Raw genomic sequence first — 258942 nt, 5'->3', positions numbered from 1 at the left:
GGAGGGATCCCTTCGCCCTTCAAAAGAGCCAGCCCTCGAGCTGAGCCAGGAACCCCTCACCCGTGTCCCCGTGTGACTGTTTCACCCTTCCCAGCTCCACCAGCCCGCCGCCCGACCTCAGCGAGCAGGGCGTGCATCCAGCTCATGTTCTTCCACCCAGATTTATTTCAGGATTTTTCCTTCTGCTCCTTCCATCAGCTGATGCTTCCGCAGGCAGTACCGATAAATGTTTTGCTCCTGAGGATCCCCGATCGGTGGCAAATCCAGATGCTAGACTGGCAGCCTGTCCTCAGCAAATACTCCATGGCTCAACAGAGCTTCTCACTGCCACACCAGTTGGTGGCATAGGCAGAACCTGGCGGAGCAGGGCCAGGGAATGGGTTGATTTCGGCACCTTTCCTGCCCTGAGCACCAAATCCTGCTCCCTCCAGGGAAAGTGAGCCCTCAGCTGGAGTCAGGGCTCCTGCGGCCACACCGCCCCCAAGGCTGCAGCGCTCATGATAAAGGAACCTGCCCAAGGGACGCTTTGAGAGCAGCATTCAGCAAATAGACACCTACTCTGCAGAGGGGAGCCACGTGAATGAGCTAATGGCAGCCTTTTAGGTTTCCTTTTGTCATTAAAAGAGACTCTTCTTTTAATGAGCAACGCCCAGGTCTTGGGAGAGAGAGGGCAGGAGGATTGAGTTTAATGAAAGGCACTTAAAAGCAGCAGGGCTATTGTCATGGGTTTGGGGGATTTACTGTGATTCCCCTACTGAAGGAGGGGGGAGACAAAGGCAGTTAGCCTGCTGGCCCCACCCTGAGAGTCCCCACTCCCCTCTAAATGCCAAGGCCATGCATGGGCCGGGCGGCTCTCCATGACAATGAGCCTCTTCCCAGCCTGCGCCAGGCCACAGGGATGTCAGGGAGAACCATCCATCCCTTGGGGAGAGCTCATCTTCGGGTCCTCCGCTTTTCACAGAACCACACGGTGGCTGAGGTGGGAAGGGACCCCCGGAGGCCATCTGGTCCCACCCCTGCTCCAGCAGGGCCACCCCGAGCAGGGTGCCGAGCCCCACGTCCAGGCGGCTCCTGGAGATCCCCAAGGAGGAGACCCCACAACCTCTATGGGCAGCCTGTGCCAGGCTCCATCCCCGCCCAGCCCAGCAGGGCTGCCTGGTGCTCACAGGGAGCTCCTGGGCCCCAGGCTGTGCCAGCAAGAATCCACCTCAACCGGGCCGGCACAGCCATACCTGACGTGAGGCCACGGTAGTGCTGATGACTGCGAGCACAACTGCCTGGCTCCTCAGCCCCACAACGCCTGTACCCCCCGATGCCCCCAGCCAAGGCCCGTGGCTCTTCCAGCTGCTCGTTGCACGCACACAACTCCTACAAAAGGCAGTCCTCGCGTGCAAAGAGGTACGGTCCAAAGGCGTTTCAAGAGACGCGCTGGATCGGTAACACAGATGCTTTGCTGGCTCCTACGTGTGGCACTTCTCCAGCACGGGGTCGTTTAACTTTGCTCGGCACTGGCCTTATCGACGTGCCAGCAAAGGTTCAGGCAGGCACCCACTGCAGGTCTGCACTTGAGCTGCTCCACAGTACAAAGGCTTTGCCGGTACAGCTGGATCAGCCCAGTCCCCTAGAGGAGACCCAGCTCCTATCAACAAAGGAAACTCTCGTGCCAGCGAAGCTAAACCCCCCACCCCCAGCAAAACCCGACATATTGTGGGCCGGTGGGAGGGGATTCAAGAGGCAGAACACAGCCATCCGCGCTGGGTTTCATCGCCCGCCAACTCTTTTGGAAAGAGGGCTTCAGCTACTGTTACTGGCCGGGGACTGTGGTTTGCATCTCCTCTGAAGGAGGAGGCTTTTGATTTGTGCTGTCACTCACCGAGCCCATGAAAGCTGGCCACGATGCGTCGTGCCCATACAGAAGGCTTTGTTGCCTTTGGTAGACTGGTTGAGGGAGACGTGTTCCCTGAAATCTTTAGGGACTGTTCAAAAGATGTAGTACTGTTCAAGGAAGCTGCTCTACTGATACCCTGCCCTTGTTCCTGCTGTATTTCTAGCAACGGAAAATCATCAAACTTCTCTAGCCAAGGCCCATCCAGCCCTGCAGATTTCACCTGACTTTGAATGCGACATGCCGAAATCCTGCCGGTCTGATTCCGATAGCACGTGGAATAAGAGGGACAAAGCTTCATTTTGTGGCTTGACCCAAGCGCGGCAAGATAAGAATCGGAACAGGCTGGTGGTAAAATGGGTGGTTGAAGCATCAGCTAGAAACATCTGTGCCAGGTGGAGGCTGAAATTATTGGGGAAATGTTGACAAAAAAGAGACTAGTTTCACCGTCCTATTAGAAAATCCCTCCAAAACTGATCTTTTATTCCCAATTATTTTTTCTCTGATTGTTGAAAGAAGAAAACCATGGATTTACCTTTTCTTTTTCCTTCTCCTCGGCAAAAATCTCCATCAAGCTGAACTCTCCCCCTCCCCAAATGTTTTCTATTATAAAGGAGGCTGATGGAATGTTTTTGACCAAATTACCGAGCGCAATATTCACCTGGGTAAGGTGACGAGAATTTGCCCCTCAAGGAATAACTGAAGTCTAATGTAAAACATCAAAGGTGTTGTGTTTTTTTTTTTTTTTTACCTTATACCTGAGCTATCTCTGAATCATATCAAATAATCTTCTCGTTTCATAACACCATACAATGCAGGCTAAAAGTGTATGTGATCTGCTTTGTGTACTGCTGAATGGATGATTAAACTGTCTCACCCGAGGGATATTCATCCAGGGCCTGCCCCAAACACAGTGAAGTCAGGGGAAAGACTCCCACTGACTTCAGAGGGCTTTGGAGCAGACCCATAATCAGCCCGGCTCTAATATACTTCAGGTGGTGTCTACGAGACTGCCCCGGGACACATAAAAGGAGCTCGAGATTGCACAGTTGTGAATTAAACATCGTGAGCCTGATCCAGGCAATTGGCTGCCGTAGGAGAGCATCTCCCCTGTCCACCCGGGCTCTTAGGATCATTTTCCCTTCCCTGCCCTCCATTGTGTCTGGGATTTATTGACAAAGCAAAGCTCTCGCCATGCGGCCGGGCCATGCTTGCAATAAATGGTGACAAATCAGGTCAGGATGGATGGTTAATCTGCCCCGGACCTCTTCAAGTGGCGCTGGTTTTATATCTCATTAAATAGCGGAGCTGCTGGGCCCTTTCCTGGGCTCACACCTCACCTTCCATCTTTGGGGTGACCACAGCTGGTGATCCTGAAAGAGGAAAAGGGAGCAGAGCAGGGGGGAGCAAATGCAAAGACCTCATCTTTTGGGAGAAAGCACCTCGACTGCAAATTATAGGAGTGTGGGAATATATTTTGTGGGGGTAACACTGTATGGTGCAGTCTTCCCTAGGCAACCACCTTTTGGCACAGTTTGAGACAGGACAATTTGATCAGCAGCCCGATCCAACAGAGCCGTTTTGTGCTCCTATATTTGTAGCCGTGTAGCTGAAAGCATCGTTTCAAGTTTCCATTTAGCGCAGGCCAGTGCAGAGCCAGCCCTATTGATCTGGAGGAGCACTGAAGATACTCGGCTTGCTGCTGCAGTCTCACCCTAAAAAAGGCTGCCTAAATTAGTGCAGACAAGTTGCTCTCCGCAGGTGCCTCCTTCTATCCATCCAACGCAGAGGCAGCCTGAAGAGATAACTTAGGCCAAGCTTTTGGACCTCGCCTAGGACAGCAGCCCTGCTGCATCCTAAGCTGCCCCCAGCACCCAGGGCAACACTTTTGAAATCATGAGCCCAATTCGTCGTTCATCAACAGCATCAAAACCATCGGATGTCTTAGGGGCAGAAGGCTGGACAACGTTTGCTGGGCAATAGGAGAGCAAGAGGCGTTAGAACAGAGCTCATCTCGAGTTCAGGGAAGTGGAATCAGATCCTAGTGAAGACACCATGAGTTTGTGGCTTTCCCACAAGTCAGCAAGTCAAAATAAACCGTAGTCTTCTGGTGAATCTTCAGCCAGAGCTCTCAGCTCAGGGTAAAGGTATGGATTGCTTTGTCCCTGCTTGCGTGTAAACCTGAGCAAGCTAGAGGAGAGCAGCTCAGTTAGGTGGCCAAGACAGCATGAGCCTAAATGTGGATATATATACAACTATATACGTACACACATTAGTGGGTGTTGTCAAAATATAGTAATTTGGTGGAGAAAAAATACCTGTCTTCTTCCTCTCCAACGTTTGCAGCCTGTCCTTTGCAGCACGCGGGGAAGCAGAGCTGACAAGAAAGCAAGGAGAGCCTTCAAAGTACCAGGGAATGTTTTCATTGTAGTTGAACAAGGGATTGTATTTGTTTTAACTATCCTTTGCAGGGGATATGTGAGCGGTGGTAAGCCTAGAGCAATGTGCATGTTCTGGATGTTAAAGTCATTTATCATAACTCTGAATGCTGCTTCTTTCCAGACAGCAGCTGCTTGTCACAATGCGAAGCCTCATTCCCTCTCTGGAAATACGCCGATCCAAAGAGACAAGCATGACCAAGGAAGTGTCACTGTCCCTGTTTTACCACAAGGGGTCAAGGAACATCGCGGGGAAGTGATCTGCTGAAGATTACAGCGTGCCACAGCAGAGATAGGGATCGCATCTGCACTTCCCAAAGCCTCCATCACAAAACTGTCCTGCCCCTGCCAAGGTCAGCCTGAAACACCGTGGCACTGTTTGAAAGCCATCCTTCCTCGGTGTTGTTACAGGAAAGCACCATGGGCCACAACGTTTCTTGCCTAAATCTGACATATATCTGCTTTACACAGGAGCATGGATGCTGCTATGCTGCTATTGCTCCTGCCTAGGGGAGCCAGTGGCATTTAATCTTCCTCGCTCCAAACCACAGAAATCAACTCACCAGGGACTGGTTCTGTCCCAGGGGATTTTCACAGTGTGTAAAACCTGTTCTTGACCACAGGGCAACTGGAAATGCGCTGAACCTGCCAGAATTGCTACCAGCAGCTGGGCGCTGCAGTGACCAGAAATATGTGATCCGTTCCCACGCATTTCAATCTGCTCGGGTTTTACAGCAGCAACGTTTAGTGTGCACACCGTGATCTTAGAAGAAAGGGTTAAAGTGTGTTCTGACCTGAACCCTGTTCAGGAGATCTGATAGTCTAATTGCAGCAGTTCAGGTCCCTTCTATACCCCCGGCACAACCACGTCTGCATCCAGGAGTGATACGGATCTGCTTCAACCTGGTTTGAGCTCTCTCCAAGCGGCAGCCTTGCTCTTCGCGAACACATGCTGCTTGCACTTGTGCACCTCCACATAGCTGCTGCAACACTGATGGTATCTGCTCTCCCTGTTCTCAGAGGGGTGCAGACCTATTTCCTCCAATTTTTGGTGGATGGATGAGCCCCTTGCTGCTAGGGGTTATGTGAGCAGTGGTGAGCCTAGAGCAATGTGCATGTTATGGATGTTAAAGTCATTTATCATATCACCCGTGTTATGGATGTTAAAGTCATTTATCATCCAGTTTCCACCAGGAGAAAGCGATGCTCAGTGCCACTGCAGGAAGGATGCTGGAAGCACAGGGGTGGTGACTTCTGAACCAGCCTTGGAAGTGGTTTTTGCCTGGCCAAGCCCCCGTGACCAGATCCTCAGCTGTTAGGAGGTATTGGTTCAATAGGTATAGGAAAAGACATCAACTTGCAGCAGAGGAATTGCTTCAGAGACTCCTCTGCCTGTACAGAGCATAATTTTCCTGCTTTTTGCAGGATTTGGACACCTCGCTCACTTGCAGACACCCACCTGCAGGCACGTACGATTCAGTCTCTTACCTGCGAGCCGCGTCCTGCCCTCCCTGCCCACCTACACGCCTGGCTGTCAGATCCCCACCAAAACTCCTCAACTCTCTGCTAAGGGTGGGATCAGTTTCACCAACTTCAGGTGTTTCCAGCACAGACATCTCCGTCTGAGCTCGTCACCCTTGCCTCCCTTTTGAGCTGAAGCAGAGAAATCGGTGCCATACACCTGATTTGCCCTTTGAGGTCTCCTTCAGGAATGGATTAATTGCACCCTAGATTCAGTTGTCAGTGCTGCTGCTTGGAGTCCATCACCTCTAGTCCTATGATGTGAAGGAAAAATCTCCCTTCTCCCTTTCCAGGGGCCAGTGGGGACATAGTGTCCTCTGTGTTTTCTGTCCCCTCCTCAACATTTTCAGCTCCAAAACCATCCTTTCACACCGTGTTTCCAACATCTGGCTGGTCTAGAAAACTAGGACTGGGCACACCAGTGATGACGGGTTACACCAAATCACAGTCAGACTTAAATCTCTTCCAGGTTTATAAAGATTTTTCAAAGCTTGACTACATTTCTAATTGTCCCACCACCTGTATTGAAATGTACTGTACGTGTTAATCTCAAATTCTTTCCTCTTTCCACAATCTTTTCAATTTTTCCTGCACTCAGGCAGTAAATCCAATTAGGTCCATGGGTGTTAGTGCAGAGCCAAATTTGCTTTTTCAGCTCCAGACCTTAATGCACTACCAGCAAGCAAAGCTTTAACTTTCTTTTTTCTTTTCTTTTCTTTTCTCTTTCTTCTCTTTTCTTCTCTTTTTCCTTTCCTTTCCTTTCCTTTCCTTTCCTTTCCTTTCCTTTCCTTTCCTTTCCTTTCCTTTCCTTTCCTTTCCTTTCCTTTCCTTTCCTTTCCTTTCCTTTCCTTTCCTTTCCTTTCCTTTCCTTTCCTTTCCTTTCCTTTCCTTTCCTTTCCTTTCCTTTCCTTTCCTTTCCTTTCCTTTCCTTTCCTTTCCTTTCCTTTCCTTTCCTTTCCTTTCCTTTCCTTTCCTTTCCTTTCCTTTCCTTTCCTTTCCTTTCCTTTTTCTTTTCCTCTCCTTTTTCTTTTTCCTCTCCTTTTCTTTTTCCTCTCCTCTCCTCTCCTCTCCTCTCCTCTCCTCTCCTCTCCTCTCCTCTCCTCTCCTCTCCTCTCCTCTCCTCTCCTCTCCTCTCCTCTCCTCTCCTCTCCTCTCCTCTCCTCTCCTCTCCTCTCCTCTCCTCTCCTCTCCTCTCCTCTCCTCTCCTCTCCTTTTTCCTCCCCAAATACTTCCAGCTGTAACACAAGTACTCCTGCTCTGCTCCTTTGCACGTTCCACTTTCTTGTGTAGGCTGAAACCGCTGGAGGTAGAGGTGTGGCAGTGATGTTTGATCTTATTTCACATTAAAACTCTTCCACCGAGGGCTGATCCCCCCACCCCACGCACACCTTCATCTTGAAGAGCATCCCACTCCATCAGGGCTCCTGCGGGAATGAACAAGCAGGGAAGGTAACACCCGCTGTAAGCAGGGCTGGCAGGATCGAGCCTCGAGCAAGCTGCCATCCCCGCAGGCTGCAAAATCTGTAGCCTCCTCCAAAATAAAGGTGAACGTGATGACACTGCTTTCAGAGAGCTCGTGCGGTTCATGTCTCAAAGCGCATTCTGGCTCCAGCAGAGGATAAAACTTCACCAGCCTTTTGCCTGTGTGTCCCTCAGAGGAGTATTTCAGCACTGCCCGTCTTGTCCCTGCTTTATTCCTCTAAAGGCAGAATTACGCACCTAGTCTGTAGCCTTTTGACTTCCAAAATGTGAATGAATGGGAATTATGCAGTGTTTGATTATATAAAATAGCGAGGTACGTGGAGAACGTGTGTGTGCTAGGTCCTGATGAAGACGGATCAGGCATGAGAGAGCTGTCAGGGAGGCAGCAGGATTGTCTCTGGTGCTCTTATTGGGATTTAAGCCTTCCTTTATCTTACTGAGATCCTTCCTTTGTGGCACTGTAGAGCTTTTTTTTTTTCTTTTTCTTTTTTTTTTTTTTTTTTTTGTTACAACTGCTGATTAATTTCCTCCCTACATGTTTTGAACTTCCCAACCTGGAAACAGCACTCCAGACCTTCAGCTTTCTGCTGCCCACCTGGGAAGCACCTGGTCTTTGTAATGCCCACAGTTTTAATGCCCACTCTCTCAAATAACAGAAGCAAAAAACGCTCCATGCAGGCTCACTTCAGAGGTGGTAAGCAGAGCAGGGAAGGCAGGGAAGATCATGTCTGTCCTCAGGGCGTGGGGAGCTCACCCATCCCCAGCTGAGCATGGGGGTGGGAGCTGAAGCAACCAGCTCTAGGTCTCATTCCTGTGGTACCATCGAGCTTTTCCTGGAGAAGAAGCACCGTGGAGGCCTCCTTCGTGGTGTTTCATTTGTTGTGCACTGGCCAGTGGAGGAACAAGATCCTGGCTCCCGCTCCACAGCTGCCATCACCACCACTGGTGAACAGCCAGAGGTTGGTGGTTCTTCCTCAGGTTTGCCTTCTCCATTGTGTCAGACTGGGATACTTGGACCTGTAAAACACATGGGCAGCTGTGAAAAAAATAAATCAGAGAGGACCAACGAAGAAGCTGATAGTGAGTGACAGGGAGAGTAACTCAATGTGAATAACACAGCAGACAAGCAAGAAGCATGACCAATAGCTGCAGGTATGAAGAGGCAAAGGACACTGAGAAATGCAGAGGACTGTGTTAATGGGGATGAAACTAAATGCAATTAGCTGTAATACATCATTCATTGCGAGCTGCCAGGGGAAGAGGACGCTAACATGGAGAGCTACTAGGTGACAATGATGATACGAAGATCACCAGCTGAGCCCCTTCAGACTGCACAAGACAGAATCAGACACTAACGCCAGCACAGACCTGTGATGCACGATGAATTCTTAGGTTGCTCCCTAGCTTATGCATCTCCAATATTTACGACACTTTTAGAATAATATTTGCTACAGACCCCACAAAATTCCCCTTTGTGGGAACACTGAAGGTTTCTGAGGATCTGTGGCTCCTATAACTGTTTCTAGCTGACCTAATCTTGAAGGCACCTGACATCACATCAGCGACAACCTGCTGCCTGGTGTTTTGAGTAAACAGCCTGCGATGTCTCTCCAGTTGCCTTCTCCTCAGAGTAGCTATGAAGATGCGCTGCCTTCATTTCACCCACCTGTGCTGTGCTCACACGGAGCGCAGGAGTCCTTACACCAGCAAACCACTGCATGTTCTAAAGCCTCGGAAATGTGCTTCAGGAGTATTGATCTATTTGCCTCGCTAAGTGCTTTTCTGGCCTTGTTGTATCTGGGCTTTCAGACTATGGGAAAGGACAGTCTTTTCCCCTCCTGTTTCATGGGGGGTTACCTCTTGCTTTTGTGTAAGCAAGCAGGGCTTTTTGTGTGTATGTTGGAGTTGCTGGCAGGGGTCTTTGTGAGGTAAGGTGTTCAACACTTGGTTGTGAAGGTGACATTATTCAGGGATTTTTTCCTCTTGGTGGCTCAGATAGCCTCTGCCTTCCCTTTGACTCTGCTGGACGTCAAAGGTGAAGGCACCTTCCTCCTGAAACATGGCGTGGAGCCAGGATGTCGCCCCACCTGAAGGCACACAGCCTGATTTTTGGCCAGCTGCAGCAAAAGGTTGGAACCCTTTTCCTCAGTGCATTGCTAGACCCCTGGACATCTCCCGGAGGCCTTCCAGACGAGCCCAAGCATGGCTTCCTCACCCTAAAAAATATGACTGACCACCACCACCATCTTTGAGTAAGCCAGTGATTAGCTTGTGTTGAACCACTCCTGGTGGACAGGACTCCACCGATGCTGGACACCTCCAAACTGCATTCATGGTCACTCATGGTGGTTAACAGTAGAAGCTTCTGGTTTGGTGCACCTTCTACTGAAACATCTGTCTTTCTGCAACTACAAGAGGAGACTGTTCCTTAGAGGAGCCATTGCTTCCTCAAGACCCTATCTGAATGTAACTGAGATTCATCTTGGACATTTCTTCATGGTGGATCACTTAAAGTGTGATTCTGTCCTATTCATATTAGGTGTAGTACCTAACTGTGGTATGTATGGGTTATCTTCAGCTTCAAGGTTATGGCAATGTGGTGGCAAAGTGCCCTCAGCATCCAAAGTGTCTTGTGGTTGGATGATATCTGCCCACTCTCGAGTCACAAGGATATGTGACATAACCTAGACTTCACCTGAACATGAGCCATGGTGGCTAGGCACCCACATATTCCCCTGCTCCCATGTCCTGCCACTGTAAACATGGATAATCCCTGGCTCATGCTCACTCAGTCCTTCTGAAAGCACCTCATGGGCTTGAATTTAAGCTCTGCTTTATGACCAAGGGAGCACAATCCTTGCAAAGCCCCAGTAATCATAATACGCAGAGGCAGAATTGATACATGTGGGCTTTTTCTATCACTCAATTAAATGGTTAGTTTATGCAACATGCCGTCTTTTTGAATCAAAGCTGGGTCACTGTTAGGCTGAGGTAACATTAATTATTTTTCCGCTTGTCGGATCCCATGAAAAGGATGTGAAAATGGCCTGTTTATGAAAGAGTGCGGGCAAAGGCTGTGAGCTGATTATGTCAAACATATTCAAAGCTTCCTCTGCAAAAGGGATTGTGATCAACAAAGCATAGCCCACACCTGCACCCATTTCACAATGAAAGCTGTGAGGGCCACAAAGCTATTGGGGGAAAAGAGAGGTTGCATTAACCCTTTTGGGGAACAGGGACCTTTTCCACTGTAAGATTCGCACACACACACAAGTTGGTTTTCTCTTTCCCTCAAGTGGCTCCCAAGAACACTACCCCAGGAACAAAACCAGACTTTTCCATCTCTTTTTGTTCATGTTTTTTTTTCTAAACTGGGTAAAAACCTCAGAGTGCCCCATCTCCATGGGAAGTTGCAGTGAGGAGCTACGTGTGCTGGAAGAGCAATGCAAGCTCAGACCCTAGTCCCAAAAGAAGTTTTGTACAGGCTGATCCTGGCACTCTCAGGGCAAGTGCCTATGCATGTGGAGCACACTGCTGGAGCCAGGCCATCTCCTTAATAACAAATTTAGCTGCTTGGAAGGCAGGAAGGAGAGATGTGCTTTCAGAGGAAGCTAAACTGGAAGCTAACTGCAGGGAACCTAACCCATTTTCTGGCAACTCTGTTGGTTATACAACTGGATAAGAAGGTTTCAGTGGAAGGTTGGTTTGAGTGGAAGGTTGGACTAGAGATGTCCTGTGGTCCCTTCCAACCAGGTGATGTTGTGATATGCAGAGTCATGTCCTCAAGAGCCCTCACCACGGAGGGCAATCTTGCATCTGCTGGTCAGCAAGTGAATATGGGACAGGGGGAACCACAGAACCATAGAATCATAGAATATGCTGAGTTGGAAGAGACCCACAAGGATCACTGAGTCTGATTCCTGGCTCCACACAGGACCGCTGTAAAATCAGACCATGTGTCTGAGAGCATTGTCCAAACACTTCTTGAACTCCGGCAGGCTCGATGCTGTGGCCACTGCCCTGGGCAGCCTGTCCCAGTGCCCGACCACCCTCTGGGTGCAGAACCTTTCCCTCACACCCAGCCTGACCCTCCCCTGTCCCAGCTCCATGCCGTGCCCTCGGGTCCTGTCGCTGTCCCCAGAGAGCAGAGCTCAGCGCTTGCCCCTCCGCTCCCCTCGTGAGGGAGCTGCAGGCCGCCATGAGGCCTCCCCTCGGCCTGCTCTGCTCTGGGCTGAACAAACCAAGGGCCCTCGGCCGCTCCTCACACACCTTTCCCTCTAGACCCTTCACCATCTTCATAACCCTCCTTTGGACACTCTCTAATAGTTCTATTTGTTATAAACAGATATATTGTGGCACCCAAAGCTGCACCCAGTGCTCGAGGTGAGGCCTCACCAGCACAGAGCAGAGCAGGACAATCCCTTCCCCTGACCAGCTAGCCATGCCATGCCTGATGCACCCTAGGATACTGTTGGCCCTTCTGGCTGCCAGGGCTCTAAAGAAAAGCACCACCATGCCTCTGCAGACTTAGTATTTGTTATTCCTGCAGGCAGGAGATGGAGATCTCTGATCTGGGTAGCAACACGGAGGGAATTGGAGTTACATCATGTGTGGCCTCCCTCGCCATGGTGCATGCTCAAAAGGCCAAGCAGGGACATGCACCCAGTGTTTTCCTGCAGCACCCCAGGAAAAGTGCTAGGGGACTGCTGGCTTTAGAGTGCTTTGAAGATATTACCCTAATCTAAACGGGGCAATGGCCTGTTTTTCAGCTGCTTTCTCAGCTGGGGCAAATAGAAGTCTGAAAAGAGACAAGCATGCAGGCAGAGTCTGATGTCACCTCAAAAAAAGACTTATTAAGTTCTATTAAATCCCTGTGAGGACGCTTTTGTCCCACTTTTGTACCAAAGCTCTTTATCTTTGGAAAATTTGCAAAGAGGTAGTTCAAATGGCCATCACTTTGCCTCCAAATTAGAAGGATCTCATCTGGGACACTAAAGATGGTCAAAGTTCAGGTCACACTTAGCTAATATGGATGAACTCCCCATCAGCAGGTGAGCCCTACGAGACACTCCTTGAAGTCAACTGAACAGAAGTCAACCATTGCACGAGGGAGGTAAGATCCACCACAGGATAAAATAATGCTAAAACTTCAGGTTTCTGTTCATTTTCTCTGTGGTTCAACAGATTTCTTTTTCTGGTTCCTGTGCCAAGTCAATATTGTTTTATGGGAAGACCTGGGACAATCCTTTAATTCAGCAAAACTTCTACTGATTAATGTAAGAATTACGCATTAATAAGGGTGCTAATTGCATTTACTCTAATTAATGCTTCTGAGAAGAGGTCTAGAAAAGCCCTGTTCAGCTTTGCATAATATAAAAACAGATTAAGGAAAATCTCCATCTGACTTTTTTCAAGGCTGAAGTTTTCCTTGACTCATTGCACATCATGACAGCAAAAACTGTTCCTCTTTAAGTATTAACACCACACTTTCAAAATGACTTTCCCATGTGTGTGCATCAAGCTTATTTTGGAATATTTCTACCCTGAGTATGGAGCAAATGTAATTTCAAATCAGAATAAATCTCTAAAAACCTGGTGTATTAGAATCGCCAGGTTGGGCTTCAGAGTCTTTAAAGATGAAATGCTATAAAAAGCATTGGGTAAATGTTTTGACTGGGTTGTAGTCTTTGGTTGGGTTGTAATCTAATCTCTGGGTCATGTTAATTGGAAGTGGGTAAGAAAGCAGGGTATGTTACGAAGCAATGTCAGCGACTCTAGGTAAGGCAGTGAGTAGCTCATTTTCCATTATCAAATATTCTAAAAGATACTTTAACCTTGTTTGGTAACAAACAATCCAACAAAGCCTCCAAATACCTAATCTATTAATCCTCATAATTAGCATAGGTCAAGAAAAAGTAAGTTTGGTAAACATAAACTCAGCTAAGAAGCTGGTCTTGAATAATGTGAACAGCAATCATTGGAACAACTGTAATCTTTCAAAAATCATTCTATTTTCTGTTGATAATTAAAATCTCTTCCCTCAGATGTACAAAATAATTTCAGATATTTAAAAGGAATGGAAAATTAGAACACTTCAGTTCAGCAAATGCCAAGAGCTCTTTTCACAGCACAATGAAGTCCATGTTTTAAATGATGGAGAATATTTGATTATAATTATGTATAAATTTCTCTGTAGTGTTTGCAAGGGTCATTACAGAAAACGGACTATGGCTTTCTGCACAGTAGTTGGTTCAGTTTTAAATACACCTCTTCACAAAAATAGAATTTCCCTCTCACAAGAAACTCTCTTATGTCAACTCTCTATTTCTAAAACTGGAATTAAAAGTCAAAATACTATCATTTTTCCTGGAATTAACACTCTGGAAAATGTTCACAAATTGAAAATATCAAGATGAGGACATGTTAAGAATATATTTTTCTTTTCCAAAATATCAATGATTTAATGCTCTAAATAGTAATTCATGAAAAAATGTTTCATTTTTATTTTGATTTTTTTCTCCTTGCAATAAAATCAAAAATGTATTTAAAACTGATAACTACAGATGACAACTCTGAGGGGAGAAAACGGAGAGCTAGAACCAAACTAGCTTCAAAGGGGTCTTAAAAATGATTGTTGAACAATATAAATACTTCTGAAGAAAAGTTTCTGCTTTTACTAATTCTCATTAAAAAAAACAAAACAACAACCCCCTGCTCTGGATGACAGCAGATGGTAATGCCAATGGCCCTGTTGGTCCCTAGCAGCTGCTGCATCTTCTTCCCTGCCAGTCTCTACTCCTGCGGGTTGGACTTTGCCAGCCTCAGGCACTGTAAGATTGCACTGGAACTGTGTGGACAGCTCTGGACACTATTGCAACACTGCTGCAAGATTTCCTGGGCTATCCCCTGCTACATCCAGCGACTCATCTTTTTTCTGAAGAATATTTCTGCCGATGGAGTTCCTGCTGAGGTGCAGGACGCTTAGGGACCAAATGAGTGAGACTTATCTGATCAGAGGTAGGTGTTTGCCTAGCCAGCTCCTCTGTCTGAGCCAGCCCCCAGGCTTCCCTTCTCATCACGGGAGGGGATCAGGGTTTCTCAGAGCCTGACTCCGTCGGTCTTTAATTCAACACCTGCATCTGGCTGACGAAACATGCCCTCCTTTGCTTTGTTGACTGTGGAGGTATGAAGGCAGGGTGGACAGCTCAGAAGTAGGCATCTACCATACAGACATCTGCAATGAGTCATGCCTATCTGCAACTGATTTGGCTATTCCTCTTCCTTTTCCTTGGAAAACCACTAGATCACCAGCCAACATGCAAGCCTTGACCAGGAGGAGGAAAGCTCTTAGACAGTGCCCATCACATTTACTCCCTTTGGCTCCTGGAACATCTGCACTGTGAGGCGCCTTTCCTCAAGCTTTTTTTTTTCTTTTTTTTTTTTTTTCCTTTCAGCATGGAATTGAAGTGAGGATTCAACCCCTTTAATAGCAAAAATATAGGAGCTCTGGTGTGGATATAACTCAAACTAGAGCACAGGGGAAATCCAGGTAAATGTTATAGGGGCCAATAATACTATACCTTTTTCTGGGCTTGATGTACATACATTGCATTATTCATCCCCATCAGCGTAGGACATCCTTGAGGAACACCATGGACCCTGCACAGTGACCCTCTTCAGGTCGTGTCCAGAAATCCCACCCTCAGTTTGGGTGTGGACAACTATGACATCCCAGAACAACTGTGAAGCGAGAATGGAGTGCCGTGGTCATCTGCAGATTGGCAGTGGCTAAGACAGTATGAAAGTCTCCGAGGAAAGGAGAGAGAAGGGAGGATAATTATCCCTAAACTCTTTCTTCTGAGCATCCCTGCTGTCCTCCTCACCAATGGTGTTATTTAATGCAATATTTTTTATGTTGCACTTGAATCTCAAGCAGGTAGGAAATGGAGTCAAAAGGTAAGTGCTTGCTTATCTTTAGATTTCAGCCTGGAGGTGCAGCTTCTCCACCTCACTTGTATTTCTCTTTTTTTTTTCCATGTCTTTCTCTAGCCTCTCGAGTGGCAGATGTAGTTACTGTTCAAAGGAAATGTCAGCAGGTCATTTAACAACTTTCCCTCTCCTCCAAGGGCTTGACTCTTAATTATACATGGAAAGATACACAAGAGATTATAACAAGAGGAATAGCAGCCAGCCAAAACCAAACTGATTTATTTATAGCATGTGACATATGGCAACATAAGACAAGATCTCTGGCTTATGGGCATTTTGGCAAGACATGGGCTGGATCCTATGGCAACGTCTTGCATTTGTGCAGCTCCCATTTCTGCTGCTCTGTCCTGTTTTCTTCTTTCATGTCTCACCTGTAGGTTTTCAAAGAGAGGATCCCAATCTTCCTTGGCCAGTTTTGACATGGACATTGCTTAGACGCACGCCCACAGGTAAGAGCCATGCTGCTTCAAGCTGTTCAGGAGATACTGCATATCAAAATATTTTTGCCCCATTTTCCCATAGAGTAACTGGAGACGGTGGTGCTTACCTCTTTTATCCACCTCAAAGGGTAGTGTGAGGGACAGGTAATGTTTTCAAGTGGGTATTTTTCTTATCAGGAAAAGGAAGAACATAAGAGCATCCAGTCTGGCTCAGATCACCCCTCTGTCTCCAACATGGCCAAGAGCACAAGCTCAGGGAAGGTGTATCAGGATAAAGAAAGGCCTTTGTCTTTACCTTTATGAAGCCTTCACTTGCTTCCCATTGAGCTGAAATAATAATAACTGATTGATTATTCCCATAACTGCCATTCCTTTCTTTCTTCATCCCCATCTCCCTGGAAATGACTCATTGTGTGAGACGGGGAAGACAGTAGGCATTTGATATCTCTGGGAAGAGCAGCTCTCAGTCAAAGGCAGTAGGGCAAACCCTCCTTCCTGCAAACAGGAAAGGAGTGGAAATTTCCATGGCTGCTCCTGAGTCCCATCAGTCTTGTCTGAAAACCCTCTACCTTTGATTCCAGGGTCTCCACACAATGGGCTTTTAATGCATCGTTCTGCCTTTGATGACTACTGCCAGATTCCTTTTCTTATCTGACTTAGGAAAGATCTAACAGGATCAGTTAGCTAGCTCCGGGGTAGGTTCTTTGAAAAGCAATGATTTAACAGGGCTTTCTTTTACCTGCTCTTGGGATTCTCCAAACTTTCTGGTTTATCTAGCTCTCTGAGACACAGCGCTGCCCTCAGCAATGCCCAGATGGGCTTGGTCGAGGAGCTGACCCAGCCTGGCCCATGGCTGTAATTCCTGGTTCAGAGGGGCCATGAATTTGCTGATCCTCCTCATGGAGCGCAGCTCCAAACACAGACCGAGGACAAGGGAAAACTACTTTTGGAAGGATGGTGGTCCATGGTGCTGGGAGTTAGCAATGGGCTGAGTTAATTTGGTTTAAAAACAACTGCCAGAAAACTGTAGTTGCTCACTCATCTCTCAGCCCTTCTCATAACCCTCTGTCGTAGTGGAGGGAGAAGAGACCTCGGCTCAGCCAGAGCTGAATGCCAGTAGATGCTCAAATACTCAGCTGCCATAGATGGTCTTGAAGCTGTGTGGTTTACCGGGATGGAGAGGAGATCGGCGGCCACCTCAGATGGGTGATCACAAACCAGGCCCCCACTTTGAGAGGGTGGCTGGGACCCTCCCAGGAGAAGCAGAGGGACACGAGCTCACAAAGTCTCAGCTAACAGCAGGCACCTGGGGCTCCTCTGTGGGAAATGTCTCTGCACGGGACGTGCTGGTCAGTGACTGATGTAGTTGGAGAAGCTGTGATGTGAAACCAGTGTTTTGTGGCACTGTCACAAACAGAGTGGCTCGTGAAGGGTTTGCATGCTTGAGCAGACCTGAGCAATTCACAGTCAGAGCTATCAAAGCAATGACCCAGTGACTTTAACATGCTGTCTAGAATCATATTCAGAAACTTTAACCCAAAAATTTAATGCTCCATTGTATCATTACAAACAGGCCCATGGTGATGTTATACATTTACGCATCACCTTCCACTCCAGAGACTCCCACTGGGGAGATTTAAAGTGAGTTCATAGAATTCATGGCATTACAAAAAAAGTATGTACAGGTACACAGTGATTAGATGAAGTAAAATCCCAGTCTCCTTCCAAAGCTGGGTACATTTTAATACGGGTGAGGGGGTGGGGGGATAAGATTTCACCAACTGTGGACACAGAGAATTTTGGATTCACCCAATTTATTGTCTGTGTTTTCCTGTAACACCACTAAGGGGGAGGCAGAGGCACCCTGTCCACCCCAGCAAGGTCTTGCACCTTCCTTGGGCTCCTGCTCTTCTCCCTAGCCCTCAGAGGAGACCAAAGATACTGGAGCCCCCCCAGCCTGCGAATGTAAACCCTGCACTCGTGGGCACATACACAGAAAGCACCACTGACACACAATTTCTTGCATTCACAGAGACTTCTATCCACAGTATTCAAGAGCTTTTTTTCCTTTGTTATCCACCCAGAAGCAGACATACTAACATCTTTGAAAATGTCAGTGCCTTATTTCTATTCAAGCACCTAATTCACCTTGAAATCAACTTCTGTTGGGATTTAAGTGCCTAAATGCCTATTCCTTACTTGCTCAAGGCTCATGGCAGAGCAGAATGAAGGTTCACACGGACATTCTTCCCTTTGTCTCCAGTTCAGTCTGCTGTGACATTGGACAAGTTTAAATGAGAGACAGAAGGAGGCATGAAGGTGGACACAGGTCCAGTCCCTCATGCCCCATGACCTGTTCATTACTGTGAGGAGACAGGACCAGGGTTTTTAAAGTTTTCTGGTGTTAACTGGTGTGGCAGAGCTGTCTGGCTCCAGGTACCATGGCATATAGGTCCTTACAGATGACCCTAGTAGATGGAAATGGAAGTTCAGTGCAAGAAGTGGATTCTGAAACATGGATTGGGAAAGTAATAGGGAGTCAGCTGAACTCCTGACTGGAAACCCTACTTGCCCTGGGAACCACAGACTGAAGTCCGAGACAGACCTGCAAGACCTGTAAGCTGCTATAACCACCCTGAGTCACTGAGAGCAACCAAAGACCCCTGTGGGTCTGGGGGTGAGGAGCAACCTCTCTACTCAAAAAGATACCATATTGGTGGTATTTTCTGGTGAATGGACAAGGCAGCTTTTTGTGTCCTTATGCTCCTTCTAGATCCCAGTCCACTCTGGCTCATCTGTCTTCCCAAAGGACTCCTGGCTAGTGATGACTTCTCCTTGCTCTCACACTCTCTGCATTGCACACAGCTCCAAAGGGCTGGAAACCCATTGCTTGCAGTGCCCCTAGACGTCTGCTCAGCAAATCCTAACAGTGGCTTAGCTTAACACCCCTGCGTACCAGAGACCTGCCTATGGTCTTGCTGGACGAGCCTAGGACATGGCCAAAGGAGTCACCATCCAAACCAGGGGAAGGTGGCGGACAAGGTTATCACAAGAAGGTGGAGACAAGCTCCCATGCCGGGGTGACTGGAAAGCTCCTCGTGGTGTGAAGGGAACCCAGAGAGGAGAGATGAAAGGAAGGTGTCGGGGGAGAGAAGGAGCTGTGGGAACAGCATGGGACAAGGCTTGAAGCGATGTGGGGCTGCCTGTCTGCTGGCTGCTGCTGGCTGGGATGCCTGCCATTTGTCCAGATCAGAGCTGGTGATACAGCAAAGCTCTTTCTCTTTTTTTTTTTCTTTTTTTTTTTGTTATTCAGAGAGAGTGTCTTTGGTTGCCATATACAATTCATTTCAGATCTGATGCCAGAGGATATTCGATACAAGATCTAAACAACCATATGTGTAAATTCATAATGCTGTCTGTGCCAGAACATGTTGCACGACTTTGAATGTTACTGTAAGCTAGTGCCATCAGATATAGCTTAACACAATCAAATGTAACACACCCAGCTAAAGAAAAGATGTGACATCTTCACTGTAAAGCTGAAAGAAAACTAGCCGAGAGGGAACAAAACATGATTTGGCAAAGCCTCAATCAGCTCAGCAGAAACTCAGCATTTGTAGTGCATAAGTACTCCCAATACCCATCCAATGAAGAGGGTCTGGACAGACTTCCCTGAGCAGAAAGGGAAAGGAGGATTTGGCAGTAAGGTACGTGAGATAACGTTGCTTCTGATCTTGCCTGAGATTCACACTCTGCTTGGAGGCTGGGAGCATCTCTCCTGGATTCAGCAGTCTAGCTACAGAGGCTCCTGCCTCCAGCTCTGCATTGCCTCCCTTCCTTCACAAGGGGTAGCACTGTAATTCCCACTCTGTAAAACTTCATATGTATCAAAAGGTTTTCCTGAACTTTGTAAGTTTGCACAAAACGGGCTAAAATACCCTTAATATATTTTCCTGTTCATGTTCAGCATCTTCCAAATGATCATTTAGTGAACATGAAAATACAGCAGTGAGAGGCTGAAACACGCCCGGTGAAAGTGAGCACATAGCCAATGTTCTGCAGTAGTTGGGTGATCATCTTAACACAGGCCCAGCACTCCTGGTCATTCACTGACATGGGGAAACTTACAGTCATTTTTCATACCTGGCCCTATAAAATTAACTCTATTGTTTGTGATCATGCCACACCTGAATAGCCTGCAGTATTTTTTTTTGGAGATAAACTACTGAATCATCTCATCCATCACAGTAGAGAATGAGATTTTTGGCATTTACTTTCACATTTAGGTGTTCAAGAGATTTGTCTTGCCACCAGCATGGATTTCTGCATTATGAAAGAGCGTCAGCCATGTCACGGTATCCCTTAGCCGTCGTATGGGAATGATCTTGCAAAAGAAAAACTGTCTGAGGCTGACATAGAGAGGGATGGGTATAGGAAGGCTGGCCAGGATGCTATGGAAAATACGTGTTGCTCTAAGTGATCAGATGGTTTGACATCTTTTACTGCAAAAGTAGCTCTTCAAATCCCACAACCACCTGCCCAGCTCATAGACATTTCTTTTTATTAGGTAAATGAGAGTTTGACTGTTTCTGTGCTGCTTCACCATTATGGGAACTTTCACACCCAGAGCAATTTTGTGGTCAGAGCACTGGGCTAGTAAGCAGAAAATTCGGTTAAGTCGTGGCTTTGGAATAGATGGCTGCATGCCTATGCGTCAGCTTGCCAACTAGAAAATTAAGATATTGATACTTTCTTGTTCCTGTTGATTGTCTTCTGTGCTTATCCCTGATGATCTTTGTGAGAAGGAAGTCTGCGGTTCCAAAAAGAGTCATCACAGAGGGGAATGTGATTTTGCTCAGCCCCTGTGGCCACTGCTGTACCCCCTCCTTCCCTCTGAGCCAGCCCTCAGTCCAGCAGCGGGTTCCTCTGCTACATGAAGCTGATAATCACTTATAGCCCAAGACATGGGCAAAGACTCTGAGACAGCATTTTGGTATTGGGAGGTTACTGCCTACAACGAATGCTTCTCCTGGGAGACAAGGAAGCATCTGACCAGCCCAGAAATATACTTTTGTTCTATTTGTCAGTTGTTAAAATACATTGGATTGGTAAAAATGAAATATTTGTTCAGTGGGAGACACCAGGCAGAGAAAAGGGACTAAACACAATGATGACCAGGCATCTAGAGTGTGAAAGCCCCAGCACACAGATTTTTTTTCTGTACAAGACGGGATCTTGTGTACGTTCAACACACAAAAGAGACTGTCGACAGCTCCCCTTGACAAGCAAATAGCCTCCCTTCCCGAAAACTTCAAAGACAGTAAGATGACTCTACCTATAATTTTAATAAACCCTGTAGATATTATTTCACATGCAATTTTGCAAATGTTGAAAGAGTTATTCTGCTCATTGTGATCCTCACAATTTTGTTAATGATTTGGTACAGAACATACATGCAGGGTACAATGAAGATTAACAGGGAGAACTAAGTAATCCAAATGCAGGTAACAATTAACTGCAGATAAATAACCATTATGGTGGCTGTCTAATGACTTGCAGAGACCATATTCAACTCAATAACTCCTTATTTCCCCTTTTAATTGACCCCACTTCAGATCACCTGCAGATTTTTGCAGCTTTTGTAGGTAACAGAGTAGTAAATCTCAGCTCTAAGAGGTGACATCTGAAGACACTCGCCAACATGCCTTTCCCCTCTTTTTTCTCTACTGGAGGAAGATCTAATTACAAGTCTGAGTTCAGGCACAAAGGAACTAATCCCTGGATTTTGGAGCTTGGAAGATCTTTGGGCATGAGACATGCTAGGAACGATTCAGTACTTCAAGCAAAGCAGTTGATTTCACCGAGACCTTCCTGGATTATAAGGACAGGAGCTTGCAGAGCGCAATCTGAGTCCATGCATGGAGCATAAAACTGGTATTGGCTCACCAGAAGAGTGACTTTTAGTCCACATTCAGGTTTTCAGAATTGTATGCTCTCCTTTTAGCAGAGGGGATGCTGTGTCAGGTGATAACCGTGGAGATTCACTGCTGAGGATCAAGTGTGAGGGACCACCAGCACATTGGAGGAAATGAGCTGGTCAAATCAAAGATTCAGGCAGGAGAAAAAAACAATGTTGTACTTCAAGGAAGAGCCATCAACTGTGCACATATAGGATCCCTTCTTGGGCAGTACTCTTCAGAACACGACCTAGCATTGAGAAAGCAGCAAACACCATCCTGGGATGTGTAAACAGCAATCCCTCGAAGCAATCCTTCAATCCCTTCAACACCAGTGGGGATTTGTTGAAATACGATTTGGGTTTCTCAGCATGATGGTCCAAAGAAGATGTGGGCCACTGGAGAGAGACTAGTTGTTAACAAAAAATTGTCTATATCCATCACAACCTAAATGGAAGGACTGGAAAGAACTGGGATTCCTTAGCCTAAAGTGGAGAAGGAGCATGCTGAGCGCCTACAAATATGCGAAAGGCTGTCATGGAGAGGAAGGGAGTAGTCTGTTCTCCATGTCCCTAGTGCAGCACAAGCAGTAATGGTCTCTGAATTCAGTTTAGCCCTCAGGAAACCTTTCTGACTGTAAGGACAGGAAGTGGTGGAGTAACTTTGCTGAGCAAGCTGGACTGGCTGCTTGACTGGACATGCTCACAAAGGGTACCCAACCCATGGGACAGCCTCAGTGTGTGGAGATAGACTTCCCGAGGTTACTTCCAGTTCAATGGCGGGGCCAAAAATTGAGGTGTTGGTTAGAGAACTGGATTTCTAATTCTCCACACATTTTTTCCTACCATTTTTAAGTGGGAGACGGTAGAATTCATGCCTCTGGGCTGACAATTCTGATCACAGGAAAAGCAAAATAACAGCGTTACAACTGCCTGTGCACCAGAGTTTGCCAGTCCAGGATATAAAAAACGTAATTCACAAAATCACAGCATAAACCTAGAAGTTTCTGAATTTGCAGAGGAGCTGAAGTCTTCCATTGAGCACCTGTTGTGTCAACCAGGACTCAAGGGCAAATAGTAAGGAGAGGATGGACAAGATCTTTCGAAGAGTGCCACAAAGGACCCCGAGCAATGCCCTGTCCCCACACACTCAGGTACCTCCCAAGGGGGTGAAGGAGCCGAACTGTGTTGGGCAATTTTAAAGGAAACCCACATTTCTGAGGGCAAAACTCTTCTTTGCTGTCTCAGAAGATTTTAACCTGCAGGCACACGTGAACTCTTCAGTCACATGAAGTCATAGGCAAGGATAGATGGCTGTTCGGAGTCTGAACCTTTCACGAAAAATCAAATAGCTTGAACAAAGTAGAAAACGCAAAAGAAAACTTCAGTCTTATCAAAGTGGTGAACAACAACTTAATTCTGCAGCTCAGTAAACCTTCAGCATATGTGTGTACTCAGTCCTGTGCTATGAATGTATGTGTTTACATACTGTCTCATTTTCAGGCTCTTTTTTCAGTGCTGGTAACGGTGTAGTACTGAGCGTAAACTGGATTTTCTATTTTCTAACACATATTTGTTCTCCTTCTAAAGAGATTTTTTTTTCTTTTTTTTTTTAGCTGTCTCCAGGATGATGGAGGCTTCACTCAGAACAGACGTAAATACATTTTTGGTGGCATGACTCATCGCTGAACTTTTAACTGTATACATTTTTAGTCATGACTGTGTTAAGATTACAGTAAAGTTATATGGTATTTCTTCTGTTCTCCGAGATATTGGCAAATTTAACTACCATTTACATATCTACATTTTCTGTGTACACAAACTTAATGCTGTATGACCTAGACATATATAATGTAGCATATAAACTGCACTTTTTTTAACCTTCCCTAAACAGGTTACGTGGAGATCAGTAACTGCTAGCTACAAAAATTCACAAGTCTTTAACACTTGCATACACTAGAATTTCACAGGCTGTTCAGTGACGGTGTATAAACACTGCTACCACAACAAGGACAGCTTGATTATTAATAATAGTTATTAAAATATGATAGCTTGGTATCCCTGTTCAAAAATTACTTATTTTTCATCTTCTCGACTGGATCTTAGAAGGCCAAATGCTGTTATGTCATTAGGAAGATGATGTTACAGTACTGCTACTATTTATATTGCCACGAATGGTACTTAGGGGCTTGTGGACCAACCACGAATGCATTTCTGTGGTACGCTCACCCAGTAATAGGCAGAATCTGCTCTACGTCAAAAATTGTTGTGTATTAAAAGGCAGTGGTGGCAGTACCTGCCAGTGATCACATCCACTGAGGGTAGCACAAACTGTGTTTTGTGAACATCCCCACAGATGGGGACTCCTCCTGGGATCTGATTTAGTAATGGAGAAGATCGATAACCTTCTCTCTGTTGAGAGATACTATTCCTATTTTCTCTCTTTCTGCAGTTCCCATGGTAAGGAAGTACAAGTGTTTTCTGCTGAAATAGTTCGGTCCATTAATTGCGTTCCCTTGTACCTACCCAAGAATTTCCTCAGCATCCTTCTGGCTGACAGCTTTCCTACTTTCCACTCAAGGACTTTGTCAGCACTTGGCAAGCTGGACACGTTCACCTCTTGTGATCTTTCCCCCTAACACAGCCTCTGCAAGGACTTTTTGCATACCAATTATCCTCAGCACTGAGTGCCTGATGCGTGGCTCCCAAATTCATCCAAATTACCTGGTCCCAGGGAGCTGCTGCCCGCAAGTTAAATTGATGTCAGCATGTCTAAAAATCAGATTCATGATTTAAGAGCTTAAACAACAATTCTATGCTTCCAAGCTTGAAGAGTGTGCCTTGAATGCTCCTCTCTGATTTTTTACTAGGTGCAGATGTAACCCTTCCAACACAGTGGGTTACACAAGTGCCTAATTGCAGGGCAAGGAGGAAGCACCAAGGTATATTAAAGCTCATAGGTGTGACTTTTGCATTACTATGATGTAATATGTGCTGGAGCTTCTCTGTTATCCTGGGAAGCAGAACCTGGACGCTGGATGTTGGCCCAAGCTCAGGAGCCAGGTGAAGCTGCCAGGCTGTGAGCACAGCAGCGCTGATAACCACCGGCACTGCAGTCACAACCCTGGTAGCCACGGAGGTGGCTGTCGGAGGTCTGGCCAGGCTGTGCTACATGGGGAAACACACGGCTCAAGGACTGCGAGCTCCCCAGAAACCTGGAGGAGTTTCTCCCCTTGCAGGGAAAGGAAGGATGAGTGTAAGAACGATCTGAATCCTGTGATTACTATTCTTCTGCTAATGTGCTCCGCACTGTTCTCTTTATAAACTACCGAATTATCCCGAGGAACAAAAGGTATTAGGGTCCTGCAAGCTTCTCTCAGTTTGTGGTAGGACTAATTCATTAATGTGGCTCCAACAGGAATGTGTGCAATGTTCTTTCTAATTGGACATGACTGCTCAAGAATGACTCGGCCTCCATCCAGATCACACTGTCACTTATGCTGTATAATAAGCTACTACTACTGGCCCATGAATCAATTTTTAAACAATCTCCAGTAATGAACTTGGACGGCCCATTGTTGTTGACAAAGAAATGCACAGTCCCGCTATTGTCAAGGGGCTCAATTATGGGTCCTTGCTGATAAAATAGCAGAGGGGGGAGAGGGGAGGGCGGGCTGCGGACAGTAGTGACAGACTGAAAGAAGTGTTTCATCTCCGCGGTCCTTACCAAGAATGACAAGCCAAAAGGTCGGTTTCATAGAGGTTTAACTCGAAATGTCCGAGGACAAAAAAGGCATCTGGAATCATTAGGAAATGTGAAGTTTGACTTGCACCATTGGAAATCCTTAATATATTATTTTAACTGTAGATACGACAAACTCCTTGCCCTCTGGATGGGAAAGAGAGGTTAAGGGAAGTAAAACCTTTATGTTTAACCAGTGGGGGGGAATAAAAAGGTTAATTTTAGTAACTCTGGGAAGAGTCTGTGGGGAAACTGTCAATGTTTCAGCCCATTCGCCATTGTCCTGAGCCACACGGGTAGCAGGAGAGCCTGCTGCCGATTCTGGCTGCCGGACGCTGGGCTCCGAACATTTTCCCCTCAAATAACCTCATCAGTCATCGAAATGTCAGGGCGATGCCGTGTCCCTTCTTCTCACTTTGTTCAAGATTACTCGCACGTTACTGGGATTCCCTGAGCCCTCCAGCATACAAAAAGAATAAATAAATCTGTCTGCAGTGGTTCCAGCAAGCTGGGTCCGGTGTGGAAAAACACGCATTTGCAATATTCTTTCCACTTGACCAATGTCTTACCAAGGGAGCTCTTGGTCATTTCCATGTGGAGCCACTTTGCCAACTCTTATTTTAAAAGCTTTAAAAATACCGTGCAAAGTCAGGAATTTGGCTTCAGGTTTCTTCCCATGGTAGAGCACGCTGCGATGAACCCGTGGGTGAAGGCACGGCAGGCAGGGTGTGAAGCTGCAGAGGAACATGTGCACTGGGAGCGCAGGTCAAAACCTTCTCCCTTTCCTCCTGGTTTTGCAATAGTGCCTGAGTAGAAGGGCAAAGGGCAACCAGCACCAGGCGGCTCCGCCACGTATTTCCCAGGCGGGTGAGTCACTTCTCCAGCTGGATAAGACACTTGTCTCTGTTCCCCAGCCACAGAGCAGGACAACCTCGGTGCATTTGAAGGCCACGCTTGAGCAAGAACAGTGGGTGAGATTTAACACAGAGGAGGGACCAGCAGCCCACCTGTGTCCTACCAGGAAGCGGGGAACCAAGCCGAGCTGAGGCATGGCCAGAGCAGGAATGAACATGGACACGCACGGCTAAAGCCCAGGAGAAGGTGGAGTCCAAGCCACACCTGCCGCTGTGAAGGCTGCTGGGGCTTGTCTAGCAGACGGGCTCATCTCTCAGGGCAGTCCTTCCAAATGCCCTTCAGAGGAAAGGGATGGTGCTGGGGTACTGAGGACCTCCTGCTCAGCACACCCCAGCACCAGCTCAAGTCAAGGATGGGTGCTCCAGAACCACATATGGCAGCACACAGGGACCTGGTGGAGCTTGTAGTGCAGGCGTTCATGAGAACACAGAGAAAAATCCCACGTGGAAGCATGTAGCTGGACATCATTGACTTCTGTTGTTGTCCAGAGCCACAGCATGGGCAAAAAAGCCAATCAAGTGTATTGGGACTGAGTCTGGGGAGACCCTCATCAGAGGAAGGTGCTGGCAACAGGCTGTAAGGGCTTTGAAAATGGGCTGCCACTGCTGGGAGGCGTCCTTAGGACAAGGTCTTTAAAATAAATAAATAAAACTTTTTTTCCTCCTTAACAATGTTCCCTCCCGCGAATACACCTTGACCTCTGGTGCTAATGGTTTGTGATTCACCGGGCAGGAATGCATCTCCGCGTCCAAGCACTGGGCTCTGGTTTGTCCACCTCTCCCTGGGCTGAGACGATGCAGAAACAAGCAAAGAGAAGGGACTTGATCCCAACAAGAGAGAGAAGGGCTGTGGGATGAAGAGCTGCAAGAACGGTGAGTGAGGGTTGGCTTTCCAATCAACACATTGACCTACTGCTCATTTTGGTCATCAGGGAGCTGAAGAGAGCCCTTGGGCCTACAGGCAGTGTTTTGGGATCCATAAAACGCCAGACAAGCTCTATTGCAACTGCCCTGTACCCCAGAACAGAGCCTGATGTCCTTGTGGAGGTGATTCTCCCGTCAACCAAGGTCTCCAGAGGGGCTGAGAGGGGCAGAAGAGGCTGAGGAGCTGGAGCTGCTGGGGCACAGCCAGAGACCGCAGGGGCCGTATTCGGTGCCTGCCTCAAGTCTGGGCAACCCCGTCTGTTCCCATCAGGAGGCCCAGGCGGTAAATTGGGCCCTGAATATATAATTAAGCAAAGGGCACCATCCTGAAGCCAAGGTTCACACTGCTCTGTTGTGGCTGGGGTGGGAACAGCCCTGTGCAAATCAGTCTCAGGATGTTGCTCCTAGTCAGCTGGAAACTTGGTAGCTCCACTCCATAAAGGCTGGCTCTAACGCTTCAGCTCCCCAGCTGGCTTCAGCATCCTGACCGGCACGCAATTCTGTGGCTTGCTTTTCTGCACGACAGTCTGGAAACCTTCCTTGAGAGCCTCTTGTTTGCTGGCTGCCAGGATTTGCCATGCAGATTCTTGCCAAAAGGATAATATAAACAAAGCATAATGTCAAGTTTCCCACACAAGTAAGATGATCTATTAGCACTGCACTTTGTACTAATTATTGCACAGTGGGTGGGGGCTTGTGAAAGGAGATTTATGCATTCAGCTAGCCTCACTTTTATTATTTGTAAGTGCTTTTTGGCAAGGAATGAGCAAGATATGTATTTTATTGTTACGCTGTTGCAAACATCCTAATCTTCCGCACTCATTAAAACCTCATAACAAATAGTAAGAATGATATATTGCAGCCACAGCCAGCATCTCATTCATCCCCAGGTCGGGGGGAGGGGGCCCGGGACACAGGGGAGAAGGAGGACGGGGGAGATGGGAATGTGTTTTTTTGGGGCCATGGTCGTTTTCGCAGCGCATGGAGGTCCAGCTTCCCCAGGGGTGTAAGTAAGGTGGTGGATGTGGAAGGGTTGTTGGGGTGCCAGGGCGGATGAGGAGCTTTGTGGTGAGGTCTCAGGTGGTTTCCCCATGGACACTGCTGTCCCGGAGTGGGAATGCTCCCATAAAATGAGGGTTTTGTCTACGCCTTTCCTGGCATGACGAAATTCATCTCTCCATCTGCTCGGCGGGGGCACGTCCACTTTGCTACATGCTACCCGTGTGTCAGGACCTGGCTGGAGAAAGAGCCCAGGGCACACCAGGAAGGTGTCTCGGAGTGTTCCTGCACTGCCTGGACAAGCAGAGAGGGCCCCAGAAGTTGCCCAACGAGGCGGTTTCTCCTTGGGTAATACCCGGCAGGGTGACGAAGGCTGGATGTTGCACTGGTGTGGCTGGGTCAGTGCGAGCTGATTCTTCATGATCATCGCTCTGATAAGCTCCGATCGTGCCTGCACCTCGCAGTGCAGCGCTTGGCTATAACCCAGGAAGGAATGGGGTGAGCCCGGAGCCCCAACCAGGAGGGATGCAGATGAGCACCCAGCTGGGGACATTTCTGCTGGGCCAGCTCCCCTTGCAAGCTCTGTGATTGCTGCATCCAAGCTGGATTACTAGCATACAGAGCTCAGATGCACGTGCCCTGAACATCTGCCTCCTGTGAGCAGCTCGGGATGAGGGCAGGAGTGGGGCGACACTCACCCAAATCCTCATTTCCCAAGTTTGGGAAATCTTGCTCCTCGTTTTCCTCCTAACGACAGCAAGGCAGGTTTGAAGTGCAGCCTTTGGGTGCTGTACCCACTGGGGAGATGTTGGGTAAAAGCCCAAACATACCAACATCATCAATTTGTTGTTTTGGGAGAACAAAATTCAGTGTAAAACTGAATTTTGGCATAGGTGGAAGGGCTCTGATGGTACATGCAGGGCACCACAACAGTTGTAGGACATTTCTTTTCTATGACTTCCCAGATAAAGTCCAGAAAAGACAACCTGGACTCATGTATATGTTCTTGATGCATTTTAACACGTGATCAAGAGGTGCAGGAGGAGATGGAAGAAACAGTGTAAAGGAACCTGGTGAGACATGGTCCTGCATGCTCCTGCACCCCATGGCTATCACAGCCAAGTGCTGTCCCTGTCCCTGGTTCACACTTGCCCATGACGGTAGGACAGATGGGGTGCTCTTCTTCACAGCTCCTGGGGCTTCTCATCATTTTTCACATATTCAGAGCCTTTATTGCTCTGGAATTGAGACATTCGGAGGGCTTGAGGGAAAAGAAGGACTTTTCATGCTCTTTATCCATCGTTCCTCCCAGCCTGAACAGAGCATTTCAAATATTCCAGCCAGGGCTTGTCCTGAGCCCTGAGCTGCTGCCAGCCCCAGACCTTTCTCCTGGCCAGAGCTTGTTTGGTGTCCTTTTCTCTCCCCACCTGCTTCTTCCCAAGCTTCTTCTAATTCCAAAGTATCACTTTTTTTTCCTCTCTTTCTAGCCTCCAATAAGCTATACATCCCAGCTGACCTCCAGACACAGAGAGTGTGACCCAGAGGCCGCTTCTGACTCTCAGTCAGGCTCAGCAGGGGTTAGGGCTGAGCAGAAAGTCCCAGACACCCTATTTCCAGCACGACTTTGGAGAGGCCGTGTGTCAGGCAGCCAGCCTGACCCTTCCCTAATTATCTCCAGGAGGGAGCTGAAAAATGGTACAGTCTTCTTATCCCTGCAGGATCACAAGTCTTGGCATCGCCTGTGTTCTTCAGTTTCAGGCAAATAATATTTTGGGATTGGTTAGAATTCATGAACCAAAGGTTTTGAAATATTTGGGGAATATTTCCTGCTATATTGTCTTCTCCCCTAGATCTTTATGCATTTTCCAGCTGGGGTTGTGTTAGCCCGGGATATTTTTGAGAAAGAAAGAAAAAGAAAATTAAGACAGAAAGGGAGAGAAAGGCTTGGGTTTAGGAAATGACAGATATTGGTTTGACTTTCAGCCTGTGGCAAATGTAGAAGGAAAGAACACATCACTCAGGCCTTTCCCGGTTGCTTTTTTGGAGGTGCTATTTCTAAATCTGAATGTTTCACCCTCCCTTTCTCTCATTAAGCCCTGTTATTGTAACGGCATTATGCTCCCTGGGGGACCAGGGAGGGTATGTTCCCCACAAAATTACTGTGTGCCCTTCAGCCTCCCCCGTTGCCCAAATGTGCGAGGTAGACGGGGTCCTGCTCTACGGCCTGGGAACACGGACATTACCCTCAAGTCACAGAGTGGCTAATATAAATGTGGAGGTTTAGGTGAGATCCTCCGCCTGCCTTGGACACTGCTGGAGGGGCAGGAGGAGGCTGGTTCCCGGTCCTGCTGCTGGCACATCCCACACGGGACATAGTGGAGGTGGTTTCTGGGGGAAGCCTGGCTCCTCCTGGGGAGGGGAAGCAGAGGTGTAAGGGGGAGAAAGCTGGTGTGAGACAGGGAAAAATGAGGATTAGGAGGGATGCCGGCAGGAGGTGACTCGTCGTGCAGGCTTAGGGAAGCGTCAGGTTGCCAAAAGAGAGATCGCAGAAATGCACCCAGCAAGGAAGGGTTTGATTCTTTTCCGAGACCCACCGGTGTGAACTCAAAAGTGCTGTGCTAAGGTCCAACACTGCAGGCCCACGCTGCTGAAAGGGGGATTGTCGAGGCTGCTATTGCCATCGGTGGCAGTGAGCATGCTCTACCAGCCCACCATGGAGTAAAACCCCAAGCCAACAACCTTGCTTCCCTCCTACCCATCACCAAGCACCTCTCCTGCAGCTAAACCCTGCCCCAAGCCTGTCCATCCATTTCCCCATCCCTATTTGATTTTTTTCACCCTTTCAGATCTTGACCCAGTCATAAAGCTCAGCCAGAACCTGGCAACTCCCTCCTTCGGCTGCTTTATGCCATGGTCTGTCATTACTTCTATCCCCACCTTCCTCCCCAGCCATCTCCAGCACCATGTAGACGGTCGTCCCCTTCCTTCTGCCTCCCCCTTCCCTCCACGCTCACGCTCCCTCTGCACAAGCTCACCCTGAACAAGCCTCTTTTGTTGGGCCACCCCACACAACAAGAAAATTAGCCTCACTCGGGCATGTCGAGGCCACCACGGCAGCTACACGCCGTGATTATGGTGCATGTGGTTAGCGCAGCCTGCAACATCAAACAGCTTGTTTACAACAGATGTAATCCGCGATGATACAACAGGTGTATAACAGTCAATACCGGCATTGTAGCGATCAAATAACTTTGTGGCACGTTCACATTGATCCGGTATTAATCCAGCTCCCTCGGGGTTTTGGTCTATGATTTATATGACTCACTGGGAGGTTTCGGCACCTCTCTGGCACGGCACCAAACTCCAGGCAGGGATCAGTATATATATAATTTACCTCTGCAGCGAGAGGCTTTTTAAATCCACGCTATTAACGAGCCAGGCTTGTCGATGGCACTTTGAAAAGGAGGGCCTGTTGGAGCACGCAGAGGCACGTTTCCTTCAAAGGGTGATTCATGTGCTGCAGCTCCAGTGACTGTCCTGGTTTTACATGCTCGAATGCTGATGAATTAAAGAAGCAACGAGACCGTAGCCTTTGTCAGCTCTCACAGGCTCCTGCCCGTGTTATGAATTTCCTCCGCATCCCTTTATACCTTAGCCCAAAGTGTTTACCTTAGCGAGGAGGCACGGAGGAGAGGATGGGATAAAAGCATACCGAGGGAGGGAAAGGAGGATAGGGAACGTCTGAACGGGCATCAAAGTGAAATTCCAAGGTGGCACATCCAAAACCGTCGGGGGAAATACTTTTCCACCCAGACCCTGGTGAAACTGTGGGACTGTTTCCCACCGGTGAGACCAAACACGGGGCAAGATTCAAGAAGACGAGGACTGAGAATAATAATTATGAGGACGATAACGAGAAGGTCTGCAGCCACTTGGATATGGGTTACTTGCCCGGAGCAGGCATCAGAACCTGGCTCGTGGTTCTGCTCCCACGTCCCAGGAGCCAGCCCACCTTCGAATAGCCGAGGGTCCACGTTCAGAAATTCATCCCACGCCTAATTTTAGTTAGCACCTCTACAGGCGATTTGCAGGCAGCACATCAGCGATCAAACATTCGCGGCAAATTAGAAGCTGTCTTTTAATAAGGAGAGTGAAATACGTTGCTGAAGGAGCACAGAAAGGAAGCTGGTGTTGTGTGTGCTCTAATCCAACAAACGAGCTTCGCTCGCAGTGGTGGCAAGCTGGTAACTTTCATGAGTATTAAACGCAATTAAAGAAACAAACACTCTCCATCATTCCCCAGAGTGAGAGATATTATCAGTTGCGGCTTTGTATTTTTACATAATCACAGTTTAAAGGAACATTTTTCCATATGTGGAAATTCCCTGTTTTCTCCTCCAAACGCTAACAAAATCCTTGCCCCTGGCTGGCCGCGCTCTCTTCATGGCTCCGCGTTATGGCACTCCTGCTTGCCCCAAGGCCCCGGGGAGAGGAGATGGGCCCAAAACAACCGCCAGAGGTGAACGTGCTTGAGATCCAGTCCTACACCCAAACAGCACACGTTCCCCCAGCTCGGGGTGTTTTTGCAAAATTCCCCTCTCCGAGTGTTGAAAAGCCTTTTGTGATCTCCCAGCCCTCCCCTTTCGGCTTGCCCGCCCTCGCGACGTGATCGAGAGGCACGGCTGCCGCCTGCCCCTCGCCCCGAAACCCGTGTCCCCCCGGGGGTAAGCAGCACGAAGGGCACAGCATCCCCTGAGCTGCACTCGTGTAACCCCTGCGGAGCTCAGCCTGGCTGCGCGGCACCCGCCTGCACCGCTGGGTGGGCACCCTGTCGCTTGGCTGTCTCCCATCCAACCCAAGGCCGTTGAGCTCAGCCTTGCTCCTAGATGCAGAGGGTCATTCTCGTGGCTTTGGGTCAGGCTCAGCCTCTCCGTGGCCTCTTTGACCCAATGACCTGAATTATTTGCCCCCTTGCCATGGAGCGGGGCAAATAATATGGGCTCTGGATGCCCATAGCCTGCACTATCACACTTGCACTCCCAAGCCGGCTTGCACACCAGTCTCCAAGTGCCCACGCACGGCTGTCCGTGTGTCTGCCCACACCCCACTTCAGCCCAACTTTAACCACTTCTCCCCGCAGACAAGGCAGATGAGCTTCTCCCACATCTCCACGCCGTTGGCCCAAGCACCCTGTGCGCCGAGCGGTGAATTCTGGCTTGCTCGCACGGCCTTTGCTTGTCTTGTTTGTTTGCCGTGCGGGTTGTTTGTGTGCAGCTTGCCTGCTGAGCTTTTCTCTGCCTGCATTCAGTCCGTGGGCCGGCCTGCTCCGCTCTTGGATGCCGTCTCGCTTGGTTGCGAGCCTGCAGAAACTGCCAGGCTCTCCTGGGCCCTACTGCTCAGGTCGTGAGCAAGCCCCCAACATGACCAGGACCGCTGCAGGTGGGTGAGGTGAAGAGCCTGGGACACCCTGAGCTCTCCTGCCACCTCTCCGCAGCTCCCAGAGAGGTTCTTTGCAAGCTCACCAAACCTTGAGGCGGTAAAGGTCGTTTTCACTGGGAAGGGTTTGATGGCATCAGGACGTAGAGAGCGGAGGCGTTGTGTCACGGTGACCTACATGGGTCCCAAGGAGAGCTTAATCTACATGGAAATCATCAGTCCCCTGGTGCTGAGTCCAGCTCAGCAGAGGTTGAACTTGACTTTGAATGATGGGGTGGCCCAGATGGGTCACCTCAAGAAGTGGGACATCACCTGGGTCTCTGGGATCCCTTAATAAAATGGGGAAAGAGTGAAGAAAGGTCCCTCTGTCTCTCTTCCAAACCGTGCCATGCTATATATGAAATCCCTGAGGAAGGGGCATGCTGCCCCACGCAGTGTTTTCACACTGTCCTGCGTGCACGCTCCTGGTTTGGCAGGAGACAGACAAGAAGACACCGAGGCTTTGGCGTTTCTCTCAGACCGAGGCAGTTACTGCTGCTATTTTCCATCTGGCAAGGCTTTGAGGACCTCTGGCTGATTCCAAACATGTTTTCTGGGAACGCTACGATATTAGAAAGCGTTCAGATATACAACGGCACCGCTTATGGGAAAAGCTTGTTAACATGGAAGCACCGGCGGGAGCTCTCGTTAAAAATTCCTTTCTGCTCGATAAGGGCTCTCCTTATCTAAACAGCGGTTGGGTTTCCTTCCTCAGTAGGCTGCTGGCATGTCATGGAGCCCGGGAACGCTCTCTCTTTGGGGCAGAAGAAGGAAGCCTCGATAAGCCACCAGGGAGGCCAGTCCTCGGGTCATCCTGGATCCCTCCGGGCACTTTTGTAGGCACCAGCTCTGTCTAACCTCAGGCTCTGCCGTGGGCTCAGACCCTGTGGTTATGCACCCGCCCCTGTCGTAGGAGCAGGATCAGCCCCTCCGTGGGTGACCTGTGCTGAAGACTAAACACAGGAATGCCTCTACCCATCTCCTCTCTTTTTCCCTCCTCTTCCCTTGCCAAAATCAGACCATCCTGGATATTGATCAGCGCTGATGCTCATGCTGATTCAGCCACACTTGCTAAACTTAGCTGTTACTTCAGGTCTTATTTCTTATGTTATCTTTTTCTTTCTTTTTTTTTTTTTTAAACCAAATCCTTTTAAGCCCCTTTCAAATAGCTCACAGACCATCCAGGACTATTTCCCAGCTTTGTTTCTCTCCGTACTCAGCCTCTTTCAAGCCTGCTTTAGCCTTTTCTGTTCCCATCAAGTAACCGGCGTATAACTCCAGTGAAAGCTCAGCTCCTATTGACTTAGATGGACACCTCTGGACCAAGAACCTCCCTGAGCCAAACAAAAGGGCAATATTAAGATTTTAAAATATTGCCTTGGGGCGGAGCCCATGTCTGGAGCTTCCTGGGGCAGTAACGTTGAGGGGTGGGAGAAGGGGTCCCAGGTCTTGTTGGCTCTTGGCTTGCAACAGGGAGGCTGAAAGCCTGGAGCTGCACCCTCAGCCTGCTTGCCTAGTCCTCTGCTCCTGGTCCATAAATGCTTGCCAAAGCCCAGATCTTCCTTGCAGAGGGAATAACTGAGGCTGAGCAATTTTATATGTTTTTTACAGTGCTGGCTTGCAGTGTCCTGTGGCTGCGGCTGTCGTGATCTGGAGCTGGAGGAACCAAATTAACCCAGATCCCCCACATGCCCCTGTGTAGCTGGGTCCCAGACACCCACTCAAGCCCACCCCAAGCCAACCGTGGCTATTTGGGAACCTCAGTGCACGGACACGGCAGCTCCCACCAAGCCCATCTGCCCGAGGTCTGGGAATATCTGCAGTCCACATCCCAGTTCTGAGCCTGTATTTCCTAAGCCTTCCTCACTCCTCCTCTTCCTCGGTCTCGCGGAGCTGCGAGGTGTGTCCCCTGGGAGAGCTGAAGGATTCACTGCAGAGCACCGCTCGCATTTTTGATTATGCAGCTCAGAGCCCTCGAAAGAGCCCTGCAGCCACTTAGCTCGCGATGACGACTGATACCAAACACCGTTTCCTCTTCTTGCAAGCAAGTAAAAATAAACAACATCCTACTGTACCTGCCTCTATCCAGGAAAGCACAGTAACCAGTATTTACAGATAAACACAGATACATTGCCTGCTGGGGTCTGCTGCAATGAATTCAGACCTGGAGATTGAAAATCCAATTGTGTTTATAAATCAGCTGTGACATGCCAGTGTCATGTCATCAGCGGAAGGCAAAGGGCATGTTTACTACAAGCAAAGGCACACGCTGCAGTCGTATGCATAAGCGAGGCTCTGTGCAGGCAGGTTATTTTTTGCATAGTGGTTTTTTCATTTTTACATGACTTAAGGATAATGCTCTAGGAGCCTTCTTTTTTTTTTTTTTTCATTGGGCAGTTTTTTTTATAGTAACGTTGTTTTTTCCCCTTTCGTGATTGACTGGAGGTTTTGTTCGGTTTTGTTGTTCTTTTTTTTTTTTTTTAATGTTCTGAAGGGTGTTTGTGCTTTTTTTGGCATCTTCCTGCATACCTCAAAAAACCTGACTAAAGCCTGGCTGCTTGCACTGCTCCTGCCAAAAGGAATTCATATCCCTCTAAATGTGCTGTTCGCCTTGCTCGCTCTGATATTTTTAATAAGTACGGTTACTAAGAATAGCTGTTTACCACCTCTGTCAGCTCTTATATTTGGTCTCGGGGCTTGTCCTAAGGTTAACTGTATGCCTTGAACAAGAATCAGCATCGTATAAAGACATCGTCTGGACCCTTCCAGTAAGTTACCTGCTGTCCTTAGGATCCATCTCAAGGCACCAACCATTTGGGATCTCATAGGGGCTGTGATCTATGCAGCCAAGCCCAGGTTTCCCCCAGGGACAGTGTCCCCAGCCCCTCTCCTTTCATCACTTCATCATCCCCGCACCACCGTGCTCCTGCCACCGATGCTGCCCATCACCAACACCACAGCCAGGTTTCCACATCCGCAGCCAGTTTTGTTTTTTTTTTTCCTGCCTTTTTTTTTTTTTTTTACCCTCTAGACCAGGCCCTCTTATTAGATATGCCCTTTCCACTGACCCTGAATTATTGCTACCCATGGTCTCAGAAGAACAGCGCTGTTTGTTAGTCTAGGAGCACATGTGACAACTCTCCTGCTGGCCAACACCAGAGGTCGAACCAGAGATTTCCAGGCCAAAAAGCAGGCATTTCAGCAAAAGCTACAGGCTCTGAATGTGAGCAGCAGGGTCAGAGGAGGATGAGGGAGTCAGCGCCTATGCAGGAACCTGCTGGGAGATGCTCATCGGAAAGATGTGCACAAATCTAGATCAGAGCATGCAGAACTTGCCCTGGGCTGAATCTAAGCCCCTCGGGTGGCAAACATCCTCTTCCCACTGCAGTGGGGCTGCCGGCAGGAGATTTTCATGCCTGGGAGTTTTACTAGGGCCAGGCTGGGGAAGGGCATCCTGGTCCAGAGCTCTTTAGGGCTCGCAGCAATTTGCAGATTAGTGCTGGCACATCCAAAGGCGGGCTGGCAGCGAGACCTTTAACCAAGACAGACAGATTCCCTGCTGTGGCACTGTTCGGCGGCTCTAAATGGAATAACGACATCTCTGCAGCTTGGGTGATATTGGGTCAATCTCTTCTGTTCCTCTGGGCTTTTCCCCCCTCCCCGCCTCCCTTTGCTGCAGGTCACCGCCGCAGCCCAGGCCGTCAGGGCTGCTGCTCGCTGCTGCCCTTGTGCCTTTGTGTTTTGGGGAGGTGGGGGGATCATTTTTATAACTCTTTGTACCAACACAAGCAGAGCTAATGGTAAAAGGCAATCAGATCTTCTGTCCAAGGTGTAAGCTGGTTGCATGCAGGGTCGGGGAGGGATTTCGCCCTCCCTCCTCTCCGGGGCTCGGCAGCGGCGCAGTTTGAGGTCACCCCAAGAAACCCTCTGATCCTTGTAACACTTCCTTTTTTTTTTTTTTTCTGTGTTGCATAGCTGTGAAAAATTACAAAAAGGCTGCTATGTGCTAATGGGGCCCCTGGGGATGGTCCCTGTCTGCACCTGCAGCAAGGGGGCTCCTGGGGGCTCTGCTGGACTGGGGGCAAAACCATTCCTCTTGGGGATTTTGATCGCCACCCTCTGATCTCCTGCCTCAGTGGCGCATTTTCTGCCTGGAGGGTCTTCCTTTTCCACCCCAGATCCCTTTGGCTTGCCTGAGGCGTTGGATTTACCCGCTCTAAACCCCATGCAAGCCCTGGGGGTGGGCGAAGCTCCCACCGCAGCCCCGGCGCCCCTTCCCCGGGGAGCAGCTCCAATCCAGGGCGCTCGCCCCAGCTTGGTCAAGGCATACCGGTAAGGCACACGGCAAAAATGCAAGCAGGCACAAGCCGAGAAACAACCGTTGGGAAGCCAGGAGTTCAGAGGTAAGCCGGCTGTCCTCGGGTAACAAACTCTGGGCCACCCACATCAGAGCGCGAACCTCAGCTCCCTCCCAGCACAAATGACCAGGGGCAAATCTCAAAGGCAGAGCCAAGGCGCGAGACACGCACACCTATCGGCACGGTCTCGCGGGGGAAGAGCAGGCATCAAAGGCATCGAGGCCTCTTCTCCCGAATTTTGGCTGCGCCGCAGCCCTGCAGTGCTGGGCCGGGCTCTGGGCTCCCCTCTTCTCCAGCCGGACCCGCGGCCGCCTTCCACGGGAAAGAAAACACATGGAAAAAAAGGATGGGAAAAATATATATTATTTTTTTCCTGTTGCATTCTGAAGCCACGTATAAAAAGAAACCAATAATTAAATTTCGAAAAAATAATAACAATTAAAGCAAATTAAGTGTGAGGTCTAAGCTACCGGTTAATTCAGAAACAGCAAAGGCAGCACTTCTGCTGGGAGCCCTGAAAGTTCGGCTTGTACGGATGGTCAGGGAGCCAGCAATAGGGACGGGGAGGGGGAAACGGGAGAAAAATCATGGCTGGGCTCTGCCCTGGAGCTGGTCGCACGACACCCCCTGGAGCTGGTGTGTGGGATGCAGCAGCACCTTCCCCGCTCTCATCCTGCAACTCTGGAGCATTCGGGCTGCTGTGGCTCCGTTCTGCCTTCTCCAGCACGCATGGGCTGTGCCGCGTACCAAATCCTGCAGCTTTGCCCCCAAATCAGAGTGTTTTCAGAGCCAGAGGATAGAGGGAGAAATGGACAGGAGGTGCAAGAATGGGCTTGCACCACCTGTCCTTGTTGAGCACCATTTTGGACATCTGCTTCACCAGGGAGAAAATCCTGCTACCCCTTCCACTCCTGCCCCTCTCCCCTCCTCAGTTCCCAGGGGATTTTTGGTGCCTTTTTGGTCCCGGCCACTAAATTATCCCAAACCCAGGGTCATCCAAAATATACACCCGCATCTTTCTGTGCTACAGCCACTGGCTCGTTCCTTCAGCATGGCCAAATGCCGGGGATGCCTGAGTCACTTCTGGCTCACCCCTGGGGGGCACGGAGACTTGCTCTGCCGGCCCCCAAAATGTATCCCTGGGCTCCAAATGTTCACCTAGAGAAGGAAACCCCACGGCCTGTCCCGGCCCTATGCTGGGACCAGCCTTCCTCACCCATACAACCATCCCCTCGCCCTGCTCACCTAATGATTTGGAGGCTGAGCTGCCCAACCTTTCAAAAAATCCCCAAATTTTCATTTATTTATTTATTCTTATGCTTGTGCTTTCTGCCCATCCCAAATGCAGATGGAGACGGAGGATCAGGGGGATGGAGGACTCGGGCGCAGGACAGGACCGTGGAGTCCAGCATCCCATTTTCATGGACTTTCAGCTCTTGGGGTGCCCCAAAAGAGGAGACCAGCTATTCCAGGCGATTCCCAAGGACATTTCCTGGGCTGTTCTCCCCAGCCCACCACCCGCAGCCCCCTCCATCCATCCCCCCACCCACGGCCCTTCGCCGCCGCGCGGCGCAGCCTGCCCAGGGCTGGCAGATCCGCGCCGAGCCAGAGACATCAAAGTCTCTCCTGGAATGCGTGTGGCTCTGCCGGGCTGCGAGAGATACGGAGCCAGGGATCATTAAAGAGATACTGCGATGGTTATCGCCCCGGCAAATCAAGGGGAAGCTGAGCACCAGGCTTGCCAACAATACCTGTTATTGTTCCTCCCCTGCGCGGTGCTTTATTAAACGCTATAATCGTTTTAATATTCATGCATCTCCGCAGCCGTTCCACCCTCCCCCTTCTCCTCCTCTTTGCTTTTCAACATATTCCGCCTCGGAAAGTGCCTTTCTTGCATTTCCTGGGAGCTCACTTTCCCTCCGGGCAGCAGGTGTTTCGGTCCGCAGCACCCAGGCACCGTCCCTCTCCGCGCCGAGAAAAGGGGATTTTCTCTCAGTCTTTTGCTTTGCTCCCCCCCCACACACCTCCTTCCATCCGCCACCGCCTCCTTTAAGTAAAAGCTCATTAAACACCGCCCTGCTCAGATGATGGCATCGTTTCACGTTCGATGGGAGGGAGATGCTGGAAGCCGACGGGTGTGAGGAGCCGTGCCAGGACATCCCCTCCTTCCCGGGACACCTCGAGGGTGCCCCTGCAGCGATGCTGGAGGGCAGATGTTTTCCAGCAGCCGTGCACGGGGCTTGGTTGGCACCCAGCTGCAGAGGCTGGAGGTCCATTTGCCCATCTCATGCAGGCTCTCCAGACTTCGTCCTTCATCCCTTCATTACTCATCCCAAAAAAATACAGCCGTTGTAGGGTGGGTGGGTCTGCTCCAAGAACTTCCCTTACCTGGTGGCACCGCTCCAGGCACTCTAACCATGGGACAGGCTCAGCCCCAGCCATACCAACAGCCCCAAAGCAGCCCCAAAGCCCTTCCTATCTCCTCCATCCTCCCTCAGAGGGCCACCGATGAGCTTAGCTAGAGAAGCATTGCAGCACTGCAGCAAGGCAAAGACTCACTGAGGATATTTGGGATGATTTGGAGAAGATGCTCTCAGCCTCATGCTCTGCTGCTTCGCACCTCACAGCATCACAGCGGGCAGCTTGGCACAGCTGTGCTGTGCTCCACCCCAAAAATTTGGGGTCCCAGATTCATGCCCATTTCCCCTGGGTTCAGTCAGGCCCGACGGCACAGTGAGGGGCATCTCGGCCAAAAGCAAAGCCCAGCCAAAGCAGCTCCACCTCTCTTCCAACCCCACCCAGAGCCTGTTGCCCATCCCAAAGATGACTATTTGCATTTTGAGGCAGCTAAGTGCATTTTTGCACACCTCCCTTGGTTTTGCAACCAAGTATTTCACTTGGAAATGAGATGGGGAAAATGTTGTTCTGAAATTGTTAAAGTAAAATATAAAAAATAAAAGAAAAAAAAAAAGCACAGTGGGGTAGTTGCCCAAATTCCCCCAGGCAGCTTGGGAACCTTTCCAGATCCTGGTTTTCTGGTTAAAGTACTATTTTTGAGTAAAACCTTCCCCAGTTGGGTTCATTGGGAGCGCCTGTGGGAACTGGGTGCATTTGGCACCTGATGGAAATGGATCCTAAAACACTGGCTCCTAAAACATTGGGATCCTAACGGATCCTAAAACACCAGGAGTCACGGTGGGGGCACTTGAGAGCTGGATGTCCCCTGCCAGGGGGCAGGGAGGGGGACAGCAGCGCCCATGAGGGCCAGGACAAGGTGCCAGCACAAACCGTGATCCAGAACCCATCTCCCTCCCCACCACCACCAGGTTGTCCATCAGGACAACCCACCCCAAAACAAGACGGGACTTTGGGGTCTGTGGCCATGCAAACGTGCTGCCCGCCCAGTGAAACCCCCCTATTCCCGCAGCAGGTCTCCGGCCGGGCGCCGTCTCAGCCCCGCGTGGTGCAGGGGTGCAGGATGCGGCCCCTGGTGCCTCCAGCTGCTGCCGAGGTATGCACAGCTGGGGCTCTGCACCACCGGGGACTTCCCCCAGGTTCAAAGCGCCGCCGCTCGCTTTGTACCCCGCTGGAAGACATTTCCCCTCGCCGCCTTCCGGGTGTGATTTCATAGCTGCAGGAGAGAGGGCTTTTCATCATCTGGCCTCAGCCTCCTTATTCTTTTCTTTTTCTTTCTTTCTTTTTTTTTTCCTCCCCCTTTCTTTTTTTGGTAACAATATCCTATATAGAAAGGAAACAAACAAATTAACCGCTCGGTCTCCAGGCTTCGGCAGCCTCACCCACACACAGCAGCCGTCGCCCTTGATCCCGAAAGCACTATGTCCCTCTGAAACGCCTCATTCCCCGTCTCGTTCTGCAGGGTTTCTCTTCTGAGCACAGAAAGTATCGGGTGCTTGTGCCTGGGAAGGAGAAGCAGAGATGCTGGGGAACACCATCGTAATTATTTATGCCCATCCCAGCGATGCACAAGCCTCTGCCAATGCCACCTCCACCATTGGGACTGCCCAGCCACTGTCCCCAAAGCCAGGTGCTGTTTCTGGGGCCAAGAGAGCCCCCTGGAGCCTCCATCCCTTCTGCATGTGGGTCTGCAGGAGAGGTTCTTGGAGGTCCATCACCAGGGATCTTCCTAAAAGCACCACAGAGGGCTTGAGCCAGGGTGTAACTGAGACACTGGAAGGCAAAGATGAGTCCTGGGACAGGCAACACCACGGGAGAGGGATGATGTGCCCCAGAAATTTGGCTTTCTGACGTGAAACACCCAGTGATGCCCACTGGTGCATCGAGTCTCCTCGGAGCACACTCGTGCTGCCACCGAATCTTTCAATACACAAGACCAAATTTTGGCAATTACCTACTGGACGACCAAAACCCCCTCCCTGATTCTGAAACCACGTGAATCTAATACCTATCCAACAGCACGAAGTAGCCTGAGTTTATCACGGGGCACCCGGTCATACGAAGAGCTTACAGTAAATAAGTCAGCCAGACAGAGGCGCGGATAACAATCACGCTCAGGGTCAGGGTATTGTTAGGAGCTGTTTTGCTGAGATAAGACTTCTGACATCCATCATTGCTTCTGTCAGACCGGAGAGGTTGTGAATGTGATAAGAAGCTGTCGTGGTTTCACTTTGTTAGACAGCTTTCTTAGGTCTAGCGAAGAGGTTTCAGCAACCATCGGTTCTGCAGCGATTCTCTGCGAGCGTGCAATATTCCCTGCAGCACCTTAAATAACTGTTGCACAACTGATTCGAGAGACAGTTCTGAGAGATATTTCATTATTTCTGTCTGTTATCTATCTGTTTATCTTTTTATCTATTTATCCATCTATTTTTATCTGTGTTATCCAAAGCCACCTCTCGGTCCCTGCTGATAACTGTTTCTGCTGCTGCAGTTCGGCTGAGCTTGGTGGGAGCCAGGCTCATGGGCAGCAGCTTTATGGGCATTTAACAAATCACTGCTCATTAGCTGAGCTGCATCACGTTCCCATAAACGGGACAATTCATCCCAAATCTCCCTCACTGAGGCTTTCCCCCTTACTGGGGCAGCTCTGCATCTCTCTGGGCCTCCCCATCCTCTCTGGGTGGAGGCAGAGGAGCAAACCCTCCTCTCCCAGCAGCTCAGACCACGTGAGAAAACCACACGGAGGGATTTCGGTGCAGAGACATGCGGTGCCTCTTCAAAGCCCCAGCACAGAAGCTGTTTACACTGTAAATAAACAGACACAAATAGCGGGTGGAATCCTTTTCCTTATCCTTGGCTCCTATGGAGGAGAAAGGCAGCTGCAAAGGTGCTGGGCATGAGTGCCATGGCAGTGAAACCTTCCTTATTCTTTATTTTTTGGGGGGGTGAGAGGGAATTTCTGAAGCTAACTGGGTCAAACGTGCTGAGATGTCTGGAAATGGGGAAATAGCTGTAAACAGCGGGTGATGGTGGATTTGCTTCTGCACCCCCCCAGTCAGGTGCTGGAGATGTTGTCCTCTGTCCAGGCACATCCAGCTCCTCCGCCAGCATTGGGAAATGGGAAATCTGGGACTGGTCCAATCAGTCCCTCCTGAAACACAGTGCTGGTGCCGGTTACAAGGGGGAAAAACAAACCTTAGATGAGCAAGAAGTGAATCACTTGCTGCAGCCTGATTATTAAAAGAAAACCTGGGATGACAGGTTTAGTGAGAATGAGAGCTCCTGCTGCGTGCACCAGGCTGCAGCAGGGGCACAGCGCTCCCCATGCATCGGTGCAGGCTGCCCGGGTCCTGTAGGAGCTATGGGAAGGAGCCCCAGAAGCAGCCCAGAGTGAGCTGTGGTGGGGTGGGAGCAAAGGCTGGGTGGGGAGGGGAGGAAGGAAGGGAAGAAAAAGGCCTTCTCACATGAGAGAGGTGACACAAAGGGCTATAGGATGGCTATGCAACATTTCTGGGGGCTTTCAGCTATATTGGTCCCTTTGGCTTGGCCATGCAACACCCTGGCATCAGGTCTTGGGGGAGGAAAGAGGAGCGGGCATGCTGTGTGCCTGGCCAGAAGGTGTTGGTGTGATCAAGGATGCACAGCGACCACCAGAGCCACATGCCCAGAACAAGGTGTGGAACAGCTCAGCAGGGTCCAGCAGTGCCTGGAGGCTTGGGTATCACCAGCTGGACCAGCAGCTCTGCAGCACGGCTCAGCTTGATCCACCAAATGCTCTTTCTACTCCTGTCCAGCCCCGTGGGATTAAACTTTCCTCCGCCAGGTGCTCTGTGGTCGGGGCAGGGCTTGGAGAGGCCGGGTGGTGGTGGGCGAGTGAGCTTTAAAATAACCCAGGGTGTGGACAGCTCTCTGGCAGTCGTCTTATGGAAGGGCCTGGCTTGCCCAAACAGGTCTGTGCTGTGTCCTTGGCCCTCGGCGGCGGGTTCCTCTGCTGTGGTAGAGCCAGCAGTGGGTACCCTCGTGGTGGACGAGCCCTACGGGATCAGGAAGGACCAAAGGTGCACAGCAAACCCATCCATCCCTTGCAGGTTTCCAAATAGCACGGCTGCCCTTGGACTTGCTGCCAAGCCTTGGAGAGCTGAGGATGGACGAGGTGACCTCTGGAGGTCTCTTTCCACCTGAATTATCCTGCAGGAGTAGCTGCTCTGTGATCTGTGCTCTGTGTACATTGCGTGCTCTGAGATAAAGCTGTACCCAAAACTCTTCCAGACATGGCTTGAGTCATTCTGTCTCTCGATATGACGGTGCTGCCATCCCAGCCAGGGCAACGTGATCCTCTCATAAAACAAATGATGTGTAATGGAGGTACGGGAGGGGTAATGCCGAGGTCCATGGATGGGATTCCACTAGAAGTCAGGCTTCGTTTTCCCCAGGAGTAAGAACCCAGTCCCATTACATCCTGAGGGTGTACAGTAGAGCCAGGAGGACACCTGTGTAGCACTTGGCCTCCAAGCTAGGCTCCAGCCATGGCCATCCCCACCTTTGGGTGTTCATTTCCACTTTGTTGTCACTCAATTCACTGACTCTAGGCCCAAACCATTTCATAGAATCATAGAATCACTGAAGTTGGAAAAGACCTCCAAGATATCTGGTCCAACCATCACCCTACCACCACTGTCATCACTAAACCATGTCCCCAAGCACCAGGCCCAACCTCTCCTTGAACACCCCCAGGGGCGGTGACTCCACCACCTCCCTGGGCAACCCGTCCCAAAGCCTGACTGCTCTTTCTGAGAAGAAATGTCTCCTCATTTTCAACCTGAAACTCCCCTGGTACAACTTGAGGCCAGAGGAAGAAGGGAGACAGGGCAGAAGGGTGGTGGGGCAGCTGGGAGACTGGGGCTGGCTGTTCTGCCTCTTCTGGAGGGCAGAGAGAGCTGCCGATGGAGTGGGTCCCCAGCCCGCAGCTCCCCTCCTGCCACCAGCACAGCACCGTGGGCCTTGCAGCTGCATGGTGGGGGCTTTGCACCATTCAAGCACCCAACTGCTCACACTGCCAAGGCCACCGCATCCCCCAGTGCCATCCTCAGTGCCGCCTTTGCTGCTGATGAGGGAGCACTAATGATGAGATCCCGCGTGTTTGTGTTTGTGCTAGCTTTGCTGAGATAATTGACGGCAAACACTGCAGCTTGATAAGCAAAACATTGGCAAGCTGCAATTTCTAAAGCATCTTTAGCTAAATTTGTAGCGGTTGTCTCCAATTTGCAGTCCTGTTTGTGTCTGTGAAGAAGACACACACTTTCTCAGCTCCGTTCTCATGTTCCCACTTGCCTCTCACAGCCATGGAGGTAGAAGGAGGATTCCCCTTGCTTTATGCAGCTTGGCTTTGACTGAATAGCTTCCAGTTACCTTGAAACCTAATCTTCTTTTGAACTCTTTTTAAGTCAGTTGCATTCTTGGAAGGAGATGAGCCTGCAAACTTGTATCATCTGATGAGAGAGATAACAGCTCTGCAGAACCTACGCCCGGTGGCAGGCACAAGCCAGAAAACATCTGCACCTGCTCACATGGAAAAAAGCACCCGGGTATTAGAGGAGGCGATTTGCCTTTCATGAGTTTTGGGATGTTTATTCCATCAGGGAGCTTCTCAGAGATGTCCTGGCTGCCTCCTCTGGGACAACCGCCTGGAGGTCCTACGTGAGCTCCAGGGTGTGCTGCAAGATGAACTAGTACTTGAACTTCTCCAGATGAAGATGAACTTCACAAATATATCTATATCTTTTTGGTGATTTGATGCTTATGGGACAAAGCTGCCCCTCCTTGTACCCAGGACTCCTATTCTTTGCTGTTTCTCTTGCCCCGAAGCAGGGACGGAACAACAGGTTGTGTACAAAACTAGGTTCTGTATTCCTTCACGGAAAGTGACCATGGAGGCAGTCTAAGAATCACATAATTTGTAAAGTCGTAATTTGTAAAATCATAAGCCGGTGACCCCTCTTCTTGCAGGATCTATAGAGCTGTTCCTATGGCTGGCCCCACACCCTACTTGTTGGGTTAAGGTATCTTTTTTGGGTGTGTTTGGGTATGTTTTGGGTAGTCTGTCCAGTTTACTGCATTGAGGTACGTGCCTATAACATCCAAGTCTCACTGGTGTGTAGCTGAGCTTTGAAGCTACGTTAGATATTGTTACTGTAGCTTCAAATACAGCAGATCCTGTGAACCTGCAGGAGCCGAGGGTTTGGTATCCAACTTGTCTCCTTCATGTGGAGACAAACTGGGTTGGTCTCACTGCCGTCAGCTTTGTGTTAGTAAAGACATTATTGCTAAGCAATGAGCTCAAGGAAGCAAGCAAGGAGAGGCAGGCACTACGTGAGTGAGGGAACCAGCTCTGTGTGCTCTCACCCGCTCCTCCACCCAAACAGGCCGCGAGACAAAATGGAGGCCGCGGCCTTTGGTCTCGCCGTGGAGCTGAGGAGCATCAAAAGAGGGGAGGGCTGGAGAGGAGGACAAAAGCCGCTGTGTTTAACGCAGGGAGGCCACGCTAGGCGCTGAGCTTCAAGCAGCCAGCCTACTGGAGGGAGAAGGTCTGGGCCCTGGGGACTCCCTCAGGGAGTAGGGATTACACCACTTTTTTTGTGTGTGCCTTTTGTGTTCCTCCATGGCTCCTTGGATCCCCAGCTTCAAACACAGCTGCTTATCTTCCTACATTACTCAGTGTTTCCCTACGTGTGCTCTAATGTAGCTTCAAAGCACGGCACTTACCACAGTGAACAGACCGGTTGATTAAATTAGAGCGACTTCTTCTAATCATCAATGGTAGAGACTCCAGCGAGAGCTGGAGAGACATTTTGGGGTAGCTGGGAATAAAGTTGCCCTAAAACCACTGATTTTGTTGTCGGAACCTTCTGAGGCAAGACCCACACCAACTCTGGAGCCACGTGTAAGGTCTCACCCTTAGAGGAGCAGAGGAGCCCTTGCAAGAGCAGACGTGCACTGATGGGTTTTCCTCCTTTAGTAGTGTTATCCTCCCCAGGACATTAAAGAGCTATCCTGGAGCATCTGGGCAAACAGCTCATTCCCCCAAAAACGCAGGGCATTTCACCAGCCCAATCCACTCCGAGTTCTTCTCAACGTTTTGAATTCCAGATGCAGGTTTCAAATTGTAAGCGCGAGGGTGAGCAGGAGGAAACAGACAGCCCTTTTCCTTCTTGGAATTCCTTTGTTCATTAAAAAGATGGCAAAAAGGGTGAAAGTCTGAAGCCTGGTTGCAGGGCATGTGCAAATTCTCAGCTGGAGCAAGATCGGGGCACTTGACAAAAGCAGGCTCCTGCTCCTAGGCACCTCCTGGACACCAGTGGTGGTCAGGAAGGAGGATTTTTTTTATATATATATATTTTTGAGCCTTGGCATAGCTGTTTATTTTCACTTTCCTCCAGAACAGTGAAGCCTGCCTTCTCCAACATGGTAGGACCACGTCGGTGCCCCCCAGTGACTGGAGAGGCCCCGCTTTGTCAGGTAACCCAACTGGAGTCCTCCCAGTAGGCGATGGCCACACGGCGGTTGTGGGGCTATGGGAAAGGAGGCAAGTGGGAGTGGGACCGCCGGCTGCCAGAACAGTTCATACAGCCCACAGCGTGCTCCTGCCCACATCTGAGGAGCTGTCGGGAAGGCGAGCGAGAAGGAGTGAGCTGCGGACCAGATGGATTGCTCTGGTGGGCCGTATCCAGCCTGCAGGCCATCAGGAAGGCACGCCCGCACGAACGCTCCCGGCGCTTCTTCTTTGATAGATGCCGTGGAGCGAGATCATGCATCGGAGAGAGCGGTGGGGTGATCCAGTCCGGGAAGTCGTGTCTATCTTTGTTCTCCTCCTACCTGATTGCGGGATGACTCATCCCCTTCAAACCAGCGAGGCTATTTCTGACACGAGGTGCTACTTGGCGTGAGTAAAGATGGAAAAGCCTGCCCCATAACTTGGATGATAAAAAGGATAATAATTATGCTTTATATAGCAGACTTACAAATAATGGCTTGCTTCTTTGGCTGTTCAAGACCACACACGCTTTTTTTTTTTTTTTTTCAGGGGGAGAGGTGTGGGGGGTTAATTTGGGACTTTTTTAGCTGGAACAGGAGATCTGTGTGGTCCCGTAGGCTCCTGTATAATAATTCTTCTACCTTAATATCTTTTGATCTCCTCTAAGTTATTCATCAGCCCTGAATAACACACTGCTTGACAGTCAGAACATTTTATTGGTGAAATGGTGCTTCATTTCACCTTCAAACAAAAGCAGGCTTGATGCTGCACTTCCCCAGTTACTGCAGGAACCCATGGGCAGGTGTCGGGTACATTAGGCGAAATGGGATATTAAGTGGAGACAGGAAGGAAGGGGAAGAAGAAAAAGGAGAAAGGTCAACAAAGAAAGGTACAACTTAAAGGAACAAAAGGAAAAGAACAGCCAAAAAAAAAAAATTAGAGGTACTGGAAAGGGAGCAACCCATAACATTATTTATTTATCCACTTAAGTGAAAAGGGGAAAGAAGTGAGGGACAGGTAAAGGGGATGGTTCAAGCTATCCCCAGACGTCCAGTGACTCTTTGCTTCAGGTCCCCACAGGGAGCAAATGTTGGGCACGGGGTAAAAGGGAGTCTAGGGGAGAAAGTGACCACGTCCAAGGAAGTGGAATGAGGTGCCCATCTCCGGGGAAGCAAATTGTCCACCCAGATTCTCTGGTCTGGGATCAACGTCATAGCAAGTGCCCACTAGGAGAGAAAGTATGTTCTTTCCTTGTTTTTGTGACTTGAAAAAATGGTGTAAGATTTCACGGTGCCACACAGGGCTTGGCAAGCTCCTTTGGAGGAGATGGGTGCTGCCATGGGCTGGAGGGAACAGGCACCTAGCTGAAGGCAAGCAAGCAGTTACCTGCATGGGAAGAGATCAACTGAAGGGAATCTTATTAATGAAGGAGATCATTAACGGGTTTCCCTAAGGATCACCGTTGGAAACCATCTCACATCCTCCCATGTGGCTTCAGCACAAAAAAAAAACCAGCAGCATGCTGATAGACCAGCTAATGGCAAAAAGTGGGAGAGGGAAGAAAGACGTCACCAGTCTGGAAAAGGTTATGAAGTCCAGAAAAAAATATCTACTTCCAAGGACAGGGACACCAGAAATGGGGTGGCAACACAGACAGCAAGGTCACACATTTAGGATGGCATCCATTCTGACCTTACATTGCCCATCTGAAAGCAGTCCAAACCCACTCTATAGCCAGTGCAAAGAGAAAGGCAGGTCCAGCAGGTAGTTTGCTCCACGTAAGGCATGTGTCTGACCTCAATGGCCGAAATTAATGGCAGAAATGAAGCCCTCCAGCAGGAAGCAGCAATAATAACTGTTGCTGTACATCCACTGGAGAGCATCGTGCAAACCATAGGAGGAAAAAAATGATGCTTGCTTCAAGAAGTGCTTTTCCCTATGGAGAAGCACACACAGTAAGGGACAGGGCACAAGACGGGATGCAATCACAAAGACATAGAGCCCCAGGGACACCGCCAGTGTCACTGCACCACCCGCTTTAGGAAGCGACGGTCACACAACGGTGCCAGGACGTGGAAGTGCGGGAGACCACAGCAGTATGGCGAGGAGCTGGCTACCCTAGGTGGCTGCAGGAGATGGCTAACCAGCCTGGGGTTGGCTGCTGGCATGTCCCCAGCTCACGGCAGTAGGGATTTCAAGTTTCGTCATCAAGCTCAGTTGGGACAGAGTGGTGATAATCCATCCTCAGGTCTCCAGCAGTGCCGCTTTAGTGTCTTAGGGGCATTTATTTCCTGGCAAATCTGGAAGAGATGACTCTTCCAAGGCCTCTGGACCTCATGTAATATTGTAGTCCCTGCTTCAGCTGTCCTAGCCAGGAAGAATTTCGACTTTTTCAATTGCTGGAGAATGGTATTTCCCTTCCTTCCCCTCTAGGTATCCACTTCAATCCTGCTGGACACAAACAATTCAAAAGAAAGTGAAATGAGCAACCTGATCTAGTGGGAGGTGTCCGTGCCCATGGCAGGGGGGGTTGGAACCAGATGATCTTAAGGTCCCTTCCAACCCAAACCACTCTGATTCTGCGAAACGAAGGCCATCTCAAGGCATCCATAACTGGCCCACCTTGCTTCTGACCTGGGGGACCTGCTGCCACCGAGCTGGAGATGCCCCTCACGAGAGCAGAGATGTTGGGAGGCACCTCTGCAGTTTGGAGTCCACCACACGTGTCTGGCCATGTTGAGACCCATCTCCAGATAGAGCCCTGGGCTAACAGCAGAAAACAGCAAGTAATTTCTGATGCCTGGGAAGCAGGGAATAGGTGCAGCGGTCAGAAATGCAGCCCTAGAGAAATGCAGCCACCCTTGGAGAACTACCCAACACAGAGTTTCTCTCTCCAGGTTTTAACTCCATCCTCGCAGCACAGCAGACAGGTCAAAGCCTGCTTTAAAGCGAAACCCAGGCTGTAACCTATATGCCCAGGCAGGCACAGGGCCAGGTTCACACCGAGCGTTAACCCAGGCTCGCAGGGCTTGTGTGTGGACAGTCTGGGCTGAGCGTTTTGGTGGAAGAGTCAAAGCTGCGTGGGAAGAGTTGTCCTCAGGAAAGGGGCCAGCGGTGCAGAGGCTGCTGAACGGCGGCGAGTGAAGCAGCAAGAGCAGAAGCCGGCCAGCACCGGCGAGCAGGGCTGCTGCTGGAGACGGTGCCAAGAATGTGCATGGGAACGTCCACCGGGAGAGTCGCTCCCACCGAGTTCCTGCGTTGCACGCCCTGCTCAGCCCGTGCTCGTGGTGCTCTCTGCTGCCCAGCTCGCAGGGTGCTGCATGCCGTGCATCCACCCTCTCCATCCCATGCCCCTGGACGCAGTGCTTTGGCTCCTGTGACCCATGCTGACACCAGGACAGACCCAGCACACAGCATCCAGACGCAGACAGGGGCTTTGCAAACCGTGTTCACTGCTACCTGGGGAGCGAAGCCTTTAGGAAAGGGCTGGGAGAGGGAATGCAGAAAGGCAGAGCTGCTAATCCACAGTCTGGGTCTGGGAAACCTTCAAGTATGAATATTTTGCAGTATTAATATTTGGTGTGGTTTATTAAAGGTGAAGGGCAAAGCATGGTATTTATGCACAGACTAGAGAGGAACAGTGAACAGTGGGCAAGAATAGCCAGGATCTGGATGATTTACTATGAGAAGTGGCAAAGGCAGCTGAAGGCAGAAGCAAGCCATGGGTCCAGGTCTGAAAAGCAGAAGGAGGAATGCAAAGTAAACTGGGGCTGAGCAGGGATGCCCATGAATGCGTTTGTGCCCCTCAATGCAACAAACCACAGCCGGGATCCTGGTGCTGGCTTTCTAAGGGGAACTTAAGGGTGGTGTTGGTGTACAGGAGGGTTGAATTGAGGTTTTCTGAAGATTAAAGATAAAGAGAGTGATAGACTCAGTGTCAGGGACTGTCGTGGCTCAGCATCCCAAGACTTTTTCTGAACAGGATAGAAACACGCACAGGGAAAGCTGAAGCTGTAGGGCTGAAATCTGCTCCTCCTGCCATCACCAGAGACAACAGGAAAGTCATTTCAGCCTGAGCTGAGAAGCAAACTCTAGCTAAAAATCTGTTGCCTTAAGAGAGGTGTTGGGGTGCCCCCAGGTATCCCCCCAGTCACTGCTCCAGAAGAGCAGCAGCCCCCCGGGGCACATGAGCCAGCCCACGGGGATGTCCCAGACACCCCAGTGCCTCTCAAGTGGCCCCAGGTGCCCACGTGTGGTCAACCAAATTCACCCCTTGGGGTCAGAGCAGGTGCTAGAGAGGCAGCTCACATGGCCAAGATAACTCTGTTATAGAAAGATCCACAAATTTGGGTATTTTTCCCTCAATTCTGAGACCAGACCTAGAGCAGGAACAGGGTAATGCCATGCTCCAGCCAGTGAATCTGTTTCTTGCTTGCTCCTGAGCTGCCAGACTTCTGGGCTGGCAACTGGCCGCCAGCTGACTCTTGGACACGCAAGACTCAAGGTCTTAAACAAAGCAAAATTCATACATGCAATGCTGGTAAATCCTCACAAGACAACACAGTCGATGGGTCGGAAGGGTTTCATTTCCATTTCATTTTGTAGCCCAAATCAGCTTCGCTACACTGAGATGAAGGCGGTCACATCGATTTACACCTGCTGGAGAAGTGGACCCAAGAAAATTGGCAGGAAAGCAACTTCATCTGCCATGACTCCACTTTGCAAAGCAGGTAGGAAGGCAGTGTTTTTGAGTGAAATGTTCAAATGACAGATGATAAGGCACTTCCATGCCCGGAAGAAACACCTGTCTTCCAGGGGTAGAGAGATTTCAATGATGCAACCCTTGCAAAAGGGTCGTACTCTGGGGCGGCAAATGTCCTCGCTGGGGCTGTTGAAGGAGATCTGCATTTCATCCTGGTGCACAAGTTTTCCTGTCAAACCAGACTCCGAGGAAAGACTAATGCGGAAGGAGATGCAATCAAGGCAAGCCAGTGGAAAGATAACCCATCAATTACCCAGCGGCTTGGGATATTCCTTCAAAGGCCCATTCAATCAGACATCTGATTTGCATGTCTTTCCCAGTTGCTGTAGGTACTCATTAGGAGCATTTAAATACAACCCTGACTGCAGCCCCACAAAGCCTTGGGTGGATGCTTTCGAGAACCTCATTTTAGTTTATCAGAGTTGTCAGAAGTTGCAATTACTGTAGAGCATGAAACAAAGTGCCTTATCGCCCCTTTGAATCTGCTGGGATTAACATCTCCCCCTTGCAAAAATAAGTGTCTTTGCAGTCCTTAAAGATCCCAAAGATCGAGATCTCTTCTTTTAAGTCCCATCAGGAAGACAGGCGCAGCGACCCCCAAACACCGGACCAATATGATGCTCAGTTTAATGGCACTATATTTTCCCCATTTATTTAATAGCTTTGTGCCCAAGTAGCTGGTTGCCACCCTGGTCCGTGTCGACTCACACCAGGGTTCAGACTAAGCCAGGGACAGATGATTTCCTTAAAGCAGGAGGCCAGGGCTGGGTCCTGCCTGTCCTCAGCTGCAGTATCTTGGTTTTTGGGCCGTGGGGAGGGGACTGCCCTGCAACAGGTCTGGCCTGTCCTCTTCCTCCCTACCCCTTTGTGCTCTCCCTCTGGTTTTGGAGTCTGAGCTGCTGTTTCTACATCACCAGAGCTGGACCAGGACCACGGTGACATTCGGCCCCCAGAAGCTCGGCTGGGAGGTTAGATTCTTGGGTGCCTAACAAGCAGCACAACCCCACCACACCTGACCCATGGCTGGGACACTCGTGCTGCCTCTCTCGCACAGAAAGAGATCTTGGTGATCTTTACCAAGGTCAAACCTACCTGCAAACTGCCTAGGAGTCTATTTTCATGTAAGATGTAGGAAATGAATGTCCTCCAGCCTGCCTCCCCCCTGCAAATTTCCTTGAAGTCGGCCCAAAGCTTCAAAGGTTGCCGTGGAAGGAGAGGGTTGAGAGACGATAGACCCTTGAGGAAAACAGCTAAAAAATCACCCCTCCCTTTCTCCTTCCCCCCTTTGGCAGAGCAACACAAGCAGACGTGGTGTAGACACAGCTGTACCCGCACACGAGGGCTTTGGTCAGCGTAGCGTGTGTTATCGTGGGAGGCGGCACAGCAAAACACGCTCCGGCAGGAGAAATCCTTGCAGCGTTGGCCCGGCCTCGGTCAATATTTGTCCTGAGTTTGCGTGGAGCCAGCCCCGAGGATGGCGAGGACGGCTCCACGTCCCCACGCAGCAAATGTGGGAGCCTCCAAACACGGCGATGGAGACAGATGGGCACTGGAGGAGGCATGGGGAGGAAACCAGGGGGTGTCCCCGAAACTCCATCCAGCCTGGCACCACCAAGCCCTTTGTGCCTGCCTTGTGCACCAACACCCCAAATGCCAGGGAGAAAGCTTTTAAGGACAGAAAACAGCGTGAGCCGTATGCCAGCCTTTGATTTCTGCTTGGATGTTCTCGTACGAAGTATAAAGGTAGTGTCTCTAATGAGATTACATATTATAGTCAGTCAGGAGCTGTTAAAAGGCTGTTTCTAATGGGATTAAAATGTATAGCACCCAGTTATAGCCGTAATTGCATTACACCCGTAAGGAGAGCCCGCAGTGTAAACCGAAGGCAGGTCAGGGATTCGGCGCACGCTGCTTCGCTTCAGCATCTCCCGAGCTGCTTCCCTGTTTTCCCCTTTTTTCTCCCCCCTGTCTTGGATGGAGAACAAAGAGGGAGAAGATTTAGCAGAGTGTCAGGAAGTGACTGGAGGCTAATCCCTCACTGACACTCCCCAGCACCAGGGGGAAGTAACTGAGATCAGCCAAATTGGCATATCAAAAGCCTTCTAATTATGTCACTGGTGGCTTGAGCCAATTCCTAACATTCTTATTCATGGAGTTTCCAGCACAAGAAAACCCTCCTTAATCCAAGCTGCTGTTGTGCAGAATGTAATGTCATGGATGGGGTTCTCTTTGTCAACGCTGCGGGGCCGCCGGGACGGATCCTGCTGGCGGCTGCAGCCCCGTGCGACGGCAGGATGCTCTGGCTGAGCCCCGGGAGCCTCTTCTGCTTGCTTGTGCACGGGAGGGCAGAGATAGCACCGAAAAACCAAACCAAATCCCCCCTCCCCGTGCACTTGCACATTGGTCACGGAGCGCTGCGGTGAGCTCGGCTCAGCTTTTTCCAAACCGATGATGGTGTGAGAGGAGAGATCCTCCCTGCACGTCCCCCCGGGGCTGTGCTGCTCGCTGCCAACCAGCCCCTGCTCGTGCAGCGACCCCGTGCTGCTGTTAAACCCACCAGGACCAGCATTTTAGTAGCTTGCCCGGCTCCAGTTCTTACAAAGATGCAGCTCTCCGCCCGTTTTGTGCTCCTTGCTGCGACCGCGGTGGTGAGGGTCCCACCAGTTGCCCATGGCCATCGAGCAGCCAGCAGCGAGGACAAGCCCAGGACCCAGAGCACCCTGGCAAACAGTGTCTGTCCTACCTGTTGGGCCGCACGCCTCCCTTTGAAGGAGGACAGCCAGCTGGCTGGGAGGGTGCGAGTTGAAAGCAGTACTAACGCCCGGTCCGTAGGTAGCACTTTTCATCTGCTGTCTCCAATCTCCTGACAAATATTGCTCGCAGTAGCAAAGATCTGAGAAGAACAAAGGGGTTGGGTCCGTGCCCATCTCGCTCCTTTGTAATATGCAAAGAGGGCCAGAAATCGCTTTGTTCATGTTAGATTTTGTTTTTATTTCTGAGGTATTAGAAATGCAGATCTTTATTGCTCAAGAGAAAACAGCAAATTCACAGCGTGGAATAGACACTGAGCAGGTGACACTCGAGCAAACAGGGAAGTGATTTGTTCTCAAGCTATTTAAATCACCATCTTTTGTGCCCTTCTGTTGTTGTTGTTACAGCTCAAGAGCTTGGGGGTGAGGAGGCGTCAGGCAGGACCTCTGCATGTCACCGTCACGATGCTCATCACCTCTGCGAGCCTGGGCTTTCAGTCCAGGCTTGAAAGTAATGCAGGAGGCCCTCAAAACTCCATCTAAAGGGAAACCTGCAGAGCAGAGCGGGGGACCGAGGGGCCCTTGGGGAGGGAGCAACGGGGACAGATGTGTCCCAAAGCCATGAGGGAGGTGGTCAGCACAAGGACCTGGCCCCCATTTTTAGCAGCGGACAGCACTGACTATGGCTAGGCCAGGTCTCAATTTTTTTCGTGGTTAATGCTGGCTGCTTTTCTAGCTCAGGTGCTTGGGATGAACACAGGGAAAAATGGACAACGTAACCCCTCTCGCACTGCACAGAAGGTATGCCCACCCCAAATTCCATCAGGGCTTGACTTCAGGAGCAAGACAGGGATGAGAGATTAAGACAGGCTCCAGAAATAGGAGGCAAAGACACCTGGACGCTGGGCACCAAAGCGCTGATCTGCGCTGCTGTCCCCATCCATCCGTCTGTCTGTCTGAATCCCGACAGTGTTACCATCCTGGGGACAGGGGGACACCCCCTCCCCAGCACAAGCCCTCCCTTGGCCTCCGAAGCCCTTCACCAGAGATGCTCGGGGTGGGGGGGACCCATTTCCACCCCTTCCCTGGCTGAGGTGGAGCAGGAGGCAGCCACCCTGGGATGCTGATGGGCAGAGCCAGGAGCAGGGCCAGGGGCTGAGCGTGCCAGATCCATCCCCTACCCCGGGCACCGGGTCCGACTCGCCTCCCCCAGCTACAGCATCACCTGCCTGTTTATACGGGAGATTTGAAAGCTGTTACCTCCAACTCTTTTTATACCCTGGTCTAATCTAGATACTGTTAATGATATTTACTTTCAAGACGCTCACCTTAGATTGGCTTTTCAACATCTAAATTAAGCGTTCCATCCCAGTCTTTGATATCATGACGGCACTTCAGCTACCTTTGATCATATCTACTAAGTATTCTCATTAGTAATCAACATTACTTACTTAAAATAAACACATGTTTTCTTGAAGCTTTGCGGTTACGCTTAATCAGCCGCAAAAATTCCCCTTAAGACGGTTTGTATCATTCAAGGGCATTTGTGTCCATAACCCTGTAAATAGTTGTTGTTTTCCGTGCGCTCTCCCAAACACTGTCTGCTGAGATCTCACTTGCCATTAAAAAGACTCGATAGCCATAACATCCCCCCCCAGTCTAAACCTCTGGTCGATGCGATCTGGCTGGCGGGGAGCTGGCAGCGAGCTCCTTCTTTCTCATCCCGGACCATCAGAGGGCACGAAGCGGCTCCCGCGGTGCCGAGCCTGACCCCTGACTTCCCGGCCTCGGCGAAACCACCCGAGTCATCACAGCAGAGGGATAACTGGGGTTGCTCTGAATGAGAGGCAGGCGTTCCAGAATGTGCAGTGAGTTTACACGTACGTGCAGAAAATGGTGAGGAAATTCTGCGCTTTAGGCAAGCTGCGAGTGACTGGAGCCACGCTGCGGCTCAGGTGCGCTGTGCAGCATCAGCTGCTGGTGCTGCACCCTGGGCAAAGAAGTCCTGTCTTGCTTGGCGTCCTGCATCCAACGCACATCACGGTGCTGAGGAGCAGCTTTGTGCATGAGCAGCACAGCCCGCATCCAAAGAAGCAAGCAGGGGAGGCAAATAGGTGCCGCACTCCTTCCCCTAGCTCTGAAAATGTCCCCGTGCCCTACTCTGCTTCTGCACTTGCTCCCAGCTCCTCTCCTCCTCCCTTGGGAGCCCCATCCTGGCATCCACATCTTGGGGTGCCCCAGTCCATCGCCAGCCTCTCCCACTGGGGGTGAAGGCTGGGAAAGAGGAGGTGACCCCCAGGAGACAGCAGCGGTGGTGCTGGGCTCCCAGCACGACTTCTCCATCCCGTCTGTCTCCAGTGGGAGAGGACCACGCCGCCTCCCTGCCCGCCGGCCGCAGAGGGATTAGGGACACAAAGCCCCCTGCCAGGGAGGATTTTGTAGGGTCTAAATCTTTCATGCTGCTGATAACGCTTCCTCCGGCTTCACCCCATCCCCTCCACTCTTTGATGTCAACTGGAGGCACCAGGTCTAAAACAGCCACTGCTGTTGATTAGACCTAATTAGTCCCTAATGCCCTCTTAAATCCCATTTAAATAGGGAGCTATACAGCACGCCCAGGGCTGAGACAGCCCTCGCTGAAGGCAACGTTAAGGGGTCTGTGATCAAAAGGAGGGAGAGTGCTCTCCAGGTAATTCAAGAAGGTCAGGGTGCTTACGGTGGGCACCAGCCCTCGTGGCATGGGTTCAGGCAGGCTGGAGGGCAGGGAGCATCCCCCCGCTGCTGGGGGCACCCCAAACCCATGTGTCCTCCCCCCCCAGCACAATGAGCCCCTCCTGCTTAACCTAAATTCCTTCACTAGGGCGAGAGGCTGATTTCTGATGCAGTCAGTGAGGCAAGGAGCGAGGCAAGGCGAAGGAAAGGGGATGAAGGCTCCAGCAGTCAAAGAATAGTGGGTCAGGTTGCCAATAGCAATGTTTTTCCCACCAGACGTCTTTTTAGAAAGGATTTACACCAGCCAGTCAGTTGAATCGATAACCCTTGGGGGCCATCCCTAGGGTGGGGAGAGGAGAGCATCCTCCCTTCATACCTCCCCAACACAGGAGACATCAACACCGCCAGGACCGAGAGATTAGGGCATCGGTTTAGGAAGACACAACAGGGCTGAAGTCCCGTTTATCACATATTGAGTGCCTCTAACCTCAGCGGCTCTTTCCAATCCATCCTCATCCCATCTCCTCCATGAGGCTCAAGAGCTGGGAAGGAGATATTCCCTGGCCTGGGTCTTTGCCTCAGCCACACGACCAACCTCCCGCCTTTAGGTCCAACTTTCTCTAGAAACCGGGCCCGCATCCAAATTAATTTTCTGTATGTGTTGTTGGAGCGATTAGATCTGCAAATCAACATAGCCACAAACTGAATAATGCACCAGCGCCTAGCGCTGTCGGGGCAAAGCCCCAAGTTCCTCATCAAGTTCAGTCCTGCAAAGCCTGTAACTAATGATTTTTCTCACTTGGCCGGGAGTCAGCGCTGTATCTCTCACATGCACACACAAACATTGTACGTGTGCCTCGTTAGCATAGAGCGATCTGCAGATAAAGAGCAGCAGAGCGGAGCTCCGGCACCGGGACACTTGTGAGGCGCCTCGTCCTCATCTCAGCAGGAGATGCTGAGCCTGGGAGAGCCAGCGTGAGGCCAGGAGAAACACCTCCCCACCCAGACCTGTTCATTTTGGGGCATTTATCCCTTGCTGGGAGGTTCTGAAGGTGTCTTTTTTAGTTCTGATATGAAGGGCTGGCCCAAAGCCTGCTGGTGGTGATGAAAGCCAAGGATGAGTTCAGTGTTTCAGAGCAGAGCCTTCATGAACACGTATGAACTGCTGTTGGCCTGGCAGGTTCCAGGTGTGGACACCACTGCCCTGGCCACACCAGCGTGGAAGCAGAAGGTGATTGTAGCTCCCAGAAGCTCCTCAAGCATCACCTGGTTGGATCCAGGGAGAGGAAACGCAAGGGGTGCAAGATGCCTTCTCCCACAAGCACGTCCTGATTCACAAGGTTTCTTTGCTGGAGATGCTGGGCCCTACTCTAATCCCTGCCCCCAAGTTTGGGTCTCTACCCCAATCCCATATAGAATCATTAGGGTTGGAAAAGACCTCCATGATCATCTGCTCCAACCATCACCCTGCTACCAATGTCACCCACTAAACCATCCACGTTTACGCCTGGTCCTGGGCCACAGGCTCCATCTCTATAACTGGGCCCTCCCATGGTCCCAAGGCCTCCCAGGCTGGAGCCGCAGCCCTGTTTGGGATCCCCTGGGGGTGCTGACAGGGCACAGGGGGCACGCAGGAATGGCCCTGGCCTGCTCTGCCCTGCCGTGGTCTTCTCGCAGCCACAGCCATGGGCCCACACTCATGAGCTCTCCAGAGGCCTGGTGTGAGGACATTCATCTCCTAAGTCACCTCTTAAATGCCATGTGTGGCATATCTGTGGTTCACAGCAAGAGGCTGGACAGCCAGGACGGACCACCCTGCTCCACCTTCTGAGGTGTCTGCGAGGCACCCTGTGGGTGGTTTTTTCCTCCCCTCACTGTTGAAGGAGCACCCAGGTGGCAGCAGGGTGGCACTCGTGTCACTCACCAGCCAGGCTCTGCAGGGCTGACTTCTGGAGCTGAGCAGGTACCTCAGCAACCTTTGTAGTCACCAAAGGCCCTATGGAAGTGCAATTCACCCCTTCTGCTCTCAGCTGCTTTAAGACAGGATGAGCTGCACCATAAAATCACTGACTATACAGATTAGATCTCCATCAGCTATAAAGGGAGCACAGCAAGACCTCTAGGCCTTTACCTGTCCGCATTTAGATGTACTGTTCCCACCCTTGGTGGCTGAAGCTGAGGGAGATAAGGATTTGCATTACTGTGGGAGAAACCAGGATAAGTGAGGCCCAGCTGGAACCAGGGTGAAAGATCCATAAAATGGGGTTGGGGGGGTGAAAAAGTTGACATTCCCCACAGGGATGTCCCTGACTGGATGAGATCTGTGCTGGAGCTCCTAGGCAGTGTGGGCATTTAGTCCCAGCTCCTCACTCCACGTAAAGCCAACCCATGAGTGGCCTGTCCCCAGGCTCCCAGCACTGCCACGCAGTGACACAGCGAGCCAGATCAGTTTGGGACCTCACCAACCTGCGACTGCACCAGCTCAGCCCACCAACCCGTGCCAGCCCTAGGGAGATGTTTAATTCAAAGCACGACAGCAAACCTTCCCTCCTGGTGCTGAACAGGAGGCTCTTGTGCTCAGGTGGAGCTTTAGCCGTGATCCCCAGTTGGATTTCCTCCTGTTATCCGTTCCATTCCATTTCCTTATGATAAAACTCATGTTTATCCATATTATCATTTACGTTGGTCAGCCAGCTGTGATACCTGCTATTATTTATATTACACCTCCTAAAAATGGTGCCTCTTAACTGACATCAGCAGGGCCAGACCTACCTCCACCAGACATTTGCCCCCATTCCAGGAGTTGACCACAAATGAAAAGGACGGGGCATCCCTCAACTCCATTGCTTCTAGGGCAGCACCTCTAAGCACACTCCTTCAAGTTTTTCGCTTTTTCATTTTTATTTTTATTTTTTCCAAAGGATATTGCCATAGCACAAGCACGGAGAAGGATGGTGTTTTCTCAGACCAAGCCCAGCTGTCCCCTGCCCTGTCTGTATGTCCTTCGTCCCCTTCTTCATGACCATGCAGCGGCTCATCCAGCTGAACATGGAGCTGCTAGGGCTTGGTCCCAGCTATACGACTGAGCTGAAAATGGGTTCTTTCCACAAGGCTGGGACGTTGGGGGGCTGCAGACGTGGCCCCTGAGCCTGTACAACACGGTGCCTGTGCCAGATGGTGGGAGAGGAGCAATACCACCTCGGAGTCCCGCCATCACTGCCCTTGTGCCAGCACTGATCTCCTGAGGAAGCCCAGCTCACACCAGCAGGAAGGGAAAGGAGTCCTGCAGGTGTAGCTTGTACCAGCTTGCCAGGCAAACTATCAGTGCGAAAGAATGTACCTACAAGTATAACTCCATGCAGTTACCTTAGGGTCTCTGTCATTGCAGAACCATTGCCCCAGCTCACACCCCTACCAGATGTTGACAAACAGCAAAGGTGAGGTCATCCTCGGGAGAGGAAAAGCCAAGAGGACTTCTCCTGCCCTGGCCTGGCTTTGCACGGCATGCGTGACCACAGGAGGGACAACCTGTGCTAACCACCCCAGCAGAGACCAGCCACCCCTCCCCGGGGCCACTGTTGACCACTGCTCTGCTGGGGCAACCTGCTGGGGACCTTCCCCTCTTTCCATGGTTTTCTTCTGGGAAGCAAGGAGACTGAGCAGGTCAGATGAGAGCAGGACATCCTGGAGGCCAAGGCTTGCACCCACCACTTGGTTTGGGTGCATTTATGGACAACAGAGTGAAATTGATGTCCGACCAGCAGCAGTTCTTGCAGAGACATCCCCTTTCTGCAGGAGACGGAGCAGAATGGTAATCCTCTGCGGTCCCCGTCTCCTCTTGGGTGGCTTCCGAGTGGTGGTGGGGACGTGCTCATGGAGCCCTGACACGCACGGAGCTGTGGCACCAGGGCGAGGGGGACACCTCCTCCCTGGATGGGTCCTGGCACAAAGGTCCCAGCACGGGAAAAGCATCCCCGGGCTGGGCTCAGCCACCCACTTGTGCGGCCGCTGCGCTGCGGTGGGAGCTCAGCATCTCCTGGTACCCCACCGCGCGGCTTCTCCTCGCAGCGCCTTTGCTTCGCCGTGAGAGATCAAAAGGCATCTAACCCACTGATTGCTCAGTTTGTGTCGAAAGGCTCCCTGATTACCTCACCATTAGCTGCACCCATTAAACAAAATCCGAAAGGTTTTAGACAAAGCTGAGGTTTCAGATGAGAGGGCGAAGGAATGACTCAGTGCCTTTCAACGCCAAAGTCTTCTCCTCCGTCCTGTTTGTACAGCACCTAGCACGAGGGGTCCAGGTGCACGCCTAGGGCTCTGAAACACCGCCACAATTAAATAATAAGTGTAATAGCAGCTGTACTCCCACCAGCAGGGTTTCGTTTTATTATTTAAATATTCACTTGGGCTCGGGAGCACCTCTGGGAGATGCAGTTTGTTTCAGCGAGGAGGAGGGTGACCCCCGGCCAGCCACCAGCATGGCATGGGTACAGACGGAGCCAACGGGGCAGGAGGCAGCGGCCCCAGGGTCCTGCCATTCCCCAAGGGCTGGGAAAGGGGGTTTCTAGCTGATATTAGGGGCCTATGCAACCTACAAGGGTGGTGAGCCCCACTTTGGGCCTTCTCCAAATGAAACCCACTGATGTTGGCATTTCTCCGGTCAAGAGCATCCAGGGATGCTCACACCCAGAGCTGGGTACAGGTGAAGGGGAGCAGGGAGGGCTGCAGAAGCTGTTCTCCCCTCCCGTTCCACCTGGAGAATTAGCAGCAAACAGTGAATTTCAATCCTAAAAAAAGAACTGATAGAAAACAAGCAGCGCCGTGGTTTGGCAGCACCGCCTGAGGTTTGGGCTGAGGATGATTCGCTCGTTGTTGGGCACCGAACCCAACACAAAGGCAACTTCCAAGAGGACGGGTCTCTGCAGGGAGGCCCTGGAGACCCTCCACCTGGCTCCTGGCCTTGGCTGACCATGGTCCCGCACCGAGCCCACCGCTGGGCCCTCCACATCTCTGGATCTTCAATGCTGAAAATGGTTCTGGGAAACAAGTTGCCTTCAGCCCAGTGCTTCTGCTGGACATGGTCCTGGGCACCCTGCACTGGGTGGCCCTGCTTGAGCTCAGGGTCGGACCAGACGACCTCCAGAGGTCCCTTCCAACCTCATCCATTCTGCGATTCTGTGTTTCTCCTGCCAGGCCCGGCTGGTGGCTCAGAGCTGCAGTGGGAACCACCTGCATTTATCGCAGAAGAAATAGTGCCATCTACTGACATGACTAACCCTATTCCTAGAAAGCGAGGGGTGGATGCTTATCTATCTCCCTTACGCCAGTGAGCTTTTGGGGTCATGCCAGCTTGAGAAATGCTCATGGAGCCACACCGGTGGGGCAAACCCACGAGTGACCCATGTGCTGGGCTGGTGCGTGCTGGCAGCCCGAGACCCCCGGGGACATCCAGGGTGTCCCCGCTGGCTGCAGCGTGCAGTTGGGGTGGCCTCACCACCGAGGACACAGACCCTGAGCACCCCCGGTAGAAGGGCTGGAGGGGAAGGTGCTGCTCGGTGCCACCCAGCAGAATTTAATTGGCCTTTATCTCTTTTGCTGTAATTAATGAACAAAGCTAAACCCTTCATAGGGTTCACAGGCTGCTTTTCGAGGGCTCTCCCCCCTCCCACGCCGTTTCTTGGTATAGTTTTTCCCTCCCTGACCTGTGCTCCTACCTCCTCTGGTGCTGAGGGGTGCTGGAGGTACTCCCAGAGGAATTACAGGAGAAGGTACCTTGGCCTGGCTGGCAGGGGCTGGGCCATCTTGTAAAGGTCCTTCTCAGCCTCATGAAACCTCAGCTCCCGTACAGGTCCCCGGGAGGCAACTGCACTCAGCGTGCTGGTCCCTGTGTGAGCTCTGAAAAGCAGTAAAGCACTGACTTTCTGCTTGGTTCTGCTTTATTCTATTCATTATATGTATTATATATCGTAGGTGTGTGATTTTATTACATTATATTGTATTATATTGTATTATATGAGAGACCAGCCCCTCTTACCTGGTCTAGCACCGAGGCCACCTTCCCACCCAGAGACAGGAGACAGGGAGGTCTCAGAAGTCGGCAAGGCAAAAATCACCCCCACATCCCAAACTACGGGCACAAACCATCCCATCCCTCCGTCCCAGCCGCAGGAAGACCCCAGGACCCCGGTCTGGGAGAGCTCCACGTCGGGGACATGATCCCACCCCGCCACCTCCCTGGGGACATGTGAGTCACAGCGACCAGGTTGAAACCGGGTCAGCGTGCGAGTCGAGGAAGCCTGGTGGTGCTCGGCTTGGGAACTGCCCGTGGAGAGCAAAGCTCCCGATTTTCTGATTTTCTGAGCTGACCTTCCAATAGCAAAACCATCAAAGCAGGAAGCACATTCCTGAGGTCTGACCCAGCGCGGCGAAGTCAATGGAAGGTTCCCACTGAACTCAACGGACACTGGACCGCGGCCACAAACTTTTATGTAGCCAAGATTTATTTATTTTTCTCCCCTATGTCTTTGTCCAAGACTTCATCCCGCCAGGGCTCTGTCTCATCCTGCAACGAGGAAGTCAAATTTTTCCTGCAGAGACATTTTAACACAGCAGATAACCAAATATATATAGTTAGAAACATTACCACGAATGTATATGTATATATAACATATATATTCTATATACATACAAATAGCCTCTTAAATGAGAGGCCAGCATACAAGACAATCAGAGTAAACACTGTAATAATCCTAATTATGCAGCACATTCTGCCTAACATATTTATTTTTAATGGCAGTCATTTTAGTAGCTCTAAGGCCCTGAATTAGTCCAATATGTTCTTAACTAGGTTCACTTTGAATACAAATGGTAATGACTTTTCCAGAGGGTCCAGCGTCCTGGACGAGCTTGCTGCGCACCGGTCTATTCTGCTTAGCGCGTTTACTTTTAATAACAGGTTTAATGATGCACTCAGGGCCTAATAACCGCGTTTAGTCACAAAGAGAAAAACCAGCTACGAAATGCTTTCCCTAAAAACTAGGCTACAGGGGATCGCTGTGCCGTTTGAAAGCCATGCCGGCCAGCCTTCGATGCGCCTCGATGCGTTTCGGCTCTGCCCGCACCGAGGACGATGAGTGCTGGGATTTTGGGGGAGGGTTTTGGGGTGGCCGGCAGGGCTGGGGTGCTGCAGGGAGCCCGAGCTATGGGGGATGAGGGACTTGAACGGAATCTGGCTTCGCCTCCTCCCACCCGTGGCTGGATTTGGGGAGAAGGACAGGGCGGGACGCAAAGGGAGGTGGCTGTGGGCATCGCGGGGCGCTCGCTGGCGGAGACGTGCCGGAGGGGAGCGCGTTTGAAAATCACACCCACTGCTCGTTAAAAAGAAATAGAAAAAAAAAGCAACACAAAACCACCACCACAACCCCAACTCCTACCTTCAGCTCCCCAGCAGCAAGAAATGCAATCAAATTAAGCAGCAGCTGCTCTCAGGCCGGATCGAGCCATCCCCAGCATCCCTGTGCCGGGCTCTGTGGGGCTGGGGACAGGCAGGACCCCTTGGCACATCCAGCCTGGCACAAAGATGCTTGTGCTAGCAGAGCTCTGGCTCCCCAGTGCGTGCCTCCGGGCGTCCCCATCCCTGCTGTGTCCAGACCTGTCAGAGCCCAGAGCCATGGCTGGACCTGTGAAGCCTCACACACCAAGGGGATGCTCAGAGCCACCTGAGCACAAGCTGAGACCATTTTTCCACCTTCTGTCACTTGTCAGCTGAGATAAAAGGGTTTTCTGGCAAACCCGACGTTCCCCCAGCCACGCACTTCTCCCCCCAGGCTGTGAGCATCCCAGGGTGCCCGACTTGCACCAAAACCCTCCCAAATGATCCTAAATATAACCGCGGTGGATCTCGCCAAACTTCAACCCTGGTTGCAAGAAAAACACTTGCAAGGCTTGAACCCGCTCTAATTTGTATGCCTCCTGCCCCGAGGCCCGCACGAAACAGGAGGGTGGAATCCAATAGCATGTTGTGCATAAAAAGATGATGCCAAAGATAACCCTATTGCTAATAATAACCGTGGAATCCGTCCCTGTGAATGGGCCCCATTGAGTGTCTGAACACAGGCATTCCTTGGTTAGGTTTCTCTGCCTACAAATATTTCGTTTGAGTCTTTAAATACTAATCACGGAATTCAGGTGAACGCTTTTTATCTTCAAAGCGCTGCAGGAAAAAAAAAAAAAAAGAAATTAATTCATTCATTAATCAAAGATAATTAAAGGGCACAAAATACGCCTTCCCAAGTGCGGGAGCCAGCCGGCGCGGCGCGAAGCCTTGCGGAAAGCCGTGGCGGGGACTCGGAGCATCGCTCCGACGCGAGGCTGATCTTCCCGGAGCAGTGCCCAGGGCCGGATCCTGCTCATAATCGGCAGCTCCGCTCAAGCTGTCGGCCTGACATGTGTTAGGCTGTGTGTCTGCCGCGCAGGAAATAGGGTTTGAAGCTCACAGCCAGGAGCAAAAGCTCCGCTTGAGGCTTTAATGAAGCTGGGATTGAGTGGCGAGGGTGGTTCAGTGAAGCAGTAAATGCAAACACATTATCACCTGAGAACTTGCTCCAATTTCACACCAATTAACTAGGAATGAGAGACGAGGGCTGGGGCTGGCTGCAGAGATGGCTGATAATCCCGGGAATGGGCAGAAAAGGCTGGTACGGAGGCGCTTGTGCCAAAACGAGTTTGTTAGATAACGCCAGGCCCGGCAATTTTGTCTCGGGGAGCAAGCACGTCACTACTGGAGCTGCAAAACAAACGTTTGCAGAAATACGGGTGTCCGTGAGAGCAGCAGGGGTGGGAGGTAACACAGCGATAGCTGACCGTGTCACCCCTCTGCCAACGCGTCCCACGCCAGGGATGGTGGGCAGTGAATGGCCCTTCCTTCGGGAGCCCCTCAGGATGCCCGGATTTGGCTCTGGGTGGGTTTTAGGTCCAACACCGTGCCCAAAGATGTAGCTCTGCAAGTGCTAAACGTGTCCCCAAAGCCCACCCGGGGGTCCTGAATCCTGTCCCTGTCCCCGTACCCAGGGGCCAGCTCTCCTCCAGGCTGTTGTTGTTCAGGTTGGAGCCATTTCCCTGTTTTCCTGCTGGGTTTATTCCCAGGATAGGAGCTAGGGTGGGAAAAGGGAGGCAGTTTAAAGAAGTGCTCTTTTAAGGATTTTGATGGGCTAAACACTAAACCAAATCGCATCCTCAGTGTGCAGAGCCCTGTTACCACTGCCTTAACTGCAGGGCTCAATGTCTGCAGGCAGCCCGACGCTCCCGAATGGTGCCACGAGGCTTCCTGCAATCAGCAGCCTGAAGGAGAGCAAGTTCTTGTCTTTGGCTGAAATCTCACCTTTATTTTAAAACACAGAGTCTACTACAAATGCGAGGACAAGAGCCCCTTGCTGGGTTTCACACTGACTGGAGATCTCAAAAACAAGCAGGTTGCCTCCCTTAAAAATCAGGGAGAGGGTTTCTCCAGCCACGGAGGACAGATAGGCAGAAATGGACCAGGATTAACCAAAATTTCCTTAAAAAATAAAAACTGTAGGGTTCGCCTCCCTGGTAGTGCTGGGTCTGAGCGAAGGCGCCCCTTGCAGCTGCCCACCCTGACTGGTCGATGGGCTGGGAAGTGACAGCTTGGCTCGGGGACAAACCTGCAAAGGGATTTAACCCTGCACCCAGGCTGGGGGGTGCTCTCCCTGGGGTACCCCACTTGCTCCGGGGCAAATCTCCTGTACTGTGCACAACGGTGCGCTCAGGCCCTGGTGCGAATCCACGGGGCTCTTCCTGCTTGCCGCCTCCAGCCTGTAATTATCTTAAAGGCAACAATTAAAACTCCTGGACGCACGTGATGGGCTGAGGGAGCACGGCGCAGCTAATCCCCGCGAGCATCCCGGAGGCTGGGATGGCTGCACCCCGCGGGGAGCTGGGGACGGAGCCTGAGCGGTGCCACGGGCAGCAGGAGGGATCCCCGCTGCAGCAACGGGTCCTGGCCCCGTCCCGGCTTTTGCTTGAAGCTCCGCTTGTAAACTTCAGTGGAGAAAATGCCATTTTTCCACGTTGAGATGAGGTCTAGCACGGTTAGGTCCTGCTCCATCCGTGGCGTACCCAAACAGCGCTGCGTTCACACGCGCTTCCTCCTTCTGCCTCGCCCGTCCCTGAGCTCAGCGTCCCGCTGATGTTTCATGCTCGCGTGCGAACACCCGGGAGCTGTAAAGCAAAAGCAAGGAGATGGAGAGTGCAGAATCACATGAAATACCTCTGTCCTCCTGTGCACACTGCTCCTCTATTTTTTTAACAGGAATTGTTATTTTTTCTGTTTTTCCGAAAGCATCACCCTCCCGCAGGCAGGTGATTGTCATTCTCCGTTCCACCTCCTCTCTTCACCAGCTCCCTTGTTCCAGCAAGGCCCCACATTTCACCCCCATCACCTTTTCCCCCAGTCAGATATTGTGGACTTGAGGAGGTGAAAATCATTCACGATGAGGTGCTGCTTTCTCTGGATGCAGTGTTTTAAAGATTTCTCAGATTTCCAAAAATTCTAAATAATCTACTTTGCTTCCTTTCCCAAAGATTAAACATAATTGTATCCCTTTTGAATAAAAGTGAGTCATTGGAGTTTAAAAATAGAGTGGAAAGGCGGGGGGGAGGAAAGGGAAGGCTCAGATTATTTTTTTATTTTCTGATCAAAACCAGCTTATTTTTGGTGGAAAAAAATATTTTATTACAACCCAAACAAACCCAAATTCCTTTTCAATTAAATATATAATTTCTAAACGCAAGCTAGCTTTTCTTTCTCCTTTCATTTTTTTTTCTTTCCCCTTCCTTCCTAAAATGCAAATAATCAGGAAAAATCCTCTCCCGAGCCCTGTGTCCCCAGATCCCATCCTGTGGCCCATGGGTGCCTGTCCGGCAGCGTTGAAACCTGAGGGCAGACAGAGCTGTGGGGCTGGGGACACAGAAAAGCACATGGGAAATTCAGCCTTGGCTTCATCCAGCTGAAAAAGTGAGTCTTGGCACCCAAAAGGGTTGTGGCTGCTTTCTGGAAAGGATGGGAGCTGTCAGGGTGGAGGAGCATCGCCGTCCCAAACGGGACGCCTTCGCAGGCAGGCAGCGTGGCTATCATAGATCACCGGCAGATTTGTTATACGGGCGCTACAGACCTCAGGTTATAAACGACACAAATGCAGCCTCCTGTGTTTGCACTCATACAAACACACACGTGCAGCTGCTGCACCTTCCACGCCGTTTGTGCTGCGCCGAAGCTCTTCACCATCCCCATTTTCCCCCACGTGAGGAGCTGGCAAAGCTTCAGGCTCCCTCTAGCCCCAGAGGGAAGCACACCTCGCAGTGCCACCACGGCTTGTGTCCCCGTCCCCGAGCCAGCCGCCGCTCTGTGAATAACACCAGCAGCACCCCTCCGTGTGTGTGTACCGATGAGCAGCAGCATCTTAGGTGAGCAAAGCCTACTTGCCTCTAAGGGCAGGAATAACGTCAGGTGGAGGTGCTGTTCAGCGTCGTGGATGGCTTGAGAGTTTTATTTGGGGGCTGCCTTCTCTCCTGCGAGCATCTGACTTTTTAATTTGCTTTGCCAGAGAGTGTTTGTGCCGAGTTTCTCGCTGAGGCCGGGGAGGCGAGAGGGTTTCCCCAGCACCCCGAGCTGCGAGATCAATATTGACCACAGGAGCAGCGCCAGGACGGGGACTTACACCACTGCCTGCTCCTTCACAGCAAGGGCGAGAAAAACTACCGAGCGAGTAGGAGGGATGGACTCTTATCTCCAGATCTTCACATCAAGATGTTCACAAGCCAACAAGTTGCTGGGCTCGACGAACACGGCAGAGTGGTATTCAGCAGCCTGCCTTGCACAGGGATCAAGCAAAGCCATCTCCTCCGCCTTTAAAATGTATGAAGCTGCAAAATCTTAAGGGCATATAAACTTACTTTGATTGCAGGGCTGGTATCTTGGAAGTCGCATTCCTTTAATTTCCTTTAGCTGGTTGCTTTCCCCGTGAAGGACATGCACAGGGTGGTGAGTTTTCAGTGGAAACTGGTTTTGCCTCATTTTCCACTTCTCTCCTGCTACAAGGAAAAGAAGTGCAGAGCTCCGGAGGCCTGCCTGCCTCTTTCTATGCAGACAGAAAGGGCTGGGTGTCTGTGTTTAATTACAGCCTGAAAGAACTGCATTTAAAAGACAACAGCAAGCTATTTAATTAATACTTATCATTAGCACACATAGGAATGCCTAGCAGCAAATTGCAACAACAAAGCAACTTTTTTTTTTTTCTTGCACTTGGGATAAATTAATTTAAGGGGAAAAAAAAAAAAAGAGTAAACAAACCATTTGCACCAGATTTGAGATGACTTTTTATGGAGTGGGAGTACTGGTGTAGTAGCTGTTACCCTAGGACAGCCGAGATCTATAGGAGCAGGCCTTTCAATCTCCAGCTGTCCTGGCCAAGAAGCTTATCTCCATCTATCCATCTATCTATCTTTCTATCTCGGCATTTACACCGGGCTCATCCCCATGTCTGAGCGCCTACTTGTCTTCATACCTGTCCATAAATTACACGGCGCCCCCAGGGTATTATAAATAATAATTCAACTCCCAAACCTTCAGAATGCTGTTTTAAAGAATTGGCTTCCAATTCACCGCGCTGCGGGCTCCTCCCTCCAGCCCATAAAGGGAACGCTGGAGGAGGACGTGACGCCCCGTTTGGCTGAGGAAATGCCCCAAAATCAGCCCCGCGTGCAGGAGGAACAGGGTTGGTGCCCGTGAGCTGGTGGATGGGGATGGAGAGAGGCTGCACTGCTCTGTTTGTGGGAAATAATAACCCCATCCTCAGCCCTTTCTGGATTTGTATATCCTCCTTCATTTTAGCTCGGCCAGCCCTGCACACAGCCTGTCGTCCCATGTCCCTGTTTAATTAATAGCACTTTTAATGGCACTGTTAATGATTGGAGAGATGAAACAGCTCCATCCCAACACCCTACATCTCCCCACGAGGTACACAGGGTTCAGGAACAGTTGTCCCAGCCATCTCCCTTGTGTGTCCCAGTCTCTGGGGACCATCCCTGGTGAGACTCTTGGTCCCCCTGGAGGATGACCGCAGACCCGTGGGCATCATCGTCTCCTTGGACACACAGGTCAGGTCTGCTCGGGGCGCGGGACCTGAAACTGGTGTTTTTGCCAGGGAAAAGGGTGAGGGGCGGCTGATGTACAAGAGGAATTACTTCACAAGTCTGGCCTGGATTTGCGCACAGCTCTGGATGGCACAGAAGTAACATCTCGCCATGCCCAGGAGCACGCTGAGCTGCCCTCAGCACCTCTCGAGGGTGGTGAGGAGGCACCGCCAAGCCAGCAGCCGAGCCGAGCTCCAAGCACTCATTTTGGGGCCAAAACAGGAGCAAAAGCCCCAGTATGGGAGCGCCACGTTCCCCGAGCAGCCCGTGGGACCCGCTGGGAGCTGTCCCCAAGCCTGTCCCCACGGCAGGACTGCGCTGAGCGGCAGCGCATTGCCCTCTGCAGGGGTGCAGCATCCCTGCACGCCGTGCTGCGCCTTCCCTCTCCATCCTCAGAGGAACAGGCTTTTCCTGCCGCCAGAGCCCTAGGAGAGGTTTCGGAGCGTCCTGCCCTCAAAACAGCTGGAACTGCACCCCCACCCTAGAGGATATTTAGGAATTAACCCCCCTTCCACCTCCCGCCCAGGAGCGGGTCCCCAGCTGGATGTTTCAGGGATGGGAGAGGAGTGAGGGGGCACGCTCGCCTCTCGCTGCTCCATTTCTGCTCGCAAACACACCAGGCTTTGGTGGGATACAAGCCCGACCCCCCTCGCCCCGTCCTTCCCGCTGCTCCCGGCCGGCCGGATTTGCAACCTTTCGCTTGGATGCGGAGCTGCCTGCAATTTCGGGCCTCTCCCCGTTCACGGGGTGTCTAAAGCTATGATTAAGAGCTAAATTACAGCCGGGCAGCCGGCCCTGTCCGAGAACCGCAAGATTTGGGGAGGCGACTACTGAAGGCGGCGGAGTCCGACTAGAATAACGTGCAGCAGGACGCAAGGAGCAGCTGACCGCGGGGCTCGGACGGGATGGGGGGGTTCTCACCTCCACCACTGCCATTTATAGCGACTTGCTGCACAGCCTCCAGGCCAAGTCGTCGTCAGGAGCAATGGTGATGCTGCGTTGCTGCTCAAACAAGAGGCATTTTGCTGTCCTTCCTGCATTATCTTTAAATAATAAGCTGGTTCCTGCAGCAAAAAGAAAGGAGCTCGTTTTCGGGATGGGGGCAGCCTCGGCAGAGGCACGGGTCCCTTCCCTCCTGTAGGGTTTCACGGGGAAGGGAGCATCGGGCTGAGCCAGGGGGCAGAGGAAAAGGCAGCCCGGGTGCCAGCACGGCGGCTCGCAGCCCAGGCAAGGCTCCCCGCACATTCTGCAAAACCCCATGCTGATTCACTTCACAGCATCCACTTTTACCCCGCTAAATGCCACTAAACCTTCAAATTAACCCTCCCATTACAGGACCTCCTTTGATGTCAAAGGGGATTTTTTTTTTTTGATGGCAAAAGGGGATTTTTCCCCCCCGGTGTAATTATTCCCATCTTTCTTTTTTTTCCCTTTTTAGGCACAAGAGATTCCTGCCAGATGCATGACTTGTGGAGGCAGCTCCCACACGAGGTATTTATATATTTATATGTGTATGATGGGAACGTGGTACTGAAAGACCAGAAGTTTCAGTCTGAAGATAAGGGGAATTTCCCGTTTCCTATTTGTTTCAGTGGAAGTTGCCCGGGAAGAACCTGCAGCAGGACTTGGACCCAAAGCTGCGAGATACAGCACCAAAAAGCAGCTCTGGTGGCTGACACCCCTAAAATAACCACGCCCAGGGACAACGCCCACTATTTAACGCTATTATATTAAGTTTCTGTAGTCAGGGATGACCCCTGAAAGCAGATCCACTCCAGCAGCTATGGCATAGAGATATTTCCCACTCCGAACACTGCTGGGCCATAAAACACAAGTTAACCGAGACCGGTGCATTGCCTTGCAAGGTGTGCACCTCTGCGAGGTCAATTCCAGCTTAGCTCACTGGTCCCACACTTTTTTCTCATCCACTTTACCCAAAAGCCACCCATTTCTGCCCTTCACGCTTGCACTGAGCATTTTAATTTTTGCACGAGCTTTGGAAAGTGAAAAGCTCCACGAGTGGCACATCAGCCTCCTCCCCCAAGTGTAAACAAGCACCTCATAATTCAGCACGAGATTACTGAGCAGGATACAGCTCTCCCACGACCAAGAAAGTTCCTGTCTCATTCCAGCTCCTTGATGTGATCTGTTTTTACAAAAAGTCCCTTTGAAGGCCACAGCAAGCATCTTATTCCCAAGGCCAGCACAGGGCTGAAGCTTCAAAACCCCACATTTTGTAGGGCCGATGGTCCCCAGAGTGCCCAGGAGGCTCCCATGGGACATCTCCCCTTGGAGACTGACATAATTTATTGATGTAATGCCCCCAGCTCAGGTCATTTTTACTGAAACAGAAAACACGTTTGTTACTTCCACCAAGCGGCTGCTCAGGAGAAAACCACAACAGCTTGGCAGTGACGCCTGGCAATACTCCTTCAGGTGGGTCTCGAACAAGATGTTCAGGGCCACTGAGTAATGTTCAGGAAGGTGATGATTGTGGATAATTTTAAGGGAGCTTCCTGTGATGGCTAGTAATGATGGAACAAATAGGTTTCTTCAGCGTTTCAATCAGCTTTCATGAATTTATAGGAAAAAGAGGGTATAATTACGGAGCTATTTTCCAAAAATTTTGTGAAATAGTCTACATAATTCAGTGGCAAAGTATGTTCTGCGAATAATTCGTTGTACAGAGAGTGTAGGCTCCTCACCCAGCGTAACACAGGAGCAAAAATTCCCGGGAATGGAGAACGAGCCCTGGGAGGCATCACCAGCCACATCCCCAGAGCTCAGCCCTGCGTGACAACCTGCCCACCAACTCCCTGCAGTCCTGGGGGGGCTGACCCACCCTGCCGTGCCTCCCACCCCTGCACCGCGGCTGCGATGCGGTCCCGGAGCACTCGTGCCCAGTCCTCCCCCCGCCGCAGGGCTGTGGACCGGGTCTCCATCGCCGTCAGGGCGGTGATTTCGGGAGGGAGCTGGGGAACCAGGCCCGCTCGCAGCACGGCGTCCTGAAATTTGGCAGCGGAGGCTGAAGCTAAGCAACATCGGGGCGTGCTGAAAAGGAAAGAAAAAACAAGAAAGCTTTTGATGCAAGGCAGCCCCAAGCTGGAGGTACAGGGGAAACAAGCGGGGAAGATGCTCTTGTCCCCAGCACGCCTGACCGTGGCTGTTCCCAAGCAGGTCCCTACCTGCTGGCACAGCTATCCAGCTGCGAGTAGTGGTAGTGAGCAGCCACGGCTGTGTGGGGGCACAGCAGGCACCGGTTTTCCTCCCAGCAGCGCTGCATGGCTCGCACGATGTCCTCGTCAGACGCCGAGCTTGAGCGCAGAGTCTCGGAGAGCTGCAGGAAGGGAAAGAGAGGTTTGCACCCAGCAAAGCAGGATTAGGGAAGCTGGAGGCGGAAACTGGGGTGGGGGTTCCCTCAGGAAATAAAGAAAAGGGGTGGTTGCTGAAGATGGGAGAGGGGCATTTTCCAGCAGCACCTTCCCCCAGTTTTTTAATGATGTATTTTTATGTTATTTTGCATATATATTGTAAATATATTGCATCTTTATTTTAGTAATGCAGTGGGTTTTTTTATTATTATTATTTATTATTTTTCTGCCATGCAAGCAGGCCCAGGCACTGCACAAAGGACACTGCACCGTGGACAGCATGCATCGGGTAGGACAAGGCAGAAGTTTGTATCTGGCCCGAAGAGCCTCGCATTCAAACATTCACTTTTCTCTTGTATTTTGCTCTGCTTTGTGCTTGTGGTCCCATTCACTGCAACATCAGTGCTGAATTGTGGAGCCAGCAGACCCACTCCCCAACACCACGCTCAGTTTGTGCCAGCACCCACTGCCCAGTCCACCGTGGCCTGCCTCACTACACAGCTAATGCTGGCACTGGAGTGGTCAAGAAAGGGGTGGTGGCTTCATATCCTACCTAACAGGTTGCAGGCATTTTAAATTAATTTTATACAGAAGAGGTTTCTTTTAAAAGAAAAAAAAAAACAACACCTTTTTATTAACATCTCCATGGACGTGCACTGATATAAAGCTCTTCCATCTTACCAATTCCACTTTAGGTTGGAAACTTTCCAACATGACTTTTGTTAATTCTGAAAATGAGCTGAAAACAACTGACAACAGCAACTCTCCTCACACGCAGAGGCACGGGCACGGGCACTGACCTTCCTGTGCAGAGCCTCCGGCAGCTTCAGGCTTTTCGACGCAGTGAACTGTTCCATCAGCACTTTTGTCAGGTGGCTGTCACAGCCTGAGAGCAGCCAGAGGATCCTCTCCACGTTGCAAGGCTCCTGGGATGACAAGGCAATATGTGAGCACGGAAACGTGTCTGTCCGTCTCAGGGAGAGTAGCTGTGTGGATTCTCTGATGTCTAATTAGGGTTGAGGTCCTATTGCTACCATTTTCTTGGAGGCTTGCGTCTTCCCCCTGGGCTTTGCATCCTCTCCCTGCACAGCTACATCCCCCAAGCCTTGTCTTTGGGAACTCGGTATCCTTCAGACCTCTGACCTGTCAGAGCAGTCTGGCAGTGACCATCAGATTAAAAAAAAAAAAATAACGAGGGGACAACTGATAAATTGACGGCAAGACCACATCTGTATAATCACCTTGAGGAAAGGAAGCTAATAACACACTATGCATTCGAGAACCAGAAATATCCAGCTGTTTACTTAGTGTTGCAGATGCTGCTATGAATCACGCAGCTCCTGTGTGACTTAATGAGGCACTCAGCTCCCTGCAGGGCCGACCGATAATCTTTAGGAACATGTAAGGCACATATAGGGCCTGACAGGTCTGTATGGCTATGTAGCAACCAGTGTTGCGACACTGCAGCAAAACTCAGTGCAAAGCCATTCAGGAGGGTCTCAAACAAATTTCACTGCTCCCTCTCTCATTCCCACATGCTCACAAGCACCAAGAAACGTTCATCCAGGTGGTTTTGCTGAAACATTTTGTAGGGACAGACAGGACAAGGGACACCAGACCGGGTCCTCATCACGTCTCTGGGGTTGTTCCTAGGTTGCAGGCAAGTGCTCGTTTTGGATGAGTTCTTTACACCTTTTAAGCGCTGACAGCACCTGTGACCTTTTCTCTCTCCATCCTGTCCTACCTTGCAAGTGATTAGGACTTACTCAGCCTTTCGTGTCCTTATCTGGGTGGCTTAGGGCTCCATTCCTGTTCTTCATCTTCCCACCATTATCTCCCAGTGCCTTCAGCCTGTAATCTTCACTGTAGCCTGGGCGTAGCCTGCCCTTTGCTTTAGGCTGTCCCCTGGTTTGGGCTGTCGTCTGCTTCCTGACCTGGGTGTCCTGAGAAGCTACATGTCAGCACGCTAGGACTTCGATGACCTGCTACCAGGGGTGCCTCCAGCATCGCCCTCCTGCTGTCCCTTCTCCCCTCCTTCCTTCTGCTGCTCCCACATCCAGAACCTACCCTTTACCCTCCTTTCGTACCAGCCTGTGGTTTCTGCTGAAGTTTTCTGAACGAACTCTAGTAAGTCAAACTGGGCTGGGACACCACTGGGAGCCTTGACCAGCACTGGTTGGCTTCAGACGCTGCAAAGACGCAAGATCTGCTGCGACTCTCCTCGAATTGCTCCTTAAAAAGGGTCATCCACACTCTACTCCCTGCTTCACCTTTCCAGTTAGTGACTAACTAGAAACCTTTCCTGCATTAGCTTAGTCCACAGAAGAGGCAACCAAAAGAGGTTGCGTAGTCTCCTTCCTTGAAGGTTCCCAACGCACAGAAGGACAAAACCCCAAGCAACCTGGTCTGACCTCAGAGCTGACCCTGCTTTGAGCAGGTCCCAGCTAGAGACCACCTGAGTTGCACTCCAGCATGAACCACCCCATGGTGTGCTGAGCTACGGAACAGTCTGCATGGATGCTTCAGACGTGAGCTAAACAATGACATCCCATGCAGCTCTGGAGAAGGACAGGCAGAGGGATACAGCTGTTCAGCTTTTGGGGGACCTCTGGCCATCACCTCACCCAGCCACCTCCCCTTACCACCCCAGCATATGCCAAGAGAGGAGCCCAGCCACCCCTTGAGATCTGAGGAGCCCCACAAATTCATGCCTCAGGATGAAATTCAAGCTATTGGCCACAGTAGTCCAGTGACAGGAGCACAACAACTTATTCTCTGCAAAGCATGGCAGTTCCTCCAGGCTCCCAAGTCCTCCCAGTGTGTTTGAACAGCTTTTGGAAAATCCAGGTAGCTTAAGGCCATGGTGATAAAACACCAAGTATTTCAGACCTTGGTCACTTGTTTGGAAGCAGATCCAATCCCCACGGATCACAGGGTAGGTATGAAAGTGTATTTGCTGTTATTATTTGCTGGTATTTGCTTCCAGGCATTTGCTTTCTGTCCCTCCATGACTTTTCATTTCTGATGCCTTTGCCTGCCGGGACTTGTTCTGCTCTGCACAAATTGCAGACAGCCACAGAAGAGGCATTTCTTCTGGGCTACTCTACTTTCCTTCCTTCTTCTCTTGCTCTTGGTAGAGCCTTTCAGAAGCACCAGCAGAACCCTTGGAATGTGACAGGATCTATACTTTTCTACGTGTCACGGAGCTTTTGAGAAAATTTCCCTCTTTCTAAGCTTACACATAATGAACCCCTAGAAGCCCAGCATTGAACAAGGAAGATTACAAAGTCCAGCCCTGAAAAGTAAGGTGGTGTATCTCAGCTCAGCAGTCTGCAGCATAAATGCTCAGCATGAGTCACGGCTCTCAATGCACCACTGAGAGGCATTGCCAGTGGCAGAATTATGGTCTTACAAACCACGCACAACAAAGTACAAGGAAAAAATTATGAAAATATGTAATGTTCAGTATTTTCCCATTTGTACCAATTCATTATGTACCTGAATATCCATGGCTGACGCTAACGTAGCCTTCACGTGCTCTGATGCTGAGAAATCTCCGTGCTGAACGGCCCTGTGAATGATGTCGTTGCTGTTAACCACAGCAACCAGTTGAATCGGAAGACCCATCTTCTGGGCAATACAGCCAGCTTAAAAAAAAGAGAAAAAATGCATTTGATGAAGAAACATTGAAAGGAGATTTAGCAAAGAAGCCACTGTTTAAATTGATTGGGTGTCTAGTTCAGAAGTAGCCACAAACAACAGTCCCTAATAAACTCCCAGACACATATCTTAAATGCTTTGGTAGAACCCCAGAACATAAAATCCTGGGGCACAAAGCTCCAAACAAACCAGCCCAGGAAAATCTCCAGATTTGGAGATGGATGAGCAGAGGACTGAGAGGTCAGGCAGCTGCCATTCAAGCAAGAGAGATGAAGTTGTGGGGTTCTTGCAGCTTATTAATGCTGCCTCAGACGGGTGGCCTAGAAATACAGTGAATGCAGTTGAATGCATCAAATCCTTCACTGCTTTAGTAAAACTGTTGTGCACCTATTTCAGAATGGAGGCAATCAAGAACTCGAATTTAAAAGGCCAGATTATGCAATTAGGAGTGGTTCTCTTGACTGTGCACTACCATCTAAACCAGAGTAGAACTAGGCAGGACTCCACGCCTCTGTTAAAGTTTTACTTAGGGAACAGGAGCCACAGTATTTTTCCTCTTTTCTGGACCAAACACGTTCTACCCTCTTCTAATGTGCGCATCCTCAAGATAGCTATGGTCACCATCAAGAGGTGGTTTGGGATTTTCTGCACCTTGCAAATCATCAGTGACACCTGAATGAGTAATAACCATACATGAGTAATAAATGTAAGGGCTTCTGAAGAAATCCTACCAGCGAGTGGGTGTTTTAATAAACAGCAATACCCAGCATTTGCAAAGCGCTTTTAGTCCATAGGTCACAGAACACTCTCTCTTGTCCCTATCTAACCCATCTTTTTTCCCTTCACCTGTGATATTTCCTCCCCCTCCTGTTGGCACAACAATTTCCACCACTGGCAGCGGGGTGGTATCCAGGGACGGGGCACACCGAAAGTAAGCATAGAAGTGGTGAGCAATCTGCACCATAATCCTTGACCAATTGACTGAATTCAAGCTCATCAAATTGTATTTTCTGGAAAAATCGACATCAGCGAACAGTTCCTTGATCAGCTCATCGATTTGATCGGAGTTCCCATGAGCTGTCAGAAAAAGAAAGGAAAAATTAGATCTACTGACATCAGTGCATCAGGCACAAAGCATTTCTGCTCATAAATAGGACCAGACCCAAGCCATGGGGGTTGCTGCAGCCAGGGGTGTCCTGAGCTGTCTGTCTCATGGGCTATATGAGCCAGGGTTTGAGTAGCACAGTGTGGACACCATCTGGCTTCTGTTTTTGACATATATTCTCAGTCCCTACCAGCTGCAGATACACTCCGGGCTCTTGCTCACACCGATACGTATTTGTTAGGAAGGCAAATGCCTGCATCTCCTGTGAGATGTCACGGTGAGAGCTGGTTGAGTGGAAAAGACAGCTCAAGCACTCTGTGGTGACCCACAGGGAGGGCACAGTTAGCGGTGTGAATTGCCCATGAAGGTGAGGGAAGAGGGAAGGGGTCACCTTTGATCCCTTTAGTTCCCAGAAATGGTGTTGAATCCAGTGCAGCTGAACACCAAACGCCTGCATGGAGACAACTCTAGTCGGAGGCCGGAAGAAAAGGAAGCTTTGAACCACTTGACTGTCAAACTGGGGACATGTGCTAAGAGTTCCTGTTAGCCAGACATCTGGGCACGGTGACCACAATAGAAATGACCTGGCTGGCTGCAGCTGCAAAAACAGCAGCCCCCAGAGACTTTCCGGGTCACGGTTTCAACGCAGCAGGACCACAACACAGACTGTCCAACAGCAATACCAACCAGCAAAGACGTGGACGTTGTCTTCAATGACAGTGGTCATCTGAAGTTCCTGTATCTGCGTGCAGAGCCCTTTGGGCAGCAGAACAAAGATGTCCATGTTCTGCTGACCTCTCACGCTCTCGATGGCTGAGCTCCCTGTGTCCCCCGAAGTCCCTGTTTCAAAGCAGCAGAGAACCAAAAAAATCAAATATCAAGACATCCGTCAAACCTGCATCGTCGCACTTCAAGAAAAAGATGCAGAGATGCTCCATGAGATGGTTTTGGTTAGAGAAGCTTCCCTGGCATTGGCTGGAGATCGCTCACCAGCCACCCACGAGGCAGTACCACCCTGGGGCATCTATGTGGTGGGCCGTGGGATGATGGCTCTCAAGGTAAAGACCTGCCCAGAAGTTTTACCCCCCACAAAGAGGAATACTCACCCACCAGAATAGTGATGTGTTTCTGCTTTTTCTCCAAGAAGTACTGTAAAAACTGCCCAGTGCAGGACAAGGACAGATCCTTAAAAGCATAAGTAACCCCATGCCAGAGCTCCAGAACATTCAGCCCATCTTTCAGCCTGGACATATGGACAACATCCTTGTGTCTGAATCTGCTGAAGGCCCTGTCAATCAGATCTAGAGGGAAGAGGATTAAAGAGGATGTCAGGCTAGGCAGAGAACTACTGTTTTTGATCGGTGGCTTCCTGCGTCTGTGCTCTTTATGCTGCTGGGAAGCTTTCTGCAAACCCAAAGACTCTCAGTTGCTGGAGAGGTGACAGATATCCAACAAGTTATTCTTAGCTGTTAGGAGGAATATAGACGTGCTCTGTTGCCTTCAATAGCTCTACAGTGGGTACCCCTAGGGGAAACCTGACACAATCAAAGCAAACTGCGTTAAAACATAAAATAAAGGAAACCCAAGTTTTATTACAGCACCCTGTTGAGACAGAGGTTGTAGCTGCCCTCTGGTGGAAGGGATGGCTTAAAAACATTATAAAGCATGGAGCAGCAGCAAACCCTGATGGGATATCAGGTCTGGAGCCAGCACAGCAGTTTCCCAGCAGTCAGCAGTGCCACAGCACCAGCTACCGCTGCTGCGATCACCACAGTCCCCAGCACATAGGGAACACCTTGTCCAGAAGGTAACAAGCCCCAGCAAGGCGAGGGAAAAGAGGGAAGAAAACGGATCAGGCGATGGTGCAGCTGGCTCCATCCTCTGGGGGCTGCAAGAGGATGGGGCTAATGCAGGTGGAAGCATCCAAACACCCCAAAATCCTCACACACGTCCCTGCTAATAGCTCCCACCGCCCGGTTGAGGCTCACCGTTGAGCGCGCTCCGCGGGACCAGCTCGGGCGCGATGAAGAGGGAGCACAGCTCCTTCACCAGCTCAGGGTAGGAGAGGCGGCTCCAGCGCTGCAGGGTGGCCCCGTCCAGTGAGGGGATGCTCCGGGGCATGAAGAGGCCGCCGTCAGGAGCGTAGCCGGAGAAGAGGGCTCCCTCGAAGTCGACAGCCCTCGAGCCTCCCCGTGTGCTGACATACTCCATGGGTGCTGTTGGGGGACACCACAGTCACTGCCAGGACCCCAGAGCAGCCACCCCATTAGGAACACCCAAGCAGATCTCCCAGACACCTCCGACGTGGACACACACAGCCGGAGGGCAGCGTTGTGGGGTATTTTGTGGGCAGTGGAAGCACTGAGTGGGGTTTGCACCCAGGGGGCTGCGAGGAGCCCTCTTGTCGGGCTTCCCCTGATCCGGACACGTCCCTGCTGCTGCAGCAGGCACCCTGCCTGCACCTGACGTCCCCTACAGGCTACGTGCAAAGGCTGGAGCTTTAAAATAAAAATAAGCAAATATGTATCTCTTTAAAAAACAGTAAAAGAGGAAACAGGGAAAACAGGGAGGGGAGTAAGAGGGAGAGAGAAAGCAGAGGAAAGGGGGGAAGGATTATGCATCTAGTGCAGCCTGATTTTGTTCAAAAGGGTTAAAGCAAGGACAGGATTTGCGCAACAAGTACAAAAACCTTCCAGGATCCCCTTTTTTCTTTTTCATAAAGGTATCCGCAAGGTCTGGGGCTTTGAGCCTGCAGGGCTTTCTGCCCCAGCACCTTGTGCACAATGCTTTCGTTCCTTCCAAATTTCCCCTCCTTGCCAAAACAACCAACCCGTCCCCCGACACACACACACACAATTACCCTTCAGAGCTGCCCCACAAGAGCAGACAAAGGGGGAAAAAAAAGCTTCCAGAGGTGGTAAACAACCAGCCTTTAACCCGGATCAGCTCGGCCACGGCTCCGGGGCCGTGAGGGGGCGGAGGCGGGAGCAGGGCCGGGAAATGGCGGCCAGGCGCGGGGCGGGGGGGGTCCATGTTTGCAGGGGAAAGCTCGGAGTTCAGCAGGGCAGGCCCCGGGTTGGGTTTAAATTTAAGGTTAAATCTGCAGGAAGTAGGATCAGAAAGCTCCGTGAGTGCCTTCCCACCATGCAGTTCACCCTGGGAGGCTGTGACTTGGAGCAGCGCCGTCCCTCCGTGGGGAAACTGAGGCAGGGAAGGGCTGTGCATCCCTTTTCTTGATTTTTACTTGATTTCCTTGCCTGGTTTTCCTCGGTTAGCGCCTGTATGGGGCCGCATGCACAGCTGCAGCAGGTGCAGGGACTCGAGCCCAGTAAGGCAAGGTGCAGAGGGTGCCTGGTAACCACCGGCTGTGAGTCAGAAAGCTCACGGGACAGAAGGGACACGCTGCCTCCAAAGTGCCAGAAACCGACCCAAAACACATCACTGCTCCAACCAGCCCGGCTACCAGCGAGCGAGGCTACCCAGTGGGACGGAGCAATGCTGGTAGTCTCCAAATTCGCCACATCTCAGAGACCAGCCAACAACAGATCCCTGAATTTATTATATAAACTATCACCCAACCTGCCCACGTCTCCTCACCGTAAGAGTTTCACGTTACGGGCTCCCAACCCCTTGATCAGGGTCTGTCCCCATCCCAGGCCTGTTCACAGGGGGACTGGAATTGGCAAGGCAGGACCTTGCTCTCCAGGGACAGCTCGGGCTTCAGTCAGTTGTGAAACCTCCCCAGGGCCATCCCTGGTGCTTCCCGGAGTCACCAAAAGCCCTGGGGTCACCCAGGGACCCTGTTTTGGGGACACGGGCCACTTACCTCAAGCTGGCCCTGACATGCAGGGCAAATCCCGCAGTGCCACAGTGGTCTCAATAGATGTTTTCAGTCCCATAAGTTTTTAATGCCCTGTGTATTTTCAGAAGGTAAGTGATCTATTAATACATGCTCCAGTTAGTTATTAATCCCTCGTTTACCAGCTCTGGAAGGGTATTTTTCTCCATCACGTTTCAGCAGCAGCTCACACACACACACAAAATAATAAATAAAAAATAAATAGCATTTCTGGGCAGGACAGCAAAATGATAGAAATGAATAAAACACTGAGAGCTGCAGGATACGTGGTTTGTCTCTTCTGCCCTGATCTCTTCCTTCTGCCATGAGAGCGTGCTGAATTTGGGGTTCATGCAGAGGCAGAGCACAGTTTGAGCAGAACAAGGGAAGGATCAAATCCCTAGGAAAACCCACACAAGCTGATAATTTTTATTACCAACATATTACCAACATGTATATGATCATCTTCACAAGTGACACGGCCCTGCAGGGTCACCTCACCTCTCCCACCACTGGCACCTCCAGGCATTTACCTCATATATATCTAAGACTTCTCACGTGTGAATTAGCTGCATGAGATTATTTCACTGCTTCATCTAAAAGTATTTTTTTTTCAAGTGAAGAGCTTACAATGTAGCACATACAGGACCCCTGAAAAAAAAAATATAAAAAATAATAATAATAAAAAAGAAACTGGATACCTGCTGCTCTGTGCTTGTAAATAAATAGTCTCAAGGCTGCTGATGCAGCTTTAACTACGCCCTGTGCCTGTCAGTGGTGATAGCTCTTGCTAACGAGGTCATGGGTTAATGCCGTGGCGGATGTCAGCATTTGCTACTGCTGCAGCTGGGGATGAGCTAAGTACTGCTTATGTGGCGGCCAGAGGTGAGCACAAGGAGCACGTGGGCCGTGCCATTTCTTGGGAGGGCTTTTCCCATGCCCTGCCCTGCAATCTCCGTGCTTTCATTTTTGGAATTATCATTTCCTTGTCAGCTGCGGTAGCAGACCCAAGATCTGGAAGATGTAACAGCCTTTGATTAACCTGGTACTGCCCAGTGCCTCCGTGTTTCTGCTTGGATGTGCACTTCCACTTTGGACCTTGTATGTTCCTGAGGAGTTGATGGGTGCTCAGTTGCTCTTTGGACTTGCCTATCAGAAATCAGCTGTGTTTGCAAACACTAGCCAAAGCTACTGTGTCACTTTTCCAGCTTTTTTTAACAGTTTCCATCAGTTTCCATCCCTCCAGGTTGGATTTCCTCAACCTCTCTACCCACGAAAGGCATCCTAAAGCGTAGCAAAGAGTAAGAAAACAGAAAGGCATATATAGCAGTGAGAAGCTGGGTTTGGGTGCCCTTTCTATACCTCCACCAAAGCATCCCCAGGCCCGGGAGAGCTGCAGACCCCAGGTTCCGCCAGCCACCGATGAATCCTGTATCACTAGGTGGCGGCAGTGCCTTGCGTCCAGGGAGGAGATGCACAAAGGCAGCCTTGCCCTGGTTGCAGTCACTCTCACAGCTCACACAGGGCATTTCGCCTTCACTGCACCCAGGCCACGCGTGCTCAGCCGCATTTTCAGGCAGCAGCAAGAAACACGGCTCCGAAGAGCCCTGTTTTGTAGAGCTGAGGAAGGGGAGGCACAGCAGATGTCCTTTGGCAGGAGGCCGGGTTACGGAGCTGGGTGGCCTGAGCAAATGCAGCAACTCGTCGCAGTTTTCAGTTGGATTTGGTGATCTTAGGGATCTTTTCTGTCCTAAATGATTCTGTGGTGGGAAAGGTGTTCTTCATCTTCACCCCATCTTCTCCCTGAGGGTCCTGGGAGTTTATCCCTTTTCGTAAATATGATTCTATGTTCACCCTTCTTCCAGCACAGTCTCTCTTCTCTGGGGGTTCCTGCAGCCTACAGCCTGGCAGAAACTCAGAAAGGGGCACGTCGGAAGACCCCAACTCACAACCAGGACTAGAAGGTGCCACGTTTAATCATAAAACACAAAGACGGCCTCAACGCTACAAAAATCCCTTTCTCTCCTAGTCCTGTCCCTGCCCGTGAGCTGGCTGATGTCTGCAAACTGCATACGCAAAAAAAGCTTTCATATCTATAAACAACCCAAGCAATGCTGGGCAGATCCAGCAAATGGCTGATAAGGATGTTTGAGGTTTTGCAATGCCATTTCCTACCGGAGTACATCCCTGTAGGGAAAAAATGTGTAAGCCTGTCACTGGAGGTAGGTGAAGAAGCCATGCATCCCCTCCCCTCTCAGGCACAGAAGTTTGAGTTTTCACAGAGGAAACAGGGAGTTTTGGGGTAGAACCTGTAAGGTTTGGGCCAGAAATCAAAACATTTAATTTTTGCCTTTCTCAGAGGTGGCGGGCCCGAACCTCACGTATTGGTGAGGTTTGGGATCCATAGCAGGAAGGGGGCTAGGAGGGTTGCAGAGAACATCTGCAGCTGCACGGGCAAGCGTGCACCCCGCCTCATATCTTCAAGCTTCACATCAAGGAGATACAAGGCAGAAATGTACAACTGCAAGTGAATCAAAGTGCTAGGAGCTGCACTTCTATTCCGGTAAACTTGGCTTTTCTCCCCTCTTTCTAAATCCGACATGAATTGTAGGCATCTCAGCTGACATGAGGTAGGATTTCCACGTGGGCCACCTGTCCCTGCACACAACTGTGTACACACACACGCAGTTTTCCACCCCGACCCGTGGTGATTTCGCAGTGCCAAGAGCAGCCAGCATGTCAGCCCTTTCGCCAGGGCTAGGTGTGACTCTTTCCTGCTGTGAGGTGTTTCACAACGGGCTCAAGGACATCTGTGTTGTGGTTTGGGTCTTAGAGACCAAAGTGCAGGACCCACTCGTAAGGACAGAGCAGAAAGGGTGTGTGAGGATGGGATTGTGCAATGCTCACTCCCTCGGTGAGACACCAAACACACCCTTGCCTTTCTCCAGGAGGTTGTGCAATCCGGTCCTGCTCTGCCAAGATCGCATTAATAGGGCCAAATTTTATCTCCAAATCTGCAGTCACACGGGATGTGGGTTCTGTCACTGCCAGCCAGGCAGGAAGATGAACAAGGAGGAGGAGGAGGAAGATGCTGCAGTAGCCACACAGTTACAGCACGTTTTCTTTATCAGCTTTCCTTTGGGAAAGTCACTCAGTCTCTGGGCACTTCATCGTGTATAAAGCAGAGATACCTGTGCTTACAGAGGTGCTTTGAGCATCATAAATGTGGCAGAAGCACCAAGCAGGACGTGCACGGTGGCAATTCTGGACTTTGTCCACAGCTCTGGGCTCGCTGGCACCGTGGTCATTTCCCATGGAGTGCCTCCCTGGCCGTGAACCTGCTGCACGTTTGGATGCTCTCAGGCCGCACTCAGCCTCTCGCTCTGCCCTCCTCACAGCAGCGTGGTGCCTCGGCACTCGTGCCCGCATGGGCCTGAGAAGCTCTCCTTGACTAATTGCTGCCATCCACTGTGAGCGCTCATTAAGTGAGCCACCGTGTTTAATAAATCAGGATCAAGGCCAGCTGGAGGGGTGAGCAGTGTCTCAGAGTGACAACCGGGTGTCCCTCCGGGATGGATTTCACCTGACGGCCTGGAGGCACTCTGTTACCGCCACTCTTCTCATCCCAACGTGCAAGTCTCCACTTGGTCAGACAAAGGTTCGCTTATCCCCACTGTGTCTCAGGGGCTCTTCATGCCCCCAGACCAGACGGAGATACCTGCACTGCAGATGTGTGATGGGATGAGATGAAATGCATTTGCATGGGTTGAATATTCACTGCCCTGAGGGGCTCTTCCAGACCATCCTCACTCAAACACATAATGGTGAATGGCTCCATTTCTCTCCCAACATTTTCTTTCCCTGCCCTAGCACAAACTATCTCCATGAGCAATGACGCCATTTTCAGACCCTGTTCCTCGACTCTCTAAACTGGGTGGTGGGATGAAGGACAGCCTTGTCCCACCATGGGTACCAACAGCCACAGCCAGCTCTTCTGGGCGCTCCGCTACCCAGGGGATCATTGGCAAGCCGAGGTGAGGCAGTGATAGGTTTCATGTTATCATGGAGATCTCCGCCTTGTCCCTGGAGAAGCAATACAGGGACTTTGCTCCCTTTGGGACCTTTGTCCTAAAGGGACACGGCTGATGACAGGGGCTGCCCTTCACTGAATTTCGGCATTAATAGAAAGTGTTATCAAGCGGCAGCGCTCTGTACAAGCTGCCGCTTTCGGCAGTCTTATCGAGGCTCTGATACTGGCATATCTAATCTAAAGCAATTCGAACTGGCGCTTGCGTGTCTACGGTTTGGAAGGTACAGCTTGGAGCCAGCCAGGCTGATGTTGATTCCAGGAGACCATCAAGACCATTAAAAAGGAAAAAAAAAAAAAGCTGTAAAGCTGGGAAAGGTGCCATATTTCATCTTAGTGCCGTCTTGGTAATGCAGCCCAATGAAAATCTGGCGAATACCAAGAAGGACAGGGAGTTTATTGCAGCAGAAGCATCTTTTCCCATCCTGTCCAGCCTTTTGAAGCAATGCAGCCATGTGGCCTGCTTAAAGAAACCTTTGTTCCTCAAGGTTAGAGGTAACCAAACCAAAGATGTGAAAAGTGGGCAGCAGGCCAAGTTGCCAGGTACAAGCACAGCAGAAATAGAGATGGCCCAAGGAATAATATGGCTTAAGACAGAAGGAAACCCACATGGGGATCAGTGATTGTGACAAGCTTGTGACCAAACTCTTCAAAAAATGGTTTTGGGGGTTCTCTCCTGGGTTTGCATTAAAGGAATCCGTGACTGAATCAGCAACAGCTGGCTTGCAACCCTTCCCATGTTGGTTAAGAAAATCCTAGTGTAGTGCCCAGCCCCAGCTTCCCAAAGCACTGAGGAGAAAGAAAAGGCTTCAGAAAGTCTGGGGAGTCACCCATGGGGTAGATAAGAAGAGGTGCAAGAATGCTGTCCAAGACTCCTGCAAGGCTGCCAGGTGCCCCATCCTGGGCTGGAGCAAAGTGCCTGTGTTCACACAGCGCTCTGACTGTGACGTCCTTTTTGGAGTTCAAAGCCTAAATTAGAGCTATGGCTCAAACCAGAGGAAGAAGAGAAGGCTTTTTCCTCAGCACATTGTCCAAGTCACCGAGAAGCAGTGCATGTAAGAGGGTGGTTTCCCATTGCCCTGGCAGACAACAAGTCGAAGTGTTTAAATCATGGGAGCCGAGACCAGGAATCCCAGGAAAGGCTTGAGGGAAGGTGATAGCAGCCCGCAACTGCTCCAAGGGCAGTTACAGAGACAACGGGACCAAACTCTTCTTGGTTATGGCAGATGACACAACAGGAGGCACTGGCCACAAATTGCTCTTTGGGAGGTTGGGGCTGAGCACCTCTTCCTTGAGAGGCGGCTGGTGCAGGTCCAGGATGGGTAACCAGAGAGGCAGAGAACATTTTTGAGACGTGGCCAAAGCCATGGCTGACCTTCGTTGGTGTTGGTGATGTTATTGCTCTGAGCAAGAGGTTAAGCCAGAGACCTTCAGAGGTGCCTCCCAACCAGCATTTCTGTGATTCATCACCTCGGGACACAGAGAATTCGGGTACCTCTGTGGCTAGGAAGGAGCTGAGAAGTTTTCCATATCCATATCTTTGGTTCAGGTGCAGAAAGGAGAAATGAGACACTTGTGTCCTTTTTTCAGACAAGCTTCTAAGGTCCTAAGCATTATTTTCAAGGCAAGTTAAACAGCTAAGTACCTGATGGCCTTCCACAAGACAGCCTCCTCAATAATTTTTTGAAAATAATCCTTGCCTTTTCTCTTTTACTAACCATGTCCAAGTTTTAGGCTATGGATTTAGATTTAATTACATGGCCAATTGACTTGGCCTTCTGCTAGTGCTAACCAGGTGCATTTTCAGTGCCCTGGAAAGTTAAAGTGATCTCACATTTTAAAAGATCCTGTATTCTGGTAGGGAGATGTACAGGCATTCTGAACTTTGCTGTTGAGATTAAGTTTATCTCACCTACTGTTTGCTCAGCCAGCTTGGCTAGATAATAATCACCCTGGCCAAATTTCATTCAGCAAGGGTTTCTTCTTTTTTTTTTCTTTTTTTTTTTTGTAACAACTTTACCATCTCTTTAGCAGAGGAAATAAAAGTACACAAGCCCAACAGAACATTTGCAGACAAAACAAGCTTTATTTTTGATCATTTATATTTCTGCCCCCTACCAGGAGAGTCCTGAACAGTTATGTTCTCCTTTTGCCATCTGGTGGGAGACATCCAGGCTGTATGACAGTTCCCAGAGGTTGACTACTTAATTCAGCTACCCTAAATAGGCACAACAGCCATTTATAGGTCTGTGGGACAAAACCTGGTGGGCTTTTCTGGATCCTGTCTCAGGCTCAGGCCCCATTAGCTGTTTTAGGCTTGGTGGTTGAGCTTCATTTCCAGCTGGCATGGGGCGAGCATGGGCCTGGGATGTCCAAAGTGGCTGGGATGTCAGGCTTCCTTGGGGGCCAGGGACAACACCAGGTGCTTCAAGCACCTAAGATTGGATTCATCATTCTTAATATGAAATGTTTACAGATGCCAAGTTCACGTAGGCTTCTTCTGGAGAGGCTGGTGGGGGCTTGGAAGTCCTGGGACGCTGCTCCTGATGTGTTTCCCTGTTTCTCTTTTTCTACAGATTAACTCAGGGGTAGTCATTGCACTGCACACGGCTGGGGTTACCGGAGAAAGTTCTGTCCCTGCTGACTTAGCAGCCACCCCTTCTCCCCAGCCCGCCCGTGGAAACGGGTGAGGACTGGGCATCTGCCCTGGTGGCAGGATGTGGCCAGACATGGCTAGTCCGAGAGCGATCCCACTGAAAAATGAATGAACAACTCCGGGATGCTCCAGTGCGTGACGGCGGGTGGAAAAATGAGCCGTGCAGGGCTGGAGCTTTCCCACAGTGGTCACAGCACAGCGCGTTGGGAGTGCTGGGCCCCAAAATGAGTCGGATAGAAGAAAATAACGGTGTTTTTTCAAGTCTGAATATCTCTCCCTGTTATGTAAGCATGGGGACGTGGACCGTCTGGAGGAGCAGCCAGAGGTTTAGGGCATGGATGCCCTAAATCAACCCCCCCATGAGTGCTCTCTGGTCCTAGAGGGGATGGATGCTGTCCCTACTCATTGCAAAGCTTCCTGGGGTTTATTTTGAGAGGGAGAAGAAGGAGAAAGTTGGGTTTTGTTTGTGTTTTTGTTTTATGGTAACATCTCTGAATTGGAGGGAGCCAGGTTTTTTTTTCCCATACTTGTCTGTGATTTCACTAAAACGAGGCCAAAGATGCTGTGAGAAGGCAGAAAGAAAGCATCACAAGGAGGAGAAGGCACGTGAGTGAAAAGGGGGAAAACCTGATGGCTTTGGAACAGAGGAGGAATCCATCAGGGACAGAGGAAGAGATGGGAGGAAAAAGCCCAGACCCAGAGGACGGGTGCTGGGAACGATGCCAGGAGAGGAGCCCAAGCCCCGAGTCCTGCCATGGAGGGAGGAACTGGGCTCAGCATGAAGGCTGCCACTGTCCCTGCTTCTGATGCAGGATTTGGGAGAAATGCAACTCTAAAGGCCAGGATGCTTCTTCAGGGTACAAGTGGCTCCTCTGGGGAAAGTAGGGGAAAGGTTTTTTTTGCAGTGGCTCCTGGCAATAGCTTTGGTTGCTCACCAGTGGCACCCGCATGAGGACAAGGTCGCAGTGATGCAGGCTGAGTTTCAGACTGGGCTGCATGAAACCCAGGATTTCAATTTGAGGCGTGTTTTCTTCTTAGGAGATAATGATGATTTTGCGACTAGTGCTACACCTGGATGACACCAAAACCCCACTTAGGAAGGACCACGAGGCATCTGCAGGAGGGAGCTGGCTGCTCCCTGCCAGCGCACAGCCTCCGCTCCTCCTGCCCACGCTGAAGACCTGGTGCACACACCAGAAACCCCACTGCTGTCAGCCCCAGGGGACACCATCTCTTCCTCCACCTTCTCTTCCAGATGTGCACTTCCAGTCTGCAAGCTGATTGGGTGACTTGGCTCGTTACCCTGATAATTAATCTTTTTGCACATCTTTTTTTTTATTTAGTTTGTTTATGGATGCCACGTTGCCACCTCCATAAAACCCGTTTATGGGATCTTCTCTGCCCCCACGCTGTAAATTGAGGTCCGTAAGATGTCGAGCAATTTATCACTGACCATTGCCCAGTTTTATGTTAATGTTTGAACATGGCAATAAAAGAATTACGTCGTCTTACCTCTGACCAACTTTAGGGCAAAAGGTCCTTATAAAACCAAGCTCTGCTTCCCAGCAAGGCATCTTCTCTTGCTTTGGGAGCACAGAGAGCCTTTCATCATGAGCTTCACTGGAAAGTACGAGCTCCAGTCCCAGGAAAATTTTGAGCCTTTTATGAAAGCCCTTGGTAAGTGCCTGCATGCATCGGGTGCTGCTTTGCTTCCTCACTTTGCGCTAATATTTGGACTAACCCATCCGTGCTGATGTGCTGGTGATGTGCTTGGAAAATTTTCCTCTCTCTCTCATCTTGCAATTCTTGTTTTTTAAATGTGTGCGTGGACATGTGACCTCAAAATAGAAGGGGAGGCATCTCTTTCATGATGGTTACAGATCGAGAGACACTGGGTGAAATTGTACAGCTGGCACGAAAATGGTCCTGGCAGCTCAGGGCAGCTGTAGACAGCTCACTGTGATGCCGCTCGGTGATGCTGCAAAGCTCCAGGCTCCACTGTTCATCAGAAAAATAGCCAGGCTGTTTAAATGCTCAGTGATGAATGTGGCTGGTGACATTTCCATCACGGGGTGTGCAGGGACTCAGGAGAGGTTGCACTACTTCTGCATCACCACGTGCAGGAGGGGCTCTACCTGCCAGGTCAGCTCCAGGGTTTGGGAGAAGACTTTGGTGACCTGCTTCTGAGGGACCCTGAATCTCATGAAAAAAAAAAAATAATAAAAATACTTGATTTCCTCTTTCTGCCTTGATTTATTCTGTTTTCTCTGCTTGCTTCTCAGCAAAGGAAGGAAAATTGGGTTTCTTCTTTCCCTCTGATGCTTGGCCAGAGAGGCAGCTGTTCTGCTCCCAGCCACATCGGTGGGACAAGGAAGAAGTCTAGTTCCCACATCAAACCATGTCCAGGAGTACATGATTTGTTATTCCCCCTCCCCACCAGACTCAGGGACACATTGCCCTTGGGGAACTGTCATCCTTGTGGGGCTTTTCCACATGGGATCCTCCCGGCTGCAGAGGTCCCAAATCCCACCGCATTCATTAGGCAGCAGCAACTTGCCCACCCGTGGCTCCTCCTAACATCCCTGTTCCCGTGCAGGGCTTCCCGATGAACAGATCCAGAAGGGCAAGGACATGAAGAGCATTTCGGAAATCGTGCAGGATGGGAATAAGTTCAAGGTTACCGTCACCACTGGCTCCAAAGTGCTGAGCAACGAGTTCACCATCGGGGAGGAGTGTGAGATGGAGCTGCTGACGGGAGAGAAAGTCAAGGTGAGTGACCAGCTCCCTTTCCACCAGGGCTACAGGGGCTCGGAGCATTGCATTTCCATTCCAGCCATCCCCCCTGTGCGTGGGATAAAGGGAACGACCACATCTTGTGTATTAAATCTGACACTGGACAAAGACCTGGGTAAATTCGCCAGCCTGGTCCCATCTCTGGCAGTTTGCATGTGGGATTTAAGATAATGGGAAGGAGCTGATTGCTGAAACCAAGCCTGCAGGTGTGACACCCCCTGCCCTGCTCCTTGCGGGTCCTCAGCAAGTCCCTTAGGGACACGTTTCAGAAAATGACAGTGTGTTTCTGTGCGACCTTCCTGAGAAACTCGGAGCCTGAGACTCTGAGGTTTCGCCTTCCCTCTGCTTTTACGAGATACCATGTAAGCTCCCCTCTCAGCATCTCTGCAGATGAAACTTTGCATTTCTAAAGCTGTTTTACTGGAAAACACTGGAAGTCAGTATTTTAATAGCCGGGTTGGAAAAGGGGAATAGAGAGGCTTTGGTAAATCCTTCTGACAACAAAAGATCTGAAAGATTTAAGGTGGAAAAGGGTTGACTTTTGTCACGCTCCAACGCGAGACATACCCCCCCCCCTCCATTTTGTTGACTCAAAGGTAGCACAGGAAAGGCAGCCAATGAATCATAAACCAATAAAACTGTCCTTTTAAGTCCCAGAGGCTCTTAGCTTGTCTGCTAGCCTTTTCCACTGCTTCTGTTTATGCTGGGTGAGATGATTTGGCAAGGTGAGGATTTATCACCCTTGAAATTGGGTCAGCTCCAGTTCCTGGGCGATAGTTGACAATGGTTCATAAAATGTCAGGATGGCACTGCTGGCAAATATTGCCTCTCACCTCTACCTTGGGAGAAGTTGATATTGCAGGGATTTTGGGCACAGGAGGAATGATCACCAAAGAAATGCCCCGCTCTGAGAGCGGTTCTTGCCCTAGCACGATTTCTAGCATCACTGAGGTCCCTTGCTCAGAAACGAGGGGCTGTTTGATGAGTTTTAGCTTGCCTAAATCAGCAGCTTGAGGGCAGGTGAAGATGTCTTGCAGCTGGACAGACAGATGAAGAGAAACGGGTTTTGCTGTCTGCGTAATTTCAGTGATCAATGATAGCTGCCCTGGGGGTGTCAGTGCTGTCTGAAGCCCTTTTTATACGTACAGCTCTTGGGGGGGCAGAGACTCAACAGACGTGCCCATCCCCCTGAGACCCTCCCAGTCATGACTGTGTTTCCAGAAGCTCTTTAAGTTGTTTCCCAGCTTGACTGAGACCCACACCAGCCCCATACCTCAGGTCCCCACCCCTCCCCCCCAAAAGGAGGGTCCTACAGCGATGTGCAATGGGTGGGTGGTGAACAGAAGATGTAGCACTCATGTGAGACCCAGGCCCAGCTCAGGTGGCTCCACAGCACTCTGCCTGGAGGTGTGCAGGTCCTCCTGGTCTGTTTGTGGTGCTGTGGCTCCCTGCTCTAGCATATAACAGTGCAGAAGCCATGAGCAAGTCCCAGTTTGGATGGGAGGAGAGGTAGGTGCAGCAGCAAAATGGCACCTCTGTCACGGAGGCCTGCAGAGCCCAAAGTAAATAGCCATACCCTTGTTGTGTTGTAGTCATCACCAGCACAACCCTCCCTCGTCCTCCTGGGAAAGCCAGAATCGCTGGGGGAGCAGCTTGGTCCCAACAGCTTGCACAGAGGATGGTGGCAACTCAGTACGGAAGGGGGAGGCCGAAATGCAGGGGGCGATGCGGTGTGCAGTGCTAACGTGATGCCTCTGTCTCATCCCTCCTCAACAGGCTGTTGTTCACATGGAGGGCAACAACAAGCTGGTTGCAACTCTGAAGGGGCTGAAATCCGTCACCGAACTCAACGGAGACACCATCACCCATGTAAGTGGAGTAACAGTGCGTACAGCTGCCTGCAGGGCTCCCACTGGGGCCAGGCCCTACGAAGCCTCTGGTGGTGCTGGGCTCCTCAGACGGGTGCTGGAGCCAAAGCTGATCAGCTGGCCAGGCAATTAAGGCATTTTTGGGGTGTAGTGTGATGCACAAAGTACCCTTTGAGACCCATTGATGATCAAAGTTACATGTAATGGGGACATGTTATCAGGCAGAGGCATAGGCTTATGGCAGGGCCTGGCACTTTTAAAGAAGAGGGGTGCTGCAGAGAGATCCCAGCCAGTGTCAGATTATCCCTATCTGCTTTGGAATAGTCATGAATGTATCCAAAGCTTTAACAATTTGATTTATGGGCGATAGACTGGGGACCAGTCCTGTTTTGCAAGACCAGATCCTTTCTAAATAGAGTTTGGAGCCAAGTGCAATGCGAAGTTAACCACTTCCATTATTTTTCAGACAATGACCCTGGGAGACCTCACCTACAAGAGAATCAGCAAGAGAATCTAGAGACCCTCTGCACACCTATCATTTTACTGTGTAAAATTTGTCCATTAAAGTAAAATTTATATTAAAACCTCTTCATTATTATCATCAACCTCTTCACGGTTGTTTTAAAGAGGCGCAAGCCTCCAAAACTCACACAAAACCTGGTAGCAACTGGGCAACAGCCTGAGCCGAGGCTGTGATGATGGTGGTGAATGAAGCAGGGGTGGGGGGAGGCTCAGAGCCAGTGTGTGACCCTCTGTGTTGCTCACCTGTTGACTCAGATGTCCTCCACCCCAACAAGTGCTCTGCCAGCCCCCTTCTGGCACCAGCATCCTTCCTGGGACATCCCGGCGGGTTGTACCCACGCGGCTGGGTGGATGGAATAGCACCAAGGCCAGGGAAAGGGTTCTGTCCCCTTTTCTTAAAGATTTAGCCAAAGTGACCACAAGGTGATTGGTAGGGCCAGAGAATGGGGTGGTGGAGGGTGGCAGATGGCTGGGGACGAGGAAATGTGGGTGATCCTGCCTGGAAAACTGCCCTGGAATAGGGACCAGCACTGGGGGAGTTCAGGCATCCCAGCTGCCATCCCTACCCTCATCCCCAAGAACTCCCAGCCCTACAGGCTCTGGCCACCCCATCACCACCCACCCCATCACCAACCACCAGCAGGATGGCCCCAGACAGCCTTCAGGTGTTCTCTGTGTGGTTTTTCCCTGAACCGTGCCTGGTAAATTGGGTTACTGGCACTGAACTCCTCCTTCTGGGGTGAAATTTTGGGTTTTCTCTGCTGGCAGGAGAGGCCAGCACTGGTTGTGCACAGCAGAGACCCAGCAGCACCAAAGCCTTCTCACTTGCTGCTGCAGGCTTTGTGAAGACCTGGATTTCTGACAGGCAGGAGAGAGGAAATTCTTCCTTCTTAGCTGCCCTTTCCAAGCCCTGTGCTTGGAGGCTGCCTGGGTGTTTTGCTGGTGTGATGGACTTATCTGGGATGGTGTTCTCACAGCCACTCAAAGCGGATGTTACGAAAACACCACCAGTGCCTCCACGCCTCCGACTGCAACCCATGGCCAGATGGAAGGACTTAGCTCAACAGTGCCTAAAGAGCATATGCTGGTCTCCAGCAAGCTTGTCTCAGAGCTGGAGAGCATCAGCAAAAGCTCTGAGAAGAGGAAAAGCCTTGTTGTGTGGTTTTGTTTGTTTTTTTTGTTTGTTTGTTTTTGGTTTTTTTTCCTTGCTATTCTGCTGAGGAGCAGGTAGGGAATTCTTGTACCTGTGTCACCTGCAGAATCATTCTTCATCATTTTTTTCCTCAGAAAAAACTTACTTTCCACTAAATACAATCTGTGGGCCTTAGCCACTCTGCAGTCAATGCCCAAGACTCTTCTTGGAACCAGCTTCCTACTTCTACCATCCCTTGGTCAGCTACCCATAGGCATCAGTGGGAAGAAGTGATGTCATCAACAAGGAAGCGATGGAAAAAATATTTAGAAAGAAACAATTTTAAAAATAACCAAGGACTTCAGGTTCAGAGAGAAACAGGCTTTCAATAAGAATGTAAATAACTTTAAAACAGGTTTCTTGCTTTGATTTTTAATGTTAGTGGTAGAAAAAGGATGTTGTTTCTGCCAAGAGCTCCTTTGCTTTGAGCCCTCAGAAGGTTTTTCAGGACTCTCCCCCAGCAGGTCCATGCTCTCAGACTGGTGCCACTGGAAACAATCCTTATGGGTGTGTCTCATGCATAGATCACGTTCCCCAGGTGCCACAGGTGACGATGCCCCACAGGCATGACTTTGTGTCAAGTTCAGGGTCTATTCCTTCTTGTGGAAGAGGCTGGGTGCGGTCTCATTGCTGGGTTCAGGCATGACTTCAATCTTTTGGTTTTTGAGGGCAGCTTCCCTCATCTTGTAGTACATGAACTCATTCTGCTGGAACATGCGCAGCTCCATCTCCGTCTGGACACGCATGACCTGAAGGACACAACAGGTTAAAGACCTGTGACACAGATCTCAAAGCAAGTGAAAAACACACGGCCTGAAAGTGGGGACCAGCCATCAGGCGTGTCCTAGAGCATGTAATGGCTGCTGCACCCTGCTCCAGGTGTCCCAAAAGCAGGACCAGGGCTGACTGGACACAGATAGCATTTACTTTCTCAGTCCTGGTTGCTTGTGAGCTATGAAGGTGAAGAAGGCATCAGCCCTTTCTGCACCCAACTTTTCTGCTGGGAAACCTCACGCTCCCAAACATCCCGGGATTCACCATGAGCAGTCATTCATCATGCTGCATTGTGGCATAGGTTCAGAAGGGATTTTAGGAAATGTTTTTACACCTGTCTGTGAGTTTCTTCAACCTTCTTTAGGAGCACAGAAGTAAGCATGTGGCATATATCCACTATTTTCATCCTGAAGAAAGTGAAAAGGGAAATGGAGGTGCTGGAGTCCCACCCCCTGATATATATACATATAGGCAAACAGCCAACAGCCAGTTTGGCTTCAGGCCTAAGATAATTATTTTTCTGATGATATAAAATTGCACTAAGATTATAGCTCTGCTGTAATGGGGACTAAGACATCAATAAAAGATTTCATTTGGTGTTGAGTAATTTTTTTTGGCTAATAAGGGAGAATTCTGTAAAGCCAGCAGGTCACACTGGGTGAGTTAAAGGTTAAAGAAATGATCAGTCCCCAGATGCAACTGTAAGGAGTTCATCACAGCTGAGCAGATATAATTCCCCTGGGATCTGCAGGTCTTGGCCCTAAGCTAGGGTATAGACCTATTGGTCATTTGTGAATAAAAATGCATTGCAGCCCAGAAGGACTGGAGAGGGGTAAATAAAGAAGAATGGTCACCAATATAAGATGAAGAATATTGGTTGGTAAGCTGGGAACAGGTCCCCCATACGTAATTTGATATAGTCAAACTGTAATGCCATCCATCTGGGAGCAATGCAATCAGGCTGTTTGAAGAATGGGAGCCTCTGTCCTTGGGCACAGCAGTTTCAAAAAAAGATTCAGGGGCTCACTGGCTATTTTTAATGCATGTCCTGGTGCTGGATAAAAGCTATTTTTCAGGGATGAAATTTTCCGATGGGAAGGAACAAGCATTTTCCAGCACACTGTAACATGATAATGAATGTAACTGTACCGGGGCGGATAGCAGAGACAAGAAGGGAGATCCTGACACCTACCTCCAGGTCCTTGGTAATGGGGTGGGAAGGTCCATGGGTTATCAGGAGGATGGCGTAGGCTTTACAGATCATGCCATGGCCGGCTTCGATGAGGCCAGCATGCCAGTGGGTCACTCCTGCCCGCATCACAGCCATCCCCAGCTGCGCGTTGTTGGGATGGTATATTTTCCTGGAAAAGCATTGAGTAATTTTAGCTCAGGAGAGATCTGAGTTCCCAAGTGTTTGTCAACGATGTGACATGTTTTCCGAAGAGCAGACTGTGTATTCAGGTGAAGACCCTATTGAATTTGGTGCCACTTAAATGTGCAGCCCTGCTTAAAAAGGGTCAGGAGGGCATGAGTTACACAGGGACACGAGATGTTGTGAAAGAGAGTGAACAACCTGCTGACAGTGTGAGCTGGACATCTGGATTGGAGAATAGCAAGGTTTATCATTCCACAGGATTTTGACACAGACAAAACCCAGACCTGACCCTACAGCCCAGATGGCACAAAACATAGAATCAGAGATTTAATGAAGGCCTTAACTGAGAATGCAACAATCATCAGATTCTCATTAGCCAAGGCCCAAATCCACATATTCAAGGGGCATCCTGAGTGCCATCAGTTTGACAGTTTCTCTTTTCTCTACGACTTCTCCTTCCCACAGGCCACAGAGGAACAGACCATGCCCTGCAGCGACTCTGTCCTGCACCCAGGCTTTGTGCTTTGCTACCAGGGCAGCCCTGAGATGCTTCTAAACAAATCAAAGAGGCTAATGAAAGATGACCAAAACCACTTGGCAGTTACAGTTCAGTAAACTGAGGTGTTTGGGAGTTCTTGTGCATTTAGAAAGGGGCTCTCCGTCTGCTAATATAATTGGGACCAAATCTGAATGTCACTACTGCTGTCCTGATGGGAACAGACTAAGAAAATAATTTCTATAACACACTGCCTAACATTGTACAACCACAGAGAGCTGCCAAACCAGGGCAATGCCATACATGTAGCCGTCCACCATCCTCTTGGCGTAGTCAGCTGCTTCCTCAAACATCTGGAGGTAGGAGAGCACCTCGGAGGCGATGCTGAGGATCCTCAGGAGGTAGAGGTTCGTGTCCCCCAGCACAGGCTCCTGTTTCTTCAGGCAGTCACGGCACAATTTCACAACCTGCATCCAGGGGAAGCGGAGAGAGAAAGCCAGAGCAGCATCAGCCTGAATCCGACCCCCAGAGCCCTGTGTGTTGCGTGGTCCACACCAGCCCTAGAGGCCAAGTCAGACTCTGTGAAGGCTGTGGAAAATAGGATATGCTTTTATCTGTCCAGAAACATCAGTCTAACAAAATGACTGGGGCTCAAATCATCCGCTGGTGAGGAAGACGTGATTGTACCCCCCATGCCATCCACCCAACCTCCTGCCACACTTGATGCAAGGAATGCTCCTGATCGCCCCGTGGGGCTGCAGACAGGCACTGCCCCATGCCCATCTCTCATCTGTGCCAGCGTTTGCGATTCGAACTGCCAAGAGGGCAGGAGGCACTTGGGGACGTTCAGGTTACAGAGGTGGGTCTTTGTTTCACCCATAAATCATTGACTCAAAGAGGGACGAGCCCTGCTGTCCCTAGCACCATGTGTACAAAAGCACGGGGACTCACTTCGTGGTAAACTCCCTCCAGGCGGGCCTTGTTGATCTTCTCCAGCGTGTCCTTGGAGAACTGGATAACCTCCTTCACCGTCTCTGCAGAGGGCTGGGGACAAAATTAGGAAACCCGGTGAGGAAAACCCACCATTCCTGCTGCTGGCTGGGTTAGCTGGGATGCCTCCTCAGGCCTACCCAGGCCTGGCCTTAAACCATCCCGTAACCAAACTCAGGGGTGAAGCTCCTGCTGGCTTCAGCAAGAGCATGGCTGGGCCACCGATCAGGGCAGCAGCCATATACATCTGGCTTGGTTCCTCATTCTTTTTGTCTGCTTCTCTCCTCTGGAGAAAGGACAGAATCGGCCCTGCTACCGGGAGGCCTCACGAGCAGCCACAGAGGCTGTGAAAATGGGAGAAGGTGAACAGATACTGGTCGGTGTGTACCAGGAGCTCCTAACACAGCTGCCTGGAATAAATGAGGAGGAATTAGGTGGAATAAGGGTAGGAAAGATTACATTACTAAATTTTACCTACTCTGCTCCCTTTAGATCTAAATACCCCAAGACAGTTTACCTCAGATTTCAGTCGCATCCAGAGAGTGAAACGTGTTTTCCCATATACCTCAGAGACGTTTGGATTCCACCGTGGATTGGAAGACATCCAGGCATGATGCACACCCAGGCACGCCTGGCCAAACACTAACCAGCCCCTAATTAGCTCCCCTCCATTTAATGCTGAAATATAACTTTATCCAGCACCATCAGGTATCCTCTCCTTTTCTGAGCTGTTCGAAGTTGGATTTTCAAACTCTTGAAAATTTAGTACGGAAGGAAAACAGAAGCTTTTCAGAGCTATATGCCCCATATATTCATGGGTGTGTATGTATGTGTTATGATTTATTATTACATGTTATTAGACAGGAACGATCACAGCTAATCAGATGGTAGCAGCTGTTTGAGCAGTACGCGGGGTGTCCTAGTGGCAAGAGCACATTCAAAGGCAACGTTAACGTCAGTGCAAATCGCATCGCTCTGCTGTCTGAGCAAAGACTCCCAGAATAGGCACTTTAACAGCACTTCCACAGCAGCTTTATCTAATAAAAACCCCCTCCTGCATTTCCTAGCCCCCTAATCCTGTTGCCATCATAAACAATGCTGCTCTTTGGAAGAGGTGACGGACCGGAGGCCGGAGCGGCTGTTGGGGATGCGAGGTGTCAATCCTGCACGTATTCAGAGAGCTTTTTCCACACAGCTGTGAGCGCTGCCGCTGTCAGGAGAGCGAGCCTGGGTTGGGGAATGCGATACAGCCGGCGTGCTCTGCGGGTGAGCTCAGTCCGGATACTTATTGTCAGGGAGGGACGGTATTTTTAATAGCTGAAATCAGGCACCTGGCATAGTTACAAGGGTGTTTGTGGTTTTTTTTAAGCCAGCTTTAGGTGGTGGAGCACACATATCTGAAAGTGCGTGTGTTCCCGCTGCACTGCAGGGCGCTTGGAATGATCACGAAAAGGGGATGGTGCCTCTCAATGCTCCACAGCAGGTGCTGAGATTTTCCTGAGAGCAGAGCTGGGATCTTTTTATGAAATACTTCTAGAGGAAGTCAGGGGAAAGGGCTTCTACCTCTGGGACAGCTTTACATTGGAAGTGGGGAGTTCCAGTAGCTAAGATTAGCTTTAAAATGAAGCTTGATAATTTGGAAAAGGGATTATATAGCAATGTCTTTTGCAATAGCTTGCTTTTTGTAAAGCTTGCAGGAGTAGAAGCCTCCTAAACTAACACTGTCACAGATTAAACAAAAATAATAATAATAAAGTACTTATATCCTTGGGCAAAGGAACCAAAAAGGAGATCTTACAGCTACCAGCATGCTCAGAAATTGAAGCTGCTGGCCAAGAAACATATCCTAATGCCAACAGCAAGACACAGCCCTCCCGCTCAGTCACTTGCCAGACCTCCAGAGAAAACACAGGTGACTGGAAAATGAATGGTCCAACACACTAATTCTTCCCAGTAAGTCTGCCCAAAGCAGCCATGCACAGAGGAAAGCCAGGGGAAAGATCAAATTCACTGTGACCGGCTGGTGCAATGAGGGCTGGAAGATCAGATTCCCACCTTTCCAGAGCCAGCGTGATGGTACATCTTTTACAAATACCACAGCTTCAGCAGGGCCGGTTAGTCCTGTCATCATGAATTATAGATATATATATAATACATATATATCATAATAATATATTATTCCCTGTCCTGCTGTTCAAAACTTCAATTCCATTCAGCTCCTCACAAAAAGCCCGATCTAAATGTCAGCATTTTTGTCATCTCTAGACCTCATTTTCCAAGATTTTAGCATTCTGCCTGATGGACTGTCAGGTTAGAGCTAAAGGCAACTTTTGTGGGCTTTTTAAAACTGAAAAGCTGTATGCATGTTGCACAGCAGGGACTAAACCAACCTTGCACGGTGTGTTTGAGTTGGCATTGGGCTCAATAATGTTTCAGTTCTGACCTCATTTTTCACATTAGAACTGTTTGGGCTTCTGCCAAAACCTGCCTCTGCTGCTCCTGAGTGTCCTCAGGCTGTGGAGGAGATGGAGCCACCTCTGGGTGTGGGCACCGCAGGGCCATACCTTGTGGTCCCCCTCCTTCACCGCCAGCATCAGGTCGTCCTTGATCTGTTTCTTGCAGTGCTCGCAGGTGCAGTCAAAGTAATACTGCTTCTTCAGCTGCCTCCGCCGCTCCTCGCTCACGTTGAGGAAATCCACGTAGGACACGGTCAGCTCGTCCCCCGGGGAGATCTTGCTCAGCGCCCGCAGCTCGATCCTGGGTGCAAAGAAGGCAAGATGTGGACTTGGAGAAGCGAATGCAGCCATTGAGGCACCAGGGACAAATCTTGCTAATGGCCCCAGAGGTCAGCCCTTGCCCTAAGGTACTGCTTTAGCAATGCAGGGATGTGCAGCAGTCAGTTAACTGAATAGGGAGTGAAAACACAGTCACACCAGTTTCTCCTGCCCTTCCGCCAGTCCCTGCCTGGGATACACTGGAAAGCAGAAAATGTTCCATTCAGGGTGAATGGAGGGGTAAATTTAGGCATAAAATCTTATTATGCCACAGGGGATCTCGCCAGAAGAAAAGCCTGAGATCAGAAGTACACGACGAGCCTTGCAAAATGCTGAGTTTGGACTCTGGGGCTTTTTTAAGCGCCGCTTGTGTTCTGCTCACACATCGCTGGCCAGACTCCCAGATCCCGAGCCAGGCTGCTTTCGGTATCATTTTCACTCGGAAAAGCTAAGAGATGTTCCCGCTGGGTGCTGGAAAAGGGACACCCCTTTTCGTGCATCTCTACATAAACACTTAGGAACAGTTCACTGGGAATGGTTTATTTTCTATTATAGCCCATTCGATCCGATGCCTAGTGCCAATACCAAACACAAGGAAATCACCAGTCTGTTACCAAACCAAAATCCACGGCAGACCCTCACAAGATGACAGGCCTTTGGAAAGCCAGATCTTTGTATCTGCCTTTATCTCAACTCTTACCCTGTAAAACATCTCAAATGCCCTTGCACTTCCACTCCAGCAAGAGAAATGTCTCAGTTAATCTGGGCCACCTCTCCACCACGGGGTCTGGATAAGCACAGAGGGCTGATTAACCCAGAAACACCAACTGTGAGTGGTGTTTCCATGTCCATCTGCTTCCCCATCTTCTAGTGCCTCGCTGTAGGGCTCATCCAGAAGCCAGGATGTTTGTATCAGCTCAGCTCCGTGTTTTAGGAGAAGGCTCCTGGGGGATGCCCAGCCGCCTAACCAGGACGAGGAAGTGCTTGGACTGAGCACCACAGCAAGGCTGGTGGCTAAAAGCAGGGCAGTGGCGCATCAAAGCTCGAGGACAGTGAGGCCACCAGGATGGGAGTCACCCAGGGGTCTTTCACCATCGGTGGCCTGATCCTGCTGCACCCAACGGTGGGTTTTTTGTGACTTGGGGGGGGCTTGCTGGCTCCCACTTGAACACGAAGTCCTTTAGGTGGGACCCTGTGAAGGTCTCACCAAAGGCATACCCAGGTGCATCTTCTGGGGCGGATGGGGGGAACTTCTCCTGCATGATCATATTTCTGTAAAGGCATTGTAATTCCCATTAGAAAACTCTCCAGGGGCATACCTCTAAGTCTGTCTGCTGTGCTAAAGCTGCTGTGAAAACTACTCTTTGAGGATGGTCTTGACCTTCTCTGGGCACTAGGTCATATCAACAGCATATTCCATACTGAATTTATCGCCGAACATGCCATCATCACGAAGGGCAGCTATTAGTTCTGCCGTAACCACGGGAAAATGCCACCGGCAGAAAGGTGCGACCAGCTACTCCAGGAGAAAGTGCACAAATCAGAGCAATTTCCATCAGAAAGTTACACACAGAAACGTTCCCCTTCACACTTAACGGGATCCTCGTTAACGTGACTCATGCAACCAGAGAAGCAGAAGCAAGCCTTGACTTTTATGATGCCCCTGGTAGCCTAAGCACCGTAGGTGTATTTTAAGCCATGATCCCTTGGGTCGAGGGGATTGATAGCGTTTCGGACGAGCCCGGACACAGATGGTATATTTTAAATGCTACAGTTAAAGAGACACTGTCGGCCGAGATAGCCCCGCAGACCTTGAAAGGTGTGGGCACTGGCACTGCGAGCACCAGGGAGCTCAAAACACAGGAATAGGAGAACTTTAATCAGAAGTAAAACGCATTTGCCCATTTTTATGGTCCTAATTGTAATGCTCTGAGTCAGTGGTGAGGAAAGGCACTGGAAAAGTATTTCACCTTTTATTCGAGGATATTGCCTGCTTGTTTGAAATCAAAGTTTAAAGACAACAGTGTCCCTTTAACTGGACTGACTATAACATACCAGGTGAAGTGAGATAAGCAGAAAATTTGTTCTTTTGTTTGTTTGTTTGTACACATTTTAGTGATTTCTTCATCAAAAGCGAAATGCTTGGATCAGGTAGCAGTGGCATCATGAAAAGGTAAAACATTAATCAGGCATTATCATAAAAAAAAAGGGATGAAGCCTACACCTCATGGTATTGCTATTGTAGTCAATGCATTCAAAGGGCACTGTCTGTTGCACAAGAAACATGGGCTGTTTAGTATGTCAGTAATGCAGCCGTTTCCCATCTCGTAGTACGCAAGGTTTTATTTTGGGCCGTGTAAGATTAGCGAGACCTTGCTCTGACTTTCATGCTCTTGCTGCGGTCGTTTGGGGGGAGAAATGAGAAGTGGAGGGGAAATATTGAAAGGGAGGGAGACACGAGAAAGGTTGGAAGGGAAGGGAGGGAATTTGCAGTCGGGGAGGCATTACTGCTATTGTTTTAATTTACCACAAAATGCAGAGTTAAGTGAGGTTTGGGTTTAGTGGGGCTTTACACAGGGGAGGAGTAGAAGATCGGAAGAAGGAGAAGGTCAAATTGTCTGCACACGGAGGGCTTTCGGAGCCCCTCGGTGCTGTTTGCAGCTTCATTAACACAGGGCATGAGGGGTACGGGGCGAGGGGAAGGACGATGCTCTCAGGAACGACCCACCTCATCTGTGTGTGGAACATTGATCTTACAGCCTCATGACTGAAAGACAAAACAGACATCTGCAGTTTACACAGGTGCAAGTACAACCAAAGAAACTGGGCGAACTGGGATCGTCTGGGCTGGGGGCGATGGGGCTCCCGGCGCCTGGCTCGTGTCTCGCTGCATGAGGGCACAAAGCGCTCTGCTTTTCCTCTACAGCTGCTGTAACCCTATCACAGTGGATTTGGGGGACAGCTGTCCTGCACCGTGATTTTAGGAGTGCTGTCAGCCAGAGGATGAGCAAAACCCGCTTCTGACATTTTGCTATTTGGGGCTAGTTCTCCTGCACAGACCAGAAACGTCACCGCCACCGTCAGTACTCATGCTCTGCAAAGCGTAGCTTGAAATGGAAATTAGACTGGGATATCAGCAACAGGTCTGTGCTCTCTGTGATGAGTTTAGTGGGTCCCCAAACCCGGTATTGTGCCCTGAGCGCTGATCGAGAGCTCGGTTCCCGCAGCAGTAGCTGGTCTTATCACCAGATTTGCACAGAAGGACAAGAAACCGGGACAGTTGCACAACCCAACTAGACCGTTAAGGTTTATTCAAGTCAGTAACAGGCCACATGTGGGAGCTTGTAGGTTTTTTTTTTTTGGCAGTGAGAACTGGGGTGCACAAGCGATGCACTAATTAAAGAAGAGGAGGCTGCAGGGTCACCTTTTAGGCTCAGCACTGAAGCTTGCTGAACACAGGAGTTTATAAAATCTTAAGACCAAGCAGAAAATGTTGATGAAATGCTGTGGCTGTGGAGTTTTTGGCAAGCAGTTCCCCACAGCTAATGCCTCGCACACGATGCGCTTGCTGGATCAGCAGTGGTTTATGCCCGTTCTGGCCTGGGAGGAGGCTGTGGGGGGCAGAACATCCCTCCCATCCCTGCCCTGAGCCCTGAGAGCAGCAGCTGCTGCTCCCAGCTCTGCCGGGGCTTCCCTGCATTCCCCGCTGTGCCTCTCACCCTCTTCCTATCTCACACGTCCTGCAGATGTTTTCTTACAGGGTTTGGGTGGCAATGGGGAATGCGCGGTGCCTTGGGGTATCCTGCACTTGCATGTGTTTGCAGATAACAGTCATGTTTGTCATTAAGAACCCATTGCTAAATAGTTAATCAGTAATTAATAAAGATTGTACACTCTCACAAGGATGAGGAGTTGTGTTATAGATGGCTAAAAGAACATCAGTAACAGTGATATATAGCTGACTGCAAGCTTCGGTTATGGAAAAATTCTTGGACTGTGGACTCAATTTAATCTTCAATAATTCATTAACCAAAGCTGTTCCTTAACTGTTTGCAAATAAAACTTCAATTAAAGTGATCTAGTCAGCTACTTACCACTTTATCTGTCTGAGTCTGATTTCAAGACGCACGGGGAAATTATTTGCTGGTTTGCTGGATTTGAGGTCAAAGCCTGCTGATAAGTTGTGTGCATTTGTTTGGTGCATCAGACAGCAATTTTTTAAATAACAAGCAGAGATAAAACAGCTCCTCTTTAGAAAGAAAATCCTGTGCTTTTTTTGGTTCTGGATTACAAAAGGAAATGAGAATGAATAGATTTTCTGGGGCAGGGATCTGATGCTCTGGGGTTAGCAGTCTGTTATGTGAGTCGCCTGTTAGGATGCATCCCCGCTGCGCCTGAGGGAAGAAACCCACTCACTTGCCGTTGTTGAAGATGACAGTACAGTTGGGCCAGCAGTCGTGGTTGGCTTGGCAGAGGTTGGGGAAGATTCCCACACCAACAGCTTGCAGTCCTCTTTGGTCGCTGAGGGTGAAGGCGTTGCAGTTGATCTAGTCCCAAAACACAGGCGGGAAGAAGCATTAAAGGAGAGAAAGCTGAGCTCAGCTACACTCAGGATGTCTCGGCTCCTGCTGATGGTTAGGAGAGGTGCATCTCCAGCATCCCACCTCCAAACCTTAGGGAGAAAGGAGGATTGCCTGCAAGATTGTTGTAGGAGGTGATTGTAGAAATGACATCTTTAGTTGGGATAAAGCATCAGAAAAAGAGACGTGATGCAGGACTCCAGCAGATGGACCAGCTCAGAGCAGGGCTGAGTAACGCTGCAGAGTACTGCCTGTTAATATTCACTCAGGATGCTTCAGATATATTTTGCCTGACCGTCCTTTGCTTTCCTTACACTCGCTTTCTGCAAATAATTCAGGAAAAGGCCACAGGAGAATGAATTTGAGGCAATTTAAGCAGAGCATTTGCAGAAAGCAAAGTTCACGCTTAAAAACCAGGAGTCAGTGGCGGAAATTAACCTTGCATTCAGCCTGGGCACATATCTGCTGGGTGGCCCCCAGAGCTGACAAAAACCGATTGCAGCAGTTTGGTATGAGTCCCAGGCAATGAATTTTCAAAATGATTACTTTGGGGTGACATATATACCAAGAGTGAGTGATTAGGATTTTCTGTACAATACATTATCACATATGAATTGTTCAGGGAACAGTTTTGAGTCACAAACATAAACAAGCAAAGAATTTGCAAAACACAAGTACGATAGGATATACCAAAGGAAATCATTAACTCAGCTGCTAATTGCTTTAATCCCTTAATAGTTTTATTTCCTCTCTTATCTAACGCTGTGCTTCATCCAAAGTGCCTTACTGCTACGTGGGCAAGCCGTGCTGGTTGCTAGCACGTGGCTCTCCCTGTGCCCAGTGGGCTGGATTTGCTCTGCGGGGTGAGTACCAAAGGATGCTCTGTGTCCCCCCAGGGGAAACCGATGTCCCGTGGGGTTAGCATGGACGAGGATGCACCAGCCTGTGCCAGGGCTGGGGGCAGAGCTGCTCAGCCTGAAATGGCCTCAGGGAATTTCCCTCTGCTACACTGAGGACAAAATGTGTAGTTAACGTGTTAGGAAAGGACATTATGAAGTATATTTTGTATATTTTGCCTATTTATATATATATATATGCAAAAATGTAATGTATACGATATATAATAGACTAATGCATACACTAAAATAGATCTGCTATATACTATTTAAGTATACATATTAAAAATATATATTTAAATAGATTTTCTTAGCTCTTTTAGGTGCAGAGAGATGCCTACTGGGAACTGTGATGCCGGTGCAGCACCTGAGTTTGAGACAGACACTTGTCTGCATGTTTTGACAGATAAAAAATCCAGACCTTGACCTTGCTGGGCCTCAGTTTCGCCATGTGAGTGCAGATGGGGAACGTGACAGCATTCAAGCTGCCTGCAGCTACTGCCTGTCCAACTGCTGTGGCTTCATAAGGGCAAGATAGGAGTTAAGTCAAGAGTTATCAAGGCTTGGTATGAGACTTCCTCTGGGCACCTGGCACAGCCCATGGCACTCAAAGCAGCCCCCCTTTGCCCTCCCAGCCCTCGGACGTACCACTCCGAATATGTGGGAGATGTACTGCATGCCGAACTGCTGGCTCTGGGGCGGCCAAAACTCCAGGAAGCTCTCCACGTCGACACGGAGGTCTTTCTTCTCCTCCTCGCCGAAGTTTTCCACGTGGTTCTGCAGGTCGTCGATGGAGACCAGGCAGCCCTCCGACAGCCCGCTGCCTTCCCTCTCCATCTTCCACATGATGCGAGCCGCCAGCCTGGCCAGGAGAGAGCCCTGAGCACCATGCACCAGCAGAGCCAGCCACGTGCTCCTCCGCCCAGCACAAGGACAGGGACCGGAGGGACACCGAAATTTATTTTAGGGGTGGGAACAGGACAGGTCCTGCATTGCCTGGCTGATGGCTGGCCCCATCCAGGAGTTTTGAAGGAAAGGAAGGTGTGGGATTTTCCTGTGGCGTCTGTGTTCTCATCTGCAGAAGTGTTCCAGACCCTGTTTCCCTGAGGATTCCCGTCATTTTCCTACCACAGAGCCAGGACGTGAATCTAAATCAATGTACCCAGGAGGCAAGCTGGGGACCAGCCCAACTCCTCTCAGCCTCTCCCAGATTTTCCCCACCTCCTAAACTGCCCAAGGCGGGTTCTCCTCACCACATTAATCTGCAGTAGAGTTTCTGGGGCCCTGCACCAAAAAAAAGTGGGAGCACAACCCTGTCACACCACAGATCATCCTCCAGATCCCCAGCCTGTGAGCTCAGGGACGCTTCTGGCCTTCCCCAAAGCAGTTCCTGCCTCCAGCCCACCTGAGGCAGGACACCCAGCTCTTCCTCGCCACCCTCTTATCAATGTTTACAAATACCTTAAGTGTGGGAGACAGAGGGATTTGGCCAACCTCTTTTCAGTGGTTTGAGGGGACAGGACAAGGGGCAATGGCCACAAAATGGAGCCCAGGAAGTTCCGCACCAACATGCGAAAGAACTTCTTCCCGGTGAGGGTGACGGAGCACTGGGACAGGCTGCCCAGGGAGGTTGTGGGGTCTCCTTCTCTGGAGATATTCAAGGCCCGTCTGGACGCCTGCCTGGGCAGCCTGCTCTAGGGAACCTGCTTTGGCAGGGGGGTTGGACCCAAAGGTCTCTTGAGGTCCCTTCCAACCCCTACAATCCTGTGATTCTGTGACTCTGTGATTCTCCCAAGGGACGCCCCATCCTCTCCCACCACCCCCAGGCCTGTTGGTGAGCCCCAGCCCTGGGGGCCAGCTCCCACCTGATGTTTTCGGTGGGTGCCTTGCCGTGCCTCTTGATGGCGGAGCACTCATTTTTGTGGTTCAGCCAGGCGGCCCTCTGGCAGGTCCGGTCGCAGTAGTAGGCGAACTTGCACTGGCCGCAGCGGTGGAGCCTCTCCTGGCGTTTGAAGCAGGTGTGACAGATGACGTGTGTCAGGCTGGAAGGACAGAAGGACACACGGGCTCATGTCTTGGTGATGGGGCAGCTCCACCACGCAAGGGTCCTGCCCATGGGTTCCTCCCACCCACCCAGGATAGACCCCCAGACATTTTGGGAGGACACAGAAACATCCCACCTGGTTTAATCCTCGTCCGCTTGCGCAGTGAGGTTGCTTTGCTGCTTGGCTATGCCAAAGAGGCAAACATTTTGTTTAAAGGAGGAAGGCAATAAAGCGTTCCCCGGCTCTCAGCCCTTTTGTCTGCAGCTCGTCTGCTCCTCCTCAGCACTGCCGCCGTGAATAGGGTTTTCAGCCTGCTCTTCTTCTCTGTCTGGCCCGTGCTGAAGTCTCAGCCACCCATATGCTGGGCAGAAAGCAGATGCCTAATGAATCTCTTGCTCAGGCGAACGTGAAGAACAATGTGAAGGCAGCGAGCCAGCCTGAGAGCTTCATCTGCCTGCAAAGCCTCCGGATTTGGCTGAGCTGGAACCCATCCCAGGCCCTGCATCCCCCATCCTGCATGGGATGTGGCTCAAAACAGAGCAGCAACCACCACCGGGTCCGAGGGATTTAGGAAAGCATTGGGTGAGAGGGAGGATTGTGGCTCTGAGCTGTCCTGACTGCTATCCTAAGCTTTCCCGAGGCACAGGCGTGCTGTGGGGATACAAATACGCATCCGAAATGCTCTGGCAGTGAGCAGCCACAGGGGTATCACGATAAAGAGCAACGATAGATTGAGGTGGTTGCACAGAGAAACCCTGCTTGAAACCAAGATGGTTTTTCATGGATTGCACAGCAGCTTTGCTTGTCACTCCTTTTCGCCACTGGACCAGAGCCGTAGCTATACGGGCAGCATCGCACTTGACATTGTGTTGGAAGTGACAAAAGGACGCCAAGAGAACAGCCTCCTTCCTGGTCCACCTCCTCATCCCAAGGCGTTTTACATCTCCTCCTCCTTCCTGCAAGCACAGCACTTCTCGTGGCTGCCCAACAGCAGGGCACGGCAGCGCACGGCTCCAGGCTGGGTGGGTTTGGGGCTCTCCTGGCCCCGGTGACTCCAGAAAGATGCTTGGCATGGGTCTGCGGATCCCAGGCAGGCTCCCGGCTGTTCAGCAGCCCCTAGGCATGACTGTCAAGGGTCAGGTGGATTTTTAGCTGCCCCAGGATGGACAGGCAGCACCAAACAGCTGAAGACAGGGAAAGATGAGTTCTCAAGGGCTCACAGGAGCACTGGCTGGGGTAGGACCTGGGGCGGACTGAAATACCGAGTTTAAGGAGCCGTACTTGCATTTATGACCACCATAAGATTTTATTAATACATCCAAGGGATCACAGATCTTTCAGCTTCACAAGGCTAGTGCGGTGCTGAGCTGAGAACATCAGTGATTTAGTGCTGGTCGGTGGCCCAGGATACGCCACCCATAAACAGCACAGAGCCTGTGAGGATGTGCTCTGCTCTCAGGGCATGAACTCCCTGTTTAGTCTGGTGTTAGTTTTAGCACTGTGTTCTTCAGGCCACTTCAAGCTGTCCTGCAGATGGTCTGGCGATGCAGATTTCTCCTTCAAATCCCAAAGCTTGAAGTGTCTTTCTCTGGTGCCAGCAGCAAGTGCTGCTCTCTGGCTACTCCGGCTCCTGTGGTTTACTGTGAGCTAGATGGCCATGGGGCAGCTGGAAAACAGCTTTCAAAAGGAGCAGGTTTCCTCTTTGGGGGTGTCAAAACTGGATTTCCAAGAAGCACCCTACAATTGTATATATGTAACCATAACCAAGGGGGAGGAATATATCAGAGGGCACGGATGAAAACTAACCCAACATCCTCCCTCCAAGAGTGCCCAGGGTCCTGGATCAAGGGGAAACCTCCCCTGTGTGCTCCGTGTCACATGCCCAGCTGCTTGCTCTTGGCATTTGCTTTATTGGGAAGGAGGAGGAGACCCCTTGGGACTTTCCCCTTGCTGCTACAGCAGGCTTTTCCCTCCCTGATCTGCTGCCCCCCAAAATCAGCTCCTCCAGCAACTGCACGCTTCACTTCTGCCTCCAGCCAGGCTCGACAGTAGGGGAGGATTCAAATTCCTATTGCTTAGACACTGCCAGCCCCGGAAGGAAAGCTCTCCTCACTGCAGAAAGCCCACTGACCGCTGAGGCTTCATTGCCAGGGGAACATTATCGCCCACCGCAGGGAAACTGAGGCACGAGGAAACAAAAACTGTGTTGACAATCACGCGGGAAGACTGCCACAAGGGGGAATCAGCCCCATAGCCCCAGAGTCCCAGTCACAAGACAGTCCTGCCTATCCAGTCTACATATATATGTATAAACATACGTATGCATGTTTATATCTATCCCAGCACGCTTAAAATGCATTTTCATTCCTCTGGCACTATTGCACGAGCTGCTGACGCAACCCACCCGCTGCACTGGCTCTTGCAAGATGAAGAGGGCCATCGATCTAAAGCAGGGTGACCTGCAGCAGGCAGCACCACGTGTAAAAATGAGGTTTGGGAGATGCCAGGAGCAGTGCCGGTGCACGGAGAGAGCCCGATGCAAGGCAAGCAGTGGGCACGGGGCATGGGGGGAGCGCGTGTCCAGGGAGGGGGACGCAGCCTGCTCCGTTAAGTCAAATGAAAGAGCTGGGAGGTGGTGAAAAATGCAAGGCTGGGCTCTGTCAGCTGTCAAGTCAGGGGGGCAGAGAGGTGCAAGAGAGATCACGCTCCTTGTAAGGCAAAGGAGAGGCAGGGAGCTGATAAAACCCGCAGGGTTGAGCTGCGCCGGGAAGCACGGGGAGATATCTCCTGCAGGGAGCGGGGCTCCCTCCTGCCACTCACGTGTTTTGGGGGCAGTCTGCAAGTGAGCAGGCATCTAAAGGAGTCTCCCTGCACAGAGCAGTGAGGGGCTGGAGGAGAATATGGTGCAGCAGAACTCTTGTCCACAAATAGGGGCTTGTCTCTCCCCAGTCCCCTCTCCCAGAATGAAAAAGTGCCAAAATATTGGCTCTGCATTTTGCTATTTATTGTATAGGGTGTCCAGAGTTTCCAGAGCTTACCTAACTGGGGGAGCTTACTGCCAGCCCTAGAAAGCTCTAGTTTCTGAGGAGATGCAGAAATGCACCCAAAAAAAACCCCAACACATTATACAAGACTTCCTGAGGAAGCAAAAGAACAGTTCATATGGCAGTGAAACTGCAGATACGATTATTCATAGTAATCTGAGTAGGCTGGCAGGTATAAAAAATACCACATTTCTCACAAAACTCTCATGAGATCCTGAGCTTTCAGAAATGGTTTTAAAAAAGAATGGATGTATTAATAACGTCCCAGGCCTACTGGGGCCTACTCTTGGTGCTGTAAAAAAAAAAAAAAAAATAATAATAACCAGGAGACACAGGTATTTGAGCCCCCTTGCCTAAATCTTCAACAAATGTTGCTCAATCACTGCCTGATCCCTGTAAGCACCTAAATCACCCAGGTTGAGTCCTGCAATCCCCTGCCGTGCCAGAGGTGCTCAGAGAAAAATGCCCTGAAGGAGGACGGCAAAATGGGACTCTCCTTTGGTCCCAAGGCTTGACCTTATGACAGGTTCTGATGCCATCCGTCCTGGAGGTAGACAACACCAAAGGCTTGCTGTGGTCCGCAATCTTCCTCCGTCATCCCCTCTGCAATAGTTAGGGTACCCCAAGGACATGGGGTATCTTAATTGAGGTTAAACCCAATCTCTTGGTCTTAAACCCAATCTCTTGGTCCTAAACCCAATCTCCTTGGTCTATTAAAGCTTTTCTGGCTGGCTTCGGAAGTGTTTAACACAACCAAACATGGGGTTATAGCAGCCTTCACGTATCTAAAGGGGGCCTTCGAGAAAGCAGAAGAGGGGCTCTTTGTCAGGGGGTGGAGTGATAGGACAAGGGGTAATGGCTTTAAATTAAAAGAGGGTAGATTTAGATTAGGTATTAGGAAGAAATTCTTTACTCTGAGGGTGGTGAGGCACTGAACAGGCTGCCCAGAGGAGCTGTGGATGCCCCATCCCTGGAGGTGCCCAAGGCCAGGCTGGATGGGGCTTTGGGCAGCCTGGGCTGGAGGGAGGTGTCCCTGCACATGGCAGGGGGCTGGAACTGGATGATCTTTAAGGTCCCCTCCACACAAAGCCATTCTGTGGCTCTGTGGTTCCAGACAGAGCTTCCTCTCCCTGTAGGGACAGCAGCCCGTTCCTGCATGGTCAGGATGCTTCATGGCCAGGCAGCTCTGAAGGTTTCGGAAGAGATGTGTGGCACCTGCCCAGGCACTGTGGAGGTCTGAACCCTTAAAGACTGAGTGCTCTGCTCCTTTGCTTTAACACGGGTACAATGAGACTGCTTTTTGCTGTGCCAGTGTATGCCGTGGCCTCTAGGGTGACCTTCGGCCATTCATTCCCTGCCTCCGTGTGCTCATGTACTGCAGATAGTGAGAACATCTTTATTTTATCCTGGCCAAAAGCAGGATCTTCAATAGCACAGTGATTTCTTCAGCTCACCCCGGCCTTGCCAGGTCAGGGATTTAGGATGGACTTGGAGGGCAGATGCCACTGGCTGACTCACCCAATGACTTTCTGGGGAGCCTCAGGTTTCCTTGGCCTCTCATCCAAGAGTCAGCAGAGCTGAACTCTGAGGGGCTCGTGAGCTCTGGTGTTACGTGGATGAGACACACAGCTACTACTGTCACAAAAGCAGCGATTCAAGAAGCCAGCCAGCTAATGCAAGAGGTGACAGAGCGCTGGTAGCTAAACCATGGCTCCCGCAGGCATGGCTCTCAGTGAGAGCAGAAGCAGCAACCAGCTCTAGCAACTGCTTGGATTGGATTCAGATGCATTCAGATCCGTCAGACCTGCCGGGTCAAAGGGCTGAGCACTGCCGTAGGAAATATATTCACCTCGTCTTTGGAACATGCCCAAGCCAAATACCTGCCAGCCGTTTCGCACCCAGCCCCCAGAGCATCTCATTCGCTGATGTGAAAAGGCAAAGTGAGATGGCTGCCGTGCAAAGGGACAGAGGAGGAGCTCACAGAATGGCTGCTGGACGTGCTGAGAAGCTCACGAACTATTCAAAGTGAGTTTATTCTATTCTGTACACGACAGATGACACACACAGACGACATAAATTACACCTAAGTCCACCTGCTTCGTATTTATTATTGGCTGGCTAAGCATCCCTCTCCTCAACAGCTTGCAGAAGAATAGCCTGAGGTGTACGCAAAGTCCACTTGGCTTTCAAGGCAAGGTCTTAACACATTAAACCCAGCAGTCTAAGGAAATCCACCTACCCCTTCAGCATGGAAAGAAGAAGGGAGGTATTCAATACTCGGCTTCTCCTGGAGATACTTATAATGGTGAATTATCAGTGCAAGAAGAGTTTTGCTCCTTTAAAAGCGGGGGGTTGGAGCTCAGTACTTTTATCTTCAAAATGCCATGGATGACACATTGTAGTTTATCTGAGTTGAGTGAATGATTTATTTTAGACCTGTTTTAGACTTTCTTATTTTTAGTCTTTCATTACAAGCTTTCTCAGCCTCATTTTAAAGAGGTGTGGCTGTGATTTCCTTTCAAAAAGCTGGGTTTTCTCCCCAGTTTTACTTAAGCTTTTGAACTAAGAATAAAAATTCAAAGCCCAGGAAAAAAAAAAAAAAAAAGGAATATGATCACATTACCTCTCAGTTTTTACTGGTGTCAACTCAAAAAAATTGTTTCCATAATACTTTCAGAGTCATATTATTATGGAAAATTTTGCATTCCTTATATCCCTAGGTCATCCCAGCTACAACAACGGAGCTCCCCGCATTTCCCTTGGAAAATGTCTGCTTCATACATCACTCATCAAGCAGATCTTCAAGTGGTCTTGGCTTTCTACCACGTGACACTGTTTACCTTGACTACTCTCTCTCAAATCCCGCTGGTAAAAAGCAAACCCCTCAAGAGAAGGTTGACAGAAATATATCGGGCCTACCCATGCCTGTAGGAAATGTAAACTCTTACAGGTTTGAGAGCCAACGTGCATGCTAGAGGAGAAGGTCACATACTGTACATTGAGGCCAGGCAATGGGAATGTCATCATCCTGAAGGGAGCTGTGAGGAAAGGAGACCTTTCAAAGAGAGAGGGAAGAGGGAGGGAAGGATTAAACCTCAGCACATAAGCAGAGCACGAGTACAAACTTCAGTTGAAGGTAATGGCCAACCAGGCATGCACGGTGGCTTTGCAAATCAAAAAAGGACCCCGCGAAGGCAAAGAATTCCAGAACAGAACAGAACAGAGTAGAGTAGGGTAGAGTAGAGTAGGGCAGAGTAGGGTAGGGTAGATTAGGGTAGGGCTGGGAAGAATAGGGTTGGGTAGAGTAGGGTTGGGTAGAGTAGGGTAGAATACCAAAGATATATTTTCAACCTTCCAAATCTACTTTAGGGCAAAGAGGGCCTGCCACTGACTGCTGTTTTCCGAGTGCTATTTCAAGGCTGATTCAAACACAGATCGGAGAGTTTGTCCGCACTTTATCCGAACAGCAAAATGCAGGAGATCACACTGAGACCTGCACCCCCTTTCAGCCAGCATTCACCATCTCTCCAGTCTGCTCTAGTTCAGGTAGAAGTAATGGGCTTGATGCAGGAGTCAACACCACGTAACTATGGTGTTAAGCAAAACGTTAGCCTTGAGATGAGCTGGCCAATGTCTGTAGGAACCTTCTTTAGCTTCACTGTGAGCTTGCTGTACTTTTGGACCAGAAGTCTCAGGCACTGCTGCTCAGATGACTGTCACTGGATTAAAGAGGACATGCGCCCAACAGCCGCAGTGACTTAGGTCCCTGGGACCTTCAGGGGTTTCCAGGGTGAGATGCAGTCTGCACGTTTAGACACTGCATCTGTGCCCTAGCTAAGCAGAGATCCAGTCAAAACACTCAGTGGGGTGCGGAAAGCCATTTGGCTCACCAAGGTAGGTGAGCCTGTCTTCATAGGAGAGCTGCTCCAGCCCTTTGACCATGTTAGTGGAATCATTTTCTGCAGTATGGCCACACCAAGAAAACAATGCTGTACCTCTGAAGAGCTGCTCCCACTAACCCAGAAAAGATGCCTTCACTTCACTTGCTGTGTTGCCACACTGCATGCAGTCACACAGAAGACTGCAGTGTGGTCATTATAGTATTATGGCCATCAATATAAATAACAGACAGAACTTGGTTTTCACCAGCATAAACAGGGGCTCAACATCCACCCTGTGACCAGACTTCCCATAGAACTGAGCTCCTAAAATAGATGCAAAGTACAGACCAAGTTTTCAAAGTGCTCTGCAGTCTTGTGCTTCCCTTATACGCAGAAGAGAGCTGAGCTCTGTGGAAAATATAGCCTCCTATTTGGTAGGACCTCAGCCAAAAAATTGAACCTACCAGTCACTCATATTTGAATTCCCTTTCCATAACTCACAAACACACTGCTTTCAGCAAGAGACTAAGATGCTGATGGTAATTAGGATGATGGACTGACTTTGGGTGTCCCTGTGCAGGTTGAGCACCTTTTTAACAGTGTAGGGTCAATACCAATTTAGGACCTGGAAAAAAAACATGGAAAAACACATGCCTCTTCATTGGACCCTTCACCGACGCAAAGGTAACAGCAGTTCTCTCAGGGCAAAACCACCATGGCTAGTGTGGATTTATTCTTGCTCGTCCTAGAAGGACCCAGGCTACCCTTTTATTTCAGTCAATTCAGTTGGAGCTATATGCAACTGAACACCCTGGGACAGTGGTGCAAGGTACCTTCAAAACCAAAGCCCTGTGTGCATGTGACAAACATCAGAACAGTTTTCACGAGAAAATTGCATGTTCATTTTATAACTCAGGCCCAGGATATCCCCTGCTGAGTGCTAACTGACGAGTATTCAGCTGGCAATGCCTGCTTCAGAGATTTTGGGAATGGATTTCACCACTGACACATACAAAGTGCTGCGGGATGAAACATGCCCCAGGAGGGTGAGAGCCCACTGCTACTGCACGGCAGCATGAAGAAGCAGCAGAGATGAGAATGACTGAAACCATCCCCATTCTCTGCAGTCACAGAGGAGAGATGTGTTTACCTCTTTGCTGCTCTGGTAGTTAAACAACCACAGCCTGGCTAAAGAGGGAGGCACATCTCTCCCCTTCTGATGTTTTCTGTTGGAAATCTAAGCCTACTGCAGCCTGGGCTGCTCTCCTATGTGCATCAATGCTCACAACATTTCAGGTAGAAGGACAGAAATTGTCAACCAGCAATCAAAAGGCAAAACGTTTTCAGTGATTTAATTAGTATATTTAATAAGGCATATGGGAGAAGTCATCGTCCATAGGAACTTCCGAGGCAAACACAGTATCACAGCAAGATCCCAACTAGTGACACAATGAAATGAAAGTATGAGAGCTAGAAGGACACGTCAAGGAGAGAGGTTTTTGTCACTAACTACTGTAATTGAACTTGGGGTTAAGAAGTCAATAAATTAACATTTTAAAATAAACAAACAAACAAAAAGATTTTTAATTGTGAGCTCTTGTAAAGACACATTAAAATAAAAATTAAAAATAGTATCATTGTTGCTATGGTATAGATTCACAAATATGTTCATCCACTGACAGTAAAAGGGCAAGGAAAAAGTGAATGAAAGACAAAAAAATAAATTATTTCCTACTGTTTGACCCCTAATTCTCTGCTGTTGTCAGATCACACAGTAGCATATACCAGCTGTAGCTACAGCACTTAACTTAAAGGCTCCAAGATGACCAGCGTTAAAACAAAAGTAGGAGCTCTGCTTGAATTGCAGACTCCATTAGCAGAACTGATTCAATCACGGAAAGCCCAGCTAGGCAGGATCACCCACTGCCCTAGTTAGTGTGCAGAACATTTGCTAAAGGCACTGGCACTTTGGGCAAAAAATAAATAAAAAATAAAAATTTAAAAAAAAAGGGACAAATTCTGTTCTCGGTTACTGCATTATAAGGCTGAACAAATTCCATTCATGTCGGAGGCTCTAGACTAAATTCATTCCAAAGGAGATTAACATAGAAATTGTCTCTTCGTGTCGTTTAGCTTTCAGGCTAATTAAGTGAATTTTCCATTGATTTGAAGGGCAGAAGTGGGCACCTACCAGCCACTGCCACTCCAGCAGTGCAGGTTGACCGAATGCTGTTCATCCTTAAAATAAGCAGCAGAAAAGAAAAATGCACCTGCACCAAAATTTAGCTTCTAGCTGTATCAGCATGAACAAAAAGCTTAAAACTACTCTCGCACAAGAGTGAAAGTAGAAACCTGTCTCCAGTTAACTTAGCTAGTTAGAAATATAAAATTAATGAAGAGAAACAATACCACTTGCAGATCCCCAGGAGCCTCTAGTTTGAAGATAGTTGGCTATGAATTTGTATGGGGGGGGGGGGGGATGATACACACGAGCACAGCAGAGTGCAACTCACTTTTATCACACATTTCACGTTGGAGGCTTCAGCAAAGCATGTCTGAGGCTGCAGTAACTGAGTTACACGCACTCCTGGCAGCTCAGTGCAGCGTAACATGGGTCCAGTTTTGTGAGGCACCGAGCACATGCAGCTTTCACTGCCTTTGGTAAAAGCTGACAGCACCGAGCACCTCGCAAGGTCACACCCTGGAAGAAGATCGTGCCATATTTAAAGTAAAAAAGCAGGTCTGAGCCCCGGGAAGGATACTCGCTGTAAGCTAGGATTTGACTTCCCTTCACGCCCCTCTCTGATGCTATCCAGACGCTTTCAAGCTCTCACCCGCCCAGCCAGATGACATTTTGCATCAAGACTACTTTCGATCTCAGTTTTATGAGCACTTTTCTCTTACCTATCAAAAACCACGGCAGCGTAGGCTGGCTCCGCAAAGATGACATCCCCGGGCAGGAATTCCTTCTGCGCTTTCAAGCCCCTGCCTTTGCCTTCAGACGTGAACACTTCGACTGACTCCATTCCCCCTTTAGTCATCCCCGGGACCCCCAGGGTATCTCAGAGCGAGCCAAACCTCCCGTCACTCCTGTCAACTTCGTCCTGCCACAGGACCACGCTTATAAAAGGGCTGGCCTACCCCCACCCCCGGCCACACCGTTTCCCATAGGAGGGCGAGGGGGTGGGAGCAGGAAAGGCAGAAGGAGAAGATCTCCCGTGCAATATTGGCAGCCTACGCAGGGAAGAAGGTGCAGGGCTGGGTCTTCTGCTGCATTAGGAAACCCCTCTCCAAAACCCACGTTTGGAATTGTTGCTCCCAGCCACGAGCGGTTGTATATGTTAGGACTCGGATTAATTTATACGCTCCCATTGGAGAGGGAATGTATTCTCTTTGCAGGGGTATTTTTAGCAACCACATGTTTCTGTCTCTCAGGAAGCAACAGCTGAGACAGTGGGACGGGGAGGGCTGGTATGCATATTTCTGACCCCTTCCACTGTCATCTGGCTTTTTCCAGAAATTAAACAATGCTGCGTTATTTTTACCCTCCAGGAGATGGACGGCGTATTTAGAGGCAGGGAGAGCAGAGGAACTTGCGCCCTGAAATTCTCTGCCTCCTCCATGACCACTGAGGCCTGGAAAAGGGCCGTCGCTTCCCAAATGCCGGCGGTGAGCACACAGAGCAGCGTGGAAGGAGCTGGAAGGGCAGCAGCGGTTTGGCACGGGCTGCAGAAGCGAGCAGAACATCTTAGATATTTGCACAATTTGGGATGCACTAAACTCAGAAACGTCAGCACATTTGAGGACTCTCCCCACCTCCACTTCTCAGCCTTGAGAAGAGAAGGCAGAATTTGACCCACCACAGGGTAAAGGAGGGTGAAGAGACAACCAGAGAGATCAAGCCCACGAGAACCCACTCCCTTTTTTTGCCCTCTGTCTCCAGCAGCTAGAGCATGTTCAAGGTGATGCAAAGGAAGGCCTTCATGTATAACAGTGAGCCTTGCTATGGAAATTCAGTCCAGCCTAGACTGTCATTCAGCATTTTTTTTATCCTTTAATAGCATTTCGTGTGGCTGGTTCTCTACCATCTCAGCCTCCCACTGCTAAGAAAGCCGATTCTGTTTCCTCATGGATCTCTAAGCACCACACAGACATCACTGTTTGCAAACCTTTTCCCACGCCTCCTTGCTGCCCAGAAAAAAAATATCTGATTAATAGATACAGAAAGTAAGGTGCAGAGACATAAGGAGGATAGTTCCTGTGCATCCCTAGACTGCAGAGGCCTTGCTTTACCTAACCAAGGCAGTAGGAAATACTGTCCTCTTCAAGACAGTCTCAGAACTGCTCAGCATCTTCTGCTGAAAGCTTCTGGCAATTTTCCTTTCCTGCAAATGAAGTATGGGATCACGCTTCAGCTCAAATATCCTCTGTTACAGTTTGCCTGAGCGTGCCAAGCGCAAACGATATCAATCCAGAACTCCATAAAGTCAGGGTGATCTGGGTGTTCATGTGATTATTAGCAATATTTCCCAAACAACCAGACTGCTCCACTCCTATTGAGGATGGCCAGAGCTGCCATAGAGCTGTCAGCGCAAACCTCTTAGCATTTACGCTGCGCAGCACAGAAAAGTCACTAGCGGCAATCAGCCACTAAAAGCAATTAGAATTTTAATGGCAATCATCTTCTGGTGTAACACATTATGTGATGTCAGGATGTGCTGGCCTCACCTGTTACCCACGTTTAATTCCCCTGGGCGTTAAGTGCCTTTTAGATACATATATTCATCAGCAGTGCTTTAGCACCTCAAAATTAGGTGCAAAATTGATTTGGAATGTGGCTATACTGAAGCCAGTCATTTAGCACACTAAACATTCACTGCTTCTGAATTCCAGAAAACAAATATATATATATATATATTATATCTTTACAAAGAAGTAAACTAAAAACAGAAGACCAAATTCCTTCTAGGCCAGAATTACAACAGAGCGGGTCTCTGCACAGACAGCCACCATTGCATTCGGTGCGATGTACCCCTCACTCCTTCCCACTGCCAAAAAAATACATAATTGAGCAAAAATCTCATTTCTCTCCTTGCAGCCCAGTGACTGCCATGGTGGCGCGTCCTCAGCTGGGTCGCAGGGGAGATCGGCCACCCAGCTGCACATCACATCTGCCTGGGACGAGCATCGAAATACCACTAGGCCGCAGTTTCATGCACAACTGTGTGCTAAAATACAGCGGTAAAACCGTCCGTGCAAAGAAAAATCACTGAGAAAGCTGGAGAGGGCCGAGAGAAGCTGTGAAATGGGGTGTCCCGCTTAAACATCTATTTGGAGGGGTGGCTCTGCTTTCAACCCCTTGGAAACCTGGCATTTCGAAGCCAGCTGGAAAGCCATGCCGATTTTGGAGTACTGAGAAAGACAGACCCTTAAACAACGGATTATTCTCTCTTTTGGAGATATCCCTGGCTGGTGCGGGGGGGGGGGGAGGGATGGGCGGCCTGTCCTCCTACCGGGAGAACAAACAGCACCATCTACTGCCCTCTAAACATTTATCCAAATCAAAACGTTATCAAATGTAGTCCCTGCTGAATCTTCTTCCTTGCAGCCTCTGCTCAGTGCAGAGCTGAACGCAGTCCTCAGACAAGTTGTGAATTAGAAAGAAAAAGAGAAAACAATAACAACAACAATAATAATACTGTCCTAGGCTGGTGCTGCTTGCACTGGTCCTGTCCAGCTAATTGCTGGGCTGCAATTATAATTCTGCTTTAACGTTAATGGGATCTCACGTTATGTGATCTCACCTCCGCAGGGTGGTGGTGGCCTTGCAGTACCCACACTGCTGTCCCCATGAAACAAACCCCTTTTTGGGGCAAAAGCAAGGAATATTTGGGGGAAACGTGCTTTTCCTTTCCTCTGGGGACACACACCAGCGAGGCAGGCTGACTAAACGCAGGGGATTTAAGCCCTGAAGAGGAAGGACCGGTGGTTTTGGGGGTGATTTAAGACAAAGAGAGGGTGGGCTGCGTTTGGGGATGTTTTGGGTACAGGTGTGGGAACAAGACCCCAGGACGAAGCCTGCAGTAGCCGTTCAGAGGCTGCGGGCCCTGAGGGGAGGCGGAGGCCGGGGCAGGCTGGGCCGGGCCCCGCGGGGGGCGAGGATGAAGCCGGGGTGGGCCAAAGGAGGAGCCCGCTGAGATGTCCCGGCCCTCAGGGCTCGGTCAAGGCGGCCCTGCCGGCGGAGCCGTGGCCGTTAAGGGGCTCTGAGGGGACATGGCGGCTGAGGGGGGCCGGGACCGGGGCCGGGGCGCGGCCCCACAGCCCCAGCTCGGCCGTGGAGGTGAGCAGCCCCAGGGCGAGGGAGAGGGAGGAGGAGGGTTTGTAATACGTTTGAACTGAGATAGTTGGACGGTTTGTAGTACGTTTACACTACTGTGGTGGTGGAAGTGGCAGGAACACGGCTGTGCTGTGCCCTCTGTGAAATGAAGAGTGTTGGTGCGATGCCAGTATTGAAAAGTAATAGGAATCTGAAACCAAGGGCAGAAATTAATAAGGAGCAAAATGCAATGAGAGGTGGTGTCCTACCTGTGTGAGGAGCAGGTAGGATATCTAATATAAGTCTAAACTCTTTGGTTCTGAGCTCTTGAAAGGTAGCCATACATCTAATTCTTTGGTGCAAAGAGGCTTTCCTCTTTGCTTCATAAACTAATGTCATACTTCTGGGATAGTAAGATGTCAAACGGATTACTTTTATGTACCAGACCTGTGACACAGAGCTCTGAAAATCAATCTTACTGTTGTGGCTGAGGAGGGATAGGAACTTTCCATGTCTTCTCCTTCCCAGATATAATCCGTCCTGTGAGATATCATCCTGCTAAAAAACTAGCAAGTGGCTAAAAACAGCGTTGAACTTCCAGGAATGCCAAACCATTCGTAATGGGTATAAAATATTCATATGTTGAAAGGCTTTGGTTCATGTTTTTATAGTCGTTGACTGGTCTGTTTTATGGGTTTTTCTTTAGTTGGTATTTCTTTGTTTTTGTATTTTTTTAAAAAAAGCTAGCTACAAACTTAGCAATGCATAAACATGGTCTTTTGTTAAATATGTAAAACATCTACTAACAGCGGATTTCCCCATTGTCAGTTAAATTTAGTAGTACTCTGTTAAACAGAAATAACTCCGGAGGAATTAATCACTGGTAGCTGTTTGGCTGTTTAGAGAAACTGACAACTATTTTAAGCAGTCACCTTTCTGGGGGAGAAAAAAGCGACGTAATTACGTATGCTCCTCAAAGGAATATACTTGGGGCAAGTTATGAATACACTCGTGTTATGTTTAGGTTTGAATTCCATTTTCAGGGAATTTCAAGGGATTTTAAGGGTCCTGAGGGTAATGTTTCTTAGCTCCTCACTGGTTAGAGGCAGCTCACACCCTGACTTTTAGTACACCAAAGGCCCAAGGCTTGTTGTTAGCCAGACACAGCAGGGATTGCTGGTTATATGGTCAGTTCATGTCTGGGCTAAGGAGAGCAATGTAAGTGGATGTTACTGATAATTTCTGGTTTGATAGCTTGTTGAGGGAGGCAGGGTAGGTATCCTTTTCTTAAATACAAAATTAGCAATAAGTTTTAAATAAAGTTTATTTCTGTATTTAAATAAAACACAGAAATAAACTTTCTGAGGCAACAGTTCTTGGTGATTTCTTCACATACGCACATCTTTTAATATGTAGTTTTGGTTTGGTGGTTTGTTTTATCTTAAGGGGTTTGCTTTGGCTCAGTAGCAACCAGATAATAACACTTCGTACCTGTAAGAGTGTAGTTAATCTGTAGTTTACAAACACATTTCCTTTTTCAAGACTCAGTATGCGGCACGTGCTTGTGTTCTAAATTACTAATTTTCCCATCTCCCTCCTTTTTTATTTTGCACATCTCCATCCTCCACCTACCGGAGGAGAAATAAAACGAGTTGGGTACCGATTCACATCTCATGTTTCTCACCCAGCATTCCCCAATTCCTCTTAAATAACACTGGGACTAGGCTGAGAAATAACATTACACAAACTGCTACCTCTTATTCAATCTCATGGGAGCATTTATTTGTCAGAAGAGAACCTGGCTGAAGGGTAGGTAACTTGTCTAAACCTGCCTCAGAGCATTTACAAAGTGGGGAGTCAGGGCTGTATTTTTTTATGTGTCCTTAAGACCCAAGGAGTGGATAGGGAAATGGTTCTGTTATTATAAGGAAATAAGTTAATGACTGGCAAGGAAACTAGCAACTTATCCTGCAGTATTTAAGAAGTCTAATGCATTAAGTCTGCTTTTAAAAGGAACCAGCCTCCCCCCATAGACTTTAATGAGCTTTCTGTTGAACCCTATTAATGTTTTGACCGTCTCTCAAAAAGTACAGCTGGATTTAAATATGTCCATAGAGACTTAAAAATAAAATAAATCAAAGATATACTTTCTGAAATCCTGAGCAACTTATTGTAGTACAAGTCAGTTGATACTTAAAAAAAAAAAAGGGGGGGGGGGCAACTTTTAAAAAAAGGGGGCAACTTTTTTTTGTGTTAAAAGCAGAATAGCTGATTTCAACATGCTTCAGCTGTGAGATGCTGATCTGCCTCCCCTGGGTGTGATAGGAGGCGGGGAGCAGAGGTCAGAGACAGGGTAGTGGATGGAAGTGGGCCAAGAGGGAGAAAAATGAAGAGAAGCAAGGAGCTATGTTGCAAGAAGTGGACACCTCCACTTTATTAGTAGCGATTGATATATTGTATTTCCATCTTAATGCTGTAAAACATGTTCTGTTTCCTTCAGAGCACTGCTTTCGAGAGCTGACAAAGCGTCTTGTTACCATTTACCCTGGGCAAAAGGGTGAGCACTGTGTTTCCCATCAATTGTAAGCTCCTTCTGTTGTGTGTCAGGGCAGATCGTGGATCCATCTGGCCATAAAAGGCTTTTAGCACTGTTCTGATTTAGTTTCAGAAAGTTTGGGCAATGCTAACTCTAACCCCTGTTTTGGTGGTGGCGTATGCTCCAAAGGCCTGTGCTTGTGTGCAGTCTTAGGCAAATCTGTGATAGCATGTAGATATGAAATATAGAAATCTGCAATAAGACCTTTGAAGACGTGTGTAAATGTTTGGAGGTTGTCTTGTTATGGTATTCTGTGGAAATAAAAAGTCAGTCTTGCAGTTTGGGTGATGAATCTAGTTTATGAAATGTGCTGGAAGTTCAGTTCTACAGCATTCATTTTCAAACAGCAGAATCCAGTCTGGTATTTCTTTGTTTTACAATCACCTGAGTTTTGAAAGGGGAAAAAATCGTACAGAAAGATATTCAGGGACTAAATTCACTTGAGAAAATTAACATGTAGTACTACAGCATTGCTTCCTCGGAGAAATGCCTTTACCTAGCTGCAGAAATAGAAATCAGTTTGGTTCACCCTCCCCTTCTCATCCAGGAATCCAGTTCTGTAATGCCACACCTGAGTGTTTTTGGTAACTGTTTTAAAGTCCGTTATCTTTGCCTGCCCTTTCCGAGCTGGGTGTCTATGGATATCTGTTCTGGGTAATTTCTAAGATTGCTTTCTGATTCCCACTGTGTAGCGGCTACGTCCGCCTGCTGCACCATGACCAAAAGCGGCTGGATGTCAGCGATGCTGTCTGCCTGCAGTCCTGGACAGCTGCTGCTCCCAGTAGTCAAGGTTTTGTTCATCTTTCATCCTGTTACTTAGGAGGAATACGATCACCTAAAAACAAGCAGCAGAGTTTGCACATCGTATGAAGGTGCTGCTGGTCAGCTGCGATGCCGTAACAGGCTGCACACAGGCTCCTGCTGCTCCTGCTTGTGGAGCAAAGCAAGGCAGTGCAGTGTGTGTGATTTAAACCAGCCAGGTTTACTTTGCAGCCGGGAAGGATCCGGCATGCCCAGTCAGTTACTCTGCTGATGCTGACGGGTGGCAGCTTGGTAAGATGAGCTCGCCCCATTGCTTGTGCCAGTGCAGAGCATGCCTTGGAGACAGCCCTGTGAAAGGGCTCATAAAATGAGAAAACAACGCCAGTCAATATTTCTCTCTTGAGGACTTGCTACTGTTGAACTTGATTCGTGTATATCTATTTATTTCTCATTAAGATGCTATCTTTGCTGTTGGCATTTGGGGGCAGAACTTGGCTATGTCATTTTCCACGTTGAAAACCTTGAAATTGAAACTTGGTGCCTTTTGCCTTTAGGGATTTGTCTAGCTTGTACTTTTTCCTTACTACATTATTTTTCCTTCTGTATTCTCTACCCTCAAGAACTGAGAAAGAAAAATTAATGTTACACGGAGGCTGGGTGTGTTTCCTTTTTAATCAAGTGGAAAATCTTAGGTTGAACAGGCTATCTGTTAAATTGCCTGGCTTCTGACATTTTAATTAGTTTTAGTATTACCAACTTTATATTGCCCAGAGGGATGACATTATTTCCCCTGCCTTTCCTACATGGTACACCACAAAAACTCCTCTAAAATTTACCTAACAAGAGTAAGAAAACAGTTAGCAAAGGTTTAAAGTTAGAAAAAGACAAACATCCTGGAACTTCTTACAAGTAGTAAAAATAGACAAGTGCAATCATGTTAAAAATGCCCCCAAGCCTTCTCACATCAGGGATTGAATACGTTTCTTCAGCGGCACAACAATTCAACAAGATTAAAAAATAAAACTTAAAAAAAAAATATGCTGGATGTGCTTCTAAGGTGGTAAATGGGAATTGAGAAGTGGTAAGCGAGTATCTGGCTTTCAGTTCAGGCAGGGGCTCAGTCTGATTTCTTATTATTAGGCAGCTTGTTTGGTGCCAGACTTCCAAAAGCCGCCTCTATTTATTTCTTTGAATCGATATTGAGCACCTGCCCTCCCATTGCCTTCTCAGTGCCAGTGTTTCAGTGTTTGAATGCTAAAACAGTCCTGTTGAGCGTGTTTTAGGAATGCGTTCTTCATTCCCTACAGATACAGGCTGGGTTTATTCTCTGCATTTAAAAAACAGCATGAAATAGATCTCTGGAGATCTCCGAATGCCAATTAACAGCTGAGTCCTCCTTTCTGTAGATAACCAGATTTGATGTTCGTTTTCTTAATCTGATCCTCAGGTCTCAAATGAACTGTGTGCGCTGCAGTCGTGCAGCGTGGTTTCAGACAGTCACCCAGAAGTGTCAATACCTGTATGCGTTTTTAAATCCATGCTATTAACAGAGCGATTTGGGTGCGTGGGGAGATAGCAGTGGGATAAGAAGCAGCCTTAGTATTCATTTGGTACGTGGTGGTGTTTAGGTCAGAGCTGCACGATGTTGCAAATCCAGTGATCATATACTTGTTTTATGGGTTATCGAAGAAGGCAGCTTTCTTGTGCTCCTCTGGGATCAGGAGCACGTAGCACTGCAGGCATTTGGGAGCCCAGGAAGGGAATGGTTTGGATATTTTGTGGAGGTACCACCTACCTAAGGTAACCTGCAGGGTGCCTGGAAAAGAACCTAGACCTGAAACAGGCTGGGATTCCTGCTGTGGTGGTAAAATTATTAACGTTTAAGATTTGAGAGGTCTGGCTAAGAAGGTTATGCTAACTAAAAGAACATTCCTTTCGACTTAAAGCTGGCAGGCTGTGATTTTTTTTCCAGCTCCCACTTCTACCTGCATTTCTGAGCTGAGATAACACTGGGTGTGCTGCTCCTCCCCGAGCCATCTCTCTGTATCCTCAGCTGTGGCAGCTAACAGGCTGTTGAAGGAGTCCATCCCCAGACATGGATATCTGCCTTTGTTATTTCTCACTTTTTTTTCTTTGCTCTGAAACAGGATATAAGTCAGATCCATGTGATCAGGTGGGAGAAATCCCCATCTGAATGTTTTCTTGCTCTGGTCATAGTTAACAAAGCTTCTGTCTGACCCGTATTAAATTGTACTTGTGTTATTGCATGCTTGGGGTCCCTCTATTCTGTGGCAATATGGACTAAAATGGGGTCTAATCCTTCCTAGACGCCTGCAAATCAAGAACTGCACTCTGGTTTTCAGCCCTGTGGAGTGCTCCACGCTTTGCAGGAGTACAACGTTACATCTGTGAGGGTCTGGGGGGATCTTTGTGCTCGCATTACTGGGAGCTGGCAAGCATATGAGGTTATCTGGTTGTGTTAGAGCCCCTTGCAAAGCTCTTCTGGGTATTTCAGTGGGATCAGATTTATCCTTTGACTGCCAGAAACTCCTGTACGTGAAACTTCGTGTTGTGCATCCTTTCAGCTGCACCAGCTGCTGTTCACGTTTGCTGTTGTTGTAGCACGTCTTTTCTGAGATGCCAGTGAACTTCACAAAGTTTGAAGTCTCACGGCACGTCTGTGGCAGGAGTGTGTCCCATAGATCTCATGCCAGAGCTGAGAAAATTGGGGCAAGGACAGGTCGTGAGACCTACAAAGAATGACATGAACCGATAATGCCATTAAAATGAAAATAAGAGGAAAAAAAAATACCCTAGAAGCTACATTATTACTGCTGGTTGTCTTTATCGTGTGGCATGATGGTTTATATCTTGCATTTTTAAAAAGTCATATATTTCTAAAACATTTTTCCATATCCTTTTATTAAGGAGCAGTCCCTTTGTGACAAACAGCAGTTGGTCTGCTTTGCAGCAGAACCGTCTTTTTTTAACGGCCAAAAGGTTGTTCAAACAATTACTCTGAATTTGCGATGCCAGTAGCTTTATTTAAACGTTTTGGGGGCACCGAAATGATGAGGTCAAACAGCAGCCCTGCAAGGCTGCTGCTTTTGATTAAATCTCTGAAAAGTTTCCGATAGCGTGGTTGCGAACTGTAAGGTAAGCTGGTTTTTAAGTTTCTCTTCATTGCCAGGAAAGACGTCTTGTGAATCTGAAGGCTGAAGACCTCGAGTTTGTGAGAAAAATCTCAAATAATTTTCTTCAGACAGGATCTTCTGTGAAGCTGTTTTATTTGCGACTGCAATGGCGGGCGTCCTGCCAATTAGGAGCACATAGTAGGAAACAAATCATAACCTTTTATTCCCTGTTACCCGACACCTGATCACCTCCCCTGTTTCCTCATGGCTGAGTACTACAGGTTCACAAGCTGCTCGACGCTCCTCTGTACCATATATGTACAATCTTTCTTTTTTTTCAACCCTTTAATTTCTCCCTTTTCCCTTTTTTTTCCCCCTTTTCTTATGTTTCGAGAACCTGTGATCTTTGTTTTACTGTTCCCACACTGCTCATCCTGTTTTTCTCAAGCTCCTGCCTTATTTTGGAACAGTGAGGCCTTCTACTCTCCACTTATCTACTGAGCATTTCTCCTTGTTATGGCTGCACAGCTACCTTGGAATACAGAAAATTAGTTCTCTGCTGCAAAAACACAACGTGGTTTCTCACGAGTCCAACTTACTGTTCCTAGAACCAGTTGCTCGCAGGCAGCGGTAGCACAAATCTCCCCGTGCTCTGTCATTTTTGAGTGTCACAAATGATCCTGAGGCACCGTGAGAAGCAGAAAGGGCAGGCTTGTTCCTGACCCTTCCCTGGAAGGGAGCAGAGGAGCCTCGTTTAGCCAAGAGCTGATATGCGAGGTCCCCGTTGGGAAGGGGCCTGCAGTTGCCCCGGTCAGGCTGCAGACCATTTTTGTCTTGCAGCCTGCTTGGGGTTTCAGCAGGAGGCACGCTGATTTATTCCTGACTTTGCCTCCGTGCCATTCATTATAAGACTGCGAAGAAATACTTGATGCAGGGCGAACATATTTACCCAAAAGTCAGCTAACTCTATGGAAAATAATAAGGAAAGGGGTACGTTCGTACGGTTTTCATGTGGTTTGAGTCCGAAATCACCAGGTCGTGGTTTTTAAAAGTGGATCAGAGGTGCCAGGTAGCTGTGCTTGAAGCTGGCCTCGCGAGCAGCTGCTGTCTCCTCCTGGTGGATCAGGATGCTCTGCGAACAGATCATCCCACAGCTTGCCATCGCTAGCTAGCTACAGGACACACTGCTTTTCCGTATTCCCTTGGACCATAGCAAGTGGCCAAAAGGACGATATTTAAAAATAATGGTGAAGTCTGAACGTCTTTATGGGTTCCTAGATGCCTTTCGGCTCTGAGCCTTGAGACTACAGGGAGCATTGCTTTCCTGTCCCCCAGTCTGTCCAGGCTTTGTGCAAAGCACAGAAAGCAAAGTGCTCCATGTGTGGTTTGCAGGATGAAGACGGTATCGTCCGCTGGACAAACTTGGAGAGGTAAAGCTCAGTTAGGACATTGTGGTACTTTCCACAATGTTTTCCCTCTGTATTGGCAAGGGTTTGGGGGTGTAGGGGTGTCTGTGAGCAGAGCCCAGCAGCTGCCCCATGTCAGAGCAGAGCCGGCTCCAGCAGCTCCAAAAGGGACCCGCTGCTGGCCAGAGCCAAGCCCATCAGTGGTACCTCTGCAATAACACATTTAAGAAAGGATTTTAAAAGGCACAGCAGCTGGGGGAGAAAACGTGAAAGGAGCAGCCCTGCAGCCCCCAGGGTCAGTGCAGCAGGAGGGCAGGAGGGGCTCCAGGCACGCAGCAGCAGTTCCCCTGCGGCCTGTGGAGAGGCCCCTGGTGGAGCAGGCTGTCCCCCTGCAGCCCACGGGTCCCACACGGAGCAGATCTCCACGCTGCAGCCCGTGGAGGAGCCCCCGGTGGAGCAGGTGGATGTGGCCTGGAGGAGGCTGCGGCCCATGGAGAGCCCCCGCAGGAGCAGGCCCCGGGCCGGAGCTGCAGCCCGTGGAGAGGAGCCCACGCAGGAGCAGGGGGTCTGGGGGGAGCTGCCGCCCGTGGGGGACCCGTGCTGGAGCAGTTTGCTCCTGGGGGATGGACCCCGTGGTACGGAGCCGTGTGGGAGCAGTTCTTGAAGAGCTCACCCCATGGGAAGGAGCCAAGGCCAACCCGCCATGGTCCCATAACCTCTATTTCACTTAAAGAGCATGGTCTAGTTGTGCGGCTTCCTTTACATTTGCTTTAAAGTGGTTTAATTTTGGCTTACTTTTGAGGGCAGGGCACGCCAACAAGTGAAATTCCAGCATCGTTACATTTAAAGTGCAACCCGCTGGGGATGAGAAAGGAACAGGTAGCCTTGGAGGCTGGCAGCGCTGAGAAAGATTTGGCCGTATAGCAGCAGGGGTAAGCTCACTCCCTGAGAGCACAGCCTGCCCCTGCCAGGGAGCTGTTGGAAGCAATATGAGTTAAGCCGGTGCCCCTGATGAATTAAAACTTCAAGAGGAGAAAGGACGGGGTGGTGCTGTAGCTTTATCTTCACGAGGGTTTTGCCTACACAGCTATGCTCGTTTGAAGAGTGTTTTAATGCTCTTGATTGGCGTGATCACTGCTTTTCAGTGCTGATGAGGGTGTCCCCCCAGATCAAATGTGGCTTCACATAAAATTATTCAGGATTACCGTTAAGTCTGGGCCAATCTTAGTAGGAATTGAAGTGTGTACATGCCATGAGTTAAGGGGGAACAGGGCACGAACATCAAAACAAACAATTGGAGCAGTTTTGTTTCATATAACTTAAGAAAATAAATGGTTTATGTGGCACAGGTACAGCCTTCGGAAGCTTCTGATACCTCCTGGCCTTTCTCATGTACTGAGCTGCTCCCAGATTTTCTTTACATCTCTTCTTTAAACAGCATTCCCATATTTAAGTAACTGTGTGACCTAGTCCAGCTAAAAACATCACCTTAGGCCATTAGTCTAGTTATTTCTGACAACATGCCCTATCTGAAGTGAACTGAAAACCCGATCAAGAGGCTCTGTCTTCCTTCTTTCTAAAGTCCAGGTACACTTACAGTAACATTTAAGTCTGTGAGAGCAATACCTCGGTAAGCAGGAAGGTTTGGGTGGCTCCGCAGCATTGCTCTGAAGCCACAACAAGGCACGGTGTGATTGAGCGGATGAACGCTGGTTCCCTCGTCTTCTGCTGCACGTGAATATTCAAGTGGTCGATGTTTTGAGTAAGCAAAGATGTACAAATGTATCTTGTCCTGTCTGACAGTTGTTTTTTGATTTTTGCTCTCTGTTTAGAAGACGTTTTAGATGAGGCAACGAGGAAGGACCTGTTCACCGACACTTTCTGTAAGGTTTGCAGATCAGTGCTGCAGTCTGAGTCCCAAACAATGTCCCACTGTGAGGTAGGCTGGAAGGGAGGACTTCTCCCAGCAAGCAGTGGGGTTTTGGTTTCTTCGGGGTTTCTGTACGGTGTTATAAAAAGATACTTAAGGCTTTTCATGGTATTTCTTAAAGTTTATGCTAGGCTTAGCCATTAGCCAGGTTTAAATGTTGTGTTACTGAAGGGCAGTCACCTGCGTATTGCAGGACAACTACAGAAGGAATTGAGCAGGTTTGGGCAATGCTGTGTATGGGATCGAAGCAGATCTACACCGCATGAGCCCTGAACATACGTACAGCATGAGGCAACGCTAACTAGAGAGGAGTTCATTACCCTTCACGCAGAGGGACACACGTGCTGCTCTGTCCGCAGGTGTCTGCGTGAGGCAGGTTGTATGAATCGTGCTGAAGGAGTTTCCTGCAACAAGTGTGTGCCTTGGGATATTGCTGTCAACGTAGGAAACTGAGCTTTATTTTGAAACTTGATATTGACAGTTTGCAGGCACAGACACTTCTATCTTTTTGCCAGAGTCAGTTCACAGTGTCAGTTGCTCTCAGGGGTCTTTCTTGTTATTCGTGTTATTAATTAAGATTCAGGTCTTGCAAGATGTAGTATTTCCTTGCTTTGATTTATGTTAAGCAGCACTTGTACTGTCAGAGTCCAGACTCTCAGTTTGAGTTTCTCTTTCTCGGAGTCAAATCCAATTGAGGATAAAAGATGCAATTGCAAAGTTACCTGACTTCACCGTTGCAAAATGAATCGAGATGGAAGTAACTGACTCTTTCTCCTCAGTTCTCTTTGTGTTGTCTAGCCAGGTGTGATAGGACCTCTTTGTCTGTGATAATATTGATATGATATCCTGTGTAGCTCCTCAGAATCCTTAACAGCCACTTGGAAGGCATCGGATTAGAAAAGACAAGCCACTTGTTTGACTTTGTGTGTTACCAGTGTGTAGCGTGGCATGTGGGTAAGTATGTTATAAGTGCCGGAGTCCAAAGGTCATGCACTGAGAAAGCATCTAAGAATTAAAAAATAATCACAGACAAGGGAAATATACATAATATGGGATTTTAGATTACTGGACTAATAAATCCACGGTAGAAATCTCCATAGATTTGCTCAAAGCTGGAGATTATGTCACCTTCTCCAGGGAAACCTGTTTCTCTCCACAGACTGTGCAGGGAGACCAGGCTTCTTTAAGAAGGTAAATTAGGTCATGCCGCCTGTCAGTCCTCTGTGCCGCCACTCATGGTGGCCTTGATGTCAAACCCACCAGGTTTAGTCTTAAAGGAGCACAGCAGACCTGCTCTGTGGCATGGACACGTTCCCTTCCATACCTGTTTTAGTGTCCATGTTTGTAGGAGGGTGTGTAAGGATTTCTGGTTCCCCCAGTGAGCTGAGACTAGGTGACTCTGAGGGCTGCCTGAGGCAAAATGTTAGGAGTAATGCTAAATACTGTATTACTGATTAAAGAACGGTGTTGCTACATGAGCTGGCCTTTGTCTGGTTGTGGCTCTGCCTTATGCAAATGCAGTTTGGCAAGTGTTGAAGGCAATTTTGGATGAATGAAATCCCAGTCGCTGGATACACCACTGCTTGGCCCCTTGTTAATGAAACAGGAATAATTCCAATCTCTTCTCAGAGCAAAAAGCATGCTCAGGAAGTTTGTCTTTACACCCAAACGCACGCTGAGAAGGATGAGAGGCAGGAGAATGGTGAAAAGAAGAAAACAAACTATATTAATTTTCAGGTGACTGTTCCTCTTTGTGGCTAACTAAACTGTTTTCTTGTCCTTCGGTAAGTGCTTATGACTGAGCTTGCCCTTGCCTGTTTTCAGGTGGATGGGAGTGGTGAAGCAGATAAAAACACATACTGCAGTCTCTGCAACATGATTTTTTCCTCCCCAATTACTGCATTGTCTCACTACTTGGGAAAGATCCACGCTAAAAACCTGAAGCAAGTATCAAGAGACAAAGTCCTGATGGCAGCACAGAGCACGCAGCCTGTTTCTGGTAAGAACTAAATAATTTGCATTGCATGTGCTTTCCTGTTACTCCCTGAAGCAAATACAGAGGTGTCTTCCTACACCTGCATGTCTCTGTGCCTTCTGTTCTGCCGAAGTCATGGAGCTGTGGTGTGGTAACTCCTTAGGCGGATAAACAAAGACACAACTCTGAATCTGGGGAACTTTTCTTTCAAACTCTTTCCTTCTAGCTGAAGGCAAATATTTCTGATTTTTTCATCGATTTTAAGCATTTTAAGATGCTTACAGTTGCTCAAAATATTCACTGCAGTCCAAACAAGATGTTACTCTGATAAATTAATGTTTAATTAAAAAAAAAAAAGTAGTCCTCAAGCAACACTGAACTGGTGTTAGTCCTGTACAAGTTGCTGAACTCACCCTCTGCATGGTAAGTCTCTTCTTGGACTGTTTAAGGACCTTAGAGTGAGCAGCTGTCAAACAGAGTTGATTAATACTGGTATCTTATTGTGGGGTTTCTGAATATTTCATGTGTTCCTTATCACACCATGCTCTTGTATCTTTGTAAGGACTTTGTAAGGTACTTTATAGGCTCTGGCAAGCAGTTCAGCCCCCAGCAGGCTGTTCTCCCTTCCAGCTCCATCGTTCTGCAGTTACCTGTTTTGCTCAATGGAATTGGTTTAGCCCTTCCTTTGCTGTGCCATCAGCAGGTTTATCCTCTGCTTCCATCTCTCCAGCTTTACAGAAGCCATCAGCTGAGAAGCCCTTGCTGCCTTCAAAAGCTGAAGAGTTTGCATCAACCTCCAGCGCAAGTTTGGAGTTAAATGATACAAAGTACTGCCAGCTCTGCTGTGCTCCCTTCGATAATCTGCTCTCGGCCCAGCAGCATTATGTTGGTAAGAAACACAGAAGAAACATAGCACGGAAAAAAATAATGGAGGAGCTGGGAGACGAAGCGCTCCTTGCAGAATCCAGAACAAATGGTAAGCAGAAAGTGAGCAAATGGGGACAGCTTGAGTAGTTAGCTCTGATTTGTGCAAGGGGCTGCTCTGATTCATGCAAGGAAATGATAGTCTTCTCCTGTGCTGCAGAACAAATTAATTTCTTTCTTTCTGTTTAGTCAATGAAACGCTAGAGTTCTTTGTCTCGGACAACTTTAATTCTTATAATGTCTTCCCTTAATCTTCTGTTCACCAAACTGATTGCTGTAATTCCTTCAGTATTCCCACATAAGGAAATTTGTTTCCTAAATGGTCATTATTCTCCAGCCTCCCATCAGGACTGTCTCCAGCTCTAGCACTGTGTCCAAGGCCCTGGTGTTGTACCAGTGCAACTTGCATTTATTTTAATGGGTCTTGTGTAACAGAACTGTTGATCTTTCCTTTAGTAAAGAATTCAAAATCCTACTTGATACTCAGAAGTCGTTGTTCCAAGTTGTTGCTATTGTCATTCAATAAGTTATGCTAAAATTTAAAGAAAATTGTGCATTTTGATGCAAAGCAACAGCCCATTGGAATTAACACTGCATTTTGCTCTTGGGTTTGCGTGGGGAAAACAGTTACTTGGTGTTCTTGTAATTATTTTATTATTTTTATATACTTATGAGTAACACAGCTTGAAAGAGAAGAGAATGTAAGAGTGTAAAATTGAGATATGTTGCAGCAGAGACTTTGTCTGTAGGAGCTGATTATGGGAACATTATGTTAGGACTCTTGCATGGAGGGGATTGTGATGAGTTCTGCCTTTTATTTGCAGTCTTTCTAACCTACAGATTCCTTATCCTCTGTGGTTTGGCGTGGTCCTTACACGTGCCGTGTTTGTAATATCATGCTTTCATCTATAGAAGCGTACCAGTCCCACGTGCAAGGGAAGAAACACCGGATTAGGTAAATCAGCAAGTCTTTTGTTACTCTTCCTCTGTAGCTTCTACTTTCAAGTTTCTACTAAAGACTTTGCTTTCTTCAGTAGCCCAGCTGTCTGCTGTTAAGGGACTTTGACCAGTTATTGTGGTTTTTTGGTTTCGTTGTTCTTGTGGGCTTTTTGTTTGTTTGTTTTTTGTTATTGTTTTTGTTTTAATTGGGTTTTGGTTTATTGTCTTTAAGGGTCACTGTCTGTATTAAACATCATGCTTATGACTGATGTTCACTCTTGGAGCTCCTACAGCTGCATCTTCGATGGCAGCCCACAAAAAAGGTCTTGAACCTTGTGGTTTTCCCACTTATTTTACTATCCCCAAATATTTGCTTATCTGGGGACAGCAGCACCGATTTTGGCACAGCACCCTCAGTGCTTAGTCAGCCTAGAAGGAAATGGTCTGAATTTTAAGATTCCTGTTGACAGAGCAGATAGACCTTAATCCTGAAAAGCGCCAGGTCTCCATTGACTGTGTGGCATTAAAGGTTCATCAGCACACATCTTACACTTGGCATAAGATGATTTATGGGATAGATGATAGTTCTTACTTTCCCTTTAACCCGGAAAAGGCACTGTAGTCTGTGTTAATTGCAGAATGGATACTGTGGTGATTTAAGATGTACCTTTTTTGCGATTGCTGTGCAAGTAGGCCAAATATCAAAATTATTCTCATATTAGACATACTGATAAGACGTTTTAATTGAAGGTGCAATGATAATATAACCACAATAGTGGGACTGAATCTGTTCCCTGTAATTTCAGCTGATTTGGAAATATGGTCATGTATAAGAGGTTTCATGTAGGTACAGGGAGCAACACACTTGGAATATGTTCTTTTTGTAACACTGAAAATATAAATAGTTTTATCGTGTATGTCTTTCTGTCCTCCTGACTTTTTAACTCAACAAATCCTAAGCAAATTGATCGATATTAATAACTATGATTTTTCTATCCAATTTATGCAGAGCAACAAAGGTTGTCAATCTTATAGAGAATTCAGAGAAAACTTATGACTCCTTTCCAGATGAATTAACAGATTGCATTCAAGTTTCGGAAGCTAGAGGTCCAGAGCAAAGAACATATTTGAGAACAGCAGAAGAGGAAGAGTTTCAAAATAAAGATGCTGAAGGAAGAAGTGACCTTGGTGAGGTTGTATCTTCAACCTTTAAGTGTGAACAAAGCTGGCACTCCAACATTTTCTCAGAAACCCAGTCACCTACAAATACTGGGGAAAAGAGATCGCCCAGTTGGCCATCAGCTTGTGACCATGCCCTGGAAAAGACACCTAATTGTAACTGTAACGTGGGACACTGTATAGAAGAGCAAGCATCTGAGGTGGCCACCATCAGAGATAAAAGCTTTAGACTGTCAGTTGCAGAATCTGAAGACTACTGCAAACTTGAGGTTGATGAAACTTTTACTAGCTGCTACAGAGAACAGAAACTTCAGATAAAACATAGTGAGGAGGAAAAATACATTAGTGAAGAGCTGAAGTGTAAGAAAGAAGCCACAACACCAAAAAGGAAGGAAAATAGTGAAGATGCAGATTTTGGAAAAGAAAATGAGAGGCAAAAGCGAATTAAATTTGACATAGACTTGGTAAATGAGAAGAAATCAAAGCTTCATAAAGGCAAAAGTCTTAAAGAAAACCCTGCTGGGAAAGAGGGCAGAAAGCACAGAAAGGATAAACAGAAACCGCAGACAAATGTCAAAACAGAAGAAGAGCTGCTTTGGGATGAATCTGTCTTTGGATACTGATAAAGGTTTTGTTTAGCTTTAAGAAGCTGATTCTGGTTATAGTTTCTCTAAAGCACTTTGTGCTGTGCTGTGGCTGTTTTGCTGTTGTTATCTGTTTAAAAACAAAGGTTTTGTTCCAATCTGGAAGAGAGAGGAAAAGCCAGTTTTATGACAGGCTTTTGGGTAGTAGGTATGCATCAATTGTTCATTGTTACATGTACACCAGCCATTGCAGTGATGTAAGCTTGAAAGTCTGTAATCTCTTCTGGAATATTCCTTAGATAAGGGTCAGTAGCTTACAGAATATTCTTGGAAATTCACCAAAATGTATAGCTTTTTTATCCTAATACTAATAGAGATTTATTTTTCCAGGAAAGTACATAAGGTCAGCACGATAAGTAAGGGCATTACGGAGTTCCCAGCTACATCCGTAACATTTCACTGACAACTCTTAAAGAAGAACGTGAAAGGCTTTTGATTCCAGTTCTTATTTGCTACTGTTATTTTTTTCCACACGTTTCTGAGAGTGAAAAAAGTTTATTAAACATGCAACTGGTTGTCAGATTTACGTTTAATATGTTTTTCTCATTGTAATCCTGATTCTTAGTTTAATTTAGAAGAGCCAGAAAACGTGCAATACAGAGAAGTAATAGCTAACATGAGGCTCTTCTGCACTTCACTTGCTCAAAGTAGTTTACAGGAGGAGTGTTAGAATGAAGCCAGATTTATGACCCAAATAATACTCTGAAGAATCAGTAACAGCTTTTTATTTGTTTTAAATAGTGTCATCAGACCTTCGTTTGTAATACGGATTTGCCTTATTGTGGCATGTGAACTGATGTCCTGCGTTTGTGCTATGTATTTAAAAGCAATGTCACAAGACACCATTTAGTTTCTCTCAGTGCCTTCAGGTTGCAAGAAAGCTTTTTCTTAGCCTTGATGTGGGATCTGAAAGCCCCACGTTGTCAAGTGGCACCTCTGGGTACCCTGTTTGTAGGGGCACCTGTGCTGAGCTGCTGCTTTCGGTGTATTTGCCCAACTGAATCTTCTTGTTGTGGGTGGTTGTGGTGTGGGGTGGCATAGAGACCAGGGCCCTCAGGCCTTGAATTCTGGCTGGTTTGTTTTGGTTTTGAAGGAAGAAGTAGGTTGAAAAGCCTTGTGCATAACGTACTGTGTTTTTCTGAAGTAGTTGTTTAGTTGCAGGTTGCAGTCCTGGATTTAGGATTGCTGTTTGCTAACGTAATAAATCCGAGCAGTTGGCGTCTGAGCTGTCAGGTAACTTGGTCCATCTTCTAGCAGTCAAGCTTAACTAGCTTCATGCACAACCATACAAAGTTGAGCAGGAACACAAAGGTGCCAATAACAATTCACTGGTCAGAAGTTTGTCCTAGGAGTCTCAGGAACCTGGTGTCAGAGGTCCAGGAGGTTTCAGCTTTAAGATGTGTATAGTGTCCTTGCTCTGGTCCGCATTTCTAACCTGCTTTGAGGCTGATAATGCCTTTACTTTGCTCGGTGGCTATTTTTTTTCTTCACTCAGTAATTGTGTGCCTTTCTGTATCTTTCAAAGGACTCTTTCTTGGCTTTCCTTAACCCCTGCTCTTCTGATGAGGAAGGTCACACGATAATAACTGCTTTCCTCATTATTTATTTGGGAAGAGAGCAGGTTCAATCGTAAGTTATGTTAACTGTTGGTAATAGCTGTGAGCTGTTGAAAACTGCAAACTGCAGGCTGCTTGCATTGGCCTGCAGTGCAACTGAGGACGTTTTTGAGCACTCTCTCTTTATAGGCTCAGAGAATAACATGGCTCTGGGAGTAACCTGAGCAGTGCTGCAGCTTGCTTCCCATGTAAGACAAATAATGACTTGTTCTCCCAGGACACCCATTTCAGCTTTGGGGCACTGCAAGATCTTTGATATTTCTGCTACTCTGACAGATGGGACTGTACAAATATGGCCTGTGTCTTAGTAGGAAACCCTTTTACTGTATGGTCCTGCACTCTTTTGTTAGGAAGTCAGTCTAAGGAAGCAATTAGACCTCCAGCAGGTGGTAAGGCCATGATGACCACATCACGGCATGTACACAAGGAACAGATTTGTTGAAGAGAAATAAGTGCCAGTTTACTTGCTTTTCAAATAAGAGTTGCAGTCTTGGAAGTCAGGAGCTAGAGGTCAACAGCTCTGAAAATACAGGAAAAGCATGATTTGGGAATTTCTTCTGTTCTTTCAGTGATCGTTCCCAAATCTGTATTTGAGCTCCATACCTTCCTGCCCCACCCACTGGAAAGTAGTTGCACAAGCTATGTAGAATAGCTCTAAACAAAGCTTCTTGGCATCAAACATGAGATAAGATCCTGAAAGAAGTGCTCTTGCCATATTTTGATGAAACAAAGATTAATCTATGATGCAAACGCTGCAAATGAGGTAGCTGATTGTCTCATCTAGCACAAGTGACATACAGCTCTATATTAGGTAAGTTATCCAATCTTCTGAAGTCATAAATAATGATTATTGTTCATGTGTTTCTTGATTGCTTTGTTCCTAGCCTATCACATTTGTGCCGATATCTATCTACATGCTAGGCATTTAAAAATACTAAGCAAAGAAATTGATGGCTTTATTTACCCTTTATTGTAAATGTCTTTTTTTTTTTTTTCCACTTCTTGGTAGCAAAGGAATACCCACTGTCAATAGTGAAAGCTAATTCTGTTCATCTGTTCTTCTCATTAAAGGTACCAAAGCATCCCAGTTCTGATTTGAGAAACAAATGGAGTCACAGATCTTTCTGTCACATCTGAGCAGGCAGACCTGCAGGTCTGTCTGGAGACCCCTCGGAGTCAGGGCTGTTTTATGCAGGAGGGCTCAGACACTGGGACAGGTTCCTGGAGAGGTGGCTGATGCCCCTGCCTGGCACTGCTCAAGAGGCATTTGTACGATGCCCTCAGTAATGTGCTTTGACTTTTGGTTAGCCCTGAAGTGCTCAGGCACTTGGACTCGATGATTTTTGTGGGTCCCCTCCAGCTGAGCTGTTCTGTCCTGTTGTATGTCGCTGCTCCCAAAGCAGACTGCTGCTGCTCATTTCCCCTCCTGTCCCCTGAAGGTCACCATCCCTGGGGATCCTTGCTGTCCCTCAGCTGTTCTCACTCACAGCAAACTTCAGCTTAAACCCTGACAAGGGCAGTGAGCATCAGAGAGAGGCAAGGCAGCCTTCTGCTGGAGCAGAGTTAACAAGAAATGCCTGAAGCCGTTCGAGTCGCTTGTTCAATGAAACACGTGGAGCCTCAATGCTCACCTCTGAAAGCAGCTGTCAGCTTCAGTGTCCTATGATGAGTGGTAAGAACATGCTTTTCTGCAAGATACTGTCACTTTTTAATTGTTTGGTTTCCCTTTTATGACTTTTTTTTTTTACAGTTTGTTTTTTCTGTGACTGGCAGCAACATGTGAAAACATTCATAGTGAGATCCTAGTGCTAGGTACGTTTGAAAAAGACCACAACTGAAATAGGACATCTCTTTCTGCATCCCGTAAAGCGAGCAAGAAGTTGGTTTCACCGGGGAAGGATCTTGTTTCAAGTCTTGAGATAAATAAAAGGGAGAACCGCTGCACTCGCCCTGCATGCCCTGAACTCCGGCTGTGGTTTCAGCGAGGCACAGAGAGCGCTGCCACCTGCCAAGTTAACCCTACCCTTGGCTTCTGAGGCATCCCCTCATCATCCCCCAGCTGCGAACTTGTCCAAGGGTATTTTTCTAAAGACTGAGAGCGTTTCAGTTGAAAACCAGGTAAATCACTTGAGTGCAGTGCCTTTAGCCACATCTCCAATTTACCATGTTTCTGCGGAATCAGATTGCGGCGTGCAACCGGTGTTTGAGCTAGCTGGAGGACTATTAGCAGTTTAACTAAATTAAAGTGTGCTTTTTCAGAGCAGAGCTGTTGGCCAGCACTGCCATCCTCCGCTACAGAAGCTGACAGTGTGCCTAATGGCTGTGCTCACCGGCCAGAGCACCGAGGTTAAAGCACCGGGCTGGGGACTGAGGGATTTGGGTTTTCTCTTCCCAGCCTTTCTACAAGCTTCTCGTGTGCTTAACGACTCGCTGAGCCCCTGGTGCCAGATGAGCTTGTCCTGCTGCAGCTTTTTTAGCCTTAGCATCTTACAGCTGCTGGCTGCTCTTCTCATCCACCAGCAGGAACAACCTGAGGGAGCGGTGTTCAGCCCTGCCAGCTGTGCTCATGTCCTTCCAGCTGTCCCCATTTCCTATCCTGCTGGCATTTTGAGAGTGAGGTGCTAAGCAGCTAGGCACAGGATCCTTTTTAACCCAGACCCGCTGTAGCGGGTATGACTGTACAGCTGAACTGGCGCACAATGCAGGTAGCACAAAAATGAGGCACAAAAAAAAAAAAGAAACCAAAAGTAGGTTCAGTGCCATAAATCTTTCAGCAGGAAAGCTATGGGAGGGAAAAAAAAAAAAAGAGCAACACTATTCTGTATTTTATTTCAGGGAGATCAATTTCCAGATGAAAGCAATGAAGTGCTATTCCACCAGTTATTTCTCATGAAGATTTAGGCATTAACTCCTATCGAATGGTTTTCTTAGAGCTACAGAAAAATGCCTGCCCGGGATTGCTACTAGGTGCCTGTTGGCAATCCCTGCTGTTCGGGCGTAAGTCTCAATTTCCACAAGTGACTGACAGTGTGGGTTTCCAAGTCCTGAACCCCTGCAGGAGCCTACTTCGCACAGGGTGCTGAGTACCACTTGCATCACAGCCCAGCTTTGCTGTAGGGTCGATACACAGCACCACCAGGCAGAAATACAGACCCTCAGGCTACTGACCTTTCTTTCTTGCACCCACAGGCTCAAGTCCCAGCTCCTTCTCTACTTAAGACATGAAAGCTTGAAATAGAACCAAAATATCAAGGGCAGAAAGGGGGAAAGAAGTGGTACGTTGTGTGTTTTTTTCCCTCCAAGATCTGTGGGGAAGACTGAAAGTCCGTGCGTGGGCAGAAAGGGTGATTCAAGGGAGACCTTTAAAAGGAAGTTGGATTTCTTAGAATTCAGAATGATACCGATTAAAGCAGGGTTCTGGGCGTTGCTGGCGCTGCTGCACTTCTGGCACGTAACAAATAGTTTAAATAAAGTTGTTTTCCTCAAAACTTAGTGCTAGGCACTTGCAAACCATCTGCGTTATAAACTCTAGCTCTACAAGTGGAAGCACATTTATTGTTAGTAGGGTGCTATATGAGAAATAGTATATTAAATATGATACTTGTTTAGAATGAAGCTTTTTCCCTTGAAATGTTTCTTCTCTAGTTGCATTATACCAGTCTCTTGATGCTCTTTCTGAGCTGCAGTGACAAAAGCTTCCCTTAGCGTACAAGTCAGTAGAAATCACGACTTCTATTTGTGTGCACTCCCTTGTGTTAGTAACGTCAGCAGTGAATAACACACCGAAGTACCATGGTATGTATACATGCTTTCCTCAGAGTGTTAATCCATTCTGTGAAGTCTGCATCCTTACGTTTGTTTGACTTCAGGTGCAAACTAAATTATAACATTTGATTCATTCTCATAAAGTTGTCTGTGGATAAGCAAGTAGCTAGTACAAACAGCGCAGCTTTTCCCTGCGTTGTTGCGAAGGAGGGCAGGGAAAGAGGACACGAACGCGGCGTGCTTTCCCTGCTCCCAAGTGATGCTGAACTGCAGCGTTTGTCTGTAGGTCTGTCCAGGGGCCTGGAAGTCCCAGCCTCGAGCCTCTTGCTTTGTGCTGCCCCACGTTCCTGCAGTGCAGGAGGCCAGAGCCGCCTGGGCGAGGTGTTGGGTGACCGCTGAGATGTCAGACTTCTCAGCACCATGGAAGATCTGGCTCTTTTACCTGGCTTGTAGAAATCAACAGAGGTGTTGTTGCTGCGGCTTCGTGCAAGTCCAGATCAAGGGACCACGCAGGATGCCCTCAGTGCACGTGGGTTTTGCCTCAGACAACACCTCGGCTGCAACACCTGCATGCACCCTGAAGTTCCTGGGCCAAATAACTTGTGTCGGTGCTTGCGATCTGTGACTCTCGGGATGAGTGTCCCTTCCCTGCCTTTTTGTGTCTCTCTGCGACTCTGTCTGCCCTCGCAGCCCAGAGCAAGCTTCCTTAGAGTCTCCCGCACAATGACAGGATTGTGTGGAAAGGGCTTTGTTCTAAGAAAAACACCTCTCAAACCTGACACAGGAGGTCATGCCAGGTGCTTAGCTGCCTGCCTTCTGCTTTGTTTACAGCTTTTTCTTCTTTTTTCTAGCTTGGCAAAAGGAGACCTCAGACCACGCTCGTCTAGGAGCTTGCCACCCGTGCCTGCGGCGGAGCTGAGCATCGCTGGCTGCCTGCAGCACATCTGCGAGCAGGGGGCTCGCCGGGGCACAGCCTTTCATCTTCCCACTCCACGCTCAACACAGAAAGAAGCACTGGTTAGTGGAGAAGAGAAAGGTGAGACCGTACCCAAGAGCCGGTGTCCACCCCAGCCTCCAGAGTGCAGGCTCACGCACCTCCAGTGCTCACCTCGTGTCTGCGTCCCCTTTCAGTGTGACTTGGCCACTCAGGGCTGTGCGTTATCCCTAGAAACTGGCTGGGTTGAGATTATTAGTCAGGTCTGTGTTAAGCATGAAGGAAGCGAGGACAGACACAGCAACGCTGTCGCGGCCATCTTTTCTTGTTCATTAGTGAGTATGCTGTGGAGGCAAACAAGTCCTTGTTTGTTTATTTTTTTCCATTTATTTTTCTATTTTAATGTCTGTGGGGTACTCTGGTGCTGTTTGGATAGGCAAACATAAGCAAGCAGGCATCTTTGTAGCATTACCACAGTATTTGCTAGTAGGGTGAGGATAAAGCAATGGGAGCCCCCCAGCGTGATGGATTTGTTGCATTTATGCTTCAGAAACAACGTGGATAAGGCAAATAAGAGCCTTCAGGGGGGATCAGCAAATATAAGCCTAGGCCAGTGCCATCCAAACAGCCTTGAAAATGCTAATAAATAAACACCTGTATCCCTATTAGGCACCTCTGACTACAGGCACTAAAAATCACAGTCGAATGAGTTGTCTAAAAGGAGCTTTGGGTGCCTTGCGTTAGGCATCCAGGTTTGAAACTCCTGGCCTTTAATCACTTTAAGGGTGGCTGTGGAAACACGGCAGTCATTAAACTACCTGATGGCATGTTCTGTTTGTTTATGTCCTCAGGGAATCTGCAAGGGTCGGTGCCCACCTCCCCCTGGGGAGTGCTCGCCATGGGGATTTGTCCCTCACCCTCCTGCGTGACACGGGGAGGTGTCTGCCCTTTGCTGCTTTCCTCTGTCCCCAGTAATGCCCGATCATACCTGGGTTTATGAAAATAGTTGCTTCACTCCTGTATGCAGAGCCAAAACGTCTTTGTCCTACAGAAAATACTCTACTCAGTACAGAGAATAATCTGTACGTATCCTTGGAATGCATTTGGAAGGATGACACTAGAATGATTTGCTGGAATTGCGTGAGGAAGCTAAACAAAGGTTATGTTAAAGTCCTGACTGCGTATGGCCAGTGGTAGGAAATTTCTATTCCTCTTTTCCCATCTTTTCTCACTGTACTGGCATCAGCCAGGTCCCTTGTAATCATGCTGGGTGATGCTTTACCTGTTTGGGGTATGGAAGGGGGGACACACACATGACACGGAGCTGCAGCTATGACCTGTATCCTTCCAGCGGTGGAGACCATGCACAGAGCACTGCAACATCTACACACATGCAGGGGACAGTCCCTATGTTCTCCAACAGTCCCATGCTTCGCAGTTGAAAAAAGCTTTGCTTAGCTTCTAGAGATGCTAGAAAGAAAAGGAAATACATTTGTAAGTTTAAGGGTTGGGGTTTTTTTCCTGTTTCTTCTAGGCTGCCCTGTTCCAAGTAACCTCATGCGTTTCTGTTCTCTTTCCAGGTACCTGTGGTGCTCGTCCACTGGTTGAGCTGCTGAGAGTGGCTGGGGGAACAAGGACATCTTGATCGCCCCATGCTGTAGAAGGCCTACATCTTAATTACACAGCCTTGTGTTAATTTTGCCATACTCAAGTCTTGCCAATGATAGATCTCTCTCAAAACTGGAAATTGTTTCCGTCGTGTTTTATTTTTCAAGTGCAAACCCCCATGAATTTCCTGCATTTCCCTCTGCAGGGTATAACTTCAGTCATTTCACCACTCCTAAGAGTAAACTAACTCCCTCCGGGGTTATTTATGGTCCCTTCTTGGGCAGGGTGATTTATAGCCTCACTTCTTGAGGCTGCTGTGAGGAATAAATCGAGCATCTTCCTTCATGCTGAGTGCTGGCACGTCACCGAATTTCTCTGGGACGCTGCAAAGCAGAAAAAAAAATCAGCACAACCCAGAACCTGCCCCACGTTCCAGCGTTTTGGCTCTCATACCATCTCTCCTCACTGAGTCTCTGAATCCTGATGCCCATTATTCCACCTCCTAAAATTGATTTCTTCCATCAGGCCCACAAAAGAAGGCAATACTGCCAGTACCCAATAAATGGTGTCCAGCCAGGGTGCAGCACACTGCGGTACATCGCTGTCTGGTTGTGTCGCTCTGATCCTGGGGCTTTCTCCTCCCTTCTTACTGCTCCGTTACCCTGGGTCACCTCTGCAGTAAATTTACAGGTTGTAAAATATTGGGGGCCGGTGTCTGGCTGGCATTAGGGAAGGTAGAAAGCACACGGTGAAGGAAGAGGATAAAATTTACAGGTGGAAAAGATGGGTGAGAGAAAGGAAAGGGTGGGAAAAGGAGAGCCATGGCTAAGCCACGAGTCTGAGAGGCAAAGTTGGCGCAGGAGAGCGACACTGGTCCAAATGCTGCTGGTGGGCTTGGGAAAGCAGCTCTGGCAGACGGACAGAAATCTGCCAGCTTCTGCCTGGCCCTGCTCGAGGAGGTACAAAATGAACCTCATCAGCCCTGACAGTCCTCAGGGCTTCAGAAGGGAAAATAATAATAATTCCAAGATCTATTGAATGTTTTTTGTTGTTGTTTTTGTTTGGTTGGTTTTCACGGGGTAGGCACGCAGGCTGGAAAGTCTCTGCTGACCTTCAGAACCTGTGTGATCTACATAGATCCCCCTCTGCTCCAGAGCACAGGGACAAAACCAGCAGGGGATGTACATGACCATGCCCAGCCCAGCAGTTGCCTGTTGGCTTAAAGGGCAGTTTTTTAATCTTTTGCTTTCAGTCTGGATTGCAAAGGGCTTTTTGTCTGCACAGTGCACCCCATCCTCAGGGAAAGCAGCACCTCCGAGGTGACATTGGACACGTGGGCTGGAAATGAGATGGATGATGTATTTTTGTTTTTTGAATTCCCAGTGTTTTAAAGTAACCTGAGCCCCCTCCCCCCTATATATTTGAAGGCTTTTTTCTAATTCAGAGGCAGGGGTTGCAGGCCAGGAGAGGCAGAACGAAGGGGGCACTGTGCTTGTGTGGATGTGAGCTGTAATGCCAGCTCAGGGCCCTTCAAGGAAAAAATTCTTGTGTTTCAGTGAATATGCTGCAGACAAAAAGCAAAGGAGTCATTTTGGCCTGGTAATGGGGAAAAATAAAGCACATCTTTTGTTTTTACCAGAATTTCTCTTTACCGGTGCAGCTAAAGTTATAAACCTGGGTAGTGAACAGGCAGAGACTGAACAGACAGTTGGTCCTCTAACAAACAATTTTATTGGGTACGTGCACTACTAAGCAAAGCAAAACTAAGCTAAGCAAAGCAAAGCGGTGATGTCCAGGCTCCAAACACAAAATCTCACCAATCCGTTGGCCAGACGTCCTGGGAGTCTTGGGGACCCAGAGCTGGTCGCTGCAAAGGTCCGTGTGGATTCAGCTCCTTTGAGTCCAAGGGTCTTTTGTTCTGCTCGGCTTTTATCACTTTTCCAAGTCTCTGAGGCTGGTAACACTTCTGCCATCTTCCGTGGCTGCTTTTCTGCACTCAGGCATTACATTCCCTTCCATTTCCTTCCAAAGACACTGTCCTTGGCTTTCCCTAACCTCTTCTTCTCTGCTTAAGGAGTCTTAAACCACACAAGAGCAGCTTCTTCTCATTAGCGTTTGGAGCTGGGACATTCAAAGATAAGTTTCTTAAGCTAACTCTTACTTTTTTACTGGGAGGGTAATCAAGCACTGGAACAGGTTGCCCAGAGAGGTTGCGGAGGCTCCATCTACAGAAATAGTCAAAACCCAACTGGACACAGTCCTAGGCAATCTGCTCTGGGTGACCCCGCTTGAGCAGGGGGGGTTGGACCAGATCATCTCAAGAGGTCCCTTCCAACCTCAACCATTCTGTGATTCAAGCCAACCGCAGGCAGCTTGGCCTGCCCGCCGCTCCTGGGAGGCCCTCTTATAACAGAGGAGGCCACCCCTCACATCAAGGTCTGGTATGGCGTGTGTCCCCACCGCTCAACGCCTACTGGGTTGCAGCCAACAGCGGAGCTAAGGGTTCTTCTTGGTGGCAAACACAGAGGCCAACCCAGTCTTGCCCTTGACTATGGTAGGAGGCGCTTGGCCAGCCCCAGTTGGTTCAGCTGGCTGTCAATGCAGAGCCTCACCTGCCTTATCCAGTAACAAGTGGCCACCATGGCAAGGCACAAGCAGGCTTGCATGAGCAGGATGATCACAACGGGATGCAGGAGCGCGTTGAAGATGCCGGTGGCGGTGGGGGACCAGCCAAAGAATATTTCCCACCAGTGGTGCTCTCCCACCCTCTTAATCCGCTCTATTACCTGCTTTATGACATTGCCATCGTGGTGTACAGTTATTAGGATTTTTTTAGCTTCTGCCTTAGCATTTTCTAAAAGCTGCTGTAAATTTGCATGCTCTAACATTTCTTTAACTAGCGACAAATCCATACCGATCGGGGTCGGGGTTATACTACGATACAGGGTATAGTTTCTGATTAGCAATTGGCTAGTGAACACGGGCGGCTTATACACAAAATCACAGCCTCTAATGATAGCTACATTGCAAGCACACATATTTGAATCATTGAATACGGTCTGATTGTAAATGTCATTAATTTGCACGTATTTACACATCGTTCTAAAACACACGCACCCTTTCCCTACATAAACTAACACGGTTTTATTATTGCTCTGCGGGTTGATCTCAAAGTGGCACACCCCCTCGCTGGTATCAAAGCAAACATCGCTTGCCTTAAGGGCATCATCTTCGCAAATGAATCCCAGCCCCCGCTCCAAAATGCAGGCTTCCAAATCTACTGACTGCCACTTTTTGTCTGACACTCTCGCCCACATGCGGTGGTCCAGTGGGTAGACCACGGACCCGTTAGTGTTAATCCCCAGGGCCACGATGGGGTAGACCTTTTCGATGCGGGCCTCCGCCACGGTCAGGACGTAGGCGATGACTGCATTGAGGACCTGGTCATGGGTGAAGTTCACCAGCCTCCACCAGGCTTGGAGCTGCCGCTCCTTGTCCGTGGCCGCGTCCCACACGATCTTTCGGACCTCGGTGGGGAGGACGCCGTTGTCGCCGTCCCTCAGGATACCTGCAACGACACTCTGCACCCACGTCTGGGCCTGGATGCAACTCAGAGCAAGGGAGACGTTATTTTGTTCGATTCCCAGCGCCTGCAACAGCACCTGGTGGTCTTTCTCGCTTATTTTTTCCCAAGTGGGCAACACCTCCGACACAAGCCACTGCCCCATCCCCAGGCTGGCCAGGGATGAGTTCAGGGGGCTGAGGAGGCCCTGCACGCCTGACGTGACGGCCTCCAGCTTGTTGGCCAGGACCTCAACGTTCATGCTGTTGAGCACTCCCAGCCCGGCGCCTCCTCCTCCCAGCGCCGTGGCCAGAAGGTCTCTCCTGGCCCGGGCCCCCTGGATGGAGCGGCTGTGAAGCCACGCGAGCCAGCCAGTGTAGAGGGTGGACAGGAAGGGGGTGCAGTGCGGTCTGACGGAAGAAATATTAACCGTAGACAGGGACAGCACCACCTTCTTCAATGACCGGACGGGGCTGGTCAATAGCTCTTGGATGTGATTTTGCTTGACTACATACGGGCCTATTTTTGAAACAAAGGGACGCTGGACAGCAAAGATGGGGAACTCTTTCTGAAATCCTTCAGGGCCTCCTATCAACCACTTTCCTCCAAGCTCGGGAGACATTTCTACGCTCAGGTTTCCTTGACACCACACCTGGAGGTTTATGAGCGGGTGTGGGCAGTATCCATAATCCTGGCTATACCACGAGGCCTCTGCCTTTAATTCAGATCTATTGAGTATTTTGCTCTCACGGGGGCAATTTAATAACACGGCCCACTTACGGCCATTAGGGGCAGAGATAGTCACAGTGGTGCCATTAATTTTCCTCGGGTCAGTTATACTTGCTTGAGAATATCTAATTTCCAATTTTACTTGGTTCCCCACTTCAGCGTATTGGGCTGCACGCCAGGCCAAAAAATGGCACCTCAGGACCTTAAGGGCAGCAAATGAATGCATCGTAGTGCTAATCTTAAATTTAAATGACAGTCCCACACTGTTTTGGGCCCAGAGACAGACCACAAATACTGGCTGGACTAGAGTAAAGTTGCACCAACAATCCAATTTTTCCATGGCACAGTTTTTTTTCTGACTCTTCTTGGTTTTTACTTCAGTTACGGAGATTTGAGTTACCCGCTGATGAGTGGAACCATTAACTACCCTGCACCCTACTTTTATTTCTTGGCCCACCTTCCCCAGCAGCTGCGGAAGCCTGCTTGTGCTATCCCAGCTCCATTCATTTTCCAAATACACCTCAGCCCCGTGCATAACTACTGTTGACAAATTTAAGCCTTTGTTAGAATTTAATCCCATGCTTCCCGTATATTTTACGTGAGCTTGAGACCAGGGCCAATCCGTGCCAATTTTTGTGTATCGTCTAACCCTGTGCTGGACTGCGGCCCATTTGTCGGGGTGTCTTGCTAAGTGGGAATGACTGACTTGTTCTTGGAGGTGCTGGTGTGTTGGTTGGGCGTGTTGCATGCTCAGCGCTATAAACATACCAGAAATCAAAGCAAATCCTGCAACCACAAATTTGAAAGCATTTTCCCCGCAGCACAAACAGGGCTGGTGATGCCGCGAAGTTCGCCCTTCCCGCTGGTCACAATCGCCTTCCATTTTCCTTCATCTGCAAAACATAAGCAAAGCGGGCTCTCCAGCCCCGTTAATTTCCCTTCCATGCTTTTAATTGTGAAGAGTGGAACCATTTTTCCTGCCTTTTCGCCCCCTTTCTGATTTCTACCTGGTACATGGAGGGGCTGGCCTTGTTCACAACCCTAACCGGCCCCATCCACTGGGGTCCCAGCACCTGGTTCTTCTCTCTAACCCCCCGATACGTTACCAGGTCCCCCGTGTTCCACTCCATGGGGCGCAGCAGCGCTCCCAGCTGCTTATCCATCTTGTGGATGTTGGCCTCCTGCACCAAGGCGAGCTGGTGGTACGTAGCCGACACCGTCCTCAGCATGTCCTGAACCCACCTGTCTGTCAGCACGCGGGGCTGCAGCTCGTCTGGAGGCTCCCCTCTTTGCCACCAGTGCTCCAGCAGCTTCGGGTCTCTTGCAGGAGGCAGTTTTGGGGGAGAAGGCGCATGAGATGCCACGGCCCCCCGCAACGCCATCAGGACCAAGGGGAGTTTCTGATCCCAGTCCTTCCTTTGCTGGTTTACAAGCTTCCGCAGCGCAGTCTTCAGTGTTTGGTTGGGCCCCTCCATAGAGCCGGGCTTCTGGAAATGCCCCGTGATGTGAAGCTTTTGCTTAATGCCCAAGGCCTGGCACACCCCTTTCGAGACTTCCCCGACGAAGCGTTGGCCGTGGTCCGAGTCGATCTCCTTTGGGACGCCCCATCGTGAGAAGACGTGCTCTACCAGGATCTTGGCAGTCGCGCTGGCTGTGTTGTTTCGAGCCGGAAACGCTTCCACCCACTTGGTGAAGTTATCGCTGATCACCAGGCAATACTTGTTCCCTTGGGCCGTTTGGGGCAAAGGGCCGATAAACTCCATCTGCAACTTGCTCCACGGCCCAGAAATCCTCTGGTGGCCCAGCAGGGCTTTTGCTGTTTTCGCATCGGGATTGTTGGCCGCACAGGTGAGGCAGTTGCTGACGTACCTCTCCACATCCTCTCTCATGTCAGGCCACCACCCTGCACCCTGCAGCCTCGCCAAGGTCTTATCTGTCCCCAAATGCCCCTGCTCATGAGCCAGGGCCACCAGCTCTGTCCGGACAAGCTCAGGCACCACCCATACCGGGAAGTCTGCCCCCTCTCTCCGCGCCAGGACCAGCCCTGAGACGTCCTTCCAGACCTTGCACCCTTTGTACTCCCTGCCCTGTGCTAGCTCCCGGACGCTCGGGTCTTGCGCCTGCAAGCCCAGCAGGTCCACGCTCTCCCTGTTCCTGCCTGCAGCCACCAACAAGGGGCCATTCTCCAAGATCTTGCTGGCCTTCCACATCTGCCCTTCCTTAGCCCCTTGTTTGGCTTTGGCATCCGCCTCCTTGTTCCACTTGGCCTCCTCCGTCCCCTTCTTGTGGGCCTTGACCTTAATTATCTGGGCCGGGTGTGCTCTCTGCTCCGCCAGCTTGGCGAGGTACAGCAGCTTTTTGGCATAGGTGACGGGCTTGCCATCGGCAGACTGCATGTCCCTCTCCCTCCAGAGCGGCAACCACTCCAGGGCCGCCCTCACCACCCAGCCCGAGTCAGAAAATATGGCCAGCGGCTGGTCTGCCGGCGTGTTTTCGAGGGCGACCGTCACGGCCACCAGCTCAGCAGCCTGGATGGAGTGCGGCAGGCACTTCCCCTTGACCACCTCCCCGGTGCCCCGGTTGACGGCGGCGTAGCCGGTGTAGGGCACCCCTTCCTCGTGGTAGTTGGACCCGTCTACGAACCACACCGCATAGCCTCTGTCCTTGGCCTCTGCCAGGCTGATGCTGCTCTCAAATAGGGGTGCCCTCTGTGGCTTCGGCTCCTCCACCTCCTCCCCATCCTTGTCACCACTGATGACCACCCCGTAGGAGCCAGCTGAGGGCTCATGGGCCTCCCCGGGGGTGTCTTTGTTGGGCAATGCCAGCACCCAGTTGGCCATCCTGGGGCAGCGCGTGGGACCATTCCCCTCCTTCCCTGACAAGAGGTACCTCACTGGGGCACCAGAGGTCCTCAGCAGCACCGGGGCCGACCCCACCAGATACTCCCAGTGCTGTAGGGCCCAGATCAAGGCCAAAACCTCCCTCTCGTATGCGGTGAATTGCTGCTCAGCTGGTGTCAAGAGCCGCGAGGCATGGGCGATGGGCTGGATGTGGGCACCATGGTGTTGGCCAAGGGTGGCCCGCAGCCCCATCCCCACGCTGGCCAGCTGCAGCACGTAGGGTCTGTCCCCACGGGGCCGTGCCAGCATGGGGGCTCGCGCCACACTCTCCTTTAAGATTTTAACTGCCTCATCCTGCTCTGGACCCCACTCCCACGGGGTGTCCTTCTTGAGGAGCTTGCAGAGCGGAGCAGCTTTCTCTGCATAGCCCTCAACGAACTCCCGGGAGAACCTCACAAGAGCCAAAAAGGACCGTAGGGTGGCGATGTCGGCCGGTGCCGACACTTTCTGTATCAACTCAACCCGCTGCTTCTCCAGCGAGCGCCCTTCCTCTCCCAGAGTCACCCCTAAATATGACACCTCCTTCCAGCACAGCTGGGCCTTTGTTGGGCTGACCCTGAACCCTGTCTTCTGGATGGCCTCCAGCACCTCTGCCAGGACCTCCAGGTTCTCCTCCTTGGTCCGGGTGTGGATGAGGATGTCGCCAGCACAGGACAGCACGCTCTCCTTGTGGCTGAGCTTCTCCCACATCCTCGTCACTTGCATGTGGCAAATGGTGGGGGTGTTGTGAAACCCCGGGGGGACTCTTGCAAAGGTGAACTGCCGTCCCCGGAGGGTGAAGGCAAACTTGTGCCAGGACTCGGGGTGCAAGGGGATAGCGAAGGACGCACTGGTCAGGCTGAGCACTGAGAACCACTCGGATCCCCGCGAGATGGCTGCCATGACATCGGGGTATTTGGCCACCACGGACGTCCTCAGAGGGGTAACCTGGTTGAGGGCACTGTAGTTGACCGTCAGCCTCCAGGTTTTCCCGTCAGCCTTCCTCAGGGGCCACACCGGGGCATTGCTGGTGCTCTGCTGCTCCACCAGCACCCCCTGCTCTAGCAGGGTTTTGACCGTGTCCCACAGGCCCTCCTCAGCCTCAGCCGGGTACTGGGGCTGCTGCTGAGGAGGGGGGTCTGGCCCTTTTATCACCACTATGGTGTCGATCTGCCCACAGTCCAGCTTGTTCTTTGCCCAGACCTGTGGGAACTGCTCCGTCACCCGTTTCACTCGGGGCTCCCATTCGGGGTGGATCAGGAGCTCGGGAGCTTTGACCGACATGACCCTGTGGCTCGCCGGGATGACCGGTGCATCGCTTTGGGGGCAGTGTAATAGTTTTTGGTTTGCCAGGTCCACCACCACCCCCATCTTTGTAAGTGTGGAGATGGCCAAAATTCCTGGCTTTCCATTCATTTCCATTTTCCCAAATTTTTCAGACCCCTTGGCAGTTCCAATTTCAAAGGGTACTGGCCCTGTGAAGGGCACTGAGGATTTTTGGCCATTTGGCCCAGTTATTTCAATAATTTCACATGTTTGGAAGAGCCCGCTTTCGCCAGGGGTCATATTCAGAATTGAATAAGAGGCACCAGTATCAATTAACATCACTTGTCCAAGCACCCCTCCCCCAATAGTTATATCAACTATCAGGCGCCCCCACAAATCGGTCTTAATCGGTGCCAAAAAAAGGGGCGATGCAGGTGCCTGGCAGCCCTATTGCTGAGCCTTAGACCCCGGGTCGATGGGGTTGGAGCTGCTGTGCTTCTTGGCCTCGTGCAGCGCCAGCTTTCGGAAAAGCTCGGCGTCTGGCAAGCCGTCAATGTCCTCCTGCTTCTCGTATTTGATCAAGCGCTTCCTCAGCTCAGCCCGCCAAGGGTTGGACTTCTGAAACCTTGGCCCTTGCTGGTTTTCCTTCCCCAAGCCATTCTTGCCATCAGGATCTTTCCTGTTGTCCCCTTGCATTTTCCTCACCCCCGCGTTTTGGAAGGACATGGCTGAGGTTTTTCCCTTCTTCCCCCCCAGCATGTACCCCGGGAACGCCTGCTTTTGCAGCTCGAAATTCTGGGTCAGGATCTGCTCTAGCTCCGACAGCGGCTTCCTCGCCGCGTCCCCACCCGCGATCACCCGCAGGGGTGGGGTCAGCCCCACCACCAGCGGCTCCTTGAATTCGGGCCTGTCAAAATCGAGGGGGGAGTCCTTCGAGCCGGGCAGCCCGGCCATCTGGTAGAGCATCTTCTTACGGTTGACGTAGGCGTCGGGCCGCTCCTCGGGGTTCTGCTTCTCCTGGTGGAACAGCACCAAGGGGTTGACCTCGGGGAAAAACACCTTCAGCACGGCTGACTGGACATCCCCGATGTCCTGGACGTTGCCCATCTGCACGTCCCCTGGCAGGGCCGCGAAATCGTCGGGTTTCATGCATTTTCTCACCACGTCTATCAGGTCACTGACGGCGTTGCCGCTCTGGCACCTGGGCAGCCTCTGGGCCCGCGACAGCCAGTTGACAGCCGTCTCCTTTGTCAGCGGCCCCAACATCTTCCCCACCGTCTTGAGCTGCTCGGGGGTGAACCAGAGCACGGCCCTGTTGGTGTCGATGGCCTGCAGCGGGCCGTGGCTGGCCGGCTCCTCGGGGGGGCTCTTTTTAATTTTAGCAGCCTCAGCCTCAGAGCCCTGCAGCTGGCACATCTCCTCCCGCAGGGGAGCGTATGGGGATGGCCTGGTGGGGCCGTTAGCCCCCCACACGTCATCCTCATAGTCGTAGTGGGGGGGGTGCGGGTCCAGGGAGTCGTCCCCCTCCCCGTTCCCGAACCGGCTCCTCTTGCCCTGAATGGCGGCCACAATGCCCCGCGACACCCCCAGCTCGGCCTGCAGCTCCTGGATCTTGGCGTGGCACACCTTGTGATCGGGGCCAGTGCCCCGGTCCCGCTGCACGTCCTGCAGGACGGCCCGCACCGCGCTTTGAGCGTCGTGCGTCTCCCCGATCCACTTGCCCACCTCCTTCTCCAGCTCCTCCGTCTTCAGCTTCTCGTAGCCCAGCTTGTTCTCCAGCCGGGTTATCTCCACCGCGCTCCTCAGCGAGTCCCCGCACAAGCCCTGCACCTCCGCCCGCAGGTTGTCCACCTGCATCTTGAGCTCGCCCTTGGCCTGCTCCAGCGTCTGCACGCTCTCAAGAGCCTCTTTAAGCAGCTTAGACAACTCCCTGCCCACCATCAGCAAACCCTGCAAGGCCGCTCTTTTCTTGCACTTGTTGGTGGGTTTGGGCTTTTTGGTCTCCTCGGACCAGCTCTCCCACTGCTGACACAACTGCTGGTACGCCTCCGGGCCCTGGAAGGCCCCCGGGGACCACACTGGGGGGAGACACTTCTGGAGCACAAACTGCTCCAGCTTCCAGTTGCTAACGATATCGGTCATCATAGCGAGAAGGGAAAGGGGGGGCGAGCTGAGAAACGGCTCTGTCTCACAGCCAAGCTACCATAACACCAGCACCCGCGTCCCACCCGACCCCGCGAGCCGCCCCTCCGAAAAGCCCCTCGCCGCTCGCCCGGGGACGTCAAGGGAAGGGGACAGCGGGGACAGGTAGCCGCGGCCTCGCGGGCGGCCGCCGCGACCCACCCGCTCCCGGGGGACGGGTGAAGCGGAGCAGAGGCGTAGGACCCCGATAATAAGATCTCACCAATCCTCGGCTGGACGCGCTGCGAGTCCCGGGGACCTGGAGACGACGGATGCTGCAGAGCTCCGGTGGATTCAGCACCTTTAAGGTCAAGGTGTTTGTGGGGTCCCGGACCCGGTGGCTTTTTATAGGCATGGCAGGTCGTTGTTTGGGGCTGAAAACGCCTCTGTTTACTTCCTCGGTGGCTCTCCCTCCCTCAGGTGCTGCATCTCTGCGCTATCTTCCCAAGGACGCTTTCTTTGCCTTCCCTTATCCTCCCCTGCAGCGATAAGGGTGGCTGAAATCACAGGGCAGCAGGTGCTCTGCTCGTTGTTTTTTTGAGGGGGGCAGGATCAGTCACCGCACGCTCACGGTAATTTCTGCTCGCACCGAGTGACCTCAAGAGGGAGATCTGGAGGCGCTCACTGCTGCCTGAGCACCAGCACCCCCAAAATTCCCCTCGCGGCCTGCTTGCTTTCTGCATGCTTCTGCCAGAACCTGCCGGGGGTTCACACTTGGGCCCCCCCCACTGCTCACACCTGAACCTGTAACACAAAGTGACCCCACAGCCTCCTCGAGCCCAAATCTGCTTGCAAGACGGTAGGAGAATTCACCCGACTCACATTTCACATCCATTTTGGCTTCTGGACTCGAAAGGCAGCATTGCCACACCACCAGCCGGCCTCCTGCACACCGGCACGCACCTGGGGGGCGCAGCCCGTGCCCCACACCCTGAGAGGAGGCTGAACCCTGCCATCGCGGCGGCTGAGCGGCAGCTGTAGGGCTGCACCTGCAGAGGCGAGCAAACCCCCAGCCCTGCCTCGCAAACCACACCGCAGCTCGGAGCCGTGCAGCAAACTCGACCCGCTTCGTTTTATTTTCTGCCGTTGCACAGAGAAGGGTAGTGCTCGTCCTCCGGAGCGAAGGCGCTGTCATTGTCACCGCTGCTTATCCCCCTCCTGACATACTCCAGAAGCTGCACCTTTCACTGGAATAAGCTCATTTAAAAAAAAAAATGCTCACCTGCTGCTACCTGAGCCCTGGGGAGTTTCCACGGGGGGCCCCACCAGCCTGCTAGCCTGTATTTCCAGTAACTCCATTCTCACTTTCAGAGCCATGTTTGACCAGGCCCAAGACTGAGCAACCCTCCCCAGTCCCAAAAGCCACCCTTTGTAGGCTGGAATAAAGGGAGAGTATGTCTTTTTCTTTACCGTATGGCAAAGGTTTGCATTTGTGGCTACTAAGGAGCTCCAGGACAGCTCAGCCCCCTGGATCCAACCCTCCCCACAGACTGAGCCCAGCAGGCAGCATGCGCTGGATCCTCTCATCCCTTACAGCCCAGCCTGGCCCATGCCTCTGCTGCAAAACGGGGTTTTAACAGAGCTGGAAATCCTGCTGGGTCCTGCTTCTCATCTGCAGACCCCTTTCTTCTTTCTTGATGCTTTGCTCCTACCCCTCAAAAGCAAACGATTTGCTGGGAAAAAAAAAAAAATCGTAGGGGGAAATAGAGAGTAAAAAAATGTAACGCAGCTGGCAAAGGAGCAGGGAATTAGTGCTGGCAGGGTGAGGTGCAGAGGCTGTGCTCTGAGAAGAAGCAGAGGGGATGGGCAAGGAGCAGATCTGAAGGGAGAGCGCCGAGACAGGGCAGGGAGGTGGCTGGGCAGGGGACAGGGATGAATGTCTTTCATTTCAGAAACTTAAGAATTAAATCCCGCTAGGAACTGTACAGCCAAATTACACAAATGCACAAAAATTCAAAATCCCCCCCCCCCCCATCTTGCCCCAGCCATGAGCCAACCGCTCGTGACTGCGGTCCCACGGGAGCCGCTGTACCCTGGCAAGGTCACCGACACATCTTGTTGTGGTACCGGACCAGTTCAAATCACAAACTTTCTCCCTCCTCTATTTTCTTCCCAGGGCGGCAGCCCCAAACAATGTGGGGATGGGACAAACAGCAGCTGGCCACCGGCGCGCTCCCACAGTGCTTGGGCGTTTGTTAGCGATGGACTGGGAGACACGGGCATCCCACTGCCAGCACCTGTGTGTAGGAGCAGCACCCGGACCTGAGAACTGCTCGGCTGTCTGTAAATAGCTAAACGGCATTTTTTGGGGGGAAAAAAAAAAAAAGATATTATTCCAACACATTCGTTAAGCTTTCACATTGTAAATATTCCTTTCTCTTTCCATTGGAGACATCTAGGTTAAAGCGCTGCAGGGGGAAGGGTCTGTAAAGCTGCCCTAACGTCCTGGGGAACCCTCCCAAATCAAGTAGCTGCTTAGGCAAGCCCGGGCCACCAGCCTCGTGGCAGCATTTGCTGCTCAGCGAGACGTGCCACATGCCCAAGGCTGTATGGGTGACAAAAGCCACCTCTGAGAGCACTTTGGTCCGGGTTTCAGCAGTGAGAATGGTGAGATGGGGGGGACGTAGCTATTGCAGCAGCCCCAAACAGCAGCTCACCAGCTTTACCGTGGGGTTAGAGGGAAAATGTCACCCGCAGGGGCATTTCTTAAAGGAAGCCCCTTGGTAAAAAGAAGTCCCCACAGCCAGTTATGGGAGTGATATGAAATAAGGGGAAAACAGAGCAGGCAGTGATGAGGGGAATTGGCCCCATCTGAGGCTACCCCTTTGGTTTCACTGCAGCTTTAATGAGAATATTGCACGTCATCACCCCATGGAAATGTAATAAAAATCTCTCTGCCTCATCTAAATTATCGCACTGCAGCTCCCTCTCCTCTCCCCGCCAGCCCCTTGCTCTCCCTTCCCTTCATTTGCAGCTTTGAGCTGGGGTCGCTTCAGCTCGGGGCCACCCCAAACCCGCTACCGCCACCCCAAAACCTCCCCCAGCCTCCGGGTGCCCCCCCTTGCTGTCCCACCACCTCCACCCAGGTGAAGGCACCGGTCGATGCCTTCAAGCAGAAGCCGTGGCTGGAGCAGGGGCTGCAGCAAGCACAGCTCTGCCCTGCTGGCAGCAGCACCCTGCGCCAAGGGCTCAGCACCGAAAACGACCACTTAAAAGCGCAGAAGCGAGCCTGAAAGCACCGAAATGACCTCCGGATTGCTCCTGCCGGGAAGGAGTTAGGGGATGATTCAGCCAACCCTACATTTTACCAGCTGAGCCCTTCGCCGCAAGCCTTGGGGTGGTTAGAGCAGCCCGCTCCGAGCAGGAAATCGTATCGAACAGCGGCGGTGGGGTGGAGGGGGTGGGGGGAGCGTGTCAGAGCAGCGAAGAAAAATCTGGTGAAAAATTCAAAGACAAAACTGCACTGAGCAAAATCATTTTTTCCTGTTCGTCGGCCAGCTCAAAGCGCTTGGGGGGGTCCCCGTGCCCCTATGTGAGACCCCCGGGAGCAGGGGAACCCCCGGAGCCACCCCAGGGGTTCTGCAAGCAGCACGAGTGGGGGTGCGAGGGGGCAGAAACCGAAAGGGAACCCCGGCGAAGAGAGTGAAGAAAATTACACCAAACGACACGTGTTGTTTTTTTCCCGAACATGGAAATATCGAAGGCTTGTGCCACCCTCCCACCCCTTCTCCCCTGCAATTTCACACCACGTGTTTCACCATCCAGATCCCAAACCCCGCGTGCTTCAAACCTCGCAGTACCCAGGGCCTTTCGAAGCAACGCTGGTATTTCACTTATGACTTAAATATTTCTGCGTATGAGACGCTCGGTATCGAAGCTCGGGGCCAGGTGGGGAGCCCGAGCAGAATTTCCTTACTTTTGCGGTTTGTCAGCCGCCAACAAACAGCCTTTGTTTGAGGTTTCGTGCTGTCGGCTTCAAAGCTTTCTGCGATGCCTCTTGCGTGTGCTTCATGGAGAGCTAGGGGTGCTCTCGGCATTTTCCAGGGCCGGGACAAAACGCCTCCTGCAGAAGGATGGCTTCTCACCCGCTGCTTGTCAGCGCCCGCGGCTGCCGCCGATTTTGCTGCCTTCTGCTGAAGAAAAGGGCTGCACGCCTCAAATTGCGTCTTCTCCTTTTGAAAGCGATTTGGTTTTAAGAGAGGAGAAACCAGCCCGAGCTCATTGCTTCCTTCTTTTGTTTTTAATGCCAAGCCCTCCGAATTAGCTTGCTACGCTTTAATTGCTAGGGGCTAGGTTTGGAAAGAGAAGGAAAAGCCACGTGGGGAAATACGAAGAAATAATGAAAAAGCCAGCCCGGAGTGACTTCGGGGTTTTCTCTCCCCGAGGACACTGCAAGGCAGCCCCGTGCGGTGCAGGGGGCCTGACGCACACCTGATTTTGGGGCTGGGCACGGAAGAAGCCTCCGCTCCTCGCCAGACGTCACCGGTGGCATCTGCGCGCAGCCGGGGGACAGCCAGCCACGCCGCCACCGTCACCTCCATCCCACCAGGAGAGCAGGATCCAGAGGGTCCCTCCCGGAGCGTGGGGTCCCCCAGGATCCCCCAGCCGCTGGGGCCATTGGGCATCGCCACCATGGTGCGGCTGTGGCTCTGGCTTTGGCTCTGCCTGCAGCTCCCAGGTAAGAGAGATGCCTCTGGGTTAGGGGAACTTAAATATCCAGGCTTAGGATGGAGCTACAGAAGGTTATCGCCTCCCCACTCAATAATTTATAATGCCATGTTTAGTGGTGTAGACACCGCAGGGCTTGGTTTTACTGCACCCCCTCAGTGCAGGCATTCAGTGGGAAGGCGCCGACCCCCCCGGTGTCCCACTTTGCTAATGGATGTCCTGTAACTGGGTAAAGCAGCCCCCAGGGTAGTGTCAGGGTGATGAACATCCAGGCAGATTTCCTCCCAAGTGTTTCCAAGGGGCCTCCGCAAGAACTCGGGTGGCATAAAAACGTGCTTGCCGGTGGATTGCAGGGGGCTGGAGCGAAAATGTAGTTGATGTGTATGTGCTATAATTGATGTATATGTGCTATAGTTGATGTGCATATGCTATAGTCGGTGTGTATGTATAGCATATATACATGTTCCAGACATATAGTGAATACGCAGTTGACCCCATACGGTGGTGGGGTCCCCCCATACCCTCCTGAGCCTGTTGGTCACAGCAAGAAGCTGGGTTGTGAAGATTAAATAACTACCAAGAAAACGAGATAGTGACTTGGGGGAGAAAAGCATCACATTACGGACCAGGTTGGCTGTCTCCCCTGCAGAGAAAACCCCCAAAAAATCAGAATGTGCCCCGCACGGGCAACCTGCAAAGGGAAACTTGGCCATTTCTGAGCTGTGCCCGCATGGGGAGCAAACCCAGCCCCATCCCCTGCTCCCAGCCAGAGCCGGCACCGGGATGGGGCTGCAGGTGCAAAGCGATTTCCGTGCAGGTGTCTCCACGGGGTTTTGAAGGAATGGGGACATTTTAAGGCAAAAAGGGGGAAAAGGGGGGCTCTTTCTGCATGGCTGTAAAGCACGCCTGGGAAACTGGCGGGGGAAGAGAGCGCAGCCTTATCTCCCGAGGGTGTTTTTCGCTCGGTCTCTGCAGCTGTGTGGGATGTTTGCTGAACACGAAGGGCTGCACGCCGCTTCTTTGTCGCTCCCCAAGGCCGCACCGCCTCGCTCCTCTCTCGCACACAAACACCGCTCGCGTCTGCCCGGGCAAAGCTCGGCCGAGATAATTGTTCCCCAAAACTTGCTCAGCCCAAACAAGGCGGCGCGATGCCAGATGGAAGCTTTTGAACCCCTCCGCTACCCTTGAGCCGTTCTCCTTCCCCAGATCACAAAACTCCTGTGAGCAAGAGGCCGTCTTCATGAAAATAAATAGAAAATGAAATGGGCTCACTTTGAAATGCCTTTACCTTTACATTAATTTTCCCATCCCTTCCAGAGTTTTTCCTGCCACTCCTAGAGATGCATTTTTTTAGGAGGAGACTAACACATATCCCACACCTCCACCACCTTCTTAACATACGTTAAGGAGCTCAAAAGGATCTGTAGATTCCAAAAAATGAGAGAATGCCAACCAATACAGGCCCTAGCACACCCTTAAAAGCATCCCTCCATCCCTCCCTTTGCCACTGAGCTCCGTCTCTAGAGGAGCGGATATGGGGCAAAATGCAGTCGTATATGGTTTTGCCAAAATATCTTGGTTTTGCCAAAAAAATAACTGGGGACCCAAAAAGGCTTCTGAAGGAGCACGGACTGGTGTTTCTGCCAAATGTGCTCTGGTCGGGTGTTACTGAGCCCCAAAAGGAGTTCTTAGCATGGAAGGGAAGTGAGGGAGGAATTTACAAGATATTTAAGTGTGGATGTGGCATCGAGGGACGTGGTTTGGTGCTGGGACCCGGCAGGTCGGGCTGATGGTTGGACTCGGTGATCCTGGAGGTCTTTTCCAACCGAGGTGAGTCTACAGTTCTAACAAAAACAAAATACACAGCTATCTATTCCTGGCTCTTTCTGTAGGTTTCTGTGCCAATCTACGTTTGTCCCAGACTCCAGACCGTATTTTAGCCCAAACTAACAACAGCACGGACATCCTCTGCCAGACGAAGAAGGAGCACACCGGGGTGTACTGGTACCGCTGGAACCAGGGGCGGCAGCAATTCGAGTTCCTGCTGTTCTCCAACTCGCTGGGCAAAAGCACCTACGGCGTCAACGTCAGCCAGGAGAAGTTCAGCGTCCGCGGGACGAGCTCCCAGTCCTACAGCCTGCACATCGGCCGGCTGCACGCCTCGGACGCGGGCATGTACTACTGCTCCATCTCCCAGTCCTCCGAGCTCATCCTGGGCAGCGGCACCAGGCTCAGCGTGGGTGAGCATCGCCCCCGGGGCGCCAAAAGGTGCCGGCGGTGGGCTGCGACGAGGGGATGTGTGGTGGTAGATGGTTTTTACAGGTTTGGGATACAAGGCTGGGGCTCTGGGGGGGTTTCACAAAGAGATCTGTGAAGGGGATAAGCAGAAATGACAGCAAACAGCTGCACTGCAGGGCAGCGGCATGGGCAGTCCTTCTGCCACCACTGCTGTGGTCGTGCCGTGAGCTCTGCCTTGGCCCGAGCGTTTTAGGGTTTCCCTGGGGAGCCATTCAGCCCCCAGTGCTGGCATGCCCTGCTTCTTGCTACCCCCCCCACAGTACTTTAGGTGAGAGTTTGGGTTTGTGCCCTGCTCATCTCCCAGGTCCGTCCACGCTCTGGCTCGCCGTACCCTTCTCCAGGTGACAAAGGCAGCTCAAAGCCAGGGGACATCGCCCCTGGGGTTGGGTCCGGTGGCAGGTTTCGAGCCTGTCCTTCACACAAGGGATTTATTTGGGATTTGTTCCACCCGGCATCTGTCTGCAGGTCGCCTGAGGCAAAGCCCAGGTCCCACAGCAGCTCCCCTCAGCCCAGTTCTCCCCCAGCACGGAGCAGGGGTGGCACAGGAACACTCGTGTGTCCAAAGCAGGCTCCAGCCCTTTCCTTGGGAGCTTTTAGGGACAGAAATAACTTATTTAACCAAGCTGCAGCTGTGGTTGCTGGCTCTAAAACTTCCCTTTCCTCCTTTTTACACGTATGCCCTGCACCTCTCATTCACTGAGCTGCCTCAGAAATCCCTTTTGGATCCTTGCTGGCTAGAAGGAAAGCTGCTTTCAGATAACAGAGAGCTGTTTTTTAATCAGCTATGTACTTATCTATGTCCCAAAAGCAAGGCATGAAAAACATGCCTGAAATTCGGCATGCTCAAGGCCGCTCTGATGTAAAACTAAACCCCAGCAGGTGGCTGGGGAGGACTCCGGCCCCGCTGGACTCGTTCTTTTTTCCCTTCAGTACCCACAATAAAATAAATCACCCTTAAGCCCCTTTAAGTCCAAATTTTATTAGGAAATAAACACAGTTCTGAGCAACAACGTGAATATGGTAAGGATTCAGGGACCCCAGAAAACGTCCCATGCTGCTGAGATCCCATTCCCTGTGCTCACGGGTAAAGAGCACGGGGTTAGCCCCCGACGGGCAGCAACGCAGAACTTTAAAATAAATAATGGGTGCTTATTTCTGGCTGCGGGGCCGTGCTGGTGGGGCTGGGCCTGGCAGTAAGTGAAGCCCGGGGAAATTTCCCTCTTCTCTGCCTTGGAGGTGCCCAAGGCCAGGCTGGATGGGGCTGGGGGCAGCCCGGGTTGCTGGGAGGTGTCCCTGCCCATGGCAGGGGGCTGGAGCCGGGTGGGCTTTAGGGTCCCTTCCAACCCAAACCGTTCTGTGACTCCACAAAGGATTTAGCTTCAAAAGCCACAGTTCCCAGCCCCACCTGCTGCTGTGCTCGGTGTGACACTGACGCCCTTCTCCCTCTTTCCCAGTTGATGTTTTGCCTCCGCCTTCCACGTCCACGCTGGCCCCGCTCACCAGGAGACCCTCACGGTGCAAACCCAAAAGCAAAGCCGTGGGCAGCAGAGGTACAGAAACGCGTCGGCTCCGGCCGCCTCGGGGAGGGTTCTGGGCTGAGCTGTCCTCAGGAGCGATGCCCTGGGTTACAGGGGGGTTTAGGGCCAGGACGGATTCCCATTTATCTCTGGTGCCCTCTGTGTGTGCAGCCCCCCCCGGGTGCAGCACCAGGTGGATTTCTGCCCCAGCGAGGATGCCACAAAAAAGGTTTCCGTGGCTATGTTCCCCCCGATGCCTTCGGCTTAACGCATCCCCAAGGGACACCCCCTCCTGTCCTCCACCCCCCCCCGAGGTCCTGAGCTGCTTTTCTCCCTGCCCACCCCACGCTCCATCACCTGGGCAGGACGGTGCCCACGTGCTGAGCCGGAGGGGCAGCACCACACCGCGTCCCCCCCCCCTATTTCCAGGTGCCTGCAGCCCCCTGGTCTGGGTCCCGCTGGCCGCCGGCGCCCTGATCCTCCTGCTGAGCGTGGTGCCCACCGCCCGCCGCTTCTACCGTAAGCACCGGGGTCATCCCAGGAGAGGGAATTTGGGGAGAAAAATGGGGGGTCGGGGGCACCCCACGCTGACCCTGACCGGCCTCGTCTCTCCTCAGGGCTGCGGCGGAGGCTGTGGCGTCGCATCCACAGGCAGTAAATCCTGCTGGGAAAAGGTACGGAGCAGCCCCCGCCCGGTGCTGAGCCCTGCCTGGATGTGACGTGGCAGGGATGTTGAAGAGAGGACTTGTGGTGGGACCTGTACGTTTCCGTCCTGCGATGGACCGTGATTTTAAGCTTTTTCCCTGACGCAGCAGCTGATAATTAGACTGGGCCAGATCCTGCAACGTGCTGAGCCTGTCTCAAGGAGCCTTAGAGGAGCGGGGCGAGCCCCTGCACCAGGGCTGGGGCACCAAAGGGACGCAGCCAGGCTCGAAAGATGCTCTGGGAGCGCCTGGGCTCTCTGTGCTCCCCCACGGGACGGCACCTCGGTGCTCTGGGCTTCCTCCTGCTAGTGCTGGTCGATGACTTTGGTGAGGAAAACGTCAGGAGCAGCCGGCGGGGGAAGGTTACTGCGCACCTCGTAAAGGTGTTAGCGGCTGGTAGAAGTGGTAAAAGCACTGCTCAGCTGCACAGGCTGCCGTCTCCTGGCCCCGCTTTGGGCAGGATGGGGTCAGCAAGGGGCTGTGGGCACGGCAAGGAGTCGCCGGCTGCGCCTGGGAGCGAGCAAGGGTTAAAGCACGCACCGAGCCCCCGGGGGAGCAGGGCCGGGGGGGCTCGGCTCCCACGGGAGCCTGCAAACAGGCAGGAGGGGGAGAGGAAGGCAGACACAGCCACGTCCCAAGGCCGAGCACCTGGCAAAACAGCCGCTGATAACAAGCGGAGGAGCCCAACGGCACGGCCAGGGACGATCCTGCCCTGGCTGCGGGGACGCTGAGCCCCTGGGGCACCCGGGGGTGCTGAGCACACGGCTCTGCCATGCTCGCCGCAGCTCACTGCTTAGGAAAAGCCCTTTTTATTTCATTTCCAGGAGAAAAATCAGCCCGCAGTGGCAGTGCCACATCCGTGGGGCACAGTGGCTGTGGTGGCTGGGGTACAGCAGCATCCGTGCCGCTGATGCGCCGGGCACATGCGTGGCACTGGCTGCGTGCTTGGTGTGCTGGGCAGGTGATTTTTTACAACATGCAATCCTTAGGCAATAACTATAAGGAAACCCCTTTGAAGCTGTCCGTGTGCAAAGGTTGATTCCGGCAAAAATAAATGTTTTGGATCGGTGTTCGCCTCTCGGCTCCCTGCCCACGGGTGAGTAACGGTAACAGGCAGTGAGGAATTCGCTTAATTTCTGAGTGCCCCAGTTTGGTTTTGCTGCTCCCTTACAGCTGGTAAAAATAAATAAATAAATAAATAAATAAATAAAATTAAAAAAAAACAACACCCTAAGCTGCACCTCAGCTGCGTGCAATGAGGACAGAGGGGACAGCAGCAGCCGAGGTTGCACCTCCTTTCGAAAGGCAGCTTCGCGCACTTTATCAATGGAAACTATGAAAAAAAAAAATAATCCGGTGATGCCTCTGATCACCAATAGAGTATTTTCAGGCAGCAAACCTCCGTCGCGCTCAGAGATCTGAGCAGCAGGTCTCACAAATGCGAGAGCCGGTGGAAAAATCGCCCCCCTTTCACAGATTTTTTTTTCCAGAGCACACGCACGAAAGAAATAGAAACGCTAATGAAAAGAGGCTTTCACATCTGAGAAAACGAGCCCCCGGCATTTGCAGCTGTTTTTTTTTTTTTTTCCTTTCCTACCCTCCTCGCTGTGGAAAGCACAACGACAAGAGCAGCCAAAGCTCAGGGCGCTGCGAGGCGAGGGGGGACGGGGGCACTTCAGTAGTGAAACCCCGCGGAAAAACGCTGCGGGGCCACCGCTGATGGCAGCGAGCCCGAGCCAGCCGCAAAGCCGGGTCCGTGGAGGGAGGGGGAAGAGACACGGAGATGGCATCAGAGTGGTAGCATCACCCCGGCGTGATGTCCTCCCTAATTTCTTCCTCCTTCTGTATTTCCTCCCAAAGAGCTGCCAGCCTTCTGCTCCCTCCTCCTGCCAGGAGAAGGGAAAAATGATGGGATTTAACACCGAGAGCCCCGAGCCCTCGATCGGCGGCTAAACGATGTCACACAAATGGCACCAGGAGACACGGCACGAGGTCTGACAAAGACAAAGTGCCTTCAAACAGGACAAGGAGAATACAAAGAGTTCCCTACCTCGAGCCCACACCCATCAATCAGCGGGCAAGGAGTTGTAAAAGAGGTCAGAAACAACACATTGCAATGATCCGCCACATACTGAATACGTTTTATTCCTTGTTATACTAGGAAAAAAAGACTAGAGTTGTTATTTGAATAAATAGCGCGTGCATATCTTGCAATAGTCAGAGCAGATACACAGGTTAGGCATTGCAGGGAATATTGTTATTGCTTCTGTAAAACTTTCGTCGATTAATTCAAAATATGTCATTGATCTTTCCAGAATATCTCAGCCACTAATTGACTATTGGGAGCGCTGGGTTTGTCATTCTTACTTTGAGGAGCCCAGCCATTTCTCAGCCTGTCCTCACTCAGAACGGCTCGGTGCGGGGTTGCTGGCGATTGCGCATCTCCTCACTGCGGGGAAAACAGGTGCACAGCAGGACTTCTGAGCATCCAGAGCCGTTTAATGTCCACTGTTTGTGTAGTTACACATGTATGATTTTATATATGCTGACAGTTAAATAAGTTTTGACAGACACCCCTAGAAAAACCAGGAGAAAAATTTGGCCGTGGCGGTGAACTCAGGAATGAGAGGGACCAGGAGCAGCGCTGCAGAATGGCGCAGGACACCTGAGAAATGCTTTTTTGGGAAAACGCTGGTGTCTGGCCGGGCTGCCAAGGCTGCGGCGCTCTGCCTCCTTATCTCAGCTGCCTCCTTCATGCGAACACAGAGCCCAGGGGAGAGCTGCTCTCAGGAGCAGAGACGGGGGTGCTGGGTCACGTTCCCTCCTCCTCTGCCGTTCCCTTTCCCGTTCTTCTGTAGCTGGGCTGCACTGTCGGCGCTCCAGCACTCCCAAAACGAGCACATCCCAAGTGCCGTCGCTGCAGACAGAAACGGCATAGCTGCAGGAACACAAAACCTGCAAAATTTACTGCCTGAGTACTGGTGGCCTGTGTTTTCCTGGACCTTACAACGTTTCCTTGCATGAATGCTGAGGTCGCACAGAAGCTGCAGGTATTACTGAGTGCATGCAGCACAGAGATGTTGATACATACAGACATTTGGTACCTCAGCGGTCATTTAAGTGGAGTACATATCAGATTTAGTTAAAAATGAGCGTATAAAACATGCATTTTGCGTATTTTGCATACGCCCTGCCAACAGGCGAGATTACTTACCTCTGCGTGACACACGTTCATCCCAAGGGTTCTCCCACATGCAACAAAACTCTCCCCATGCTGTAAACATTTGCAGCAGGACAGGAAAACCGCCCTCCTGCCACGGGCCGGTGCTCACCACCGCGACATGTCCGACACGAAGTGCTGGGGACCCTCGGAGCATCCTCGGAGAAGCCGGGGGCTCTTCTGCACCATCTTCTGCATCCTCATCCCAAGGCAGAGACCCCCCGCAGGTCCCACCGTATCTGATGTCTCTCCAGGTACCACCGACGGAGCAGATGCTGGGGTGTGGGGGGGTCCCGTCCCCTCGCTCAGCCCTGCAGGTCCCAGGGGGAACCAGCACCCATCCTCGGCAGAGCTCAGGGTGCAACCTCCGTCTGCCACAAGCGCGAGGTCACCTCGCTGGCCGAGGTCTCGGGGAAAGATGCTGGGCTGGGCTTGCACCCAGCAAAAAGGCTTTAAAATACCATGCCTTAACACCAGCACCGAATGCAGAATTCAAGTTGGGATATTTCCTAGCGGTCTCTCCAAAAAAAAAAAAAAAAAAAGGCAAAATATTCCTGGGGTCTGGGATTGCGTATTCCTGCCCTGAGCAATAAGCAGCGAGCAGATGACCGTGCTGTTATTAAAACATGTCTCGAGTCATCTCGATGCAAGAGGAAATGAGTCTGAGCAGCAGTGGAAAAGCCATTTCTGCAACACACACCCTCCCTCAGGTCGGTCTGCTGCCGTCTGACTCACCCATCGCTACCATACCCAGGACAACTTGAGCATAATTTAGACGTGTCTCTCTTCGGGAACACACACAATTTCCCGAGCCTGCAGGGCTGAAGGCTGATGCCCTGCAGGGCCACGTGAGGCTCCAGCACCCCCAGCCTGTTCTCTGCCACCTTACCCAGCTGGAGACACGGGTTGGAAAGCCACAGGCAGTGCGTGCTCATCCCCTCTACACCGAATGTATACACACCCAGAAGATGGTTTCTTCCTCTGTGCAACGGTAACCGCATGAAGGAGTTGGACCCTGCCCTGCTCCTTCACTGTCAGGGGTTCAGAGATGCTGGGAGAGGGATGCAGCGCTGCCGGGTTCCTTCCTGGGGGTACACGTCCTTGTGCCAGGCCGACAGCTCAGCAAGATTTAACTGTGCTGCTCTAAAGAAGGAGATAATTGGAAAAACAGCAGTGGTTCAGAAGAAAGAGACGTGGAGCTTTGTAGCAAACAAAAATTACACGCTTTAATGAGGTCTCGTATTTCAGAGCCTAAAAATGACTGGTTTGGGGTAGAGCAAAGGTACAAAGGTAGCAAAGACTACTGTGCCTCCAAGCAGACAGCTCATAAACACTGACAGGACTGTTGTACATGATACATCCCCCGAGTGTTCTGCCTGTTTTTAACTAAAAAGATCCCCTGAGCCTGCTGCTATCTGTTGAGTAACCACGGTGGACCTCCCTTCCAAGCACTTGTCCAGGCTCTGCATCCTCAGAGCCCCTTGGCGAGGATATCCCCGGGCGAAGGATGGCTTCTGCTTTGAACCTGACCCTCACCAGCTTCATCTGCTGCCCCTTACCTTCCGCATGGATCAGGAGAGGCAGCGAGCAATCATCCCCTCTCTGCTCCCTCCTGCCAGTCACAATTCTGGAGACCTCTAGTGAATGTTCATTTAAATCAGCTATTTTCGGGCCAAGGAAGCCCAGCCTGCCCACGCAACATCCCTCTCAGCTGCCTGACCCTCCTTTTTGCCCTTTTCTGAACCTTTTCAGGCCCTGTTACTACTCTGAGTCCCCTCTTTGAGGCCGAGTGAGGCCAGCTCACGGCGTTCAAGGATTTGTTCAGTGCATGGGGCCACGGATTGGACCACACAGGGACACAGCTTTGTTATTTTATACCCAATTCCTTTCCTGCCTCCTAACATCTGATTTGGTTTTGCTGCCGAGCACTGAATTGATGTTTATCAGCCTTAACCCAAACTTCCACTCCTGAGTGACTCATTTTACAGCAAAGTGAGGAGTGTTTTTCCTTGTACGCTCCACTTCTCATTCATCTGATCTGAACTGCACCTGCCCCCCTACTGCCCAGTCTCTGAAAGCCCCTTCCACAGTTCTGTATTTACAAGGCGTAAATATGAGTAAATTAACATGCATAGAAGTAATATTTGCAGTTTGTGTCTTAAATGTGAATTGTTACACGGCTGTCGAGCCCGACATCACGAACACAGCGAGAGCAGCATTTTTAGGAGACCAGGTGTGCAAAACCAGCAACAAAACACTTCTCTTCACAGCCACGGTGGGCATCAGGCTGTCAAAAGTGAAACTTAGCACCGAATTCAGCTTGTTTTGGTGATGGCAAGGGGCACATTAACCCAGCTGCTGCTTCTTGACACACCGATCTCTTCGCACCCCCCTTCCCCTCCCCGGTTTCTTTTGAATAAGATATCCTGTTTGAGGGTTGTGTCTTCACAGCTTTAATTCTACAGTGAGGGGGTTTTTGTGTGTGTGTGTGTGTTGTTGGTTTTTTTCCAAGTAAATGCAAAATCTAGAAGAAATACCAACTGGTACAAGCCAGCCAACACTAGCAATAGGACCACAGAATAGATGAAGCAAGTCATCCCAGGAAAGCCATGGGTTCCCATACGGGCAGCAGCACCAGCAGGAGGGGTGGACAATCAGAAATGGGACCAACTCCGTTCCCCTAGCTGTAACCAACCCCCGAAATTAAAGTTCCCTCTCTAAGATGTTGACAGGGAAGATGCACAGCAATACCAGATACGGGTACCAGCAGTATTTTCCCAGAGCAGTCTGTGAAAGTCCTCCCACGCTGCACAAACAGCCCCAGAAGTTCCTTGGGGTATCTCCACCAGGCATTCCTGCCCAAGGTCTTCAGGGAAAATAATCAGCGTGCATCAAGGAAGCAGACCAGCTGTGACAAGACTCTGAACTGATGGAGACGGGAGAAGTCAGGCTGTGGGGATAACACCAAGGCTATGAGAGCTGGGGGGGTTAGGAGGGGGCTGAACTAGAAGCCCAAAGCCACACAGTGCCTCAAAACCAACAGAAATGTGATTCTGGGAATGGGGACTGCAACGGAAAATGTGAATTGGAAGTGGGATCACGGGCCCAGTTCACCAGTTAAAGACTGGAACTGCTCTTCAGACAAAAACTGGTGCACCAGAGCGATATTGACCATCACTTTTTCTTCTAAGGAGAGGTGCTAAGAGATGTGAAGCCTTTCTGTAGTTCTGGACTGAACCTCAGGTTTCCGTGCTATGCAGGAGATCGTAGCGGCAGCAAACCAACCTGTTTTCTCCCAAATCCAGCTGCAGCAAAATCGGTCTGCTTTCTGCAGGAGTGAATTGTCACCAGTCCCCAAAAGATGGCGTCGTTGGTTGCTGATTTACCAAGTGTCTGCACGTCCCAGCTCTGCAGCACCGAGAGAGAAGGTGCGGGAAGCCTGTGCAAAGCAAGGCAGGTGCCCAGAGCAAAGCCTTAGCACATTCTGGTCTTGTATCAAGCTCTCGGCTCAGGTATCGATGAGCACTGGCGTTATGGAGATTTCTGACCTAGCAATCAGTTTAAAGGGCTACACCTGGAGAGATGAGCGTGCAGGAGCAGCTGTGGTTTGCAAACTGTATTTTAAGGAAAATCTATTTTAAGGTACGTGGTGTTTACACGAGGAGTATCCAGAATAGAGCGCAGTATTGGCTGCTGCACTGGAAACATGCAGCTACAGTGAAAAGATGGTGTGTGAGCGTCGGGCACATGACTGTTGCACTTGACATTCTCCAAACCCCTTCAGTGCTGCAGCTTTGCAAAGAAAAGGGTGCAGCAAGCTGCTCGTAAACCACAGCTTCATTTCACACCGGAAAAGTTGTATGTTTAAGTCTCAACTTTTTTTTTTTTCCCTGCATCTGAAAGAAAAGTTTGTGATTTGAGACTAAATTCTGAAATCTTCATTAAAACTTTCCATTCCTCCTCACCAAAGAGCTCAAGAGTTCTAACGTTAACAACAGGAAGAATCAGCAATGCCTAAACACAACTAGCCATCACACTCTGAGTTACCACAAGCTGATCGCTTGCAGGGACCAAGCAGCACCTACTTGTCATAAGCCAGCAACGTTGCATCCTTGCTTCGCAGGCTGCGCAGAGGTGTCCTCCTGAAGCACTGTGGTGAGATATCGTGAGCAGCAGAAACAACAGACCTGGTGGAGCATGGTCATTCCGATGCTCCTTGTGTGCCTACCATCCTCACGGCACAGCTCCCCTGTCCCGAGATGTGCTCCAGCTACACAATGCTCTTAGATATCAGTGCCATGTGGAATATTACTGATCCAAAGCAGCTGAAGAGTTCCTTATCACTATGAAAAAGTCACTGATGTGCTGTAGAAGTGACCCTTCCACAAGATGACTAAGAAATCAGTCATGTCCAAAACTCACCACCTGCTCCAGCTCTGATGCCCCGAGCTCTCTCTCACTCCCAATCTCTTTGCTGTAATTTTAAAGTGTTTCAGACTACCATTTCATTTAATTCATAATTTCCATAAGGGTTGGAAGACTTTACATGCAACAACTTACCCCACTAATGTTTTCAAAAAGAACAAAAAGTTTCACGTTTAAAAGCCCACTCCAAAACACACTGAGATAAATTTGTGTCTGACCAAGGGGCTGTGGTAGGAAATCTCTCCTAGCTTTACCAAGTGAAATCTCCTCAGCAAGCACTGAGAAAACGAATCCTAAACTAGCCTCCTGCTGAGACCCATTCCAAAAACGCAGGTCCTTGCCAGTCTGTCTCTTCCCTGCATGACTGTCTCCTCTCTCTTTGTTCACGTCTTCTATTTAGTTGTTTGACATAAAAAAAATACAGACCAATTTCTCCCCACACTCTACACACATTTAATTTTGCCATTTCTGAAGGGAGGAAGGACCTGCATACCTGAAAGTTCATCTCTCTTTTCCAACTCTATTAGTTGCCCTAACCAAAATCACACCTCTTCCAGTGAATCCAGTCTCTCATTGAAAACCAGGGCAAGGCAAACAGCTTCTGTTTCACAAACTGAATCCTGAGGGAACAACCCTATGAGATATGAAGATCCCCCACACTGATAACGATGGTTTCCTCTTTCTCTATCCCCACACTTTCTCTGCATGGAGATGTCTGCATCTGGATCAAGGCTGTGTTATGCCATGGGGTGCCAGACCCCTCGCACCTGATGTGCACTGGTTCGGCAGGTGAGGACCCAGCAGGGCTTAGTGGATCTGAAACATCAAAATTTAATCTAGGCTGATTTTAGCATTTAAAGATAAGCAGCTTAGGCTGGAGTTCACCAGCAATCAGAGCCCTGCAACTTTAGTTATCAGTGAACTGAAACTTACTGGGAGGTTTGGGAGAAAAAAAAAATCTACCTTCTACTGTCTAACCAACCTGGCCTGGTCTCCTCACATCTCTTATACAATGTTTTGTGGAAGTAAGTGGCTGTCTGATATTTCTTCTTCCTTAGGCATATCGTAAGTGTGGCACTACAACAGAAATTATTAATAAAACACATTAGTAATGCCAGTGCTTCACTGATTGGACTGCTGTCCTCAATCTACCAAGTCCACTGCAAAATATCCTCCAGAGGAGAAACTGTCAAACCTGAGCATGCTAAATCCAGAGGGATTCCTTAATTAATCTCATTTACCACCTCACCCCCACTTTCAGAGTAGGTCAGAGTGTAAAACATAGGCATACTTTCTGCTTAGTTCAAGCTGCTTGATTAAATTTGCTGCCTTTTTGCGTTCTTCACAACCAACAGGAGAGCTGAGAAGTTAAGGCAAGGAACATCACACCGCAACCGCGGGCGTTCACTGCTGATCTCATGAGGTCTGCAAGCCTCGGCATCCCAGCAGACACTTCAACACGGCTAAGATCTGAACATGCCACCACGCTGCAGATCTAAATTCTTTATACAGGTGCTAGTTTTTAAATCACAGCTTTTCCTGCAGGTCCCGTTTGTGTGCCTGGAGCTTTTCATAATGAAGTAATTGCCACTCCAACCGTTTTAGTTGTTCTTATTCGTTACTGTAGAAAGGAGAAATAGCTTCGTGCCAGGGGATATGTAAACTTGGGACCCAGAAAAAGATGATCCCTGCCCCCAGGCAATTCGTTATTGAGGAGATATGAGATGGAGGCACAAAAGAGGGGTGGTTTCATCTGATACCACACAGACGTCTCCTGCAGAGCTACGCTTCCCTGTGTCCCCCTGTGGCCGATGAAGGGTGTCCCAGCTGGGAAAGGACTCGTGACAGCCTGCTTACATCTCTCTCCCCGCTGACAATAAGCTTTTGTCTTGCATCAAAGGGATATACTCGCTAGCAGCTTATTGAAGGCAGCAGAAAGGACTAGCTCCCCTAAAACCATCATCTCCTGTTACTCAGCAATGCGACCTTCATCCCGTGCTGCAAAACGGGCAACATCAGAAGAGGCAGGGCCTGGTGGTACCTTTTGTGTAGGGGTGAGTCACAAAGCGCCTCCGCAAATAAAAATACGAGGAGGAAAAGGAGTCCTCTGAGTGGTGACGCAGGGCCCAGGGCCTGAACACGACACAGGAAGAGGTGGCCTCGTGTGGAAACCAGCTCAGTCCGTCAGCCACGAGGACCAAGCTGAAGGTCCTAAGCTTTCCTTAGGAGAGGAAACTGGGTTCCTGTTCGGTATCTGGGACCGACCCATAATAAAATCACACTGAGGTGGAGAAGTGGAGTTCCTGGCCTCTGAAGTGGAGAAGTGGAGTTCCCGGCCTAGGCTCCTCCATTAGTCAGTGAAGCCAGGCACTTCCCAAAAGCAGCTTATCCCATGATAAAGGCAGCACAGTTCCACTTAGGTTAAGGAGAATAAACTGCCCCCCAAAAGAGAAGGGGCCTACACAAACAGCATAACTTAGAAGTCACGTTCAGAGATGGCCAGAGTCCTAAGTGATTTCTTTTACCTCAGGTCTGATGTTACCTCAGGTCTGATGTTCACATTTGCTTGATGGGATTTCAAGACTCAGAGCCTTGTAATGTTATTTAACTGATGAAACCTGTTCTCTTTGTGTTTTGAAAAAAGAATCTGTTCTATTTCACGCAGACAAGTCTTACAGCCTCACCAAAGCACGTTTCACAGATCTTAGTGGGCCTAATACACGCTCTCCTCACTCACCAAAATGTTTTGAGGCCCAGTGAAATGAGCCCCGTTCCTAGCCCATTTAGCTCACTTTCTCATAACCGTCACGTCTAAGCAGCAGCCACAACAGCAGTTTTATCAGTCAGCAGTGCCTGATTCCTGACATGCCCAGGAACAGGGGGCTTTCTTTGCAAAGGAGTAGTAGAAATACACCTCCCACAGAAAGAAAAATAATAATAATCATCATAGAATAATTAAGGTTGGACGAGACCTTCAAGACCATCTGGTCCAACCACCCCCCTACCACCAATGTCACCACTAACCCACGTCCCCAAGCACCAGGACCAACCTTTCCTTGAACACCCCAAGGGACGGTGACCCCACCACCTCCCTGGGCAACCCGTCCCAATGCCTGACTGCTCTTTCTGAGAAGAAATGTCTCCTCATTTCCAACCTGAACCTCCCCTGGCACAACTTGAGGCCACTCCCTCTAGTCCTATCTCTAGTTACCTGCGAGATATAATAATAATAATAATAATAATAATAATAAAAAAAAAAAAAACAAGTAGGAAGGCCAGGAAATACCAACAAATAACCCCACCAGCCTGGTGAAACTGTTGCTACTCTACGTGCAAATGCCAGGAAGCCCAACCCCTCCCAATGTGCAAGTGGTCACCTGAAGGCAAAAACAAGGGCCCTGAATGCTGAAGCGTGTAAAGTTTTTTTTGGCAGTACGGAAGTCCCTGCGGTTGGAGATGAAAACCACAAGATGCTCAAAAAAAAAAAAAAAAAGAAAAGAACACATGCCACTGGGGCATGGGGCTTTCTTGACGGGTTTTGCACCAGCGACCACCTGCCTTGCACAAAGCAGCTTTTTCAGAGCAAAGAACAATTGCAGAGAACAATCGGGCTGAAGAACTCTGCTACATGTCAGCAATGCATGGGTTTGGACATAAAAATATATATGTATATGAATATATGCTGTAAAATATTCCCGCATCTTGTTTGCTCTGTAATAAAATAGCGTGCTCTTCCACCTACACCAGACCTGAGTACACACAAGTGAAGGCAGCAGAACCTCTGCCAAGAAATGCAGCGTGGGGCCTGCGTCCATGGCATGGCACTCACCCATGTTTTCTGCAGAGCTGGACCTGGTGTGAGTGCCCCGAACGGCTGGGAGACAGCAGTCTGCAGTGGCTGATCTGATTTCAAGCCCATGAGTTGGCAGTCTGAATCTCTAGTGAAGTTGCCACAGCAAAACCCTTAAGGCACCATTAAAATAAATGCCATAATGACAAATGAGCCCAAGTTCTGGAACAGAACTGAATTTCTTCAGAAATCATTGCGTGTTTCATTTCACCTCAGATGCTGAGCACCGGCTCTTCACTTAAGAGGGTCCTGGTGACATCACATCCTCTCCAAAAAGCTGCACAGCCTCCGAAGGCAAGCGAGAAAGATCATCTGTGCTCCGCTGCCTTGTCCCCGAGGATGACGGACGCATCTCCTGCGCTGCTCCTCCTGCTCAGCCTGGGGCTCTGTGAGTACGGGACTGGGATTCTTGGTGACCTTTTCCAGGGGGAGCGAGTAAAACGGGTTAAGGCGTTCCCCCTTCCACCGAATCCAAGGGACTGGGGAAAACGATCAGTGGGGAAAATGAAGAGCAAGCCCAAAAGACAAACGATCAGGGCTGCTCAGTGAATGTGGAGGGAAGGAAAGCAGGAGCGGCGTGACTGCAGCGTGACACGCAGCGGGAACACAGCCCGCTTGGACAGGAGTTACTGGAGGGGACGGGGAATGGCAAAAAAAAAAAAAAAGGGGGGGTGGGAAATAGCAGTTGTTATTAGGGAATCACTTCAGATTAGCTGGGAAATGTTACCAACCCTGAGAACGCAGCTGAAAGCTATTCTGAAGGGCAGCATCCATCTTAAAGCCCGGGTGGCTGAATGCTGAGTCCCCCAGGGACTCAACCAAACCACCCAAGCGTGCCGGATGGCGCGGTCCTCCCTTCGTGTCTTCCTTCAGGGCACAGGTGCCAGCCCTGGGGCTGCCCAAAGACCCCCAGGAGCAGCCCCTGCGCTTGCCTGGAGCGGTGCCGCTCTCCCCGAGCGGGCTGCGAAGGGTGATGGTGGACTTGTCCCCCCGCAGGCTGCCCTGGAGCCCAGAGCCAGAAGTACGTGACAGTGCCCAAGTTCTACGACAGCAAGATCACGCACCCCGAGAGGGGAAAGCCACTGAAGCTGGAGTGCACGAGTTCTGCAGACAGCGGCATCTCCTGGATCCGCCAGGACAAGGCTGGGACCCTTCACTTCATCGTCTATATTTCCGCCTTGTCCAGGACAACCTTTGAGGGGAGCCAGAAAACGTCTTCACGCTTTCAGGTGTCGAAGAGCGGCACATCCTATCGGCTGCAGGTGAATTCCTTCGAGGCACAGGACGAGGGGATCTATTTCTGCACCGTCAACTTCAACCAAGTGCTGTACTTCAGCTCTGGCCTACGCGTCTTCTTCCCAGGTCAGCAACGTCCTCACCTACCTCACTTACACCCAGCACCCCTGCCCATGCCTTTTTTATTGTTGTATTGCCCCCAGTCCCCATCTCCCTACTGCTTTGCCCAAGGCATCTTATGCCCAAGGCCCTGGTCCTCCTGCTGGAGGCTCCCTGCTCACCGTCTCTGCTTGCTCGTCCCGGCCCAAAGACGAAGGTGGTTGAGCAGACCCAGCAGCACCTCCCCATCCCACCGGTGGCTGAGGGGATGAGAGCAAAAAAGTCCACAACCACCCCCTCCTTCCTCACTTCGCCTCGGCCCTAGAAGTCCTGCCAAGCTCTGAACGCTTACAGCACCTCAAACAGAAACTCACAGGCGAGGCTGGAGGTTGGACCGAGGAAAGAAAAAAAAAAACAGGTCTCTCTCAGGACATGTGTCCTAAGAGCTACAGATAAGAGCTCAGAAATTGAGAAGTGGTGGCAGAAAGCAAGAAATTAGGAGCCCACAGCTATCAGCCTGCAGCTCAGCAACACAAGCTCGCCCCAGGGGAGAGTTTCAGGGCATTGCAGTCCCAAAATGGGCCCTACGAAGACCTCCCAAGCTGGCAACAGGAGCAGCCGTTCCCCAGCACGGGTGGGGGTGAGCTATTTCGTTCTGTCTCGCTGTGTGCTTTATTCATCCCCTGTCACTTACAGTCACCACGACAGCGGCGCCCGTCACAACCGTGCCCACCACCCAGAGCGCCCAGGTCACCAAGAGGAACGTCTGCCTGCAGAGCCACGAGGCAGGTAACCCAGGGGAGGCAGAGGGAAGGAGGGGGGCTCTGCCAGAGGGGTTGCTGTGGATCCGAAGGGCTTAGCTGAATGCCTGTAGTGACCACAGGCATTTTGGGATGGGTGGGGGGTCCTTTTAGCCCTGTCAGAATTGGAGAGCTGCAGTCGAGAGGGTTCAATTCTGACTCCATTTCGGAGCAGGCCGCCCAGGGAAGCTGTGGAGTCCCCATCCCTGCGGGGGTTAAAGAGATGTGTGGATGTGGCACCAAGGGACATGGTTTGGTGCTGGGACTTGGTGTATCAGCTTGATGGTCGGACTTGGTGATCTTGAGGGTCTTTTCCAACCTAGATGAGCCCATGGTTTGGTGACTCCAAACGCAGATTTCATCCCACCTGGGATGACTCACAAAGCATCAGCATGCCTGGTGGCTGGGCACTCCAAAAAGAGGGAAAGCCCTGTGTGCTAGCACCAGTTTTAGCCTCAGCAAGAGACACGAGAAGACTTTTGGCTCCCTCAGCTCCCCAGGACCTTGGATGTCAGGGATGTCACCTGTGGACACCCCTCGTCCACACCTCTCCCTCTGCAGGCTGGGGAAGCCCTCTCCTCACCTACAGCTCCCACCAGCCTCGCTGAAAGCCAGACGGGTCCCTTTGCTTGCTGGGCCTCCAGGTGGCTCCGCCAGGGCCGGCCATAACCCCAGCCGTGAGCGCCTGCGGGACCTTCCCTCTTTCTTCTCTCTCCTTTATTCCTGCAGAGACGAGCAAGGAGAAGGAGCTGAATTTCTTCTGTGAGATTTTCATCTGGGTTCCTTTGGCTGCTGCCTGCATCCTGCTTCTCATTGCCCTGGTCATCACCATCGTGCTGTGCCAAAGTAAGTCGCACCCCGAGCCCCTGCAGATGTTCCTGAGCCTCAGGCCAAAGAGCAGAGCCCGGTCCTTCAGCAGAATGGGCTTTCTGGCTCTTCCCCTCGCGTAGCTATCGAGTAACCAGGACACAGTGAATGCAAAAGGGCCACTCTTAAAATTCATTTCCGTATCTTCCTCACCTGTAGGTTTAGCTTGAGAAACAAGCATCAAATTCTGTATTTGATAATAATATAAGACAACATATATTCTGTTGTCTTATATTATACATATAAACAGAGGAAACTTACCCTACCAAACTGTATCAGTCCTACCATCCTTAAATCAGTGTATCAGGGGCAAAAGTACCGGAACACTTTGACAAAACAGGATAAAGGTGCTTCAGCATGGGACTTGCAAATTCAAATGACTCTGATCAGCAGCTTGAGCTACAACCAACCTAGCTACTTAATACCCAGCTTCAGAGGCCGGTGCAGTTCAAGCAGTAACACAAGGTCTCTAGGAAGGTAGAAGTCCTGCAGCTGAATTTCATGTTTGAAATGTCTTTAACTTACCCTCAGCAAGCAGTGAGAGCAAACTGATTTAAATCAGTTTAATGCCCACTGAAAGCGATTTAGCTTTCCTTTGGGGAAGTGCCCAGACACCCCCAGCATCTGCACCGATTTCGTTACATGGCTCAGCTCGTTAGTGTGGATCACTGCCATGCTCCGCTGCTGAATTAACCTCACTACATCCTCACTGACCCTACAGCCTGGAGCTGATGTGAGATTAACTTACCGGTTTAACAAGTAAAATTTTTCAGCATCTGCTAGCCCCGAAAAACACTAATCTCCACTACCCACGGCAATAGGAAGGAATACACGAACAAACACTGATAAACCCCGGCCAAAACCCCTTCTTCTTGAGGGAAATGGCTGCTGAAGCACTGGAGAGACAGGAGTTTGGTGTCCTGTGGTGGGTCCAAACTCCCCCTAAAGCCCCCAGGACCAAGAGCACCCCACGTGCACCAGGATTTCCTGGTGCCGTGCAATGCCATTAACTTAAAAACACTACTCCACAATTTCTTTCTGCCTTTTAATGCTGATTTGCATTACCAGCGGAAAGCCATTAGCTGCATTAATTTCTGCAGCAGGCAGCACAAACCCTCAAGGCAGGATTTTTACATCAAGACACCTCCCTTTCGTGCTAAAATTAACGGTTTAACATTGTATTTTCCTGAACACATCCTGAAATAATGACGTAGATGCTAAAATGGGAAAGAGCATCGTTTGGGGGGGATGGATCCTGAGCTGATCTAAGTCAGGTTAGAGCCACAAAAAAAGAGCGTGTTTAACAAATGTAGTCTAAAGGCAGAGCTCCGTGTCTCTCTGCATCCCTCTGCACATTTGTAACAGCAGCGAAGAAGCCCAGAGGGTGAAACCAAGCCCAACAAAACCCTCGTGGTGTGTGAAGACAGATCGCAGCCACCTGGAGAGAAACTTGGCCGCGCGCTGCGTGGGATCCACGCCACTCGCCTGCTGTAGAAATAACTGCTGCCAACGGATTTTCAGCAGCGTGCCAGAAAGTCACTGGAGAGAGCAAAAAATAATTCCCCGTCAGTGTTGGCAGGGTGACCCTGCTACTGCTGCTCCCAGGAAAATACCCTTTAGTTTGTGATAATCCTGGAGCCGAGAGCCGGGGGAACGTTCAACACTGCTCACTTGTGTGGCTTTCCCCCAAAATACGCTTGGTTGATCAGTCTTCAAGTAAAGAGAAGGGTGGCAGGGTGCTAGGGAATGCCAGCTCGATGCCACTGCTGCATTTCTTTACGAAGCTGTGACTTGGTGTCTCCGAGCTAACACATTTTCTTTTTTTTCATTTTAGAAACCAGGCGACGCAGATGCAGGTGTAAGAGGTTAGTGCTTGGCAGCTGGTGACACTTTGCAACTTGTTGGTGTCTCACACTGAAGTGACACAGCAAGCAGGTGCCAAAAAGCACCTAAAAGTCTTCATTCGGTACACGGTGGTTGGGACGGGGCTGTGTGATTGGGGGGGGGGGGGGGAAGGGTGAAGGTAGAAACAGAGAAGAGTCTCTTCTTGTGCTTGCTTTTTAAGTAATTCAAATCCCTGAGAGCTGATGCTGCAGTAGATACTAAACAGAGAGACAGGAGGCATTTGCAGCAGTCTAAAACCTTTGCACATCTCCCAGAAATGAGCATTACCGTTGTGCATTTCTAACGTGCTGCTCCAAAAAAGCTGCGTCTATAAACTATGAACAGGTTCCGCTGGTGCTAGCAGAATGCCCTCTGCACCGTTTTGGAGCAGCACCACCGCAGCCGTATGCTTCTATTTCCCCAACAGGCACCTCAAAACAGCAAGGAAAAGGCTCATGCAGTGTGAAACGATTTTCTTAAGAAACAGCAAGTTAGACATTTGTAGCTTTAGAGTTCATTTATTTTCTAGGGCAGACAGGAATCCTTTTTTCTGCTTTCTCCTTCCTCTACCTCTCCCCATCTACCCATTCCACTCATCATCCCAAGCCACCAGGAACAGTGTAATAATACTGCAGTAAGCAACTCGCCATTTATAAGCAAGGAATCCTCCTGCCCGCATGCAACGCATAGTTTGCTTCTGCAAACTGACCTCCCTGCAGCTGGTTTCTTCACCTGCTAGGTGCAGAAAACCACCCGTGCGCTTTTGCGAGCCCCGTGCTGAGAGAGCACCCCAGGGCTTGCACAAAGAGCAGCGCTCGAGCACGGGATCCCTGCTGCTGCTCCAGCCACGCCAGTACTGGGCTAGCGGTAGAAAAACGAGGTTGCAAGAAAGGCTGGGACAGTAATTTCACACTAGCGGAGCCTCGTTCTTTGCAAATCAAGCATCTTGCAACCAAGGTAAATGCGGATTCCTTGTTACACATCTGTAGGTTTCACAGTAAGAGAAGAACCACACTTTAATTATACAAATAAATTAATACAATCAATCAAAAAGCTGCTATTAATGGATTAAAATAAAACAAAACACAACAACAACTCTATCTCCCCCCGCATTTACAGAAAAGGGATCCATACAGTTTTGTTTTAATTTTAAATGCACGAAACTCAGAGAAGGCGTCAGAAACCAGTGCCTGAAAAACGTGTTACGGAACTTTTACAAAGGCTATTTTCCACACCCAGCCCAGCACACTTCTGATCTTTGCCTGACTTTCCCAGGGCTAAACCTTAGCGAAGACTCTTCTCCGAACGCTGTTTAGGACAGTGCCTGCATTCCTCGCTTATCTCAATTCCTGCTGCCAGCCCTGTGCAGAGATGCGTTCTCCCTCGGGGAAATCATCCTGCACAACTGTAGAGTTCTTCAGTTTTCCACTGATGGAGTGGTTGGGTTACACGTGCCTCAGGAAATCATCTCGTCAGGGACAGCTTTCCTTTGGTGCTGCTAACATGACAGAGTTATGTTTTAAGCAACTGTAGCGTATTTAAGCTTTTATTTAGAGAGGAAATCCCTGCTGCTGTTAGCAGTTGCCACTTATTGAAATGAAGCTCCCTGGAAGTTCACAGCACAATTCTTTCAATTAAAGAGCGCCTGAGGATCTGGCCTGGGATTCTTTCTGGCACCTGAAGCATTTATTTTCCACCGCGAATCAATCTTCAGCGAAAACAGATGCCAAATCTTCAACTCATTAAATCATAAAACTATCAGTTGCTGGGGACCAGTAACGTCTGTCACTTTGGGAGCACGCTTGTAGCCTATAAAGCCTCCTAACAAGCAACGGGAGCAGTCCTTATGAGCCGATAACAGCTCCCCTGCCTCCCAAAAGCCCTCAGCTATCCTCCCTTGCTTTCAGGGCAGCATTGTGTTCGCAGAAGGAGCGGGACAAGGCTCCTTGCGATGATACAATGGAAATGTGCAAAGGTTAAAGGTAAATTTTAAAATGACCCAAAAAAGTTTGTTTAAATAATAATAATAATAATAATAATAATAATAATAAAAATTGCTTAGCAGCTTATCTTAAGCCCTGCTACTGAAGGGGCTGCTGGAACACTTCGCAGCCTGCTCTTTGAGGTCCCCAGCTGCAGACCAAGGCCAAGGGAGCTGATCAGCAGTGTTACAGCAATTGCCTTCTTGTTTGTTTCACGTCCAATAAATCACAAACTTTTCTCTCTCTAGACCTGCGAACGGGAAGCCCAAAATGAAACCCAACATGCCAAGCCAACAGATATGAGCATCTGCACCTCTTGGCTTCTGGATCCCCTTCTGGGAGCTATCGCTGCAAATGCCCATCACCTACACGATCCGTATGGCTACTACTTCTTATGCACTCTATCCTGAGAAATTCGAAAAGACAAGTGTCCAGATGGAGCAGAGGCACGTGGAAGGCAAGCAGGCGCTTCCTCTGCGAACTGCGTGCCAAAGCACAGCTCCTTCCGCAACCTGAGGTTTTCAAATTGATTCCCAAGGCCAAACGTCACCTTTAATCCCAATGACAGAGCTCTGGCTCAGGCAGAAGAAACAGGTCAATCCTGACGCCAACATACCTCGCTGATAAACTGATGAGGAATAAGGGTATCGCCTGGACCTCTGCTCAAGGGTGTGCAATGATTCTTTCTAAAACGTGGCAAAAAGCTGAATTTGCTCCCAAATGATTTACAAAGAAAACAATCTCACTTAATATACCCACTTCTTGTGGTGCCACGCATCTCCTAGAATCTCCATCTAATACAACACAAGGTCACACTGAGAAAGTAAATACGAATTAAAGGGCTTTACTCTTCAGGGTTTTACAGTCCTGTAAGCTAAAGCTTACTGTTTCCCTCTTGCTATCCTTGTTCTGCTGCTAGCCCCACTTCCACAGATTTCAGCAGTTTTGCCTGAGCACGGAATGGGAGGTTTTCTTTCTTTCTGGAATAAATGGTTGAGTAGTTAAAAAAGAAAAGAAAAAGTCTTTGTTATTTGTTTTGGTTAAGCAGGATTTTTAGCATACCAACTTGGGACATATTGACTGATCTAAATGAGAGTTCCGGGTTTTTCTAGCTGTATACTTGATGTAAATATTTCCTTATGACACTGGCAAATCAACAACTGGGACAAAAAATAAAACGGTATTTCTAGTCAGATTTACTAACGCTTCTTTCTTTCTTTCTTCACTTTCTAGCTTCAGAAAAGCTAAAAATCTATGTGAAAATACAAACGAGAGTTTGAGGCAGTCACGGGTAAGGGAAAAGGCAGTGACTTACACACCAGCCTGGGCTTTAGGGTGCCAGAGTTTAGCTTCCAGTTTACCACAGCCTTGAAACAATCTCTCTAAAATTATTTTCCCTGGGACTTGCAGGATGGGCCCAGTAACGCTCCCCCGTGCTTTGAAGGTGGATGAGATAAAGGCTCTGCAGGTGCTTTGGTATCCTTGCCAAGGGACTGATAAAAGCCTGGAGAGAAAGGAAAAAAAAAAAAAAAGGAGAATGAAAAACTCTTTGCTAATCTGCAAACAAGCTGGGAACGAGAGAATTGAGAGAGAAACAGTTCTTAGCTCCTTGTAAGACTTAACTGGAAAAAAATAGAGACTAAGCAAGTGTATCTAAACAACAGCGGACAAATACTGAGTGACAGAACTACACGAACACATGCTGTAAAGAAAAAGCTGAACTAAAGTCTCAATGTCGAGCTGTAGGTGAATGCTGAGACATAAGCACTACGAGTACGGTGACCTCGTTCAGCCCCCAGGTGCCGTGCTGCAGCGAGGGTCTCAGCGCAGCTGCGGGGGCACAAGCTCAGTGCCAGGGGCTCGGCCAGCTTGATGCCCAGCGCGCAGCTGCGCCCTCACGCTCGGAGCAGACGCACTCCCCGACCTGCTTCCAGGCTGCTCAGGCCCAGCCTTCACCCCCGCTTTAACAGGCTGCGGTTAGCCAAACCAGTCTGAGCCCGTCCTACGGCCAGCTCTAACCACGCAGATGAAAGGCTCAGGCCTCTCGTCTCTCCCCCGCGAGCACCACTTGTATTATTAGCTTGGAGGTGCTGACTTCATTTGAGACGAATGTTTGCACTTGCAAAGCCTTAACTCCGTCCCTGCGCAGCTGTTTTACGAAACGTACGGACGTCGCTGCCTCACCAGGAGCATCCCCCGCAGCTGCGTCCGCACTGCTCTCAGCCATTTCACCCTCGCACACAAGTGCGTTGCGCAGTTTCGGCCAACGTGCTGTGTCCCAGGCCGCCACGCTCCCGTAGCCCAGGCTGTCAGGCGGTGCTCCGCCCGAACCGGGGCTAGCCCCGAAACCTAAAGCCTCTCCCAGCAACTCAGGCCATCTCCCCTCAGTACCGGTCACCGCACCAACTGCAGTGCCGGCACAGAAATAATCCTCCTGGCTCACTTGGCACAGCTGCAGTCCCGCAAGGACTGAGATGCAAGGGTTTTTCCACTGCTGGTGGTGAGATAAAGTTAGCGCGGGGGTGGGCGGCTGCTGGAGTTCCCCATCTGAACGCAGAGGTCTCACCGCGGCTGCAGGAGAACCGATCAGGAAAGCAATGCAACAAGTACAGTTAATTAACCAAGGAAGGGAAACGGTGTGCTTAAAGATGTCAGCGCCAGGCCTGGCTCTTCTAGGAGCTACAAGATCAGAGGGTTACACGGCACAAAATGTCCCCAGGACAAACCGAAAGGGCAACCCAAAGAAGGGAAAGAGGGGCTGGGAAGACCAGTACGGACACTGAACGGTTTGAAGAATAGTTTCTGATTCCCTGCTTCTGAGCTAAACGAGCTGTCCTCTCCTTTAAACATCTGTAGATTTGAAGGACCCTGAGCAGAGCTTGTAGGACAAGCTGCTAACTAAAGACACTCAGAAAGCTCTTCCTCCCCTGCGCCTCCTCAAACAAAAGACCAGGTGTTGTTTCGCTCGGCTGTAAAGCCTGTACCTTCAGAAAAGAAAGTCCGAGCAGCTCACGCAGTAACTGGTGAAGAGATGAAGCTCTACAGCTGACACACCTCGTGAGCCAGCCCTTACCACTGGATCCAAAAGGCAAAGGCCGGTCTGCTGGCCGGGAGCGCGCCGCAGCTCTGCGTCCACCCGCACCCCCGTGTGCCTTCGCAGGGGCTCTCATCACGGTCTTTGGCGTTACAGAGTCACTGCTGCTGAAATATCCACCCCAAAACATGAGGCTTAAAACGCGAAGGGATGTGATCCGTCTGCCTCGACGTTCGCCCCTCGATTGCAGAGACCCGGCTGCACGCACTCACTCCATCAATCCAGAGAGACTCCTCTTAGGGAGAGGAGATGACTGCAGACATCTCTCTCCCTCACCAGAAACAACTGAAGGAGCCCAGACGTGCCTCTTTCAGACTGCTGAAGGCGACGAGAGCCCACCCTCGCTGCCTACAGGAGGGTCTTGCACACGGCCGCTCCAAGGAGCCATCATTTTTTCCCCTCAGCCTTAGGCATTGCTTGTTCCTCTCCATGACACCCACCGTGACCTCCCCCTGCTGCTCTGGCTCTTTCAGAGGGCTTTGGAGAAAGAAGGTGAAACGATCGGGCTGCAGGCTCCTGCTGGTTCCCACAAAGAGCTCCCACAGGGAGCGTTTCCTTTAAAATGCATCCCCCCCAGCACAGCGGCTGAACGTGGCCTGGGACGTGCAGAGGTTGAAGGTGTGGTGCGAAACGCTGAACAGAGAACCCAGCAGCAGCGTTGTTCTGTGTTCTCCCCCCTGTGCTCTGCTGCTCGTGAACGAAGTGATCCATCCGTTGAACACTTACTGCTGGCTCTTACTGCTATGAGGACAGAGGGAGGTCGATCCCGTGGTGAAAACCAGGACACGGGTGTTTAAAATCAACAGGTACCTCACGAGGCTGAACAGCTGGGAAACGTTTCTCACTGCAAAAAACAACTGCGATGAGATAAGCAGAAAAAAAAAAAAAAAGCAATACCTAAGCAATGTGAAATACAGATATTGGGGCACTGACACCTCCTGACATCCCCAATGTGGGTGCTCCACCGAGCAGCGCTGCGCTAAGCCCCTGGTCCTGCAGGGAGGCTGATGCAGCCAGAGCCCTCCTGACACCGCAGATGGATGCAGGGAGGGGACTGGAAGCAGCGCTTGCTTCAGGAAACCTGCATCGGCACGGGAAATCGACAGCTGGGGAAAAAAGAAAATTAAGACACTGCCAGGCGCAATTACACAGCATAAAACCCACTGCGCAGCGGGGTCTACTGGCTTTTGACCCCTGATTGATCTGTTCACCCCAGCGCCAACTTCAGGAGGGGTTGGGGTGGCTCCTGCCTGTCCCTACACACGCCTCATGCCACGTTTCTACTCTGCCAGCCACAGCTCACATCGTGCTGCAGGGCACCGTTCTCAGGACCCAGCCTGCACCCAGATGAACACCGACCATCACCCAAGTGCCCGCAGCAACCCATACCTCTAGTCTAAGCTCTGGTTGCACGGCCAGATATCTTAAAAGAGACCAGAGAGGAAATCTTGGAAGATAACTGAAGGCTTCGTTCATAAATTCATGAGCCTAGAAAATTCCTAGCAATGTCAGTGCTGCAAAGGAGGGCTTTCATTGTGCCTGTGCACTACAGTCCTTCTTTAAAGCTCTCCCTGTTTCTCCCTGTTTCTCCCCTGTTTTTCTCCCTATAAAGCAAGCCCCATCAATGGGGGCATCACAAATTCCCCTGCCTGCCAGTTTCTGGACAGTATCATCACAGCTGTCAGCTACAGGAGCACCGCATTTTACTGGGCATAACCAAGCTATTAAAAATAAACGGCTGTTGACTGAAGTCTATCAGCAGCTTTCAGCTCCTTGCTGTCAGCTGGGCACCACCTTCACTTCTTTATCACGTTTTTGCATCTCTTTAGAAAGCAGATCTCGGTGTTCTCTGACTTTGGTTCTTACACCTGTGAAGATGACAGAAGGATGTGTGACTCAAACTACGTACTAAGCTGGCTGCAAACTGCCTAGAAGGTATGTGTAGGAACATTATCCCTCTGATCCCTTGTCGCAGGTGACATGAGTTAGCACGGACGTATTAAGGAAAGAGCTCTGAAAGCAAATCTCTCTGCCCGTGGGCTTTGTGCTCTAACACACATCCATGAATCGTTGTCTGTCCTAGGGGTAACTTGCTCTCACATCTCTTCTTACATCTCCTCATGGGCCTTTCTGCTTGTGAGCACTGCAATTTAAGGATGTTTTAGGGAAAAAAACAAAAACAAAAAACCACTCTGAAGTGCTGTGATTGAGCATTGGCTGCTCAAACAGCAACATCGCTCCTGCAGAAGGTCAGAAGAGTCCGAGGCAGCCTGGAGTAAGGCAGAGGCCACAGGCCAGAAGCAGCAGCTACGGATGGATACCCCAGAAACGAGGAGCACTTCCCCAGCAGACATCCACGAGAAGCTGGGTGATTTTCCATCACCGAGGAGCCCCCCGGCAGAGGCTGTAACGAGCTCCCCAAGGCAGGACTGAGCTTCCTGAGCCAGTCCCTTCCGTGCAGTCCCACGAGCAGGTCACTTTGCAGTTCAGGCCGGCTGCAGCCAGCACTGTCTGATTAAATCTATTCGGAAGGCAAAAAAAAAAAAACCAAACAAACCACGATTTTTGCACTGGAGCCATAACAACCAGATGCAAACACCGCTGCAGGGGTGAGAGGGGAAAGAGCCAAGAGCCAGCCCAGCCCTGCCGCAGAGGTGAATGCAGATGCCTCCAGCAAAGCAGGTTAGGAGCAACCTGGCTGGATTTGGGGCTGAGCAGCAGTACCTGGGCGAGAAACCAGGGCTGCGATTCGCACCACCAAAGCAGGGAGGACTGCCGGAGCTGGAGCCTAGAGAGGCAGCTCAAGGGAACTCGTTTCTCTGTGCAGGAAGCTGGTGTTGCACTGACCCTACAAAATCTGATAGCTTTTTGCCAGTTACATGTGTAAGAGGTTTAGGTCACAGGGTTAGGTGGCTGCACTGGGTGCAGAGGAAATGGCCGGGAGCTGTTTGGGGTTAATACGAAGCAAACAAGAGTCTGAGATGCAGAACGATTTTTAAAGACAAGTAGAAAAAATAAATGTGTCCAGAGGTTGAGGGTTTCCTAGCAGGGAGTAGCTCAAAGCTTCATCAGAAGCTGATGGGCTAAGGGCAAACAACACAGGGGATAACAGTCAAAAGAATAAGAGCTGATTTATGATTTAGACAGAACCTCAACTAATGAAGGAAAAAAGATACAAGGTGGTCACTGAAAACTAAGAAGCTGAGGGATGCATCAGACACCCCCACAACACAAAGCCTCCTGAATTTGTTGCCTCTGTTAGACACCGATTCTTCCTCATCCAGCGGTTCACTTACTCCAAAATATTTTCTGAGTGATTTTCTGAGCCAGTTCAAGTCCCTTCTCGTCTGTCCAAGGCTGTATTCACTGCTGCAGCGAAGGCACCTCAGCTCAGCCCTAACTCCTTGGACTAAAGCTATGCCGCACGGCGTGCAAGTGCTTGGGAGCCACCCCGTGGGAACCATACCCCTTCAGCATTCAGTACAGAAAAGCATGATAAGGTAAAAGAAACAGTGACCGATAGTGTCCAGGAAGAACTGTAAAGAGACAGTGAAATGCGAGCCTCCTGTAACCGGGTTTCTTCTTTCCAATTCATCTGACATAAAACCCGTTTGATGCGCAGGGTCAGCATGACCTATGCATCACTGGATTGACATCCCGGGCTCTGTTAAATAAATGCAATATTGTTTTTGTTCTAGGAAAGCGTTTACATTTTTGCTTGTGCTCCACGTTCTTGGAAATCTCTCTAAATAATTCAGAAACCCTGGAAAACACTGGAATTTAGGAAAAAATTGAATAATTGTGTATGTTTTTCCTCCCTCTGCAGCAAACGTCTCATGGATGATGCTAAAGAAAAACGGAGAAGCTATTTGCAGCTTCCCCCACCTCCCTGATACTTTAACCAAAGAAAACCCGCTAACTTGACACTATAAGGAAGAAACCAACAGCAGCATCACCAGGTGTGAAAATAAACACGAGGGAGGAGAAAAGTGGGTGTCTGTTTCAAAGTCTGAGTTCACCTAAGCTTTGCTCACTCCAGTCCAGGTCAAAGCACCCCGCAGCTTCAGTGCCGAGTCTGCGTTCGAGTTTGCACTGGAACTGTGCCGTTTAGCTACATTCAAAAATAACACTCAAGATTGTAAAAAAATTCTTAGTTGTAAAGTAGAATACACACTGGGCCAGCCTACCGGGGCTTCTGTATTTGGAGGATACAGATAGAGCCGTCCCTCCCCATACCCTACCTTGATATTCTGCTATCCCAAAAGCATGCAACGAAGAAAGAAAAGTTAATGCACATTAACAAAGGTATGGAAGAAGCAGGGCGTTGCCCTTTAACTTAACCTAAAAGTTGAAAATCGTGGAGGAGCGAGCAAAAGTTTAACTTTGAAAGGCTGCTGGCAAGGAATGACAGGCTGTGATAGGTTAAGAAAGCGATCTGAATTCCTACTTTCCTTACCCTGTTACTTTTTTTACTGTAGATATTTTAGCCTTCGTGACTTCCCCTCTTCCTTTACTGATTGTGCACTTGTCCTTGAAGGTGCACCCACCACACAGATTTTGTGCTCCAACTTGATTTTAGTTTCCTGCCCTTTTCCTGCTTCTACCTTTGTGTTCTGACTGCTTTTTAATGAGGATTCCGATGGTTCTTCTGTTAAAAACTGCTACAATTAAGTTTGATATGAAAACATCAGTTCCTACATATGAGCCCAGCAAGATTCAATAGTTAACAGCAGGCTAAATGAGTGCAGTTTCTGTATTTTTCTATAGGGCTGCTAATTTAATGCAAACATGCAGTCATACCGAGTGTCACCTCACACATTTTTTTTTAAGCTTTTCTCTTGCACATATATATTAAGGCTTGAATTAAATTTAGAGTATTAATTAACACTGTGTTACAGTTCTCCTTATTATAGATCATCTCTGCCCCTCTCTCCTCTTTCTTCTATTCTCAAAGCATTTTTCCCTACGCTGCATTCTCCTAATACAAAAGGGAGATTACAAGAGTGGGAACGGGTTATAGGACACAACATTTTCAGAGAGACAAATCAACCTCTGCGGTGGCAAGCGCAGAAAAGAAAACAGTATTTTTGCAGTAGGCAAACAAACCCTGCAAGGAAAATCTAACCCAAACTTACTCTGTTACATCTGGTGAGTTGGCTCCAAGTAGTCATAACTAACTTCAACCTTAAACGTTAGCAGCACCCTGTAAAATGCTACAAAGAAAGGATGAAAGCTACAGGAAGGAGACAGATCTAAGTTAACAGGGATCTGAAGCTCTCAGTCATTAGTTCTAACGCAGAGCTTTTGCCGCAGCTTCCATACAAGTTAATTAACCTGACTTACAGACAGAAGGCTGAGATCAATACAGTATTTCAGAAGCAAAACACACTGATTCTTGGCAGGCACGACCAGTTGTTCAGCCATGTCCACTTGCAATTTACAGCGCCGAAGTCCCTGCAGGAATAAGACTTTCCTTATTGAAAAATACTTCAAGGTGCAGACCATCGACAGCTCTGAATGGGAGGTAAGGACACGAGCTTTGTCACAGTGATACGGTCACGTTACTCTGAAAGCGTTCAATAGGTTTTAACAACCACTTAAGGTCAAACAGGCTCTATACTATTTTCATCCCCTAGTACCTGTTTTTAAGGTTTGATTGTGTTTCCTGACACAAATCAGACTTCAAGCCCCACTAGAAATAGGAAATCTGCAGTGCTATGTCAAGACAGGTACAAAGGCTGGAACAGAGTCTATCAAAAGACATAAAACCAACGCTACGGAAGTTGTTTATAAGCACCCACGACAGAGCACCCAGAAGCTAAGCCTGTCAGAGAATTGTGGTCAGAGAAATCATGACTTAAAGCCCATCTGCATCACCGGTGCACTTGGTACCACAGAGCTGTGCTGCGACACAGTCTGCAAAGAAGGGTGGAAAGCAGCATTGCAAGCCCAGCGCAGCAGCTGCACGGTGATCTGGACACAGACCTCGCTGTGTCAGGTGAGTATTGTCCCTCTAGCTATGTGCAGCACGAGCCTTTTACTGAGACCGCTGCAAAGGGATTAAGTTAACAGTTTGAGAATATGGTATGAGAGCGTGATAGGGACATAGCCCAGATACCACCGCAGTGCTTCAAACTTTAAAGGTATTTAAAATCAAATACTCTACCATGGATGTTTCCAAGCTGCAGTAGATAAAGTGTACACACATCAGCTAACCGTATTTTAAGTCTGAAAACCTCCTGTCATTATTCCCTTTTCCCTGTGCAAGCACTTTCTCTGGTTACCAGAAGCAAATCAGGCCGCAGCAGGAGACAACTTGCGTCATTGCAGAGGGCAGACTGGATGACTGTAACAGCCGAAACGTAGGCAGCGTTTCACAAAAGCCCGGCACAGCATCCCCTTACTTCACGCACATAAGCGTTCTATATTAAACTGCTAGCATCATCTGTTGGTGGAGTTTCAAAACTGCAGGCAATTATTAAGTAACCACAGAGACAGCGAGAAGAATTGCAACGATCTTGTGATAACAGCCAGCTTTGTGAATTAGCTACTTATCTATAGTGAGCTATTTAAAAGGGGAAACAGGATCACTCTGTATTAAAAATGTTTCTAATATGTACGTTGAATTTTTAACATAGTGCCCTTTTATGTCTGCCATTCTTGTACACTAAGAATCGCACTAGAGGCATTACCAACACGAACCTAAGCTCACACCAATGCCAAAAAACTACCAGTGTGACAGAACGGAAAGGGAGATGCAGCACTTACACTCGTTTTTCTTTTGTTTAAGTAGTCCACATGTCATTTCATTTAAATCCAACGCATTAAGCAATTCCACTCCAAAGAAAAGACTAGAAGCAATTTCAGCAAGACTAGGAAACCTACATGGAAAATAATATCCTCACCCTTTTATTGTTGATTTACCATTTGGTAACCCAGTTGTTTTGAACTCAGTGTGAATACAATTTACGGTTTGCAGAAAGTCACACGCCTGCATTTTTCCACACGTATCAAACACATTTAAAGTTTAAAATGTGTGTGCCTCGACTCGCTCCTCTTAATGTCTCGTTAGGGCAGTCCATTGCCACCGATCCGATAGAGTCCAACTCAGTCTCTCAAGGCAGGCGACAAACAAATGCAAAAGGTGTAGGTTTCCCAAAGACGGTCTTCTCTGTAGTGCATTGTGCTAGTGCATTCAACCAGTGTGTCAGTATTCAACCATGTAAGCTTGGGTTGGTTTTGTTTGTTTGTTTTTACTACACATACAGAAATATAACTTTACATGTAGCTTTGCATGCCTTATGGCTGCTTGCCCTACTATAGGACAGTGCAATAAATACAAATATATGCACACTAGAAAAGATTTTAACTGCCATGATCTACATCTTGTTTATGAGTACAAATTTACCTAGTCACCAATATGACAAATTTAGCAGAAAAAGTAGCAATGGCAGTAATAATCTACTACAAAAACAAGGCTAGAAGCAAAGTGTTTAAGCTACAGAAAAATTGCTATCTCCTAATATATGATGTAGGGTGCAATTCTGCCGAGTGCAGAGTCATGATCAGTAGATTGCATCAGAACATGCTTTTCCCCCATTTAACAATGAATACTTGTACAATTTATTTGGTTTTGATAACTGTTTATAAATAGCACACTATAATGACTATTAAACTATACAGCAACATGACATTTATAGCCTAATCCTGAATACAAAGTTCAAAGAACATGACTACAAAGGCCAGAGAGCAAATGTCATCAACTAAAAGCATTTCCACTTCAGAATTTCGTTTTATTGAATATTCTCTTACACAAACATTTCTTGATCATGAAACCAAAGGAACAGGATTTCCTATTCCCTCTCTGTTCCAGTAGTAACTTATCCACACACCACCCTTATAAATTAGTGATGGATTTTAACGGGTAGCCCCTCAGGGCTATATATTTAATATATTTTATATATATGCACATTTACTTTGAATTCTATGTAAAAGTTGAAAAAATGCTTGAAAGAAAAACTCAGAATATATCACAGCTTTTTCAGCGAAAAAAATACAAATTAGTTTTATAACCACTATTCAATTTATCAAACTTTTTTTTTTCTGAAGTATTTACCTTTAATTATATACACATTACAGGAAATAAAACTTTTTCCACAAACATTCTCTAAGGTGACAGTTATCGATAGAATGATAGCAGGAAGAATATTAAACAAATGGGGGAGGTGATCAATTTCTGCCTTTAAAAAGTAAAAAGTCACCATATAATTAAGTACAAAAACCTGCATCGAATGACAACTGCTGGTGTAGTAACTTGATCAGGTATGGAGACCAAGAGTATAGGTAAAGCCCTATGGTAATAATATTTCTGTAGCATTTCCACTTGGTATGTATATACTAAATGTTGGCAAAGTTTCTGTAGCATTAGCTTATACAAACATAGGAGTCCTCAGTCTGCTGCATAAAATGGAACAGGTGTGTTTTAATTCTCCTGAAATGCACCTGAAATTCAGAGCGTCACTTACAAACTGCATAAGGAAACTTTTCTTCAGAAAAATATCTGTTTGGCGTCTCCGGGACTCTGTTCCATCGGACAATAGGGGCATTTTAATCTGGGGACAAAGAGAACGTGTTAGAATCACGGTACTGCAGAAAGCAGCCCAGTAGCCGTGCACTTTCTGGAGACTTTGCACTGCTGAAACAACTAAGAACTAAACTTTTTCCTCCATCACAATGGTATCGAGTTTGCGGTGACAGTCCTTCCTCTTCTCTCCCCACAGCATGAAGTGAACGTACTCTAAGGCTCCGCTAGAAGTTACCATATCACACTTTTTCTTCTAATTATGGATTTTCCTCACCTTTTACCCACTCACCTCTGAATCATTGAATACCAAGAAATTACGCTTCGTGGTTAATCTTTTATTTAAACTCTGAGGTTAGTTTGTTGTATTTTAGTCGTTCTAAACAGGCCGGTAGCTTTCAGTTTGACTTGATTAACATCCAGTCAGTTTTACTTCTGGTTCCCAAAATGCTGTGATTTTACAACCCGCTTAGATTTAGATTACTCCTGCAGGCTGTGGCTAAATAGGTCAGCCTGGCCTTCCTGCTGAGGTCTCCACTGATACAATTCCATCTGCTCTCTACATTTTTTTCTAGGATTGATGTATTTTTCTCCATCTCTAAGTCTGGGCTTTTCATCCCCGAGAGTTAATTTTATCAGAGCTGTCCTGTCACTGAAGCTGATGAATGAAAGCATCAGGAATAAATGATCGGGGACCAGAGTAATGTAGCAGAGATTTTACTGGCTTAAAATGGCTGAAGTCACCTATGAAAGCATATCTTTATGCTTCTATTTTTTTCCACTCAATGTTTTTAGTCATAGCGTCATTTATTTTCACAATGGATTTCACAAAACAACTTACAACTCTAAATTAAGCTGTCAGCCTTCACGGAAGCTGCATACGTTCAATCCAAATTACCACTGGTTCTTCCTGAAGGAAATCCATCTAGTTCTCCCTCTCAGATCTCCTCCCTTCCAAAAGCCCATAGGCATCCCACTGATATCTAAGGAGGAGTGATAGTTAACTATCCACTCAATTACTAAGCTGTATTTCCCCCCCAGAGGTTTACTTTCCCCACTCCCTTCATTTTCTAAAGTGATGTTTCAACCATTACCAACCTTGCTCCCAGTGAAAAAGTGTGTGCGCAAAAGTCTCTATTTGAATGTGGGACAACACAATGGTGTTTGCAGCTTGGAAAATTACTGTTTGCTACTTTCCTTCACGTCATCTCACTTTCTACAACATCAGAGGGTTTATTATGCTATTCTCCAGCATATTAACCCAGCTATCTGGCTTCAAAGTCATAGCCCAAGATTTACAAGCTTCCCACAATTACGTAATTGTGGACTCAGCTTTCCCCAAATGCCATGCTCTAATCTTAAGATTTGTCCTTGTCTATACTTTGCTTGGAATATAAAAATGGTACTTACTTGCTGCCATTAAACATTTTATTCAAAGCATCTCTTGATATAATATGACCACAGACTAATTTCATAGGTGGATTGTTATCTGTTGTTTGCTGACGGAGAATGGGACAGGCAAATATTGAATGATACCAGCACTTTTTACCAAGGTCCACTTCAATCTGTGAAAGAAATAAAGACAACAATTTATCTTGGGAAACTACATTTCCAGGCAATTATCCCTTTAGGTCATGGCCCTTCCTTAACAGATTTCATAATTGAGCTGTGAAGGCAGCAAAATCCATTGTGTTGATGCCTGACAATTTCCCAGCCAAAAAATATTTAATTGTGATCTAAAAATGGTAATTTATGTTGCTTCTCCCCACCCCCAAGAAAGCAAAGTATTCTGCCAAGAGACATGTGCATTTTCTAGTGCAGATCTGCACTCTGGCAGGAAAATTGAGCTGATGACCCAAGACATTCTGTACTTTATAGCCAGTGATTTCCAAAGTGGTTCAGATGACACATCTCATTTAAGGGGGAAGGCAAGAAAAGAGAAACAGCACACCCCAACACGCCGTTGGACTGATGATGGTAATGTTCTGCAGCTTCCTCAAAGACTCCCCCAGCACCTACCAGTCCCATCAATATTAAAGTGTACCAGAAATTTATTTTCAGTACCAACACAGAAAACACTGGTCCTGATGTCAGGGGTTTTTCTGTACCAAATGATTTCAGAAAATGACATCTCAAATAGAAAAGAACGTGTCCATGATTTCAGGAAAGGATCGACAACTGCAAAAATCTCAGCTTCTGTAGCTGAAGCTCCAGGCTCTGACCAATATTCTGTTCAGACAGACTTAGTCTCCGACAAAATTTGACAATATAACCTCTTCATGCTACTTAATCTCTACCTTTCCTTGATGAAAATAAAGATTTCCAATCCGCATGCTACCTTAGCAGTACACACTGGAGACCATTAAGTTTAGAACATGCAAGGAGGCATATTAAAACCTATTAACCGATCTGCATCTGACAGCAGTCTTTTCCCAAATACTTTCTAGTTAAACATTCCTGTCTGGACAGCATGGCATGGAACTGTTACACTTGGAGGTTCCACTCTCAGTGTTACAGAAAAACAGCTGGGAAGAAAAATAAAAAAATACCACGTGCACTGAAGCTATATACTATATATGAATCTCTTCTATCTACAATCGATGAGGCTAATTCAGTTCATGCCCAATTTGCACTAAATAGGTTTTCTTTGCAAAACAGGAGCAGGTCACTGGAGAGCTGCACACACCTTGTAACAGCTACAAAACAGGGTTTCTTAACAACTGAACTTCATTTTAACTCATACAAAAGAGCTGTGCTGGAAGCATAATGCTTTGGATCCCAATTCAATTCCCACATCCCCAGACGTAGCCCTACATTTTTCACCTCCTATCTGCACGATAAAGTGTCAATGAGAAGCAGCCCACGGAGAGCTCAAGCCTAGCCAGAGGAAATTAATGTCTCTTTGTGAGATGTATTTCCTTCCCAGAGTGGGTAGTCTGGTATAAAACTCAAGGGTCCACAAATGTGTTTGTGAAACTACAGTGTGGTGTGTGTGCATGTGCATTTTCACCAGTGAATTTCAATCTTTACCAGCCGCAGAGGAGGAAGGGGACTCAGCTGTGTGCTTATGTTTTATGCAAGCCCTGTACGTGGGTGTTGTTGAAGACAGTGCCTTGTCTGTGGCAGGCTGCATAGCTGGTCACACCAGTGGCCTTTGTGTGTGTGTGGGTGTGTGATTCATGCTCAGCTTTGCCATGGGTTGAACCTACAAACAGGAAACAGCCACATCCACCAGCCTAGGACAGAAATCCCCAGGTCTCTGTACAGGAGGAAACGTCAAGCCCTGGAGCTGCTGGAGGTGGCAGTCAAATGTAACATCCTGTAACATTCAGCACAAAAAACAGTATTTCCCCATCAGAAATGTGCCCTGGAATAGCTCAGCGTTAACTCACCGGTAGTTCGTCCTTCTGGTTCCAAACACCTGTGCACTGCCTTTGCTCGATAACTGCTTTGATATTAATTAGAGCTGGTAACGCTACACACCCTGCTGAAAAACTGCAGAAAAAGGAAATATTAAGATAATGTACCTTTTAGGAAAGAACCATTTTTTGTATTTCTGTTTTAAAGAGCTTTTTAGATACAAGAGCGCTGTACGTGTCTTTCAGTTCATGTCCAGACTTCTAAGTACCTTTCAAGAGCAAGAGTTCTGGGGCAGACTATCAGTTAGCCTGCCTCTTAGGTTAGGACCCCAAAGGCACTACGCTTTGTACTGAAAACAGTTAACACCTGCTCTGAATCTTGTAATTTAAGTGATTTTCCATGCTACCTATTTTGATTTGAGGTGTACAGGAGGAAAACATCGGATGAACTCATACAGGTACTGGCTATCTATCACAATTATGGAGGACTGCATGAAGTCTAACAAGTAACCCACAGGTGCACACACAACTGATAATCCTCTAATAATACGTAATTACACCATGTAAGGAAACATGCATTTCCACCTTCATCTTGAATCAAGAAAACAGAAGTAGAAAGTCATAGGAAGGTGAGTGAAGGAAGGAAAGCACAACCTGCCATGACTAACAAGAAGGGCAATAAACAACTGAACCAAGCCAGTGCCCTAACAACACTTCTGCCTGCCCTGAGAGCTACCCGTTTCCAGAAATTACCACACGATTTTGAAGTATTTCCCTCTGTTACAACACAAAGCATGACCATGATTTTCCACATCTCAACCCACATTTTGACGGACAATAATTTAAGTCCAGTGACAGGCCTACAGGCCTGGAAATCAGCAGCAACAGAAACAGGATTTGATCTTGGTATCAGCCTGCTCTGTTTTTGGCAAATTATTTTACTATTTGTGCAAGTTTTATTGTCTACAGAAGTCACGACCTTCCTCTCAACTCTGCCCCTCCAGATACTTGTTTTTATGCTTCTCCAACAACACTCTGGCTAGTTTACTTGGGAGGGACGTGCCTGAAGCCTGCCAGTCAACTGGCTGCTCTAAAAATCTGTGGAAATAAAAAGCACTACTGCTTTTATGGCTCTATATGAAAACATCTCTTGAAGAGCCCTATCGGGGTACGCCAACTTAAGGAAATAGTAAATTCAGATGACAATTTGATGTCCTGCGGTCCTTCGAGACCCTGAACCACGGCCTCCTCGGTACAACAAGAGTGTCCCCACTGACTCCACACAGTAATTCAGACCGTGACGCCTTTAGAGAAAGGCCTACTGGAGAAACCCATCAGATTTTTTTCCTTTTTAAATAATAATTAAAAAAAGTGACCACTACTGTTGTTCCAGAAAGCAGTACATTTTATAACAGGGATCTCACTTTAAGCTAGTTTAATTTTTAGAGGATTTGCAGCACACAAAGGTCACCACAGCTTAGAACGGTCTTGTTTATGACAAGAGTATTGATACCACCTATACAGTAAATAAGCTTCAGCACAATCGATTTCATACTAGGCCCAAAGCAAGCATCCAACAAATCCACACATCAATAAGAAGGGTTTTTCCACTCCACTGAAAATCTCTTGGACATTTGCACTGGAAGTTGCGGCATTAGTGTCAACGCATGCACAATGAAAATGAAATGGTGGCTACTAATTTCACTGAAACAGGAAAAAGATGAAAAGTAAAAAGCAAGTTTTAGGTATCTAATAATACTTGTATCTATAAAACTCTGAAATGGGTATAATTTATTCAAGAAAGACAATTTTATCTGAAGCCCTCTGTTGGTTTGGTTGTATTTTATGACAGTAGTGCAAAACGGGAGAAGCAGAAGGTTTGACAATTTTAAGAGAGCTCTAAACTAAGCACAGAAGTCTAATAATATTCACATTCAAACAGTAAATTTATATAAAGAAGTTGTAACGAAGCTTCTGATAAGTACTAAATCTTTCCCCAAAAGATACATAAAATATATTTTCCATTTTATGTTTGAAATAGAAATAAAGACATCAGGCAATTGGCATCCAAAAGAAAAATAGCAGCTAATCTGCATTATCTTCAGAAAAGCTAGGAGATTAGATTGGTTTTTTTCTTAACATTTCTAACAGCCTCGAACAGATTTGCATTTTGTCAGATTAGCTACTGGGCTTCAAAGCGCTTCTTCCTTCTTTGCAAATAAGGTCCAGTAAATAATTTGGAAATTTTAGCGGCTAGTATCACAACATAACACTTGAACACTCTCGTACGGAGAAGACAGGTAAAGTAATGTGTGGATTAAAAAGAGAGATGATCAAGTGCTGACAGAATCATGGCTGAAATTTTAGTTCTTTGCAGTTACACAGCAGGAACAGTTTTCACACGCTTGTGGAAATAAATGGCTGATTGCCACCCTCATCCTTCACACTAATGTCTAAACTACAGAAGCCAAATTCCACCTATGAACGTTTCCTCTTGAGCTGAAAAGGTGCTTCCTCATGAGCTGGGAAAGCACAGCAAACCGAAATATCTGAATTTTAATCTTCACAAATCTTTTGAGAGACAATTATTATCATACTTTTTATTTAACACAAGCTAGATCAGGCTACTTGTCAAAAAGCTGTTTATGTTGTCCTCAACAAGAAACAGAGGCCAAAACACTGTATACCTGGTCTTAAAAGCAAGCGAAAAGCAGCATACCTAACACTGAGAGGTGATTCAACTGAGAGACCCAGAAGAGCACAGGCATCTCTTGTGAAGATGTCACAGATGTCCGCCCACTGATTTGCATCTAATAGATGAACGTACGGAGAGTTCTCTATGCCTTGCCTCAGATACACCAGGCTGCCCATCAAAACCTGAATATCTGCGAGGGACCAGGAATAGTTAGTTATTTCATACTATAAATAAAAGCTAGCGTCTACAGTTTTAGCTTTTACAAGGAAAACAGGCAGAACTGGCACATACATCAAATCAGTAACACATATCCTCACCTCTACAAAAAACAATTACAGCCATCACAGAACAGATGTCTACAAGAACTCCAGTCTACTACAAAAAGATGGAGGGTCTCTTCTCCCCTACAAGCACCTGCATGCTGCCTATTAATTTGTTTTAAAAGGGTTTACTTTAATGCTCTACAGGCTTTCAGCAGCTTTTAGATACAGCCTTTTTAAATTAACCATACTCATCACAAAAGAAAGAATGAACTGTGGCTCTGCATCCAGGAAGAGGCTGAAGTGGGTATTATTGACTAATTCCAAACTAGCATTTTTCAAGTTTTCTGACACATACAGCATACTAAAAATAAGGATTTATGCTGGATTCAATATGCACTGTTTTGTTTCAAAAGTTTGGTATCTCTTTATATTACCCCACGGAGCAGAAAATAGCAGATGACTACTCCAAGAATGTTGCTGTGCATTTTTAACACTTTACCCTGACACCAGGACTATTCCAGATCTCTAATCTAAGCAGCTACTGTAACTATACTAATAACTAATCCAAGTAGCTACTTAAGAAGTCAAAAACCCTGAATTCAAGAAAGTTTGCAGGCATTAAAATGTAACTTTGCACCCTCTTTAAAAAAAGGGGATTTAAATCAGGTCATAAGGATTCAAGTAATGCATATTAAATATATAAATAAGAAGCCTCTAATAAAAGGAAAATAATGGACTAAAACACATTTGGAAAATGATTTGTATTTTCCGACCACATGCCACATCCAAGGGCTTTATTCCCCTCAGTGTGATCAAACCCCTACTCACCTTTCTGATGATTTAGGGCGAACGGCTGGAAGTTTTTTGCATACTGAAGTGCTTCTCTTTGATTTGCTGTTCCACCCATCAATAAACTAATGAAATACAATCTGTGTAGCTTAAACTCCAGCGAACTATTCTGTGCCATGAGCATTTCTCTGTTGGATACCGCCCACCTGGAAGAAACGAGGAGGTACAAAGGGACATGACACGGGAGTAATTAAACGTCAGCCTACACGATATGAAATTATTACAGTTATCAAACATCTATTTCAAGAAGAATATGACTGTTCCCTGAGCTCCTGTTAGCCTGCGTGGAGCCCAGAAAACAGCCAGACCCTTTACAAGTAAGCAGCTTTTACAAGTAAGGAGCTCTGCAGCATGCACAGCACAGGGAGGGTGGCAGTACTTTTGGACTGCTGTATAGCTCGCCTCTGTCTACAAACACACGGCAGCAGAATTCAGGACTCGGTGGCTGGAAGGCAACGCTGACGTGGTCACAACACAAGGGAGAAATATTCAAAATTAATTCCTGTATTTGGATGAATACCACTCTGTCACCAAATCCTAACAATTACACATAGCCTGCTGCTGCTGCATGTTAAACAGGTTTGACCAAGCCTTTCAACAACATATTTTCCAACTTCCTCATTCCCCAAACATTTTCTACTCGGCCACTGTGTTTACGTGCATGTGTATGTTGCCCTGGAGAGGGGAAGTACGTCCATGGAAGCAACAAAGAAAAAAAGATTAAGACGACCTTACACTGAGAGGGTGGGGGGGGGAGCAAAATTCATTTAAATACCATACGTGGCTCTGCTAAACTTTGCTTTCTGTGTTATTTTCAACTTGGACAATAAAAATACTTCTCACTTTCTGGGTCTCCTTCACCATGACGACTCCAATGTTTGGCTCCCTTATAACATGGGCGAATTTTTTAAACAGGCACCAAGTAAAACAAACTGGATTTTTAATGCATTTTTAAAAAGTGATATTATTTAGGTTTTATCCATTTTTTTAAATTCAATTTAGTCAGGCCTAAATCAATCCAATCTTTTCCTCTTAAGAACTTCAAGTTTGTGTTCTTCAGTCACATCTGTTTCTCATTAGTGTTAATTAGTTATACCATTTGCACTGTGGGAGCCCCATCAAGCAAAGAGGAGCTTTTCACTTTTTAGCAAGGAGTGAAGTAGTCTGTCCCTTAAACAGAAGGAGTATATGAGGCTTCTGTTCCTTTTAATCGTTACTAAAATAAGGAAACTAAGCATTCTTACAGTACTGGTAAAGCTTTCAAGGAAAACTAGCCTGAAGATGTACCATTAACAAGCCAAGTCTACCTTCGGTTTGCTTTGAAAGCGTCAGGAGTCTGACTTTACTGGGCAGGCTTTCCAATGGCAGCAGTAACCTTCAGTGAGAGAGAGTGAAAAACGTAGCCTCTGAACCAAGAGCAAACCCTCCTGCCCCTAATTTCTAGCGATTTCAGATGAGCAGCCTCAGAAGACTGCCAACACTCATCTCTACCAGGCATATTCTCACTAACCATGTGGGTTTTGTGTGTTTTTGTTATTATTGTTGTTTGTTGAGGGGGACAGAGGGGTAGCTGTTTGTTTTGGTTTTCTTTTTGGTTTTGCTTTTTGCTTATTTGTTTCAAATGGTCAGTGTCCGTGGTTTAAACTTGGTTTACTGGCAATAAAGCTCACTCCCAACTACGAAAACTAGAGCCTGAAGTCGACAGCCATAAGCCAATAAGCAGCTGAAAGACAAGAAGATATTATCAACAAACAATAAAACTAATATATCAATATGAGGTTGAAGTTCCACGGTCCCATTAATGAGATATTAATCTGCATTGCATCAAAAGGGAGGCATCAAGGAGCCTCCATCCTCTCCCTGCCAATATTCACAACCACAGGCCCACGTGGCACGGTGCTTCATCTTGCTGAGATAGAGTCTGCCTTTCCAAATTAGCTTTTAGGCAGGCCTTCCTTTTTTGTTGTTGTTGTTCTGAGTGGCAGCACAGATTTTTATCAGAAGGGAGCAGCCACAGAAGGAAGGCCTGAGGTGTTTGGACTAGGATGTTCTGTTCCTATTCAAAGGGCTTGTAACAAACAAAAAGCAATAAGCGATGTTTAAAACATTCAACGCACATACTCCCTTATCACAGCCCAAAATCATCAGTAATCACAACATCTGTCTTCCCAACTCCTCTCGGAATGCTGCTTTCACAGCGCCTTTATCTCTGTGACTCAAATCCATCTGAATTTTTTAAAGTATACGTACGGTACGCTACACAAACCACAGATACACAGACCTCTCCTCTAGCTCCCACATGGGATTTAATTAAAACAAATCCCACAAAGCCTAATAAAGATTAAATTAAGTTTAAACCAAGTCCCAAAGGTCCCAACAAATAGCAGGACCTTCCAGCTTTACAGACATATGAGAAGATGATACCTCTTCCCTGGGAGATTATGGCCAAATGCTTTGAACCTGCACGTCATTCCTGCCACAACTTCACACAGAGACCCACCTGGGCTCAGAAAAACCCGAATCCATCTGCAAAGAATCTACGGACTTCCCTCCCCCATCACCAAACTCCAATGAGAAAGGTCACTGGAAATAAAGGGGATCCTACGGAGGCACAGAACTTACACAGCTGTGTGTATGCAGGCCCAGACTGAGCATCTGCAAAATTAAGTTGAAAACCACAAGAAAAAAACAAACGTTATGGCCAGTTGTACTACGTTTAATTCTAAGGTATGATATTAGTAAGTGTTGGAATTTGTGCTAGTAGGAAAATCTGAAGGGAAAGAAACAAAACCAAACAAAACTACAAATGGGGGGGGGGGGGTGTTTTAAATTTGGTATTTCTTTCCATCACCAAAACATTAGAAGTCTTTAAAAAAAAAAAGTTATTAATCTGCCAGCTCCCTTTAGATAGTAGTGACCAGGAGCAACGAGTTTTTGCTCCATTTCCAATACTGAATTTAACCTAGCACCAACTGCAGAGCACCAGCAGAGCCAGAGAGCCCAGTTACTGTTTTCAACCCAACCTTCCACAACTGTACATGGGTACCCTGATACACTCCCCCTTCTCGGTTCACGATACTGTAATTAATAATCCTTGCGTACCTGGTATAGAATCACAGTATGGTTTGGGTTATATCTGTTTCAACAACGCTGTCAGTAGCCTAGCCCTGTAACGGGTCAGTTTGGGACTGCTTTTATGCACCCCTGAAGCTGTATTTATGACAATTTTAGCCATTTGTTAAGCTTTCCACCCAAAGCACAACGCCATCCTTCCAAGCTCCTCTCGCACAGGGCCTCTTTCTCCTGGAGCTGACCGTGCAGTTTCTACCACTCCTCCTGAACACCCATGTCTGCTGTGAAATAATATGGGAAATGTCATATATTTAATACTAATATTAGAAGTATACAACGATATGGTGCTGTGAAATAGTTCACCAGCACCAGAATTTCTGAGGAATAACTGTGCATTCACCACATTTTGATTGTCCTCCCTAACCAGCATGGTTTTTTTTACATAAGCATCCATGCCCAGCACTAGGCAAACCCAGGGGCAGACAGCTTTTGCTCTGAAAAGTGGCATTATAAACAGAAATGAGGCTTGGGGGGGGGGGGGGGGGAACCCGCATGCAAGCTCTGCTAACAATACACCCTATTCTCTATCCACTCAACTGTCTGGGGAACGGGAATAAGGCTTCCTTTGAAGAAGGACCATGCCTTCTCCTTTGTTTGAGGAATATTTAACACGTCGCAGGAGCTACGAGATCTGATGCAGTTGCCTTGGGTTAGCCACAGGGCCTAGCTAATCTGAGATAAAATGAGTTTGGTGACTCGAAGTGGGTGGCCGTAAGAACAGCGTGCTGTCCCTCAGAGCGCGTCCCTTACAACAGCTGTATTGCTACTGGAACTACAGAACTGTGGTATTTCATGCGCTGACATCAGATTCTGGTTCAGCTGTAACATCTTTGGCATTTCAGTGTTGCTTCCCTTCAGTTAGCCAATTCAGAGGCAACAAACCACCTGAGCTTTTCATCCGTGTAACTATATTCGAATACTACTTGGGCCAAACTTTGCGTGACCCAGAGGCATAATCCAGAATTTAGTTCAGGAACACCAAGGTTTGAATATCAGAGTGCCCCCGCAGTTAGTTGCGATGCCAATGACCTCTGAACTGGCATACACCTGCGTAGGTTCACGCTAAAAGGAGAAAAAATGTTTGTTAATATGAAAATGTATTGAATCAAATAATGCAAAAAAGGTATTTTAAGTGTACAAATTATGCTCTGGAATGAAACAAACTCTGAATCTGCTTTATTTCACTGTTTCTATTTTTAGAACAGTATCTTGTTAGTAACCTTCTATTTTTTCTTACTTTTGAGACCAACTTAGGCTTACCAAAGGTCTTGCAACCACAGACTAAAAATAGGTTGAGGGCTGGTTTGGCATTTTCTCGTTTTTAAAATAAAAGCTGTTCTGAAAAGGTATAGCAGTTATGTATCCACTACTGGAAATTATAAAACAGTAGCCCATGAGCTACTTCATCACCTTTCCCTCTTCACTGTCGTTTTCAGCATCAGCTTAGGTGTCTAATAGTTGTAAAGCCTACTCCGGTCATGAAAATATCCTAGCCTAAGGTTGATTAATAACACCTCAGATGCTCTCCCCCATACTTTAGTTCAGTCTGAGCACTCAGAATTATCCACTGACTCTTGCACTAACGCAATCATTTTGCTCAGAAGGAACACCACTAACAGATCACGCTCTCAGTCCAGCCCCCAGACCACAGAGATATTTCCTGCTCTCAGAAACAAAGAAGATCCTTTGAGAAAATTATTGAGATATTTCTCACACTGCCTATCAAAGACATACCCACGACCCAGTGTTAGTGAGCAGCATCAACAGCCTGCAAAGTACACACCTGTCCTTCCACTCCCTCTTCCCAGCCCAGGATCCCTTATCTGCTCTAAAAAGGGAACTAGCTTGAAGAACAGCGAGCTTGTTGATCCTGATTCTGCTCACCCCCAGGGCTTGGGGAAGCCAAAAGGCTTGGGGATACCCAACAGCTGTATTAAGTCCTGGTATCCTTCACAAGGGGACTTTTGTGCAGAAGATTCACCAGCATTTCACTGTAACTAAGGTGAAGTACCACCATGGCAGGCAGCGTTTTCTCCAGGTGATGTTTCTTCCCCAAATCCTAAATTAACATCACAAATGATTCAAGTTGATCCTTAACCTAAGGAAGAGACCCTTCGTTAAGCACTATGTCCCATGGGAAGGGACGCAGAGGGGACAACAGGAGAAGAAAGAGGTTCACTCACTAATTAGATCTCTCAGAGAAAAACGGGGATGCATCCAAACAAAGATAGTATTTAAAGTGAAAAACTAAGAATTTATCAAAGAATTAAAAAATGGAGAAAAAACTGAGCAGACTTACTCTAAAGCAGGTCTCAGAACTCTAACTTTTAATGCTTCCAATATTCGGTTTAACTCCACAAATGGTTCTTTCTGACTTTGATCTATTGACAGACCGGATTCCTGAAAAACAAAGCCACGCTTTAGGTAAAGAATAAAAAAAAAAAATACGTAATTCAACTGCTGTTTTTCTGACAATTTCAGTATTTACCTGGAACATTAACATCCAGATAAGGATGCTGTCATAAAGAGTAACGTTTCATGTTTGATAACATTCAACAGCCGTACTTATCGTTACCTGACAAAGCTCCTCGGCTACATCCAGCATCCCCTGTCGGAAGAAGTGCTCCACCATCACCTCGTTGAGGATTCGCTGGCTGTCAGCCTGCCAGCACCCGTCTATCCCCACGCTGCTGATGTCAGAGTCGAAATTCTGAAACGTACAAATTAAAACATTTAACAGGTCGGAACAAATAACCGCACATAGTTTTTCTTTAATTATGCACGACACCTATGTCTCCGCTCGGGTGCTTTCTGCCTGTTGCTCAGTTTGCCCTTAATTACCTCGTGGTCGACGTGAAACGTATCTGTCAGCTGCTTCATTATCTCCTGCGTACAGAAGGAATCCTTTGCCTTGCTCATTTCAAGTCGGAATATTACCCAGCATATGGAATTACACCGACAAATTACAAGTTAGCTAGCAAATTAGAAATCTTGTTAACTAATAAAGGGGCCACCAGACCACAATGCGTTTCTGGAGGAGGTATCTGCAGAAAAGGCTTTTGCCATACGGGAAAACTGAAAAGCATAGGGAACAGAAAACAAAATCGCCTACGCTAAAAATCAAAATAGCGTTATCAATGCATCACTGTCACCACAGCGCACCAAATTGGAAGTAAAAGCTTTAACTCAAGGATTTTTGACATAGCTGGGGGGGCAGGCAATGCTGAAAAAGGAAAATGCCACTTCTCCCCACCCCCCGAATGACAATGAAATTCAATCCTCTGAAGACCTCGAGACACCAGCAACAGGATGAGCTTTGAAGATCTGAGAGATCTCTTACGGGTCCAACCCTGACGATCCCACTGCTGGGTATTTTTAGGCCAGTGGCCTGCGGACATATTCCAAGAATAAGTAAAAAATATTGTCACAGCGACTCCTTAGCAACACTTGGCACTGCTTGGCACCGCGCCTCCTGGCAGCACGAGAGCAGCGCTTACCCTAACCCAGGATATAAAACCGGGTTTTAACCGCTAACGTGTTTAATGCTCAGTGCAAACAAGTTAATTTGAATAAAAACCCTCACCCATGGCCCAAAACAAACCTTCTGCAGAAGGAGCGGAGTCTAGCAGGCAGCGCATCGCTCGCTGCGTGATCCCGTTGTCTGCTAACTGCAGCTCCCTTCCACGAAGGGACTTCAGAAACCAGAAAACGGTTGAAATTGGTGAAATTAACAGTGATTTAGCTGTGGCTCCGTGGCAGTACGGGTTCAGCACAGCGCGGGGACATCCACCCAGCACAAACACTCGCCTCAAATCAACACAGAGGTTGCACGAGCTACCTGCCAACCAGATCCTACGGGTTTGCTCTCAGCCAGTGTGATGCTGGTTAGCCAAAACCCTCCTGGGGGTAAGGTCTGCCAGCACACAGCTGGACCATCAGCTCCAGAACGGATGGGAGCAGGCAGTATGGGTCGATGTTAGACCAGCCCTGTGCGTCCCGGGGCTGCAGTGCCTCTGACCTGCAGCAGGAGCCCAACAAGTCAGACGCTGTTTTGGGAAAACACACACCAGAAAAACAACAGACACGTGCAGGGCAACGCTGCCAGAAGCATTCAGGAGCCTCCTGTTAACCCGTTTCAGGAGTCTGATGAAGTCTGAAGGAGAGTCTTCGATCAATAAGAGTAGGGAACAGCATCCCTGCAGCTCTCGTGAATACCAGGTTTACCTCGCCTGAAGCAATGAAGAGTTCCTCTAAGGTACGTGCACAGAAATGCATCAAGGGAAGCAGAGAGGGGTCAGCAGCACGCTGATCCCCACATTTAGGGTGAACGCACCCATTACAGCACCCAAAGGGCTCAAGGGTCTGTGCCGGAGCTCCCCCCGACCTAACCCAGCCACCAAGCTCTCAGCCCAAGGGCTCCCTTGTGAATGCACACAGGGCTGTGCCTCGCTGCTCTTTCTTTAGCAGGTACCACCTAGCTAAGCACGCTTCAGAAGCCAGCCTCGGGGGCTGAAACCGCTTTGATGCTGTTCGGCACTGTCAGAGAAAGGGGCAGCCTCCTCATCCCCACACCCGCGGCTTCAAAGCCCTTCAAGTCCCTTCGCAAACCTCCAGGAAAACCCTAACCCCAGGCTAGCAAATCCTCTTCCATCTTTTGGAGACGGTGGGGCAAGACAAGCATTTAGATCACTGCCACTGATCCAAGTCTCAGATGTAAGGTTTCCAACGGGGTGTCTCAACCTGTAAGCTCCCTGTCACGCTGCTCGTCTTTAAGCTGCGTGCTGGAAAACATCAGTGTCTTGGAGATTAAATACGTGTTCTTCTCTGTGCCCATCCTTTGAAGCCTTTGAGGTTCAGCACCACTGCTGATTCTGGTATCGCTCTCCAAACACCACTAGCAGGTCGCATAAATCCACAGAGAAGGCATTAAAGAAATACCAGAGGCGGTATCAAGAACATTTAACCCCTTTCTGTCACCTAGGTTTCTGGGGTGGGAAAAAAAAAGTCATTAGTAACTAAAATTATCAATGAAGTTATTCTTCATCCAGCTTCAACTCCTAGCACTCGTATAACCCCATAAGCAGCTCTGTTCTTCTGGGCAGTTACCAGCTGTTTGAGCTGAACCAGTGCCTTAAACATCTTCTTATCCTTCTGGTTACCTGGGGACAGAGGTGCCAGAACCACCTACAAATCATTCAGATGCAAGCTTCTAACTTAAACCAAGTTGTTTCTAAAGCAAGCAGGCACCACATACAGCATATGCACATACAGCACTTCTGGTTGCAGTCCTGAAGCTACTGCAGAGCCGTGTATCCCCGTGGTTTTTGTGTTCTCTACCGTTTCAAAGTAATTTTGAAGAAAACACTTTGTCCTGAAGCAACAAACCTAGAAGCTTTGAGAAACTTCTCAAAACCCCATTGAAAATTGTGTGGTTTTGTTTTTTAATACCATAAAAGGTGTTAATAACGACTCACACCGACCTACCTGCTATGGCTTCAAGTCACATCACACAATCTGGGGACCTCATGATTTTATTTTTTTTTCCTTCCCCCTCACCTGTTCTCTGATAACTCACGCTTGGCCAGGTCCTCGCTTCGGTAACTTTTATTTAAAGTCATGACTTCTGGGGTCTTGGTTACACGTGGGACCCTACAGCTCTGCCTCCAGTGGGTCCCGAGCAGTTTCAAGAAGTGACTGTGAGTGTTACAGTGAGTGACAGTCACCCGGCACAAACTGCTGCTGCCCTCTTGCTTACTTATTTCACAATCGTCATGCAAGCAGTACGTGCTCGTGACTACGCATCTCCGAGATTTGGTTTTGGTTTGTTGTGAGCTAACAGCAAGCTCACTGCTAGCACGGGGAGTTGAACCAGACTGCAGAAGTTGAAACGAATTCCTCAAGTTACGAACTCCAGCAAGTTTATTTCACACTTCTCAGGTTTTAAGCTTAGAAGCGTGTCAGCGCTTATTCCAGGGAAACAACTTCTTTTTTTTAAGAGCCTAACCAGGAAGCCTAGTGCTGAAGTGGAGAGCGTTACGTGCTACATATAGCAATTCCATAAAGCACATTACTGGTACCTGTTGGAATACGGGGACCCGAGACACACACAATGGAACATTTCGGCCAACACACAACCTTCCAGATGAATAACACGACACGAAGGATTAAGGACAGTCGTATTCCTCAGTTTCCCAGCTGAGATTACTTTGTGCGTTCCTCCCTCCTGAATTCTGACTCACGTCACAAACACCACGCACCGGTTTATGTTCTTTGCTCGGTTTGCTGGTTCACAAGATAGTGCTCAACTTGCAAAGTCTCTGTGTTTACCTAGCCCTACTCCTCACGACAACATAATTATGTTCAGTAAATGTTTTTTCTTTGTATACTTTTTTTTTTTTTTTACACTGAGGCAAACCTCGCTTTCCCAAAAAATCTGGACTAAAATGTAGGCCTTTTAAAGACAAGCTTAAAATTCGGGGGGGAAAAAAATGTAAGGAGCTAACCAGTTATGCCACCTGCTGTCCTGAATGAAGGCATTTAACCACCGCTCACATTGCTGCTAGAGGGGAAAACATTTACTTGCTCCACCAAACGTGCTTGGGGATGAACTCAAATCATCCCGGACGTGTGATTTACAGGGAGACTGACAGGTGAGCTATCTGATAACAACCTGCTGAACAACAACAGCATGAGGAATTCGGGAAGTGGAGCAGATGCTGGTACAACACAGAGCAAACTGCACGCAAACATTTCTTTTCAAAGAAAAAAAAGCTCTTTGGAAGAAAAGGGAACCTTCAAAGATCGGGAGCACATAAACTGCCTCGAAAAACAGCCCAGCTTATTAGCTAAACTTTTGAGGAACTGCTAATTTAAAAGCAATCCACAAAGCCTTGGCATTTCAGGCTTCAACTTCGCCAGTAATATTTCAGGCCAACCTCAAAGTTCATTTTTTAAATGACCGAGGAGCTCCTGTTCTCAGGGCGAGCTCTGCGGACAGATCCAGGTCTGATTCAAGTTCCTATGTAACAACTACACCGATTAAATACCTACCGAAGTAAAATTTACAGACAGGTCTGCCTCTTCCTCGACACTAGAAAAAAAAAAGGAATTTAACCCCAAAATCGCCACAAGCAGGAAATACAGCAAGCTCTTTCAGAATCCAAGCTCGTTAAGGAGGAAGCGTAGCGATCCTACGTGTACCCGCTGTCACCTGGATGTGTCACACGAAATCGGCACCAGGATTAGCATGTTGCCCAACCTCAAAGCAGGCAATAAAACCCTGAGTTATGTTTACCTGTGCCTGAGCACACATAGCTAAAACGACCGTAATTGTTGTTCCAGAGATGTTAATCCGGCCATAAAATAAATGAGAAAAATGCCGGATGGGGATTTAAACACCAGAAGCAGAACTCGCATCTCGTGAATCAAAGCCAGGGCTGCTGCTTTAAATTCTAACAAGCGTTTTTATTCAGGGAGCAGTAATATTTTGTCCAGAATGTGTCAAGAATCGATTCACTACATAAATTACACCTAATTACTTCTATTGGTTTAAGTATATTGTTGGGAAGCAACATGGGGAGGACAATTCCCACAGGTTATGAGACTCAGGTGCCAGCAAAGAGCTCACCACTAGGTTTCAAGCCTGTTTTCCAGCAGCAGGTAGAAAACACATTAAATGCATACGGAGATTATTTCCTTCAAATGTCACTGTCCAGGGAGGTGTTAAATTCCACCCAGATTTAAACATTATACCTATTTGACAAACGGACTGAGATTTCCAGGTATGTTTTCAAGGTTTTTTTTTTTTCAAGATATTCAAGTTAGTGAAAAGTAGTAAAAATCAAATGACTTGCACGTTGAACAGCTCACATTTAAGGAGACAATCCTAACTGAGGCTCTGAACTTCATAAAAATGCGTTCTTCGTTAGCAGCAGGACGCACAGAGTTCCTGCTTCTAGCCTTTTGTTGTAAACGTTACAGACACTAGGCAAGACTGAGAATCCAGAGGAACGAGCACGCTGAATCCAGCGAGTTGAGCTTATTTTTGAGCACCGGACTGAAGCAGCCCTTGTGACACCGTACGGGCACGCAGCAGATCACTGGTGTGTCCCTTCCTGCTGTTTTACAAAGCCAAGTATGTGAAATCTAACAAATGCTTTCATTTACAGCTACCCTTTTTAAAATAAAAACAGCAGATAAAACTCAGGTTAGGACAGCAACAACACTACAAAAACTGTGCACTTGACAATGCACTTGACAACTGAAACAGCAACTTGGAGACTAGACCCAAGTTTACACTTTATTAAGCTTGCATGCATTGTCTTCTTTGCATCTACGAAACATTGCCACCACTTGCCACAGAATAAGAACCCTTTCTGTACGGCCTAGGGATGCTCTACCTCATCAGATTATTTAAATGAAAAAGGTACGGCCAAACCTGGAAGCTCCTTCACACAAAGTCCACTCGCCAAGGCAGAATCGGGAAGTTTCAACCTCAGGACGAGATTACAGAGATTTATTTCAGGCCTCAAGCCAATAATAAGGATGGGCTTTTACTCTGGTTAATTGGTTTAGGTACAGCAGCAAGGATTAGAGACAGATGCGTCCTAAAGCTTTGGATAACCGTGATGCTCGGGTTAAAGCTATCAGTACGAAGTTTCAGCCCTCCATCATGACGGTCAATCACAGATGGAAGCAAAAAAAAAGTTTCACAGGCATTCTGCCCGATAATGCAGCATTACATACTACTCTGTCAGTCTGTTGTGCTACTGTTAAATCATACTTTAAGAGATTACCATTTAAACTTTGATAGCAATGAGATAACCAAAAGAATCTATTTTCTGCCACGATACAAGTGTCTTTGTTCAGCTGAAGAGACCCATTTCCTAGTGTCTTCCTCATAAGATTATAAACTGCACCCCACACCAAACGTTAATACCCTAACAACATAAGCATGTTCTGATATGAAGGTATTACATAAAAAAGTCCAAAAAAGCAAGTAAAGGAACCGTTGCCTGCAGAACTACTTTGTAAGAGTGAACAGACAGAAGGAGAAAAGCATGACCTGAAAGTACATATATAGCATCAGTTAGCACTAAAATTTTTTTCTGAGCTATTTCAAAGAATTGTTAATATCCACCTACAAAAATAATTCAGATCCCAGTTATTCTTGAACCTGGAATTCACATAAGAATGTCTCATGCGGGAAGCTTCAAAGATAAGCTGCACAACATTAACTACTTGCTACAGCGTAGCTGCAGATACCATGAGAAGTTGAACGCACTCTCCTCCCATTAAAAGCAATCTACATCTTATGAAATTAAGCCCTAAGAACTGACAACACGCCTGAATTATGTGCAAAACGTCTGTTTGAAAAATTCTACCAGCTTTTGGGCTGCCTTCTAGGACAGAACGTCTCTTAAGTCATTTGCTACTGGCGATTAATTAGAAATGCCACTTGTACTTATAAATAAGATTTCTTACTGAGATTGATATTGAAGCAGTTTGCTACACAAATATGACACGCGATTACTAAGCCTAGTGGTACCTCCGTGGTGTGTTCTCTCGGAAATCACAGATTGCAGCTGCACTCCAAAAAGGAGGCCTCTGTCCACGAGTTCTGAAGCAAGCGCTGTACCTCGCCTGGTCTAACCTCTGCCCCCAATCCTACACTTCGGTAATTAACAGGAAGGCTTAATTAAGATTAATTGCAGCACAAATATGAATTTTGAAAAGGAGCACACATTGTAGAATACACGCAGTAATACACCGAAACCACAACATGCATACCTTGTCAATGGCTTTTCCAACGCGGGATACGCTGCTGTGAATGTCCTTGTGGTCGGAGGCCAGTTTCTGAACCGTGTCCTTTATCCTTTTACAGCACTGCGTCATGACCAGTGAAATCGTCCCTGACAGGTCTCCATCTTGATCTAAACAAGAAGAGAGGAAGATCACCAGCTTCGTTCTAAACAAATGGTAACTTCAAATCGCCCGGTATGCAGCCCTACATGGAGACAAGAAATGGTACTAAAAGGAGGAAAGGCGATTTAGTAAGATGCACAGGACACGGCTCACCCCATTAGGAAGCCAGTCCGGTACACAGTAACAGCGAACAAATGCAACGCTTTAAAAAATTAATGTAAATACCTCAGGCATCCTGCTCGAGTTCAGCAGAGTAATAAACGGAACTCAAAGAAACACAAAAACCCCACAGAATACAATGGGATACAGCCCCTACCCTACTCCAGGGTGGGTTTTCTTCTAGACAGCTCCCTGAAGCTGCCTAGAAGAATGAAACTTCTGCTCCCTGACTGGAGGGAATAGCCCCTAATTCTCCTTGGCAGATGAGAAATGAATGGCCCATCGAGGACCTGGCCACAGACATCAAAGAGTTACAAGAAGAAGGAGCGGATGGTCAGTAAGATTTCTCCTCTGGAAAATACGATATTTTTAAGCTCTTGTCCAACCAGCAAGCACAATGCTGCAGGACCCCGCTGTGGGCAAAGTAACGGGTACGAAGTGTTCCCCGGCCCTTCTCTCCCTCTTGTCACCTAACAACTCGCACCTTCATGCCACAACTCAGGTACCATTCAGGAGCTTCAGTCAGAAAAACATATATACATCCTTCTGTGCTTTACTTCAGACCTCTCTCTGTCTTTAATTTCACCACACAAGGACAATCTATCTCCCAGTCTTACCTCCCGAGGTCTCTCCTCCCTCAAAGTCCATTCTACACGAAGGATTTTTCCTTTAGGGCCGCAGACTGAGCGGCCTTCAGCTGGGCTGGAAGGCTAATTTAAGTAGGAGACCAGCCCAGAAATAATTTCCTCACATTCCAGACCCAAAGCCTTCACGCGAAAAATAAAAACCCGAAGCACCACTTTAAAAGAAAGCTTTGAAAAGCAACCAACCACTTTTTCAGCGCGTTTGCTGCCTTCTCATTTTGCATTTTAGCAAGCCTTAGGGTCAGTTTCATCGCTGGGATTTCACGTTAAGGCAAAATTCGCCGTGTCCAACTGCTGCTGCAGGCCCGGCAAGCCCAGAACAATAGGAAGAAACTGCAACTACTCCAACGTGCTCCTCACGGCCTGCCTCGGAGAGGGCAAAGGAAATCCAGCCTCACAAAGAAAAAGGCTGCGATCGGAGGGGGAGGGAATAATTTCGCAGCCGCTCGCTGCTCTGCCTCCTCTTCTGCGTCCCAACTTCCAACTCGGCCGTCGATGACAATGGCAAAAAGAAGCTGAAGTTGTCACCCGCCAAAACCGGTTCATCTCGGGAAAGCAAACAGCTCCGGTTCATCCGCACGAGCCCTGGCTGAGCAGCCATAACAGCGTTTTTGCACCAGACATGGCTTTAAAGGAGAGGGGAGAAAGAAAAAAGCCCTAACTTTCTCCCCCTCTGGTCCCACGAAGCTAGGGGTCATCTCCCAGGCAGAGGGCTAAGAGAGCTCCGCGTTTCTCCCAGTGAACGGACAAGGAACAAAAAGACCGAAGAAGCCCCTTCAGCCACCAATTTGACTTCACGCATCCTAAATTAACACTGAAATTTCGCCGAACTGTTCCTTGAAGCTGGCCTCCTAAAATCGTTTCAGGAATAGGCGTTATTTCCGTTCCTGCTTACGTATTACGCTGGGCATTTCGAGTCACAGAAAGGATTTTGGGTTTCTTTCTCATGACTTTTGCCCCCAAGACAAAAACGATCAGTCGGGTTACACAACAAACGCAGTGGAAACGCTCGCTCCCCTCATCTGCATTGCCCAGTGGGCAGAAAATAAAACACGTTCTCTTAACAGTCACTTTTTCCTGGATAAAAAACCCATTGAGCTAGAACCCAAACACGCTGGTATTTTTACCCCAGGCAAACGGATCACCGTCCCCTACCACATATTGGGGGAAAAAACAGTTACAGCGGAACAATGAAGAAGGAAAAGGCAGGAAAAGCCCGCACATTCGCACAAGGTTTTCCCCCCACACACACACATCTCTTCCAGCTTTAATTAAACTCGGGATCCCTTGGAAGAAATCAGCAGCAGCAAGCCCGCAGGCAGCTCAGGGAGCTGCACGAGGCTGTGTGACCGGGAGAAAAATACCACCACCACCACCACCACGGGCAGCCTCCGGACCGAAGCAGCTTCGGAGCGTTTCTTTCTCTCCACCCACTTCCTCTCCGTACCCACGGCCTATTTAAGGCGTTCTTGTGCATCTTTGCTCTCCATCCTCGTCCTACAGCATGGATCTCTCTTGCAGCAGTGAGGGGTGGTTGGTTTGGGTTTTTTAGTTGTCCTTTTCCTTTTTCCTCTCCCCTCTGAAATGATTTACACGAGGATATTTCTGCAGTTCTGACCCCCGAACTCCACGTTAAGATGTGTGGCTGCTTCCATGCCCACCAATTTTCAGAAATATTCAGGTTAGGGGACGTAAAAGCTGCAAACGCCTGCTCCTATTAGGAATTTATACACAAGATATTAAAGACAAAATAAGAATTTTGTCCCCCACAAAAGCCGCTTACGCACAGACACCAAAACTTAAAGGGTTCCCAAATGCTTGAGCATGCACTAGTAACACATCGGCTTCATCCTAGAGTCCTGCCTCAAACAGAGCCGGGTCTGGGATGCTCTCTGCGGGGACAGGATCACCACTTCTTTGGTAAGTGAAGGCCCCAGCACAAGACAATCCCAAAAACTTGAAGCTGAGCCAGGAAGAAAACCGGGGAGCAGCCTGGAGGAAGCACACCGACCCCTTTTTGTGTTCCTACGAAGCGGGCAGGAGCCCTGGATGCAGAGCGGGCTTCCCGCAGACAGATCTCTGCCAAACCAGCCCCACGGAGCCCCACAGGGATCGATCCGAGTGCGAGGCTCGTGCCACGGAGCCTTCCAGGCAAGTTCAGCACCTGTTTGTGAAAACATTTTACCGACCGTCGCTAACGCGCCAGCCTGAACTGTTCTGACAACCACGGAAGGCACCTATCGAGCCACCCTTCAGCACAAAACCAGAAGGACCGGGCGTTATTTCACCCCAAACAGTCGCCTCAGAGCCGGAGTTCCCTATCTGCTCTCCGTGCAGGTCGCCGTGCACACAGGGCAGCTCCACAAGGCTCCTGTTTACGCTCCTGGAACCACGCGCTCCCGTGAGCGAGCTTGGCACCTGCTCACAAGCCCACAGCAAACAAACACCTCTGCTCCGAACCAAACACGAGCAGGCTCCGGAAAGCCGCGACAGAGCGCAGCTCGCCCTCGAGTCTGGGCTTGGAGCCTGCCAGTTCCTACTTTTAATCCGAACTCGCTTCCTCCATGGCTTCGGGGAGATCCCTTGGGCTGCCTCAGCGCTCGGCAGGCGTCCCCCAGCTCGGGGATCCGGCGAGCTCCGGCTGCTCCTGTTTACAGCCTGCCTTGCAGCCCTACCTTCCCCACGCAGGCGCCCAGGGCTGGCTGCAAAACAGACCCAAAGCTCGGGGGGCTGCCTCTGCCTCCAGCCTTCGCCCTCCACACCTCCAAACCCGGCCAGCAAAACAGTTAGCGAGGAATATAAAGAGAAAGACGGGAAAAGGAGGGGACGGAGCAGCCAGGCCGGCTTCCCTTCCCCTCACGTCCTGGGCTCCGGGGGCTCCTCTGAGGGGGGAGCGGGGCAGGGAGGCCGAGGGGAGGGCAAGGGGAGGCCGAGGGGGAGCCGAAAGGAGGCTGAGGGGAGGCCCCACGCCCCAAATTCGCCCCCGGGCCGTTTTTTAACCCCGGTCTGAGGTATTTTTAACCCGGTTTTGGAGGGAGTTTTTCCACCCCCCAACGCCGCGAGGGAAGGGGGCGAGGGGCCGGGGCCGGGGCCGGGTGAGGGGGGTGAGGAGGAGGGTGAGGAGGGCGAGGGGGGTTTTAGGGGCCCGCCACGTACTCTCGCTCTGCAGGATCTCCCTGCGCAGCCCCCCCGCGTACTGGATGAGCTCCTCCAGGCTCCGCTCGCACAGCTGCCCGTAGCCCGAGAACTTCTGCAGCACCTTCTCCAGCTCCCGCTCCACCGTCACGCACTGCTCCATGGCGGACGCCTCCAGGGCCGCCGCCTCCTGCCGACACCGGGCCCGGGACCGACCCCCCCCCCCCACCTCCTCCTCACAAGGCCCGGCCCCGCCGCCGCCGCCGCCACCGGGCCCGGCTCCGCGCAGGCACCGCCGCGGCCACCCCGGGGGGGGGGAAGGGGCCTCGAGCACCAACGGAGCGAGCAGGCGGCGCCGCGGACAGCCCCGGGCTTCTCTGAGAGGGAGGGGCAGCGATTATCGCGCAGGCAGCGCGGCGGGCAGCCCTCGCTCCTTAAAGGCGCGGGGCGGGGGGGGCCTCGAGGCGGTTACCGCGCAGGCAGCGCGGCGGGCAGCTAAGGGCGGGGGCCTGAGGCGGCGCTGTTGCCATGGGGACGGGGAAGGGGCAAGATGGAGGCCGGGGGGGGGGGGCGCTAGGGTGAGGGGGGGGATGGCGGGGCCGGGCCTTGTTGCCCCGAGACCCCCCCGCGGGAAGCCTCGCTGGGGAACCGTGGGGGCTCGCTGAGGGGCGAGGGGCAGAGTTCCAGGCAGGGGAGGCGGCCCCCGGGTGCGGGAGGCCGCGAGCGGCGCAGCCGTAGGGGCCCGGCCGCAGGGACGCGCGGCTGGGCCCCGGGTGGGCGGTTAGGTCAGTGAGGTGCTCCGAGGGCCGTGCCGGGCCCCGGGTGGGCGGTTAGGTCAGTGAGGTGCTCCGAGGGCCGTGCCGGGCCCCGGGTGGGCGGTTAGGTCAGTGAGGTGCTCCGAGGGCCGTGCCGGGCCCCGGGTGGGCGGTTAGGTCAGTGAGGTGCTCCGAGGGCCGTGCCGGGCCCCGGGTGGGCGGTTAGGTCAGTGAGGTGCTCCGAGGGCCGTGCCGAGCCTTAAAGGCTGCGCGTGGGGCTGGGGAGCAGCTGGTAGAAGCCCGGCTGGGAGAAACGGGCTTCACTTCGGTACCCCCTTTAACGTTCTCGTTCTGGTTTCAATGTGTGGAAACATCAAACCGAGCCAGACGTGCCCCTGGGTTTTCTGCGGCGTGGCGCAACCGAAGACCCCGTTAAACGTAAAGTCATCTGCAAAGGGATTTGGGCAGCCTCTTCTCAGTGGTTTGTGGGGATAGGATGAGGGGCAATGGCCACAAAATGGAGCCCAGGAAGTTCCGCACCAACATGCGAAAGAACTTCTTCACGGTGAGGGTGACGGAGCACTGGGACAGGCTGCCCAGGGAGGTTGTGGGGTCTCCTTCTCTGGAGATATTCAAGGCCCGTCTGGATGCTTGCCTGGGCAGCCTGCTCTAGGGAACCTGCTTTGGCAGGGGGGTTGGACCCGATGGTGTCTCGAGGTCCCTTCCAACCCCTACGATCCTGTGATTCTGTGAAAAGCAGTGTGTGGTCCAAGTCTGGAGCTATATTGCCTCATCTGTGCCCATACGGCTGCAATAAGGCAAGAAAACAGTATTCACTCATCAGAACACATGATTCGTGTAGGTATTTACAGGTCACCGTCATTCTGTAAGATTCAGGCCCAGAGAGCTGCCTTTGTTTGCATTCATGCTCTTCATGTGCTCATACATGATGCATAAAGACATGCAAATGCCTTGGGGGGGAGGGGTTACGTCATTAGCATGCTGGTTTAATTATGTTCTTTACCACAGTGGTCGCTTGTGTCACCTCAGGACGTTCAAGCAAGTTTTCTTGACGTATGTGTGTATACATACATCTGCCATTAAACAGAAACCGATGTTTCCAAGGGTCATAAAGGGTTTCGCACTGTTAAAAGAAAGAAAACACCGACTGCCTAGGAGTGACCGTTGGATACCAGGAGTGAAGCTCCGGACTGAAAAAGCCCTGAGCAGCCCGGCCTGGTGTCCCAGCTGACCCCGCTCTGAGCACGAGGCTGGACTTCCTGCTCCAAGCAGAATTACCGGTGATTCACTGCTAGCTCACGTCGGGATCACCTCGCCTACATTACCAGTGCTTTAGCTGAGGTGTCGGATACTGGCCGTTGTATTGCAGAATTATGCCTGCATGTTCAATCTCCTTCCTTTTGGCTGCTTGCAGATCGTAGGAAACATCCTCTAATTTAAAATCCCTCCGCATATAATTGCGTCGCCTGGCTGCTGACATTTTGTTTGGCCACTCTCCTACAGGTTTGTTGGTTTATTTAATGAGTATTGGTTAATGGCAACTAAAATTTCATATCCTGCAGAAAAACGGTTGACGGGCACCTGTGTTGTTTAAAATGTACATCCAGAGACTGTGTGTTGGTGAACTCCTAACAATTGAATGTGCAGAGCAGGCTGACTCATAGGAAGAGCGAGTTTCTGGTCGTTTAAACATTAGGCTGCTGAAATTTATCTTGGCACGCAGCAATATTTGAACTGCCCCAAACGAAGGGCACGATAATATTTTAACAGGGGAAGGGATGGAAGTAAGATTTTCAGTCTTCAGTTTTAGTGACTTCAGAGATGACAATACTTGTCTTCACGTTCCCAGCAGGAGGCTGAGTTTAGAAAGCAGATTATTGTCTACGCTCCCAGGCTGCACAGTCAGCAGCTGCTCGTAGGAGAGGACGGAGAGGAGGGGAACCCTCGCCATTTATCAGCGGGCAGCAGAGTCTTCAGATTTGGCTGGCTGACACAAAAAGACGGCTGTCCCAGTCCTCAGGATTTGCTCTCATTCTCTCATAAATCATAGTAAAATAATTTTGCTGCCAGCTTGGTGTAAAAGCGGATCCCCGCTTTGTTTTTTTTTGTTAAAAGGTGGAACTTACGTGCTTCATTCTCCTCACACTTGGAATATTTGCTCAGTGAGCACAGGACCGGCTGGCTGCTGACTGTTTAATATTGTTAATTAGGTAGAGTTAACCCCAGGGTCTTTAAAATGTCAGCGCGTGGCTTGTTTGTCTTCAGCCCAAATGAATTTTTAATTCACTGCTAAGGTATTTAAATTTTCCAGCTAATTAAAACTCCCCGAAAAGTTGTTTGCAGGTGACACGTCAACGACAGTCTGAGTTAGAGCTAGAAACCAACAAATGAAACCAACTGCCGTGTATATAGCAGAAAATAGAGCAGAAAATACAGCAGTACCAGCGTGGTGAGCTAAGGCTGTAAAAGCAGGGAGGAAAAGACAGCCCAAAAACCTAGGAGAGGAGCAGCGCTAGTTCCGAAAGTCTTTCTCAGCATCCTGGAACATGAGCTGGAGGAAGGAAAAACCAAAGCTCTGTTAACATGTCAACGCTCCTCAGCTTTGTACGAGCACAGCCCTCGGAGCAGTTGGAAATAAATCTTTTTAGAGCCAGCATTTCAGCACAGAAACCCTGTGCCGGCTGCTTGGCTCCTTAGCTGCATCCCTTTTCTCTTCCAGGCCTTCGGCTAACTCCTCACCTGTGGGTCCTGGTCCTGCCCTGCTCCCCCTTGGCAGCCGTGCCCCGTCCCTCTCATTCCCGTTGCCTCTGCGCTTCTGCGTTCGCAGTTGCTTCGCTGTCGATTGTTCTGGAGAGGTTTGAATGGTGGTTTGAGACAATATTTTTACTTTCCTGAAACTACTCCAGGGTTTTGAGTTTTGGCAGCTGATGAGCTTAGCGTCTGCAGGGGACTCATCATCAGTTACCACTGGGGAATGTTAGGGATTGATTTAACTCAGCCCATGAGCAGTAGGAAATGACAGACTGGTGACAGCCTCCCCGGCAGTTGGTGCTGCAAATAGTTTAGCTGTGAGCCTAGACTTAATCGTTGCTAGGTGCTTCCCAGCCGGAGGAGGCAGTGTCCCTCGGCTGGAAGATACTGGGGAGAATCGCAGGGACCAGGTGGAGAGGGGACTGCGGCTCTCAACCAAAACCAACTGACCAAAACAACAAAAAGAACCTATTTTCTAACTAAAAAGAATCTGTTTTCTAACTAAAAAGGACCTGTTTTCTAACTAAAATACACAGGGTTGCTCTTCAGACCCCCTAGCTCCCAGCTCTTCCTCCCATCCCGCGCTCCGTGTACGCTTAAGCTGCTGACTTGAAACAAAAAGCGGAGAGATCAGGCAGCTTCTTGTAATGTGTGACCGAAGAAAAGGGTCTTTGTGAAGCTCTTGAAAAAGAAGAAAAGTGCGGCCTGGCGGTGGGTTTTCAGCGCTCCAGGAGAGCCTGCCTCTGGTCCTGCTGGCAGGTGCCGTGAAGTGTGCTTTTTGTTGAAAGTCCTTTGGCTCTGCCAACTGCAGCAACAAAGCCGCTCTCCCTTCTGTTTTTGCCAAGGGGAAGGGATTCATCTTATTGATGCTGCGCCACGGCCACCGTCTCGTTAGGGAGACCGACCCTTGCTCTATCGAGGGGGGAGTTTACAAAACCGCGGTGACTGAAGGAGAGGGCAGAGCTACAGCCCTCCCACAAGCTCCGTCCCTTGTTCCTCCGGTACGTTCTGTCCGAGCTCGCTTCAGATCACACCGAGCTGCTGAAATCCCTTTGTTTTCAACTGAGCAGCAGAGCTGGTGCAGCCCACCCTTTCCCCCTTTAGTCTTTACCACACCACATAAAAAGTACAAAGAATAAATAGAGTGTCTAGAAGCCCGTAAGGGCTTAGTTGTTGGGCAGCTACTTGTGCACTCTCTCCACTGTTCCCCTTTCCAGAAAATAAAATGAGGCTGTTGTAGATGAAAAGTGTTGTGATGTTCTCAAGGTGGCCATCGCAGCTGCAAAAACAGAGGGGCTGAACCTGCGTCTGGGATGCCCAAGCTGGTTAGGATAAGGAAGGGGAAAATAGAGGAAAAGGATAGCATTTTTCTTTCTTTTCTAGAGTGGTTGGCATTTTTTTTTTCCTTTGTAATTCGTATCAGCATGCAGAGAACCCTCTAAATGTTTTTTAACAGTTCTGAGGAGCATGACCATTGAAATGCTTTCTGCAGGTCAATATTAATGCGTCTTCGTAAAATTCAATTTTATGCCTTAGTACAGAATTACTTAAGCATATGCACTCTGGGGGGTTGTCAGTATTTTTAAAATTAAGCCCTGCTATTTCTGTGTTTATGTGTATGAGTTGGCAATTTTAATGCAAATTACAGTTTCTTAAAATAACTGAACCTACAGAGGCGACGGTGAGCTGCTTTCAGAGGAGAGCCTTCATCTCAAAGACCAGGTGTGTTGCGAAGCTGCCGAAATCGCCTCTTTACAGCCTTTCTCACGCTTCTTGTGCGGACTGGGGTTATTATTTGCAGAGCATCTCAACGTGGACCTATAAACACCACAGGTGTGAAGCACAGCGACAACATACATTTCCAGGAGGTGCACTGCTCGCCCTTGGCTCTGTGGGGTGTGCTGCCTCCCCTGGGCTCCAGTCTCAAGGTGAGGGTGCCATGGGCGCAGGGGGATTTGGCCTGGAGGCAACCCGCAGACCCCACGGGACGGGTGGCAGCGGGCCACCAGCACCTCAGCCACCCCTTCCCTTTCTGTTACTTCCAATACACCCAAGCGCTCCGCTCGGTTACAGCTAGATAAACGCTTGTAGCTAATAAAAAGCCCCCATCTGGGCTTTAACTCGCCCAACCAAAGCCATCACGCTCCCGTTTTGCCCTTCCTCTTTATTTATTCAGCTCTAAACTCGCCGCCTAGGGCGGCCTCAGCCCCGCGGCACCCGAGGCACCGCAGCCCGGGCTCGGCGGGCGCGGCCGCCCCTCGGCGCTCGGCGGGGGCTCCCCGCGGCCCCGGGGGAGGGAAAGGGGAGGGAAGGGGAAGGAAGGGGCTGGAAGGGGAGGCCCCCAGCCGTCCCCGCCCGCCGCCGTGCCCTCCCCGCACGTCACTTGTTATGTCTCCGCCGGCGGCCGCGGCTCCGCCGGGGCGGGGACAGCGGCGGGAGGGAGGCCGGGGGCCCGCAGCCCTCAACGCCCCGCGGCCGCCGGCTGCCGCCCCCTTCCCTCGCCCCGTTCCCCCTTCGTCTTCCTCCTCTTCCTCCTCCTCCTCCTTCCCCAGCCCCAGCCCGCCGGGAAGATGTGGCTGAAGCTGTGCTTCTTGCTGCTGTATTTCCTGGTGCTCTTCGTCCTGGCCAGGGTGTTCGAGGCCGTGGTGTGGTACGAGACGGGCTTCTTCGCCACGCAGCTGGTGGACCCGGTGGCGCTGAGCTTCAGGAAGCTGCGCACCATCCTGGAGTGCCGGGGGCTGGGCCACTCGGGGCTGCCCGAGAAGAAGGATGTCCGGGAGCTGGTGGAGAAGTCAGGTAGGGCCTCCTTCTCCTTCCCTCCGGCCTCCCTCCTCCCTCCTGCCTCCCTCTTGCCACCCTGCCTCCCTCCACCCTTCCCTCCTGCCTCCCTCCTTCCTTCCTTCCCTCCTTCCTTCCCTCCTGCCTCCTTCCCTCTCTCCTTTCCCCTCCTGCCTCCTTTCCTCCTTCCCTCCCTCCTGCCTCCAGGCCTCAGGCGGCCACGAAGCCTCCGCCGCCTGCGGTGCAGGCACAGCCCCAGGGGCTCCGGCCAAGGGCATCAGGGCACGGCGCCTGCAACCGGGGGCTCGAAGCCGAGCCCGTGTATAAAAATACCTCTATTTATGCGTTTTCACCGCTCTTTGCCACATCACTGCACCCAGGGAGAGGCCCGGCGTGACCCCCGCCTGGGCCGCTAGCCCCAAACTCCGGCGCACGGCGAGATGTCACAGCGGGTAAATGGAGGAAGGCTCGGGGAAGCTCCGGGCTCGTGACGTGAAAAAGCTCCGCGGCGTTTGAAACGCTGATAACGCCGCACGCCGAGCGGGGAGAAGGCCTCCGCCAGGCTGCCAAGAAATGGTTTCTTCCCCCCCACCACCCCCGGGGGGAAAGGGTTTTTTCTGATCAGCGAGCTCGGCCTGGCTGTGGGTGGTGTGGGTCGCAACGTTAGGTTTTGTTTCGCGGTTGAAAGCGAGTGTCATCTGCCGTGAAGAACGAGGAGGAAAGGATCCAAATATATGCAGGCTCGTGGGTTACTATTTACAGCTGCGGCCGGCTTTTTCTGCGTGCTCCTTTCCCTCCCGGCTCGCTCGTTTTCTTCCAGGTCTTGCTGTCAGGGTGGGCGCTGAGGGAAGCGGTGCTGCTGTAGGTGAGGAGCAGGAGAGATGGGCGCCGAGGAAGGCAGTGCTGTTGTAGAAGAGGAGCAGAAGTAGATCCTGCGTACTAAAGATGGCTTGGGAAAAGGCAGGGAAGCGTTTCAGAAGTTGGCAAAAAGCAGGTGAAAGAGGTGGGCTTTTGGGGGTTGCTGAGTAGCGAGGGATGAGGAAGGATAAAGGTGGGCAGAGCTGCCGAAATGCCTTGAAAGTACGGCTCTTGGCGTGGGGCAGGCAGAGGGAGATGGCCCAAAGGGCTCGGGAGGTGGGGCTGATGTAATAACCGTAGTGCCAGCCAAGCAGGAAAGCGTGAGTAGCTGCTGTTAAATCGATGATCAAAGGGCTGCCGATAGAGGAAAGAGAAACGTGCTGGTGCTCTGGGCAGGCAGCAAGGGGACTCGAAAGTCCAGACAGAAAAAGAGAAGGATTTGGATGAATATAGTCAGTGCCATAACCCTAAAATGCTAACTCGTTTTAATAATTGATATTAATGCTGGACACTTAAATCTAATTTGCTTTTATTGTTCATTGTTTATTTATGTTGTTTATTCACTTTGCTGCTTCCACAGTAAAAACCATTAGGCAGTTTCATTTTTGTTTCCAGTCACTTTCACTCCCTGGCTGTCACGTACTTCCATGATGTCATTATGTTTGGGCTGCAAATGCTGCAGGGAAGTGTTTAACTCCAAACAAACTGTATTAACTGACTTCTTGAAATGTCATGGAAACAGTTCTAGTACCGATAGGCTTTGCAGGTTTTTTTTTCTATAATTTTAAGTTGTATGTAACGTCAAGTATTTAATGTAAATTTTAAGTTCTGTGAATACTTTCTGAAAGCTCTCGAGGGTTTCCCCTGTAACACAACACTTTTTATTTTTGAGCATTTTGTAGGAAACAGCCTCTTTGAACAAGACTTCATTTCTTCAAGATTAATAGATTAGTTACCAAAATGCTGGTTGTCATTAACGGTGTTTGTAAGAACTGTGAAACAAAGCATGGGAAGGAAATGAGATTATGGAGGAAATATCAGAACGATTTTACCATGAGCTACTTCTGTCACTAGGACGGAGCTGACGGGAAATTTTTTGCAACTTTGCAAACAGAATCCAGCAGCTAAATTGTTCTGTGTTAGATTTTTCCTTGCGGTGGGACAACCAACGCGTCTTTCAGTACAAAATTATTGATTGAAGTTCTGGAAGTCTGCTTGAGTTATCAGCGTTAAGAATTTGCTTGCTGCAAAATTATTGTCCTGTGAAACGAAAGCAAAGATACATGAATTAAAATTGCTGTCTGCCACTGAAATACTGTTATTTTCAGGTAGCGAGGCTTAGAGGATGTTCATTTACTCTTTGTGTGCTCAGTTGTGTGTGTGGTACATCTGTGTAACCTGAAGCGAAGTCAAATTGTTCACAGTCACGTTGCTGTGGATAGAATTAAAATAACTTTATAGTAAAGTTCAGTTGCCTTCGTACTGAAAAGGGTTTTGAGAAATTATTTTAAGTATCTCTAGAGAAACTGCTACTTTCTGAGATAAAATTGCCGTTAGTGGTAGGATTTGTCATTATTAAATCATCTTTCATAAGCGGCGTTTTAACTGCATTTCTCCAGCTGTCTCTTTTTCAGGTGACCTTATGGAAGGAGAGCTTTATTCTGCTCTCAAGGAGGAAGAGGCCTCTGAATCAGTTTCAAGTACAAACTTCAGCGGCGAAATGCACTTCTATGAGCTCGTAGAAGATACGAAAGATGGGATCTGGCTGGTACAGGTACAGAAATTCTATCATTTGTTTTTATGCATTTATCACGTTCAATATATGTCTGGAAGGAGGAGTTTATGGGGGTGGTTAACTAGCAGGAAAAGTGGGCAACAGAGAGGTGGAGGCAAAGATGGATGATACCAGGAAGATCATAAGGAGCAAATCTGTTCTAAAAACCAAGCAAGGCTGGAAGTGACCGGGTTCCTACACAGAGAAGAAGAAAACCTGTTGTTCTGTGGACTGCTTTCTGAAAGCCAGGTACTTTACAACCAGAAAACAAACAAAGCAGCACACGCTTAACTCCATGAACTATGCAGGTACTTGGCCCTCGTTTGTGTGTTACATGAAGTAGGTGCACTAAGGATAGATGCTCCCAGCTGGCACAGGAGGGGTTCCTCTGGTTTCGCTCTTCTTTTGGTTTCTCCATGCTCAGCCCCAACTGGTTTAAGCGTCCGATTATCTCAGGGGCTTAGAGCACTTCTACAACCTCTCTTACCTCTTCGCAAAGGCAAGATCTGTGTGCTACTTCCCAGGCCAGCAGGCTGTTTGCACAACGTGTCCTGGTGGCTTAAAGTTTGCCTTTCTCCAAACCTTGTGGACTCGCTGATTTATGGCATGCTTCGCTAGGGCTGCTTGAGAATGAGAGAACATTTGGGGGGGGGAGTGGGGGAGAGGAGACACGGACTTCTGCGGATGGGGTTCTGAAACAATTTATCATCACTGCTGAGAACATACGAGAACATAAGATGAGTAATCCAGGCCAAAATGTAAAAACTACTTTTCTTCATCAACTTCTCCATTGATAAGAGACTTTGTTTAGGCAAAAGGTCACTGCTACCGGCCGCATCAGGCGACCAGAATTCTCCACCAGACCATTCATTGTTTAGTTGAGAGCTCTACTTCCTGGATTTAATGGTTTGTCTGGTCTCCTCTCTTCATGTTTTCTGTTTAAATAGATTTTCAGGATTTAATGACTTGCTGGTACTAGAGCTGCATCATTAACCACATCAGAGCTCACCCTAAAATAGATAACAAGAGGACAGACAACCTTCATGGTCAAAATGGCATTTGTATTTTGGAAAAGATCATTGAGACTAAGTTTCAGGCTTAAAGCGTACAGAAGGGGATTCTTAAAGCAGAGAGAAGGTGTTGAAAGGAAATTTAGTTAACGTCTCTCAGCTTGCTGACAAATACATTTACAAATATACTATGAAAAACCTCCTCTCTTCTCAATACTGTTCACAGGAGTAAAATATGGCACTTCTCTGTTGTCAGTTGTTTGCAGAATTTTAATCATAACATATTTTCAGCTAGCTTTATAATAGCCAATCCAACAGGCTGCATTTTGATATCTCAAGTGTGATAAATGTTGTCATCGTTCTGGAAATATTTGAACAGCTATTCACTTGGTCACAATAGCTGTGGAAAAAAAAATACTGGAATTTACTGAATAATTTACTTGGTGAACGCTATTTGTCTCTTTGTCGACAATAAAAACCACTAAAGATATCAAATTTCTTCTTTTCATTCTTGCCTTCACTCAAGTTTTCATCGCTGAGTTTTCGTTTGTTCCCTTCCCTACCCGAACTTCTCTCCTGCAGTAGATTCTTCGTGTCCTTTCACGGATCTTTGCCTGCTCTTTTCACGTTCCTCTCCTCTGCAAAGCTTTTTTTATCATCGCTTTCCACTTCTGACTCCGGATTGCTGTCCTCTGTCACTCTCCTTTACCGTGAGGCATGCCATGGAAGCTTCACAGCTAACGAGCTCGGTGCTTAGCCAGGGGACAGTATGAGAGGAGGATGCCTCACGTCGCGGTTCAGTGAGCGCAGAGCCTTCGTTCCCCTGCTCTGTTGCTGCTGGCTGGGAAGCAGAAAGGAGCTCCAGCTTTCAGGATCCTGGCTGGGGATCTGTTCCACACGGGCTGCGAAAGCAGTGGAGGGAGAGGATGAGTTCTGGCTCGGCCGGTGCAGTGGTGGTTGGTTGAGGTGGTGTTGAAGGTTTCACGATGCTATATCAGAACGTGGAGGCTGGGAAGATGATTTTTGTTTTCCAGCGCGTGTAAATGAAATTTCTGGGGTGGCACAAGCTGATGGTGTGATGGCAAACACTGTCTGCAGAGAATCAAAGAAAAAAGAGGAAACTACAATTATTTCCTGATATGTTTGACAAAATCAGAAGCGAATTTACCATTTAGAGCCAGGAAGGTGGATTTCTTGGAGAAAGTTGAAGTCCATACACAAGTCAACAGAGTGTTTTGCGGCTGTGTTTCTTTCTCTGGAAGTCCCCAGGCAAAGCAGCCAGGTTCGGTGGTGATTTGTTTACCCACGTAGCTGTTCACGAGTGCCCTGTGCTCCTGTATGGAGCTTCCACAGACAGCAGCAAGTTCTCTCTCCTATTAGCTCATGATCTCAACGCTTTTCCTTTTATGTTTTTCGTCTTGCTTGCCAGCTGCCGTTACGCGCTTCTCTGGCTGGCAAGGAGAATGAGTGGTGGTTGCTGGAGCAGGGGCTGGTGCTGCTTGGCCTGGTGCTAGAGGAGTAACACAGAGCACTGGCTTTTTCACACTCTGCTGTGGCTTATGTCCGGGGCTAGTCTCTGGAAGCGACATCTGACAATGTCATAGCCATTGTGGCTTTTTAAAAACGTACAATAAATGATCTACAGATAAAAATCCTCTTTGAGTGAAGTTAAAATCTAAATTTAGGTATGTTCTTTAAAAAACAGTCCTTGTTGTAACATGGCAGTAGAGAGAAACAAAGGGAACTTTATACCTGGCTTTGAAGCAGCAGGACAAACACCTTCATCGTGTCTGGAAGAGGTGCAAAAGGGATGTAAAATCACAGAATCATCTTGGTTGGAAAGGACCTTAAAGATCACCATGTCCAACCATCGGCCTGACCTGCTGAGTCCCAGCACTAAACCATGCCCTTAGTGCCACGTCCACACATCTCTTGAGTCCCAGTCTGATCTGCACCTGAGCTTCTTGTACAGGCGGTATAATCGCAGAGCGAGGAATGTTTGTGCAGGGGACAATGTAGATTTTTGCTTGTGTAGAGGAATTTTCATATTTGCCTTTTCAAATGTGCCAGGTGACTGGTTGTTCTTGTTAGAGGGAACTTAAGTGGAAGCACTTAGCTAATTTCTAATACGTTGTTCAGTATTTGTGCTGTTTCCAGTAGCCCTTCAGGACCATTTACCACAGGATACCCAATTTTAACTTTCAGTAGCCTTCTTGAGTCATCTTACCCAGCCAACGGTGTAGAATACCCTCAGCTAAAACATAACAGTTCTCAGATTGCCTTCATATGTTTGTTAATTGATTATGGCAGCTCATTCATTTTCAGCCTCTGTTCAGAACACCCCACCTTCCTTGAAAAACACATAATTATGAGGTAGTTAATTTTTGCATGCCACAATGGATTTAGTCTTCCATCTTTGCCCATTTTGATCAAATTTCTCATAGTCTTTCTCAGAAGAGAAAAGTTAAAAATAATAATAAAAAATCAGACACCTTTAATCCATATGGATGGATTCTGAGCCAGTTGTGAGTCCTTGGGACAGAGTGGCTGTGGAAATGGTTCCATCAGCACAATGCAGAGTAATAATCAGCGTGTGAAGTGTTTCACAATGAGTAAAGGTGCAGAGAGTCAAGCAGAAAGTATTGATGTTATCTTGAGTAACATAAAGGGGCCTTTTCCCATGCTTCTAATAAAGAACACACCAGTTCACTTTTAATTAGATGTATTTCTAAATGTGGATTGTCCCAATATTTCTACATCTGTTTTGTCTGTGGAAGGGTAGCGATATAACAGTTAATTACAAAAGGTTCTGTGGAAAACACATAGGAAGTTTAATAGACCAATGCTTTTTTTTATATCTTTGTGGATACGAAGTCTTTCAGGGAGTGCATGGACTCTTTACAGCGATATGAAGCTTCCTCTGCTCATTTACCCTCTGCAGGCACCTTGGAAGAGTTCCTGGGCCTCCAGGGGTCTGGATATCTCCAACTGGAAACTGCTGAACCGGCCTGACAGCTCTCACACACACACAGCCCTACCAGTTCGTTAAATAAGTTAGAAATGAGTTTTGCTTTTGGCGAAATCACGCAGGTTTTTCCAACTGGGATAGCAGTACTGCTTCGTGCAGAGACCGACGTGCTGAGGCTGGGCGAGGGCTGGCTGCTCCTGGGAGGATTACCTGCATGTGTTTGTGTGCAGCGGGTAATGGTGCCTCTTCCCTCCCAGGTTTTGTTCTTCCTGATGATTTCAGCCTTGTTACAATTCCCTAGTGCCCGGTCCTGATGAGCACTTGGAGCTCTCCTTGTGGCCAAGCTCGAAAACCGAGTTTTGACTATTTGTGTGAACCAAGTTTTGACTGTTTGCGTGCATTCAGAATTTTGTGTGCTCTTAGGATGAGCAGGTGTGCCTGACACCTGGTGTCCTGGCTGAGTTCCAGCTTGGATAATGTCGGAGCTTCCCTTGGTGCTTTCACTTGGATACAGTTTTCTCTTCCTTTAATGGCACGTACTCGCATCCCATAATGGCTGAGAGATGCTGCCAAGGTGAATATTTTTCCATCACAGAAAAAAAAATAAATTAAAAAACACATGTGCATCACGTAGCTCCGAGCTTCTGTTGTACTGTGACGATCTCACAATTCTGCCTTTCTGCTTTGATTTCTTCTTCTTAGCGTTCCCGTCTCTGGTGCCACGTAACAAACACAAATAGCACGGCACTTAATCAAACCAGCGAGGCACGAGGGTTGTTAAATGTGCAAAGCAAATAAATCGTCGGGATGTTTTTGCTGTTACTGAGGTTACTTTAGGTTTCTGAGACCATGAGACCGGGTAACAACTAGTTTTAAGGACTGATTTTTGGAATGTCCTCTTTAAAAAGCTGCCTGTCAAAAGCGTTCAGGTTCCACGTGAAATTACCCTTGCGTGTGCTGTGGTTTGCAAAGTGCTCAGGTTGCTGCAAGTTGTTGAGGTGGAAGCAACTTGTTAAGAGTGTTGTGTTCATTCCAGGGCAAAGTCTTGTGTGTGGTACATGGCAAGAATTATTCCCCATTTAAAAAACACTGTTTAATCCTATTTAGTGTCTTTGATATCAGGGTGTGTAGAAGCTCTTTCTTCCATCACGTGGCAGTAATTCTTATACATCAAGTGGTTAGTACGTTTCTGTCTCCTGTATGACTTCTCTATCAGAGGAGGAAGAGACAATAACTGAAGGAACTAGAATCGATTAAAGAAATGAGAGTTGGAATACCACGAAGTGTTGTTAGCTCTTCGTTTTGCCAATCTGACTCGAATTCTCGAGCCTTGTGATACTCAAACAGTCTCAGTCGTAAGCTTCAAGACTTACGGAGACCAATTCTTCTTATAATGACCCGCTTTGAAATCCCTACATACCTGTCTAAAAGAGATTGAGCAAAATCTGATTTAAATGAGCAGAAAAATAGAAAAGTGCTCATATGAGGCTGTTACCATGTTGTGCTCAAATACTGCTGGGGCACCAGAAGAGGAATCCGTCTTTGCGTATTGTTAGAGCAAACTCTTCAACAGCAGCAATGTGCCCTTGAGTCTCTTCGATATCTACGTCTTTTTATGGCATTTTAAGAATACATTTCATAAAATAACTTATAAAAAGACTTAACAGTACCTGGGAAACTATGGTGCAGCTGCATCAGTGACAGTTACACAGTGGTCAGGGCGATATCTCTGCATCTACCTGAGAGGCTTTCGTTATGGATTAAGCAAGAGAGGCACGTTGCCCTATTTTTCAAAGCATTTATATGCTTCTTTTTCTGGGATATTTATTTTTAAAGCCTGTTTGCTGCTTTAGTGTCATAACTGTGGCTATTTTAACATATAGATCAAATTGATTTTAATAATTAGGTTCTTGATTGGCATCATTTGGGACTGTTCTGCCTAACTCTAAGTAAGGAGAGCTCTTCACTGTGAAAACTACCTATGCAAACACCTGTTGAAATCATTAGGATTTTAGTACTTTCAGTATTATATGTCCTTAGATTAGTTTTTTTTTTTTAACCTGTTGTGTCTGAAAGTCGCCTTTCCAGTTATTTTGATATGCAGTGGAAAATAAAGAAGAAAATTAGAATACATGGATAGATGGGGTTTGGGAAGTCTCCTTTATTTCTGTTTGCTTTGCACATCTTGGTGGGATATCTTACCTGCAGTATGTCACAATATTGAGAATCTTCTGACCTTTTGGTGTATTTTCTGGTCCTCCCAAATCCACAGATGCAGTACAAAGAGACTTGTGTCAGAGATTTCACAGGAAGCTTGTGCATGGGTGCCCATTGAGAGCTTAACCTTCTCTCCAGTTCCTTCTTCCGTTCTAGTTCTTCCACTAAAACAGCATAAAATTCATACGTAGAGGAAGAACCAGAACTAGAAGTTCAGACCCAGTCCTCTGGCCTGGGTTGGGTGTACCTTAGGCAGCAAATCTATTCCGTGGTGTGGGATTGTGAAATGGCAGGGTTACTTTGATCCTATTGGATTCTCTTAGCCCGTTAAGATGATTAATGGATTAATTGGATTATCTCCATTGTATTATTTGTCACTCTGACAGTTGATATTTTGCAGAACGTGAAGGCAGCTAATAACGAGAGAAGCTTGAAGGGCTCGTGTTCCTGTAAATGTCAGAGTTGTTTCCCAGCAGTGCTAGTTAATCGCCTAAAAGATACCTGAGTTTTGTTTTGTTTTGTTCTGGATGAGCTTTGTCTTGACTTCTTCAATATGAAATAAAGCATGTGACTGAAAGGGGCCGTCTTGATTAGCGACTTCACCTCTGCCAGACCGTGGAATATGTGTTTATAAAACACCTTGCTCTCTCTCTTAAATCATAAGTTGCCCGTGTGTAATACTCCTATCGACCGTTCCACTCTTCTTGGAAATCTATCTGGCTTTTGGCCTGAGAGTTTTCATGGCTAATTTGTTCTTATTGTGCTTAAATTGACGTTACCCTGTGGTTTCTGTGACTCCTAATGCCTGCCCCGCTCCTCCCGATACCTGAGATCAGTCAGACGGTTTGTTTTTGTCAGGCCTAATATTTCCTAGGATTTGCTTATTTCGCAGCCAGTTAATATCGATGGCTTACAGTTCCTGTTGGATCAACTACGAGACCCGAGCTTTTCCTCTCGCCGTCGTTTCTAACTGATGAACTCCCCGAGTGTCCTGTTCATTATTGAATTCAATTTCATTTCTGACACTCTGCATTACGAGATTTGTGCAGCTCTTGCTGGACGGCATTATAATCCTCTTTTGTACCTAGACGTGCTTCCCAATTTTATGTCATCTACAAATGGCTTTGGGAGCCTTCAGCTTTCTGCAGGAAGGGCATTAATAGGAATATATGCTCAACCGATCGCCGAGATAAATCCATTAAGAAGCCTGTTACTACCTCTCTGGCATTTTGATATTTTCTTGCCTTAGCCAATTTCTGATTCACTTTCAGATTTTTTTTTTTACACACTATAAAAATTTATCTCCAGTCCTCTAGAAAATTTTCCACGTGGCATAATGCTAGACCCTCTGCCAAGATTACGACGTTTCCTTTGTCTTGAAACTCGGTTCTTTTTCTCCAGGAGAAGATTGATTTTTAACTCGCAGCTTAAGCAGGAATGATACAACTTCAGTAATTCCGTGCTGGAAGGGGATGGAAAATGTAATCATCTCTGTACCTTTACGATTTGCCCTACAGTTTTGCATACCGTTGAGATCAAAGTAGTGGGATATTTTTTTTCATTCGCTCTTAAATATAGTTGCTCGCTCTCCGGTCAGAGCGTAAATTACCCTGACAGTGTTTTTATACAAAATCCTTGCAGGTACATCTGCGGCTTTGCGTGCTGGGTGTATGACAGCTCGGTGACAGATAGCCTGCTTACTGATATTAAGTGCATTAAGTTCTGCTTCCATCTTCAGGTGATAGGCTCTTTCCATACGCCTGCTGACCTGTCCACAGCCATCTCCTCATCATCTGAAAACTGAGCCAGAGCATTAATTTCACTTCTGAGACCCAAATTACCTTACGCTTCTACCTTCACTGTATCTCAAGCCTGTTTCTTTTTCCCATGTTCTGTTCTTATTCAGTTGGTTGAAAAGCTTTCTGGTGTAGCTTCTAATGTTTCTTTGCGTAGTCTAACTTAAATTGCCCTTTGCCTTACTTGGTTTTTATTTCTTGCTTATCTTTCTTTGCTAGCTCTTCCTTTTTAATTAAATTTATTAATTTTTTTTATTCCTTGTAGATTCTGACTGGTTCTAACATATTTTTGGAAGTCTTTGCTAGGAAGAAATGCAGGATTTGACATCTTTTCCCCCCTTGCTTAAAATATAAAATCCTGATAGCTTTGCCACCTTGGACTTGAAGAACTTGCAGGCATCTCTTGCATTCCAGCTCCCGGTTTCCTCAATCACAGCTTTTTTTTAAGTTACATTTCTTAGCTTACCAAAAATCACACTTCTTAAATAAAGCCTGTTACAAGTGTTTGCAAGTTATCTTTAATTTCAACCGAATTACACTGTGATTGCTTAACCTCCAGTTGCTTTCTCTGACCCCCCCCTTCCACAGAGACGATCGCTTTCCAAAATCCCTTGTCTGTGTGGTGCACTCCCAGTGCTGTAAGTGGGCGTTGTCTGCAACGAGCAGCTGCAATAGATGCCTCTTTTATTTTTTTTAACTGTAATGACATAAAGCATGAGACCAAGACATTTTGCAAAGTGTGCAAAACCATAGTAAGGTTCTTGCTATCTAGTTACTAAACAAAAAGTGCCAGTTCTGGCCTTGTCTTGCAACATAAACAGCTTTCTCCAAGGGAAACAGGCTTTTTTGGAGGATGGGAATTCATCTGATTTTAAAAAATACAAAAAAATACAAATAGCCCAATAACCATGCTAGGTTTTTGCTGAGCTCACGCAGGGTTTGGGGAGCAACTGATCTCTCAGTAGTTGTTCCAAAGAGTAAGAGCTACCAACGTTTTACTTGGATGCTTACTAATAAAGCTTAATGATTCCTTTCCATGTCAGGCGCGTTTGTCATGCTGTAGTGGCTCTGCGGATATATTGATATAAGTGTCTTAAGGTGTCCTTAGGAATGTGGTCTCTTTGTCGAAGCATACAAAAGGAAGACATTTAAAATATCCACGGTAATCGCTTCAGTTACAGTTCAGTTTTAGGGGATGTAAAGGAGCCTCAATGGTGCAGGAGGCTTCCCCAGCTGGTTATCTTGGTGCTTGAAGGTTACATTAAGCTAATCCCTGGGGAAGCAAGAAGCCTTTTCAGACTGACATGTACGTTTTGATAACAGCTTGAAGGACTGCTATCTAGATGTTCACCTGTGATTTCACTTAAACACGTTGGGCTCAGAGGAAGGGGAGTGTGATCTCCAACTGCAGTTTCACTTTGTTTCCCTATATAGGAGGTTGTGCTGAGTGAATCCTTACGTTTTTAGTTTCTGGGTGGATGCTGCTTACCACAAATCAGATAATTTTTCGAGCCTCAACAGCCAGACGTGCTTTCCAGCTGTGTGTCTCAGCCTGTACGCAGAGAACTGTTAGTCGTGCTGCCAACCTGACTTACCGAGGAAAACTGACATTTCAGGTTATTAAGTCTGAGAACGATTGGGAGAAGTTTAATGGGGGGTAAACAAATACCTAACAAATGGAAATTTCAAAACTTAATTTAAAAACACATTTTCAAGTGGTTGCCAGTCAGTTTGCATAAGCACGTGAGGCATTTCTAAAATAGAAAGTGTGACTGCTGATGGAATAATGCATGATCGGTCATGTCATTCAGACTTACCTGCCAACTAAAGGCAGGCAGATTTTTTTTTTCTTCCCTCCTTCTCTGTACAGTTATAAGTCAGAGGATGGTGCTTATTCGTTGTCATTTGCATCTGTAGAAGCTTACGTCTAGGTAACCAGAAGTACTTTTTTAACGTACTAGGTTATAACAAATTAGACCTTGGGATATATCACAGCAAATTATCATCCTGAAATTGCAGATGGGACGTTTGGGTTTGGAGTTGGTGGAACAGTCACGTGAACTCACGGAGTGAGTCACTGGCAAAGGTGTAAAAAATAAAGATTTTTAGGCATTATCTGGGAGTTTGATCATTAGTTTCTGCTGCTCAGAAGCGGTTGTTGGCAGTCTAATCTGGTATCAAGTGCTGACATTATAACACATTTTACTTGCTCTGAGACAAGATTTCTTTGGTATGCTGTAACTTTAATGGAGCGTGGCGATAAAATAATTGTCTTTTTTAACTGCAAAGAAAAGGAACCTGCAATACAATTTCCCTGTGTCTCTTACAATGAACCAGTTAACAATAGCTTTGTTGTTTTTCCAAAGTTTTTAAGTGTCGCTGATTTTATTATCTTAGCAGGTACTTAAAATGATGGTGCACTTTTGCCTTTCTGCAGAAACTGTCAGCTTCACTTTCCAGAAACACTTAGCGTGATTACCTGTTGTGTGTTCCTATTGTATGCCCTAAGGGAAGGGGAAAACACTAGGAAGGGTGACCAGATCTTTAATTTTGTAATATTTACTCTTTATTTTGGGAAGCAAACTTACTGTGATACTAAATGATTACCTCTTTTGTCATTAGGTCATAGCAAACGACAGAAGTCCACTGGTGGGTAAAGTCCACTGGGAGAAAATGGTGAAGAAAGTATCGAGATTCGGCATACGTACGGGCACTTTTAACTGTTCCAGTGACCCCAGGTATATTCTTAAAGGATTACCTAAATCCCCAGAACGTTTTAAGGCTTAGCCGTATTCTGGCAGCGGGGCTTCTTGCGTTGTAAAAGTAGCTGTGATAGAGGGTGGCTTTATTCGTGGTTTTTATCTCTGCTAAAGGCTGTTCTGAATATTGCATTATTTATCAACATCATCAGCACAGATCTGCAGCTTCCTGAAGCATCATGGGGAGGCGCGTGGTTAGACTCTGCAGAGCATAGTGCAGCAGTGGAAGGGAGTGAACAGGAGAATCTAGCCTTGTAGTCAAGGCAATCGGGGACAAGAGCTGTGCTTTCTTAGCACAAAGCTGAATATAGCCCGTACAGGAGAGCTGTATCAGTTGTAGAGTTGCTATCTTGCCATCTGGAAAGGGGAAACACAGGTTAGCGTGAACCTTGGAAGCGGTGCCTGCTTCTCAGGGTTGCTGACAAGCCCCGTTCCCTGACAAATACGCCTATGTTTATATATAAACCTGAACACGCCCTTTGACAACATACAGCATGCTCTGCAAGACTCACTGATGTTTGCGTACGATTTGAAATGAGAAAGAAAAGCAGAGTCAAAGAAGCTATTCATAATTCTGTGCCATCGTAAGAGCAATTGTTTCTACCACATTTTGCTGGAAGCGTTTGCTTCACATGACAAGAAACCTTGTCTAGAATTCGAGTCATATGCGTGGATATGCGCGTGTGTTACATATCTTAATCCTAAACGTTTGCAGAAATCACGAAGTTAATCATGAGGGAAAATTGGTAGACTTCGCAGTGTTTAGCAAAATAATCTTGTATAATCAAAACACTGGTATTTGAGCATTTTACATGTTTGGCAGTGTTTCTCTTTGCATAGCTCCTAATTAGTCTTAGTATTATGATAAAATATTATATTTTAAATTAACACATAAATGGTATTTTTTGTAATACAAGAAGTGTCTTGTTTTCTTGAGTCAATCCTTGTGAATAGTTTTCACTAAGTTGCAGCTGAAATGCCAGAGAACACACCATGCGATAGTAGACAGGATACCTTTACTAGGGGGCAATGTCTTGGGGCTCCTTCTGAAAATGCTACATTCAGATTCCTGAAATGAGGAGTTGTGCTTTTTTAACGCGATGTTGATAGACCCAGCCAAGAAAGAGCGTAGGTCAGTTGGCTGGTGAACAAGGCGGATGGCTCACGAGCTCGTCTCATCTCCGCGCTCTGCCAGGCAGTGAGAGTGTTCTTTCAGCCCAGACCATCTGGTGGCATGTGCCTGCTTCCTCCTCCGCTGGTTTTTGTGGTGAGCTCTCACCACACCTCTCAACCAATTCTTCCAAAGCAGCCCTACTAGGAAGTGCATACCCGTCTCAGCTTCACTAAAGCAACTGTGAACAGACCAACATCTTTTTAACTTCATCCTGCAGCCACTTGGCAAAAGTAGGATGGAAAGAAGCACTGGGAAAAGGTTATCTGCAGGTTTGGGAAAGCAGCGGGACGCTGACTTGTATTGTAATGGTTGTTTTCTTGGCCGGAATGCCTAGGAAAAATAGCTTCTCATATTAAAGCTTTGTAGTGAAGAGAAAAGCGTCTGCTACCGTACTTTGCAAAGCCAGTTACAAAGCGTGAATGACTGATGTATGGCCTCGTTTACTCTAATAACTGATGGAAATTAACACCACTCCTCTCCAGTGTTTACAAGTATATGTCTCTTTACAGCCTTCCTGTAAGATAGCAAACATAAAATAAATGTTCTTTGTCAGAGAATATTTGGGTGCCTGCATTTCCTGCTGTTATCTGTAAGAACTCCCAGGGGCTCACCGTGTTTAATTTTGGGGCTCATTAAGGAAATGTAAGGACTGCAGCTCCAGGAGTAGGAAACCGTAATCTAACTTGCCGTTTTCTTTGTAGGTACTGCAGGAGGAGGGGTTGGCTGAAATCCACCCTCATCATGTCAGTTCCGCAAACCAGCACCTCCAAGGGCAAAGTAATGCTCAAAGAATATAGTGGACGCAAGATTGAAGTGGAGCACATTTTCAAGTGGATCACAGCCCACGCTGCTTCTCGGATCAAAACCATCTACAACTCCGAACATTTAAGAGAAGAATGGAACAAAAGCGACCAGTATCGTGTCAAAATCTACCTGTTTGCCAACCTCGACCAGCCTCCGGCCTTCTTCTCTGCCCTAAGTGTAAAGTTTACTGGAAGAGTAGAGTTTATTTTTGTGAACGTGGAAAACTGGGACAACAAAAGTTACATGGCAGAAATCGGTGTCTACAAGACGCCGTCCTACATACTTAGGACTCCTGAGGGGATCTACAGGTATGGAAATAACACTGGTGAATTCATATCACTACGTGCCATGGATTCCTTTTTGCGCTCGCTGCAACCAGAAGTTAACGATTTGTTTGTTTTAAGCCTAGTTTTGGTTAATCTGATGGCTTGGATGGACCTGTTTATTACACAGGGCGCTACTATAAAGCGTTTTGTGGTTCTTATAAGCACTTTAGGGACGTATAATTCACTACTAATTATTTCCTGGCTACCCGTGTTGGGTTTTTTGCAACTACCTTACTTAGACAGCTTTTACGAGTACAGTTTAAAACTCTTCAGGTACTCTAACACAACTACTTTGGCTTCTTGGGTAAGAGCCGACTGGATGTTCTACTCCTCACACCCAGCCCTCTTCCTCAGCACGTACCTCGGTCATGGTTTACTCATCGACTACTTTGAGAAAAAAAGAAGGCGCAATAACAACAACGACGAAGTAAACGCGAATAATCTGGAGTGGCTGTCAAGTCTGTGGGACTGGTACACCAGCTACTTGTTTCATCCCATTGCTTCTTTCCAGCACTTCCCTTTTGACTCGGACTGGGACGAAGACCCAGACTTGTTCTTGGAGCGACTGGCCTTCCCCGATCTCTGGCTTCACCCTCTGATACCGACTGATTACATAAAAAACTTACCGATGTGGAGGTTTAAATGCCTCGGCGTCCATTCTGATGAGGAGACGCTGGAAACCAGTCAAGACAGCGAAAGTGACTCGGACAGCGAAAACAAAGAGGTCTTCAGCAGCGAAAAAGAAGTCTCGGAGGACGATGAGCCAAACGCATTTCATAGGCCCGGCGAGGGAGAGCGGCGGTGCCGTGCCGAGACCTGTTCGTGTGCCAGTAAATATTGTCACAGCGAGCCGTATGAACGGAAAGCGAGGTCGTACGGGTCGTACAGCACCGCAGGTGACACGGAGCCAGACTGGTCGGCGTGGCCCCCCGAGATGTTGCACTGTACAGAATGTGTTGTGTGTCTAGAGAATTTCGAGAACGGCTGCCTGCTCATGGGCTTGCCGTGCGGCCACGTCTTCCACCAGAATTGCATCGTGATGTGGCTGGCCGGGGGGCGGCACTGCTGCCCCGTCTGCAGGTGGGCTTCGTACAAAAAAAAGCAGCCATACACACATCCGCAGCCTTCGTCACACGATACCCCATCTTAGCTGTGCGCTGCCGTCCTTTGTAAGCTTTCAGGATATTACTGCTTGCCTTTTAAATGTTAGTCACTTAAAAGATTATGTGGTTTGAAGTTTTAGTTTAAATGTTAGTGCAGTGAACTAAAATATACATGATGCTAACGTTAACGACAGAATCATTTGGTTGCCTTGTATGTCGAACTGAATGCATACTTAATCGTACGGTAACTCTTTTCTTTTCAACATCCAGAAACTCGATGCTGTTTTTGTAAGCACAAAAATCAAGCCTACAACAGAAGCGTATTCCAGCAAACGTTTACACGTCAGGATGTGGGTGAAATCGAAATTCGAATCAGAGACAATTGCTTAATTTAAGTGTTTCTTATTTTAGAGTCTGTTCAGCACATCTTTGTTGAATAATGTATGTTGTAAGACAGTACCATTTAAAAAGAAATCCGTGAAATAAATTATTTTAAAAGGAGATTTGTAATGTTAATTGTTTTGATAAATATTTTGTGTGTATGGTTACAGATGTCTTGCTGGTCTGATTTATCTGTGAAGACAATAAAAATATAACACGACTTTTGTGACTAATAACTCGTCTCCTAGTGATGCTGGAATTCCTTCCTCCAGTGTTTGCCGCTGACCAGGCAGAAGGCAGTGGTGTTACACTGCAGGCTTCTTCATCCCTAAGTTTTCGGGGTTGAGGTGCTTCTCTGCTTGACCAGGGCTTTTCTAATTAACCACAAACGGCTTTATCAGGCAGAGATCCTCTTCTGAACCTACTGTCTCTCCAGTACCCCTAGCTGCAGACATCTAGGAAAACTTTAGAGCCTCCCTCTACAGCCTCAGAGGGAACCGTCGTGAAGCAGCAGAACGGGATGCGGTGCCTGAAGCAGCTCGTAAAGGTAAAATTTGCCAGATTCCAAGTGGTTTTTTGGAAGTGACTTCAGATTTCTTGGAGAAGAGTGAGATGTTTGATGCCAGGAAAAAAAAAAAAAAAGCAGTCTGGTTTCTTTGTGTTTCAGTAAGAAACTCTAGTTTTGGTTGTACCTTTCAGAAATCATCTGACTAAAATCTGAAGGAATTTTTTTTTTGGGGGGGGAGGGAGGAGTGATAATTTATGATGATGAAGTAGAAGAAAAGGTTAATAAACCAGAAAGGGGTTTTAATTTGTTTAACGTGTTAGAAGCAAGAGTGTCATTTTTATTTCCTTCCTGGCTCTTGCCCATGTGATACAAAAAGATAAATAAAGGTGATGGTGGGAAATGTAAACGCAGGTCCCTCTTGCAGTTAGGATCTCTCTCTTTGCTGTCTCCCTGCAGCCATTTGGGAGGTTTGCGCTCACAGAGCTCTCTGGCATTGCTTCCTCTGTGCGGGAGACCCGGACACTCATTTTTTTTCCTAATCAACAAATGTTTCACACCTCCAGTCAGTCACCAGGTGTCATCGCAGGAGGACACTCTCCTAATAACCGGAGGAGCTGTTTTTAACTGTGAGTGTATTTTCTTTCCTCATTTCCTATTGCAGTAGAGAAGCAGGGAAGTAGAAGGGGCACGGTATCCGCCACCTCCCTCCTAGTGCAGACGGGAATTTTTACTCCATTTGAAGCCTGGCAGTACACGGCCTTTATCCCTCGCTGCTGAGGCAGAGCAGTGACAAGGCGTAACGGGGGCAAAGAGCACTTCTTTTAGCAGTGCATGAGCAGTGTGACGCTCAGTCATAGTCATGTGCCTCATTTAAAAAAAAAAAGGGGGGGAGGGGGCTGAAATCCACATTGCTGCACCTCACAGAGGCTTGGCCACCTCAAAGGAGGAAAACTTCAGTGAAAATAATTAATGCTGTAGCTGACGTACAAAAGTACACAAGTGAGGGTTCACTTTAGCACTAGTTTTCCCTGGTACCTCAGCATTTTGAAACACCACGAGGGGTGAGTTCAAGCGAGGCCGTGTCCTCGGGCACCGCGTGCCTCTGCTGCTGGAAATCCGACAGCTCCACGTGGGTGCGCGGGTCCGGCTTTATTTGCAAACTTCTCTGCACGCCTGGTTCAGCTGAAGACTGTTTTCATGCCCTCCGTTGCTCTACCGATCCATTTCTTCTGATAAATGACACAAACTGCCGTTTAATTAGCAGAAAAGCCACGGAGGGCGCATCCATATGTGCGGATAATTATGACCAGTAGATGGTAGCGACGGAAGGCTTCGTCCCCTCGTGTCGGCCAGCCTGCCTTACATAAATTGTTGTGATCCAGTTCCTGCTGAATACATCTGCTTCAAAACCCACAGCAGCTGGCACAGCGTGTTGGTGGTCCCAGCAGCAGGGGTGTATTTCTTTTACCAAATGTTTGTGCCAGCGGCGGTGTCTGAGTGGGGGTTTTTATGGAGCGCAGGATCTCAGGCAACCCTTACCCAAACCTCTGACAGTTTTAAGGCTGGGAAGGAGAGAAAAGGGAGGTCAGGGTGTCACTGCTGGCTTGTTTTGCTGCGGTGTGCCAGTGTTTGGGTGCCTTGAGTTATGGTGTGGGGTACGGGGCTGTGCCCTCTGGCACCTCAGGCCCGAAAGCTGGTGGCTGACTGAACACAAAATGGCGGATGACAAACCCACCAAGGGCTGCGCCTTAGTGAGGGGTTATGGAGGTGTGGGGCCGTCCCTCGGTTAGCAGGGGACGGATTTGGGTTGTGTTGGGGGTTCTGTCTGAGCCGTGGTGTGGTGCGCTGCCTGCTTGGTGCCCGGTCCGAAACGGTGGGCAAAGCTTGGGGGGGGGGGGGAACGACAGGGGTGGGCTGGGCGTTACTGGGGCTGTTGGCGAAGTGGGGGCTTCGCCAGCAGGGTGTCTGTGGGGGCGAGCTGTTGGGGCTGGCGTCAGCTAACGGCACTTGGTCCTGCCTCGCCTTCTGCCCTGCGGCCCGCACGGCGAGCCCTGGCCCGGGGCTGCAGGGAGGGCGTGAGGGGACGCCGGGAGGCTGCTGTCCGGCCCCAGTGTGACGGGGGGGGGGCTTCTGCTGCCATCTGATATTTTATTTTAGCTTATTTTAACTTTTTTTTAGAACTTTTTTTTAAACTTATTTTATTATTATTATTCATTTTATTATTATTTTTCTTCATTTTATTATTTCCCCCTTCGCTTTCCTTTTTTTCCCCCCTCGCTTTCTTTTTTTTTCCCCCGTCGCTTTCTCTTTTTTTCCCCCCTCGCTTTCTTTTTTTTTTCCCCGTCGCTTTATTTATTTCAATGTTCATCTATTTAATTTTATTATTACTATCATTATTTTCAATTTAATTCTTTTTTGGCTGGCGCCGCCCACCGCCGCCTCCCTCCCCGCCCATTCCCTCAGCGAGCAGGGCGGGGGCGGGGGGCGCGGCCTGAAGGCGCAGGGGGGCGTGGCCAACCGGAGGGGCGTGGCCGCGCGCGCCGTGCCCTCTCCGTCCCCGTAGCGGCGCTAGGGCGGTGCCTCTGGCGCACGCGCAGCCGGGCGGGGAGGGGCTTTGGCGCATGCGCAGCCGGCCCGCCCGCGGCCCGGGAGGTGAGGGCGGAAGTGGCGGGCGCTGCCATGGGGCTGTTCGGGAAGACCCCGGAGAAGCCGCCCAAGGAGATGGTGAGGGGCGGGGGGAGGGGGGGGTCCTGTGAGGGGCGGGGGGAGGGGGAGGGGGGGGGTCCTGTGAGGGGCGGGGGAGGCCTCGCGGCTCGGCCTGACGGGGAGCTGGGGGCGGCCTCTGCTCACAGGTACCTGTGACAGGAACGGCCTCAGGCTGTGCCAGGGGAGGCTCAGGTTGGAAATGAGGAGACATTTCTTCTCAGAAAGAGCGGTCAGGCGTTGGGACGGGTTGCCCAGGGAGGTGGTGGAGTCACCGTCCCTGGGGGTGTTCAAGGAGAGGTTGGGCCTGGTGCCTGGGGACATGGGTTAGTGGTGACATTGGTGGTTGGACCAGATGGTCTTGGAGGCCTCCTCCAACGTTAACAGTTCTGTGATACTCTGTGAGCGTTGTCTGGCTTGAGTGAGCTGCAAAAGCGGCTCCCCTCCAGCCCAGTCAGAGCGGATTATTTCAGTTTATCGCTCCTCTGCCCCCCCGCTGCGATGCAGAACCTGTGTTTATCAGCACGGCAGGCAGCGAGGCTTCGCTCTTCACCAGGGGGTGGTCGCACGCTGGAACAGGCTCCCCGGGGAAGCGGTCACTGCACCGAGCCTGACTGAATTTAAGAGGAGATTGGACTGTGCACGTAGTCACACGGTCTGAACTTCTGGGCAGACCTGCGCGGTGCCAGGAGTTGGACTTGATGATCCTTATGGGTCCCTTCCAACTGGGGACGTTCTGTGGTGCTCGGGGCGGTGAGCTTTCCCCAGCTGGCCAACAGCACTTCTGCCCCCAGCCCTCCGTGCTGCCGTGGTTTGCACCACATCCCCGCTGCCCTTCTTCGCTCTGCTGAATTGCCGTGTCTGATGCTCGAGGAGGGGACAGCGGCGTCTCCTCCTCCTAGACGCAAACCTGGTGACGAGCATCAGGAAGACCAGGGGACGCGGGAGCGCCCAGCTCCGCACCTGCGAGGACAGTGGTGTAGGGAGGAGCTGGGGGTGCTGCCTAGGGCTGCCTGGGCAGCCTCTCTGTGGGAACGGGGCTTCTGTGGGCTTGGAGAAGAGAAGGCAAAGAGGAAAGCACCTAAAGCCTTCTGCTGCCTCTGGTGGGGTTATGGTGAGGGGAGAGCCGGACAATTTTGGGGTGCAACCGGTGAAATGACAAGGGGCTGCGGCCCCAGGTCGCCAGAGGAGGATTTTGAACTGGACATGAGGAAAGCCTTTTACCGCAGGAGTGTTTAGGTGCTGGAGCAGAGTGCCAAAACTCAACGGATGAGGCCCCGAGCGACCCGTCTGAGCTTTGGGGTGGTCCTGCCTTGAGCAGGAGGCTGGCCGGGAGTCCTCCCCTGGTTCCTCGGTGCTCTCATCCAGGGCCAGTTTCTGCCTCGTGATGAAAGCCCCGAGGCGAGTTTGCTCTGCAGTGGCATCGGTTGCTGGCTCTGATGTGGAGGTAGCAAGGCAATCACAGGTCACGTCCTCCCTAACCCCTTGCCTAAATGTTAGGAGGATCGCAGTAACTGGTGGTATCTGATTTATTTTTTTAAAATTTGAATAATGAAATATTTAATTGTCACTCATAACTTAAAGCTTGTATGTTTTTAAGTGCTTTCTTTTGATATTGAGTGGTTAAGTGGCAAGAAAGTACAAAAGGATAACGTTTCTTTTTAAGGTGAATTCCAAGTAACTCTCACGCTTTTCCTTTTTGAGGTCAATGAATGGTCCCTGAAGATAAGGAAAGAAATGAGGGTGATTGACAGACAGATCAGAGGTTTGTACTCCTGTCGCTTTTTTGTTCTTCCTTTCCCTGTCCTCCTTCAAGTTTTTTGCCTTAAAGCAGGGGAGGGGGCCGTGAAGTCGAATAACCCCGGGTACGTCACTGCCTCTGGAAGGAGAAACGACGTGATCCTGGGGCCAGGCTCGATCCGTGTTAGGAGAACGGCGTTGCCGTGGAGTTCTCCAAGTAAAATTTTCAAAAGAACCTGAATGTTGTTTGCTTCCAGTGAGACGTAACGTACCTCAGTCCCATTTGGTAAGAAGAATTTGATTCGTCGTGCAGAGTTTCACCTAGAAGCCCTGCGGGAAGTGCTGGTGAAGGCTGCTTTGTGTCAGCAGCCGTGGCCGGACGCTGCCTGTTTTGAGTGACTCCTCGAGGACGATGTTCTCCGTCCTCAGCCCCACGCCCTGGTGCGAGCTGGCAGGGCTCGTGTTTCCCCCCCCCCCTTGGCGGTTTGTACGAGGCGGTTGGAGGGAGGTGCTCATGCAGCACAGTCCGGCTTTGTCCTCGTCTGTGGGATGAGGACAGGGCTTGTGCCTCTTCCGGGAACACTGATGCGTGGCGACGTTCGTTGCGCTTGTGAATCGTTTCGAGCTCACCGAGGCACTTTGTGCGGCTGCGTCAGGCGCAGGCCAGCTGAGACACGAGGCTGAGCGTGCAGCGAAGTGTTTTAGAGATCACATACTTCATGGGAACAAAGCACCCTCGTGTTCGCTGCCGATGGCTTCGTGGACCTTGGGTTTTCTCTCAACTTCATGCCTGTTGTAGTACTTTTACCCGGGCAATGGCTGTGCTCGTTCAGTAAGGATGCCGAGCTGGGACCTGCCTTCGTTTCCCTCGGAAAACACGTGGTTGGAGGCAGCACCACCCCAGTGCTCTCGGGCTGCTTTGTGCCGCCGTGTTGAGCTCAGGGGTGTTGCCACCCAGCTGCAGAGGGACCGACCGCCGTGTTGGCTTTGTCTCCTGGGGGGGTGCAGAGCTGGCATTCACCCTCAGTTCACCATTCCGGCATGTTTGTGCCACAGATCTCATATTCAGCAGTTAGTCGCACAAGTGTCAGCGTTCGCTCAAGTACGTGGCCACGCTGCCCTGGTTTGGATGTCGTTACAAAATATTTGTGGTCGTTTTTACCCTAACAAAGCGAATGCAGTTAATTTCTCAGTGCTGCTGGGTTACTCCTGGCACTTTTTCTGTTGTAGCACCTCAGCTGTTTGTCTCACCTGGTCTGAGGAGCTGGGACTTGGCTCGCTCCCGTGCCTGACATACGAATGTCTGTGAGGTGATGAAGTTTCTGCAGATAATATTGAGGAGGCAACAAGGAGTGTATCTGTCTGATTGCGGTCCTACAGATCTCTGCCGGTCCCGTAGGATAAAGAGCCACTGAATGAGCCTGGGAGGGTGACTCGTCCTGAGTACAGGCAGGGCGCCTGAACTCCCATGGCAAAACCTATGCCAAAAAGTGCATTTTGATGCTTTTGTTTTTTGTAAAAGGTCATCTTTTGGTTCTTGCCTACGTGTAGCTTCTGGTATAAATCAAAAAGACTCGAACAAAGACATTTTGTTGCGGTCATTTCCTTCAGCCCTTTGCAGGAAGGTGTGCCTAGCCCTTACTTACCCGAGTTCTTCCCTTACTTTAGGACAGTGTTGTGCAGGCTGACTTAGCGCCGTGTTTCATCACTGGGTAACTCACTGCTGAGCCTGGAGAAGGAAGCAGCCCACGCTTGTTCCTGCATCTCTTACGTTGAGGTTTTTGAGGTACCTGGCTGCTTCTGTACGCAGCCAGCATTGTCTCGCGAGGCAGATGTGTGGACAGTCACCATAGATCTGCTAGAGAAACCTGTATTGTTTAAGGACTCCTATTTAATTTCAATTCCAGCTCTTTGTGCTCACTTGAAACAGGCTCAGTGCAGTACTCCTGCTCCAGCATGTCGTTATCGAAAGGTTTCGAATGAAGCTGGATGCTAGGAGAGTTTGAGCAGGCTCTTTGAAACTATACGTAAAGATTTGTTCGCATGTTTCCCCTGCTAAATATCCGTGGCTCTGGCAGCAGCCAGGCAGCTTATAATGTGTGTGCCAGCTCACACCTAATGCAGGTGCTTAAAGTACGAGCGGTGGAAACTCAAGACCTAACTCTTTACGTACGAGTACAGACTTGGCTGGGTACCCACTTCAGGCTTAATGAGCTGCGCCTGATGGAGGGAATAATTAAGCTTGTCTGCAAGTGTGAAGAGTTTTGTGGCGGTAATGAAGCATCTAGTGGTTCCTTTATAAATTTGTTGTGTAAGTGGCCGTGCTTCGTTGTTGTTAAGGGTAACATAAACCTTTTAGCCTCTGCGAGATCAGCCTTCTACAAACTTTCAGAGCATATTTTTTTCAGATAAATACGTTTCAGGGATTTAGAAATGGTGAGAACATTTTTTTTTTTCCTCTAACATCCCTCAGATTCACACAAAAATAGGCATATTGGTTAAGCTTCGAATGTGGAGTCTGACAGGCGAGTATTTTCACTAATAACAATTCCTGTCCCTCTTCTGAGATAGTTTTTTATCTCCTTGTGGTAACTTTGTTCCTTCTGTGTGAAGTGGAACAAGCTGGTGATGAACATGGAAGAGTTAATCTTGCAAGCAGCAAATCAGTATAGTAATTAAAGAGTGTGTATGTATATATGTGTATATATTTGTGTCAGGCTGGTGTAATAACGTAATCTGACTTGGTACGTAAGGTACTCATTTTACAGGGCTTTGTTCTTACTGGACCTGTACTGGTTCCAGTTAGGACAGAGTTAAGTAGCTCATAGTAGCTGGTAGGGTGCTATGTTTTGGATTAGGATGAGAAGAGCGCTGATAACATGCTGATGTTTTAATTGTTGCAGAGCAGTGTTTACACCAGGCCAAGGACTTTTCGGCTTCTTGCTCTGTCCTGCCAGCGAGCAGGCTGGGGGTGCAGCAGGAGCCGGGAGGGGACAGACCCAGGACAGCTGACCCAAACTGGCCAAAGGGGTATTCCATACCATCTGACGTCATGCTAAACAATATATAGGGGTGGCTGGCCGGGGTGGGGGGGCCGGCTGCTCGGGAATAGGCTGGGCATCGGTCAGCGGGTGGTGAGCAATTGCATTGTGCATCACTTGTTTTCTTACACATTATTATTGTTAATACTATTACCATTATCACTATTATTATTATTATTGTTATTATTATTTTCCTGTCTTAATAAACTGTCTTTATCTCAACTCACAGGCTTCACTTTCCCGTTTCTCTCCCCCATCCCAGAGAGGGAGGGGGGAGGGTGAGCGAACGGCTGTGTGGTGTTTAGCTGCCAGCCGGGTTAAACCACAACAGGACCTTTTTTCCTTAAGAATTCATCTTAGCTCAGTTTCATGCAGTAATATTCTGGGCAGTCATTTACAGTACTCTAATTACAAAGGAAATTACAGAGGTTGATGTTGAGTAAAGAGAATTTTGCTATTAATATGTAGCTGAATTAATCAGCTAATATGTAAATCAGCCTAGAGCAAGGTCTTTCAGTAACGTGAATCTGAGATTAACTAGAAACGATTCTTTGCACTGAAAATACGCTCCAGCAAATGACTGTTTTCTCTTCCAAATCCTCAGCAGCTTGTAACTGTTCGCTGTGTCTGTTTTTCCGTGCTCCAGATATTCAGAGAGAAGAGGAAAAGGTGAAACGGTCAATAAAGGATGCTGCCAAAAAGGGTCAGAAAGACGCGTGTGTGATCTTGGCAAAGGAACTGATCCGCTCTCGGAAGGCCGTAAGCAAACTCTACGCATCCAAAGCTCACATGAACTCTGTTCTCATGGGGATGAAGAACCAGCTTGGTAAGAACTCCTGAGCCCAACCACGGGAACTTTCCCCGCTCTAGAATTTCTATTTTCAGAACCACGGTTAAATACAGGATGAGCTGGGAGAGCTTGGATTTGGAAGCAGACCTGCTCTTGTTAAAGGCAGCTGCTACTGCTGGGCTTCAGGATCCAGGGAAATTCCTCCCGTGCCAGGCCTGCAGGTGTACGGCTGCTGCGGGTCCGCGTCCCCACGGCCAGCCAGGCTGGGCACGGCTCCCAGCAGGCAGGCACCCACACACTGACAGCAGTGACTTTACCTGTAATCACACACTGCTTTTGCACAAACCTGAGCACCACTGACAGCCTCGTCCTGGTGATATTCCTCTCCAGTTGATATCCACGAGTAGAATGAATACACACATACACATATTTATATGTATGAACTCATACGGGGAAGGAATCCAGAATTGAGTCTGGAGTTTGTACTAACTTGCTTTTCAGCTCAAGCAATGACTGCAGAAGTCAAGATTTCTGTCAGTTCGGTAACATTTTAAGTGTAAGGTTCTTAATGCTAGAGAAATGAAGGATTAGTGAGAAAAATAACATGCTGTAACTTCATTTGCTTCATTAAGTTGTGACCATTTTAACCACAAACAGGTAAGTTATCCAGGGCTAGGAAGCTGCAAGTTCAGATGACAGAATTCAAGAACCTCAAAGAAGTGTTAACCATTACATTTTGATCGTGGTGTGTCAACATGCGTGAGAAAAGCCTATAAGCTATGGTAAGAGAACAGCTTCTGGAAAGGCTTTTTGTTAAATCCAGCTTAAACTACGCATTTTTAGTGTATCTACTTCAGGATTAATTTTCCAGCTTATCCTTTGCTGTGAAGCTATTTCACTAGAACTTCTGCCACAGCTAGTTTCCACTATACAGGCGGAAGGTCACTGCTTTGGTCAGCAGTCAGACGGGGAGCTGGACTGCAGCAGCGCTGGTGGACACCTCCGTAAGTCCTCTGGCAGCTGAGGAGTACGAGCAGGAGCTCCTCGGGGATCCCTCTTCTATGAACTGCGTCCACCTGGGCTGAAATCTCTGCTGGCAATCTGGCAACTCCAGCTAATTGTACAGGAGCACTTTGCTCGATGCTTGGTTTTTCAGATGTGTAAGGAGTTGAGCTTTTCCAGGAAGGCAGACAAGAACAAAACAGCAGGATATACCTTAAAGAATGCCCAAATGCGAATTTCTATCTACGCAGGGAGGATATAGTTTCTCTGCTGTCAGTGGTGCCCGGATTGTTCAAGATTTTTCTGCCTCTCCTTCACAGCCGTCCTCAGAGTAGCAGGCTCGTTGCAGAAGAGCACAGAAGTCATGAAAGCTATGCAGAACCTAGTAAAAATCCCTGAAATCCAAGCGACAATGAGAGAATTGTCCAAAGAGATGATGAAGGTAAGATCTGTAACGTAAATGAGACTTGGGTGAACAAGGGGTGGCCGAGCGGCGCGCTGGAGCGCTGTGCGCCTGCTTAGGTGGCAGCTGTCCGAAGGAGGGTGTCTGGTGTAGCTGTAAGCTGCAGAAGTGAAGTAGCACGTTACTAGCTGGGAACTTCGCGGTAAGTTGCTGTCTGTGGGGAGAACCGTGACTCGGTGACATCTGCAACGTGCTTGGTGCGAAGCTTAAAGCAGAAAAAAGCTGCTGAAGTAGAGGGTGGAAGGAGGAGGAATGGTTCCCATACACGGGGGTTGTGGTTGGTGCTCCTGGTCCCAGGGGCTTGGGGAACCAAGGCTTGAAGCAGGCTTCACAACTGCACCCCAGTGACTGCCTTTAACCCTGAGCTGCTCTGAGGGAGACCAAATTTCCTGCTCTCAAGGAGGACAATGTTTGTTACGGGACACCCACCACGGCCTGTTGTGGAGTGGGAACGTGAAAATCTATCCCATCTGAGGCAAAATAGCTATTTTGATGCTGGTTTTAGAGCACCTAGCATGGTGTCTCCATCGGATGGAAGTGCTCTGACTTTAAAGTATACTAGTTTATTGTGGTTATTTTCAACTGTCAAAATTTTGTTCTTTTCCCCTCTTAAATGCTGCTTAAGATTGGCTAGGTTAAACCAGCTTGTTTCTTAACAATTTTACAACTATGCACCAGAACAATTTGGCCTTATGCAGGCTGCAGGCCCTGCAGGGGGGTGTTTTTAAATTCAGATGGAAAAAAGGGAAGTTTATGTCAGACCTAAGCTGTAAAACAGGCTGTAAAATGTATGCTTTGTGACGGAAGCATGTGAAATACAGCTGCATCTGTGGCTGCACACTTGCAGTAACCGGGGTTGTAGATATTTAGAGATCTGCGGGGTCTGAATGTGGGAACACACAGGTAAGCTTCAGTTCTCTTACTGCTTTTTACTGCTTTTCTTATGCACCAGTTGTACAGGTGCAGGCTTAAACTGTAGGCGAGTGTGTTGGGCAGCCCTCCTGCAACAGAGCAGCCTTGTTCAGGAAAGCTTGAGCAGCACACGAGCAGCACGCCTGTGGCCGTTGTTAAATGCCTGGGTAGGCACAATCTGACACTGACAGCGGGGCCTGTCCTCCCTGCTGCTTCCAAGGACATCACGTGCTGCCCTTTTGTTTCCTGGTAGGCTGGCATTATAGAGGAAATGCTAGAGGACACCTTTGAAAGCATGGAGGATGAGGACGAAATGGAGGAGGAAGCAGAGATGGAGATTGACAAAATCCTTTTTGAAATTACAGCAGGTGAGTCTGCGTGCATTTGCGGAGTGAGGAGTCTTGCTCCTGCTCTGTTAACTAAGAAGGTGCTACGATTTAAACTTTCGTCTGTCCTGACTTAACAACTGTGGCCTCCCAGAGGTGCCTTTGCCTTCCCTAAAGGCGAAGGAGTGCCTGGCAAACTGGTTTCAGGGAACGCGGGCGGTGCAGCCAGTGAGGTTCAGCGAAGCATAAAGCATCAGCTGAAGTCTGCGCAGTTTATCAGTTAGGCTTTAACAGATTCGTGTCTGTCTGTGTTGGCTCCTTTTATCAAGGTAAAATGTGTGTGCCAGGACAGATAGATACACCACTATTAATGAAGCCAGGAAATCAACTTTGCCTCGTTGCCTCAATTCCTAGGCTGCCCTGGGATTCCCGCCTGTAAAATGCTGTTAGCGACTTGAGCTGTTGAATAATAAATAAGCCAACAGAGCCTCCTGGCTTACACCTCACGAGGTGCTGGGCTACTCTTTTAGCTGTTTGACGTAGGTAATGCTCAGACTGCTCTTCACCTGAATTTCTTGTGAAATGGGCTGGTGCCTTGAAGCGCCAGAGCAGTGTTCAGCTCTAACATCTTGACTGCCAAGTGGCCCAGCTCCTCACCTTGTGAGCTGCCGCTGGCATGTTGCCCTCGCTCGTTTCTCGTGTCCTGCTTTGCTTTCTTGCCTCCTGTTCCTCGCTCGGAGAAGCTCCCTTCCTGCTGGGCAGCGGGCTGTTGCAGTGGGGCGGTGAGGAGAACAAGAAGAAACGCAGAGCAGGAGCTCTTCTTATCAGAGCGGTGTCCTCAGGAGCCTGACAAATACAACAGCATCAGCAGCAGGGCCTATAAACACAAACTGGCTGAATTATTTCAAATATCCATCCCTACAACATTCTGGCTATTAAATGAAGAGTTAATGCATGCTAAGGGGTCTTTTTATGTTGTTCGCAGGGGCCTTGGGTAAAGCACCCAGTAAAGTCACAGATGCTCTGCCGGAGCCCGAGCTCATGGGAGCGGTGGCTGCTGTTGACGAGGAAGAGGACATCGAAGCGATGCAGTCACGATTAGCTACCCTCCGCAGCTAAGGAGGGAACAAACGTGTACAGTTTGCCTTTTGTTTCGTGGTGGGATGTTCTGTCCTGCCTTCCAAATGCAAAAACTTAATACGTGAGAATACTTTGTGTAATATATATATTTTTTTTCTGCCTGGGGACTATATTCTCCAAGAAACTACTGTAATATACTTCTTGGGGACTGCAGTCTGGAGAGATTATTTTATCGTTTTCTGTTCAGCCTCTATCACCTGCGAAAGGTTACAGTGAAGTGGCAAGGGTGTTGTAATGTTGTGTGTTCTTAGTTATAAAGTCTTGGGAGTCTAGTCTTAGCTTCAAGTATCGTCTTTCCCTAAAAGGCACTTTGGCATAGCCTGCTACTAAAAACCCTTCAGTGGTGTAAGATCCGTGTTTTTCTGACTCACTACAACTTTTATTAAAGCTGCTCTTAAACTGATGCACAGGAGCAACCGTTAGTTTTCATGCCTTTAAATTCCCTTCACAAAACATGCCCACCTTTAACAGCTCCCTCTTGGTTTTACAAAACCCAATGCGTTTAGGATGTCACGGCCCAGTTAAAGGAAAGCTTTCAGTCAGAGCAGCTGTTAAATGGGTTCTCTTCCAGTGCTGTTCAGGCATCATCGTATGCGCACTGGGGGAGTCCTGGTTAGCGGAACAGCGTCAGGATGCCAGGTTCTACAAGTGTGTTTATTTCTCACTCCAGGCTACACGTGAATACACAGTACTCCTAAGAGGCAGCTGGCAGCCCTTGGCACCAGGCTGGTAACAGGAGGAGAGAATCCGCACTGGCACAGGCCTGGCTTTCCTCTCCCTCAGCCCTGGAGGCGTAGGGACAGGTTAACACCTCCAGCTGTCCTTAGGTAGTCAGAGAACGGTACAGAGTGGGGGGCTGCACGCTATGAGGGGAATATCAGTGCTCTTCCCCGCCTCTTCCCCGGACGGAAGGCAGCAAGAGCAGCCCTCTCCTTTCTGTTACCCAGCCCCTTGCACATGGGAGGAAAAAGGAGCCAAGCTGAAGAAGAGCAACACCTGGAACGGGCAACCTTAAACAGTGCAAAAGTGATGGTCAGTGAGGTGACAGAGGTAAAAGACCCCCTGCACTTGTGCTGGGGTTAACAGTTACCACCTCGTCAGCCCCTGTTGCAGATTCACAGATTCACAGATTTCTCTAGGTTGGAAGAGACCTCAAGATCAAGTCCAACCTCCGACCTAACACTAAGTACTCCACTAAACCATATCACTAAGCTCTACATCTAAACGTCTTTTAAAGACCTCCAGGGATGGTGACTCCACCACCTCCCTGGGCAGCCCGTTCCAATGCTTAATAACCCTTTCGGTAAAGAAGTACTTCCTAACATCCAACCTAAAACTCCCCTGTCGCAACTTTAGCCCATTCCCCCTCGTCCTGTCACTAGGCACGTGGGAGAATAGACCAACCCCCACCTCTCTACAGCCTCCTTTCAGGTAACTGTAGAGAGCGATGAGGTCGCCCCTGAGCCTCCTCTTCTCCAGGCTGAACAAGCCCAGCTCCCTCAGCCGCTCCTCGTAAGACTTGTTCTCCAGACCCCTCACCAGCTTGGTCGCCCTTCTCTGGACTCGCTCGAGCACGTCCATGTCCTTCCTGTAGCGAGGGGCCCAAAACTGAACACAGTACTTGAGGTGCGGCCTCACCAGAGCCGAGTACAGGGGC

The 258942-nt window shown here is 49.0% G+C and overlaps 9 protein-coding genes and 1 long non-coding RNA gene across 46 annotated transcripts; 6 read left to right on the top strand and 4 right to left on the bottom strand.

The window, feature by feature from the left end:
* Window positions 1-73844: 73844 nt before the first annotated feature.
* THNSL2 (threonine synthase like 2) lies at window positions 73845-84321 on the bottom strand. 5 transcript variants are annotated; one of them, XM_083834548.1, is made up of 10 exons: window positions 84184-84321; window positions 83471-83557; window positions 81633-81860; window positions 80751-80945; window positions 80332-80484; window positions 79386-79616; window positions 78378-78526; window positions 75680-75805; window positions 74694-74845; window positions 73845-74559 (listed from the first exon to the last, which is right to left on the bottom strand). In XM_083834548.1, exons 3-10 carry the CDS (start codon window positions 81853-81855, stop codon window positions 74292-74294), a joined length of 1497 nt encoding a protein of 498 aa, XP_083690674.1. In that variant the 5' UTR covers window positions 81856-81860; window positions 83471-83557; window positions 84184-84321; the 3' UTR covers window positions 73845-74291. The 5 variants fall into 5 exon arrangements, with proteins under 5 accessions (XP_083690674.1, XP_083690673.1, XP_083690675.1 ...); XM_083834547.1 differs by lacking the exon at window positions 84184-84321 and having other exon boundaries at window positions 83471-83580; XM_083834549.1 differs by lacking the exons at window positions 83471-83557; window positions 84184-84321 and adding an exon at window positions 83242-83266.
* A 7445-nt stretch (window positions 84322-91766) lies between these two features.
* On the top strand, window positions 91767-95501 carry FABP1 (fatty acid binding protein 1). The gene is made up of 4 exons (XM_083835012.1): window positions 91767-91902; window positions 92822-92994; window positions 94795-94887; window positions 95353-95501. The coding sequence occupies exons 1-4, from the start codon at window positions 91836-91838 to the stop codon at window positions 95401-95403; spliced, it is 384 nt and encodes a 127-aa protein (XP_083691138.1). The 5' UTR covers window positions 91767-91835; the 3' UTR covers window positions 95404-95501.
* A 1455-nt stretch (window positions 95502-96956) lies between these two features.
* Window positions 96957-120887, bottom strand: SMYD1 (SET and MYND domain containing 1). Of its 2 annotated transcripts, XM_083833043.1 has the most exons (10): window positions 120360-120887; window positions 110351-110527; window positions 109134-109347; window positions 107426-107556; window positions 105738-105776; window positions 102800-102992; window positions 100197-100289; window positions 99549-99712; window positions 98567-98735; window positions 96957-97349 (listed from the first exon to the last, which is right to left on the bottom strand). In XM_083833043.1, exons 1-10 carry the CDS (start codon window positions 120494-120496, stop codon window positions 97191-97193), a joined length of 1476 nt encoding a protein of 491 aa, XP_083689169.1. In that variant the 5' UTR covers window positions 120497-120887; the 3' UTR covers window positions 96957-97190. The 2 variants fall into 2 exon arrangements, with proteins under 2 accessions (XP_083689169.1, XP_083689170.1); XM_083833044.1 differs by lacking the exon at window positions 105738-105776 and having other exon boundaries at window positions 120360-120881.
* A 2724-nt stretch (window positions 120888-123611) lies between these two features.
* Window positions 123612-151647, top strand: KRCC1 (lysine rich coiled-coil 1). 21 transcript variants are annotated; one of them, XR_014583162.1, is made up of 11 exons: window positions 123612-123795; window positions 126272-126328; window positions 133502-133608; window positions 135229-135336; window positions 135424-135598; window positions 136305-136550; window positions 137339-137453; window positions 138447-141687; window positions 141948-142994; window positions 144066-144151; window positions 145493-151647. XR_014583162.1 is itself a non-coding variant. In XM_083833042.1 (9 exons), exons 1-8 carry the CDS (start codon window positions 123729-123731, stop codon window positions 139237-139239), a joined length of 1668 nt encoding a protein of 555 aa, XP_083689168.1. In that variant the 5' UTR covers window positions 123612-123728; the 3' UTR covers window positions 139240-139244; window positions 141948-151647. The 21 variants fall into 21 exon arrangements, 1 of the variants encoding a protein (XP_083689168.1); XR_014583157.1 differs by lacking the exon at window positions 144066-144151 and having other exon boundaries at window positions 141948-142548; XR_014583158.1 differs by having other exon boundaries at window positions 141948-142548; window positions 142746-151647.
* On the bottom strand, window positions 148896-158177 carry LOC310898279 (uncharacterized protein). Its single transcript, XM_083833041.1, has 2 exons — window positions 158024-158177; window positions 148896-152367 (listed from the first exon to the last, which is right to left on the bottom strand). Exon 2 carries the CDS (start codon window positions 152355-152357, stop codon window positions 149733-149735), a length of 2625 nt encoding a protein of 874 aa, XP_083689167.1. The 5' UTR covers window positions 152358-152367; window positions 158024-158177; the 3' UTR covers window positions 148896-149732.
* Window positions 158178-161641: 3464 nt separating this feature from the next.
* On the top strand, window positions 161642-168056 carry CD8B (CD8 subunit beta). Its single transcript, XM_083833052.1, has 5 exons — window positions 161642-162478; window positions 164361-164708; window positions 166221-166316; window positions 166713-166802; window positions 166901-168056. The coding sequence occupies exons 1-5, from the start codon at window positions 162433-162435 to the stop codon at window positions 166939-166941; spliced, it is 621 nt and encodes a 206-aa protein (XP_083689178.1). The 5' UTR covers window positions 161642-162432; the 3' UTR covers window positions 166942-168056.
* Window positions 168057-178074: 10018 nt separating this feature from the next.
* Window positions 178075-196598, top strand: CD8A (CD8 subunit alpha). 4 transcript variants are annotated; one of them, XM_083833049.1, is made up of 6 exons: window positions 178075-178870; window positions 179479-179844; window positions 180514-180606; window positions 181347-181463; window positions 183319-183349; window positions 184488-185286. In XM_083833049.1, the coding sequence occupies exons 1-6, from the start codon at window positions 178699-178701 to the stop codon at window positions 184513-184515; spliced, it is 807 nt and encodes a 268-aa protein (XP_083689175.1). In that variant the 5' UTR covers window positions 178075-178698; the 3' UTR covers window positions 184516-185286. The 4 variants fall into 4 exon arrangements, with proteins under 4 accessions (XP_083689175.1, XP_083689176.1, XP_083689174.1 ...); XM_083833048.1 differs by lacking the exon at window positions 184488-185286 and adding an exon at window positions 185599-196598 and having other exon boundaries at window positions 178087-178870; XM_083833051.1 differs by lacking the exons at window positions 178075-178870; window positions 184488-185286 and adding exons at window positions 179133-179362; window positions 185599-196598.
* Window positions 195338-221484, bottom strand: RMND5A (required for meiotic nuclear division 5 homolog A). Of its 2 annotated transcripts, none has more exons than XM_083833047.1 (9): window positions 221207-221484; window positions 217113-217255; window positions 209899-210033; window positions 209623-209723; window positions 204171-204337; window positions 203104-203269; window positions 200418-200520; window positions 198436-198590; window positions 195338-197056 (listed from the first exon to the last, which is right to left on the bottom strand). In XM_083833047.1, exons 1-9 carry the CDS (start codon window positions 221346-221348, stop codon window positions 196993-196995), a joined length of 1176 nt encoding a protein of 391 aa, XP_083689173.1. In that variant the 5' UTR covers window positions 221349-221484; the 3' UTR covers window positions 195338-196992. The 2 variants fall into 2 exon arrangements, with proteins under 2 accessions (XP_083689173.1, XP_083689172.1); XM_083833046.1 differs by having other exon boundaries at window positions 221248-221392.
* A 279-nt stretch (window positions 221485-221763) lies between these two features.
* LOC310899055 lies at window positions 221764-227051 on the top strand. 5 transcript variants are annotated; one of them, XR_014583951.1, is made up of 3 exons: window positions 221764-221979; window positions 222176-225713; window positions 226386-227051. It is a non-coding gene; the product is annotated as an uncharacterized lncRNA (long non-coding RNA). The 5 variants fall into 5 exon arrangements; XR_014583952.1 differs by lacking the exon at window positions 226386-227051 and having other exon boundaries at window positions 222176-223464; window positions 224681-226378; XR_014583953.1 differs by lacking the exon at window positions 226386-227051 and having other exon boundaries at window positions 222176-223464; window positions 223814-226378.
* A 20-nt stretch (window positions 227052-227071) lies between these two features.
* Window positions 227072-257688, top strand: LOC310899051 (charged multivesicular body protein 3). Of its 4 annotated transcripts, XM_083834996.1 has the most exons (7): window positions 227139-227508; window positions 229983-230122; window positions 249576-249636; window positions 253299-253478; window positions 254765-254886; window positions 256073-256187; window positions 257131-257688. In XM_083834996.1, exons 1-7 carry the CDS (start codon window positions 227283-227285, stop codon window positions 257262-257264), a joined length of 978 nt encoding a protein of 325 aa, XP_083691122.1. In that variant the 5' UTR covers window positions 227139-227282; the 3' UTR covers window positions 257265-257688. The 4 variants fall into 4 exon arrangements, with proteins under 4 accessions (XP_083691121.1, XP_083691119.1, XP_083691122.1 ...); XM_083834994.1 differs by lacking the exons at window positions 227139-227508; window positions 229983-230122 and adding an exon at window positions 247743-247892; XM_083834993.1 differs by lacking the exons at window positions 249576-249636; window positions 253299-253478; window positions 254765-254886; window positions 256073-256187; window positions 257131-257688 and adding exons at window positions 240736-240851; window positions 242748-244890 and having other exon boundaries at window positions 227114-227508.
* The last annotated feature ends 1254 nt before the right edge of the window (window positions 257689-258942 follow it).

This window comes from Anser anser (genome assembly GCF_964211835.1).
Source record: "Anser anser genome assembly, chromosome: 4".
In the NCBI taxonomy this organism is placed as follows: domain Eukaryota; kingdom Metazoa; phylum Chordata; class Aves; order Anseriformes; family Anatidae; genus Anser; species Anser anser.
Note: the sequence above shows the minus strand (reverse complement) of the source record. Positions and strands in the feature narration are given on the sequence as shown.

Excerpts from the sequence above, each read along its gene's own strand:
- FABP1 (XM_083835012.1), top strand. The coding sequence starts at position 91,836 with ATGAGCTTCACTGGAAAGTACGAGCTCCAGTCCCAGGAAAATTTTGAG. Across the intron at positions 91,903-92,821 it reads GCCTTTTATGAAAGCCCTTG|GGCTTCCCGATGAACAGATC; the intron begins GTAAGTGCCTGC and ends GTTCCCGTGCAG. Across the intron at positions 92,995-94,794 it reads TGACGGGAGAGAAAGTCAAG|GCTGTTGTTCACATGGAGGG; the intron begins GTGAGTGACCAG and ends CCTCCTCAACAG.
- CD8B (XM_083833052.1), top strand. The coding sequence starts at position 162,433 with ATGGTGCGGCTGTGGCTCTGGCTTTGGCTCTGCCTGCAGCTCCCAG. Across the intron at positions 162,479-164,360 it reads GCTCTGCCTGCAGCTCCCAG|GTTTCTGTGCCAATCTACGT; the intron begins GTAAGAGAGATG and ends CTCTTTCTGTAG. Across the intron at positions 166,803-166,900 it reads CACCGCCCGCCGCTTCTACC|GGCTGCGGCGGAGGCTGTGG; the intron begins GTAAGCACCGGG and ends GTCTCTCCTCAG.
- SMYD1 (XM_083833043.1), bottom strand. The coding sequence starts at position 120,496 with ATGACTAAAGGGGGAATGGAGTCAGTCGAAGTGTTCACGTCTGAAGGC. Across the intron at positions 109,348-110,350 it reads GCACCCACCGAAAACATCAG|GCTGGCGGCTCGCATCATGT; the intron begins GTGGGAGCTGGC and ends TCTCCTGGCCAG. Across the intron at positions 100,290-102,799 it reads TGAAGGAGGGGGACCACAAG|CCCTCTGCAGAGACGGTGAA; the intron begins GTATGGCCCTGC and ends TTTTGTCCCCAG.
- KRCC1 (XM_083833042.1), top strand. The coding sequence starts at position 123,729 with ATGGCGGCTGAGGGGGGCCGGGACCGGGGCCGGGGCGCGGCCCCACAG. Across the intron at positions 136,551-137,338 it reads TGCAGAATCCAGAACAAATG|ATTCCTTATCCTCTGTGGTT; the intron begins GTAAGCAGAAAG and ends TCTAACCTACAG. Across the intron at positions 137,454-138,446 it reads GGGAAGAAACACCGGATTAG|AGCAACAAAGGTTGTCAATC; the intron begins GTAAATCAGCAA and ends CAATTTATGCAG.
- CD8A (XM_083833048.1), top strand. The coding sequence starts at position 178,699 with ATGCTGAGCACCGGCTCTTCACTTAAGAGGGTCCTGGTGACATCACAT. Across the intron at positions 179,845-180,513 it reads CCTACGCGTCTTCTTCCCAG|TCACCACGACAGCGGCGCCC; the intron begins GTCAGCAACGTC and ends TGTCACTTACAG. Across the intron at positions 181,464-183,318 it reads CACCATCGTGCTGTGCCAAA|AAACCAGGCGACGCAGATGC; the intron begins GTAAGTCGCACC and ends TTTTCATTTTAG.
- THNSL2 (XM_083834548.1), bottom strand. The coding sequence starts at position 81,855 with ATGGAGTATGTCAGCACACGGGGAGGCTCGAGGGCTGTCGACTTCGAG. Across the intron at positions 74,846-75,679 it reads CGGAGGCTCTGCACAGGAAG|CTCTCCGAGACTCTGCGCTC; the intron begins GTCAGTGCCCGT and ends CCCTTCCTGCAG. Across the intron at positions 74,560-74,693 it reads CTGGATAGCTGTGCCAGCAG|CACGCCCCGATGTTGCTTAG; the intron begins GTAGGGACCTGC and ends TTTCCTTTTCAG.
- LOC310898279 (XM_083833041.1), bottom strand. The coding sequence starts at position 152,357 with ATGGAAGGCGATTGTGACCAGCGGGAAGGGCGAACTTCGCGGCATCAC.
- RMND5A (XM_083833047.1), bottom strand. The coding sequence starts at position 221,348 with ATGGAGCAGTGCGTGACGGTGGAGCGGGAGCTGGAGAAGGTGCTGCAG. Across the intron at positions 210,034-217,112 it reads TTGGAAAAGCCATTGACAAG|AATTTCGACTCTGACATCAG; the intron begins GTATGCATGTTG and ends TGTACGTTTCAG. Across the intron at positions 198,591-200,417 it reads ACCAGAAGGACGAACTACCG|ATTGAAGTGGACCTTGGTAA; the intron begins GTGAGTTAACGC and ends TTTCTTTCACAG.
- LOC310899051 (XM_083834993.1), top strand. The coding sequence starts at position 227,283 with ATGTGGCTGAAGCTGTGCTTCTTGCTGCTGTATTTCCTGGTGCTCTTC. Across the intron at positions 227,509-229,982 it reads GGAGCTGGTGGAGAAGTCAG|GTGACCTTATGGAAGGAGAG; the intron begins GTAGGGCCTCCT and ends TCTCTTTTTCAG. Across the intron at positions 230,123-240,735 it reads ATGGGATCTGGCTGGTACAG|GTCATAGCAAACGACAGAAG; the intron begins GTACAGAAATTC and ends TTTTGTCATTAG.